Source organism: Zonotrichia leucophrys, chromosome 3 (assembly GCF_028769735.1).
Source record: "Zonotrichia leucophrys gambelii isolate GWCS_2022_RI chromosome 3, RI_Zleu_2.0, whole genome shotgun sequence".
Classification (NCBI taxonomy): Eukaryota; Metazoa; Chordata; class Aves; order Passeriformes; family Passerellidae; genus Zonotrichia; species Zonotrichia leucophrys.
Window position 1 is genome coordinate 74,613,721 of NC_088172.1, and position 288,358 is coordinate 74,902,078.

At 40.0% G+C, this 288,358-nt stretch overlaps 3 protein-coding genes and 2 long non-coding RNA genes across 13 annotated transcripts; 3 read left to right on the forward strand and 2 right to left on the reverse strand.

Annotated features, from left to right (window-relative positions):
• Positions 1 to 9,845: 9,845 nt before the first annotated feature.
• On the forward strand, positions 9,846 to 186,018 carry PLD5 (phospholipase D family member 5). 9 transcript variants are annotated; one of them, XM_064708840.1, is made up of 11 exons: positions 9,846 to 9,863; positions 11,910 to 12,095; positions 79,768 to 79,904; positions 118,030 to 118,198; positions 126,207 to 126,321; positions 147,276 to 147,403; positions 166,248 to 166,445; positions 169,633 to 169,772; positions 171,508 to 171,673; positions 175,109 to 175,223; positions 176,444 to 186,018. In XM_064708840.1, the coding sequence occupies exons 2-11, from the start codon at positions 11,910 to 11,912 to the stop codon at positions 176,677 to 176,679; spliced, it is 1,590 nt and encodes a 529-aa protein (XP_064564910.1). In that variant the 5' UTR covers positions 9,846 to 9,863; the 3' UTR covers positions 176,680 to 186,018. The 9 variants fall into 9 exon arrangements, with proteins under 9 accessions (XP_064564910.1, XP_064564909.1, XP_064564914.1 ...); XM_064708839.1 differs by lacking the exon at positions 9,846 to 9,863 and adding an exon at positions 11,264 to 11,405; XM_064708841.1 differs by lacking the exons at positions 9,846 to 9,863; positions 11,910 to 12,095 and adding an exon at positions 46,270 to 46,329.
• Positions 186,019 to 194,257: 8,239 nt separating this feature from the next.
• On the reverse strand, positions 194,258 to 200,207 carry LOC135444959 (uncharacterized). The gene is made up of 3 exons (XR_010439382.1): positions 199,996 to 200,207; positions 195,177 to 195,295; positions 194,258 to 195,026 (listed from the first exon to the last, which is right to left on the reverse strand). It is a non-coding gene; the product is annotated as an uncharacterized LOC135444959 (long non-coding RNA).
• A 28,616-nt stretch (positions 200,208 to 228,823) lies between these two features.
• On the forward strand, positions 228,824 to 247,541 carry RSPH9 (radial spoke head component 9). The gene is made up of 5 exons (XM_064708849.1): positions 228,824 to 229,080; positions 229,253 to 229,415; positions 230,141 to 230,270; positions 230,822 to 230,974; positions 247,203 to 247,541. Exons 1-5 carry the CDS (start codon positions 228,854 to 228,856, stop codon positions 247,361 to 247,363), a joined length of 834 nt encoding a protein of 277 aa, XP_064564919.1. The 5' UTR covers positions 228,824 to 228,853; the 3' UTR covers positions 247,364 to 247,541.
• A 1,176-nt stretch (positions 247,542 to 248,717) lies between these two features.
• MRPS18A (mitochondrial ribosomal protein S18A) lies at positions 248,718 to 270,852 on the reverse strand. Its single transcript, XM_064708850.1, has 6 exons — positions 270,727 to 270,852; positions 270,523 to 270,554; positions 266,982 to 267,086; positions 258,960 to 259,083; positions 258,130 to 258,196; positions 248,718 to 249,524 (listed from the first exon to the last, which is right to left on the reverse strand). The coding sequence occupies exons 1-6, from the start codon at positions 270,824 to 270,826 to the stop codon at positions 249,380 to 249,382; spliced, it is 573 nt and encodes a 190-aa protein (XP_064564920.1). The 5' UTR covers positions 270,827 to 270,852; the 3' UTR covers positions 248,718 to 249,379.
• Positions 270,853 to 271,123: 271 nt separating this feature from the next.
• Positions 271,124 to 272,607, forward strand: LOC135445794 (uncharacterized). The gene is made up of 3 exons (XR_010439597.1): positions 271,124 to 271,768; positions 272,006 to 272,086; positions 272,204 to 272,607. It is a non-coding gene; the product is annotated as an uncharacterized LOC135445794 (long non-coding RNA).
• The last annotated feature ends 15,751 nt before the right edge of the window (positions 272,608 to 288,358 follow it).

A 288,358-nucleotide genomic window follows, 5' to 3' on the forward strand; every position in this document is an offset into this window, starting at 1 on the left:
TTACTCATAAGGAGTATGTCAGTTGGTTAGTGTTTAGGGTTCAAAGAGCAATTTTTACCTTTTTTATTATGCTTTCTTGTCTCCATTTTGAACTGCTTTACAGCTTGTATTACAAGAAGAAGTTATTTAGGTTTACTACTTTACTAGATTTGGAAGACATATTTATTATTATTAATAACCTAATATTAAAAAAATATTCAGTAAAGAATTGTGCAAAATGGATTGCCTTAACATTCGTAAATATTAGTTTCCTTCCGTACATTACTAGTAGAGAAAATTAAATATAGAACTTTTACAGAATTTAGTTCTTCCTTTTGAAATGATAGTGCTAAAGTTTATTAGAAGAGTGTTGAAGGATATTTCAAAATCAATATCAATATTTCAATATCACTACTTGTAAGTAGTGATATTCTCATTTTGAATTGCGAATTCCTCACAGTGGACTGAAAAAGTTTAATTACAGTTTGAATAAAGAAACTCTGCTTAGGGAGATCATTATATCACAGGCACTAATGCTAAACTGTTAGCTAAATGCTATACTCTTTTCTCCAGCCTCTCTGTTCAATCCTCAGTCCATTTTTCTCGTAATCCAGCTAGGAGGTTCTATAATGTTGCTCAATTCTCTTCAGGCTAGGCCATGCTCTTTGTTTGCCATGCTCAGACTGGGCCCCTCTTGTCATTAACAGACTTGATAATGACTTGAGGCTCACTTCAGTCAAGACACACCCTCAAGGCAGGCAGCAAAGGAGGAAGTGCTGATCTTCTCTCTCTGGTGACCAGTATTAGGACATAAAGAGATAGAATGAAGCTGCATCAGGGTAAATTCTGACTGGGCATTAGGAAAATGTCTCACCCTCCCTGTGAGAGGGTGAATCACCAGGCTTCCCAGGGAAGCAGTGACAGCACGAAGCCTGCCAGAGTTCAAGGTGCAGCTGGATGACATTTAGCCATACTGTTCACTTTTAGGTAGTCCTGCAAGGAGCAGGGATTTGGACTTGATGAGCCTCATAGTCCCTTCCAACTCAAGATATTCTAACATTCTATATAATACTGAGATTAGTTTATTGATTTTGACATGGTGCTAGCCAGTGAGTACCACATTTGCCTAAAGTTAGAGTTATAGGAAAAGCTCTTGAAGTTGCCATGGAACCAACAGAAGGAACTTATGTTTGATCAATACTTTGATGGATGTAGCATTTATGGGATAGCCTCAAAACAGTATGTACTGAATTACAGAAAGATAAACCTGAGTCTTCTCTAAAAGCAAATTCTTGTCTCTTCTGGTGAAAACCCCCCGACTGCCTCCACTCCTAGAAAGACAGTCCTAATTAACTCCTACTTTGTAATTCCCATTATCAGAAATAATATTCGATTTCTAAACATTCTTTCCTTTTTGAATGGACTCTTCTGTCTTTTATGCCTTGATGTTAAGACACAGGTTCAAGAAGAGAGAATCTTTTCTAGTTCTGGTTCCCAACCCCCCAGAGGAAATAGACAGAAGAAGCCTGTGAAAACTCTGTTTGGTATGTGACATTTATGTGTTTTTAACCTATATAGTTCCTTAGAATTTCATGTGAGCTCTAAGAAGTACATAATGAGCAAACTGTGTGAATTAGAAGTGCAAAACGGTCAGTTATGGATGGATTTTTACAAGAAAGGAGGAAGCACATTCCTGGTACAAAATCAATCCCTTGTAAATTCTACTTCTCTACCAAAGCATGGAGCATATTAAAGCTCTTAAAAGAAGATCCCTAAAGTGGCCTTACTTTGATTTCTTATAACGTTTCAAGAATTTGAATCTGTAAATTCTAGAACACCTGATAAATTTGGTTGATGGGTTTAAGCATTTATGTAACTGCTTCAGGTTTTTCAGCTTCTAACTTTCATTACATAAGAGTAATTAAATACTTTATAGAAGGGAAGTCGAGTACTGCAAATTAACTGGAAAACAAACAGCAATAACCCAGTATACCTACTAAATACTAAGATACCTTGCACTGCATCCATCTTTTCTACCTTTTCCTCAGGACTGTCACAATTGCAAATGTTTTCTGCATGAAAAAAATCTTAGTGACGCATCTAGGGATTATCTGAATCCTTCTTGTGCAGAATAAAAAGGGATCATATGCACCACAACAATTTTCAGAAAAGGGTAATACATACTTCAACATTCAATAGCTTGAACATTTGCAGTAATTTCCAGGCTTTATAGATGATCAAAATTCGACTTTGAAAAAGTTCTAATTATTTTCAATTTTCAGTCCCCTAAAAAAATCTGGATTTTTTCCTTTCTAGAGTAGAGTGCACAAACTGTGATGACTGCAGCCCCTCCTTTGCCAGTTTTCCAACTTCACAGGGGTTTTAATATTTCATTTCAAGAAGATTTGGTTTAAGCTATTGAGAGTGTTTATGAGGAAAATGAACTCTTACCCTAGAATACATTTCCTGTTGATTTTATTAGAATGAAACACATTTTGTACCAGAAGTCAGCAAAGTTCAGCAGGAGCGCATCTCATATATCTTACATTGTGGCTGTGACAGGTTGGAGCTATGGCAATTCTGCCCGGCTCTGCATACAAGGGCCTAACCATATGATACAATGGAGGAAGCACTGCTTGCAGAGATAATATTCATGCTCCCTCATTCAGCTTTTGTCTTCCAGTATAACCTCACTCCAAGTGAGGGTACAGCCAAGTGAGGATGAGCTAAGACTGTTTCTTTGAAGCTGTGGCTCTAAAGGCAAACATATCATGTCTATTTATGCTAATCTGATCCCAGAGTTCATATAAGGGAAGACTATCCTATATGCCAAGGATCTCAGACAGCTTCGGTCCTTTCTGAACCACAGTCATCGATGATTCAGCAAAGTGTTGGTCACTTTGGTCACATTAATACAACTGCACAATCACTGCATATTCAGATGGGTAAAATTACCTATGAACCAACAGATTTTCTGGGCAGCTCCAGCATGTCCCCTTTTGAATATGTTAAATGTAGTAGAAATATATGTATGAGGAAGAAAAATAGTTTTAGGGCAGAGAAAAAGGCTACATCATTCATCCTTCCTCATTTTTCTGAAATGTGACACACTATACACATATTTGTTTCAATCTTCAAACCAACTACTGCTTATTGAGGTGAATAGTTTTTAGAGACAGTGTATTGTCAACTTTGACTCATGTACCCCATATAATCAGGAAACAAAACTAAGCCAGATGAGAACTACACCAATGAAAAACCTAACCTTGACTGTTAGTATTTGCATTTGTTGCCTCCTTTGAACTAGTTTATCTTGGTAGGAAACTCTTCTAGCCCTCTAGCTGTAAATCTTTTTGTGCTAGGAATCTGCTTCATTTTTGTTGTCTAGGTAGATGCACTTAAAAAATTTATTTTTGCCTTGTATTGTTACAATCCACAAACTAGTACATATTGCTTTCTTTTTATCACCATCTTATTACATGTGGGTTTTTTCCTGTTAGCATTTGGCACTGATAGTTATTAATTTCCACCTCCTTCAAACAACAGTTGACATATTCTGCATTTTTGTTTTTCTGTACCCTAATTCTCCTTCACTCTGTGTTACTTTGTGAAATAGCATCAGGGCTGTAAAGTAATCAGGAGTTTGTAATGCAGCTGTCAACATCACATAATGAATTTGCCAAGTCCTGTTGAGGTTGTACCTCTGTGACAACACATCTATGATATTTTCAGCACCCTTGCTGATACTTATGCTACTAAAGCCCTAGCAGAGAAACATAGTGAAATCCTTTACTGCATAACCACTGGGCTGAAATTTTGTCTGTAGTGTGCAATCACTAGCACAAAACCATGGTGCTTTATCTGGCTAAAGAGTGGAATGAATTACACAGATCTTATCTCAATCTTAGGTCTTTTACAGGCTACTTAATAACTTTTGGCATGTCTTCTTTGTATCTCAAATTTTATCTGCTAAAATGGAATAACTGCTTCCTTTCTTTCTCTGATCTCTGACTTGTTTATTCAGATAGAAAGCTCAAAAGGCAGAGACTATCACTTATATCTATGCAAAACCTTGTACAAAGAATCCCAAGATCTCTGTCACAGCAAATGTGAATGAGACAGTGTCTGTAAGTTTTTAAATTATACCTGAGCCATAATGTATGCTCGGCACCGATTAGCAATAACCTTTAGAAAACTTGTCCTGAAATGTTCATCGTGTAGGTAATCTTCTGGGCCAGTCAAGCTTTATACAAAATACACTTATTTGCAAGGACACGATTGTCTGTAACTCAAACTACTCTAAATCCAGGCTGTCATGGTCTATTCTTCTTCTCTCCTGCATCAGCCATGTGAGAACATTGTCCTCCAACTCTGCTCTTCTCTGTGTAGCTGGTCTGATTTAAACACAATGACCCCAAATGTTGTTAGATCAGCTGGGCCATGATACAAAGATAAGTTTGTAGTTAAAGAATATGTGTCATATTGCCTCGTGGGTCTTATTTTATCTTATTTTAGGGGCTGTAACACCAATAAATATCTTTCTGGTCACACAAGGAAGTCTGATATCTGATGTAACACAACATAACTCTTATGGGGAAGAAATGTCTTTTGTGACATAACTTTCTGCTTTCTCTCAGTGAAAAATATTTCAGCAAATAATGACCCTTTCACCTGTATTTCACTAGAAGCCACCATCCAAATGCTTATAAACCCTTCAGTGAAAAATGTTTTAAATCAACTGTATCTACAGGAGACAGGATGGCACAAATATAGATGAATCATTTTTTCCTCTAAGTTTTACTGCACTTAGAAAACATGTTGTGTTAAAGCTTCTAATAGTTTGCAGTTTGACATTATTTAGAAAGTCCTGAGCTAATTTCCAAAAGGCAGTTATAATTTAGGTAATTTTCCTAAGTTCAGAGTAATATCTTCAAAAATTAGGCAGCATATATTGAAAATTAATTTTCTGTGTTTAAAAAGTTTTGGATTATTTGAAAGTATACTCTTTTGTACGGTAGAAAAATATTTTTAAGTAAAAAATGTCTTATACGTAAGATTTCTTTGGATAATTTCTTTTTTAATACTTCTTGTGCTGAAAATTTTACTAAGTACAAAAATACACTACAGAGATACTCTGCTATTAAAAAAAAAGAAAAAAGTTTTTGTGCTATTTTGTTCATTTCGAAAGACACTTCTTTCTTCGCACCATATTAATCTTTGTGAGAATATACTTATGGGAGGTTTCAGAGTGCTGATTTAGAGACTGTTATTTCCTTACATTGCCCTACCAATCCATCCTCAAAACAATATTCACTAATGTTTCCTTCTCTTTGTCTTACTTCCCCCACCCCCGAATTGAATTGACTTTCTCTGCATTCTTTTTGTTTGTTTGTTTCTGTAGTAGCATACAGGCATTGGAACATACTGCTCAGGGAAGTGGCAAAATCACCATACCTGGAAGTATTCAATAGGTATGTGGATGTGACACTTGGGGATATAGTTAATTGGTGAACAAAGTGTCAAAGGTTTGATTGAATTATCTTAGAGATCTTTTCAAACCTTAATGATTCTATGATTCATGAAATGTTGTTCAATTTTTTCTCTCTTGTTCCTCTCTACACCTCAAATTCTGCAGATGTAGAGAATTTTTCCCTTGTTATCAACCAACATTTATGTATGTGTTGAAAACAGAAATGAAAAAGCATTCCTCTACCCCTGAACAACTGTAAAAAACATGTTCCTTACCGTGTTTTTTGTCTGCTGACTGCCACTTCTCTGGAACAATTTTAACAACTCACTGCAGAGCAAGACCCCTCGAGAGCTCTGATCTTGTCAGAAGTCTGCTTATTGAACTTAGCTGCAACAACCAGATAAATTCAGCATGAAAAATTCAAGCTGAGATAGATGTGAACCTCCCCAAGAAACAGACAAAAAAACAAGCCAGGACCCTTCACACAAATGTAAAGGGTCCCATTCTCACAGTAAGTGGACACCTATTACTTACTGCAGATTTATTTTAAATAAATGTAGGCCAAGTTTTGCCCCTTGGTTACAGGTTCATTATACAACTATTTTTGTTTCATGACTCCGGTGGGGACATAGAGGTGGAATAGAGGACAGAATTTGGCCCAATTAGTATGTGCCACTAATTAATATTATTTTAAGGTGCAAGATGAAATCTTGTCTGGCCAAGATTATTGAGGTTCAGAACTGAAAATGTTCTTTGGCTGTGTATGGATGGGTGTGGGGGAAGGGATGAAGGAGAGTGGAAAGAGCAAAGGCAGAATTTGGTTTGAGATGGAAGATATCATATAATATCTCACAATCCCTAGTGAAAGTGAGAGCGTCCCAGTCCCTGCTGGTATCCATGCAGCCCATGACACATCCAAGGGGCCAGTTTAGCACCCTCTTACGTCACATGGAGGTGAAAAGGAGGCCATAGGAGAAACATTCTAGGCCTGGACTTCTAGGTGAAGTGGTATTTTGATGATACTTACAGAATAACATTTTGTTTCAAATGGAAGATGGATTAATTGATGTCGCAGGTATTTTTTATTTGGTTTCTGAAGGAAACAAAGTTTATGTAATTATACTATTTTTCTGTCGATCCCAGTCTGTTCTGGAACATGCCTTATTTCAGCCAAATCTGACAGACAAGAGATATCGCAAGACTAATGATGTTGCTAACACATGGTTGTTCTGTGTTAGGGTATGTTATGTGTTTGTTTATTTGTGTTTGTGGAGGTTTTGTTGTGTTTGTTTGGGTTTTTGGATTTTTTTTGTTTGTTGCTGGTTTTTGTTTATTTTGAATCAGAGATCATGAAAAGAAGAAAAAAATTGAAAGGTTAAAATTCTATGCAAGAGACACAGAAAAGTTTGGTTAATAGTTGAATTCAGAAAGGGAGGGCTAAAGCAGGGAACATTATGAGTATTAGATGATGTTTCCATGTTATTTCTGAGTTAGGTGTCAGATGTGTTCATAAGCTGAAACCTGAAGCATCTCCAACTCCAAAATTTCCCTTTAACTTTAGATTTGACCCTCCCATTTCATACTTGTGACTGCAATTCTTGCCCAAAATTTGAAGATAAAGGTATAAAGGTTTCATATTGTGCTGCATAGGATTTGACAAAGCAACAATGCACAAATACTTTACAAATCTCCATGTAGCAGTTTAGCTTTTTCTTACTTTTTTCCTACTGCACATCTAATGACTTTTACTATTCTGACCTTGTGCTTGACAATGCAGGACATTGTACTCTAGGGAAAAAAAGATCTCTTTTTTCTTTCTTATTTTTTTTCCCTCTCTGGTCCTTCTCTATTGAAAATCCATGTTTTAAGGATCAGCAGCTGCTTCCAGGATGTAGTAGCAGATAGGCTTGGCGACATGGCCAGCATATCAGCATAGAGGAAACAGCCTGCTGCAATGGGTTTTTTCTTTGTGGGCTGATAGAATTAGGGGGGCTAGGAAGGAGCTGGTGTTTTGGTAATTCTAAAAATTGTTTGAAAGATGATTAATTTAATTTGGAACAAGCCAGTGTTATTGGGAGGTTAAAAAGATCTGCCCATTTGAGTGTTTTTGTCAATTCCTAGATGAGAAAGCAAGTTGAGCTGAGCTGGGTAAGCAGGTGACAGTTCCCTTCCCAGCTGGCTGCCAGGCCCAGCACTGCTGCTGGAGCTGGTGTCACTCACAGCCCTCTGACTGGACAGCAGCTGAAGCCTGCAAGGCAATTGCTGCCTGCTGTTCTGGTCAGGTGTAGTACATTCTAAAAAGTGGGTCAGTGCTTGTATGCAGCCCAGCTCTGCATTAGAAATTAGTATTTTGTAAGGAGGCTTTAAATCTATTACAGGAGCATACATGCAAGGATTGCTATGCAGCCAAAATAAAGTTTTATTATAGGAGTTTTTATAGTTTTAGGTATATGCCATTTGCCGATAAAAGGTCTAAGGTTCTTCTAGATATGTTGAATTGCTGGAACCCCTTCATTAAAAGAAATGTGTTTAGAAAGCTGGAGCACAGGGAAGAGGTCCTTTAAAACTTATCTAGATAAGATTTTTGGGAGAAATAGAAGCTGTCTTTTTAAAAAAGTAAATCTGTTGAAGCCCTACCTACATGTTTCCACTTATATCCTAATTTTCTTTGTATTGGCCTGAGTTAACTCTGCCCCCTACAGCATTCATCCTGTTGGTATAGAAAATGGAAAATTCTGTAGATTGCTTTAAAGGAGTTCCTCTGAGTCTTGATAAGATGGACAGCGAATTGAAGAAAATTGTAGCCTGAACCATGGTAAGGGAAAATCATATAATGATATGCATGACTTGCATCTATTGCTAATTATATAAGTGTGATGTTTGTAATTTCAGTCATCCTTGCTGCTGTAGTCATCTGCGCATGGAAGCAAAGGGCCCTGACAGGAGCAGGTGTTTGAGTAATTCTGAAAATTGAATGGAAGAGAAAGACAGCAGTTTAATCCAGCTCATAATCCAGCCAATTGGAATTGCTTATCTACTACAGAACTGATTGAATTTTAATGAGTTGAATTATCTTTGAATTAAGTTGGTTGATATGGTTGTGGTTGTTCGAACAAAACTGGGGGGGTTTGCATAGATCTAACCTGGAAATAAACTGGAACCCAAAATCTGGAAAATAGCTCTTTACTCTTTTCAAATTAGATTAATAACCATGTATTCACTAGGAACTGACATTGTATTCTTAGCTTGTTACTTTGCCTGAGTAAAATTTTTAGGAAAACACAAAGATTTATAGTCATTAGATCACATTTTCCCACTAGATATCTTTTCTGCTTGGGGTCAGCAAGCAAGATAAGCTTAGCAAGTATAGCTCATTTGCATGATTTTAACAGACTTTTTTCCAGGCTTCTTTTTTTGCCTTATCTCTCTCATTCCTAGTGAGAGTAGGACTGGGATAATAATAATGTTGGCAGTAGTAGTAGTAGTAGAAAGCAGCACACCTACATGTCAAAGAGGGTGTTTGGAAAGAGGCGCAAACTCTCTCTTTATAGCCTAGAGACTAAAAGCAACTTTAGGACTCCATTATCTGCCTGTCCTGGATAGGCAGAAAGAAGTTCCTCTGGCAGATGATAACGAAATGTAGCTAGGGAAGGTAGGATAAATGAGCCCTACCAAATAGCTAACATATGTTTTAAAAAAATCTTAATCCAGTACGGATGGGGGAATGAGACAGCCTTGTACTCAAGTTCAGTGGCATATTGATTCTGTTACTGTATTAAGGGATGGGGAGCAAAGCAGGTGGCAACTGCAGTGACACTAATAACTTTTCTTTATTAATATTTGCAAGCAGAAAAACCAAGGAAGATCAGAAGGATAAAGAAAAGGTTGAAGTGCTTCATGTACTGCTAGAGATACAATGTGAAAATTCATATGCAAAAGCAGCATAAAGCAGGCTCTCCTGATTTATAGCACATGCAGTTTTTCTAAGAACGCCATATATATGGATGTATATGTACACCTGTTGGGATATTATATATTTGAAGAAACATAGAGACTCTTTTGTTTTCTCTTCTTTTCCTTTCTTCTGACTGAATGTTTGTATTTATTCCAGTCCTTTGGGAGTAGGTCCCTCTATGAGCATATAGAATTCCTAAATGGGCATCTGCAACTAAAGTTCAGTTCAGCACATCTCTAATCAAGTTATTCTGTGTGAGCTTAAAAGTGCTGCAGCTGGGATGTGCCATAGATTAAATCTCAGTGCCTTCCAGTGTGTCCTGCATGCAGCAGGATCACATAGGTCTCATTCTTGATCCAGGTGTTTTGAGGCTGTATTGACAATTCTGGAAATATCTACATTTCCTAACTGAAGAAACTAGAAATTTATTAGAAAGAAAACTGCAAGTCCTTTATACTGGTGAGTTAAAAGTATATAATATTGACAGTTCTGGTTGTTGGTATTTTGTTACACTCTTTTTTGTAGTAGTATTTAGGTAAGGATTTTGAAATTGTCCTTCTAGGTTTAGAAGAAGATACTGTAATTTCTGCTACTGTTCAGTTTATTCTTCCAGCATTTCACAGAGATACTAGTATTATCTATTAATAATAATCCTCAATAATGAGTTGTGATGTGAGTTTTGCCTTTATCTTTGGAATTTAGACAGGAAAAAATTAATTATCTGTCTGGTTTCTGACCCATCTTTTGCAGTAATACACCTTAAGTCCAATCACAAGGATATTTTAAATTTGCCTTTTGATCAGATGGAAGCAAAGCTCACTGTAGATCAAGTGATTAGCAGAGGGCACTTCTGTAATTTTCTCAGAAATTTGTCTAGTTGAACTTCTTTACCATTTAAAGGCTATTTTCAGTTAACTGCATTCAAGTGTAGACCTCTAGTTCAGCATCCCTTTATCAGAATAGCGACATCAGTGTAGTTCTGTAGCAGGGGAAAAAAATCTGCAGATGCTGATGTATCAATTGTACATACTCACAGAGACACCTATTTCCAAAGGACTGGAATACATGCAAACACTCGTCTGATGACAAATATTGACTAGGAAACTAAAATGTTGTTCTGAGCTCCAGTAAATATTTCTTGATGCACAGTGTGAGAAAGTTTTCTTGTCTATGCCTAATATAGCTTTACAGAGTGTGTGGGCAATTAGCGAGGTGGCTTTTCATAGTGTGAAAAAGGAAAGTCCTTTTTTCTGCTGAAACACGTTTGAGCTAAATAGCAACACACATCAACTTCTACTAAAAGAGGTGGCAGCGGACTATAGAAACCACCCTAGAAGGTCTTTTTATTTTATGAGAGAAATCCTAGATACCAGGGATCGACGAATGTGGGCACCCCAGCGACCCTGTCCATCGGGACCACAGAAGAGATTCGATTTCTGAGCTCCGGTGCTGGCTGAGCCGCTGCGGCGGCGGGAGCTTCCCGGCGGGACTCGGACCTGGACCGGAGCCGAGCCGGGGCTTTCGCCGGCTGGTCAGGCGAGGTGCGCTCCTGGCTGCCCCGGCGAAAGGGCCGCCAGCTAGGTCTGCTGACGCCCGAGAGAAGCGGGAGCCCGTGCCCAGGGAGGGAGGGGACGCGGTGACGGCGAGGTGCTGCGGAGAGGCCGGCGCGGTGGCCCCGGCGGCCGCAGCCCCGCAGCCCCCGGCGGACGCGGCGGGGCCGGGCGGGGCGGGGGGCACAGCCCAGCCCGGGATGGGCCGGGCAGGGCAGCGGGCGGCGGCGCCGGGAGCCTCCGCCGTGGGCAGATCGGACAAAGGCTTCCAGGAGAGGGAGTGGCAAGCGGCCGCCCAGCCCTCGGCGGGCTGCGGGCGGGTCGGTGCCGCCGGGACGAGCGGGGAGCGGACGAGACAACTTCCCCAGGGGCACGGGGGGCCCCAGGAGGGCGGCGGCGGCTCCTGTCAAAAGGAAGGGGCTCTCCCGTGCCGCTGGCTGCTCCCCCGAAGGTGGCTGCGGGGAGGGGAGGCGGGGGAGGAGCCGGGCTCATCCCCGGGCGGGCGGCGGCCCCTCCACTGCGCCAACCTGCAGGCGGGCTGGAGGCGGCAGCCCCGCCCGGCCTCGGCTGCCGGGGCCGCGCCGCCCCTCGCCTCCGTCCCGGGCAGAGCCGCAGGCAGCCGCTTCCCGCTGCGTCGGTCCTGGACTGCAGCTTCCTGGCGGCCGGGGCAACAAGCAGCGGCATCTTGGAGCGTCTTCTTTCCCGAGTGCCCCTTCATCTCTCCCAGCCCGCTCCTCCCTCGTACCTGCAGCCTTTCTTTCTCCCTCCACTCCTACCTTATTTCTGCTTCTCTCCCCCTTTTCTTACCATTTTGTGGTTTTAAGGGTTTTTTTGATTTCCTTCTCTTTCTTCTTCCCCCATCCTGTTCCATTTTGGACCATCTTCGTTTAGTACCTCTTAATTTCTTGATTTCTTCTGATTTTTTTTCCTTTGGACTTTGCCTTGTCATGTCAAGATGGAAGTCAGGCATGACTGGCTCTCCTCATCCCCCCATGAGGGCTTCGAGCAGATGAGGCTGAAGAGCAGACCCAGGGAGCCTTCCCCAAGCCTCACCAGAGTAGGTGCGAACTTCTACAGCACTGTCAAGCAGCAGGACTACAGTGCCAGTGTCTGGCTGAGGAGGAAAGACAAACTGGAGCACGTAAGCCAGCTTCTTTTTCCCCCCCACTTTTTTTTTTCTTTAATTTCTGGACCTCTGTCTAGGTACTCTGTTAGGCTGTCTGCCAGCTGGGACTCCAGAAGAAAAGTGTTGCTCCAGTAGTTGGGCATGGCGTTTCCCAAATGATAGAGAAAGGAGCTATTTAGAGGTCCCATAGTGGTCAGATCTGAGGTAAATGGGATGCCAGTACTATTTCAAACTACATGCAAATCCCCTTCTAACTGGAAATATTTTTTAATGTTCTTGGCTGATGCCTTCTTCTACTTCAGCAAATTCAGCACTGATGTGGGAGGAGAAAGATTGGGATGGTGCAGATGGAGGTTAGAACATTTATCTCATGGTGATTATAATGTAGTTCTAGAATAGCTTAAAAATAGCTGCTGGTTGGTTTTTTATTTGTTTTGTTTTTAATTTTAGATGTAATTTTCATTCTCCCCCTCCCCCATCTTTTTCTTCTCCATGCATGGGACTTTGAACATACTCTACCTATGGGGGGTAGAGATTTCCTTCAAGACTTTTCTTGCTGCAGCAGTAGTACATGACTTAACTGTGTTTGAAGCCACAATAGGACTGAGACTGTGGATAGCTCTAGTGAATATTTTATGAGAATTTAAGGTGCTTCAAAGTGTTCCTGTCTCAGATGATGTTTGAAAGCAATCTTCATGTTACTTGTAACAGAAAGGAAATGGATTGAGATGACCTGCATGCTATGTAAGTTTCCTGAATAACTTATTAGGTGAAACCCATTGTTAGAGTGTACTGTACAATCAAGGCAGGAAAGTAGCTGCATTTACAGGGATGCAAAAGAATGTGGATGGGCTTGCATAATGCAACAGTCTGCTATTCTTTACATTAGTGAGTAATTTGCAATCACAGTCACATTGACTTCAAGAGGCACAGGAAAATATTTCTTCTGGTACAGCCACCTCAAGTCTCTTTGAATAGAAATGGTCTGATAAGAAGGATAAATTGTCTTTATTACATGAAAATCCTAGATGGCACAGTAGAGTCCTTTGAAGAGGAAACCTGAAAGAAGGTCCTTTACCAAGCAGTTCATGGACTGTAACCCCCCCTTCCCCCTAACCTGCAGAGAGTATTTTATCTCTCTTAGTGAAATCTTAAACTTGAGTTGTTTATACTTCTGGGGAAATGACAAGAACTGATGATCTTTTGGAAAGATCACATTTCAAATGTTGAAGAAGGTATTGAATTCCATCTGCCTTTTAACACAATTTTGTGATTCTTCACACTGACAACAAAGCTTCAGTAGTAAGCTTGTAAGTGTTCTCCCACTGTCAATCAAGAATAAAGGTCAGTGCCTTATCTCAGTACAGCTAAAACATTGATAGCACAGAAATCTGAGCTGTGTCTTTTGTAACAGATTTTGCTACATGTTGATATCTGTGATCAAATTAATAATTATTAATTGCAGGGGGGATTAATCTGTCAACAGTTTGGTAGCTGAATGGTCAGATACCTGTATATTAAACCTTATCACAATATTATCAGGAAGAAAGAAAATAGACATTAACTTGTTTAAAGATTGAAAGTGCAAACCCTTTATTTCATGTGTGATTTTGTTGCTGTTTTTTTTTTCCTTTGGTTGTTGTTATTCCTGTTGTTAAGTCAGTATTTTGTCACAATAGTTGTTTTCAATATCCCTGCAGCATTTGTGTGAAAAGCTCTCTGTAATGCATGTTCTTCTGGGAGTTTCCCTCTCATTTGATGCAGTTATTTTTACTCCCACAGCCTATTTGAACAATGCAAGGAGAAAAAAATTGGAGCATTGATATCCCTTCCTTGCCATAAAATATTTATTTAATTTACATTTATTGTGACTACCCCAAAGGACACTGATATGCCAACAGCAGATACATTAAAATACTTTTTTTATGGTTTAAGGCAACTGCATTACTTATGAGTGTTGTAACAGACAGGCTATTGCATAAATAGAAATAAAATGTCTGTTTATTTATAAATTCTATTTTGCTTATACAGTTTTAGAGCAAGTTTGTTATTTTTTGTTTTCAGATTAATTTTTGAGGGTTTGGAGTGTTCTCTTGCTGGAGAAGTTATTTCCTACACTCCACTCTTCCACTCCAAGAGACAAACCAATTTCTTTGAGATGCATCATTTTGAATGGGATAGTCATTGACATATGATCGCTTATGGCCAATAATGAAGATATTCATATCCTCCATCCACCTCACAAAGTTTGCACAACATTTCATTACAGCTCCCTCTGAGATAATCATGTTACTTGAAAGCTGCAAAGAAAATGAAAATCCAAGGAGTGAGCATTCATGGAGGCACTGAATTTAAGTGTATAATCCTAGGCTTGATGCTGCACAATGACAGGTTAGCCAGAAGAGGGGTGTATAGTGAGTCAAGGTATACATGAACACATTTTGAAGTCTCACATGTACTCTTTCAGCATTGTGGAGGACACTGAGTTTTGTTTCATTGAAATGATTTCTTAAATTGATTTCAGTTGTAAAAGGGATGAAACTGGGCCAGCATATTTTGTTCCTTACTCACAGTAAGACCATGTAGGCCACAGTATGTATTTTATACTGACTTTTCGTTGAAGTGAATAGCCTAACTTAATCACATGCAATCCTTACTAATGCACATACAGTTTGATGGGTTAAAAAACATATTCTGAAGCCAATTTGTATCAAATTGTTTATGTAAAAAGATTCTCAAATATAGAAACAGTTTGTTTCTAGATCTCAAAACTGTAGCAAAGTTGTGGGTTTTGCTCTTGTGGTTTTTGGTTTGTTTTAGGCATTTTTGTATACAGATGTCAATTTGAGGACTGTGGTAAGGAGGTTCAAGAGTGTGGTAAAGAGGTTCAAAATTCAAGTACTTTACCTCTTCTGAAAGCACAGAACAAGTTCAGATGCACAAATATGATCAGGCTTCTTTAAAAGTGATCAATATTTAATTATTGACTGACCATAGAGGAAGTAAAAATCTGTAACATCCTGCTGGTGTCTTGCTAATTAATTGTTCTTCGAATGGATCTTAATGTAGTGTGGCTTATTGGCTAGCTGGTTTTGTAGAGCTTTCTTTATCCCAGTACCAGCAACACCGATTGTACTATAAAATATTTGAACATAACCCACCTCTGTTCTTTTGTGAACTCAGATGCTGTATTTAAGATTAAATGAATTTGCTGTAACATGTTTGAAGGCCCAATGAGGAGTTTTTGCTGAAGTGAGGCCTCAGGGTACATGCATGCTCTACCCAGTGTGCTGAAGAGGCATACTGTTAATGGAGGAATTTGAAAGAGATGTGAGGAACTCCAACACTGTAGATGTGACTGCAGTCATGTTGCAAACATTTGCCTGAAATCCCTGCAAAGCTGAAATTTTTCAGATTCTATGTATTTGCTTCAGCTAGTTCCTTGTGCCTCTTCGTGAAATTGTTTGCCTGGTATTGGAAGTGTTGGAGAGAAAACGGATGAATGAAATATTCTTAAATTCTTCTTTGCATAGTGGTTTTCAAATTTTTTTTTCTTTCTCTTTGTCTGGTGTTGCCTTATTTAATTAAATGTGAATTCATTAAGAGAAAAAGAAGGAGGTAGGGATTGGTGAAAAGTAGCTAATGTGGTAAACTTTAGCTGTTAGGAGTTACTGGGTCTGGTTTAATTTGCAGCAGCTCTCCATCATGTCTCTGCGTCCCACAGTAATGATGGTTATTGAATAGCTGCTTTCCTGGTACCTCAGCAAAGAATTCTAGAGAACTTAATTTTAAATAATAACAGCTTCAAAACTGAACAGATTTCTTTCTAAGCTACAAGATATAAGCTTCAAGCATATATTTGTTTTTGAAAAATATAGGTATTCTTTCTCAAGGATGTAGTGGTAGTCTTTCTCTAATAACATCTAAATTTAATTATTTGCTTAATTATTAAAAGATTTAAAAAATTCTCTTTTAAGAAACTGGTTCAAAACTAACTTTTGGGGAGACCTGTCATCAGGACAGTGTTAATTCCTGGCAATCCTCAGTCTGTTATTTTTGAAGAATCATAATTAGGCGAAGTTATTGACAATTATTGCATCCTTTTTTGGGTTTTTTTTTGCTGAAGATTTGATCAGCAGCAAGGGCAATGCTGGAGATTTTCTGATTCTAAGTGCTGTTATTTGACCAGTTGATGTTGTTGCTCAGCACACTGCTGTGCCTTGGCAGCATTGCTACCCAGGGAGAAGAGTGGCCATGAGGTACAGGGATGGCAATGTCACTTGGCAGCAGAGGCAGATATCTAATATGCAACTGTTAGGCTTAAGACTGTTTACAAAAGTGCCTGACAAGCGTGACCAGAATATTTCTCAGAGCTGCATGAGCAGATCATAAATAAAATACAGCTTTAAGTCACCTGTCATAATACCTTTCTAAAAGTTGAAATTCCAAATCCCATTTTGCCAGTTCGTTTTATTATTCAAAAATTAGTAAGTCTGTTAGGCAGCTTTTGTTTTTCTCTTCTTTTTTTATGATATTGGAAATTTTTAACAAAATCATTGTTGGACAGTTTCCAAGTGCACTTCTACTCTTGCATTAAAATTAACAGTAATGTTAAAAGTCATAAGACAGATTTGTAATCTCCAGAAGGATGACAGGAAGACACCATGTGCATGGCTATAGCCTGCAACACCTAAACAAAGAAGGTGGACATAATTTGATGTAAAGCACATAGTAGGAGTAGAACCCAGTGAAGCCAAATCAGTTGCTGGACAGTGGCAATGGCTTCAGTTTAAGGAAGAATAAGGCAAGGATGTAAATCAGAAATCAAAAAACATTCCCATATTCCCAAAACAGCCCTAGTCTTGAAATAAATGCAAACAAATATCTTCTTCTGTGAGTTCACAGAATCACAGACTATCCTGATTTGGAAGAGATTCACAGGAATCATCTACAGGTCCAACTTCTGGCCCAGCATAGGACACCCTAAGGAACACACCAAGTATCTGAGAGTGTTGTCAAAACACTTCTTGAACTCTGTCAGGCTGATGCTGTGACCACTTCCCTTCCAGCCCAACCACCCTCTAGGTGAAGAGCCTTTATCTAATATCCAACCTAAACCTCCCCTGACACAATTTCAGGCCATTCCTTCAGGTCCTGTCCCTTGTCACCAGAGAAAAGAGCTTGCTCCTCTACTTTCTCTCATGAGGAAGTTGTAGATGGCTTTGGGGTCTCCCCTCAATCTTCTCCAGGCTGAATAATCCAAGTGACCTCAGCCACTTTTTTTTATGGCTTCTCCTCCAGGCCATCCACCCCTGCCTTCCCTGACCAGCGATGCTGTGTTTGCTGCACAGTTGTCAGAGTCTTCTGTACTAGGCAGGTATAAATAATTTGTCATCTGCAATAATGTTAGATACCAAAGTGAATGGCTTGTGCCATCTAGGAAGGTGCATAGATGGGGAAAATTCAGAGGGTTCTAGAGAATTAGTTTCCTATATTTCAACCTTTTTGATGGTGTAGTTGCAGATTATAATTCCAAATATCTGTCTGGTCCTGGAGATGGATCTCTACATTTAGGTTTCATCATTAAAACCGAAGGAACAAACTCAATTAAGTTAGAGGGATTTGGGCTTTTTCTCAACAGGAGACTGGTATGTGGATTGCCTGCCTGGAGCAGTGGTACTTAGCATGAGTTGTGATTCTTGCTGAAGTAGTAGCATGCAGTTTGCTTCACTGCTGACAGACTGTGTGTGGAGGGGAATTTTTATGTCGAAATGCCGATTTCCTTGCAGGTGTCTTTCTCCAATAATGTTCTGTAGACAAACATAATTAGAGAAAATAAATGTTCAGAAAAGTGGAAAAAAAGGACCAAAATAATTGAGCAATGTTGGGAAGTACTGAATAACATTTGAAAGGAAAAACATAGAAAATGTTTTCTTTTGAAAGGGATATGGGGAATTTCAAATCCTGAGTAATTTATTACTGTAGTTACCACACACAAAAGTAATTTTGTGTTGCAAAGCAGTGAAAATATGATACCTAATAGTATTTTTTCTCTTTTTAGTTGCAGTGGGTTAACCTTGGTTTTCTGCCAGCTGCCTACCAAGCCATCCTCTCTTTCCCCCTCCTCAACAAGAGGGAGAACATAGATAAAAAATTTTTTACCTTGAGATAAAGATGGAGAGATGACCAATTACTGTCACAGGCAAAACAGACTCAATTTGGGGAAAATTAATTTCATCTCTTTCCAATTAAATATAGGAAAGGATAGTGAGAAACAAGGACAAGACTAAAATCACCTTCTCTCCTCCTCCCCATTTTCCCAGGCTCAGCTTCAGTCCTTTATTCTTGAATCTTCAACCTCTTTCCCATCAATCCCCTGAGTGGCACAGGATATTGGGAAATGGGAGCTGCAGTCAGTTCATAACATTTTGTCACTCCTTCTTCTTCACAGTTCCCTGCTATGATGTGGGATCCCTGCCATGGGATATAGTCCCTGTCAAACTGTTCCAATGTGGGTCCTCCACACAAGCTGTAGCTCTCCAGAAACTGTACCAGCATGGATGCTCCCTATGGGGTGCACTCCAGGAATGGACTGCTGCAGCATGGGCCCCGCATGGGCTGCACTTCCTGCTCCTTTGTGGGCTCTCCACAGGCTACAGCTTCCTTCAGAGCTCATCCACCTGCTCTGGCATGGGCTGCAGTGTGGGTAGCTGCTCTGCCTCCTCTGGTGGGGTCCTCCATGGGCTGTGGGGGCACAACCTGCTCTCTTCATGGGCAGCAGCAGAACCTCTGCTCCAGCACCTGGAATGCCTCCTTGCTGTTCTCCTTCACTGACCTTGCTGTCTGCAGGGCTGTTTCTCTCGCATTTTTCTTGCTCCTCTTCCATAGCTCCTGGGCAGCAGAGTTTTTTTCCTTATATGTGTTATTGACAGAGGCACCAAGCAGTCCTATTGATGGGTCCAGCTTTGGCAAAGAGCAGATTTGTCGTGGAGCCAGCTGGAACTGGCAGTGTCCAGCATGGGGCAGCCACTGGTCTCACAGAGGCCACCTCTGCATTGTCTCCTTGTCCCCCCTAAAACCTAGCCATGTGAACCAAACACACTAATCCTAGGAGCAGCTCTTCATTCTGTGGTGTATGAGAAAATCATTCAACGTTGCGTTAATTTAACACATCAGTTCTGATGATTTCAGCATCAGTCACTTTCAAAGTCCAAATCTTTAAAGCTGAATTTAAAATATTTCAGATGCATTTTCACTATGGCAAGCTTAATTTATAATGTCTGACTTTATGCTGTTTCACAGGAATACAAAATAAAGTTTCAAAGTTGCTCTTAACATTAATTTTTATATGCATATCTAAATTAATTTATAATTTAATTCAGCCTATTCAAGACTTCTTAGAAATGAAGATTTCTGGTTTCTGAAAAAAGACGTGTATCTTAGTCTACCTTTCTTTCAGATGTTAATTTCAGTGTAGGTATAGGAAAAGTTCTTTCCACTGCATTTCTTGTTCTAATGCTACCAGCATTAAGGAAAATCCAAGTTAGTTTTGTGCTGCTGTCTTCCTTTATTTTAACAGCGTTTACCATCTTTGTTTAAGCATTTTGAAAAAGGAGCTGCAGAAACTTGCAACTTAATCTCCTTGTGTGTTACACAACCAAATACTCTGCAGTCTTCAGTAATTTGGTCTTGTAGCTGACCATTGACTGTGACACACCTAAGGGCAGTAGGAGTACTTAAAACTAGCATAAATTAAAACTAGGAGAGTTATGCTTCATGAATATCTCCTCACAAATGCTATCAGTTCAGTCTGTAGACAGTGCCCAAAGAAGCTAGTTGCTATGGCTGGTTGTGTGTTAAGCTTAGGGCTTCTTCCATTCCATAAGCAGGAGTGCTAAAATACTGAAGGTAAAATAACTTTACCAGACTATCAGAAGGATGGAAAAAACTGGCCAGCTCATGCCAATGATTAATAAGCCCTGCTTTATTGCCGTTCATGATGGGAAGTCATATACTGTTCATTGTTCCTGAAAAAGAAAGTCCTCTGCTGGCAGTAAACTCTCTAGATCTGTCTCCCCTGATGGAATGTTTTCTTGAGGCACAAGAGATGGGTTTCTAACAGCCCACCTCTTGCTTTGCTTTTTTTGTAACATTATTTCAGGTCTGATTTACATGCCTTTTTATGGTTTCGTTACTGAGAGGAAAAAAATAGGCACCCTGCTAATGTCTTACAAGGTCCATATATTCATATACACCAGATAGCTCCTCTGTTGTATTTCAGAGTCTGAAAAAAGATTTCTTTAAATTAAATTTGGATGAAATTTTTAAAATTTTTGCCCTCCTAGATGACAGCTGGTAGAGTGAAAAAGTGTAACATTCATTTTCCCATGCAGTGATGCTCCTTCAATGTCTGTAAGATTGTGTAGTCTGAGTGGACAATCAAGTTGTTTTCAACTTGCCCTTCATGGTTTCTGGGAACAAAAGTAGATTACTTGAGGACCTATCTGTGCTAGGCAGTAAGTGTGTGCTGGGATCCATAATTCCCTGAACAGCCAAGTCCAGGACGTGTGCTGCTGCTGCTTGAGACCTGCCTGCCCATGTGGCAGAGATGAGCTGGGTGCGTCCCTCGGTGCTCCCTAGCCTGGTGGGGATGCAGTTGATCCATTCACTGAGAAATGAGGCACTCGCAGGTTCCCTGGTCATTTGTGTTTCAAGAGAAGGCAGTTAACCCACTTGTCACCCTCGAGTGACAAACGCTGGGCTTCTTGCGGCCGCTTGTGGCAGACTGGCCACTCAGCTAAAGAAAGTGTGCAGGGAGTTGGGAGAAACTCAGAAATTCAGGAGTGGGAAGAGAGGAACTGAATAGTACATTGGTGCCTGTTAAGTGAACTGATTTAATGAGAAAATTATTTTTTATTAGATTGGAAACTGATTCCTAGGGTTTGATGGAGTGCTTATCCATCAAAACTTAGTCTAATTTTTTTTCTTAATAGGATTTGCTCCTCAGAATTCTTTAACTTTTATAAAGGCTTTCCAAATATAACATAGGATTTGAATATTTTTATAGGGATTTGTCTTCTTTTGTTTTGATCAATGCACTGTGAATTTCACTGTGTAGATAGCATCTAGCCCTGGACAAAGAAATATGAGAGTGGTATTTTTAGTAATACTACTTTGGCTTGCTCTCCGAAGATGAAAAAAATTTCCCTATTTTTCCCCACTTCTGCACAACTGTAAAATCCTCTATGTGCAGTATTTGTAGATGAATAAGGTGTATTTTATTAATTTCTTATCTTAAAACCAAGATTTTTGAGAGAACTTAGTAAGTTTCATTTTTGGCTGCATGATGTCAACATAATCAGCAGCTTGTTTTGTAACTGGTAAAGTTGTTGCAACTCATAAATACCAGTTGTTCTATTTTTATTTTTGTTGCTATTCATGTATGTCTATTTACAGTTGTAATTAAATGTTTAATGGAATAAAAAAGCTCATGTATTTGGGAATTGCTGCTAATAAAACAAATAGTGATTTAGATAATTTCTGTCATTCTGATACATTAAATAGGCTGGATTTCCCCAAGGCATTTTTAACTGTTTGGAGCAGAACCAAATGTGGACCAGTGATGAGATAGTGATAGTGACCAACTTAAAATTTGTGGCCCTGTTGTTACTGCAGGAAAGGCATATGTACTTGGGGTTGTACTCTCACTTAGTTTTCTAAAAGGCAGTTTATGCTGTAAAAAACCTGCCACAATGAGCAGATTTGTATTTGTTTTGAAACACAGGAGTGTGTAAAAATTAACAAGGTCTTCAGCACTTCCAGCCACAATAAACATGCCTTACTCTGCTTTTCATGTTGCAGAAATTCTGCTGCTGTCCATTAAGTTTCATGACTGATCTTTTCTAGGCGGAGTTTTTTGCTTTTTTTTTTTTTTTTTTTAATTAATAAGGGAATATGCTTTATGGGCTGAACAAACTTCAGGCCTCAGTGGAGGCTATTTGCTTCTGAGAATGGTGTTTAAGGTGACACTATTTCCTAAATGCAGCTTGTGCACTTTTGTTTGATCTTGTTCCAAAACCACCATCCATTGACTTCATTACTATGGATTCAAGTTGTACATGAGCTCCTTGAGAGAAGACTGTAAAAATTGTACATCAACTTGGCTGTCATGGATTTGGAGCTAAAAACCAAGTTCAGTATCTCATGCTAAGCAATTGGAGGAAAAATCTGTCTTGGAATCCTTACCTTTTCCTGAGCTTTAAGTCTCTGGATCTTCAGACTGGTTGCTGTATAAATTATTTGAGAACACTTTGCACTTAGCACAGGGCTATCAGAAGAACAGAAGGCATCCTAATGTAACAGAAGGGATGTAAGAAACTGTAATATTTATGTGAATATGAAAAGATTATACAGATCCAGTTGTTCACCATTTAAGCCCACCTTAAGGTGTTTCAGAAGGGAGAATATACAAGTAAGTCAGGTGGGTGCTGGGTGCATTTGAAAATGCAACTATGTGCCAAGAGTAATGAATGGGTATCTTAAGAAAACTCAGCAAAACAAGCTACCTGGGAAATTATTTCTTTGTTCCCCAGTGGAATATTTCTGTACTTCTTTAGGAAGTGTAAGTGAAAAACAGTGCTGATCATGCTAAAAAACTAATCAAACCTAAACTGAAATATAATTTCAGATTAATGATAGCAGGTATAATCTGTTTTCATGTTTTGTGCTAATTTAAGTGGAAATGTGCACCTGCTTCAATGGTAATAATTGGAGAAAAAAAAGATAACAAAAACACTAAAACACCCTTTTGCCTCTTGTGAAAAATTTAATTAGATGAACAAATAGAAGATGTCCATTGGAGTGGCTACAATAAAGATGGGGACTCATGTCAGGTTCTGCTATTTCCCCATAGTTATTTGTTATAGAGGACCTATGAGCATCTAGAAGGGCTTTTATTCCTGGAATATTAAAAAGAAACACAAGTTATATGGGGTCTTTTAGAAATTCTTGTGGCTTTCTGGCAGCTGCTGACAGAAATTGGCGTGTTTAGTCTCTTCCTGGGCAGTGATAAAATAGCCAGCATAGAAAAGGTTGGGAAGATGAGGGACATGAAATAAGTTTGAGCTAATGCTCTGTCAGTTTGCTATAGGGCTGGAACAGCTCTAACAACCTCTGCAGTACAGTGGGTGGGGATTTCTCTCTTCTCAAATAGAAGCTGATGTGCATTTGTGACCCTGTGCTGCCCATTTGCTATTACCTCATGGAATAAAGTCTTGAAAAGGTTTCAAGGCAATGGGTTGGCAGAGAGCAGACTGTTTTCTTTCTTCCCCTGAATCAGGACATTCCATAACTTCTTCCTCCTGATTAAAGAATTGTCTCAGGCGTGCAGCCGTGTGTTTAGTCCTATAAGCTCTAATACTGAAAGCAGCTTTCTACTTTTGTCATCTTGGATGCCTTGTGGAAAAGTAATTTCTCTGAGTTTTCAACAGAATACATAGTGCTAAATTCGGGTGGGATATTGATACTTGTAGCATCATTTAGAGATGGCTTCAGTCATGGTTTAAAGTGTTTGCTAAACTGTATAAATTCTCTGTGTATCTTTTCATGGAAAACCAGTAGGTTGTGTGACATCTGACTTTTGCTGTTGACTAGGTAAAAAGTTGTTTGGAGTCATGCATGCAGTCCTGTGCATAAGTGCTACATAAAACAATATGAGGTGAAGTATATTCAATTCTGCTTCATTTTTTAGATCTTTGAGAAGATGCATCTTTTGAGTAACTCCTGTTACATCAATAAAGACTACGTAGCTCCCCTGGTTAGTACAATGGATGGGATGGTTCTAAGAAAAGATGACTAGAAAATTCATTAAAAAACAAGCAAACAAAAAGGTCACTGATGAATGAAACCCAAACAATTTTGAAGTTATTTGCAATTTTAAACTATTTTTGAGTGACTTATTTGTAGAATGTGAACCAAATCTATGATGCTGAGGACTGATTGGTGCTTATTTGGAATGTTGTGAGCATCAAAATACATCAATACACCAAATGCTGTTTTCAGGCTTTTACAGTGTAAACAATTTATTGTTTGGATAACAATTCCTTTGTGTATAGCATGAAACAAAACCCATAAGTGTTTTGGAAAACGTTACCCTTTTGAACAATGCAATTTCCTTTGCCAGTGTGAGCTGCTGTCCCTGCAGACTTTTCTTTCAATTCCCCATTGGGCTTGTGGCAGGCAGCTAACCCCTTCTGTGTTACTTTATCCCATTTTCTGCAATATTGTTCTCTCTAAGCCTTTTTGTCATGGCTTAGCTGCATCAAACTCCTGCAGTGGAAAACTAGAATGTGCCCCACTGTATTCTCTGGCTCTGTGTATGTGGTCTTAATGCACATCAGCCTAAATCAATTTGTTTCTGCTACCATATGACAACTGAGACCTTAGTCTGCTGGAAATTTCAATTTTTAAAAAATACTTTTTTTTTCAGTTTGTGCACTTTGTTCCTCTAGTGTCTGTCTCTGCTAGGGCTCTTCCAGGCATTCTGTTTGTCTTTAAATAACTGTTGCTCATATCCATTTTTTACAAGACACTGTGTTGCACAACTGTTTCCCTTTTTACTTCTCCAAGGTTCAGTTTACCTCCCCAGGGCCCTTGGTTTTTAATTTTTTTCCTATTTATGTAATCACATCAATTCTTTCATGATGCTTATTTTTAAATTACTTTTCTTTATTCCCTTGTCCCCATGCTCTTGCTCTGTCATCTCAAACTCCTCTAACAAATCCACAGCCTTGTTTTGTTATCGCATGCCATGTTCTGCAATGCACATTGTGTGAAACACTCAAGGAAAATATGATGTGCAAAATATATGTAGGATTTGCAAGAATGCACTTCTCTTATAAGGTTTATACATAATTTTTATTCTGGCAGGGCAACACTTTCTGAAGTTCTCAAGTGATTTAAACTCATAAATCCCATATATGCACTTCTGAAAACCCTGAAATTGCAAGGAAGGTGGAAGTTTCTGAGTTGTGAGTGTGAGCTGGCTGAGAGCCCTGCAAGTGTGGTCTATGGATCTTATATGGATAATATAAAAGGAAATGATTACATGAAGAGCAATAAAACTTGTCACCACCAGTGTGACTTCGTTGTGTCAGCCAACAGCACGTTCTTTCAGAATGTCTTTTCTTTAAGTAAATAAGGACTCTAAAATTTTTTTGTGTGCAGAGAAATACAAGCAATTGTACCTTTGTGTCTTGAAAGGGATGAAGTTGTTGTTTCTTGTTCGTATGGAATCTGTTTTTCAAGTGATTGTACATTTATTTCTGTTTTTCAGGAATAGAAAACTGAGAGTGCACCTTTTCAAGTTAGTTTGTGCAGGTAGTAATCAGGATTTTCTCTGATCAAGTGAGAAATTTGTAGCAGATGTAGAAATACCTGTTTATTATAGAAGTACTACTGTATAGTAATACCTTCTGATTTACAGGCCACAGTACCTAAGACACACATGAAGTACTTAAAATTTTTGTACATTTTAGCTCTCAGGTTACCACTGCATGTTGAATTTTTGTTGTTTTGGTGTTTTTTTAATACATTACCTAAATAAAGGAGGGTGAGGAGTATGGTTTTTTTGAAAGGCTGTAAAATCCCTTCTTGTTTGGACTAAATCTGGTTGTTGTATTTAAGCTGATGCTTTCTATGATTTCATTTTTTTGCTAAAAGTCTCTCCCTAACAGCTGTTTGCATTTTGGGTTTTTAAAACGTGTGTTTCTCCAGCATTTGCAAGATTAAAAATATTTTATAAGAACCTTTGGGAATTTACTTTGCTTTGTTTATTTACTTAATGATTTTGTGTGGCATCAGATGTTCTTGGTTTATTTCTGGGCATTATTAATTTTTGATAACATATCTGGCTAATTTATTCAGGCTCATAGTGTGGAACTCCTGACTTGAGTAGAACAGCTTGATGAGGAACCAGTTACTGATGGGTGTTCAATTGATACCACCATGAAGGAAACAGCTTCCCAAAACACCATTCAAGATAATAATTGTGCGTCTAATTTGAGATATGATAATGGAGATGTAGTCTGAAAACAGCAAAGCTCCTGGTAGTGGCCTCTCTTCTGTGAGTTACTTTGGTTTTACAGTACCTTGTTCTAGCTCTGCTTAATTAACTTAAATTTCTATATATGTGCATACTTTTAACTATTGAGCATGATATTGTAACAGTTAGCTTTGTTTAGTTGTATTTATTGCCCATTTACTATTCATCGTGTTGCTTTCTTCCTTTAAAAAAAAAAACCAAAACGGCGGCTTGGCAGCAGAAGAAAGGTTCTCTTGTTATGTTGTCCTGGCTGCTCTGCTGTGAAGGGGGAGATAAGTGATTTTTGAAAGCAACTGAGCCATGAGGCCCAGAGAAACTTTTAAGGTGCAGGTGGGGCAAGCAGAGAGGGAGAGGAACAATGAAGCTTGAAGAAAGCAAGGGAAAACCATAGGCTGGAAGATTACTGAAAGGAGCAGAGAACTTGGTTGTAGGAGTACACAGAAAGATGGAAGCTCTTTTAGGATTCTGGAGTGGAAAACATGATTGTTCAACTCAGCCTTTGAAAGCTTTTGACTTGGGTAGCCAAATCAGACGAAAAGACCTGCCATGCAAGATGAGAGGGCAAAAATCTGTTTTTTTCAGATCTTTCTATGCAGTAGAGTGAGTTCTGGGTTCTGTATTAGCTTAGTACTTTTGTGCAAGCAATCACAAATAGAGTTCTGTAGGTTTGTTTTTTTCCTTCTTGCTGTTTGGTTTTGTTTCTTCTTTTGCTATACTCACAATGGCAGACACACTGATTTCCCCTGAAGTCTCTGCCTGAAATGAAGCTCCGCCATGAATCTCCACATTAAAACTGGCCAAATATTGCAACAAGACAAAAACAGCAAAAGCAACTTTTGTGGTTGAGTCCTTGGAATAGTGGGCTCTAAAAACATACATAGATGTTGATGCAGAGATTGATTTTCTTTTTTCAATGTAATTGGTATCATGGACACTAGTATTTTCCTGAAACATTTGGAGTAATTGGCTCATTGAACTAGCTTCTGTTGTATATCTTTAAGTGAGGGATGTAGAAGCTACAGAAACCACCAAAAAGGGAAATATTAAGTATTTAGAGTGAATAGGGGTCACTCTTACTTTCTACAAGCTGGGGATATTCTAATTGTGAGTAAATTTTATCAAAGTTGTAATGCATCTGACAAGTTCTTTAGGATTTTCTGTTGGTTAAAATTATTTATTTGCAATTTGCTGTGTATGATTGGACACAAATATGCTGTCTTCACCTTGCTCTCCATTTTTTTTTATATTTTCTGTTTGTAGAGAAGGCAAGTGAGTAATTTCTAGATGGCCATATGAACCCTTTAGACAAAAGTCTTTCCAATTGTACATTTGCACAAACATTTCTGAGGTGAGGTTTTTTTCAACCCTAAAAAAAAACTCATTCCAAAGCTTGTATTTATGGATGTCACCTGAAAACAGAGTTAAAACATAATGGTCTCACCTTATTTGTTTAAACATACTTATTCTGAGATACAGGATTTTTGGTTTCTTGCTGTGGTCTTCATGTCAGGCAGGTTGCCATTTATTTATGTAAAGATTCAAGCAGTTTTCATACCACTTTGCAAAGAAAAACTACATTAAAAGTAGAATTCCTTCCTGAGGACTCTAAAGCAAAGATTACAGAAATTAACAATAGTTTTTCTTTGTTATTCCCTACCATGTTGTCTGTAAGGTTGCTGTTCTACTTGAAGCATATAGGAAGAACAATGCAGTCACTTCAGTCATGATTTTTTTCATGTCAATAACCCATTACATGCTATGACCAGTCTCCATTTGTCATTTGAGTGACAACGTTGTTTTTCTGAGAGCTGAAATGCCTCCCTTTCTATTGTGTTTCATGAGCACTTTCACTTGATAAGGGAAACAGGAGTTGATGTTGATATTTCAGATAATCAGGAAGCTTTTATTTTCTTCCTTCTTCTATATGTTACGGGACAGGAATATATAAAGAGTACAGATAAGAACATCAGGTCTGATGGGGAAATGTTTTATGACCTGGAGCTGCCTCCAAATACAGTATCAATGCCACATATGGCAATAGTAAGAGTTTCAATTCTTACATTACTTTCACTAAGTTTGAATTTTCAATAAAATTAATTGTTGGTTGCAGATAAAAAGCATTGGATTTTTGGGAACTTGAAATAATACCAGTTCTTTCATTTTCTCTCAATCCTGAATTCCTGACTATGTATGCATCCTAATGGACTAATTTCAGAGGGAGGGGAAGGTATTATTTAAAGTCCAACCTGTTTGCAAAAAGTTCTTCAACACTCTTAGGAAGCTGCATTTTCCCCCGTGTAGGTGTGGATTTTAAACTGGCCTTTTCCTTTTGTCTCATCTTTTGGGATCTTAAACATAAGACTAGTTTATTTTCTTTAACATTCTTGAGGCAGTGGCTGATATCTTATTCTTGCAGACCTCAAGAGAAGTTATATACCACTTAGAAAACCTGTTCCTGAGCTTTTTAAAAGTTTTTGTTAAGTGATTTAATTTGGTGTGACTTCTAGAGTCTGTGGTGTTGTTACACCACCACAACCTTTTATACTCATAGGATGATATGGGAGACTGCCAGAAGCCTTGCCAATGCCCAGCTATGCAATATGATTGCTTTCCTCTTGTCCACGGAGTTCACAGTCATACTGCACAGAAGGCATTCAGGTTAGCTGAATACAATTTACTCTTGGTAAATCCAGGTGATATCCACATCATCTTCCTCACTTGTTGCCTTCTCTCTTCAAGTATGAAAAGTCTGGCCAATTCCTGAGCTTGACCTCACTTTGAATGTGGGAAATGTTTGCCCATTTCCAACTCTAATAAAGAAGTGGGTGTAGTTTCTCCCCTGCACCTGCTCTTGAGTGCACCTGGCTATTATCTTTCTGGGATTACTCCCAAGGCAAGCTGTCTGCAGTTAGGCTGACTGTAACTTTCCTTGAGAGATTTCAGAACATATTTGTGACTAATTCTTTTGTAGTAGAGAAAAAAGTATCTAACAATAGAAGTACTTCTTTGAGAATCAAAATTTTGACCCAGTTTCCTCATATGCCAGAAGTTTCTTCTGTTGCAAAGTTAGCTTTGCTTAGCTTCCCTGAATTTTCCAGGAAAATGGCTAATCTTTGAAAGAGTGATGGAAATGAGCAGAGAAAGTTTTACTCAATTTTCACTTTATTATGCTTTTGTATTCAGTTTCTAGATTCAGTCTCTTGAAGCTGGCCTAGTGTAAAGAAATGTTTTGAGCATAGGGTATAAAATCTCAGGACAGGATCTCAGGACTACTCCTTTTAAAGACAGAGTGGAAACAGGTTTTGTGTTTTTCTTGTGACCTTGGACAAGGTACCATACTCTTAGTGAAACTTGTTTCTCTCTATGTATAATGGACTAATAGCATTACTCAGCTTTCTGTAAGGGTTCTGGGGATGTATCCAGTAAAGATGATAAAAGATACTTTTAGACAAGTTGTAAACCATGTGAAAAGTCACCAGCTCACCAGAATAGATGGTACCCTGGAAATTTTAGATGCAGTTTTAAGCATGTGTCCTCTGCAGGTTGATAATGAAATGGAGTTAGCCACATTCCTTGTGTTGCTGCTGGTGATCTTGTGACCAGAGGCTGAGAGAACCAACTTGCTGACTTTTGTCGAAAGTTTAATTAGTTTTCTTGCCAAATGGAATTGCTTACTTCCTTTCAGATAGGTGAAATGGTCTAGCATTCATGTTGCTGAAGAGTGAGCAAATTTGATGAAAAGAAGGGAGCAGGAATGTGAGAAGAGGAGAGGAAATGATCATAAACATCCCTTTTGATGGTCGTTTGAAATGCAAAGCAATTTGGCATCTTTAGAGATGTGTTTGACTTTGTCTTGGCCTCACACAGAGTATGCTTTTTGGTCTCTTTTTTTTTCAGAGTTGGAACCTGGATGGATGGCTGTGGCAGGCTATTGCAATGCACAATGGTATTTGAGGACAAATTACTTCAATTACTTGTTTGTTCCAAGTCAATATCAACGTTAACCATTAAGCAATTAGCTTTTGTAAAGTGAAATTTGACTTGCCCTAATCTAAAAGATAAAATATTTACCAAAATAACAGGACTACGTGATTTTTGTAGACCTGCGTTCTGACTTTTGAGGTAGGGCTCTGATGTGCTTGGCACTTTTTGAATTTACAACATGTGACCTCACTGCATTGTGGAACTTGGGGCTAAGAGCAAATTGAAGCATATAATTGTGTTCTGACAGGTGGAAACTTAAATGCTATCATAGCCATTTTTAGCATTTTGCTAGGGCTCCTTCTTAGGCTTATTTATCTGAACAAGAGCTTTTGTTTGGCTTTAGGGTAAAGGACAGTCTAGGTCCTAGTTTTGAAAGGCAATATTAATATGAACAATTCTTAATAACAGCTGCTTCAGAGAGCCTTAATGTGATGTTATGCAAGTTCAGATTTCTTGTCTTCTATCATAATGATTTAGCTATTGTTTCCTTCCAGGAAGGGTGAAACTTTGAGGCATGTGTTATTAGACTTTTTGATTAAACTTGCGTTGCTAGTACAAATTCATATTACTTACCAATCACTTCATTTCCCACATAAAGTGCTTCTTATCTGTCTCCTTTGAGGAGTGCACTTATTAAAGCACAGGCACACAGGACACACACGCTCCAATAACTTTTATAGCATTTATTAGTATTTGCATATTCTGTGTGGCCATAGCTTCACACAGGTGGGAGAGCTTATCCTCAAATACTTGGATAAACAGTGCAAGATGTCACTGGACACCACTGATAACTCTGTGTCCACTGTCTTTACATCTGCTTCTCTTCAGACCTTTTTACATACTGATAAATTCCCTTAACTGTCTTCTTCATGGCTCTTTGCTTGACTCTCTCCAGTATTTCTGTTGTACTGGGGAGCCCAGGATTGGACACAGCACTGCAGCTGTGGCCTCACCAGGGCTGAGTGAGGGGGAAAGATCCCCTCTCTTGATGTGCCAGCAATGCTCCTTCTGATGTAGCCCAGGATGCTGCTGGTCCTGCTGGCCACAAGGGCATCTTGGTGTCTGTCAGCATCCCCAGGGCCTCTTCTGCAAATCGGCTTTCCAGCCGACTGCCCCCAGGACACACTGACACAGGAACTGCTGAGGTTGTCCCTCTTCAGGCACAGGAATTTGCAGTTCCTTTTGTTGCACTTCTTAAGGTTCCTCCAGGCTGTCAGTGTTCCTCTGGATGGCAGCACAACCCTCAGGCATGTCAGCCACTGCTCCCAGTTCTGTATCATCTGCAGACTTGCTGAGGCATTCTCTGCTCTGCTATCGACCACCACTCTCTGGGCTTGACCCTTCAGCCTCTTTTCAGTCCTCACTGTCTCTGCTCATCCAGCTCATATTTAATCAGATTCCCTATGAGGATCTTGCAGGGGACTGTGAAAGATCAAGCACCAAACCATGTTTATTCTTGAACAGATCTGTGAAATGGAAACAAATTGCCAGCTCATTTCATTTTTCTCAAGTCATTTGAGCAATTTAAACCAACAGGTGGTCTTTAAGAGATAGTTATTTTAAAATATTTAATTACATTTCTTTGTAATTTTACAAAATACATTTTTTTCATTAAATTGTAAGCTACATTTGCAAAAAGTGTGGCACGGAAAACTATTTACTATTAAGCTGTTGCACTGATGGAAGATCAGTGCAACAGCTGATCAAACTCAACAAAAATAGATGTAATAGGTGTATTTTCTGAGAATATAAAGGTTGCTTTGCTTGGAAATAGAAAAGAAGAAAAATTGCGTGATAAGATAATCTATATACTTTCTGTCAACTTTTCAGTTGTGTATGTTTTCCAGTTGGATCACTGCAAGCATGCCCATGAAATATGTCCCTCTTTTAAGTAAATCATAAAAAATAAGACTGAAAGGAAGGTTGGGAGTCACATAGTCCATGCTTATACCTCTGGAATGCATTAGCTATAACTAAGTGTAATACTAAATGATGGATAAAATTATGTTTTGTCATCAATGTAAAGACCTAATCATCAGGTTAAAATAGTGGTTTCTTGTACAAAAATACTTAGAACTTGGTATTCTTGCATTTTTGCCAGAGTTATGAGTAATGTATCTAATCTTTTTCATTACAGTTCATATAAAATTGTGATATTTTGTTCTTTGCTTACAAAATTACCAAGTCCCTGTAGGTTATAATACATTTATTATTAATTTTTATGTTTGCTTTTATTGTTTTATCTTGAAATAAGCCGAAGATCTGCAGTTCAAAGAAACTTGCACGCAAATGTAGCCTGCAGTGTAATTGTATTAGGAGTTTGAAATAAAGCAGGTGTGCAAATTGTTTCTCAGGAAATAAAGTAAGCTCATTCTTACTGTTAATGTGTTTTTCTGTTACCTTGTCTTATATTCCAGTCTGCCTGTGCCTGCTTATTTCTTTAGGACATAATCCAAAGCCATTGAAAACTGCTAATTCCAATGAACTTGAGATCAAGGCCTTAAAATTCTCAATTTTAAACTTTGTGGGAAGAAATGTTGATGGCTTATGTAGTGCTGATTACTGTGGAGTCCTTATCTTGAGGGCTTTAGGCTGTGTTTCATTTCTAAGGTTATATTCAGCACAGACACTGACTTGGTCTTTAATTTGTCATAGTTTGAAATGGAGTCCTTCTCTTAGTAAGTGTGTTGCATTACAGTTGGGGTTGGGGCTTTGGTAGTGGTGTGCTTTTTGCTTTTGTTTGTTGGTTTGTTTTCTTGTTATTTGAACATGAATGAGTAACCCTGTTCTTAAATTATTCCTTTGCCCCCTCTATTAAAACACTTTAATAATAACAGAAAGCCACAGAAACACTTTGATAATAACAGAAAGTCATGTTTTACCTGAGGCTGTAAACCAGAAACCTGACATAATTACATTACCTTTTTTTTTTTTAGAAAATGAAGGTTACCTTTATTTCATTAAACAAAGGATGCTAGGGCATATAGTTTTAAGTATTTTTACACTTCTGTGAGTCTGTATGCTAAAGCAGCAAGTACTAGTTTGTGATTTTAAAAAATAAAATTTAAAAATATAACAAGATTACCTGTCCTGCCTGCCTAACACCTACCTTGAGCTCTTCAGGTGATTTATAACCTGTTTACATTCTGCACTGCTTCCCATCTGGAGTCTCAGTGTTTCCAGTTCCTATAGGTTTGGATTACTACAGAGTAGGGGATCATGATGCAGTAGGTGGAGGACGGTATAAATCAGGCAGTATTCAAAGAATCTTTGTAGTGGCTGCCCTCCTGTTCTTCAGAGAGATAATTCTGTTTATTCAATTTTTCAGAAAACTGATTCATTCAGTCATTTTTAGTAAGACGGAATTTGAAAAAGCAGCTTGGTAAAAATGTATTGTTATCAATCAGCAACTGTAGTTTTTGTCTAAGTAAAAAAAGGTAGAAACTAGGTAAAAATGCATGAGTACAGTAATTCAAAGAATGATTGACTGTCTTGGGTTACCGACTGCAACAAATATGCTTTGCTTCCAAAGTGTATCAGACAATACCTGTTTTATGTTCATTCTTATCAAACTTCTATTACAGAAAGGGTGGTTTTTCACTTTTGTTGTTGGGATTTTTTCATTGAAGACTAGGGTTTTGTTTTACATCACTGTGCAGGCACATATGCCAATTAGAACAAAAACCAACCATTCTTGTCTCATTTGATAATGCTGTCAGACTCCTTCAGGTTACAGGCTTCCTTATTCTTCCCTGTTTTTAAGGCTACATTTTCACTTTTTTCTTTATAATTTTTTTTTTTAGAGCCTGTTAAAGATATCTGTGCAGTAACACAGAGTTTGACAGTTTTTTATATTACTGCAGATTTGACCATGTTGTGGTAGATGTCCAAAGCATAATGTCACAAATAAAGGCAGAAAAGTATGAAAACCATGCCTTTATTTTGGAAAGAAGGAGAATCTGAACAATTTCAGATGATTCACTTTATCCTCACATTGAGAAAAGCCCCTTAGCTCAGGAGGCTGTGATAGCTGCTTCATATAATATTTACTATGTATGCAGCGGTGGGAAAATGTGAAGGTTACCATTGAAGCACCTGCCTGTTCTGTGAAATTTTTTCTGTTTTTTTATTCAACTGGAAAAGTTGCTTTGGTTCAAACTGAGTGGTAAACTTGCGTTTAACTCTACAAATTTGAAGGTTTTTGAAAGCAGACATCTATCATCAGTTTTGCCGTTCTAGTGAAGATGGAGGAACTTGGCTCTGGGATTATTTTTTGAACACATTCAGAGATTTGGACTAGTTTCACAGGTCATAGCAACAAAGTTGTAGTTTGACCCATGTGATCCATGCTCACTGAATGACACAATCTTAATTTATGAATGTATGTATCCTAATCCCACAGAAATTGGAGTTGTCTGAAAGCATGTAGAGAAAGTTGGAGATCACCTTTATATTTTTAACAGCATACTGTATAATGTGGATTAATATTCTGTACTGAGATTTGGTCCTTTGATGCAGTGTGCTGTGCAAATGCCATGAGAGGCCTTGTCAGGAAGGTTGGGGAGGTGAAATAAAGGCAGAGAATGGCAATTTGTCTCAGTTTGTTTGGTTTGGATTTAAATTAGCTCACTGACTCCTAGATTAATGTCCTAGCCACTATATTTCACTTTTGGGCTTGTCTTTCTTTATTGCAAGTGTCTGTGAGAAGAGGCACGCTGCCCTCACTTTTCATCTGGCCCTGGCACTTGCACAGACTTATGTCTACAGTCACAAATAGTATAGAAGCAATATAAAATTCTAATTAAAGTACACTCATCATTTAGCTAAAAATAAATTCTTCAAGAAAACAAAGAATGGTTTGCATTTGCATAACATATCTTACAATTTCAGTTCATAGAATTGAAGCTCTGGTCCTTGGATTGGGGAGGATATGGTTTTGGTTTTTTCCACAGAAACATATTCTGTTTTCATCTTAAATCAGGACTGAGTTAGCTGGAGATTCTCCTGTGTTCAGAGGGCTCAATAAAGTTTTGAAAGCAGCCTACTGAAAAGTGGGCAGAAGAGATTTCCAATGGGAGTATGTCCAAGTATAACTTTCTTTTCTGAGAGACTGGTTTTCATGAAGTAATGAACTGCCTTGTTTTGAGAGAAAGAGATAGAATGTAAAACTGGTGTCAACAATTCCCTTCAGATTATGAGAGATCAGAATATAATCCAAATGTAGTTAGTTTAATTGTAAAGACATGGCAAAGGAAAAATTCAAATATTTAGATCTGTGGGAAGAAATTTGTAACTCAGACTAGTTTGATTTGTGTTTTTTAATAGTTCCTGTAAACTATGTGTTCATGCTGGGGCTTTTTCTCCAATTAGTGGTCAAATCATTTGTAGCAGATTCAAAGGCTGATACTCTCTTAAGGAAATTTATATATACAGGAAGCTTTATTTTGTTGGCTACATAAACATTACATGTAATTCTTGTAAATAATGAAAATTATTACATTTCCCTCTCTCTCTCCTGCTTAAAAAGACTTAGCAAGATAGGAAGTATTATATGTATCATACAGAGAGTTTTCATTGATTTTAAAATTAAGTCTGAGCATTAGATCTTTGAAGTTCTTTTTTCAAGAAGATGCCTTTAGGGACAGGCTTCTCTCTGCTGTAAAGCAATGTGTGCAGCAAGCAGGTGGAATGAGGATGTATTTCCCATCACGTTTTTGCTATTCAGATGTCTGACTTGTGGGTTCTTCAACCCCTTGTTTGAGGTATTTGGGTCTGTTCCCACTGAAGCTTATCCAGCAGAGGCTGAAAAGACAACGTTAAACAAATGCAATACGGAGAGCTCTGCTGGATGCTGCTTTAATATGCTGTTAAATTTAGTAGTTGTAGTTTTTGCATGTCATCAGGGCAGAATCTTCCAATACTTTGGAAGTAGTGGTGGTATTGCTCTTGCAATGTGTGGCATTTTCTCTGTATATTTCTCAGCCCTTATTTTTTCAAAGGTTTTTTTTTTTTTTTCCTGGCAGGTCACTCTTGATCTCACCAACACCATATTTTTCAGCTGAGTAAACAATTGGAACATAGCAACAAGTGAAACACAGCCAAAACTACTGAGACTGTATATGCACTATGGCAGCAAAGAATTGGACCAGGAAGAATACCTAGGCCCTAATTACCTCTGGATACCTTAAAATCATTAGATGATTAAGCTATTAATGAACTTAAGCTGTACCTTTGATTCAGTTTGACCAGCAATAAGTTCATTAAGTTACTCATCACCCAACATTAAATTTCAGCTACACTGTTGAAATGTGGGTATTAATTTACATTACTATTAATGCATATTATTCCTTTATTCCTCTGCCAGTACAGTGTAATGACTGTATGCACCAGGCACAGTAGATTCTTGTTTTTGTATATTCTTTATTTGTCTCTTGCTGCAGTGCAAATTTTTTTTTTACTTTGCTACTCAACCACTATTCCACTGTCCAGCCACTTCCTGCTAGCCTGAAAAACACAGCCTTGCAAGCAGCGATTGCTTTCATCTGGAAGATGTGTCCAGAGAAGTCAAGCAGCCTTGATTCTGTCTGTGTTTTTGCTACCTTATTGATCACTTTTCTTTCTCATTTTCTTTCCTAAATGAAGCTCTTACGTCATCCTACCAGCTGACTCCAGAGAACCACTAGAAACATTTCATTTGAGAAGTAAGCAATGCTTTGGCAACAAAGAGCAAGACTGAGAATGTTCATGTATGAAGTTATATCTGATTTAATAATTTATTTCTCCATGGACTCTTTTGAGCTGAACACCAACTCCATCTATGGTGGCTTCAGGCAGGTTGCGACATTCTCTCTTGCGTTAAGTCCATTTTATCCAGATCACCCTCTTTTTCTGGTTGCCTGTCCTGAGAGTCAACTCTCTTGCAAAAAGTTGTACTGTGTCCAGCTGGGATGTAATTAATTTTTTCACAGTGCTGTGTGGTACTGTGTTTTGGATACATGGCTAAAACAGTGTTGATGATGCACTAATTGACTGCTGCTGAAGAGTGCTTGCACAGCACAGAGGTCTTTGTTTCTCCATCTCCCCTCAAATTCAGTAGGAAAGTCGGTGGGGAAGAGGTTGGGGTGGGATACAGCTATGACTGCTTACTTGGCAATAGAAACTGGGGGTAAAATGAGGAGGGTGTGGGGGTGTGAGAGTGTTTTCTATGGTGGTTGTTGCTTGAAGGGTATCCACACTTGTGGGAGGCAGTGAGTGACTTCAAGTCACTTGCTGCTTTGGAGATGGTGTGTCCCCTCTTTCCCTAACCTGTTAAGCTGTCTTTATTTGATCCACAGGTTTCCTTCCTCTGTTCTTGGTTTTGTCTCCTGTGTGCCACAGAGAGGGGGAAAGTGAGTGAGCGGCAGTATGGGTGTTGACCTTCTGGCCAGGGTCATCTCCCCACAATAGTTTGTGTAAGCATAAACCATTTGCAGACCTGTGGTTGGAGTAGTGTTGCTCCACAGGCACCTGTCTCTTGTGCCTGTTAGGTCAAGAGTATCTGTGTATTAGCAGATTGTCACTCTGATTTGTGTGTGTCTGTACTTCAAAGCTCTTGGCTGTTGGACTGGCAGCTCTGTGCATCAGTCTCCAGGGTGAGATAACCTATTCTTTCTCAGCAACTTCTTTTGTTTTAAAAACCATAGAATTACCGAATTTATTGTAAGACTCTTGACTTTACTTTTTCATAGGTTGGAGCCTCTTCCTTCTCAGGACACGGAATAATTCATCTTGTGATCCTATGTGAAATGGACAGGTTGTAAGCTTGGTCAAATGAGTGAAAGATTTAGTCCGTTGATCTCAACTGTATTTCACCCTAATTAGTTTAGGGTAAAGCCATAACTCACTGTTCCTCCATCTTTTAAGCTAGCAGTCCATCCCTTAAATCAGTTTTCTCGTTTTTGCAATATGGATAATACTTTGGTTAAAGAATTTAGTTCAGAAGCTTGTGCACAGTTTTTAGAATCTTTTCAAAGACCTTGCCACTAAAATCAGCTCTTCCCTATTCTTCCTTGTATTCTTAGCACAAGTGAGCCAGATTGTCATCCACTGCTATGATCAGTTTTTCAAATGATCTGTCATTTCCAGAGATTGTTTCTGTTTAGCTGTCTGACCACTTGCTGTGTCTTTTCACAAAATGCTGTCAGGTAAGGGGGATATTGAGCTTGCATATGTCTTTCAGCACTGTGCAGGTCCATTTTTTGCTCAGCCTGTGCTGGAGATGCATATTGTGTACACCTACACTTCTCAAGTTTTCACAAATCTGTAGCAGTCATTTGCCTGCTTGATTTCTTGCTCATGATTCTTCATTTGGAAGTGGGTTTAAATCAGCATCACCTGATTCGTAGTGTCTGGTACCTGAGCAAGTGGTGGTGCTGTTCAAATTCTTTTCATTTCTTTTTTAAGATTGGTTCCTTCCCTGAGAACCATTTGTGCAGACTCACGTGTTGTTTTTCAAAGTTAGGTTTTATCTGTCACTGAGCTTTTTACACTGGAATAGTTTGGCCCTGTTGCTTGGGATTTGTCATGTCTGACAGGCACTGTGTCACGCAGGAATATGAGCCTGAGACATCCAGTGCCTTTCTGAGCAGTTTCTCATCCATATGACTTTGCAGTAGTGTTCTGCTGTACCTCCCATTTCATCTGAGGTGTTCCAGAGCCGCCCATCCCTAGCATGCGTGCCAGGCATTTGCCTTTTCAGGACAGTTTTGGAGAGGTATCATAATCAAGAAAGTCCAACAGAAATAAGTCGCCTTTATCTATAGTAACCCTGAGGTCACAAAAAGCCCTGAAAATCTCCTTGGAGGTTGCTCCATTTTCTCCACTTCTGTATTTGACTGTTTTCAACTTAGTGGTAGCAACTTTTCTCTTTCTGCTATTTCATCCCTCTTCTACCAAAGTTTGAGACTGGCATTAGGCAGAGTATTGCAGCAGAATGAAATGTCTTTTATGATCCAGTAAAATCATATTAAGTGTAATTTCACATGGAAACAAAAGGTAATTACATCAACACAGCTAATGTTGTTACACGGGAGGCCAAATACTAATTGGCTATTTTTAGTGTCTGCGTTACGTAGGCTCTTTCCATAAAAACGCTGCCTCGTTAAGCACTCTGGGCAGCCTGTGTGGGGCCGCTCTTGCCCCGGCTGGGGGCGACAATCCGGGTGCCGCTGGGGCCGGTCCCGCCGCGGTCCCGCCTCTCCCCGCCCACCGCCGGCCGCGCCCGCGGTGCTGCACCGCCCCCCGGCGGCCGCGGGCCGAGCCGACCGCCGCCGCTCCCGAGCTTCCCGCCTGGAATTCGGGCACGGGCTCCTGCGCCCCTGGAAGTTCGTAAAGGGAAATGCTGGCCTGGCAACCGCATTTCTCAGTGACCGAAAGGAGTTGTTTGCTGAGTTACGCTGATTGTGCTCTCAGTATTTAAAGGCTGTGTCCGATCTTCACTAATGATGAAAAAAAAAGCAAAATTTTGTTTCCTTTTGCCTAAAATAAGAGGCTCTTTGCACTTGGCTTTTCTGGTAGAAACACCTCTTGAGCTACTTTGTGATGGAAGGATTGCTGCAAACTGGCAAAATAGTGATCTCTGATTAGTGCTCAAAACACCATAAACTTCTTTAAATGGAACTCCTTCAACATCTGCTTTTGGCTTTAAAATATGATTACAGTGTGTGCTAATTTCAGTGGTTAGATCAACAAATGCTGTGCTGCTCTGAGTGGTTTGGCTGCAGCCTGCAGAGAGACAGTAGCATCCCTCTGTTGACATTGATGTCAGGAAGTGGAAGCTGCCCAGCCTCTCAGAGCAGCTCTGCATCTCACTCTGTGCCCCACCTCCCCCAGCCAGCTCCCTGGAGTGAAGTGGCTCTTGTCACCCACCTGGCTGCTCCAGGTGGAGCAGTGCTGGGAGACCGAGTCTCTATGCAGCATTCTCAGGACCTGTGCAGAGAGAGGGTCTATTAACTCTGTTTTCCTTTATGAGATGTTGAGGACAGGGATTCAGGTGCATGTGAGAGAGAGAAATGAATTCAGCTCTGTTTTGAAGCTGATACCTGTCTCTGCTGTTTAGGCAATACACATGCTCAAATCTATTGGAAACCTGAACTGGGGTGGTGTGACCCCCCTCAGAACAGTGGCAGAAAGAGAATGTAATTGTTGTTTCTCGGCCCTTAGAGATTTTCTTGGCCACTGAATCACTGTAAAAATAGAAAGACTTGTTCCAGGCAGCTGGACTCTGGGAGGCAGCACTCATATGTTTTTTCAGCTGCATCAGATAGATAAGGAGGCTTTCTATTTCTCTGTCCTTTTTTTTTTTTTTTTTTAACACAATGGACTTTATTTTTCAACTGTTCTTGCCTTTAACGCACACCTTCAGCTCCCCAAAAATAAAGGGAAAATATTTCTTTGAAACGTGTAAACACTGTTTGTGCCTGATGGCAATGACAGCCCATCATCCTCTGTGTATTGATACTGCCCATTGAAGTAGCTGCCACCTGCTCCAGTTACAGTCTATGAGCTGGCACATCAGTTTAGGGCTGGGTAATGTTAAACATCCAGGGCCATGTTTTAATCTTTGGTTACTGCTTGAGCAGAGTTGAATTGGTAAGGAGCCTCTTCTATTCTGTAGATGCTGTACCAATTTCATAAAATGTGAATGTATTCTTGCTGCGTGAGGTCCAAACCTCTACAAGCAGAATTTTGCATAAAAGTTTTCTTTTCTGCAAGGCCAGTAGAACATCTTAATCTTTTTTCTGCTTCAAAACATTATTTGAAGTATTTGAGGCTGTGCTTTTATAAGTCCTCTTGAAGAATAGGATTTTACACTGGAAAGTTGCATGGATATTAATATATGAATTGTGAATGAGTGATTTCAGGATGTAACTTATATCTGAGATTTTGGTAAAGTTTCTTGCAAGGTGAAATACTGCTGTGTTTGTGGAAGAGTAACAGACTAGGTGGGGATATCAGGCTTTGATTTTTAGTGTTGTTGGTTGCTTTTTGAGCTAGCTATTTATTTGTAGATCCACCAAGTCTTGAAGATGGACCAGACTGAGATACGTGTTCTGCCCCTCTCTGCACCCTACTCTGCCTCTGCTAGCTCTCTTCCATCTTTCTGCTTTCTCTCTCTTTCTTTCCTACAACTTATTTTTTTCCTGCAAATCCTGTTGCTTTTCCATGTTGCTAATGAAACTGCTGAACAATGAAGAGCTGATACTGGCATTTATAGTTGTGTCATTTGGTTTTGGAGTTCCTGTTCTAGTTAGATTTTTGAAGGAATGGAGAATTTTTGTTTTCAGTTGACTTTTTTAGCCCATAGAATTGCAACGTTTTACCAATTTACACTTAGAGTGCACTTTGGACATATTTCTTCACAGCAAAAAAAAAATCAAAGTCTTTTATTGATAAATTTCATGCTTTGTCTAGGTGCCTTTGAAGTTTTCTATGTTTTGTTTTGCTGACTGTGGGAACTCAGCACATCCCTCCGGATGTCCAGAGTTGCTGAGGACCCCGTCGGGGGGCTTGGAGACCCTGGCATTCTGCCCGGAACACCTGGTGGCCTCATTTTGATCCTTCCAACGAATTGCCAGCTTGGCATGGGGATGTGAAAGCCACACAGGTTTGAATGGTGTAAAAACAAGGTGTTCAAAGGGTGAAAATGTAAGTTTTTGGTTTTTTGGTAGGGGGGTTATAGGGACAAGATGGAGGAATAAAGGTGTGTCTAGTCCTTCTTTCTTCTTCTTGTTCTCCATTTTCTGCTGTGATGTTGGCACTTGGGGATTGGCTTAGAATAGAAGTGCACTGTCTAACATCGGTGATAGGTAATGGGAATTAAAAGTAAATATGATATACGTAGTTTGTGGTATAAAAGGACGACACCGCCTCGGGGATTGTCAGAGTGCCTGTGGCTGCCTTGCTGTGCAGACCTCGGCTGGGCAGAAGGAAAATTTTGTAGATAAGAAATAATAAACAACCTGATGACCAAAAAAGCAAAGAGTCCAGACTCATTCTTCGAAAGCGCAGGCTGCCGCAGAACCATCCCACACATCTCGGGGCAGAGACAGAGAGCCGACCCTAGAGCTGACTTTTAGAATTCCTGCAGACATACATAATCTTGTTTGTCTTCATTCTGTAATGCCAAATAATATTGCATGTTTTTGTCTCATCACTTATCAAGCTGTGGTTTATTTTTATCTATTTACGACAAATTGTTTCTAGATACTTCTATTATTTTTTACACCTTATGGGGAGAGAAGATGCCTCATAACTCTAGGGACAATTTGGACAGACTTACAGAGTGTCCCAAGAGAGCCATAATTGCGTGTCCCTGAGGCTTTGTGACATCTCAGGCAAACCCGAAACAACTCAACAATTCTTTATTTTAATTTATTAGGATTTTTCATTTAATGAAGCCAGATGTTTTTTTTAAACTCTTCTCTCCAGTCAACAATCAAATGCCAAAATAAAAGAAATTCTGTCAGGACAAAAATTCAGTTCTTTGATCAGTTGCTTTATGTTTGGTACCAGTTAATACAACCATTCAGTTGTTGCAGATTGAGGGGTCTAGTCTGAATGGTTACATGTTGCAAAGAGCACTTGTGAAATAACTTGTATTGCCATATCTAACCTATTTTCATTGCAAAAGATAGATTACTTTTAATCCAGTTTAAGTTTTTATAGCTTTATTATCCATTCCTTGATCATTTAGATTATTCAAAGGCATCTCTATGTCGTCTAAATAAGTGTTTAAATTATGTAGCCTGCTAACTACATTTCTACAGGGATCTAAAAAATGTATCAGGTACCTTGCAGAGCTTTATTTTTATTTTTGAAATAGCCTCTGAAGCAAGGAGCTCATGTTGGCAGTTAATATGCTGAGAGGGGTAAAGTCTGGCGATAGGATTGTAACCAGTCAGCAAGGATTAAATTACAGGTTTTTAACTCAAATTTGGGAAGGAATTGGTTTCCTCTTAAAAAGGAGAAATTCTGGACCTGTCTGGAAGATTTAGGTTCCCATTGCTTGTGGATTCTTCAAGAATTCAAGGGAGAAAAAAATTTATCTTTAAGGGTTATAGATGTCGAAGTTGGGGTTCACATATAAACTTTTGCAGTTATATCAGTACTGCAAAAGTACTGATATAAATACTGATATAAATACTATAAATACCATAAATACTATAAATACTGATATAAATACTGATAAAAATAACTCTTTCCCTTGGTGGTCACTTCTTTTTCTGTGTTAGTAGGAGTTCAAAGTAAATGGAAAAGGGGGCTTTGTTTTGAAGTATGTGTGCTCATGCTGAAGTAAGTTAGTCAAACTTAATTGTTTTTTTCTGCCTGTATAGGTACATGACAGCATTTTTTCTGTAAAGAAATATCTTGTGGTTGAATTTAGGAGGCAATATTTGTGCTTGAATTTGGGAGGTGCATGTTTTAATTGTGAGATGACTGTGACAGAATTCATTCTGAAATGTGTATGCATTCAATAATTGAATTACTTTTCAGTAAAAAATTGAAGCATTCTGCCTTCATTGACTGAAAGGCAGAGTTTAAGATTGTTTGTGCATATGAATAGGGCCATGCTGTCCTGTCCCATACACATTTTGTGTAGAAATATGCAGGAACACAACTTGGCTGCATGTACTTCTTCATATTTGGCATCTGATCACTATCCCAGCAGACATCTTTGTGAGCATAAGGGTTTCATAAATTTCAAGGATTTCAGGAAAGGTTTGTGTAGACTATTAAGATGGCCAAAAACTTTGTGATGGAAAAGTTTTTACATCTAAAAAGAGCAAGACCTCTGTAGCCAGATTGATTGCAATTGAATTGTTTCACAGAATTCTCTGCTGGGTCTCAGTGATATTAAATGTGGAACCTCTCTGATGGGAATCCCATTAGCAGTGTGAGTTGTTTATGGACACTACCCAGGTTCTGGTGTGGCACTGGGCACTGACCAATTCGTGCATCTTCTGCTCCTTCCATGCTGCTGATGTTGCTCATGACAAGGTATGTGTAGACAGCTTTCTGGTCAAACAATGAAACTAGGGCTGTCTACTGATTTTCTTTGTCCTGTAAGCTATCTTGAATACTGCTGCCCATTTTGCTGCCTGAAATTTTGTCTCTCTTGGTTTCATAGAACCTGATTGGCTTGTTTTTTTACCCTTCTATCTTCTTAATCAGTCTTTCAGTACCTCTTTCGACTTCATCTTGCTATTTTTCTTAGGGATTGAACTGTGATCCTTTTATTTGCATCAGGCAAGCTCATCTGTAAATACAAGTCAAATTCGTCTTTGCCATGATGCCTTGCAAATGAATTTTTGTAGCTCTGGCTGAAGAAGAAGGGTCTGGAGTAAAGAGAGCTTCTTGTGGCTGTTCAGCTAGATGTCAACAGCTCAACATGGCTAAAACAGGCCTCCGGCAGACTCCCCTCCTGCTGCGTCCTTGTCACTCTAGAAAACAACCTAATCTTGCCATGGTGTTCATAACACGTGTCATTTATTACTTTGGTCTTTCTCTAAGTTCAGAAATGACACTGTCAGTGTTATTGATTAAATCTTATTTTTTAATGTAATTTCTTAAAGTAAGTTCATTGCAGTTTCAACAAACATTTGAATATTCCATCCAGCTCTTCTTCCCTATTAAACAGGCTTGCCAATTAGTCCAGCATCCTTTTCCTTGTGTTCTTCAGGTCAGTCCTGCACTTTCATACCCATTCAGATTCAGTGAAAGTTATTATTCCTTCAGATTCAGTAAAAATTATTATTCTTTCAGATTCAGTGAAAATCATTATTGTTTCCTTGGCAAACAGAATAAAAAAAAAAAACCCACAGGCATCTCTTCTGAATTTATTTTCCCTCCTTGCACAGAACATGTTCTTCACTTTTCTAGACCTTCATAAATTCTTAGTTGTTGCAGAAGTATCACTCCATCCTCTGTCATTATTCATTAAAATTTCAGGCTCATTCTTATGGTCTCTTAGTACAATAATGTGCTTTTTTTTGAGAGCATCTCCATGGTAGTCTCCATAGCCTTTTGATACTCCTTTCTTTAAAACCCCTTTACTGTGAGGCCCAAAAAGCTTGGGAATTATTCTAAGTGCTTGTTAAACTAGCCAGTAATCTGACTTGGTTCCTTTTGCCTCCCTCTTTGTCGCCTCTTACTGTGAGGTGTTTTTTGATAACACCATGGAGTCAGGACTGCTTGTTTAGTTAACTTTTGGGTTTGTGGGTTTTTGTGGGCTTTTTTTTTGTTTGCTTTGTTTTTGTTTTGTTTGGACTTTTAAAAAATTTTCTTTTATCACACAAAACACAGAAGCATCCTGAGCTACCATTGGAAACATTAAGATGGTTATAATGTTAACTGAGAAATTAATCATAATTGTAGCATTGCAGGGAAATTTGCTGTGTGAAATTTGTTCTTGAGAAGAGTGGCAGTAGAAGTGCCAGTTGATCATTTCATCCCTTTGGAACTTACCACCTTGTCTTCCCTAGGGAAAAAAGTGTTAAAAAAAAAAAAGAAAAGCCGACAAAGAGCAACCACATTGCAAACAAAAGATGCTCTTAGCTAATCTGAAGGGGCATTTGGCTGCCTCACAAAAACACTGTGTATTTTGGCAGTTAGGAGCTTTGGCTTAGGAAGATCCATGTTTGGAATAACAGGGTGTGTTGCAAGTCAAAATTCAGGTATCTTGGCTGAGATGTATGAGTAATCTGGCATGATGCCTTTCTGCACTGTGCCTAGCTATAGCAAATGCCAAAGTCCCTTGTGAACAATATATGAATCTCATTTTAGGGAAAAAAAAAAAAAGAGAAGGAGGGGAAAGGGAGCCAGGATTTATTTTAACATTTAGTGGATATAAAAAATCAAGTATCAAGAAGCAAAACATTTCTGTGAAGCATTCACTGTGGAAATTCTGCAACTTCTTGTTGCAAACCTCTTTATCACTTGGATTGGCTGATTTCCAGAGCATCAAGGCTAGGAATTGAGGGACTGAAATATAATCAGTGGTGATACATTTTAACCACATAAAACATTCTCTGCTTCCAAAGCCTCCAGTGTCTCTAGTAAGCAGTGCAACAGCAACAGCTCCTTGCTGCTGAACTCCAGAGACGTGGAAAATACTGGATCAGGATGGTAAGAAGCTCTTTATTTTTTTCATCAGATCAAGGTTATTACCCTGTAAAAAATGTTTAAAAGATGATGAAATTAGTAAAGGTCAGTATTTAAAACAAAAAAACAGTGTGTAAGATGCAAAGGAATTACGATTTTTTTTTGCAAGAGAACAGCAATGCAAGTTGGTGACAAATATATCTGGCACTGAACATGTTGTGCAGCTTATATAAAATCTTTTAAAACTGGGAAAGATTGCTGATGAGTATTTGATATAAATTGTAAGTCTGTCAACTTGGTTTATTTCAGAAGGACAGCTGTATGGGCTTTTAAAATTATTTTGGATTAATAATCTCTGACACAGACTTTATACATAAAAATATAAATAAACCTATGCCAATCACTCATGCAGGCTGCATGTTTATATGGTTACTTTTGTAGCAGTTTGGGATTTTGCTTTTTAGAAAGAAGCAGATCTACTCAGTACATGCCTTTGACTTTAAGGGAGCTATGAAGTTTTTATTTTTCTGGGTTTTCAGTCCATGAAAATCTGTAAATTACATTGTTTCTCTAGTGCATTTATTTGGTGGGAAAAATAACCAGGGAAAGTTTTAGTATAATGATTTTATTCTTTGTACCAATTTAAATATTCTGATCTAAGCATTAAAACAATAGAAGTAGAGTATAAAGCATATAAATGTGGGATCTAAATATAGTGTAAATTGATACCAAAGCTATTAATGGTTTAAAAAATGCCTGATAATAGGCTAAAAATATGCATAATAGCATTTTTCTATTTTCATATAGCATTTTCTATCTTTTCTATTAAAGAATTGGAGGGAGGAAATGTATCTTGGGAGTGTTTACTCCCAAGACTTATTGTCAAGACTGTTTTGTTGGGGTTTTTTGGGGGTTGGGGGTGGGTGTTGATTGAAATAAACATCAAGCCCAATCTCCTGTGTGGAAACTCAGGCATTCATTTTAAGGGCATTCTACGTCCAGGAATTTATTGATTAGGACATTACAGTACGTCAAAGTGAGAGGAAAATAAATTGCTAAATAAGTCTGAGGGGCACTGAAATACATTTACTTGATAGTGCAGCTTGATGTGTAGGGAATTATTCTCTTTGTGATTCAAATGGAAGAGGAAATTTTTAACAGAATAACTATGAGACTTTGAAAAGTGTACAACAAATGTGAAACAGCATTTGATTTATATTTTCTATCTTTGTTGTGTATTTGTTCTTTCTCAGCACTACAAAAATTAAAAAACCCCAAAACTATCACTAAATTCTTTCTGATCTTTTCCTTTTCTAAGTGGTTTCACTGAAATAAAAGTCATTAAGCTAATCATGTTATCGTAGCCTATATGTTTCATGTTAGACATTGCGCCTTGATGTGTTAAAAATTTATGATTTTCTTCCTCAGCATGCAGAATAGATTGCAAAATCAATAATTGAATGGCAACCAGGCTGTAAGGTTCTTGGAAAGATGATTAGTATGAATCTATGTGTGGTGGTGGTTGTTGTTGTTATTATTAATATTTGTTGTTGTTATTAATATTGTTATTGCTTTTTTATGGACAAAAATATCGTATGTTGAGTAACCATTAAACAGTACTGTTGTACTGAAGAGACTTGAATACGTTGTTGTTTCTTGTCAGAGAAGACTGTGCCCATAGTTACTTTTATCTTACATCTAAATTTTCTTTCAGGAAAATGCTGGAGGTAGGACATCAGGCTGCATTTGCCTATTGTGGTCACAAAACATAATTAATAACAAATGGTGTTACATATATTTCCACTTTTGTGGTTCTCTAGTTCCTATACAAGTCAAATGCAGATTATGCTTCTGTACAAGCAAGTTAAAAACATTTCCTTCTAGAAAAATAACATTCATGTACTTCCACATACTTGCTGTTTATAAAGTTTTAGTAAAGTAAACTTACTTTGTGGCTTGCTTGACATGGATTAGTTCAGTAACTAAAGCAGTGAGTTCACAAGGGATCTATTTCTTTCAGTTTGGATGGCCTGGGCAAGGATCTTGCATAAGTTACTGAGGGGGAAAAAAAAAAAAAAGAAACGTACACCACACACATCCCCCAAAGATGTACCCTTAATAGTAGTCAGCAATGGAATAAATTACATTAATAGTCCAGAGGGAACAGCCTCTTACTTAAAATTTTTAGATGATATGATGTCTTGTAGAATGTAAATAGTAAATGGTCTTAAAGAAGCCCAAATTGCAAGCTGTCAAATGCATTAGAAATCAGCTTTAATTATTTAAAGTGTTTTTTCTAGTAAGTCTAAAGAACAAAAGTAAAATTATAAATAATGTACTGGCTTTACCAGAAAAGCTAAAAAGATATAGACATGACTATCACAGTGCTAAATTCTAATAAAGTATAATTAGTGAAAGGGATATGTTTGGTATGGCAAAGTTCATTTGCAGTGTCTTCCTGGTGCAGAATTTAAAAAAGCTTATTGGACAATTGGATGTATTATACCTCTAGATGAATTTAGGCTAAACATTTTTCTTAATTTCAGTAACTAAATTGAAGTCTGATAATCTGCCTGAAAATGTAATCCTTATTTAAAGAAGTATATTATAAATATGTAAGCTGTGGACTTTATATGTAATATGAAACAAGTTTAAGGAAAGCAAATGTAGCTTTACATCTGCTATGAACTTGATTCAAGATTTAATAATATTCTCAGGTTTTATTCTTTTATGTTATTCTGCCAGTTTTCTGATAAAAAAGAAGTTTGTTCATTCAGAAGTACTCATGCTGACAGTGGTAAGAAGGAATTTGCTGCAGTATAGCTTTGTGCATGTGTTTGGTATTAACTTATGTGTCCCAACTAACTTTTGGCACATTTTGCTTTAGGTTAAAAAACTGCATTTTAGGCTGATTACCATGCCAGTAAGTCTGGCACTCTTCTAGAGTGAAATACACTCTTGCATGCTCCATAAATATTGTTTGTGAAGGATGAAAATAAATCACATTGAAATTTCACTGAAATGTAATGTTGAAATATTTCCATATGTATATATGTATATATATGTATTAGCATTTACTTGTAATGAAGTAAGTTTGTATTTTAAAATCTCATCATCTATGTTTATGGAGCCTGAATACTTTCAGTGAATAAAATATGTCTCCAGGCAAGGTTTATGCAAAAGTAGTTCTTTAGGTGATGGAGGATTATGTTTTTAAGCCATTTGGCCTTTGATTCTACAATTAACCTACTATGCAGATCAGGTTTTGCTCACTGAAATCCATCTTTTAAGCTGTGCCATTACTGGTAGTATAACTTAAAATGAGTTGCTCTCAGGAAGTTATAAATTATTTGCTGTGTTTTACATAATGTATTGGCATGCCTGCTGCATCTGTGTTCAAGACAGGGTTTTATTCCTTCTGCCATGGGATATATGAAGAAACTATGAAAACGGATGCTTTTAGCATTAGTCTATCCTTTTGGCTTTTTTCCTGTCATGCCATCAGAAATGAAGTTGATGAAAATGAAGGCAGGGAAAAAGGTCAGTCTGGTCTCTAGGTGAAATAATTGATGGGAGCAGCTTCCAGAGGAATACAGCTTTTGTGAGAAGGTGGCTGGATAATACATATTTTTCTACATTTGCTTAATGTTTGCATCATGGCATTTGCAGTGTTTTGAAATATCAGGACAAAATTGTGTTTCCCACATATCTTAGGACCCTTGTAGCAACATGGTATTTTGCCTCACATAATTGTTCTTGTGCTTCATGACTATACTGAGAATACTGAAAACAATTAAGGTTGAGACTTACCATGGACTTTTTATAAAAGAACTCTAGAGAAGATAAAAAGGTACTGACAACTTTATACTCACCTGATACTGTGCAGATGCAAGAAGAGCAAGTTATAGAACTGTGCCCTGAAGGATAAGTTTCCAGTGCTTATATAAGGAATGAGCTCTAACCAGAGCTGAGGATGGGTAATATGTAGTGATGGCTAATATGTAATGTTGGGAGATGAGGTGCAGTTTGGGTAGATTTCCTGGTTTGCTTCCCTACACGGAGTGCTGATGAGAGGCTGCCATTCCTAAAGGAATTCTCTAGACGTTGCACTAGAGGTTTTAGTCTACTGTAAATCTGCTGTTATGAATATTTCATTTAGGTGTTTTCAGTGTTGTGGTGTGACCTGGGGATACACAGCCCATAGGCAGCCCTATTGTATCTTTGATAATGAAGTTTCAGCTTGGAGGCGAGAGCTGTCTACTCTCCAGCCCTGTGTTGGGGCACCACTTCATTCTTCTCACCAATATACACCTTGCATATCTGACTAGAGGTTTTGGATGCAGAAAGATTTTTGGAACCCACAGCAGAAGGTTGGTAATCTCGGGTGTTGATCCTTACTCAGTCAAAGATGGTACCTATCTGGTGGTGAAACCCTTAACCATTAAATCTGGTGGTTAAACCTTAACCCTGACCTTTTGAATAGCTCAGAGAATTTGAGATCTTGTGTTGCAGCCTTTTTTCCCCTTATGTGATGTGGCTTTCATGACAGGATTTTTGTGATAATTTTCCCTGTCATAGGACAGGAGGTGGTGCATGTGTGTCAGGCTACCAGACTAAAGGCTCTGGAGACTACTGCCATGTTCTTCCTGTTAACTGAACATGCACATGCCTGGTAAGAGGGAGAACTCTCTCTTAGCCATATAATGGGGATTTATTTGGTCAGGTGATGACTGAGACTACATAGTCATTTGGAAGAAATGTCAAGAAAGAGGATGTTATAAGGCTACACCTCTGATTTAGCTTCTTTTCCTGTAAATACCTACTTTTAGCACTTTTTGTTGTGGTTTTTTCTTTTCAGAAAGAAAAAAATCTGTCTAATGTAGTAGAGATTTTACCAGCAATAATTCTGGAGATTAAGTTTTGAAAAAATGTATACTTGATTTTACAGCATGCTGTAAAACATGCTGTCTGGGCCATTTGGTCTTGACTAACTAAAGAGCTACTGCTGACCTCTATATCATTCACATAAAAATGATCTTTCAGCAACTCAACTGGCCTACAAAATTTATGTCAGAAAAAGAAATGTTCCTCATGCATTTTTTTTCTTTGCATTGAAGAAATAGAAGGAACTAATTTTAGAGAGTGCTTGATAACTTAAGGTCTTTTAAGTCAAACAAACTTTTAGATTATCTTCTGACTAAACTTGTATGCACTAATGTTAATTTTCTTATTTTTCTTTTTGAAGGACTGTCAAAACTCTGTTAGGCATGTTTAAAAATACATTTTTTTGTCCTACTCCTCATTCCACTATTACAGAGGATCAATCACACAATCAGCACTTTCATATAATAATTCCTGTGCTGTGGCACAGGTAGAAGAAAAATGGTTTCCTTGTACATGGAAAGTATGAAAAAGTGAGTTCTGTGTGAAGGATGAATACAACACACCTAGGGATATTTTAGGCAGAATATATTAAGGTATTTACTGGCATTTGTTTGCTGCAGAGATTGTCACGAAATGATGCTTGTAGCTGGCTGGCTGTACCTCTTTGTGCATTGGGGCTGCTCATGGACTGCATTTCCTCTGCCCATCAGGTTTAACCCAGGACTTAAACCAGGCTTTAAGTGTGTTAAAACAAACTAAAAACTTCTAGGAAGCTGTTATTGTGGGATAGCTTTGTAGGGATTGAGAACAATGCTGTAGGATGGCAGCAGTTTAACCCTTTGGTGCTTGCAATTAACAGCGTTTGTTGAGTGCCATAGAACAAATGCGTTGCTTGTTCTTTCCTTTTGAAGAAAAGAAAAACCAAACACCTCCACAAGTTTAATATTTGTAACATTCACCAAATGTGTATTTAGATATTTTACTTCAGATAGGAATTAGTTCCGCGGCCTAATAAGACACATTCATTTAGAGTGAGTAGCTTGGAAAAACATAGATTGAAGAGTGTACCAGCATAAACATGAATCCGTCTACTGCATCATTTTCAGAACTCCTTGAAGCCATGGCAAATGCAAGCCAACTGAACAAAACAGTTTTGGTGTAGTGCATCATAACACAGAACATGCAATTTATAAACTGTTATAGAAAGAATTTTATTATACAATATTTTAAAATTTTATATGACTTTGTGAAACATTAGTTTTTGTAGCAGATTTGGGGTTGTCAGCATATCACAAGTCCCCAAAATGCTGTATCTCTTTTATAAATTTACTAATGGAGTTGGCTTCACTATAAAAAGAAATGTAAAAATATTTGTGGGAGGATCTAGAAGGTGAAAAAAGGCTAAAATACTTTAAATTTATATTCATGTAGAGTGAAACTTAATAGTTTTACTGGTTGTTTCAGCCTCATAGATTTTCTAGTCCAGATTCATTGAAGTCATGCGTTTGCTGTGGATCATTTTAATGCTCCAGTGAAATATTCTCTCTGATCTGTGTCAGTGGGGGTAGGGAAGCACATAAAATATATGCTTCCAGTCAGTGATGAGAGAGTAGGAGGATTTTTCATGAACAATATAATTAAATTCATGCATGTAAAAGATACCTGCAAGATGCTGCTTGAGAAAGTACTTTATAGCAATAGATAATTATAGGGAAAAAATTACTTTCCTGGAATGATAGTACATAATACTAATTTATCAGTGGTATAAAGGTTTTCTAAGCAGTTTGTTTCCCATATGTAACACAGCATTTTTTTTTCTAATAATCTTTGTCTTCAAAAGAATTTTTGATCAACATTTTTGATGAACATATTACACTGGAATTTTAATACAGCCCTAATATAGACCACTGTTGTAAACATTTATTTAATAGCTTAAAAGTTATTTGCTCTTCCAGAAGTATGAGAGCCATGGAAATTCTCCAAAGTTTAGGTTTTCCTGTCTGTTTAATACAGTTCTAATTACGTGCATAGTTGCCACTGCTGTGGATCATACCCATGTTTGTTTAAAGGTATCCAGAAGAGGTGATGATATTAATTCACCTGCTGCTAAATACTCTCCTACTTACAAAGTAGTGTATGTAGTCTCAGCAGTGACTCAGACAAGAAATGAAAACAGAGTCAGTCGCTTAGGTCAAGTGATTACTGCTGGGTATGGTGTGTTGAGAGTTTTCTGGGATTAATCTCATCCTAAGCCAACAAAAAAAATAGTGTTCAGTTCCCCTTCCTCCTCCCCACTTCTTCTTCACTTTCTGTAGGAAGAAAAAGGCTTCAGTGGATTTTGTTTTTGCTGTCTCCAAACAAAGCTGTAGGCAATGTGTGTGGTAAAATTTTTATAAGAATGGACAGCTTAGATACACCTGGAAATTCTTGGTCAAAAATACATGTTGTGGGCTGTGCTCTTAGTGTTGCCCAAGAAATCCTTGTTGTGAGGAGCTGGACTCTCCTGGGGGTGCTCTCTGATGCACTGACCCTCAGTTAGGAGCTCTGACAGGATATCAGGGGCCAAGGCTGCCACTCTCTGCCCTGACCCTGCCTGGACCCGTGGCTGGGGCATCTTCACTAAGAGTTCACTGTGGAACGTTTTGGTTCTAGGCCTGATTGAAGAAGTCCTGTGGAGAGTATATGGTGAAAAGTAATTGGCACAGCAGTTAACCTTTGGGGAAGGTTCACTGAGAGATGTTACATTGAATCAGCATTAATTTCAAGGAGGAATCCTCACCAAAACCGTGAAGCTGATTTTTTTTCAGGTATTAAGAGGTTTTAAAACCTAAACCTATGTAGCCATCTCATATTAAAAGAAGTCAGTGCTGTTGGTTTTAACGGTCAAAGTGAGACCCACAGCTGAATATGGCAAACTTGCAGAATCTCTTCTTTTTTCAGTAGTGACTTGTATATTTTCTCCTGAGTCACTGATCTTAGACTATGTTGTGTAAATGCAAATGTATTTTTTTTAAAATCAAAAGCACAATTTCTGAATGGACAGTGTAGTCTAAGGAAATAGATATAGCAGAAGACCATGCTTAGCTTAAGATTTTTACTATCTTTAGGGCCTGGCACTCACTAGGCTTCAGAGAGAAGCATATTATTTTTTGTTATAAACAGCCTTCTATGTTAAATTCTAAAATAGTTGTTTCCCGGAGGAGGTTTGGAATAGAAACTGATGTACCTGATAGTTAATTAAAATTCAGTGTTGTTTGTTCTTGCTTAAATTAGTGAAAAAACCCCCAAACCTTACAGGAAACACCACAGAGAATAACATTCTGAACATTTCAATTTATTTTTAAAGATGAGAATTCCCATGGCTTAATTCTTTAAAGAGTTGGAACATAATTCAAATGCTTCTTTGCCACCTGTCACTTTTTTTTTTCATTTTTAGCATGTGTATTTTCTTTCATAGAGAAATAAAGGGAATGAACACCTCATTTCCCTTTTTACACAGGTTTTTTCTGAATCCTAGTTACTGAACTACATGCACACATTACTTCTATTATAAAACTGTAAACCACTTGCACAAATGCATACCTAGCATTTGTTTCATTAGGTTACACCAGAATCTGGCTGATATTGTTGTACAAACCAAAGAAAACCATGTGTAACTGGCTTTGTTTGTAATGCAAAGTTACTGATTAGCCAGCTAATATTTTCTTTCCCATGCTCACAATCTCCCACACACAGAAAGATGCAAAAAACTAGTATAAAAATAAGGTTTTAAGCTACAACAATGAGATCTCCAGATGTCTGATTCCTTGGTTTAGAAAACTGCACAAGAGCTTATCTATTCCTGAAATAAAAATGATTTAGATAGTCCAAACCGTCTTTCACAATCTCCCATCTGCTAGGATGTGCATTTCATTTTCATGTAAATAAAATTTCTAAGTAATTCTTCAAATCCTTGCTGTACAGTTCATTACAGACATCTCATGCTTGCTAACACTTACTGCCAGAAGGCAAAAGGACTGATAAAGTATGTGGGGCACTCATAGGAGGCTTACAAGGCAGGAACTCCCTCATGGAGAGGGGAATATTTCAGTGGATTTATGTACAACATTAACCACTTCACCTGTATTATTTCCCTGTTCTTCCTTTCAAGAAATGCAGATACCTAATGAGGGGGATGGTAAAGGAAATTTTCCAAGCTTCATTTTTGGATTTCTACCATGCTAAATCAGATAATTGGATTTTAAGCTGTGCTTTCATGTCATGTACTCTCTCACAGTGGACTGGATTCCTACCTGTGTTTAGGTAGGCAGGCCTCTCGTCTTAAAGCTTAAATTGAGAGTCTTACATTGTTCCAATTTTTGAAAGGTCCCTTTAGCTTCGGTCTGACAGTTAATGGGTGCTGGCATGTTGGCAAATTGAGCCCTATTTTTACTTTATACTGAAGTCACAACTGGAGAAGAGGAAGAATCGTACTGACTTATTTTTCCAAAACTGGACTGACTTGCTTACTTTGCTAGAGGTGCAGTTACTCAAAACAGCTGCAACTCAGAACACCTGGACGTTGTGCAACTCTTAAATGTCTAAATGTAGATTTTAAGAATCTAATTTTAAGCAGGCAGATTTGATCAGTTTGCCCCATGGTTACCCAGGAAACCACTTAATTACTATGCCTTTGCTTCAGCCCTCTGCATGTAGCTTTTAAAACATTTTGTTATAATTTTTCTTTTCTTTTGTCTTAAGCTAGTGTTTGTAGAAAGGGCTGGCTTGACAGCTCTGGCAAATGAAATAGTCTGCCTGCCCACGGAATATGTGCTCCCTAGACAGTGGCAGTCCAAACTTCCACATGCTGTTTTTTCAGTGTGCTACAACTTTTCTTGGGGGAGTGGAGACAGGAGGGAGGAAAGAGGGTCCTTTTACATTCGGGTCTTTGCCACCAAAATGTGCAAGTGTCGTCAGGAAAAGTGGCCTGTATTTTCCTTCTAGCACAGAAGACAGGCAACTAAAAAAATGGATGAGCTCAAGCTTTGGAAAACCCATATGTATTCTGTAAACTGTCGTCAAGATCACCAATTCAATCCTGCTGTGTTGCAGTTAGTGCTGATGACCAATGATCTCGTGAACTCAACAGAGTTTTCCTTGCTCAGTGCCTAGACAAAAGGATTTTTAAAGAGTTTTGAGTTCTGCTGAGCCTTCAAGAAAATCTCCTGGAATGATATTTGCATGGAAGTGGGAAATAGAGTAATTTGAAATCTCAAGACTGGGTCTTCTTGTGTTTCCCTTTAAGAATGCTAGTCTGAGCACATACAGTTCATTACTTCAGTTTGTGTTGGTGATGGCTTCTTTTGAGATACATTTATTAGATGAATTGTGATAGCTGTGAATCACCTAGGTTCCTGGAAAAATCACCCAAGACAGTCAGTCTTTTCAGCACAGGACTGTGTATTTGATTTCCCGATGGTTTACAGGCCTCCTGTAAACCACTTAGCTAGTGTAACCTCATTTAACTAGTAGCCTGAAAATCGTGGAAGATCACTGACAGAATCATACAGGTGCTCTTGAGTGAGCAATGTGAATTCACAAATGTTTCAACAAAAATAGCAAGGCATTATGAATTTAACATATCCATGACATCCTCTAATTTCAGAAATCTTTGCTCTACTATGACCTAAAATGGAAATACAGAAGGACCATTTATATAATCCAAAATAAAGCATCTGGGTTAAATAGCTGCAATGCTTCATAAATACTTTTGTTCTCTCTAGTTACACAAGAGGTTATCCAGGAATTTGTCATCTCTACTCAAAGCAGCTGAAATGATCCAGTCCAGGCTCATGTTGCTGCCACCCCCCAAGCCATGCAACCCCATCCTTTTCCTCCAGGCAGTGCCATCACTTGTAATGAGCCAATTCCAAGAGCTGCTTGCTTGAAAGCTGAATGTGGGGTTTGGACTTTTGGGGTGAAAGACATTGTTGTGAGGATTAGTTTTGCAGACTTTGATTTGGCAAGGAATCTGTGATTGGGCTTGTAAAGGTGAGAGTATTGCTAAGCAGAAATTAAAATGGCAGTATGTTAAGACTGTGAAAGCACAAAAGAAAACACTGGAATTTACTCTCTGGTCATGAAAGTTACTTGGGGTACTTTTGTTCTCTGAATGCTGTTTGGACTTACAGAATCATTTCTCATAGCTTTTTGTGTCAGACTATGCTAGCAGTCTGAGAAACAGATGAAAATTCTACTGGTTTTCCTTCTGCAGACTGTAAAACAAAGCTGCTTAAATTACTGGTGCTCAAAACTAATGAACCCTTTCAGCATCTAAGTCCAAGATTCATTGCTACTTTTAATGTTACTCTAAGAAATTAATGGTTCATTTATATAACTCTAACTGTGCTGTCAGCATTGGTCTTGTACATGCTGCTCTCCTTTAAATGAAGAGAAGTAGGGACAGTGCATAGGAGAAAATGGAACACATCTCACTCATCATCTAGATTAGAATATATAATTCCTACCTGAAGAATCAATATTTTAGAAGGCAAAGAGCACTATGCTTTGCTGTCTTGATGCCTACGTATCATTCTTAAGTTTTAGAAACCGGTAATCCAGAAAAAAACTACAGAGTGAGTTTGCATTTGAAGGTATAAAGAATATGGTTCTGTTGTGGACACATTAGAATGTATGTATAAATTAGAATTGAGATCCTGCTTCATAACACTAAAATTTTTCATTTTTGAAACGTAGTAAACCCTTTTTTTGTGTGTATGAAACTGATTTTTAAATTTAAATTTGTTACATTTTTCCTGTTTTTAAATAGTTTCATTTTTTACCTAGTTGGTTCTCTGATTCTAAAACTGTGGCCAAGTAAACTCTGAATTATTCACAGAAGTGGTGTAGATTGTGTGTTTTTACTGCTGGCTGGTTTGCCTACTCTAAATACTCCTCATACCTGAACGAGGAAGAAAGAGACTAGATTTAGAGCATGGGAGTGCTGAAGAATGCAGAATAGTCTAGAATATCTTCTTTGCTTTGTTGAGATTGGCTTTAAGAAATAGCCAGAAATTGCCCATCTGCAATGGATTTCCTGTATTTATTTCTCCTGTGCGTTGGTAAACCATCAACAGACACATTTTACAGAGCCATAAGATGGTGATGACAGTTTTCTTCCCTAGGCAGTTTATTAGTTGCTAATTCTGTTTAGTAGGAACTTGGATCAATTACAGCCTTGTCAAGTTTCCAGTGGGACTAGCAGATCTTTTTCATTCACTTTAGTGATATTGACATAGTGAATTTTGTGCCAGTTCCATTAATTTCAGTAAAACTTGCTTTGCCCACTGACATTGAGTGCATGTTTTGTCCTATTTGCTGGGACATTTACAAGCCTTTCATAATTATACCAACTTAAGGAGCTTAAACCCTATCCTTTTAACTTTTCTTTCCCAGTAGAGATGAGTATCTCTTCCTTTTGTTGTAATCAGAATCTATTCAAAATGAGCAAAAACTGAGTTTGTAAAATGTGTATTATAGGCAAAATAGAGATAATCGAGAGTTCTCAGGTGGCTGTGGGTAGGTACTGCCACGATTAATTTATCTTCTGTTATTATTTGGGAAAGAGGAGCAGGCCATATAGCCAAAGTACACAGTACCTTTGTGCATGCAGTTATTGAGACTCATTTGCATTGCTGCTTGTGTTTATATGAAAGGTTTATATATGAAATCACATAAATCCATAGACATAAGAGCTGTTCTTATGGTGACAAGCACTACTTTTTCTCAATAAACTTAATTTTTAAAGTAGAAAGCAAGGAGAAAATCAGTCTGCTGTCCTCATGAATCTAATGTATTTGCTATCTGGAAGCTGAGTTTTGGCACAGAACACGTGGCAGTGTGTGGCACTGGGGAGCTCCAAGGTCTTGTACAATAATAAAGAAAAAGTGTCCTCCTCTGAAAGCTAGGACTAATACATTAATAGCTCAATTTAGATTGATAACATTTCTTCTTTGATATATAATATCAGATGTTGTTTGCATTACATCAGACAGTGTTAACTCTAGCTTTATTTTTTAACATTTAAACCAGTTTGTTAAACTCATGTTGGTGCTGTTTGTATGTGGTAATCGATGTTGTTTTTATTGAAGTCATAAACTTTAATGAACCCATACAACTCTTGGCATAAATGAAATACAAATGGTGTTAAATTTTGACAGATTTATGTAAAGGAGTTTCTCTGTCTTCCTTCTCTCTTCCTATGTCACGAATAAAATTTAGTGATCAGGCCTCAGTTTTAACTTTTTATGCAAGTATTACATCTCCTTTGTAATGGTGACTGGATAAAGCTGACAAGTTAATGTTCACTTTACAATGATGTGCAGGAAGAAAGTAATCTTGAAAATGCTCTTCAGAATAGGTATGCTGGAGGCTAGGAGAAGATATTTCCATGAAAGCTTCCTGGACAGTGACACTTCAGGCTGACAAAAAGCTTAGCACACTGATACCTAATGAACACTCTGAAATCATGAGAAATGCAAGACAGTTCAACTGAACATATTTTGCCATTTATTGCAATCTCAAGGCATAGAAAGAGTATGACTTCATTGATGTGCTTAGGGCAAATAATTACAGAATTAGATTGTGTGGTCATTCTTCACTAAAAACATTAGGGCAGCTTAGATGTCATCACTCAGCAGTGAGATCTCTGGGTCCCTAAAGCAGGAGCAGCTGAAAGCTCACTGTCACCCATGACAGTGTGCAGTGCAGTAACCTCTCCCTCGTGCCTGCAACAACGTCTCCTCTGGTGCAGATTTTGAGGGATTAATGACTGCATTGCCTTGCTGTGGGGGTGTAGGCTGCTTTGTGCAGCGGGCCCCACTGGCCAGGGTGCCACATGTGCCAGGGGCAGCCCTGGGAAGCAGAGTCCAGCAGGAATGGGGCTCTTACTGGTGGGGGTCTGTCAGGGCAGGGCTGATGACCAGAGCCCGTCCCAGCAGCCCATCCAGGGAGGAGGGCTCCTGGGGGGCAGCCCTGGTGCTCCCATCGTGCTGCAGGCAGCCCTGGCCCAGCAGTGCCCAGGGCAGGGCTGTGGGGAGCTGCAGCCCAGCCCTGCTGGGGCAGGGACCAACATCTCTGGTAGCTGAGATGGGCTGCTGGAATGTGGGCTGGTAGGAGGAGCTGTGAGGTCTGGCTGGGACCTGTAATGTTCTGTTACATTCCTTGAAAGTCTTGAATGCAAATTCTAGAAAATTCAGTGTTTGTATTTTTTGTCATAAGTGACTGTGTTACTAATATTGAGTGGGCAGTGTGTCTTACAACAATACTGCCCTGAAGTACAGTCTTGGAGTGTTTAGCCAGAGTTGTTCTCCAGGGAAGGAGTACCAAGGACCTCAAGAGTAGCTGAATTGTTCAGGCTAAACATCTGGCCAGCCTTGCATCCTATCTTTGATGGGACCTTGGCACACTGGGGAGAATATAGACTCAGTCACGTAATTTCCAGTTCCTGGAGTTGGCATTCCTCTTTACTAGCTCCCAGGGCTTTATTCCTGAAGATGAATGAAAAAAATCCAAAGATACTCACTTTCAAATCTATGTAAGCTTCTATCACCTATGTGTCTCATGGCATGGAGTTCTACAGCTTAACAATGCCTTGAGTACCCTTTTTTGTTTGTTCATTCAAGGTTGCCAACAAAATTAATTTAATGCCCTCTAATGTGTTTATTGGAAGAGACAGTGAAACTGTTTCATAGTCATCTTTTCCATGCTGCTCATGAATTCATAGTTCTGTCGCATTTCCCTGTTAGTTGTGTCTTTTTCCAAGATGAAGATTACCAGTTTATTTAATCTTTCTTTATCTAGAAACATTCTATGTTTTGATTGTCTTTTTTACCTATTTCTATACCTCTTTGAGTTGTTCTGTGATTTTTGAAATGAGTGAACCAGAACTTCGTGACCTTCAGGGTTTGGGTCCACAAATGTAAAAAAATTCACAATGTGAAGAAATGTTCTTTGGTGTTCTGCTCTTTTCCTAGTAAATTCAGCTTGCCTTTTTTACCTCCAGACACTAAGTTGATGTTTCCATAAGTTTACATGCTAAATCTGTCATCTTGCTCATAGATGGTTATAGTTTAAAAATAATTTTGAGGCAAATAAATTCAGAAATGTTGTGTGCATTTTTCTGCATGATAAGTAGCATAGAGTGTTTTGATGTTGGACTGGTATTTTGGAATTAGGTGTCACTGCTGCATAGGTTTTTATATGTTGTTATAGTCTTAATAAGAGCCATAAGAGCTGTGGTCATGGGCTGGGTCATGCTGAAACTATTGGAAGTTTCCAGGTGTTTATTGAAAATGACAGTCTAAAATGGTAGATGGAAATTGCTTATGCTACTCCTCCTGTTTTGACGCTGTCCTGTATTCTTAGGGGGCTTTGATGTTGTTTTCTGACACTTCTGACAGCAGTCAAAAAATTTTTGTAGAACATACTGAAGCCTTCCAGGCTATTTGAGTGAAGGTGTTGAGGCATGGTACAAAGCCTCAATGTATCTTTATTCTCCTGTGCAAAGATATCTTTTCAGAGATGAGACAGGGAACTTGCTGGAATTGAGGGAGAATCAGTGAATGGTAGCAAAAAGATAATAACATTGCAGAAGAAATAGCAAAATATACTGTGATTGTTAAATGAAAAGATTGGAATTTATTCCTTGGGTGTGCCAGACGCTTATGAAGGGATATTTTCTGAAGATATATTTATAGAGGTATACTACACACTGATAAACAGGGGAAAATAGATAAAAGAAATTTGAGCATAGCTTCTTTATGGAAGAATTCTTTGAATATTAGATGTACCACAACAGCATTTTTTTCCTTCATATGCTCTATGGTCCAACATCAAGGCCATGGAGAGTGAGCACAGGTTCAGTAGTTCCTGTGATAGTGCTGAATGCTCATCTTGGGCATCCTTGGGGATACAAGCATGTGGCTTTAGATATTTTGCTAGATTTGCCTGAAAGTCAATGTATCATTTTCAGGGAAATTCAGCAACAAATACCACTAATATTTTTGTAGTGTTCATCTTTTCACTTTATTAAAACTAGTTCTTTAAATTGCTTGTCTTATCTCTGTAGTTAGTGAGCTCCAGTTTTTGTCTTCCTTTTCTTTTCTCCTCAATCCCATAGACCTGTCTCATTCTAATCCACAGAACATGGTTCTGTCAGAAAGTCTGAAAAGGATGGTTTGGGGACCTTTAATTTTACATACAGGAACCACATTCTTGATTTTTCTCGCTCTGTGTGTACCTTGGAGAAATAAGTAATAAAGATTTTTCAATTTTTTTTTCTTATCAGCACTGCCTGTTACAGACAGCCCACTACTTCCCATCTCAGTTTTAATCACCTTGTACAATAAGCCAAAATTACTGTTCAGAAAGATGACCTTAAATGACTTCATTATCCTAAACTGCCTTTGGAATGCCATCATCCTGGTGAACATTAATTCACTTTGATGACTTTTTGGTGTTGCCCCAAAGACATTCCAGCTCTTTGAATAATGATGGGGCAGGGCTGTTCTCTTCCCCTGTCTTACCACAGCAGAGTGGCTCAATCTGTCTGCACATTAGGTACCCTCCTTGGAGTAGCCCTGTGAGCTTTATGGCAGCTCAGCATAGAGGCTGGAGAGGAGACAGGGCTTGCTTTTCAGAAAGGGTGCCATCCAAATCATTAGTTAAATTTTTAAACAACAGTTGGACCACATGCTGTGTTCAGTCCTGTGATTAACTAAAGTAAGAAGCAATTTTTTTCAAACGGTTTCTTGGGTTTTTTGTTTGTTTTTTTTTTAATATTGTTAAAGTTTTTTTTAACCTTCAGACTGTTTCTTTTCTCTCTCAAATGTGTAGATCTTCATTTCTGTCAAGAAGGTTACCCCGGTGCTTTCTTTCAGCTTGTGATTCTTCAGAGTCGAACAGAGAACAGAGTACTGGAAAATTCTTGCATCAAGCCAAAAAACTTGAGATGCTTTTAGTCAAGTAATCATTTATAGTCTCTGAGCCCGTTCTTACATAGCAAAGAGATAAATTGCCAGTCTTGCCATCTACAAAGCAATTTTCACAGCTACAAAACATCATAAAGGGAATATATTAATTTCTGCAGATACAGCAAATAGATGCAATGTCCTTGGAGGGATCTCTGGATAAGCATGAGCATATTTATTGAATTTATAAATTGCTAGGTAATTTCCTTTAGTTTGAATTATTGTGGCTTTGATAGAAACTAATTATTTTTTCCCCTCATGTTTAATAAAATAGTTTATATGCTTCTCAGGCAGGACTGCTAAGCTTTATAATAACCTTTTGCAAACTACTTAAGTTTATTACTAATATGTAGTTGAGATAGCATGTGCATGAGATAGCAAGCTTAGTTAACTTCCAGTTTACCCATTGTTTGTTTTTTTTTAATGTAAGAATTGAGCTGAAAGCCGTGCAAGAACCAGATAGATCAGAATGACATGAATTAAAATATTTTTCTTCTTTACTAAATAACTGTAGAGAAGTTGCAGCCATGAAGGAGCTAAGAACAAGGGCCGAATTCTGTTCATGTTTATATTAGCACAAATTTTGAAGTAAGTCCATGAACTTTGTAAGGTTAATATAGCAGTACCTATAGGATAGCAGTACACAGTTGCAAACAGAAAAAGGAGTTACTGTAACACTTTATTGTTCAGGTTGTTCTCAGCAGCTGAGTGCAAAGCTGATGTTTATAAAGAAATTGAGCTCGCAGTCCTAGCAGACAAAGGGAGTTGTTTTGCCATTTGGTGTTTCCCCAAGAGGAGAAACTTGTCATATGAAAAACAAAATTTAGAACTTTTGCATGTTGTGGAAAGTTCCCTAAAGAGTATAGAGAAGAAAGGAACAAAGAAAACTGTAAACATGTTAGTAAGTCTTAGCAGCAAAGGAAAATGAAATTGCAACCTATGCTTGGTAATAGGTTATAGGGTAAATATGTAATAGGATAAAATCTAAATATTCCATGAAATACCAGATGCTTTGAAGCATCAATTAAATTTTGATCAAGTCTTTTGTATCCAAAGTATAAATCAAACTGATGAATTTACACCATATCTAATAGCGTTTCTTTATATATTTAGTGCAATCTCAAATTGGGATCAAGAGGTTTGTCTAGCAGAGAGTCACGTTAAACAGAAATGCTTGAGCTATGAGTGTGCTACCTGCCTGTAGGATATGACTGTGGCAAAATAAATGTGGTAGGTCATAGCCACAGTTTTATGTCCTTGGCAAAATCTGAATTTGAGCTCAGTGGCATGGATGAGTTTTAGCTTGGGCATCTATCTAATTGTACATTTAGGGTCATAGGGAACACTGGGGTTTTCATAGACAGAGTAGACAGGAGAAAAGGCAAAGAATTTAAACAATGAATTGCATATTACCCCTGAAAGGGTTGTTTTGAATGAGTGACTTTTATGTGATCGTAGTCTGCATTTTAATGCCCCTGAAAAAGAAAGGCTACAGTTTTATTATTTGAAGGAAATTTATCACGTTTTTATAGTGTATTTATGGCTTTTGCAATATAAATCCAACTGTATTCTTTCTGAAGGTTGATCTAAGTCTTGCTCCTTTTAAAGACAGTGGCAAAATTTTATTATACACAGAGGCATTTTCAAAGCCAATAGCAAATTCAATACCAAAGAAAGGTGGGTAGCCAAGAAAGGCAGGAGCAGATGGGCAGTTTGCCATCAGAATAAAAACAGAGAACGTGAGAAATGTCATAGATCATGGCTCATACTGTGACTTAAATCTGCTTTGGGGAGTGCTAGCAAACGTGGTGGCTGTTTAGTAGGTAAAGACAGCCCTTCAGAGCAACCCTCTCCCCAGTGACTCCTTACTGAATGTAACAAGTGTGGTGAGCTTACTGCAAAGCAAGTGTCATTTTTACTGACAGAATATTATGGTGTGTTTGTGGACATTTCTGTCCGTAATGCATGCACATGCACATCTTTAGGTCAAAGCTGCTACAAAATTTTGTCCTTCGCTGTTTATTTAGAATACCTATTCCAAGCATCTCTGCTGTATGTTTGGGGGGTTAGGTTGTAGTGAGGTCTGTGCATCTTCCCTATATCTCTCCATAGATACAAGAAAAGGGAATTTTGACCCTAGATCATTAGGCTCTCTCTGTGAAATTTGTTTGGATGTGGTCTGGACAGCACTGATGACTTACAAAAATTATGTTAAGTGTTTTGTAGCTGACTCTCTGAACTGTATTATGTATTATTCTTACTTGACTTTCATTGCAATTGCAATTTTGAAATAAAAAAAAATAGTTGTGGGTTTCCATTGTAGCTCTTGATGTCTGGCAAGGTTTCAGTGACCAAGAAAGTTTGGGAACTCTTACATGCTTTTAATATACAATGACATTTGCCCAGAAATAAGCTGGTTGATTTTCATGGCTACCAGTAGTTCATTCAGTGCATGTTGGTCAACAAAATGTAACTTTTTTTTAGGTTATGGGGCAAGGCTTTCTGTGTAACTGTTTTTGTGCAAATCTCTTAATAGATTAATATGGGAATACATTCCTGTAATTAAAAAGTAACCTCTACATAGATATGAACATAGAGTATCAATCAGCTGATAATATGAGCAGATGTGACCTTTCATATAGCTTCTGCAGTAAGTCTGTTTTGTCCTGTTCAAATGTTGTCTGTTATCCCAGAAAAAAATAAGAATAATTTATTTTGAATGTGCCCTGGAAGAAGCACATACCTAGTGTGTCTATACCACTGGAGATTTTATTATTTTTTTTATAAATAGCTAGGAAACCAAGAAAAGCAATTAGAGTTGCATTTCCTATACCAAGGGAATCTGGATGTGAGGAATTATGGGAATCACTGTTGTCTCAACAAGTGTGTACAGGGACACATGGTGACACAGAGTAATCTGAAAATGTTACCAGTTTATACTATCTGAATTTGCTATTTTTGAGAAGTAGAGTATCTATGTACATTGCTTAAAATTATACTTGTTAAAATATTACACATTCAGAAAACAAATATGGACCCAATTTTGCTTGAATTTCATAGGTTTTTTTACCAGAATACACAGTAAACACTGTATTGATTTCTATTCATATGGAATATATTTAAGCCTTAATCAACAAATGCAAAAATTATTAAGACTAACCTTTTTTTTGTAAGTACAATGTGCATGTGTTACACAGCTACTGCTTTCAGGAAATAACTTAAAATGCAAATTAATATAACATTGTAAGATCTGCATATCTCCAATTGCTTCCAAAATGCTAAAAATTAGTTACCATTTTGCTGCTCTCTGAGAAATGAGGAAACTTCCATATTTTAAGACCTCTTTGAACATTATTCTATTAACATTTCTGATAGTGTGGCAAAATAAATGCAGAAGTCTGTGTAAATTTTAGAGAACATGACAAAATGGCTGCTTTCTTCAGTGAAAGCTTCTAATAAATTGTTGCTACTACTTCTAGACTGGGAATGAGTCTGTCACCCTGAGACTGAAATTTCAGAGATAAATCTCTACCTTTCTCTGGATGCTTTCTGTGTTAAGGCCTGATACTGTATTGAAAACTTAAGCTGCACTTTATTTTTCAGTTTAGAAAGGGCTTGTAAAGTACTTTAAGACAAACCTGTGCCCGTAACAATTTTCATCAGTTGATAGCCTGCCATAAGAGGCTTTTTCCCAGAAAATTTAGTTTCTTTTCCTCCTGAGAAGGTATTCCCAAAAAAGTTCATTGTCAAAAAAGAAAGGGAGGAGATGAAACACCTGCACCAAAAAAATATTGGACTTCAGAGTAGGATGAGAGGCGATAATGGTTTGTGGCACTCTTTGGCATGAAGTCATTCTTTCTTGGAACTCTGTCTGGTCCATCAACATCTCTGTGGTGAGGTGCAATACACCTCCTCTGCTTTCAGGAGCATTCTACCACCACCATGTCAAATTGCAGTGGTGGCTGTTTTATATTCAAGGTTTGTCTTCATCTCTCTCACTATTTTTACTTTTCTGAGATTATCTGCTACAGAACTGAGAATAAGAGGACAGAATTTCACTGTACCTTCATTCCATGTTTTATTTTACAGAATAATTAAAATTCCAAATTGGCAAGTCTTGAAAAAAATCTGTAGTGCTTGCCTACTTTAAAACAATAATAAAACTAGACACACATTCAGCTAGACCAGAATGTTTTATGGTTTTCATGGAAACAGCCATCTCCCTGGATAGATATTTTAATTAATTTATTTTTAACCAGTAATGTATGTTGGATATCATATTTAATCTCTAAGGTTGTCTTCCTATTGAACTGAGAATTTTGTGCTAATGGCTGCGCATGTAAATATGTATATTCATGTGCATTCATAGTTTTCCTTCTAAATAGCTTCTAAATTCATAGGTTGACTTAAACATTATGTAATACAAAGGAAGAGTTCTTCCAGACATTTTCAAGTCAGATGTCATGATATTTGAAGGTGAGATGAGGGAAAGATATTCTCTGCCACCTAGTAATGGGAAATGTTTTACATAACTGGGCTGTGTTTTACCTAGTTTTTCAATTACTTAAATGCAAAAAAACATTGAAGGACAAATAGAAAATGAAGGAAGCCAAGTTAACATTTTTTATGTCTGCCCAGTCAGTTAAAATGTTGATAGATTGTCCTTATATATCTTCTTGAGGAGATTTTTATTTGTAAAAATGGTTTTATTTATCCTATAAACAGTCTAAGAAAATAAAAATAAATATTTTGACTCCGTAGTAGAACAATAGGCAATGAGCCCAATTCAGTGGAATGCTATAGTAATATATTAAACAAAGGAAAGAGAAGGACAAAGCCTTTTCCGCAAAGGTAGCAAATGAGAAAAACAAGCTGTGAAATAAAACCTGACAAAGTGCTGTAAATCGGGACACCTTGATATCTCAACATACCAGGAGGAGTCTGACCTTATTAATATGGAGATAAGGGAGCACAGGAAGGGCAGACAGTGGGGAGCATTGCTGCTGATAGAAGAGGTATCTGGTAATTCCAGTGAGAGGTGAAAAGTTAATCAGAGTACAGTAGTTTTCACTCTGCTGCAGGGACCTGGTTACAGCTCTCTCTAGAAAAATAATCTCTTTGATCCTTCAAAACTAGATCCTGCTGGTGCTGATTTTTTTGTTCTGCCCTCAAGATACCTATTATCTTCTGCTGGTTCTGAAACCTGGTGTCCATGTTGTGCAGCTTTTGTCTGCACCGTATGAAGGCAGAAACGTGTAAGGTGGCAGAACAGAGTGGGGGTTGTGAGCTGGAGTGAGACAGTGACAGCGATGAATTGTTTTTTGCTGTTTGGTGAAACAGGGAAAGGGGAAAAGATGAATATAGCTGAAATAGTGAAAAAATAAAACATCCAGGAACAATTTACTTTGCCCAGTTAACTTGATTCTCTTACCTTTATCTCCTCAACCCATAATGGTGTGTGTCAACTCCACTAGGAGTAGAAAAAATACTTCTACAACAATGAGCATGGATCTGGAACAGATATCACACAGAAAGAGATTGTGGTAGAGGGAAGTAAAAGATGGAGGTCTTAAATGCCTGCTGCTGTTTATTTCTTGTCTTTATTTCTCTTGGTGCTCTTTTTTGTTTGCTTGCTTGGTATATATTTGTGTGCTTATGTACATATATATGTGTATATATATATGTATATATGTGTGCTTATAAATTTATTGTATTTTTAATGATTCAAATATTTGTTCATTTCTTGAGATTCAGGGAAGCTGAAGTCAATATGGCAGTCCCATCTTTACTCATAATATTACATATTACTCAGCCAGTAAAGGAAATTTCAGTCAAGTGGAGTTACTTAAAATATAGTAAGAACACTGTCATTTAATTCAAGTACAGAATTCTGTAGGATAAAAACCATGGTACCTAAATTACCTCTTGAGTCTTTCACAGGAAAGAAAGCATAGATCGGATACACTTAATCACTATAATTAACTAGTTTACCTTTATATCTCTGATTAGCTGGAGATCATAAGCCTCTGTTTTCCTTTATATCTCTTTACAGTAGAATATATATATATTCCTATTGTGAATGTCACACTGGTTGTGCTCTTTGTGACAATGGAATTAACTTCTTGGCCAGATGGCAAATCTATTAGTTCAATATGTTCTTGCAGTGTAGTTAAAAATTCAGAATGAGCTAAAATTAAATGCTTCCCATATGAGATAATTTCTTTTCCTGAACTTGTGTTAATTTATAACAGAGTTAATAGAACTTTTCTTTAAGTGAATCTTGTCAGAATGAGTGAAAGCAAACTTTAAAAAAAAACTAATTTGAATTATTCTCAATTTGCGGTTTATGCTTTATGGAAGAGAAACCAGTAATTTGTGATTTATACAACAAAATTTGTTAGTACGTCCAGGTTCAGTTGCACCACCTGCCCTTGACTGTAGAATTATTGCTTTGTAGGAACTTAATGTGATAATGCTGTAATTGATGGTAGATACATTCTTAGCCTGTTCCGATCACGGGATTAAATGCTAAAGTCTCATTGAAAAGCTTTAACTTAATGTATTTTGCCTTGTTAATTTGGATAAGATGACACATACTCCAGGTAGAGTGATGAATTTGTAATTCTACAGAACTGCACTTGAGCTCAAATTTGTGTCTAACATGCTCCCTGATGGAATATATGTGCCAGTAGCCACAACTTTTTATTTTTAGTCTTTTTTTTTAGGTCTTGTCTCATTTTGAAAGTATCTTAGCAAAACAAAGCTGTGTGCATGAAGCTTGAGCAGACTGTACATATGATCAGTTAATGTGCCAAAAAGGACGTATGCAAACACTGTGAATAAACTTTCTTCATTGCTTTAAAATTTCACTTAGTTTCTCTTAAAGCTTTATTAGTAACACTGTTATATAAAACTTTCTTGAAAGAAAGTGACTTGTAGTTGAAGCTGTGCTGTCAGCATCTTGCATTACTTAACTGAGTACATTACTAGAATTTTCTTCTGCAGTTACTGATCATAGAAAAGTCAATTGTAGTTAACTTTGAACATAACAGAGGCATTTCCATTTGTAATTTAGAATATTGTAATGTAATGTAATTGTAATGTAAATTAGTGTAAATCAGTGTATTCATCTGCATAGAGTCTGGTCTGCCTTCATGCTGCTACTTCGCACTGCCTACTTCTAGTTTCTCCTTGTGATTTAGAGACAATTTATGTTAGGTGTTAATGGTCATCATTACATGTCTGTTTGTGTGTATAAATATATATATTTAAGAATATAGATATATATACAGACACACACACAAAAGTTAATAACTGTTCTGGAACAGGATTCTACATTACAAATGCTCTCTGATTTCAGGAAACTTGGCAACATGTGGGTAAGACACACAGAGATGTTTTGGTGCTTTTTGGCTGCCTCAGTGATATGGAGTGATCTGTCACAGATATGCTTCCACTGATATTGTTAGGTTTACTGTATTTTCTTTCCTTAGCACATAAAAATTTATTTATCATGTGCTCAGAAAATAGCTGCCCAACATTTTGCTGATCTCCTTTGTCAGGGAGTCTGAAACTCTTTGATGTTGCATTGGTAAATGCCATGGTTTGCCAGAGCACACTGTCCCGTCCTCTGTTCTCAAATGCTTCCTGTCCTGTATTCAATCTGTTAAAATATACTGAATATCTGGATGTTAACATCTAAACAGGTTGTCTCTAGGCTGGAATGTGCCTCAATACCATGGTAGGGTTATAGTTAAAATTTAGAATATTTATAGCTGTTATACCAGCTATGTTCTAAATGTTTAGAACATTTATAACTCCTTTAGGAGCCTTACCTGAAAAGCTAAAGCTGTCTTAGTTATTGCAGTCCTGCCCAGTCTGGTGCAGAATTATGCTGCCAGAACAATATGTATTAGACTGATCGAGAGGAATTGGGATGAAGTCACTCTGGAATCGTTGTAGCTAGTGGACACTTCTGTGTTCTAGCTCACTTTTGTATTCAAAAGTGACCGGATGAAAATAAAATAAATAAAATATTGAAATAAAAGCATGACTTCAAATACTTCAAATGTAGGATGTCCTCCCTTTTCTGGTGAGACATTTAAAATTAGTCTGAAGTATCTAAGAGGAAAAGTTTTGATCATGTTTAATCAGCAACTAAGAAAAAACAATTTCCCCCTTCTTTTTGACTTAGAATGTTCTGTTTAATTTTCATAGAAATATAGTTAATCTTTAGATTAAAAGTTGAACATGTGCAATAAACAATTCATTCCACGAGAGATTTATAAAAATTCTTGAGTCAGAGTTAGAACAAAAATGTGATTTTGATGAATGCAAGCAAAGTATGGAAAAGACAGCATTATTGTAGTCTATTTTTTTTTCTGCCTGTTGATTTTGAAAACAAGAGAATTGTTGGCTAGGGACAGATGCAATATGGCAAGTTACTGCAACTACTTATTTTGTGTCCATGGAAAATTCTGATTTTTATAGATTCTGGTATTTCCATCTAGTTTTTCATTAGAAGTTAAGACTGTCAACATCAAAATTAAACTAGGTGTTGAGAGAAGTAGGCCTACAATTCAGAGTACGGCTTTCTAACTGCTTGGTTTGCATGCTGTAGAATCCAGAAAGGTACATAGAGGGTGTAAAATTTGAAAGAGCATTTTCTGCAAGAAATTTGCCTTCTACACTCTAGGCCAGTCTTTTTATCATCTGCTATATACCCCTCAGCCAGCTGTCCTCTGATGATTGTAATTGATTTTAAATGGACTGTTCTGCAATATATTAATGATTTGCATCTTCATGTAGTTATTAATTTCATTCTTCCTCAAAATGCTGCCTTATGGGATCCAGTTCTTGATGGGAAATAATAGACCAAATGTTTGTTTTCTCAGTTATTAGTTGCTGAGTTTCACCTGATTTCTGAAGAGTTCCATTTTTAATTATATTTGTAAAATAAAATTATACATAGAAATGTCTGTACGTAAAAGATATTATATATTAAAGTAATGTATGTGTAACACAATTTTTTGGTTCTAATTTTTTTAATATTTTGTCGTGGTAAAGTAATGGCTGTAATGCTAGCTGTGGTAGGAGTCCTTACTTAGCAGGTTCAGGTTTAAAAATGCACAAAGAGATACTGGAATATAGAAATCTTATGCTGTTTTTTCATACTAATGAAGTATTAATAATCTTCCGAATTGGCTGTTCAGGCCAGATTCAGATTGTTCAATACCTTATTTCTTTTTCTCTTTTCAAGAGACAATGGATTTGAGTAGAGTGTTACTTTTAGGGTAGACAATGGCCTTTTTTTGACGTTGCCAAATGATAATACTGCCATACATTATGCTGAAGGCTGAGTCGATATATCATGATGAGAAGTCGGGGCCCAATTTCGGGAAAATGGCACATGAACACTTCAATGTATTCAGGCTTTTCATCCCTTCTCTTATGCCAGTTTTGGTTGACAAATTGCATCAGAGGTTAGTTGGTTATGTGCTGGAAACCTTTTTTTCTTGCAGACGTCACATTCTGAATGCTAATATCTTTCTGCAGTATAGAACCCTGCGTGGAGGAGGTCCAGATAAGTAACCTCTAAAGCCCTGGATTTCTTCCAAAGTAGTTTATTGCTTTTCTATTTATAGCCTTGTGCCTGTCCATGTGTTATGTGCCTGGGCTGTTGGATCAAAGGTTTTTTCAGACAGCAGTGAAGCCAAGGCAGCTGCTTCACTGTGCCCCCCGCCCAGGGCAGGGATTCCTCCCACCCCTGTTCCATGAGGCTGCTTGCTCCTGAGCCCTGGGTGTGGAGGAAAGCAAAACTTTGGACTGTCTTTCCCTTGGTAGAGGCACTTATTTGTGTCTTTCTCAGCCAAGTCTATCTGCATATGGATCTTCTAAAATTTCAGATTATTATATTCATCTTTCTCTATAAATCAAATACAGATTCAAAAGACACTGGGCAGACAGGGATACTGCTGGACAGTTTGTCTTCTTGTTTGCTTGGAAACCACATTAAAGGATGTGTTCTTTGGAGTATTAGTTGGTGATTCTCTTGTTTTGGTGGATAACTATGGGACTAAATATTTACTGTTGATTCTGCATTTAGTCTTGAAAGGTAAACAAAATACGCCAACTTCAAGTAGAGGCTAAGGATTATTTTTGCCTTGCATGCAGTTCAGGCATTATAGCAGGATGTAGAGATCTAAGTCAACACAATGATCAAGTTGTTCTCTGCTATAACTCTTGATTCCTTCTGTGGAAAAATTGAACTATTTAAGAATGTAGAAAATACATTCTGCAGCTCAGACTCATGGTGTGTCTAGTCCTGTACTGTGTGCCTACCAGCGGGCACTGGCATGTTTCCCATCATCTCTAGCAGAGGGCACATCCCAGCCTTTTTCTCTAACATCAGATGAGGATATATTTTTGAAAGCGTTGTCTAATCTCTTTTTAAACCTCCTGCTGCTGTTTGCTTTCATGGCCTCCTGTGGCAACAAATTCCAGATGCTTAATATCATCTTCATAAAAAAATACATTACCTTTTGGGAACTTAACTCCTGAAGTTTCAATAAACATCCACTATTTCTGGAATTGTAGTACTTGGTGGATAATTCTGCCTTCACTATACCTGATGTTCATGTGTAGGTATTGTACCCCTTGGTCATATTTCTTCTTCTCTCCAAACTACGGACTCCTGCCATTTTTTGTTTTGTCTTCCTAAAACATCTGTTCCAGCCTGTTAATAGTTTTGGTTATTCTTTTTCCTAGTGGTTTCTCAGTTCCTGTATATGTGCAACTACTTGGTCCTACCTGCTTGTAGCTCTTTTCCTTTATTGAAATTTATCTTGTTTTTGTTGACATACTCTCCAAAGAGTCAAGAACATTTTTAAATTTTAACCTGGTCTTCAATTTGTACTGCTTTGGTTTTGATTGAAAACTTAATAAGAACTTTTTATTTCTATTCCAGAATTTAGATTGTTAATGGAGACATGAGCAAAACCAGATACAAAGCAGAATCCTCTGAATCCATTCTAAATGCAGAATCCATTCTGCAAAACGTCCTCCCATTTTTTCAATGAGCTTGATTTTTCAATCAGCTTTACACCTTTCCTGTGATAATCTGGACATGGTTGCTGTGGTTTGTAGGAAATTTTTTCACAGAGGTGAGAGTATACATTATTTTCAGCTTCTCCAGAAGGACAATAGGGCTTGTAACTAGGAAAGATAGAAATCAGACTTGATCAATGTGACTTTTGCATGAAAAAGCTTCTTACCTTCTACATATCTACATATTTTCTAGAGACTGAAGCTAGAATAACTAGCTCATTGTTTCCCAACCTCTACTGTCCGATCACCATTTTTTCTTGAATATGGGTAGCACTTTTGCTTTTTCCAGGCTTCTGATACTTCACTCAAGCTTGTGAGTTTTCAGAGCTGAGTCCTAAAAGTTCTCTGTTAGTTTCAGCCACTACCTTAAATATCCAAGGATGAAACTAACTAGTTCAGCCAATTTTAAAATATTTAACTTACTTTAGCGATCTGTTCCTTTTAAAGAAGATTTGAAGTGTTTATTGGCATTAATCATACCAACTGGGCGATTCAAGGCTGCAATGAAGATTATTAGTGTATGCAGATTGCAGATTAAGAGGAAATAGTATTTATAGTAATGTTTTTCTCTAGTAAACACATGACTGAGGATAATCCAGGAATGATTGCCAATTCTTGAAGTCCAGTTCCTTGCTCTCTTTGGCAGGTGTATTGCAGCACCCCATAGAACCTGACTCACAAACAGCTCTGTAAGGGCTGTCCAACAGTTACAGGTGTTGCAGACGAGTGCTTCTGTTGTCACATTTGTGTTCACGGGTGTTGCAGGAAAGGGCAGACTAATGAAATGACCAAAGATGCAAAAGCCTGCCTCTCAGAGCCTATATTAGTGTGGTGTACAAGTATTGCCTTCTTCTGTCTGTAAATAGGTACAAAAAAATGAAGCACAAGTTCAAAGCCATGACGTGTTTTGTTATGTAGTCAGTTTTATCAGTAGATGCAGCAATAGCATTGCAATTTCATGGCTCCTTTTTTGGGAGAAGACATTCTTGTACTGCATTGGAGAAAGAATAAATTCCTGATTAAAATCTCAGTCTCAAAGAAATGACTGTTGTTTGTGAAGAAACTGAAAGCTTCAGGAGCCAGTGAAGTGTTGTTAACAGCTTTTGAGCAATGTGAGTGCAGTAAAGATGAAGGCCTTTTTCTTGCTCTTGTTCTCAATTCTGCATGGGTATCACAGGCTCTGATAAGCTTAATTGGCATAGGCTATCCTTTTTCTTAATAATGAACAAGCAGCTCCTTCCCAGATTAAACTTTAGTCTGAATAGTACTGTACTGAATAACCATTGTGCAGCTTTTGGCTTTTCTTCTCACTCTCTCCCTAGAGGTATAACAAAATGAATAAATTCCCATGCTTTGTTTTAGTAATGCAGTGTTTTGATGGATTTATTTTAACTTAGGTATTGTTTAAGATAATTGACCAGGTGAAAGAAACACATTTCACTTACAGTATTTTTCATAGTCTTTGTTCCTGCAGGAGTTTCTTTTCCAATCTTCCTTAAACCCTGAACAAATCTTTCTCTCATGCAAGAGAATTTCTGGACTTGCCTGTCAGTACAGTCAAACTTGTAGGGGTCTGGTCCTGGGCCTCTTAGCATCTATAGCAGCCTTTAAATATGTAAAAGAGAGAGAATGAAATGCTCTGTTCACTGTTTTCCATGAGTACAGGAAAGAAAAAAAGAGTTGTTGCAGCATAAGAGACTTAAGTTAGGCATCAATCAGGTGCTTAGATATGGGATGGAGTTGCCTGAAAAAACTACAGGCTCTCTTTCAACTCTGGATTTTTGAGGACAGGCTAAACAAATATCTGTTGGAATTAATATTTGTACAAATTAACTCTGTATATGGACAGATGGACTGTATAAGTTTTAGAGACCCATGTATTCTATGATTAAGGGTTGAAGACTGAAAGCCTGAACGCTGAGGCGTTTTCTGGAGGAAACAGAAGGATAGGTCTGAAAAGCTCGGAGGGATCCCAGCTGCCAAGGGGGTGTGCAACAAGACAGCATCAAACAAGCAGTCTGCCCAAGGCCACTGACACAGGGGTCTGAGGAGCAGCCCAGCAGGTCCCTTCTGTCTGCCAGTGGTGTGAGCTCATTGATTTTGGATTCTTTCACGGTGCCTGCTATTCCTTGCACATAGATGCACGCAGAGGCATGCACGGATGGTATAATAGAGCAGGGATAGGGTCTATCCTAATCTGTTTCAGTTAGGAAAAGGTTATTTGAAAATAGTCAGTTTTATGGCAAATTGTGTGAAAAGAAAGATTTATTACTGTTGTGAAAAGACTTGTTTGATGCAAGTAGCTGTTTTTATTCTTTCTTTTCTAGTATAAATACGAATTTTAATGTGAACATTTTCCAAACATTAATTTAAAATGTAATATATAGATTGAAAAGCAATGAAAAAACCTGCCACAGCAGGAATAAGTTCAACATGAACTGTGAAACTTTTTAAAATCTTCTTTACTCTCTTTAGTTTTTTTTTTCTGCTCTTTACTTGACCCTTCAGACCTGTGACTGAAAATGTAGAGTTGGGAGAATCACAAACTTGGAATTTTTGCTTTATTTTATTTACTATTTTGTGCTATACTTAGTTCAAAGAAAAACTACTGTAGTCACAGGAGGGTTTTTAAATGTTGATTTAAAAGGTTCCCTATGCTATTTGTAACCATACTGTTAAGCTGGTACTTAGGGAAAAGTGAAATAATTAATCCATTATACTTGTCAAAGACAACTGCATATTATAAAGGATCTGTGAAATAAGAGCAGTAAAATAGGTTTGTGTGGTTCTGTCTTTATTTTTGCGCTTGTAGAATAGCAGTATTCTTACTAATGGTACTAAACTTGTGCTGCTCACAGTGAGCAGTACTCACAAACTGCAGAGTTTGACAAGCTGTATCCATGAAAGAATAGTGATTTAAACTTCATACAATTTTCAACTACAACACAGGGGTCAAGAAACCTTGAATATATTCCCCAAAATTATGTGGAGTGGAAATTAATGTTCGATTAGGAGGATCCATTCAGAATTATTTTGACCTCCTAGAAATTGCTGCCGTAAGATTTCCTGGTATTTAACTTTAAGCATTTGTTCCTTCTGCCCTTTTTCCCCCACATCCCCTCCTCCTTGTGATTTTTGGTACTCTGTAGATTTTATATTGATTTGGCCTTCAAGCTTTAAGCAGGCTGAGAGGTTTCCAGAGGTGTGTTATGACTTACAACTCTGTGGCCACCTTTCAGTGAAGCATTGCCTGTTGTCTCTGTGAGTACTGGCCCAGCCTCGAAGGCTGATGTGGTCCCTGCTGGCCCAGTGGTCCCACTGCTCTCTGTGGTTGTTGTGCAGCTCACATGGCAGCCTGACAAGAAGATGGGAGTTACTCCCTGGAGCAATAGCATGAAGTCTTTCACACCATGTGGCAGCTAGCATGCCTGTGCTTCGAATTTATCCAGAGTAACTCAGAATTAGTCCCAGTGTGTAGAATAGTGGCAGTTAGCCTGATTTTGGGAGGAAAAAGAGCCCTATGGTTGTGAGCCCTGCTGCATCACATCCCCTACTCCTAGGGACTAGAACACAAGCCCAGGCTCTTTTTGGTTTGCTGGTTATGGGAATTGCTTTGCTGCCTTGCTGCCATGGTGATACATTCAGTGCATGGAGGAACCTGCATCAAAGCGTTTCTGGGAGTGCGCTTGCAGTACTGCAAAAAACATTGGTCATTCTAAAAGCAGCCTGAAGTGTCCTGAAGAAGAAATGGCATACAGCAGTGTCCCAGACCTGAATGCCTACTTTTCTTTGTCAGTTCTTAGTTTTTCTTGCTAGTAGTATGAGGCAATGAGAGTGTTGAACAATTTTCTCTTATGTCCCACTGTGCAGCCTTAGTTCTGGACACCCAGGTGCAGTAATTTACAACTCTTTTCAAATGTTGCCATGATTCCACCTAGCAGCAGGGAAAAAAAAACTTTCCAAATGTATTTCTTTAATGAGTTAGCTTTGTTATGGCTGAAGAGCATTTTCTTATGCTGCATTCTGGTAAGATTTTAGTTACTATAATAGAAATACAGATTTAAACATATATGTGAAATGTAAAAAAGTGTATAATATGCATTTTATTTAAAATATGCTTATAACCTGAACCACACATTTGGTGTTACTGTTAAAGGCTACATTTGTCACTAAATTTCAGATTAGTTTTTCCTGTTTGTCTGAAGAAATTGTTTGCTGTGTTTTGTTTTTCATTGACTGAAATAAAGTGTTTAAATCTGATTTATTCTGAAATGAAATATGAGCATATTTCTCCTGAGTATTACACTAGCTGGGAAGTATTGGATTTTTTTTTTTTTTAAAAAAAGAGTTAGACCTTTTCTTTAGGTGTATGGGAAAATGTTCTTATTACTCTGAAACTTGTTGCTTCTTATACAAAATATTGGGAACAGTGGAAATGCTGTGAAATTGGTTATCAGCTGCAAGTGTGATGTTGTTTCCTTTCCCTTACATTTTTCATGCTTTCCCACTTTCCCATTCCTTTATGAGGGCTTTTCCTACATGTGGCACTTTAATTATGGAGCAATAATGAAAATTAATAAAATTACTATTGCACAGAAGTTAGACATTGATGTTTTTATATTTGGGTGTGGTCTTGCTTAAATTTACTTCAGTAGGAAATTGCATGTTATATTTATTTGAACATTTGGTTTCAGAATGGAATATACTTTATGTAGCTATGTAAATTCCATGTCAAGAGACTGTCTTTAGGAGATTTCACATTTATCTAGGGGGCTACCAGCTGCATCTGATTTATTACTGCAAGATTTCATAAGGTAGTGCTATGCCATGTTTAATATTTAATATGAGATGTGGAGGGCATTGTCTATTGTACTGAGCAGCAGTTTCCCATTGTTTCCTTGAATCCCATTTATCATCTGTGAATTTGTGTTCATTATATTATAGATATTGTGGGGCAAGGACTTCCCAAGTGTCTGAGTGGCTGTGATAGTCATAGTGACAATGTCAGGTACTTTTTGTAGCAATAGAAAAAAAAGACTTTGCTCTTCAGTCTTCTTGCAATGACATGTTTTATTTCAACCAAACACAACAAAACTTTTAAGTGCCATCCCAAGTGTGTACTTTATCTGTGAGCCGCAATCAGAAAATACTTAGTTAATGTAGGAGTCATTATTTTAATGCATAATGCTTTCCTTGTGGTACAAACAGAAAGCAGTTTGAATTATGAATATTATTTGTGACATGAATTATTAAACAGTGTCTGAGAGATTTAAAATACATCTCAAGGTGATACATGAAGGACAGTTTTGAGAGTGTTTTCATCTTGAGGTGTGTTTCATGTTGACAGCTATTGCAGTAAGGTCTTCAAAGAAATTCAGATCTTATGTAAAAGTTTCAGAGTCTCAAGTCGTTGACTAGAATGTGCTCATGCCATTAAAACTTTTTTAATCTTAATCTCTTTCAGTCCCAGCAAAGATGCATTGTGATCTTTGCACTGGTATGCTGCTTTGCAATTCTGGTTGCACTGATATTTTCGGCAGTGGATATTATGGGAGAAGATGAGGATGGACTCTCAGAAAAGAACTGTCAAAATAACTGTCGGTAAGAGGTAACAAACAAAACTTCTCTTTTGGGGTGGAAAGGAGCATATGTGTGTTACATAAGGGCATGAAGTAATTGCCTTGGTCCTGTGGTATTATTGGGAAGAGTAGAGGAAGAAAATGGTTTCTCATTTTAAATTGCTGGTTTTGGAAGTTAGTTTAACAAAATTAAAGCACACTTTTTGAAGTTATTTTTGGGTGTGTGTTTTAAGCAAGACCCTTGTGTTAGATCAATTATTTTGTAAGCCTGAGCCAAAGCCCATTAAGTTTCAGTAATGAGTACAGAGGTGGATCACATAGTTCCCAATTCTTTCGTGTCTATTTCTCATCAAGACCGCTTCTTTCTTTCTTTCTCCAGAAAGGTCACTGATGCCTTTTGACCTAAGATTGCTGTCCCTTCTATGTAGGGGGAGCTTTTCTGATTCCTGTTTGATGCATTCCTGTTATAGACACAGTGGCTTACCTGTGAACTGTAAAGGAAATTAATGATATGATCAGAAAGATGAGTGTTGACAGTGTTGAATTAAGATTTGCCTCAGACACCTGCCATAGCTGTGTATATCTTTTAACTTTTGGTTCTGTTAGTTTTAAGTAAGTGATTAGTTTTTTGAGCCTTTCATTTCCTGACTGTGAATCTCATTTTGCTGCTCCTCGCTGTCAGCTTCCTCCATTAATCGGTTCATTAGTGAAGACCAGTACTTTTCCTGGGTCGTCTTCTGGGCCTCTTCAGTCCACCAAGCTGATGTAAAAATCATTTGTAGGCAATGGCTGAGTATACATTGGGTAGGAGCTAATTGACATTTGCATTTTAGAATAATTTATGAAAGATTAATGTTTCTTTGAGCTTTTGATCCTTATTTCTGTTACTCTTTGTTCATTTTGTGTGCAGACTCTTTAGGGACAGTACCTTTTTATGCTGCACCTGTTACATTACAGACAGCACTAATTCAGAATCCAGAAATTTTTGTAATGTCTTTTCAATTATAATGGAGTCTTTAAAATATTGTTTGCATGCTGCTTAAGAAACAAACAAAAAAAAATCCCAAAAAAATAACACAAGAGGATTCTTTAAGTCTGTATCTCCTTCCAAATATATACTTGCAGCACCAGGTGGCTTTGTCCTGAAACCGACTGTCCATCTGGCACTTTTTGCCATAATTGTTTTTAGGTTTTGTTTTGTTCACTTCATTGTACTCCTACAGGTCTGGGCAGGCTTCTGATATCTTGTCTGAATTTTCTAGAGTTGAGCCAGCTTCCTTTCCCCATCAAGGTTTTACTGTGAGATGTTGCCTTCCAAAATTTTTGAAGATACTGCATGTGTCACCTCTACACCCACTGTCTTCATGTGTGAATCTTTGACAGAACTAGGTCAGATGAGGGGAAAGTCTTTCTGCTCATTGGCTTCAGTGCACTGCACACGACTTCAACACAGTCAGAAACTACTGCACCATGTTTCCTCTTAGTTGTATCAAGTCATGGTTCCCATTCTGTTCTGGGTAGCTGTGTAGGCCTAGCCAAGGAAGGACTTCACCTTCTTCACTTTTAATTCTTCAAAGGAGAAAAAAAATCAGAGTAGAAGTGATACACAGTACTAAGAAAAATGGGGATATTAATTTTTTTCCGAGAGATTGATTTCTTCTGTCTGTTTGTATGGGTTACAGCAATCTGTGTTTCCAAAGAATACTTGCCTTTGCTCAGTGTTCTGTTGGTTCACATGTGTCATTCTTGTCCCCTCCTGGATTGTTAGAGGAGCCTGAGACTAAATTCAGCCTCTTGACTTTAAACATAAGAGTCAATTAAACTGCTGTGTGTTTACAGGGCTAGGAGTGAGCCCAGAGCCCAGCTCTATTTTAAGGTGCCTTTCACAGAGTGATCAAGTGCGTGATCTAGCTACTAATGCCTGAACCAGAAGGCACACGAATGCTGTGTGTACAAACTGCCGAAACCAGTGCTAATAACAGTATCCAAGTGCTGGCAGCTGCTACCTGCTAACATTGAGTCCTTCTCTACACCATGAAACTGGGGTCCTTTATGTGTTAAATACATCACAGAAGTGTCACATTCGCTGAAGTGTCACAAATCAATGTCTGCCAATGGCATATATTTAGTACTTGGGCTAAGCACTTTTAATAAGACAAGAGTTACTGAATTCTTACATTTGTGCTGCGTGAGTGCTTTCCCTGGCATTCAGGAAGAGGTGCTTACATTTGCAGGATGTGCTGAGACAGAATGGTAATAGATGATTTTTAAACTTTTTTTATAATGAAATGTTTGTCAAATATAAGTTTATATGCCTGAGCCTATAACTCTTTTTTTGGTTTTAACTGATTGAATTTATGAAGAATGTCGATGGGAAAGGATGCTGTGGATTTGAGAAGAACTATGCTGATGGTTTTTAGTGGCTGTTTTCTTTGGAAAATTTAATTTCTGTGTTTTTTGTTTTAAAGGAAAATACACCTGAAATAGAACTGTGGTCTAGAAAATTTCTCTGGCTAGAAAGTTTTGGAGCTTGTGTGAAAAAATAGAATTTTAAAGAGAACGTAAGAAGACTTTTTAGAATCTAGAGCTTTTGCAAGTGGTGTTTTCCAGTAAAGCTTACATCTCTCTTTGTTGTTGTGATTGGATTGTTCAGGAACACAAATGCAGCTTTTCTGATCTGCTTGTAATTCATCATGAGGCTCCTCTTCTATAAACCATTCCTTAATTACATGGGGAATACTTCCTGCATATGTTCCCAAAATGACCTTACTCTTTATTGATGTGTTTATTTCTCTTGGGGGCTTTGTAACAAAAATAAGTCAGGGAATAGGAAATCAAGCTTTTTGGCATATCTTTTCTGATTGCTGGAGAGATAGATGCTACCCATCCTATTAAAAGGAATGTCAATGGATTGAAATTAAAGGAAAAAAAGTAGCAGTGACTATGAAAAGTTGAGGCTTTGCAGTTTGTGCTCGGTATGTGATGGAAATTATTCTCTTGAGACATCCGCAGTAATGTTGTTTGGCAGCCCTGATGGATGAGACTGGTAAAGAGGATATGCTTAGCAGTCTGGGAATGTTGCCTGTCTTGCTGTGGGTCCATTAGACACCGAATCTATAAAATTAGATTATTGTAATTTGAAAATAGTACATTTTAATGGCTGATCTATTGTGAATAAATCTTTGCTTGCCTCTGATATAACTCTGTGCCAGTTAAAACTTACTTTGTTGGAATTGACTAATAAACTCTAAAAATTGCAATTTGGAAAACAGAAGAAATTACAACTATCAAGAGGTTGTCTCTGCTATCCAAACTATTTGAACCAAGGTTGTTTTGATTTATTAATGGTAACTTGAGCTGTTCAAGGCTCAACTTGAGCCTCTTCTCCTGCTTACTGGCGCTGGTAGGCGTACTAGGGGTCCTACAAAGTTTGCACATGCCCTTAGTTATCCTTGTCTCACTGGCCTTGCCAATATCCATTGGAGCAGTGGTAGCAGCTGGCACAGCTCCTACCTCTGGCTGTGGGTTTGGCCCTGCCTCTTGAGAGGGACTACAGAACAAGGAAAAAAGGGAAACAATGGTAGCTGCTTTCCATGCTTACCAAGCTAAAACTAAAACTGTTGTAATGATTTCTTTTTCAATATTGCCTTACTCTGATGATAATTGGAAGGATTTTCTTGCTTTCTGTTTGTGTGTGTTTTCAAGGCAGATTCTGTCTTGCATTCTGTTCCAGTGATGCTTGTTTGGTAATTTCTCTTCTCCTCAGAGTCATACATAATGAAGGCACTTGCTCTTTTGTGTTTGGATTTATGTTGGAAGAATTTACTGTTGTTTATGACAGGAGTGGCAAAGCCTATTTAGTTCACTTCTTGATTGTAGGAAGGCTTTGACCAGTGCTGCCCTATAACAAGTAGGCCATGATACCTGAGCAGTGTTTGTGATTTCTTTAGGTATTGTTTGGATTGTTTTGGATAAGGATTGGTGTCCTGGAAAGGAGCTGAATCTTCCTGCTGAAGTGCAAAGCTTTAGAATTCAACAGTACCCTGCAAAACTGAATTTTAGAGATTAGATCTAGTTGCATACAATAATTACTTATATTGAACAATTACTGTGTGTTGCATGCATTGCTTTCAATTTCATTAGATGATTATTCTCTGGTTGTGAAAGAGGGCCCACAATTGATTTTTTTCTGTTGCTTTATAAATCATTCTTTCAACTACTCTGCTATTTCACTAAGTAGGGTTTTGCAGCACTGTTAAATAAGCATACTGCAGCACATGCTTACAGTCATTTACCTTGGAAGTGCTTTGCCCCTGGCTTATTGTGGAGGAGATTTTCTGTGTGCTGCGTGGGTTCTGCACATAGCAAGGTTTATATTGACTGGTTTCTATTTAATAAACAAACTATGACAAGCATAATAGTTAAGTGTCTAAACAGAACAAGATGCTCAGATTTTGAAAAGCCTGTTAAAGAGCAACTGAAGATTTCTATTTACAAAACAACTACTCCGCTTGGCATAAAAATGCTTTCTGTCAACATGATGGACTGGAGCATCAAGTCTACCCTCAATCAGTTTGCACATACACACTGATTATTGAGCAGGAGTGTTGATCTTCTGGAGGCTCTGCAGAGGAATCTGGAGAGGCTGGATCAATGGGCCAAGGCCCAAAGGTATGAAGCTCACTAAGGCAAAATGCTGGATCCTGCCCTTGGGTGACAGCAACCCCTTGTAGCACTGCAGGATGAAGCAGAGTGGCTGGAAAGCTGCCCAGCAGAAAAGGACCTGGGAGTGCTGGTTTACAGCAGCTGAACACGGGCCAGAGTGTGCCCAGGGGGCCAAGGAGGCCGATGGCATCCCGGCCTGTGCCAGCAATAGCGTGGCCAGCAGGACCAGGGCAGGGATGGTCCCCCTGCACTGGTGAGGCCTCACCTCGAGTGCTGTGTCCAGTTCTGGGCCCCTCCCTGCAAGAAGGACATTGAGGTGTTGGAAAGGGTCCAGAGGAGGGCAATGGAGCTGATGAAGGGTTTGGAGCACCAAGTCATGGCTGAGGGAGCTGGGGTTGCTTAGTCTGGAGAACAGGAGGTTCAGGGCTGACCTTATTGCTCTCTTCAGCCACCTGAAACAGGCTATAGCCGGGTGAGGGTCAGTCTCTGCTTCCATATGGCAAGTGGTAGAGGAAATGGCTTCAGGTTGTGTTAGAGGAGGTTCAGGTGGGATATTAAAAACTATTTCTTCACTGAATGCGTTAAGAACCATTGAAACAAGTTGCTCAGGAAAGTGGTAGAATTATCATCCCTGCAGGTATCTAAAAGAGATATAAATACACAGCTCAGGGATGTGGTTTAGTGGTAAACAGGGTTAACAATGGTGATGGGTTAATGGCTGGACTTTGTGATTTTAAGATCTTTTCCAACCTTAACAATTCTAACTGTTTTCTTCTTGGTTTTGGGTGATACAGAGAATGAGCTATAAAACCTCCTAATTTTTAAGATGATCTCTACTTGTAATCATTTTTAATTTTGCATCTAAAGAAGGAATACTCTTTCAATTGAAGTTTCTTGGCTGGGCAAGAAACTTCAGGTGTACCTCCTGCAAGTTCATTCAACGTCTGAAGCCGGGGAAGGAAATCAAAAACTTGCACAAGAAGTTCTATTTATCCTACCTTTTATTTTTCATTTTTTGAAATGCATTTCAGTGGAAAAGATAGTGTATTAACAGTTCAGTACCTGTACAGAGTGCAATTTTCCTCCTGTGTTTCAGCACAAAATACAAAAACAAAGAATTTTTTTTGTTTGGTTTGCATTTATTTTCAGCTATAGAGAGTGTCTTCACAGATAAAAAAATGAGTAACAAAACTCATGATTGTGTAGATCTTTTTCTGTCTGTATTACTCCCAGTAGATAGTTCATGGTTAGTTACTTTATAAGGGCTTTCACTCATTTTATTCAAGCACACAAACCTATTATTTTTCCTACTCTTAGTTCTGTCAAATCAAATTATTTTCTGTGGAGTTTAGGTCAGAGGGCTTTAGAGTCTCCTTAGGGCAGCTTTTCCTGCCATGATTCGTGCTTTTTAGGATGTAAAACAGAGATTAACATGTTTTGTGTTCTTGGAAGTTACCTTTTAAACTTTGTGTTTATTTCTCCTTTTATGACTTACAATTTGTGAATTGATATCAGAGAAAATGTTCCAAGCTAATAGAAATCAAATTCCAATTACTTTAAGGTTCCTAGATAATGCAGGTGAGATAAAGGAGCAATTTATATATTTAGAGTATCCTATCTCCTGTGTAGTTTGCTGAAGCTTCTCTGTGATTAAATCTTTTTATTTTCTCTTTTTTTTTCCTCTCTTTTTCCCTTCTGAGCTTAATTTGTTCTTTTCTCTTTTCACCTTAATGTCTTCAGAAGACTGAAATTACTTCATCCGAGCAGAACTCAAAAGATTTCTGAGGTCATTTTCTATACCAGATTGTAAGGCTATACTAAACAGAGTCATTAAATCTAAAATTACTGGTCATTCTCTTGATCTTGAAAACCGATTTATGACATTTCAGTTTTTATGCTGCCTGGTGAGAATAGCCACCCAGCTTAACAAAGCTCCCTGATAAGTCGTTCTTCCTTTTGCTTGTGGGAAAGGCATTAAAAATAGCTAAAAATTGTAGTAGAGTCTGTCTGAATTCATGCTCCATTTCAGGGTGACTTGTTCATTCAGCCAGAGCTGACTTTGCATCAGATCCTAGCAAGCACCTGTTCCAGTGACACCATTTATTTTTAATTGCTTCTCCACCCTCAGAGCAGTATATGAAAAAGATACTTATTATCCTGTCAGGTTACATTAGATGTATTGGGTTCTGCAGCTAATCCTAGGACAGCAGTGTGAGTGTCCTCTGGGCTAGCATGATTTGATACTCATCAGGGGTGCAAGTGTACCGTGCAGGATGATTTCTGTGACCGGCTGAGTAGGAGGCTGAGCCTGCCTTTCCGAGCACCACGGCGGTGCTGCGTTCAAATGGAAGCAGGTGTGGTGCCTGCTGAAGCCCAAAGCCTTGTGCAGAGCTGGTGGGCCTGGTGGGCTTGAGCTGGCTCTGCTGTTCAGCCACGTGCAGCTCACTTTGCTGTGGTGCCCGAGGCTGCACACCGAGGGCAGCAGCTCCTGGCATTAATGCCCAGCTGGGAGGTGTCAGGGAGAGCTGCTGGCTGCAGTTTGCTAGGGCTGGTTTATCCAGATGCTCTTTACATGTACAGGAAGACAGCTTTTGGGGAAACATTTGGAGGTTTTTCTTTGTTAGTCTGAAGATTTTCTTCCTGGTTTGTTTTCCTCTGAACACATGGGTGAAGTCTAGGTGAAGCCAGAGTCACCTCTCAGTGGTCTCTGGTATGGTGTCCATATGTCAAGGTCTCTCTAGTTAGTCGGAGCATTGTTGTGAGTAACACTTCAGATACAGATTGCTCTTGAATGTTGCAAGGCTACAAGATGTCAATCACCCGTGTTAGGTACGAAGGTATGAGTTTGCTTCCTTTATTCAATTTACCCACATCCAATTGCCTTGACCAAGGGTAAAAAATGCACTGGAGAAATGTTTCATTACCATTTGTATTTTTTCATTTTATGTTTTAGGGTTTGGTTTGATTTTTTTTTTTTTCCCATAATTAATTTGCTTCCTCTCAACCAGACTGAAAAATAAAATAAGGCACAAAACCAGCTTTGGCATGTGCCAGATGCAGATCTGTCATTTGTTCTCTATTTAATGACCAGTCCTTTCCAAATAAGATTATTTCAAAATTATTATACAGCTGAGAGTTCTTATGACTGACAGCATCACAATGTGGTATGTTTAAAGCTGCTTTCTTTACATACTAAGTGTTGAAATGGCTCTTCTGAGCAGCATCAGTGATTTGCATGCCTTCTGACATGAGGGGGAGGATTCATCTTGCCTCAGACTAAACTTTTGATGGATATTTGATAGCACATTGGAAGCGTTGGCTTTGACTTTTTACTCTAGATCTGATTGTAACTCTTGGAATTAGTATGTGACACTCATATATATGGCCAAATATGTTATCTGATATCTTTTGTCAGTTTTGGCAAGTATAGAGTTAATTGATTTTCACTGATTTATCAAAATATTTCTTTAAAGAACCTCTTGAGAAAATGAAGTGATTTTAAAAAATTTCCTTTGTTGTCATTTATGAAATAGCTCCTCAAGTTAGCTGGGCTTGAATAAGAATAATTTTTAGAACTTTTCTACTGGCTGAGTATTGGAGAAAATGCACTGTTACCAGTATTTTAGCAAAATATGAATATGCATAAGCTTCACTACTGATCACGACACTTTAAGGCAAGATGAATGTGTCACCATCATCAGGCAGGCAGCCGTGATTTGGATTTTGTTCAAACACTGTCAGAAACCCTAGTCCTTTTCTCAGCCAGTTTTGGGTCACTTGTATCAGCTTGGCAGTGCATGTTTTACAGTTCATTGCAGATGCTGGTGGAGAGTATGGTTCAATAAATGCATTAGAGGATACTTGAGGGGATGTATTTGGGCCAGTGGGGACTGAAGTGCAGGACTAGTGGAAGTGTCTCCTGAAAGATGCAGCCAGTGCCAGTGGGACAGTGACAGACTGCAAGAGCTGCCCCATCTGCTGTGTTTCATAAATCCATGTGAGCCACCTCAAAGATATCCCCATAGACCTTCCAGTTTTGGGCCAAGACAGGCTGCCAAAACTGGAGGCAATCCATCACTACAGCAGCTTTGGGGCATGATGTGGGAAAGCAGAGATGTAACCTCTGTATGACAACAGGCAATCTATTAATTTCCCTAGTGGCACATCTGTTTGCATGTGAAAAGACTTCTTCAGGACTGACTAGAGAGGAGACAAGAGTGAATTTTTCAATTTGCTCTTGAGAAGAGTCATGCAAATACCTAAAATGGGCAGCCAACTGATCCTGTGTCAGAGGTACTGCTCTGGCCATGTACACATGGTAGAATTTCCAGAGAAAAAATGTGCTTCTGATATTTGAGGGGGGTTTTATGTTTTCAGGCCTTTTCTGAGAGTCAGGATTTTGCTGTTAAAATGTGTTCCATAGGGTAAATAACTGACCAATAAGTCAGTTAATGCTTTCTATTAAGACCTGAAGAGGTGTTTGGTTGTTTGGTAGTTTTTTGGGGTTTTTTTCCTTTGGTGTTTTAAAATGCTGCTTTATCAATCTAGATATCTTGTGTCTCTTAGGGAAAGAGGTTCATGACTTTGTTCACCTTGGCCAGAAATGTACTCATCAAGTTCCCTCCCCCCCACCAGGTTTAACTTGAATACAACAAGTTTTAAAGATGCATTTTTAATCAGATGCATTTCTAGATGGAACTAACTTAATTACCATTAAAAAAACACCAACAAACTCCACAACCAAAACCAAAATTAAACCAACAACAACAAAAGAGAAATACAAATAGATATCATATGAAACCATCTGACAGTAGTTAAACCTATCTTAGTACTCCTGAGGTGTCCTGGAACGTTTCCATAGGTTCTTGCCTCTGTAATTTAAGCACTGCAGTGTCCTTTGGGAATGGATACTTTAGGTACTTTATTCTTTTCATCTGTGGATTTTTATTACTGTTCCTACCTTGACTATGTCTGCTGAATTTGCAGTGCTGATTTCAAATAGTTGCTGACTAAAGTTTTTACCTTCAATTTTCCTTCGTTGTTTTGCAAAGCAGTTTTGTTTGTTCTTGCTGGGCAGGAAGGGCATTAATTAAGTTTAAGGTATTGTTGGATTGTATAAATGCCAACATCATAGAATATAATTTAATTTCTGTTCTGGATAAGAGAGCTCTTACTTAGAAAATTCTCATTCAATTATTAACACCATAAAATCATGCTTATTTATGAGGAAAAATAACATTTTGATTCTTTATTGGTTTCTGCAACCATAAGCTAACACATTTATCCATTCCAAGTCATACCAAGATAATCAGGGCCTTTTAGAAAGATGCGTGGGCCAAAAGAAAAAAAGTAGCAACCAAATTATCACTTCTTGTGTATTGATATGTGATTATTTAGTCCAAATTAATGTTGTTCTTTACAGTTACAAAGTGTCCATGTGAGAAGATCAGAGGTGTATGGAAGGAAATAAAAAGGCAACATAAATTCTGTTATTTAAAAAAAAAAAGCCTGTAATAATTTGGCATATTCAAGCCATATAAAAAGGTTTAATATGAACATAGTCATAAACTGAATGTAGAAATAAAATAAAAACATCTGGTTAACTAATTAATGTATATGAGAGGGCTATTTATGCAATATTTGTTCTTTTTAAAGTTGTTATGTTAGGATATTTTAGTGTGTTTTACAGATGGTTGAACAGTGAATGGGCTGCTGCTTATGCTAAATAGGCATAACAGCTGATGAGGGGCTCATGTGGCTGCTGTATGGCTTTGTACAGGATTGACTAAATACCTCAGCTGTTGAGTTTTACATAATTTGAAAGTCATGGTAATGGTATTAACTCAAGACTTAAACATGGTACAAACCAAGGAGAGAGGCTGAGATCTTTTTCAGTGACTAAACAGGTACCAAGTGAGCACTTACTGTTGTGCTGGGAAGGCTCAGCCCCTGATTCCTGACTGATGCATGTGCAGGCTGTTCCCTGAAGTGTGCAGCTGAGTTTCCTTAGCCATGACAGGGGCAAGAGTGGCTTCACTGAGGAGGGCAGCGTTGCTGTCCTCACCTCTGTCAGGAAGGAAGCTGCTGTGGGCTGGGGCAGAGCTTGCCCAGCTGTCATTTAAGTGCATTGCCTGGAGTCAGGGAGCAGGCAGTACACATGTCCTAGTTTAGGGCAAGTTTGTTAAAGAATCTGCAAAGCAGGGCTCCTCCAGAAAGCAAAACCCACACGGCCCCTCCTCCCAACCGGTTCGGGAAAAAATTCCTCGGAGAGAGGTGGAAAGAACCTGTTTATTTAACTGGCCCAGCACCCCCCAGCACACAAAATGAACAATACCAGAGGACACCACTCTGAGAAAGATGACAAAATCAGAAAGTCTCTTTTGGGGGTGGTTGCTCTGTTCTCAGTCCCTCCGGCGCTGGGCCAGCTGCTGCAGCCAAACCTTCGGTGTTCCCGGGTCCCAGTCCGGAGCAGGTTTGAGATGGTCACAGAAACAGGAGAGGAGAAACAGTCCAGGAAGGAATGTGGACTGTTTAGCTAGAACTAGCTAATAAGCAGAGGCCAAAGCAGAGTAGAAGCAAGAGCAGAAAAGGGAGCAAGCAAAGCAGCAAGCTGAAGCAAGAAGTGAAAAACAACCCTATGTACCACTCGTCTCTGTGTCCCTGATAAGAGAAACCCAAACAAAACTTCCACTCTTCAGAGCCGGTCTTAAAGGCACAGAACAGATGAATGGGGATATACAAGCATCATAACGTCACCCCAGGACAACACACGGGCCAAATCTCTGTGTGTTACTGTATTTGGAAAACTTTTTCTATAACATTTGTAGAGAGTAATCTTGAAAATTAAGAATTTTCAAGATTGAGAAATTTATGAACAAATAATATGTTGAGAAAACAAACTTGGTAATACAAGGGGTTTTTGTGTATAAACTGAGGATATGTTGGAACTGTGGCATCAGACTGAAGATATTTAGAAGGACAGGAATAAAACTAGGCCAGCCTTTCCATATTCCTGGTAAGGGGTCAGAAATCTAATGGGCAAAAAGAGATTAAATAAAATGGAAATTGGTTGGTCCTTTCTCAAAACTAAGAAGAAAGTGGGAGGGGTAAAATAGTATGTTTAGCAACTAAAACAGGGGTTTAAAAAAAGTTTCTGTTCTGATGATGTCCTTGTCCTTTTATGTCTAAAGATTAAACATAAACTTTTGAAAGATGTAGACAACGCAGTTTTGTGGGTTTTTTGATAAGCATATCCTGGAGATCTTCAATTACTGTATGGTAGTGAACAGAGAAAATTAAATTATGTAGTGCCTCTTGGTTAAATGTATATATGGCATTCTAGATAATAAACAGACATGACATATAGATTTCTTATTCTAAATTCAACAGAACTGGGTCACCGTTTCTTTTTTTTTTTGGTGGAAGTTTTGCAAAATGTACCTTATCTTTTTTCATTTCAATTCACCTCAGATCCTCAGGATCCTCATGTTTTTGCAGTTTGTCCTTCAATGTAGCACCTAGCTGTCTACAATGTTATAATGTGAGCTACAGATCTGCTTTTTACAAGGGTGAGGTTTAATTTTTTTTAAAGCACTGAGTGATGTATCACCTTGATGTTATGAAAACAACAGAGGCACTGTGGCTGTCACATAGGCAGGATACTGGCAGGCCTTAGTGCAGGGAATACCATTTCTCTCATTAACATCAAACCTGAGAACCAAGCTGGATTTCAAAAACTTTCATGTGAGTGTGGATGTTTTGAATAATGAATGGTGGTGTGTTAAATTGTTAATACTTTATCTACATACTCTGACTTGAAGTAGTTCATCTTACTGCTTCTGTGTATTTCATTTTTCGTGGCTTACACAGTGATTGAATCTTGTCATGCAATAAAGATGCTTCCTCATTGCTTTCTTATTTCTTGCGCTTTTTAAAATTTATTTTTCTTCCCCTTGACAGACATCTGTAACTTGTTTTCCTTCTCTCCTTTACCGTGGCGTTTAGGTTTGGCATTGTGAGATTCTGACAGTGCTTATCCTTCCCTTGGGTTTTTCATCACCAGGCCTCCTTGTAGTCTTTCCCTATCCCCCAGTGGTTTAGAAAGTGGCATAAACTCCATTCCTTGGAATGTTTCCAGACTGCCTCCCACACACATGCATGTTCTCTGCCTAGATGAGCTATCTCCAGTCTATATTTGGAGACTGAGAGTGTCTGGAGGATAAATCTGTGTTGGCCACAGAGCTGCAAATATCAAATGAATTCACAGCTTTAAGTATTATGTTAAGAGAAGAATTTGGCTAATTAGTTTTGGTGTAATTATTAGAAGAATGTGTCATAAGATAGTTAATCAAGTGAATATGCTTATGTGATGCCAGTTTTATTAGACTTGAAATCAAAATATATCAGCTCTTCTTACACCTGAGAAGGATTATATTTTATGACAGCATTAGTAGGGTTTAATAAGGTGTACTGACGGAAACAAGACAGAGTTGGCCAACTTCTTCTTGAGTTGGCCAAGGGATGTCTTTTGGGGTGAAATGTGTAGGATTAGTGTTTAACCAGGAGACACTATGGAGAAGACCTGCTATTCTGCTTTAAGCAGAGGGAGTGTGTTTAATCCCTACTTACACTTGGATTCCTGAACTTAATTCACACTTTGAAACTGGGCATCCAGGTGCTGGGTAACTCCCCGATGGAATGGCAGCTCCTGGTACTGCAGTATTCTTCCGGCTCAGCATGGAGCTCTTCCAGAGAGATTCCATGAGCTGATTAATTCCTGGCATTGTTGCCACCTCTCACTCTGCCCCTCACTTGTACATTTAAATATTGTCCTTTGACGAAGCACCTTAAGTCAGCCACGCTGCTGTCCCCATCCCCAGGAGAAACTTGGGACGCTGTGGTTCTCTGATTTTGCTCTTGCTTGCAGTAGTTACTGGGATCTGTGAGTTAAACCTGATGTACTAGGTGCAGCTTATGGGAGTAGAAGTTGCAATTGGTTATGTTTTTGTTCTTTGAGGAGTTCCTACAAAAAGCTGCTTACTTTGCTAAGAGCAAAAAAAAAAAAAAAAAGTAAGGATTTTAATGTTCCTTGCTACACAGAGCCCATGGATCAGGAAGGGCCTTTGTTTTGGTACACTCATTGGAAGTGAAAGGTGCTGTTTGAATTTTCCGTGGAGTGTGAAGACTGGTCAGGTCAGCTGGTTTCTCCTGCCTCAGCACCCTCAGGCACTTGTCTCTCAGCAGTCTGCCATAAGAATCCGCTGACCAGCTCTCAATTCTCCCCACAGCTGCAAAACCCATTAAAATCTTGTAGTGCTGACAGGCAGAAATGCTGTAAAAATGCAAATTTTCTTGTGCTGAAGGGCAAGATGCCAAGAAATGCTTTTCAAAATGTTTCACTGCTGCATAAGGATTTAGGGTGGTTGATACAGCTGGAATGCTAAGTTTTAAGCAATGGGAGGGCACCTTTTACCATTAGTAAGTTCACTAGTATTTTGGATCTTCAGTCACCTGAGGACTTTGTTTCAAAGGGTTTGCTTTATGTGCTTTTTTTTTTTTAGTTTTATTTTTAAAGAGGAAATAACAGGCTAAGAGGTGATGTTCTGCTCTGCTGGTGCACAAAGGAAGGACTGCTTCCTAGGCTCACAAATGGCACTGAGGTCACCTCTCTACATGCAGCACTTAGAAGCTCTATAGAAGAGCCCAGGATAGAAGGATCTGCTTTGTTTCAGCAGATAATTTAGCTACTTGTACCCACTGATGCTCTGTAGAACAGCAGCCAAGTCAAATGCACACAGTGGTGCCCATGACTCAGTCAGTAGAGTACTGAGCCAAGGAAATTGTTTTTTCTTTAAAAGCAAGATGCTTTAACTAAGATAATTATGTCTTTTGTTGCAAAAGAAAGTAGTGGTGAGTGCTTTGTGCAGATTTTAGAAAAGACAGTGACAGATCAGAAAATTTAAAAATTATTTTTCCTTCATCTCTCATCTGAAATAATCAACAGCTGTGTAACAGTTGACTGTCAGGACTATTTCAAAGGATGTTGTTTTCTTCCCTTAACTACGGTTTAAAAAAAGGGGGGAGTTGATGATATTTCTGATTTTTCCCACTGTGGTAATGTACTTTCTATTGAAACAATACAATAATTTCCTCCTCTGCTAGTCCTCCTTTGCCCTGAATGAGCTGTTCAGGCATAATGTGCATTATAAATTTTCTCTGAAGTGCAGTCATCTGCATTGATGTGCTGTATCTGTGTTGCTGTGTTTATGTTGCTGAGTTTTGTCTTAGCTCTCAGTTTTACATCAGACGATGCATAACAAGGACAGGTAGGATTTGGAAAGGGCTACTTTGCAGTTCAGCAAATTACTTTTCTGAAGATTGTCACTGACACCTTCAGAATGCTTTACAGAAGTGTAAATAATAAGCCAAAATAATGTATTTTCTGTGTACTTTCTTATAACACTGCTGAAGTGCATTCTGAGTGTTTAATGAACATTTCTTAATTCAGCAATATCAAGAAACAGGAGCTCTTTGCAGTGAAGTTTCTGTAGTGACCTCAAGAGTACACAAATATGGGATTAGTATGTATACCTTAGTATTATCTAATTTTAATCTGAGTAGTCAGGAAAGCAGGATACAAGATTCTCACAAGTTACTCAGACAAATCTAGGTCATATAGAGCAGTCTGCAGTGTTCCATGCACAGTGTGGAAGTCCCATTGATATGAGCAAAATATGAAAAAGGTAGAAAAATTTGTGCCCTCCCCCAGGGGAATGAAACTGAAAAATGTTGAATGTGGGATGTTTAACACTGTTTGAGAAGCTCAGTGGTGTTGGCACAAATGTATCCTGAAGGCGTGCACTGATTACAAAGGAGTAGGTTAGCTTTTTTTTGATCTCAGCCACCACAGACTTGCTTATTTTGTTGTAATCCTTTGGTAATCAAAGATCTATCAGCTGGATAATCTGTTGCTGTACCAAACTTGTTTGTCCCTAAGCTTATCTGAACAACCATATTGCAAGATAGAGGAGTTATGAGTGGGCCTGACTGAAGTTTAATTAGCTGTCTTATGGTATTAAAGTTGTATGCATTATCTTCATTGTCACCCTGATATATTTGTGAAGCATTTCTGTGTTATAATTTAAAAAAAAATTCTTTATGTTTTCCCTATTTATATTGACCTAGTATGCTATTAGATAAATAACATATGTGAACCAATTCTAAGAATGAGTTAGTTGTAGATTCTTTACAAAAACCTTAGGTTTCAGTTGTTTCTATGATATCTTTCATCTGGAAGTAAACTGGAACTGCCGTGTCTAGAGCCTTAACTCACAAATTCTGACTTTACTGTTTTTAAACAAGATGAGTTTATTTTAAAGAAATACTAAAGGTAATAAAAGCATTTCATCAAATTCAAAGACTTATCTACAAGCAACAAATGGTTTACTTTTAATTTCTTTGGAAGTCACACAGGTGCAGTGTTTAAACAGTAACAAAAATAAGAGTAAGCATCCATTTTCTAAATGCAGTCTTTTATTTGGAACTAACTTATTTCATGGAAAGTAAATTGTCCTCATAACAGTCTTTGTTGTTGTTGCATCTTCTCTTTTCCTCTCCTTTGCTCTCCAGATCCAGCAATCCATCATGATGATGGTATGTACCTTTTTTTCCCCTCTTCCAGGTTTCAGGTAATTCCATTCTTTGAACTCATACTGTTGCTAATAATGTGACAATGAAGAGGGACATTTGTTTGACATATTCAAGCTTAATGGACTTCCTATGTGTCTTGCCATCTTGCAAAGACACGAGGCAAGAATGCTGATTGGCCTTTTATTAATAATTACTCTAATGTGGGATACTCTGCCTACGCATAAGTGACAAATTAGGAATACAAAATAGCTGGAGTTAGAGTGGAAAAACAACTAACCTTTGGTTATTGTTCCTCAGTCCTCAGGAAATATTCTGTGTTAGGCTTTGTTCAAGGTTAAAAGCAGTGGCAAAGCATTGAGCTCTCCTATCCATCTCTCTTTTTTATAATGAGGTGTGTTGTAAATATCATTCTACAGTTTAGTGCCAATGTTTTAGAAAGCTAATACTAGAAGGTCATCATATTGCATGCAGAGTGACCAGCCTTGAAATTGTGCAGAATACCTGATTGCATGAGATAAAGCTAAATAAACATTACCCATCTCTGTATCAGAAAGAGAAAAAGATGAAGAAAGGATCTTTGCTTATTTTCTGAGGAACAAATTCCCAGCAGGGATTTTTTTACTGTTATAATTAGTTAAAAATCCAAGAAGGCTCTTTTCTGTTGTGTAAGCAGCTCAAGTTAACTGTTCTAAAAGCAAAGCACTGCTCACCTCACTCTAGCTTGGTGTGATGTTGGACCCATACTGGTATTAGAGGAAAGTAGTTAGGATAGTAATCAACGAGAGCAGAGCATGTAGACGGAGTAACCGAATTCTCTATCACATTGCTAATGAGGCAATCATGGTTGTTTATGGCCCTCTTGAGCCTTTAAATTTTACTGCCAGGCATTTTGCTTCTTTGGGGAACTGTGGTCTCCTCTTTCCTAAAGTACCTCTCACAACTCCCCTCCATCAGATCCATGGGTAGGAGAGGAGCGTGACTGTAGGAAAATGTGCTGTGACCACTGCTCGCACCAGCAACGAGTTGGGGCTCCTTGTCTCCTTCTTCACCCTTTGGGTGCTTATTTCTCGTCTCTGATTCTCTCTGCTGGGGTATTGCTAATTATCTGAATCTGGAATTACCATGTGTGAATGCAGCAACTCCTGAGTTGAAAGTTGAAAATACTGCTGCAAGTCTGTACTGGAGTAAAGATTCTGATTGGTCACTCATTTGAAGAGAGAGTCTACATCACAAACTACTTCTAAATTAATCTTAGACGCCTATGTTACCAAGTGTTTTCATTGTTTCAAGAGTTAGTCTCTTAAATTTACTTTTTCCCCCCGCATCCCCAAATTTACCTTATTTTAAATACTTAGCTGCTGCTTTTTTGGGGATTTTTTTTTTAACATGAGAGTGTATTGGAATATGATCCCAAGCAACAAGAGTGAAATTAATATTTTTAATAACAGCATTTTTCTCATTAAGACTAAAATGCAGTTTAATTTAGGATTTATTGAATATGCAAAGCATTTGTCATAAGCTCAGCACTATTTGGAAGTCTCCATTTTAGCATGGCACTAAAGTAGTGCAACAATAACACAAATTTTCCTATTTCATTGATCATTCAGTAGGTTTTTAAAAAACATATCCTATTTGCAGTGAAAAAGAACCAATTTGAGATAATAAAGTAGAAAACATTTTCAAGCTGCTGAAACTTTATTCTGTGTTTGAAGACATCAGTGGGAATGTGATTTTCATTACAGATGCCATTATTTTGTGTATGACAACTAACTAGCAGCAAAAAAGCTTCTGCTAATGCTTAGCAGTATCTTGCTGAAACATTGCAGTAATTTTCTTTTATTCACATGTGTTCATTCATGATTTTGTTGCTTCTCGTAGTAAAGTCCAAACTCCAGGTAGTTAATAATCAGCTATTCAGTTTTTGGGGTTTGTACAAGAAGGTGCTTTGTGAATGTGGTTTCTGAATTTGGGTGTTGACAGTTTTTCACAGAAAAATGTCTTCTGATGTCTTCTACCTACAACATATCTTTTTTTAATTATATCCTTATGGAATGCTTGGGAGCAAAGGCACTGAAAAACCCTAGGTCAGTCAGTCAGCCAAGTGCAGCTCAATACAGTTTTGATGTGTCACCAACACAGACTTAAACTGATAAAAGGTCCCCATTTTAATTTGTACAGAGCTTGTTGTTTTGAGGGGTGGAACATGGAGGGGAGATGTTCAGCGTTGATTATAATGTCAGTTGTTCTTAGTTGTTTTTGTTGTTGATGGAGGCTTTTGTGTTTATCTGGTTTTTATAACAAACAACTATAGTTCTAATCCTCATTTTAGTTGCTTGTTGTATTTTAGTTATTTGACTTGTAGTTGCAGTGTTTGATTTTCATACAGTCCCACCCTCATGGGACAGTCTGTTTATGTGCTGAGGAGAAGACAACAATGCCTATTTTTGGTTTTCATATGCTTTGAAGCTGAAGTAATTTCTTTTTCATGAGATCATTCTGTTATGGCTCACTGATATAATTCATAACAACAGTGTAATTACAAGTTATGTGGCTATTGCTTCTTGGTTTTGGTAGATGAAATGACAAAATATAATAATGAGTAAATTTTTCATGTTCCCATATTTTAACAAAGATGGATTTACACTTAGCAATGTGATTCTCATGTATTCCAGTTCAGACTCTCTAGGGCTGAAAACCTGGCTAAAACTTCCCTCCATATTATGCAAGATAGGTGGTTATTTTAATTAACTAACATATTACTTCTTTCACCAAAGCTCTTGAAATTACAATAGCAATGCCGTTATTAAATACAGAATTAAAATTCATTATTAAAATAATGAAGGAGCTAAGGAAGAACTGTCTAGAAGATATATAGAGTTCATAAATGTAAAATAGTATTAGGAGATTTAGTTGATACTGAAAACTACTTTTCCATATCAGGAGCAGGGGAATAATACATTAAAATGTAAAAACAAATTACATTTTAAAAATCAAACTAAAATGCTTTATAATTTTTTTCATTTAATTTTAATTTTCCAAAAACACTACACCTGAGTTCTGTTACTTACTTTTTTCTAGATGAAATGTCATATATTTTTTAAAAATCAAAGTATAACCTACAATATTTGGAGTAAATTTGATTAAAATATATAAAATCCTTTTTTGGTCTCATGCATGAGGCCTACAGGAAATCTTGCTAAGCATGCTACGTGTTCTTTGAAACAAAGAATTATTGAGATTTCTTTTACATAGAAAAATTATTTTTAAACTGTCCTTTCACTATTTTATTCTGCTATTCTTGGGTTTTGTAGTATTATGCTATACTCTTAAGTTTTATGTTTGAGACAGCACAGGTGTGCTGTTCCTTTTTGAGGTATCATTAGAGGTTTATTTATTGGAGTCTGAGCAAGTTTAGGGACGTTCATTGTCCATGCCAAGCTGTGCTCATGTGTGTCTAAAAGACAAAACATCACTTTCATGCTACTGAAGACCATCTGTATTTTTTTTTTTTACTGGAGTCTATTTGCTACTGAAAGAGTACTGTATTTTTTAAAGTATTTTTTAGACAAAATGTGCCCCTCTGTGTCATGCTGTTCACAGTGCCTCTAACTTGAGTCTGCATCTCATATTTCTCTGCTTTCATTGACGCTGCAGAATGGAGAGTAACAGGAATAAGCCAAATCCATTTCCAAGTGTCAGCACCTGAAAGGTTGGTCCTAAACTTGAAAGCTTGAATGTATCATGGCAACTGGGAGTGCATATCTGGCTTCTTATGCATTTTCCTGTGGGGTTTTTTGTGGGGGTGGAAGGGTGTTGACAGTGTTTGATTCAGATCTGTCCTGCTTGCCCTGCTTTTTATTTTAGTAACCTCCATTGGAACTTATAATTTTGTAGTTTTCATTGATCTTGAGTAGACATAGTTACATGTTGACCTTTTTTTGGAGTTTTGTATTTACTTTAACTGTGTTCTTCCAGGGATCAAAGTAGTTTTTCAAAGATTTAGTAATTTCCAGACATGCAGTTATAGACTGATAGCTATGTTAGTGTGTATGTTTGTAAGGTGCCAAAAAGCCCCTTTCTGTTATAAATAGGCTTGTAGTAAAAATTGTATTTTTCTGATTGTATTGGAGCTAGTGGGCAATAAAACAGTGATTTTATTAATCTAGTTACTCTTTGAAGCCAAATAGAAGGAAAAAATAAACAGAGTATAAAATAAGAATAATTTAAATTTTTTATATCTGTTCTCTAAGTGACAGTAATGATTGTGTTATTATCCAAGTGCCCAGGATAGATTTTTTTTTTGCCCAGGATAGATACATTTCCAGAATGAACTTTCAAAACCTGGATAATCAAATAAAGCAGTAAGAATGTGCCAACATAAACTTCTGAAACTGAGTTGGTGACTTAATGTGTATTTGAGATTCTGTCAGCCAAGACCTGAAGGATTAAAGAAAATTGGGAAAGGAAGGTATGTTGCAACATAACTGGGGAGAAAAGGCAAAACCATTTTTTGGCAAAGAGATGTAACTTTTGACAAGCATTCAGCATAAAAATTGTGATGAATTCAGTCAATACAGCTAATGGGGGAGAGAGAGCAAATAGGATAAAAGCTGTCCAGTCAAAGGAGTATTGTAAATTATTTATTTCTCATCTCTGCACTACTCAGAACATGTAAAACCCTAATTACCCAAAACTTGGTCATGATACTTTAAAACAAGTCAGTGGAATATTTTTATAAATTTCCCCAGACACAAGAATAAGTCATGTCCTGAACAACTCTTTCAGCTGAATTAGAATATATTCTTTTCAGTATTGTTTTTTCAAGTTTTTACTCCTGTGGCCAAGAAGTTTTTCACCATTTGATAATGCCAGAATGAGACCAGACAATCAATATACAGTGGTGGGTTGGCCTTGGCTGGATTCCAGGTGCCCACCAAGGATACTTTATCACTTGTCTCTTCAGCTGGGTGGCGAAGAGAGAATGAGAATGTAACCCTCATGGGTAAAATAAGGACAGGGAGAGATCACTCACTGGTTACTGTCAGGGGCAAAACTGACCCTACTTGGGAGAATCAGTTTGATTTATCACCAATCAAATAAAAGTAAGATAATGAGAAACAAACCCAAAATTTAAGAACACCTTTCCCCCACCCCTCTCTTCTTCTCAGGCTCACCTTCAGTCCCAGGTTCCCTACCTCCTTCATCCCAATGATGCTGGAGAATGGGAAAGGGCTGTGGCCAGCTCATCCCACATTATCTCTGCCATTCATTCTTCCTTAGGGGGAGCACTCCTCACACTCTTCCCCTTCTCCAGTGAGGGTCCCATGGGGTCACAAGTCCTGCCAGCAAACCTGTTCCAGCATGGAGCTTCTCTTTCCACAGGTTCACAGGTCCTGCAAGGAGCCAGCTCCACAGGGTAACAGCCTCTTTCAGGCACATCCACCTGCTTTTCCCTAAGGTGCTCCATGGGCTGCAGGGGGACAGCTGCTGGGGAATCTCACCTGTAGTGCCTGGAGCACCTCCTCCCACTTTGTCTCCACTGACACTGGTGCCTGCTGGGCTATTTGTCTCACATGGTCTCACTCCTCTCCCCAGCTGCAATTCCTCTTGCACTTGTTTTTGCCCCCCTTCTTAGCTGTGTTATCCTGAGGTGTTACCACCATTGCCTTGCCTAGTGTTGGATGCATCTTGGAGCTGGCTGGCATTGGTTCCACATCCCAAACCACACCTTGTGTACTGAAATGCAAACTTTGCAGAAATTAGGAGCTAAGCACAGAGCATAATCTATGTTGTTGGTTGTTTTTTTCTTTTTGTTTAATCTATTAAAAAATTGCTCTAATGAAAAATGTACCCCAACTAGGCAATATTTCTTGTACTCTGCATTTCTAACACTGCTGCCTTTTTAGCAGAGTTCTCCATATTTTCCTTCAGCAAAACTGGGTTTCACAATTAAAATACTTATCTGGGTAATTCCTCATCTGGGAAATATGCTCAGATAAAACCAAGCAGAGCTCACACCACTGAGCTCATGACCTCTCCTTACCAGGTGAGGATGTTTATGCCTGTCTTTAGAGAGTGAGCAGTAGCTGGCAAGCAGTTGAGCTGAGCTGTAAGCTTTTCTTTGCTGCTTCCCTTTTGGATGGGTGTCTTGATCACTGTATCAGGGATGTAGCCAGGTGTGTGGGTTGTGGTGTGTTTTGTGCTGTCTGTGGAAACTGTGGGTAGCAAATAATGCAGAGGTCACAGGACCCGTAGAATGAACAGCTGTGTAAAGAGAAAGTGAGTGATTTATTAAATTTTGTGTGTGGTGTGTGTGGGCCCACTGATGAGGCTGCTCCTAAGTGGATCCTGTCCCTTACAGCAGATATTACACAGCCTCAACTGGTTTTTTCTCTACAATGCTTTTGATTATCAATAACCATTTCAACTAGATTGTTAAAAGCATTCACTTGCAACTTTAATTCCTTGCAAACTGAACATTTGTAATCCTTCTGCATAATAATTATTCATTCTTTTTTTGTGTGCATAAAATAATGAGACACATAAAATTGCTGGGCCAGAATTAACTAAAGTTGATTATTAATGAGATCAAACAGACAATTAATGGATTTGAAAAGTGAATTACTACAGAATTCTTTATGTATATTTCCTGGAGTTCATTTAAAATTAGGAAGTTAGTGCTAAGTTCTGTTCCAAAGGAAATGTTAGGCATTTTGTTATTCACTTTAGGGAGCCTAGATTTTAATTTGTTTTGCTTCATCACAGCCACCATCTGCTTCCTCAGGTGAGTGACACATGAGGGATCTGTGAACAGTTTCCATAAACAGTTGGCTTGCACCTGGGAGGGCTGAAGGAAACCTATCACTTTTGTGAGAAGTTTCTGTTTGCCAATGGTCAAAAAGGAGAGACAAAAAGGTGATACTGTGTTACCATTTTTCTTTCTCCCATCACAATTCCTATAAGGTTTTTAGAGTCTCTTGTTCTCTGTGGTTTTGTCTCCATTTCTATCTTTGGTGCATCAGTAAGGAGGGCTTTGTTTTTAAGCTGCTGTGCAGGTTATCAGTAATTTGTGTTATTTATTGGTAGTCACTGAGACCAAGGGACAGAGACATATTTTGAGATGTTTTTCCTGCCATGGCATCTCCCTTGATATGCATAGTTTGATTAAAGAGTGTCATCAAAATTCTTCCTTCAGGACAGATATTATTAAAAAATTTATAATCAGATATAACTGAAGTAGTACCTCACAGAAACAAAACTCCCCTGCTCCTTCTCAGCCCTGAGTTTTCTCTGGGTTTGGGAACAGAGATCTGAAGTCTTCAGAACAATATCCTCTGTCTAAAACATCATCTTCCATAGTGGGAGACTGGGAAAGTATCTTCAAAAGATTGTGTGACAAGGTGGTAAACATCTACTCTGAATTGTAGGTTATTTGTTGAGGCTCCAGGTATTTTTACCAGTAAGGCCTAGGAACAATAAATTAGTCCATTTGTAACCTATTATTTTTATCTGTCCTTTCATCTATCTTTCTATCTTGACATAGTCCTAATATGTCAATATGCAATGTATTCTTGTCCAGGATGTGTTAGATACTGCACAAAACCAGGAATGGCATTATCTATACCTGACAGTGTATGGCCTTGAACTTCTGAGAATGTTGGATGTAATAACCTGTCACTGTATCTCTAAAGTATCCACCAGAGGAATTATGCTAGAGTGAATGTGGCTCCTGAGAAGATTGGCATGGAGCAAGGCAATTCCTATCTCAAAATGTTGAGTTTTCATCAGATGTTTCTATTTGTGAGTGGAAAAGTAAAATGTAGACTTGTCAGTCTTTATTCTTTGAGTAAGCATGGATAAATTGTTTACTAGAAGAAACTGCAGCACACAGCTTATGAGAAGTATTAGAGACAGAATAAGAAGAGAATGAGTGGTACTTTATTCTATATGGGTACTGCAGGCAGTCCTGCTGAACTTGCCTTTGGTTGTGTTAACTGAGAAACTTTAGGTCCACAAAATACCAGAAATGGCAAAGTTAAATAATACTGAGGGTTTTTTATAGGGAAAGGATTAGCCTGAGTAATGAGTAACCAATAAATGTGGAGGGTTTTTTCTCTTTTTGAATCAAGGTAAGAAGTTTTCATATCTAATCACTTTGTATTAGGCAAAATAATACGTTTTTTGGACAAAAATAGGACGTTTTTTGTTCCTCTGATCTTGAACCTATTTTTATGTAGGTATTTCTAGTTGTGAATGTCCAAATTAATTTATAAACACAAATGCTGGACTAGAGTATGTTAGGGAATATTTCTGCTTTGCTAGTTAGTGTTCCTATTCAAGTTCCTTTGAAATAAACTTTATTTTTGGTTTTATGTATCAACCTTTCTTGTCTTACAGTTGGTTTTGTTCTGTAATAATTTAATTAATCAGCTTCATACATCTCATTCTCTGTCACAAGTGAATTTTCTACGTCCCATCTGTATTGCTTTAATTTAGTGATTATAATTTGCTCATTATAATTTATGATTAAGTCAAGAAAAATTCTTTCATCTGTTGTGATGAAAGTCTGGTCTCTTTGGAATAGGTTACTTGAAATGTATGCTTCCCCAGGTAGTGTTTATAAGTTAACATATCTTCTGCTTTAAAAAAAAAAAACCCAGCCTGTAAATTTTACTTCAATGTTATACAATCCTTTAATGAAGATGTTGGGAAGAGGGATTAAAAATTCCCTTTATTTTGGATGAGGTAGGTTCTACCAACCTAATGTATTTCTAGCGATAAGGTAATTGACTGCTTTAGCAAGGTAAGGCAGTAGATGTACTCTGTATTAATCTGAGGAAACCTCTTGGTGGGTGGGAAATTACCATAAGGGAGGGCAGCAGTGCTGCTGTAACATCATGAACATGGAACATACAGCAGTATCTTTTGAGAATCAGTGATGCTCACTGTTGCATATAGGCAAAGCCTTATAAAATTATAAAATAAGGCCCTTGTTGCCCTTGCAAAATCATGGCTCAGGCCTGCTGCTTCAGCTAAGTAGAAGAGAACTCTGGGAAGGTGACTCAGCTGAGAGGTAGAAAACAAGTTATAAAACCATTATGTGTTCTCATTGCGGTGTATGGTAGTTGGTTAGATTATGTTCGTTGTGATTTAAAGCTATGTAACTGATAAAGGCCTGACTGCTTTAAAAGGCCTGGGTTTTGCAATGAAGCAGCTCTTCTTTGCACTGCCTGGAGACTCAGCATTGCTCTACATCTTACAGTTCACTATCAGAACCATTTCATATTCTAATGGGTGTATTTTGTGCTCAAGGATTAGGATGACAAATATTGTGACATTTTGGAAGAATTTGGGAGTTCAGGATAATATCATAGAAGGCAAGAGGTGATCTTATGGTCTGGTGTTACAGAAAGGTCACTTAATACAGCAAAGCACAAAATCATTCATTTGCAGATGAAAAGCAAGAATGAGGATTAGAACAAGGCATTTTAATTTATTATTGACACATATTCTTGGACTTTTCATATACTAGGATTGAATGAAGAGCCTTACTTGATTTCTTGGGTTGCTGGAAATCGCTGTAAACATTAGCCTTTATCATAGGATCTTGTTCTTAAATTTAATTTTTTTCTCCATTGTGAGAGTGTTAAATATCAAAACAGATACACTCGGAGAGGATTGTGTAATCTCCATCCTTGGAGATTCTGAAAACTTTACCAGACAAAATGATGAACACCCTGTTCTAAGAGGACCTGCTTTGAGCAGGAGGTTGGCTGAATGTCCTCCAGGGGTATCATCTAACCTGAATTATTTAATATTCCTGTCTGCTGTTTTATTTGCTGGATTACCAGTTGGAGCTCATTATTCTCTTCTGCAGTGGTATTCTTCCTTATAGCAATGTGAGCTTTTTATGTGAATTCTTGGAGGAGTGTTTGCCTTCCCTACAATTCAGTATGACAGAGCTGATTCTAGCAGCTGGTAATCTCCTGTTAAGGATTAATCCCAGATCTTTTCAGCACAATTTCTTAATGTTTTGGGGTTTTTTTCCTGCAGATCCCATCATGCAATTTCTTATTGCATGGACTGGGTTAACACCTCAAAATAGTTCTTCACAGATTATCTGTATTTTTACCTTCTTTTTGTTGTCTCTGCTTAACAACATGTCTCCTGTTTCATATTTTGTGGAGTTTATCAATCTTGAAGTTCTGAGGTTAGTCTGATCTTGAATTAGATGAAAATAATAATAAACATTCTCAAAAGCAACTTGGAGAAAAAGCTACTTCAAGAGTCAGCTGTTTTATTGGAACATGTTGCTTACAGTTTTAAAACAGGGTTGTAGAAAGAATTTTTTCTTATGCCTGTTACACATCTCAGCATCATCTGGCTTTTAGTTTGTTTACTTCTTTAGTCTTGGTATCTTTTTACTTTATTTTTCTCTTTGAACTTTACAAACTACAGCAGTCATGCAGAAGCAGGAAATGACAATAGTAGGAAATGGCAGCTGACTGTAGAGCCTCCTAAAGATACATTTCCCTACAGAGATCATTAGAATTAAATTTGAACAACAAATAATTTTTTTTTCTGAAGGCAGAAAATAATTGAATTATCAAAAAAATGCCCTTTCGTCATACTGACAATAGAAAAACACTTTATTCAAATTGTTGAATTTGAAAATACATCTTTTGGTTTCTCATGGGGATATAAGTACCACTTTGGTTAACAGTTCAATTTTTGTGACTCCCAAGAGGTAGTCCATCTGACAGTTTAGTAGATTTTACATCTTTATGCTGCCTAAGGGAAACAATTCCTTAGGGAAACTGTAATAAAAGTAGATAGGATTGCTTAGAGGTAGATGCAATGCTATTTATATCTGGCAAGAAAAGTGCCAAGTATTTAATGCCATTTTGAAAGGCATCAATAAGTTTTAATCTGGAATATTGTGTGTAAGTGACCATCAGTAATCAAGAAGGTTGAACTCAGGCTTAGTAGGAGAAGGTTCTAGAAGTGGAAAGTTGCTTTAATGAGAAAGATGCTAAAAGCCCTTGGCTGTGCAGAGTGAAAGCTAAAAAGCAAAATTATTGTTATCTTTGAAAATAGCACAGGAGAGAGAAATACAGAGTGGGATCTCAGTTATTGAGGATAGAAGCTAGAGCAGGTAAAAGGATATCAAATGAGGTAGGTTTCTGCCTAGGAAAGCAGCAAGATAAAAATATTCCAGTGTGACAAGCAGTGGTAAAAACTCTTGCTTGTCCTATTATCTTTTTTTTATCTGCATGCCAAGGTCATGGAGTCAATCCCTGTAGAGGCCATTCACTTAAAGTGTTGCACTTGATGGTCCTTGTGGGTCCCTAGCAACTCAGAATATTCTGTGATTCTGTGATAATTTAAGAATGAAAGCATATGAAACATTGCCCGAAATAGCAAGGAGAGAGACTTGGTCACCCAGGAAATCTTCTCCATTTGAATTTGGAATAGCTTCTTCAGGTCCTACACACGGTCCACAGGTTCCATTTTTAAAGTGATGTATTTGGTTTTGTATTTGCTACAACTAAAGGAAAGTTGCAGGAAACTTCCAAAGAGTTATCATTAGAAATAGTAATTAGAAGTCTTAGTTGTTACTACTGTGCTTCTTGTAATTAGAAAGCTGCCAAGTTATCTGCAAACCTCCTTAAAAAAAAAAAAAACAAAATGAAAGAAAAACCCATACTCAAAAACCTGTCATCCAAAACAGTAAGCCAGATTAAACTTGTGTGAAGTATCTTATGTAAAGAATTGAATGATGACCATTTAGGTAGCAGTACTTAAAAGCATGTCCCTGGGTAATGTTTATTGTAAGCAGAGTTTTTCAGAGGCCCTTGCTGCTTCTTTCTAATGTAGTAATTCTTAGGAATTTGCCAAAAAACTCATCCTACTTTGTCACTACTGCTTGAGTGAAAAGAATTGCCACTAATAAGAGCTTTCAGTCTAGCTGGACAAATCAGATATGGTGGAGAAACAGAATACAATGCACAGATCTGTTCTGGAGATTTAGTGACAGTATTATGTTTTCTGCCAATTAAATAATTTTGAAGAAATTTATTGAGAGGAAGACTAACTATATGGAGCAAAAACAACAGAGGTCATCTAGGGTTTAATACACAGAAGAGGGAGGCAAGGAGAGAAGGAGCCATGAGAGTGATAGAGCTCAAAACAGGGCACATCTAGAGCAAAAGACGTTGGAAAAAATAAAGCTATAAAGCTGGCACATGGTTGGAGCAAGCTTTTTGAATGCAGAGAATGCCCAGGAAAAAAATACAACAGTAGACCTATTGTCTTTAGAAAACCCAATGATCCCCACAAAAAGACTTTGCTGATTCCATTCTGACTTCCTCCCAGCATTTCTTTTCTCAAGAATAAGAAGAAAAAAAATCTCACAGGAATGAACAGTTCATTCAAAGGGATGCATTTTGAGCACTTAGCAACAAAGTTTAAATTTCATTTTATAAAACATCATCACAGTGAAGGATAACCATGAGAGAAATTGCCTTTGTTCCCTCTCAGAAAGTGCTCCACAAGGAGCTGGAATGAATAAGCATCTGGGGACAAAAATGAGGGAATTGATGAGAAATTTGGGAGCTAAAGAATGAAATAGTCATAGAGAAGCTGGTTAAGCTACTTGAAGTTTGATAGAGCAGATCTGAGCTCCTGAAGTGCTGTTGTGACCCCACATAAATTTCAGTCATATCCAAAATTGATATGACAGCCTTCATTGGTGATGCATTTTTTAAATAAGACCAAAATGCAAGCTGTTTTCCCTCTGTTGTTTTTAAACACTATTGTGAAATCCCAGTCTAAAAGGAAGTTGTTCTGGCACGTGATAGGGTGCTGAAGAGTTTTGTAGCACATTTTAGACATGATGAGGACAGGGGTGTATCACAGACAAGTTTTAGATCTTCTTGTCATGATTCGTCATAGCCTAACAATAGACTAATGGAAGCGTCTTACAGAAAGCCCAAATATATACGAGGAACAGATGGCAGTTTCTGTTCTTAGTCTGTGTCCATTAAATAGATTTCACACATATCCCCAAGGCTTATATCTGTTGTGCATAAAGAGAGCCATGAGCAGAGCACTGCAGTGTTTGACCTCTGTATTGTGCCTTCTTGTATGTGAAATTCAGCTACAGCATGCTCTGAAATGAATGATTAGTGTCTAGAGATACTATTGCCTTCTTTGGTATAAAAGTGCCTTGGAGTTTCATTTGAAAAAAAAATTTGAGTAACTCAGACATGAGATTGTGAAATAAGATTTGTTTGAACACAAAATTTACTTGAACCTTAAGAAAATTTTTTCTGATTAAAATATAGGCATTATTCCATTTTAAAAGGGTGCAAATCAAAGCTCTGACAGCAACCAAACAATAGCATGAATAGTGAAATCTGGTGTATGCTGCCTTTTCCATTGATTTGATGAATTTTGAAAGGTTAAATTCCATCAGAACATGGGGAAAGTGTGACGATGACTGTGCCAGTTTGGTTCAAATAATGTCTTTTTGACATTTCTTGTGGCCTTATTAAACATTCCACTTTTCCTTATGGTGTTTAGTAAATGTGCTTATCTTTGTGCTGAACTTTGAGGTAAGTATGAAAGTTGTGGTGTGCTTCAGCTCTGATTACTGATGAAACAGCACAGTGGGGCTTCAAGAACTGCCAACACAGGCTGGATTTAGACAGTAACGATCAAGTGCTCATCAGTTCCTGCAAGATTCACCTGAAGTTAAATTATTAGATGCAACATCTGAATGTTTCCTAAAATGGAAATCCATTCTGTGTCTTAGAAATTCAAATGTAGTTGTCACTATTGCAGCACTAGTTATCACTGTAACAAGTAATTCTTCCCTCATGGAATAAGGCACTGATTCTCATAGGTGAAGATGGGAAATCTGGGACAATAAAACATAGTGTTGGAATAGTGTAGTGGTTTTCCAGTCAAACCAGCCTTAACTAAGTCTGTGGTTAATATGTTTTTAATTTCAGGTATTAAGTAATGTTATTCTTCATTAATTTATATACAGAATTGAAATTTAAGATCAACAATAGATCTCTATGATATAGGTTTTAGCTTTATTATATTTTTACACTTCTCTTTATTAAATGTAGCTATGGCTGCTTCTGTTTTGATGGCTTGACTGCTCAGCTTCATAATGTAATTTTCCTTAGCTGGTGTAAAAAAAATTCTATCCAAGCCATAAGCAATGCAATATTTATAATTATTCCATTAAATATTTATATGTTCTGACATACTAGGTCTTTATCTGTTTGATCTGTATATATATAAATGGTTAAAGAAGGTATAAAAGAGGATAAATTTTTCTGAGATTTGTATTTTCAGGACCTGTGAAAAAACTTCTTTTACAACAATTGTATTTCAACATTTTGTGTCAACATTTAGAGAGCAAGGGGCAGTTGGTAAGGATTATTTTGGTATGCACCTGGATATGTAAAAGTGTAGGAAAAAGATAAGTATTGAGTGGACTGTTCTACATAATTCACAAGAAGTCCTAAGTCTGCACAAACCATATGAAAAGTCCTAAGGCTACTTAAGGCTCTGTTGTACTTTATTTATATGTTTTTTTGAACTGAGGCAAGTATCAGTCATGTCAGTAAAATAAATGAAGGCCTTTAATGTTTGCTATTCATTCTTGCTTGAGCTCCTTTTTCATTTGATACTGTATATGACTGCTATCTTGGTTGCAGTATTATGATTTTGGCAGGCTAGATCAGCTAAGGTTCAGATTTGCTTTGACTCCAGGGAAATACTGTCCCCAGTAGGGTGAAGTGACATTGTGAAACATCTGGTCAATTCTTTCCCTCTTTTGCACGCAGTTTTGCCTTTGGGAACTGAAAGCTGCATCTGAAATGCAACTGTGAAATCTTCATTTTATCACCTAAAATGTGTTTAATTAGAAACCATTCACAGGTTTTTAAACCTTAGATGACTGGTGAATTTGTATAGTGGATCTTTCTTTTAAAACTTTTGTGCTTACGGTGTGTTACAACACAGCTACTGTGTTATTCATCACAGAAGGATTTTATTATTGGTGCATTCTTCTGAAGATGATGGTATCAGAGGGAGGGTATCATCCTTTTTGCACATCCATGGGACAATCCAAAGAGAAAAGGTGTTCCAGGAGTGCTTCTAGTTATTTGTTCTGTAGAGCTACAGAATTGAATCTAATCTTTAAGTGGTAAAAACCAATATTGTTCCACTGACATAAGTGCTGACTGAAAATCTTATTTTCTATATTGTATCAAGCGAGAATGCGGGACATGAAATCCGCCAGGATTAATGGATGTGCTGTGCGTGTCCACATGCTGTATTTGTCTTCCAGACATCGTGATGAGTGGGCACAAAAACAATTATGTGGGCACAGCAGTAACAGAGTGATCTTCAAGTTGATTACAAACAATATAAAAAGGCCTAAGTGGTGAGAAGTTAAAATATGATTTGAAATACAGTTATCATACTTCAGTTGCTTCTGTGGACCAGTAAGAAAAGAAAGAAGCTAAGTGCAAAGAAGAGGCAGCTGTAGAAGGGGAAAGTATAACATCTAATTACAGGAATTAACTGGTGTGCTTAGGCTGGACTTCAGTGAATACTTGAAGTTGGCAAGGCTTTTTATTCTCACTCTTGTGCCACAGCCACTTTCTGCAGCTGCATGTTTAAGAGGATCAAGCCTGTGACTTCTGAGTCCAGTCACTTTTGTGGTGTAAGGTGCTGGGACCCTTTCTTATGTCAGGGTGCCCTGGTGCCACACTAGCCCACGGGAGCAGTGGGTGAGGAGTCACTGACTGGTTCCTGTGACAGAGAGCAGAAACCCAGAAGCTGTGTGTCCTCTTTGGCTTGAGGCAGCAGAGCCTTTCAATTTAAACATCACTCTAGTCTGCTCTACCACATACTTGGAAGAGTTCAAATGAAACTTTTCACCTGGCATGTCTGCAGAAAAATATACTTAATGTAATATCATAAACCTGAATTTATCATCATTCACCTCAGATCTAATTCAAAGAATAATCTTGAACCAAGCATTCATCATCCCAAGATTTTATCTCTGGACATCAAGGTCTTCATGACTAAAATTCAAAAAGCAGACAACTAAATGCCATCAAAGAGTTTTCATAGTGTGCATGTGCTCAGGCACTGCACACATACAAACATGCACAAACACACACACACACGTGCCTCACCAGTTGAGACTGTCAGTGTCAGAGGACTGTTGCAGAACTTGTAATTTGTTCTCATTTGCTAATAGTCCAGGTGCTTTTGAGCACTGAGCTTGAGCTCACAGCCCATTGTACATTCTATCTTAGCAGCTTTGCATTTCACTTTTAGCTCTGGTGTTCTGTCTTGAATTCCTTATAATGGGTCAAGCATGTTTTATTTAAAATTGAAATTCATAGCATAAGTATGTGATAGCACATTTTGTAACTTCCCATACTGGAATAATTAGATCTAATTAATTACAAAGTAAATATTGCATGCAATGCACAGTTTGATTTTACTTTACTGCATATACCATGTAATTATCCAAATATACTGGATACCTTTATGCTTCAGTTCTGATCTCAAAGCAGACTTATTGCACTTGATCTTCCAAATCATTACCACTTTAAGTCTTTAAGTAGAGTATCCAAATACAGTTGTGCTATACTCTTCCTATTTTTTTCAGATATTTTCTCTGTGAACCCAGAAAACAGTGTTTGTTTCACATGTTTTTGAAATTGTAACTGTACCTTGTGTAGAAGGGCATTTCTTAATCTCTCAGAATCAAGAGCTAGAGCTGTGGTTGGGAGAGAAGGTGATCTTAGCCAGGATGACAGCTAATGATTAAATCTGAGGGGGAAGAGTGGTAGAAGGGATGAAGAGTGGTAGAAATGATGAAGAAGGATGTGGAGTGTTTGAAAGAGACATGATTAAAGCTTTAATTGAAAAAGAGAAAGATGGTAGGTTTGCAATAAACATTAAGATTCTGGTGTTATAAGTGGAACTGGAACTCTGTGAGTAGATGTGGTCCTTCAGGCCAGAGGATGGTGATTCCAGAGCTTCTGGGTTAAGAAAGAAAGAATAAGGGGTCACAAGAGGGTATCTTTGAATAGGACTATAGTGTAGGGGCAGAATTCACACACCTTTCTCAATTATCTTCTCTTTTTTTTTTTTGTCTCCCTTGTCTGAAATAGAGCAGCCTTATGTCAAAGCCTTTTTTCATCTTTTCTTTCTTTATTGCCTCATACAAATCATTGCAGTGTTTCCTTACCAAGTTTCTTCCCTTTAGTGGTTAGTAAATTCAGATGTAGAGATGCTTGAGTGCATATGACCTGGGTTTTCTTTAGTGGATGACTGTGGATTGAGATAAACCAGAATGAGTAATGTTCCAGAGTTTGTTGTTTTAATATGGTGTGAACCATAAAAAAATATTTCATTTATACTAGTGAATTTTCAGAGCTAAATTTTCTGACAGGGCTATAAATTTCTGTGAATAGCCCCAGATTTTTTCAAGAGACAGACATATATTTTCACTGTCCTAGCTCTCTCTACTTTAATTAACCCATATGCTAAATTAAGAACCCTTGTTTCCTTCTGAGGAGCAAATTGGTGTGACATCAGTAACAAACCTTCTTGCTTTCTGACCAAAGAACTGTCAAAGATGAACAAGAATCCTTAACCAAGTATAGAATTCACTTGGAATTGCTAAATGCAAGCCATAGCTGAGCTCAGAAGAGTCTTATTATTGAGGTCATGGTCTGTTCTGTGGTAGGCATTAAATACCATTCTATTGCCCCATTTCTGTAAGCTGAGAGGAGCTTGGATCTCTCTCTGACCCTTGTCTCTCTGTCCAGCTTCACAGAAATTGGGTAACATTCTCAGCCTGTGTGAGGTAGTTTTGAGGATATTCAGCTGTAAAACTGAAGACACAAGCCTATGTTGGCATTGCCAGATGAAATAGAGCATCAGGGAATCAGAGAGGGAAAGGAGATCTTCATTCAGCAGGTGTAAGGTTATATGCTAATGATTTTGAGGATAGCAGAAATCTGTTTTAATCACCATGGTACATTTGTGTTTTGCTTCGTTAATATGCCATTTTTGCAATAAATTATGTCACTATGTCTAACTTTCCTCAAGGTCTGTGAGTGACCTTCTCTCCTGGAAGTTTTTGTAATACCACATTTGAAGAACCTCTTTGTGGGTCATATTGGAACAAAACTGAAAGCTAAATTTAGCTTTTATTGATGGGATTGGGGCTTGCAAACTCAAATTTTTGCACAGAAGTTTTACTGAAACTCATCTTGACTAAGCACTGGAACTTTGCTATTGTGCCAAACAAAAGGAGAATATTATAAAGGCAAAATCACTTAGTATAAAATCTTGCTGCTTGGCTTTTTTGTATTACTTCTGAGCTTGGTATTGGGTTTTAATATTGGAAGTTTATGGCAGAATCAATTCATTATTAAAGAGAAATCTACACTCTGAAAAGAATACTTTAACTAGTGCCCTAGCTAGATAAAATGTCTTTTTCTTTTTTTTTTCTTTCATTTTTGCTAAAGAATGCAAAGTAGAATCATAGAATATGATCAGTTGGAAAGGCCCCATCAGGAACATTGAGTCCAGCTCCTGGCTCTGCACAGGACATCCCAGGAATCGCATAATGTTCCTGAGAACATTGTTCAAACCCTTCTCGGACTCAGGCTTGGTGCTGTGACCATTTCCCTGCACTTGCTATTTGGTAAAACATAAGAGTAGGAAAAATATTACCAGATAGTGTCTGTTCTGAATAGCAGTTTTGTTAACTGGAATGCATTTGGCATCTAATGGACAACCAAACTCAAATTATACGATAGCAGAGCTGTGCAGTCATTTGTGTTATTTAGTGCTGGTCTCATAGCCTAGTGAATGCTACGCAGATTTAGAAGTTGGGAGATGTTCTCCCAGTGAAGAGCAAGTTTATTTCAATAGTCAGGACAAATTTCCTTGCCAAGAGGCACCTTGTCCTTGGCAAGGGTCCTTTTAGGAGGAGTTGAATTCTTTATTGCCCAGTAAATTTTCCTTGCTACTTTCTTTGAAAAAGTAAAAAGTTTTAGCCCATGAGGAAGAGCCAAACTTTTACGAATATCTTGATGGTGTCTGTAATAAAATGTATGTGAACAGCAATGGCCCACAACTCTTCCTTCATTATAGCTTAATGCACACCTAAATAATGTGAAGTCAGAAATAAACATGTATGTGTTTGGCTGGGTCAGGTCTGTAATCTCAGATATGATGAGTTTTTGGTTTGAAGATATTGGAAATATGCAAAAACCTGACTGGATAATGTCCTGATCGACCTGCTGGCATTGGCCCTCCTTTGACAAGGACATGACCTCCGGATCATCTTAGCCCTTCTGAGGCAGGGTTAGGTTTTGGGGGGCTCTCAACTTGCCAGAGAAAGAGACAGGAGAAGTGAAAGTCAAGCTGCTGTTTTCCAGTGAGACACAAGTTCAGTTCAGCCTGTAGGAAACACTACTTAAAACCACTGGAAGTGACTGTGACAGATTCAGTCCTATCAGTTGTTTTGTGGGCTCCTGTGTAATTGATTTGTGTGGGTTCCACTAGAAAATGCTGTGTATGTCAGGCAATATTCTAATGTTGGGAAACTTTGGTCACTACTTGTTCAAGGGAGTGATGCACACTTTTAAATTCTAGCTAAATCAGAAGTGCATTTGACATAATTTTTTAAAATTATTTGGTATTAATAATGTATTTGAGGCATATTCAGAATAACTCTTTACTGTATCTAGATGTGATTGAGTTGGGGATGGAAGATTTCAGAAAGAGGTGCATTCATTTCTGATGTTTGCAACTGGATTATGAGGGTGGTTTCATGTCCTTGTAGTGTCAGCTTCAATTTCTTGCTCTTTGAAGGTGGCCATCCTACAACTGTCCATAAAGAAGTTCCAGAAACATGAGCATGCTAAGAGCTGCGATATGATTTGTAATTCCAACTATTAAAAAAGAACAAGCCAGGCTTTCAAGGGATCTGACCAAAGTTTTATGATGTTCTATAACAGGATTTTTGGCAGAAGTTAGCCTAGACCTAAGGTGTTAGAGTAAAATAGTTTATTTTTAATTGTTTTAAAAAGGGCACTTAATTTTTAGAGCACTAGTTATTTCAGAAGGTTTGTAAACAAGGTAGGTGGAATGTTTTAGAATAAAATATTCTTTAAAGACATTTAAAAATCTAGTTGTGTTTTTTAACATTTTCCAGCTTGTTTGCTGATTTCCAACTCCATTACTGCAATGTAGCTAAGTTAAATGTTAATAAATGGAATAGTGTGTTCAAAGTAAGTTGTGGAGAGTGTCATTGGTAATTGCAGCTTAGTGATACCTACGTTGTTGTCAGATTTTGAGGGGTAGGAGAACATACAGGAGGAGCTGTGTCTGTTCTGGTTTGGAATTTTTTGGGTCTGGGATTTTTTGCCAGGCCAGGAAATTGAGTGTGATAATGACCATGGGTTTGTTTTATCACAATTCTTGCTGGGTTTTCTTAACATTGCTTCAGAGTATCAATCTTCAGTCTTTTAATGGGTTCACTTTACAAATGTGCTTGATATTTTGAAATAGCTCTAAAAGTTTCCATGTGAACACTCTAGGATGAGCTGAATTAATAGTATATACTGCACTAATCTGAGAGTCAAAATATGTACAAATCTTTTTTACCCTGGAATTTTGTAATAATGATTTACTTAAAGTTTACAAATTATATTCATATTACTGGAGTTGATAATTAACACTATTGACAAGTACAAAACCAGTGTGGAAATGCTTGCTGTACTTGTATACAAGAGAGGAGTGTTCTCTGAGTTCCTATTACAGCTTTCCTACATCTGGTTTGTATCATTCACAGTAGAAGTGGCAGATGTTGGAGGCATTTATATGAAAATTTATTCTCTTTACCTAAAGACAGAATTGAAGAACTTGTTTGACTTTATTTAATTTTAAAATTTCTCTACTGAGTATAGAAAGAAGCTTTACCTTCTGCCATTTAAGGAAATCTACAAGTGAGGTGCTGAATGAAACTCATCATTTCATTCTCCTGAAGCAGAGGAGCATGTTTTGAGCTGTTTGCTACAATGCTTGTTTGGCTTCCTGGGTGTGATTGTATCCATATGAATTTGTGTACTCTAATTTGAAAATGTTTTGAATACTGTAGACAGTAAGATCAAAGAGCTTTCCAAAAAGAGCAAGAAACTAAAAGGTCATAATTCTTTTTTTAACCACTGGGTCCCAGTTAGAGCCTTACACAGGTAAACAAAAGCAGAAAAATTGGGTAGTTTAGAGCAGTTGGAAAGGGAGAATTCATATTTAGAGATGTCCATGTAATAAAATGTCAGCTGTAAAAGCAGACCTAAGAGAATGCCAGGGAGTGTCCATCTTGTCAAATTCCTTAGAGAGAAGAAAATATATTCAGAGATAAGAGTGGCAAAGTAAGAGGAGATGGTTTCATTCATCCCATGCTCACCTTAAGGACTGGTTCCCACTTACTACCTTTTCCCTGTGTAAGCTAATTCTGCAGAGCTTTGAAAGCTTGATTGGCTTTGCTGCATTCGCAGTAGGTCACTTCTACATTTCATTGTTCTGGGAGGTGTGGAGCATGACAGTCAGATGCTTCAGAGAGAGTTACAGGGTGGCAAACTGCTGAGAGCCTCTGGGAGCAGATGTTGAACCCCAGGCCCAAAATCTGAAGTTCTTTACAATTTGGAGCCTTCTAATAAAGAAAAGTGCTTTTGTTAAGTGGTTATTTTTTCCTTATCTATTCTCAGGGTTGCTCTCGTGGAAAATATTCCTGAAGGGATCAACTATTCAGACAGTGCACCATCCCATTTGTCTCTTTTCCAAGGCTGGATGAATTTGCTTAATATGGCTGAAAAGTCTGTTGACATAGTGTCTTCCCAGTGGGACCTCAATCACAGTCATCCATCAGCATGCCAGGTATGTTCTAGCCTAACAAAAGAGTGGGACCTTAACAGTCTGTTCTTGTTGTCAAACTTAATTTTACAGAACTAAAACCCTTCCCTGTAGCAGAACTATTTGTTTGGGTAGTCTAAAAATAATTTTCTTATGGGGATTTTCCTGCCAATACAAAATTTCTAAGAGCAGTGATGTGCTTGGACAAGATAACGTTCAACATACGCTTACAGCACTTCCATCTTAGGAGAGAAAGACATTGTGTAACCTTAAGAAAGCTGTCAAGTTGTATCTATATTAGCACATCTACCTATTTGATAATATTCATACGTCTATACAATTATTTTCTATTTGGTGCTACTGATTAAATAAAATGCAAACAATGTGAATTAATTCTCCAGACAGATGGGTAGAATTACACTTACAATGAACAATATCGTATCAGATGATTCATAGCTTTTTGAAAGTAGTCTTGGGAGGGAGCAGTGTTCAAGATTTCTGCAATTAAAACAGCATGACAAATCATAAATCACAGTGAATAAGGCAGACATGCATTGCAGTGATGCTGTGCCAGCAAACACTTCATTCTTGAGAGCAATCCTCTTAGAAATATGGTCAGGAAAGGTTTCCATTTAGCATCATTTGTGAAACTAAGATATCAAAGAAGGGATAGGCTGAGAGTATCTCCTCTTTTCCCCTGGATAGATGGTTTGCTGAAAGGAGCCACTCAGCTGACATGAAATGGTGCTAAAATGACAGCCAGGTAACTGTAATGAAACAACTCTGTTATACCATGGCATAAACTCTTTGCTTTCCTTTCTAGTTCTGTTGATGTGGTGCAGTGAAAAATGCCTTTTGGTAGATGATAGGCAAATCCTGGTATTCTGACCAACTATATTCTGCTTCTTTTGAAATAGACATTAGCCCAGTTGAGCAGCATACATTAACTTTTCTTCAGAAAAAGTTTGCTGCATGTCCATTTAGAGTACTGAAAATATAAGATGAGCAGATGAATAGAAAATGTAATGTAAATCCTACATTTCAGAATGCTTATAAATATTGGAATGTGATTTGTGAATAAATTTATGTGGAATATCAAAATATTGACTTTTTCACAATGTAATTGTGCAGCTAAGCTTTATTTAAATGTATTGCCTAAGTAGCTTCAACTCCATGTACTGTCATTCAAGCAGATGAATTCAAGGAGATAAGGCCTTAGATGTTTCTAGGATGTGCATGAATTGATATGTGCATGAATCTTTCAAAAATATTTTGTCTGAAAAAATTCAGCATGTCATTTGCTTCAAAACTGGCAGAGCCTAACAAATCCCAAACAGAGGATATAAAATAGCAAAATTGAAATTGGGATTCCAGTAGTTAAGCATCAAATCCATTCCCTTTTCCACATTCGCATTGCAAAGTAGAAGCTGTAAGATACCATTCAGCAGGGAAAGGAAGGAGAGAAATCTAAGAAGTGGATTTGGTCTTTTGGTCTTTTGTCCTCAAATGCACAGTTAAAGCCAGAAAAATGAAACATTTTTCATAATACTCTATTCTAGCTATCTTTTTCTGCCTGCTAGTAGTCTTACAAAAATGAGTAATTACTTCTGTTTAAAGGCTATTAATATTCCAGTCATTTTCCCATTTGTACAGCAGCGTGGGCTGAACAGCTGATAGATCTTTCTGTCAAGCTTGTCTATTCATGCTAAAACACTATATTGTTATTGGCCAGTCTGATTGCTAAAAAATTGCCAAGAGGCAATGTTTCTTAGCAGACTGCTGTCCCAGAGAATGTACACAAAGCTCACTCTGTGAAAAGGAAGGGAGAAAACTTGTATCATTACATCTGCTTTCTCCACTCAATGAAGTAGAAGTGAAATTTCAGAAAAGTTTCAATAACTATAATCTAGTAATTGTTTGAAGAATAACTCCAGTGCCCTCAAGTCTTTACAATTTGAGTTTGGGGAAATTTGCCCAGCATAGCAGAAGCATTATGAAAGGTAAGGGGATGAGATACAAAACTCCCAGGTAGTAGAGTGCTTAGTGAATTAGTTCTAGTTGTTCCTTGAATGAGTCTTTTTTTTTAGAAATTAAGGACATAACCATTTTCCATATGGATCCACATCCTGCTATATAATTAGCAATTTCCATTTTATGAATATTCAAGTCATACTGGAGAGCAAGGTTCTCCACAAGAGCACTTGAACAGACATGGGTTTTTGAAGGAGAAAAGCAGAGTTGGATAGATTACTTTTTCTCAGTTAGTTACAAGGTTTAATTACATTCTCCATATACATCTGTGTATTCCCATGCATAGATGAATGAGTACATGTACACACACATATTAGCAATATACATATTGAAGAAAAATACAGCAGGAAATTCTGCAACTTTGAATGCACACATACATATATATGCCAATATATGTGTCATCTTTATGTATACATATTGTCTGTCTTGTCCAAATGTATACTGGATATACATTTGCATATATAAAATTGCAGAACTTCCTGCTGTATTTTTCTGTATTTTTGTTTGTGGGTATATTACCTGGTGTCCTTGACTCTTGCTTGTCTGTGTTTTTTTGTTATAAATCTAAATAAACATTCATTGCCAACTGAGCTGTCCAGGTCACAACAGCCGCGCTCAGTCATCTGAGATGATGAGTTTTGCTAAATTGGATTCTCTAAAGACAGACACATGATGAGACAGTGTTTCTGTTCTACAACAGATAAAGCAGTCAAATAAACAAATATTTGCTTGGCAAAATTGTGAGTTCTCTCTAGGCTGCTTTTTTCATTCAGAAGAAATCCACATATTTTGGTGAGTTTGTATTGTAATATGTGTGTTTTCAAATAGCAGGGTAGTTGTCATGTAGCAGTACTGAGGTTTTCTTGCAATGTAGGTATGTGGCTCTTCCTGTGGTAATCTATGTTTAGAGATAGTAGAGGAAAATGGAGACATTTTTTTTTTAGGATGGCTTTTGATTCATTTTCAATGCCAAGAGAGAGGTGAATACAAGATCATGCCAGTTCACAGTTTTCGCAGTTCATTTCCTCTGGGTCGTCTTATGTTTTGAAACTTCAATTTAGAATGACCTTTTAGATTTCCAGCAAGTCCTTCACAAACTTCAGTTTGTTATTCACAAATCAGAATCAATGCCATCATGGCTTATTGGTATTGCCATGAGTATGACACAGTTGGCCCTGGATGGATATTTGGATAAACATAAGATGATCAGGGGTAGATCTGCATCTGATTTTTACAAGTATCACATAAAAAATAGATGCTTCTGATTTTATTCACCAACCTACTGTGCATCTCCCATATGGCTTGGTGGGAGAAGTCCCCCCATCCATCTGATACTCTGTCTCATGTAAGGCAGCTGTCCAGCTTTGTAATGAATCTCTGGTGAGAAGTCATGAGTCACTCGCACATGCATTGCCCAAGGAGCTTAAGTGATTTGTTCGGTAGAACAAATGTTAGTGCAAGGGCTTAAGTTCCCTTCCTTGAAAATGATTTAAAAATGCAAATAAATACAAAGAGATATCTCCCAGTCTAGCAGCTCCCAGTGGAAATTTGATGGGATCAGCTGTAGAGATCTGTAAGCTTATCTTAACATAAACATCTCTCCTCTTCAGGTGGTGGCATTTCCTGGAACTGACTGAGGCATAGAAAATAAATTCAATGAAAGGAGGGTTTTTAAAATGAAACCATATTCCTTTCCTTTGCATTTGCTGTTTGGTTAGAAGAATTGAGGAAAGCATTTAAGTTCCTTTGTTCTGTATAAAATACCAGCTGTAAAAGTTAGGATTTCTTGATTTATTTGCACTATTGGTTTCTGCCAGCATGTTATGGCTTTTAGTGATGTTTTAGAAATATACCCAGAGGCTTGATTATGGGAAAACTTGGGAAAAAATAGTAGAAATATATACATAAAACCAGAAGAAAAGTCTATGAGATAACCAGGCTTTTTCTGTGGGATTAAAAAGATAAGCATTTTATAAACTGTAGGAATCTATGTTACTGAAGAATACAGTAATGCAATTTGAGAGTCGTTCAGGAAATGCAGCATTTTCATATTTGTATCTCTCCATTTTCTTTCTAATGAGGAACCTATGGTGTCAGAGACAGGAGCAGACAAGGGAAATCAGCCGGACTACAGTCAGCCTGTCTACAGTCTGCCAATAAATTGCTTTGGGGGAAATTTCAGGACCTTTTGGTATTGACAACTTTGGGGTTATTTTAATTCACCAGTTTTCTGTGGCAGGTACAGTTGGGATTGATGTTTGAGATTAATGTTGGTTTAAAGCCACCATGCAAAAGTAAATTTTTTCACGTGATAAATGCTTACTCCATTCTATAAATGAAAATTCTATAAATTTATCACATTTTCATGTGATAAATGCTTACCACATTACTATTTTGTCATTTTTGATGTTTTTCAAACAACTCAGTGAAAAGTGTAAGAGAATATTTTATCAGGATAAGCAGACTTCTGGTGGTATTGTTTGTTAAAATGCAGATTTTGCTATAAGGTAGCCACAGTTTCATAGCACTTGGCTGCTCCTATTTCTCAGTGCTCACAAGCTGGGTATATAGCAATGCTTCTGATCACTGTCACGTAGTGGTGCAGCAGCCTGGTATTGTCTCACAAAGGGAATGTGGTCTGAATGACAGCATAAGGGTTTGTATTCAACAGAAGCATTTCAAATGCTCTGACAGCAGTAACAAAACATTTCAGACCTTCTGTCCTATCTTTTTTCCTTTTCATAGAACAAACCAGTAAAATTGCAAGTAAACATGTCAGAAAGTGTAGAAACTGAGTTTCAAATTAATATTAATGGAGAAGAAGTCTAGGTTCTTCAGCAGTGTGGTAAGAATTTCTAGTAACCCTATTTAGTGGAGTATGTACTTGCTTTTAAAAGCAAGTTTTAAATTTTTCATAGTTTGGTTCATCAAGCTTAAGCCTTGGGGGTATGAATGCCTGCTGAGGGATGATGCAGTGACAGGTGAGACAAAGGGAATTCTTTCCAATTTTGTCACTGGTGGTGGTTTTTATGTACCTGTATAAACACAAGTATTTGTGGTGAGTGCGCTCATAGTTTTAACCATCACTACTTAGAGATGTTGAATCAATCTGGGGTTTTACCATTCATAAACATTATTGGAAAAAAAAAAGCCATAATTGAATAGCTTGTGGTGTCCCTGATGGGAAAACAGATGCATTTTCAGAGGAGATGGTTTCATTGGAATGCAGGGCTGCACTCCAAGCAATCTATGAATCCATAGGATGGGCTGTTCAGCAGGCAGCACGGCCTGTAGGAGACAGCTGTGTTGCTTACATCAGGGAAAACTCAGGAGGTGCTGCCAGATTCTTTTTTGTCCAAGCTGCAATTAATACAGAAAGTCCAGGCTTGTTTATCAAAGCTTTTATAAATCATGCGTGAATGTAATCTCCTGCAGGTAGAAGTGACAATAATATCCAAAAATAACTACTGTATTTCCCTATATAAAATTAGGATCCATCCCCTGAAGCAATTCATTTAATCAGTTTTAGATATTAACTTTCTAAACATTTCTTTGTCAAAACAGTTAACCCATTAATTTGTTTTGACAATGATAATAATTTTCCGACAAATTTATGAATGCATTTTCCATGTTTATTTCTGTATGCCAGAGTTTTCTGCTGTTCTTGTAGACAAAATCAGTTTTTACAGATAACCTAGACAAAAACAGTGTTTATCAGTCTACTTAGTAAATGGAATCAACACAGAGAACCTGAGTAGCTTTTTCTACTTACATTTCTATTAGTTAATATGCATAATGCAAACCTTTTAATCCTTGAATTTCCCAGCTGACTTTTGCAAAGATGTAGCTAATGAAAACCAGAAGTGCTGAACCCATATGAAGCATATCCAAAGGCTGGCTGAGCTCTGGCATGCCAGGAGCCTGATGCTTGGGGGTAGCTGGGGGATGGGGCAAAGCAAGGGTTGGAAATTCAGCAGACAGCAGGACAGCCATGGCTGGTCCCAGATTTGATTAGAGTCTAGACAGTAGCACTTGCATGAGAAACCCTCTTGGAGGGAGGAGGGCACTCAGGAACACCAGTCAGTGCCCCTCTGCTCCCCCAGAACCATGCTGGAGCAGCTGCATAACTCTGTATGGAGCGTCCATCTCCTCCACAGTCTTATCTCATTAATTCTTAAATTCTCTCTAACATCTGCGCTTCTTCTTAAAAAGACCAAACATAATCTCTGGTGTAATAATTAAGGATTTTTTTTAGCTTAATGAGATATGTGAGGGAAAGTCACTCCTTAAACTTACAGAGCAACTCAGGACTCTTGGGTGTGTGAGTTGAAATCATGGATGGTATTTTTTACATATGGAAGCACCTGGCAACCTTGAGAAATGCTGAATCTGAGTAAAAGAAGCATTTGGAGCTTCATGCAAAGAATGTTTTTGTTTTTCTGTTCTGTTAGCTATTCTTTAATGCTTTCACTATAGAAGCATTGTGTTCACTGAAAAGTTCTTGTGAGCCCTGGGATGAGCCGGGAGCTGTACTATGGATTTGAGTGAGCAAGCAGGCATACATCACAAAAGTAAAACAAACAGTAGTTCTGTTTCCATTGCAGCTTCTGCCTGATTGGTATTTTTGAGAAAGCTATATTTTAGGGGGATGGGTATTTTTATTTTGCCACATATATTCAAAATAAGTGAACATTAGAAAATAGGTCTGTACTTTAGAGAGGGGAAGCACTACTTTCTGTGACTGTGTAATGCTTAAAGCCCATCAAGGCTCAAAGTATCAATCTGTCTAGGCAATTACAGGGCAAATTTCTAGGCTTTCCACTCTCTGCTACTAATGGGTTTTTAGAGTGTTGGGAGGGCTTTTGTCAGAGGTTTTGTTGGTTCATCCTGCATCATATTATATCAACCTGAACTGCTCTTGGTTTGCTCATTTTTGTTGAATGGAAGGATCATTTTAAGATTCTTAGTTTGTACAGAGAATTATGTTACATGTTTCTGTGAAGAGCTTTTTCTTCTACCTGTTTGTTTGAAAGTTGATGTATAGCTATTGCTTTTTTGTTTTAGGTTTACCCTAGGACAAACAATGCATTGAATCTAAAGTGAACTGTGTAGGTAGGGCAGGCATTTTGTCAGGTGCATAAGCCCAAAGTCTTTCTGTATTGGGCTGCTAATTGAACATGGTGTCTGCAGTACTAGGTTAGAATAGCACCAAGGAAGTGAGCTCTGGTTGTAGTTGTAGTAAACAACACAGGAGTTTATTCTTCACATGGTCTACTAATGTTTATGTTACTCAATTTTTTTATTTAATTTAAAATATTCAACCTAAAATTTAAACATTTGCAATGCAATCAGAAGTTTTACTTCTTGTTTCTTCCTTCAATATGTAAAAACGTGGTGAATAAAAATTTTATTTTTCATATGAAATTTGTGTTTTGACATGTATCCAGCTCAGTATGGCTTTCCTTTTCTTGTTCTGTGTTAGAGATAGGGTTTAAATAGTAAAAATTTACAGCAGCATAAAAATTAAGTACACATAAAATACCTACAGATAATTATGTTTCATCTTGGTGTAACTCATCTGAAGATGAGCATGCAGCTACTTGGGAATGTGTTGTACTGTGATTAGAACCACTGGAAAAAATATCACTCAATACAGAAAAAATGTAATAAACTGTTTTCCTAGAGAAAGTTAATGTCAAAATGTCCTTATGCAGCATAAAACCCCTGGACACTTCATTTTCTTCCTGACACCTGTCACCTTGTCAATATTGCACAATCTGGGAAAACTAAGAAATCTTATTGGCCTTCAGAACAGTATTTCTCCAAGAAAATGAAATTTGAGGTGCAAAGCTTTAGAGTAGATTTAATCATATCTAGGAACACAGTTACTCAGATGTTGTTTATAATGTTTTTGTTTTAGCGAGCTTTTTTAATTGGTTGATATACAGTTTGATCAATTCTGGGTCTAAAGCCTTCTGCTTTCCTTTAATGTCCTTCCCAGGGTCAGCGTCTTTTTGAAAAGCTGCTGGAACTGGCGTCCCGAAATATTGAGATAAAGCTCGTGAGCGATAAACTGCCCGTGGAATCCAAGGTATTAAACGACTTGAAAGCAAAGGGTAAGACCAAGGTCCTTATGTCGTTCTGCCATTGGCTGCTGCGTGATGTTCCTGCTGTTTAAAATGCAGACTTGGATGGTGCATAAAACGCACACGACTGGTACTGCACTACGACCCTGTAATCCTTCAGCTTTCTCTGGTTCACAGATGTCAGAAGTCTGAAACTGTCACTGTAGCTGATGTGTGCAGGTCCCAAGCGAATAAAAAGGCAGTGCATTAGAGAGGTGTTTAAATTCCCTGTAGCCATTTTAACAGTAGGAAACATAACCTGAGAGTCTGGGCTAATACCTTGTGGGACAAGATACTTTTCCTCTCTCGAGCAACAGCAAAGTAAATTAACAAAACAACACGTGTATGGTACTGATGATCCTGAAGCACTGGAAAATAGACCATTGGTCAAATTTAACCAGCTGACAAGGTTCTTTGTGCTATGTATATTTCTTTGGTCTCTGCTTTCCTGATTGTAGTTTTGAGGCTCAAAACCCCCTATCCACAGTGGGATTGCACATTGACACTGCATGAATGAACTTGCTTTGTGTAAAACTGCGTGGAAAAATAGTAAAGAGAATTCAAGAATTGCTGAAAGAAATTAGTCTCTCTTGGGAGTTCTAGCAATCTCATACACATTTCTCCTCTTAGTTATCTATATCTGATAAAATGATGATTTTAAGGATAAGATCCACTTTTCAAAGATCAAAAAGAATGTATGTGTTTTGATGGTGATCATTTTTGATGAAGATATCTGTATGGATCACAAAGGAAACTCTAAAGCATTTAATTAGGCAAAGGAGTTGTTATGTGTAGTAGCATCCTAACATAACATGACTGTTCATGGTGAAGAATAAAGGGTACCCTCTTTCCACAAAAATCAATCTATATTTGTTTAAATTCCTTGTAATCTGCTCACTGCACAAGTAAAAGAATATTCCTAGTAGAAGTCCTTATCTCTCAGGGAAATTGGCTTTTAATCAAGATTGACATGTTATTTAAATTTAATAGACTTAAAATTCATTAAATAGTTAATAATTATAGATCCTCATAATTTCATAACACTACCTGTTCCAGGGATTTGATGATTTCTGCTACATAACCAAAAGAGATATTGATTCTTTGATAACCAGTAAGAATATATCAAATACTTTGTCAGATATGTGTGGAATGTCTTTTTCTGATATGTTCAAAAGAAATTGGTATTTTAATATCAATGTCAGTGAAATTATCTTTTGAAAAGTTGTTTCTTTTCCATGTGATTCTAATATCCCAAATTCCTATGAGTCAGAGGATAGCAGAGGTAGGCCTGTACATTCATATCGATGTACTGGCAGCAGATATTTTAAGTACCATTTATTAAAAATACCCAATACCAAAAATTATCCCCTTTCAAAAAAAGATGAGGAGAAATTTTTAGCTAGAAAAGGAGGAGAAATGTTTCAACACTTCCTTCTATTTATGTGGGAATTAATCTAACCTGTGAGGTTAAAAAAAAAACCCCAGAACACAGGCTTTTACAATTTTACTAGCTTTAGTTTCCCTTATGCCTTTTTTAGATTTCTGAGACAGGAAATCTTACAGTATTTAAAATAAATTATCAATATATTTGTGCTCTAAGCTACAAAGGATTGGAGAAAGTTGCTGGTATTTTTTATGAGTTTTGTTGTCATCATCTTTGAACTCTGGAATTGTATATATCATTGTTTGCTCTGGGGTTCATCACATGATAAAGGACTCTGATTTGATCCTAAGCAGCAAACATGTTTTACACCTGAGCCATGGGCAGTAGCATGGACAGAAAGCACATACACAGCCAGTGGGACACTGGGAATTTCATCCTTTCTGGGTCTGCCTTCACCTTGCTAGGTGGGCATGAGTTTGGCTCTTCTTTCCAAGGCAGATTGTATGCACAAGTCAGACTGTCTCCAAGCTGTTCTACTGGATATGAGAGAGAATTGTATTGCATGAAGAGGGTGGAAGAGTCTTGCCTTTCCTTTCAGCAGGCTGAGTGATCAGAATGCCTGGGCTGTGCCCTCATGTGGTGCAGACTGATTCCTAGGGCTAGGATGAGGGATAATTTGGCTGCTGCCCATGGATGTACCTGTTAATGCTACCTGAAGATTCCCTTAAGGTTCCATATTGCTCAGCAACCTTAAGGGAATCTTCAGGTAGCATGCCCTGTCTGCTTTAAGAAGGAAAATAAAATTCCACCAAAGTGGAATTGCTTTAAGCCCATGGGAATGCTTGAAGACCAGTACTTGGTTATCCATATTTTCATGCAGTGTTTTGGCCTTTTTGTACAGGGAACCATGGTAGGCTCCTGTATGGCTGCATCTCAACACAGGTGTCAAAACTATTTGCCAGGCAGTATATTCTGCCAGGCAGATTATTCCAGCACATCTTCCCTTTTTCTAGACAGGCATGCATTGAGTCCCTTGCCTCTTCTCCCCATTTCTGAAGAGTTGTAGAAAGCTGTTTTTATAGATCTTTTCCACCACAATGGTGCGTCCTACCGGCTTCCTCTGCAGCAGCTGTCCCTATTGATTAATAGAGGAGAAGGTTGAAATCTGACTTCAAATGTGGGCTGATGGAGTAAGATAAATTACTTATGTGGAGTGGGGAGCAGAACTGAACTGATGTGGAGTGAAATAAAATTAGTAATTCACAATCGCAATGCTAGTGCAGACATCTGAGCTACCTGTGAACCTGCTGGTTTGTCACCACTCCAGTAACTGGTTTTTAGCCTTTCTATGCTGTCCTGACTTATTTGAGGTAGCTGTAAAGCAGGGGAGCTTGATTACAGAAGTCCAGTGGCTGCAGCATGAAACATGGATTGATTTATTGTGCTAACACATCCCACTGTGTCAGCTGTGGTGACAGGATTCTCTGACTGCTGAGATAATATACATTTGCCAATAATTGCTGGACTGTGGGAGTGTTATTTAGTTGCAAAACTAAGTATGCAAAAATGAGGAAATACTAATCCCATAGCATATATTTATGATAGACTTTAATTACGTTATCAGATTCTGTGTTTTGCACAGAATACCTGGCTGGTACTTGTTGTAATATTAGCATATTAATCAGAGAGTTTTCCTTTATATTGAATGAGAATGCATCAAACATTCAATGCCTAAGGCAGTTGATGTTCATTCAGGGGATATTATTTCTGCTGGTAATGGCTAGAATCTTTTTTTATCTTCATATTTAATGTATGTCTCTAGGCTTTCTTCATTGCACATCTGCCAGATCCTGCACTGAATGCAGAATGATTAATTTCCTCATAGGCCTTTCTGTGCTGTTTCTCACTGTGGTATCTGAGTGCTCTGCAAATACAGTATTAATGAATTTCTTTTACAACATCCCTGTTAGGTGAGGTTTCTTGCTGTTTCTATCTCTTGGGAACAACCAATGATTATTAATGGCAACAAAGGCACCAGAAGCCAGATAAGGGCATTTGTTTTCTATAGTCATAATTAAAATTTTAAAAAGTATATTAGTAATTAAACAAAAATAATCACATGTAAGTTTTCCCAGTGCATGTTGTCGAAATTATTACTGAACAGACTATAAACTGTGATATTTTATAGGATATATGTATATCATACCATGCATATCTCTCTATGACTCTCTTGTGAAAGGTAGGTCTGTCTTTAGACAAAATTTGCCTCATTGTGTAAACAAACATGTTCTTCTTTATCCTCTTTGTACTGTGACAGTAGCTTATTAATGTTTGTTTTCATGGTTATTGTTTTAGCCTTTTCTCAGCTGGGGCTCAGTCTACTAGACTGAAGTGTTTCTTGTAACCCTCCCCCTCCTTTCACATAATTATCTACCAGTCTTTGTTCATCAGTAACATTTGAATAGCACTGTCTCCAATTAGCAGGTTGTTGTATTATTTCTCACGTGTACAGAATCTAAATCCCTTACTAATTGCTATCTTATTTTAGCTGATAGTGTTCATGCTTTTTAAGACATACCAATGGATTTTCCTACTTCAATTTGCATTGCTTCCTTTATTTTCTATTTATTTTTTTCCCTAGTACTCCTTTTTCATGAAGCATTTCTCATATATTTGCAAGGAATATTTTGTCTTTTGTCAGTGGTGGCTGAGGCAGATAAGAAAAGAGGAGTCTGTCCATGTCACAGTGTGATTTTAGGAAAAAATATCTTCTAAGTCCTTTTAGTAATCACTTTTATGTATTAGCAAGGAAACCAGAGAATAATAGGAAGTCATTGTCATAGGCAGGATCCGGTCACTAGATCACATGTGCAGCTGTTATTTACTGAGCAGTCAATGCACATTTGCCCAGGATTACAGTCTTTCCTTATCAGATACAACCAAAACAAAGAAACTTAAAAGGTACATTGTTGTGGAGTGATAAATAAATGAGTAGATAGTAAAACTCTGGAAATTTATTATGCATTAAGTTGTGCCCTTTAGATTACAAATACTAACAGATACCATTCCATGACAAATTTAATCAGGTTTTATCTGGGCAGCTGTACAATCCCTGTATTGTCCTTGCCTTCTTCCTTGCACCAGTGATCATGTGTTGAGACAGTTCAGGGAGCTGATTTGGCTACAGAATGCTTTTTTTTGGGGCTAGCTTAATTGTTATTTGCATTAGATTTCAGGATTACTCAGTGTGTGATCTCACAGACTGGGGTAACACAGCGAACGGAAACACATGGCTGGGCTGGACAAGGGAGGAAGGACCACTGGAACCTGTTTGCAGCAAGTTCAATCTGCCATGGCACCAGAGAGCTCAAGCTCATGTAATGCCAAGGCACTTCTGGAAGTTTGAGGGTTTCCTGAAGAGTCTTTCCTGTAGAGTCTGAACATAAGTGTAGCACAATGGACAGCAATAGTAAATATGTTTTATATAAATTATTAAATGTGTTTAATTCCATATTCTGTCTGCTTCTGTTGGCATACTTAAGGTGCTGTGTAGTGTTAGAGCTGGGTTGCTTGTGGGGCGTGAATTTTTACTGTTGGCCACAATCATGTTGTCTTTCCCTGTCTTCTTGTGGAGGAAAGGAAGATATAAATTTTAATATACTGTAGAAGAACTGAAAGACATTTGCTATGTCATAGAAAAGATGGAGATCATCTGGGAATATCAGAACATTTTTTTCTTATGAAATAAACAGTGAATTTGGTGCTTTTTTTTGAACTAGAGACTTTGTATACTGCAAACCCTTGAAATGTGAAATTAGCCATTCTGGAGAAACTGACTTTTTTTCTGGAAAAGATAAAGCTATAAGACAAAGAGGGAACATTTCCTGATTAGTTTTCTTGGGCCTAAAACTGTTTAGGGTTTAGGTGACTGAAGTTTTTTGACAGCTAGGATAAACCATGATGACATGGATTAACTTTAAGCCCAAAATACTTGATTCCAGTATTATAAAAAATTGTTCAAAATATGGGGGCAGTGGTCTGTAAAGAGATTAGACAAGAGCTATCACTGGCAATTTTAAGAATAAAATAGACAAGCTTCTGTGACGAATGGCCTCATAGATCTGGTGCATGGGAAAGGTCTAGATTGATTTCAAAGCTGGGTGTAATCATTGTGTAATGATTTGGAAGGAGAACATAAGGAGAACATAAACTTATGTGCTTAAGGACATTTATTTCAAGATAAGATGGAATTTTTTTTCAGCCAGAACAATTATTCACTGGAACAACCTTCCTCAGGGACATGGTAGAGTCTCCATCACTGGAGGTTTGCAAGATGTTACTGGACAGGGTGCTGAATAATCTCATATAGGCTTCCTTTTTCCACAAAAAACTGGGTCAGATGGTCTTCTGAGGGCCCTTTTAACCTGGGATTTTCTGATTCTAATTAAGTCTTTAATTTCCTCTTCATGTGAAGATAATGTTGGGAATCAATGTAAATACTCTGCAAAGACTAAGAAGAAAATGCATTCTGTTCATATAATGGGAAGTTAGACTTCAGAAGATGGATCTTGAAGAGATTTCTGCCTGTCCAGATGTCAGTTTTTGCACAATGTATCATAAGAATAATATTATCTGATGCATGTACCATTGGACTGTAAAGAGTGCTCTTGGCAGCTGGTGTTCAATGGATGGTTTTGCATAAGGCATTGAATGGATCTGTAGCTCCATTGCTTTCTTCATACATTTCCTAGGCTGGATTCTCCAAGAGTGTGTGTGAGGGAAGGATGTTAAGATGGAGGAAATTCCTGCAGCAGTACCAAAACCAGAGTGGCTTTTCCTTAGGATTTTTCATGAAGAAGTAAGCAGGATTTTTTGAGGGGTGAGTCTTCCTGAAGAAAGCAAGTAATTTGGGTCTGAGTTTCGTAGAGATAAATAAAAGTGCATGTAAACAGAGGGCAAGAAAACTCTTTCATTCCTTTCAAATCATAAATATTGACATTTTTCTAAAACTCTAAGTCACACTTGAAAATACAAGAGTGTACAAAAGGCAGATAATGAAAATTCCACTGACAACACCTTTAACATCTGATTTTAAAATTCATTTTTAGATTTTGATTTATTATGAATCATGCCTTGTTCAGTTTTTATTTTTCATTTAGACAGCTCGGGTGCAAGAAAATAGTAGATGCAAGATTTGATTTATCTTTTATTCGTTGCTATTGGAGAATGTTTCCTGATACTTTCTCAGAAACTTTAAGCCTGTAACAAGCAATCTTAAAGCCAGTTCCAAGATGGAAGATCTCATTAAGTTCTCTGCCTCTTAGAATGCATAGTAACTTTGGCAGTGTTCTATGTAGTGAGAATTACCAAGCTGAATTCTCAAAGCTAGATGAAGCCCATCTGAAAGGAAAGAAGCAGGTGCTAGTTTTGCATCAGAGATTCAAGCATTCATACCTAACATGCAGAAACTAGGTTTGTTTTTGGAGAAATGTCTTTCTGTTCAGGCACCTAAACTGACTTACCTCAGTTTATGTTGCACAGTGTGCACACATCCACAAACATCTTGATCACAAGGGAATGTTCAGTACTGGTTTTGTGCCTAAATCCCCTGAGAACTCATATGCAACATTTCTTATTTGTTTCAGCTGGGGGGCTGGGTAATGTAAACCCCATCCAGCCTTATGAAACATGACTGAATAGTGCAAGTGGGGACTATTTTTGTTACATGTGTTTCAATAACCAATCTTCAACACAGAACATCTGCCTGAGTTGCAGAAGATGATGTTGAAAATCTTGCTCTGTCTGAAAGTTTCTAATACAGCTGTCTGCCTTACCAGGCACCCGACAGAAAGCAAATCACTTAAGCTAGTATTGAACATCTTAAACTTCTTAAAACTGAGCTTACAGTCACAAAGATTTGAGGGAAGGTATTGTAGTGCTGCTCCTAGTTTTCAGTATTTGATGTTCTAGCTCTTCAGAATTCTTTCTATCTGTTTGCATTTAAAGATTTTACTGTTGATTTAAGATGCTTATCCATTTTCATTTGGGGTAGAAGAAACCTGGCTTCCAGTCCCTACTCTGCTTCTGCTCCTTCTATTGCCTCCAGATATATTTTGAAAGAAATTTCCTAGCTTTAATAGTAACAGAAGTGTTTTAAGATTCTGATTGTAGGACAGAATTTTAAAACTTCATTGGATAACCCATTCTTTCTGTGCAAAAAATGAGGAACTGGTGTAAACAACACATTTTCCATCAGCATTGGCTGCTGCCTAGTTTGGATGTCTTTTAGCTCAAAAAACACAATAAACTAGTGATAATCTGGTTTTTATTATAGGTTCTACAGGAAACTAGATGCCTAATCTGGGAATTAAACTTTCCCTAGATACACAAATATCCTCATTTTAGGCACCACAATAGTTCATAATGTGAACAGATTACTTTCTCTTGTGAGCCTGAAGGACACTAACTTTAAAAAGATTTAGGCATAGCCTGACTTACAGAGTTCTCTAGCAGGGGCAATTTAGCAGTATGAGGCTGTCACATCCACAGCCAATAGAGGGAGAAAAAAAACCAAAACAAAATTCACAATCACTTAAATTCTGAAGGCAGACAGGGCCTTGGGTTGTACTGGCTTGTTTTGCAAAGAGAAAGAGGGAAAAGGTTCACTTAAGCCAAAAATTCTGTCTTTTAGAGCCAGATATATAGCGATGAATTCTGATTCTAAGCTCCACAGCTTCTGTGTCTGTCGACTTAGAAATGTGTACCTTTGCTGAGAGAAATGGCTGTGTACCCAAAGACAGTACCCTCTCATTGGTAATGTGTACTTTGACATTATAAAATATCAGTTGTGCTTTCCAGTATCTGTGGTCACCGCTTCAAAGATGCATAGGTAAATAATAATGCATTCATTTAAATAATTTTTTTCATTATTCAAAGACAGGTGTACTGTGATGTGTATTTTTTAGGGACAGGTGTACTATGAGGTATATTTAAGATGTTAGGTGTTCAGTAGAAACAATATCATAATTCTTCTGCTTTGAAATTTGTAATGGAAAAGGTCTTTCATGGTAGATTGATCAGTATTTTAGTAAATAATTTCAGTTTGCAAATATTACACTCAAATCTGGTACTAAGGTGTGTGTATTCATGGATTTAGTAGCAGTGGGCACTTTTGTATTTAATAAGCTCCAGCACAACTATGAGCATTTGCAATCCAGCGATCTTGTAAACAGCCAAAGTGCTCTTGTCAGGTAGGACCTAGTCAGTCCAACATAGGAGCTTGTGCCACAGGGATTATCTTCAAATCTTGCCTGGTGGTTTACATGCTGGAATGGATTCTTCCCGTATGGCACTAGCTGCTCTGAATTGCTGACACTCTTTAGCACAGAGGAACCAATAACGGATGGCATGAGCAGAAATTAGTTGTGACATTTTTAAAGCATATGGATAGCGTGCAAGTTCCTACCTACAGCTACTGAAAGAGTTGGTAAGAGCTGCCAGGGCCATCTGAGCTCAGAAATCATTCGTTAGGTAGCTGTGCTCCCTTTGCAGAAATTTTGGCATCCCATGCTTTCTCTTGTGTGCAAAAATAGTAATGTTATCTCATCCTGCAAGGGCATGAAGGCTAATGGTCCTAAAAGGGATCCAAGGAAAAGAATTTAATTTTGGTCAATTTTGGTTTGTCCATTTCACGTATCACATATTTCACTTAATGTTCACTGGAAGCCTGACTGTTTCCTTAGAACTGGACCTTGGTCAGTCAAAGCCATGCTGCTGGTATGATTTGGTGTGTTTTGATTGCTGCTGATTTGCAAGCAGGCTCCATCCTTCTCAGCGGGGCTCAGTGTTTTGTCTCTCACCCTGTTCACATTTTTTCTGTCATTTAGACTGAAGTGTAACTTTAAACCTGGGCAGCTTTGGGAAGGCCATCACCTGAAGTGACATGACACAGACACTTGTATTACGTTCTTTTAGCTGCTTCGCTGCTAGCTCAGTTTCTGCTTCAAACCTGGTTAAATACTGTGTGCTCAAAGTTGTACAAGAAGCATTAACAAATGCCCAAACCCAACTGGCAACACCCCTTGGTTTTCATTTGATGAACATAAAATGCTACAATTGTGCTGTACCATGCAAACAAATCTTGCTGGTTTATATAACATTAGTTACCAAGCCTGATCTTTGTAACATGGATTTGCCACTATGATACTGATCTTTCTGGTAATCTCCTATAGCAGTTTTCAAATTAACCTTCACTTCTGCAGCACTTTGGTGCGTTATGAATTTTTACACAGCCTAATGGTTGGAAAGCAAATCACATTAAGATCCTTCTGAAGTTATTCAACAGGAAGCAAAGTTCTCAGAGGATGTCTCTGTTACTCTCCATCTTTTCCATGTCTTTCTGCATGTCCTTACAGAGCAGTTGTTTCTTATGTTTATCCTTGAGAACAGAGTGATTTCAACCCCTTTTTCCATCCTTTGGACAAAATATTAACTTTCTACAGTGTGTAAGCCTTAGTAATTATGTAGTACAGAAATTGACAGTCGTTTCAGTGACTCAAAGCAAAACAGATTCCTGCTCTTGAAGCTTTTAATCTCAGTAGTCTTGTTAGCATTAAAGGGATGGACAAAAGTGCCAGCAGTTATAGGACTACATAATTACTGTACTAAGCTTCAAAATCACTACAAAAGAACATTGTGATGATTGCAATGAGAAGCTTTCATAATAACAGTTCCTAAGCAAAGGACCACAGAGCAGCTGTTCTCAGCCATAAGACAAAGAATTGTAACCAAGTCCCTGATTTGATATTGGGATTTGAAGTGCCTGTGCTGCCTTCTGTTCCTGCTTTCATAGAGATCCCAGTGGGGTCAACTGCAAGCAGTCCAGTTCCACAGCCCCTGTCCTGTGCACTACTGCCATCCCAACTGAACTGGTCCGGCTCTGTCTCTTATTGTCCTCAAGCTAATTCTGTCTGTCCTGTGTGGTTTGGAGTAGAAAAAGAAGTCCTACAGACCTGGTTATCCTCCAGTGCAAAATGTCACAGGGTAGTAATATACCTGTATTCCTGTCCTTCACAGGGAGTTGTTGATATTTACACTGGAGAAATGAAACAATATTTGTTTTGTGGTCTAGTCCCTCTGTGGTGCTAAAACCCTCTGTGATTTCAGTGTGCAGTTACTTTTATTGACTGTATATTGTGTGTGTCCTTCACACAGATAAGAAGATAGAATCTGTGGGGTTGTGGCTTCCTTTTGTTTTGCTTTCTACATTTCAAGTACGCTGTTTGGAAGAAAGTCAATCCATGTTAAAAATCTGCTAACTGACAAGCTATTGATCTGTGTCCCCTAGGTATTTCCTCAAATCAATATATTTTTTCCCCATACACCTTTTGTTTTTTCTGAGTCCACTGTCTGGATTTTTCTGATTTTGGCATCAGGGCATGTCCATTTTTCTCTTTAAAATGCATCTATTTAAATGAATGAAGTATCTAGGTGACCAAGCCAGAATAATGAAGCCCTCAAAAATGCATCTGAAAGACTAGTTAGAACAATAGTAAATCAAATGTGAGACTTCAGCCTGCTACAGCAGAGCTGCAGTGTGTAGTGTATGTGCTTACTTTGATAAAAAAGAGGGTGTAGAAGTGTCTTGTTCTTTCAAGAACCTTGGATTTATGATAGTAAAAAACTCAGCTTCAGTTATTGTTTGGACTAAGAAAGCAAGAAGAAATTCCCTGAGTCCTAAATTGCAACAACCATCAGAATCTATGTTTATTTTGGGGGTATATATAATGAGTTAATACCTGTATAAGTCCTAGCACATGTAAATAATGTTAAATTAGGACCAGTCTGGGTATCCCAAAGCCATGGATAGCCTTAGAACTCTTAAGAAAATGTTTTTCCTTTCCACAAATTTATTTGAAAAAGCTTGAAGAATATACCATACTGCTTATGTAGTTATAAAACAAAATATGTTCCTCAAGTAATTGGAGCAAAAGGGACTGAATGAATAATTGGATAAATATATATGATAAATGAAACAAAGTAAGAGTAGGCAAGGGCAAGAGTGAAATTATGAACTGAGTGTGAAATGGAAGAGAGCAAAGGAGAGGGAGGATGAATGATGTTGGGGGAAAGTAGTGGAGGAAATGAAATCTGAGGGAGGAATGAATCAGATAAAACCGAAGGTCAGAAACTTAAAACTGAGTAATAAATTTGGGAAAAGATCAGAACAGAATGTTGTCACAAGGTGAAGCATGTTATTGGTGGACTTCTGACAACATGGAAAGAAAAATAATTGCCATTTAGATAGGAATGGCCAGAAAAAAATTCAGAGGCTGACTCAGCAAGATAACAAGATAGAATCAAAGGAAGGAGGTGGAGAAAATTGCTTAGAGACAAGGGAGAAGTAGTGAAAGGAAATGTCTATGACACTGTCAGACTCAGATTACTTCTGGCTGTGCCTCTGCTTTTCTTGTATGACCACAGCCAGGTCATCTGGTGCTCTTGGCTTTCAGTAGCCTGAAGATAATGCTTTATTATCTCCGAGGCTGCTCAGAGAATCATCTAATGAAAGTTCAGGAAAAAAAAATAGATTCTGTTATGAAGGTATTGTAAAAATTAAAAGCAGTAGCCACCCAAGGAGGCAAAATCTGCCCTCAACTCTTTGCCTGCCTTGCAGTATCTTACCTTCCAGAACTGAGATTTATTTCTCCTTCAGGAGAAGGAAACTGACAGAACCCAAAGCAGAGCTCCAGATGTCTGAGGAGCACATTTTGAGAATAATGCACAAATGTTGTTACTGCTAGTCAGCATATTTAGAAGAGACTGTTGCCAATACTGATGATTTTAGAATATATAAATATCAGAATGAAATCATGTTGCTAAGTTAAAAAGAGAGATAGGGATAAATAGTCACTGCATTTTTCTTGGTAGAGATTTAGCCTTGTTCATTCATAAAGGGTTGTGATCCTAATTCCTCGTGTGTTAGGATGAAAAATGTCACTGAATTCTTGGATGCTTCATCCAAGAAGTATATAAATAAATATAGTGGTTCATAATGCTAATCCAAGTAAAGAAAAGTCTTCACAAGGAAGTGGGATAAGCAGTGTGCAAGTTTACTAATCTCTCCATTATATTTAAAATTACTTTCTTTTATAGTAAAAACATATGCAATTATACTTAGGGAAAGAAAGAAAGCCACAATCCTACTTTAATAATGTTTTTACTGATTGTATTATAGTCTTCCTTTAAGTGGTAATATGCTTTGTCGCCTGAATCAACTAAGTAAGAAAATTACTTTTCCCAATCTCCAAAGCAATCACTTTTATAGCTTTGTCTAGTAAATGAGCTCTCCAATAATGAAGGGCAAAAAAAGATGTGGATTTTTTTTTTAATATTCTAGCAAACTTTGTTGTATATGAGTTCTCTTACAGACTCTACTGAATCATCAGACTCTCAGAGCAGATTTGTACTAAGAAAATGCTATTTAAAGAAATGCTGAGTTCTGCTAAGGGGAAAGAATTGAACTGATCATCAATGCTCTTATTAATCAAAATTTTATTTAAAATTTTCTATTATTTGATCTGAAATACTTCAAATAGCTCAAAAAGAAGTAAAAATTGATGTAAAAATACTGATATCAAAGTCAAGGCAGTAAAAAATGAGGATTTTTCTCAGGTTTGCTACTTCAAGCAGCAGCACATGTTAAAAGAGGCAGAAATGTTTGCTACTGTTGATAAAATTACTAGAAGGAAAGGAAAAGCTGTTTGGAGCTTCTAAAATTACACTAAATTCTTGTGCATGGGCTCAATTCAATTTTTTTTAAGACAGACTAAAATGGGAGCCCTAAACTTTGGCCCAAACAGTAAGAGATTTTTTGGCAAATGCAGGACAGAAATCCCTGGTTTCAGAGGCCACATCTAGGTTGGAAATGTAGAGTTGAGTATGTCTTTTTGTGTCTTGTCCTATGTAGTGAGCTATACTGTTGGCGGCTGGCATTTTCTGCTGGGTGGCAGCAAATGCCTCTCAAGGACATGCTGATGCCCTGGACTTCCATCATGGAAAAGGTCAGAGATCTGTAGTTATATGAGCTTATTCCTTCTTGGCAGTCTAAAATTCTGTGTATAGGTGAAGTAAACACATCCATGCATGGTTTATCAGGTGTGAGGATGGCGAGGCATTGGAGAAGGTTGTCCAGAGAAGTTGTTGATGCTTCATCACTGGAACTGTTCAATGCCAGTTTGGATGGAGCTTTGAGCAACCTGGTCTTCCATCTGCTGGAAGGTATCCCTGCCCATAGTAGAGGGTTGTGAACTAGGTGACCTTTGAGTTCTCTTCCAGCCCAAGCCATTGTATGATTCTATTCATGGGGGAGGTCAAGTGTTCTCCTGCTGTGTCTGTTCTGTGGGTAAAGAGGGGAATCTCTATCTCTGTGCTGTCATACTTGTGTTGGCCACTGGCTGTTTGCTGGTGAATCAGAAGTGAGGTGTAGCTGGGTGGGTATTACAAGTATTACAAAGAAATACTGTCAGGCCTCTCTTTTGTCTGGCCTGTGAGATGGGATGGGAAGCACTTTGGTTGAATTTCTGGGATTTTTCTGCTGAGTAAATCAAAAGGGCCCAGCAGGCAGCACAAAATGCATTCATGTGGGGGAGAGCTAACACTCCCACTCTGAACTATAGCTGCAGCTGGGTACTTAGCTGAGAAATCAGTGTTTTGATTACTTGGGTAGCAACAAAGGCCAACATTTGACTTCTTCAAAGCCAGTGTAAGAGTATATTTAGATAAATGTTACTTTGGGAACTAACTAACTCCCAAGATGCCATTGAAGTTAAATCAGCAATTGCAAGAAATTAATTCTGACCTTTCCTTTGTTCTCAAAAATCTGTCATCCTGTATCCAGTCAGCAAGCTCTGCACACATGAGGGTCCCTCATGGGTCTTTTCTTGATTTTCTGTGTCACTGTCGACTCCTGTGTAAGTACATGGGGAATGCCAACACAAGAAAATGCTAGAATTGCCTTCTTATCTCTTTGCACAAGACAAATGATTATGCAAGATAAAAGGCAAACAAATTTCAGGCTTGCCACCTGAAATTACTGAGGTCTGATTTTGAGAGGAGTGGAGGTTGAGGCTCTGTGGGTGTACCTTTAAATGGCAGCACTGGCAGAAGCAGTTCCTGCATCTTGTTGCACTCAGCCACAGCCACTCATTCCCACACTTGCTCTCTGCCTTCAGCTGTGTTTGAAAAAGTTGTTTACTGCCATGTGGTGAGCTGGACTAGTGAATTGTTCTACATTTGAAATACCTTTCTTTTTTAAATTTATGTTTAACCTGGATCCATTTTCTGATCCAAATGATTCCCTGAAAAAGCTCCTTCAGCACATCTGAGGAGGCAGTGGAGGGATGCAGAAGGGCTGCTAAAGATGACATCTGTTCATGTTACTATTTTCTGGGGTAATTTGTGTTGGTTTTTTGGGGTTTTTCCCTTTTTTAAACATGACAGTTGTAGTTCTGTAATACTTTGGTTTCAGAGAGAGCTGGGATTTGTAATGCTCATTTGTCACTATATTCCTTTTTCTTCCTGCTCTTTCCTGTCCACATTCTCAGCTCTTGCTTCCACAGCTGTGTGGCTGGAGCAGTTTCTGGGGCTGTACCACCTCACAAAAATTATTTCAACCCACTGACTGAGTAAAAAACAAAGCAAAAAAGCAATGGTGAGTGTAGAGGATATTTACTCCCCTGATCCTCCAGGGCAGAGCCCATCAGCATGTTGCAGTCTGCTGGGGAGGGAAGGGAGCCAGGAAGAAGCTGGCACAGGGCCTGGAGAGGGGGCTGGGAAGTCAGCTGGAAGCGATGGAGACCTCTCTTCTCACGTCCTCAGCTCCACAGGGAGATCCTTGACTGCAGCCTGTCTGCTTAGGAGAGCTCTCTTGTAGCAGCCTTTCTTCCAAGCTGCAGCCAGACGGGGACACGTGAGCTGGCTGGGGAGCGTGCCAGTGGAGATGAACAGCAGCACCACACAGGAGGCAGAGTGACTGTGTCCCTGAACACCCACACCACAGCCCCAGGCATGTGAGCCCATCCACTGCAATCCCAGTGAGTGCTGCAGGCACCTGCGTCTTTCCAGAGAGAGTCCAGAGGGGCTCATGGAGCTTTGGTCACAGATTCCTCTCCTGGGCTTTGATTTTCTCAAAATTATCTTTGTGTCAGTGACCTCAGATGATGTAAAACAAGACAGTAAGCATTACAGTTAATTTTTGTGAAAAATACCTACATCAGAAACAGCCCGGTTTTCCTAAAGGCAGTTTTGAGAAGCCACATGTGCACACAGCTTATGGCTGATTGTACATAGGGAGGAAGTGTTTCTCATGCAGGTAGGTTTGAGTCTAAGATGGGCCAAGATGGCATGAATGTAAATATTATTGCAAAAGCTTTCTGGAGATTACTTGGACTTGTGCTAGAATGTAATTTCTTTGAGTAATTATGATCTCATTTTTCATATGTGTGACAATTGAATATAGAGCTGCTAGAGAAAAGACAGCAAGGTTTTGATTCTAGGCTGCTTCTTTTTTAAATTATTGTGTCTTTAGACTGATGAATAGCACATAATCCTAGAGTGGCAGGATTCAGTCCTGGCAATTTTTTAAAAGGATGGGGGATATGTGTTAGCGAGAGAGAAGCAGAGGGCAATATAAACAAAACGGCTGATTCAAAGTTAAGGTATTACCATCAGAGATTTCCCTAAAAGTCCTTGAGTGTTCTCTTTTAAAATAAATCTGAATCATTAATCTTTCTGGACCAGGCATATTTTTAAATTGCATTTCAAATCCAATATTCCATAAACACAGAAATAGTAAATAGTCTAGTTTATCTTTTAATCATTCAGAGACTTAGTAAAAATAACTTTGTTTTCAAGTTGTGCATTCTTCTGCTTTTGTATTTGTCCTCTTCTGAGTGGTGGCAGGTCACACTAATGGGGCTTCTGGAAGAAGTCCATACTTTTTGCAATCAGTTGAGGAAAAGCTTGAAAATTTATGGGGAGGTGATCCTCCACCTGGATCGCTTGTGTCTAACCCAAATGAGACAACTACTGTACCACTTGTGACAAATTGCATTGAAAACTCTGAATTTTTGTCTCAGTAGAATAAAAGTTATATTTATTCATGGGAGTACTTTGTGCTAAAGATTATTATCAAAAGCAAATAAATGAAGTTAAAGCATATATTACAAAATGTAGAGAAAGAGATATTTGTATCTATACAAATAAATAACTCTGGCTCTCCTTTTACTCCTAAAGTTCTCCCCCTTATCTTTCTTCTTCTCTGATTGTAAAACCACTGTAGTTAAAGTAAGAAAGTTGTGAAGGCAGAAGAGCAATTTTAGGCACGGTGCAAGCAAATGCAACTTCTGTTTCTTGGGCGTTATGTTTGCTAACTCCAGAGTAAGTTTAGCCTGTAACTGGTACTGCTGAAAACTGTGGCAAGCAGAATTTGCATGTTTGCTTTCAAGGCAGCTGTGATAATAGCAGCCTAAATAGTTGTTCTTTCTCAGTCTTCCTTACAAAAATTATTTACTGCATCCACCAATGAAGGAACTTGGCATAATGATGGCCTCAGTACAGGGACAATATCCTAAGCTGCTCACAGGTGTTGGATCCAAAGCCTCAAGAAAGTGACAACTTCCAAAGAAGGTGCACCTTCTCCAGACTGTTCATAAACTTGATGTGGAGGCCAAGTGGCAGCCCTGTGAGTTCTGACCTCCTGCAGTCTCTCCAGTGAAGAAGAACATCCCAGTTTATGTGACTGGCTGGTGACCTTGCTTGAGCAGCAGGAAAATCCACAGCCACCTCACAGCTGTGACAGGAATGTGGCAGATTCATGACAGCATCTATGTGATGAGCTCTTGATCAAAGGGTCCTGCTTAGAGTTTAGTGCTTTGCCTCAAATATGTAAAAAATGTCCTAGCTTTAGGTTCATAGAATCATTAAATGGCTTGGGTAGAAAGGGACCTTAAAGACCACCTAGTTCCAGCCCTGCTGCCATGGGCAGAGCTTCCAGTAAACCAGGTTGCTTAGAGCCCCATCCAGCCTGGCCTTGAGCACTTCCAGGGACAGCACATCCACAACTTCTCTGGGCAACCTGTTCCACTGCCTCACCACCCTCACATTAAGGAGTTTCCTCCTAATATTTAATTCAAACTTACTGTCTTTCAGTTTGAATTCATTCCCCTTTGCCCTTCCTTCTTTCCAACATGCCCTTGGAAAAAGTCAACCTCCGTCCTTCTTGTAGGCTCCCTTCAGGCACTGGAAGGCCACAATTATGTCACCATGAAGCATTCCCTCCAGGCTGAATAATCCCAATTCTCTTCAAGTTCCTATTCTTGAAGTCAAGCTTGCCCTGTAGCTTTCAGACATTGTTAGTGAAGTATCTGAGAGCAGGCTAGACCAAACAGGATGTTGCAAGGCTAGAAATTGTAAATGACATTTGCTTGGCCACCCCTCTTCTTTGGGATTACTTTGGGAGTTGGATTTTCATTTTTTTTTCCTATGGATGAAAAGTCAATCTTTCTTGCAATGCTACTGATACCTTCTGTGTTCTTCCTCCATTATGAGACAAAGCTAGAGGCTAAGTTGTTGTCTGGCACTTCCCAGGAGCTTTGTTGACATCACATGCAGAAGGTCCAGGCTCTCAATGGCAGGATCCCCTCCATGCATCCCAGACTGCATCAGTCATCTACCTTACACAGTGCAAAAGAATTCCCCACCTAGAAGAAAAAGTACTCAGATAAATGTCTGTTATTTACAATATGCTTTGATCCCTGCAGTGTCTCTTTTTTTGTGAGCTTTTTTACTGCAGAAAATGTGTCATCTGTCCCAGCCCTTAGAAGGCACAATTTTAAGGGACAGACAAATCCACTTGAGTTTTAAGTGACAGCACTGGTTTTCTGTAAGTTCTCAACCTGAATTTTAATCTCCAGTGAAACAAAATAGTTAGATTTATTTGGCATGTTTATTAGCAATCAAGCCTACAAATGTGCCCTTCTGGTTGAACTCAGTAGACTCACAGCTTTGTGTAATTGAGACTGCAGCATGACAGAGAGTTCTGTTATGGCTTCACATATTGATCAGTCCAATTTAATGTCCTCATGGGACCTGAACCACACTAGGGATGGTGGATTGTGTTGAAGGCTTGATTAGCCTGTTTTAACAAAGCATCTCAAGGGCTTCTGGAACGCAGGCAATTATCAATACTGATACACATTTCCTTTCTTCAAAAGGTAGAGGCTCATTAATAGGCTGCACAACAGCTACTGTTTGCAACAAATGACTTTTTTTTTTAATTAAGGAGCTACTGCTTCCTCACCTGTTCACTTACTAGTTGGCTGTTTCCAAAAGGAAAAGAAATTGGGTTGCAGGTTTTGATCTTACTGGTATATGTGATAGCAGTATCTTCTGCTCTGCTATATTCACTGTTTTGGTAATTGAAGCCTAGATTATATTTTAGAGTAATAGTCCCATCCCACTGCTTCTGCCCATGTCTGGGCAACCCACGCCAACAAATTCTGGTGTTTTACAACTTTTGAAATTTGTGTCAAGTTACTGATGATATCTGCTTTTTTTAATGTTAGTATTATTGGTTAAATAGTCTCCTGTTACAGCTTCGGCAGTCAGCATTTTTGTTTGTCACCGAATATTTCAAAAATGTTTTTAAATAGTCCTTTTTTTTAGGCTCTCATTTATGAGAAGGAAGCTCATTGTTACTTCCTATTGTTTTATCTTTACTATGCAAAAATCCTAACATTTCATTTATAACCTTTTTGGTGTAGGTGTGTTGTGGGTGTTAAATTCATACTGCTCTTTAATGCTGCAAATTGGGTGTATGGAGAGAAAACATCATCAAGGCAAACTGCTTTGTTAAACCGGATGTTAAACACAGTTTTCGGATCACTAGCTGGAAGTTTAGGGCCTTACAGAATGGTCATCCTTAGCTAATAGCAATTGGTTTTGTTTTGTTTATTCACCAGGAAACAATTTAAACCGTTTAATAGCAGCTATTGTGTTTTCTGATTTCTTTTCCATTTCACACTCATTTTCTCAATAATTAGCACAGTTCTGTTCGTTAATGCATGAATTGAAAGCAGCAGCAATACATTGCAAGGAAATTGGAAAAATCTTTGTTTCAAAGCATAGATGAGTGTGGGTGAGTGAAACGTACAAAAAATTGGAAAGGTAGCTGGGTTGCACCAAATGCAATTGACCAATGAGCCAAAGTCTGTAATGTGCTCAAAATGTTATTTTGCATGTTTGCTGCATCATGGTAAGTGGCCCCTTTACCAGGTTTTTCATCTTTTCTTGATGTCTGAATTTTTAGAATATTTTTTTCAAGGAAAGTTGCTGTTTTCATAATAATAAGGAAATATTTAGCACTGGTAGCTGTTGCCTAAAATTGCAAGTCAACTGTCTCTAAGGAGATGAAAAATAGGAAATTTGATTAAAAGAGATACATTTTAGTTCTCTATCTATCCTGGAATTCTTTAAAGTTGTGAGTCATTTTCAGCCGTTGCTGGAGTTCATGGAACTGGAGGCCCTATGAGTGTTTACTAGGAGATGGTTGGTACCATCGCTGTCCCCCAGGCTGCTGTTTACTGTCAGTTCTTTTCCTGCTTAGTCATGACTGAAATGTGAAGATGAGTGGGTTACTGTAAAATGCCTTCAGCAGTGATTAATTCAGATTAATCACCTAATTTTGCAAACACTGGAGCACTGAAAGAACAGTGATGGTGTGAGAAATCCCCCAAACTTACCTAATATTAAATACATTCCGGATTTAGTTCTGCAAACATACAGATGGGGCCAATTCAGACATTCCTAGTGATGCAATGGAGCCAGCAAGGAGTGCCTTTGATTTCAGTGGCCTATAGTCATTAATAAAACTGTGCCATTGAGAGTGGTAGGTTGAATGTCACACATTAGCAGGATTAAGAGCAACTTCAACATAATTTTAGGGCTTTGCTTATTTCTTTAATTCTCCACCCATGTTTCTCTTGTTGGGGTCTGTTATGTGCCACAATCACTGCGGATACCTGCTCAAACCATTGCACAGGGGAGGAGGAGCAGAGTAGAGTCTGCTTTTTAGGCAGGGGTTTTAATTGCATTCATATTTTAAAGGTCATTACTGCAATATGTGGTTTATGCTAGAGAATAGAAATTTAGAAATGAACTATTTTTAGGAACATACAGTGCTGGGGAAAAAAATAGATTATTTGATTCTAAAGTAGAAGGCAATTATGTAAACATTACAACACATGGGAATGTTCCCTATACCTGGGACATGCATTGCATAAATATTTCTTCATAAAACTGAAATAGATGTTAATTAAAGTTTAAAGTATTGGGACAGTAACAATGTTTATCATTGCTTTTAAACCTTAACGGTATGTTTCATCATGCCCCTCGCTAATTTTGGAAACTGAGGCTGTAAAATGTGAAATCTTTTCTTCTTTTAATAATGTAAAATATTTCATATTAAGTAATGCCATTTATTATTTTATCCTTAAATCTCTAGGTGCTGAAGTGTTGTATATGAACATGTCAGCATACAATGAAGGTCGGCTTCAGTCTTCGTTCTGGATTGTTGATAAACAGCACGTATACATTGGAAGTGCCAGCCTGGACTGGAGATCGTTGGGACAGGTAACTGAATTGAAAAACTAATCCTATACCCTTTGAGAGTACAATGAGAAAAAAAAGTAACATTTTGAGGACACTTGGATAGCTCTATTTTCCAATAGTTTACTGGCAAAACTGCTGGCATCAAAAACTGTACTGCCACAATATTGATGACTCTTCTGTGCTGGCAAGAATGTACTACTATAAATTTTGCTTCCTTTTATTATAATAGCTGTCTTCCATGGTTATGCTTGAATTTTAAATATTTGATTGTTTTTTATTGATTTCTGTGATGGTCATTGTATGTTCCAGTTTACTTATTTAAAAAAAAAAAAAAAAAAAGGGAGCAAACCTATTGGTTAACAAACCACTTTGGAAGCTCTGTTGTAATATCATGGGCAAGATGTAGTGCCTCTGATTTGCCATTTAACAAAGCAAACCCCAGATATGGAAAGACTTCCAAATGGATAGTGGGTATTATACTGGAATACCCGCTACCTTTGGGGATGGTCAGATTTATGGGTATAGAATATCAAATAGCATAATGCTTTTGAAGGCTGAATGTATTAGAGAGAATTCCACATTTTTATTTCTCATAAACATGACAGTTGAAGCAGTGCTAAGAACTTTGTGCAGTCTGTGACCATTTTGAGGAATTCATCAGTAACACAGCTTATTTACCTTTCTGTAGGTATGTGTGCTTTTTTTTGTTTCTGCAACAGTTTCAGGATTATTCGTGGCTGTCATGTTCATTTTTGCTATATACCACTGACTGTGTGAGTCTGCTTTCAGCCACACTTATGGAGTGAAACCTGTACTTTGAGATCCCAGTAACTGAAAAGCACAACAGAGAGGGAAAAGCAGCAGTCCTAGATAGTTATTAGTTGCTATAAAAAAAGCTTGCTTTCTAAATGTGATCAGAGTCTCAGAAACACAGGAATAATTTTGAACATGATAATCTTCTAATGATTTTGTAAAGAAGAACGTGCGTCTCGCTTGTGCTGAACTTTATAATATTTGTTTTCAGCTAAGACTGGAAATCTGACTAAAAGCAAATTAGCCAATTTAGTAAAGAAAGTGAATAAATGCATTTTTGCTCCTCTTATGATATTAATTTACTTAAAATGTATGTTTACAAAGGAATCTGGAACAGTGGTAGAAAAAACAATGTTGTTAGAGAAAATCTTGGAAAAGAGGATGTTGTATTTCCAGGCAATGCAATAAAATACAGTTTGGGCTTTTGGACAGTTCAGAAAATGTTTTTACATTATCTCTGGCTCATGAGCTAAACTCTTCTGTCATAACAAAATAGCTCTTCATAGGATTTATTTAGCTTATAAATAGTTTGTCTTTGAAGCCTCTTCTATTTGGGGGTTTGAGTACCAGTGAAAATAATAAATGTGGGGGAAAGAAGCACATTTACCACACAGATAATTATATTATTTATATATTGCTTATGTATTTATAATCTTCATCACAGATTATACGATTCCATATAGGTTTACTCTTCTCATGCTGAAGTAAATCTTAAATCTTGTAACATACTTGCCTTAAACTTTGATGCCAGTTACTTGTAGGCTGGTGTTTCAAAAGTGATTCCTTGATGTTAATTTTATCACTCTTTCCTGCATGCATTTGGACTTGTTTTAATCTTATTGTCATATAACAGTATATTTTTATATGTAGTTTTAAGATGAAGCTCAGAGGAATACTTGTACAATGCAAAAAGAAATCTCTCTGCATTATGGTAAAATAGAATCTGCTTTCAGTTAGTTGAGAAATGTATGCTGGGGTTTCAGAAGAGCCAAAGGAAATTAGATGCTTGGCTCCTGTTGATGGCAGATATGAGTGTCTGATTCCCTTACCCCAGAGCTGCAGGTTAATAAATCAGGGCAACTGTCAAAGAGATCTGATATGCTGTCCTAAAATAATAATCTGTCTTGAACTCTCCTTTTCACATAATAAGCAAAATAAGCACAGAACCCTGTCATTTTATTTTGAGTCCTTTCCTCAAGCAAAATTCTTTGCACATGTGTGGGACTAAATCTTAAAACCCACGGTGAGCTGAGCCCTCACTGGGGAAATGTATCTCCCACGGGTTCTCATTATCAGAGTCTCAGTATAGCTGCAAATGAGGGATCAGCTCCCTCTCCTTCTCTTTCTCACTTTCCTTTATTGTCCCTTTGCCTAATACAAAAAAAAATCCAAAACAACAAAAAAAACCCCACACAAAAAAACCAAAAACAAACAAAAAAACAACCAAGTCTGTTTAGCATCATTTGTCTCGTAGGAGGCTAAATCTAAAGCTGAAACTATAATTTAACTTTTAAAAATAATTTAACTTTTAACAGCTTCATGGAAAACATCATCAGGACTTAAGTGCTTTGAGTTTGCAGTATTTGTGGAGAATTCTTTGTGTTTATAAGCTGGATACTATAAATCAATCACCTATGAAGCTTATTTAGTTTTGTTGCCATTTTCTTGACTTGCCAGCGCTGACAAGAAGCAATGAGAGTATTTTCTTAAAAGTAAATTTTCTGCATCAATGAGAGATTTTCATATGCTGCAGATATTACTTAAGAATAGCCTTTAAAGTTGCAGATATCCTGTGCCTCCGCTGGCAAAGCTTTAATACTTGCCAGAGTCTCAGCTTTGAAATTATGAGCAAGGATAAGAGCACGTTATTACTTTTCAAGTAAAACTGTGTTTCAGTTAAATTGCAGGTTTGTCAAACTGTAGTAATTCTAGCTGAAATCATCTATGCCAGCTATCTGCTTCAGTCTGAAATCAAATGCCACTGGGAAATGTTAAGTACTTGTTTAGAGTTCCTGAAAGCAGGATTTTACAAAAATAGGATGGTTTTTGTCCATAGTGGAATATTTTGAATTTTTCTTTGTACAGGTCTGGATTTTTTGCATCTTTTTCTATTTTTATCGATATATCCAAATATTACCTAATTACATAACCCATTGAAAGTTGAGGATTATGAACAACCAGAGTTTTGCCACTTTCTTAGATATAGTAAGCTCTGTAAGATTTTACCAGTGAAATCATCTAGCTTCTTGCTGGAAAGTTTATACATACTGAGAAACAGCTAAAAAATTAGTCACTCAAACATGGTTAAAAGTGTGTATGTATACTGATTAATTTTTTTCCTGTGGCTTGAACTAATGGCAATCAAGATGGCCATGGTGCTGTATTCTAGTTTCTAGCTCCTTGACCCAGTAGCTTATTACTAATTCATAAAAGAAATTGGTTATATAAAAATTGTTACGATCCATAAGCTAATGAAACGTATCATATATTTCTTTTGTTCCATGACTCCCTCCAATAATTCCAGCAAAGCTTGAAAATGCATTTATCTCCTTAATTCTGTTAAGGAGCATGAGGTTTATAATACATATGAACATTTCTGGAGCTTTTTATATTAGCAACATTTTTGGAAAAGTTTTATTCACACGCGAATAATTTAATCCAGTGGGCAAACAACTGTAATGGATTAGTTGAGCCACTTCAGAAAAATGCATTTATGTGCAACAAATAATCAGCTTTTGGAAAATGCTATTACTGCAAATTCCTGAAACAAGTAAAATTAATCCAATTGTCTTCACTGGAAGTGAAATCAGGCTAATATTAGCTAGTCTTGTTGGCAAAAAAAAAAAAATAGTTGAAATTATGAATACCACCCATACCAGGTAGTTGAATGTATGTGTGAAGGTTAGTGATCAAATTCAAACCTTCAAGGTCTCAAGTAGAAGCTTGCTGTTTGCTCCCTGGAATTGTGGAGTCTGACTGTAAACATCTGGCCTCAAGGGAAGTGGTTTGTATGGGGCTCCAGGAGGAAGTGGTCTTGACACTAAGGAGGGAGACCCGAACGGAAAAAGGTGAAGTTCCTGACTGGAGGAGAAGTCCTTAAAATGGGTGAAATCGTGGAGATTAGAGAGCTGTGGGTGGGATGGAAGCCAGGGGATGCACCAAAACCACAGGCTGGTGATGCCTGAGACAGGTGAGCAGCCATGCAGCAGTGATGGACCCAACGTTCTGCTCAGCATCTGGGCCCAGCAACCCCTTCCCTGCAGGAACAGAAGATATGGATGGATGGTGAAATATAATCAAGCAGTAGCAGAAGATCCCATTGTGTTGGTTCTTAAACAAATCCCAGTATCTAGAGCCACCTCAGGTAGTCATTTGTCATTTGCTCTCTCTTGCCTAGCACATCTTGAAAGCATTACCTCAAAAATTCCTGTTTAAATTTTTGTTCAGCTGATGTTGAGGCAAAGTTCCTAAGCAATGTTTTTTTCTCTTAGCTGTGTAAAAACTACTAGCAGAGGATTTTTGTTTCTAAGATGCCTCTTAAGTCCCATATATTTGTTGGATTGTTCATTCTTCTGATCTTTTAAATTCAGATAAATTTAAGCTGAATGGCCGCTAGACTTAATTTTTTTAAGTACCAAAAACAACCAGGCTGTAAAAATCACAGGAATTTTTAATCCTTTTAAAGGATAAAAAAATCGAACCAGGCTGGGAAACATACTTATTTAAGGACAAAAAACAAACCGAGTGATATTTTTCTCATTTTCCCATTAATTTCATGTCTCTGTTGGATTCTTTGTGTGATTTGTTTCACCAGTATAAGACTTCAGAAAGGCATTTGATTTCTCTTAATCTTAAAAAACCATCAGGATTTCCTTGTCAGTCAGTTTCCTCTCCATCCTCCTCTTACTCTCTTGTTGTTATAAGTTACAAACTGCTAATTTGATCTACATAATTCAAGGCAACTGGGTAATTAGATAAACCATCCCAACATTTTTTGTCAGGTTGGTGTTTAATCTTAAGAGTTAGTTTTTTATTTGATGCACCTAAGATGTTAAATAAACTCCCAAGGGGGCAAAAGTATTGTAGAAGGTGAAATGTGACAGTGTGTGAATGAGAAACTCTTTGTGAGCTGTTTTTTCCTTATGGCTTTTAGTACTTAAAACATACTTGTCTCATTAGTATTGAGTCCTACAGCACATGAAAGTTGTAGCCATTACGAATTTTTCAGTTACATTTGAAGGATAAGGAAAGAAGTTTTTCATTTATTCTGTTAATAATTCAGTTGAATCAACAGCCAAATTAGCTGAGATGGACAGCTATGAGAATTATTCAAAAACAGATCTATTAAGCATCTGTAGATATGGTAGATAAACTAAGTTTTGTCTTTTACAATAAATATGAATAATCAAGTGCATACTTACAGCAAAATTACATTGGATTCTGAAATTTGTGAAATCAATAAGCCTGTACTCACTAGGAAAACAAACAAAAAGGCAGGGGGAAAAAGGGAGGGAGGAAACCCCCAAAACTTAAGTTGATCAAAAGATAGACATTTTCTTTGTGTTCATTTTAAGTAAAAACTGATGAGCCAATATTTTATTTGTTTTTGTATGAGTCTGTTTTTTGAACTAAGCTGTAGGAAGGCTTGCAGCAAGATGTCTCCAAGAGTGCTTGGAGTGTGTCTGCTTGCCTTGCCTGTTATCAGCAGACAGGACAGAACTGGTTTGAGAAATACTGGGGGTTTCAGTTGAGTTGTTCGGGCTGTCCTTCCTGAAACATAGAAAAAAGGAGACAAAAGCAGCAGTCTGAATTCATCTGTACCATCTTCTCCTCCAATCTTTTGTGTGAAAAAGACTGATAAAGCCCAAACTCTTTCACATCCTACTCTGAAATTACAGAAATTGGTAAATGATGGTATTTCAGGTATTAGGAGCTGCATCTGAAGGAGCAGGTTTGGGGCAATTTATGTTTCTGGGAATACTAGAGGAGCAACCTTTTCATTGATTGTGATGGGTAAAATCAATTGGAAGCAATCCACATGGTTCTTTACTCAAAACTCTCATCCCAATTATATTGATAATACTCATAAGGAGGAGATACAGTTCAAAGGCCACACTTAATGAGGGACAAAAGTCGCCTCAGAATTATCCCTTCCCCTGGTCTTAATTTCTGGGAATATGGATTCTAATAAAAACTTTCCCAAAATTCAAGAACCTGTGGAATGCCAGGAGCAAATGCAATTTGTGTTTCTTTTTATGTATCTCTCCCAGGGAAAGGAGAATGGTGGTTTCCTCAAATTGTATCATTGAACACTGTCTTTTCTATTTATTTGTGGGAAAAACATTGTCCTCCAATAAAATCAATATGTAATAAATACTGGATTTCTATATATCTCAAAAATACATCATGATGATCTTATTTGTTTCCAGCTTCCCCAAAATCTTGCCATAGCAGAGCCACCTCTCAAAACTGATCACTGAGACAGAAACTGCACATTTGCAATTTCTATTGATGATCTTTACAGAACTTATAGAGCAAAAGCAGTCTGTAATCAGTCAGTGGTTTCTCTGAATTTTATCTGAGTCTCTTGAAGTTATGTAATGGTGCATCTGGTCCTTTTGAGATAAGATATTTTGTCTGACATAGAATTCCATCTTTTCAGGCAAGCAAAAGTTATATTGAGAGTTTCCATTTGATACCGTGTTGTGCTAGTATGAATTACAGATTTGTCCCTAATGTGCACTTTCTCAGTTTTTCTCATATTCTTCTAATAATTTGCTTAATTTTCTTACTGTCCCAGCGGTGTTCAGTATCATGTTGCTTTTAGTAAACTGAACACAGTCTCAAGTGTCCTATAATATGAAACAAGGGTCTTTCAACTTCGTTGTCCACTGAGGTTCAATCAAGCTCAGATGGGTAAATACTAGGCTGAAAGTACAGGCAGGATAATACTGCTGTATTCTAAATTCATATTTCTGGGTTAATAAATCTCTCTTATATAAGACAGAGAGTATCTTCTAAAAAGTTTCGATATGCTGTTATCCATGTGATCCAATTCTTTAAAAAATCCTCATGGGTTTTCTGTCTATGGGGTCATTCCCTGAGCTAGCTAATATTTTAAAGATAACAGAAAAGTGGAACCCGTATCTTCAAGCATAGGTAAATGAGGCAATATGGGAGAAAGAAGGCATAGGGAGATATTACAGAGCTATACTGACAATTACTTCTTTTGGTAATTTATTGCTTAAACTATTTATTACTTTTTTCTTTTTCCTGCTGCATAGAATTCTAGTTGTATTGTCAGAACTTTGCTATGATGCTATTACAGCTTGTCCTTCAAAGGACAAGTTGAAAATACTTTTATTATTTTCACTAAGAGCTTTTGCCTAGGATTTTTACCTTTGACCAAATCTAGAGCACTTTAGTGGCTGATACACATCTCCAAAATTGCAGCTTTTCCATTTTCTTTCCTCTTTTAATTTTTTTTTTTGTCCCCCAAAAGTTAGGGGACTGAGAGAAGATACTCCTGTAAATGTGCAGATCTCACAGCATGAATTTATCATAGTATAAAGTTTGCATTTTTGGAAGTAGAATGTTTTGTTTGATTCTTTAGCTGAGATTCTTTAACTGTTTTTTTTCTTGGTTACATCCAGTAAATCAGGACAGTCAGTGTTGCCCATTATGCTTACTCTGCTTGAAACTTAGTACTTATGCATCCAGTATTTACAGATAAATACCAGTGAAGCAAAAGGACTGTTCATCTCTTGCTCACCATTGCTATGCACTGCTCACAGAGGGCTGGTTAAACCTGGGCAGGAACGTGGTAATGTGGCTGTTCCACTTGTGCCTTGTATGAGCTTCATTGCTGCCATTGCTTCCTCCTTGCTGCTGTGAGCTTCTGGTTGTGTGATTTACTGACTGAAAACAGCATGGGATCTATATCTTCACCTTGCAGCTGGAGCCAGAAAGTCCTCTTAGCTTGGCTAGTTTCTCTAGGTGCAGTGCTGATTCCCAGCTCTGAGGCACTTAGAATGTATTCCCCTTTGTCATACTTCTCCCACTGTTGTGCTCCATTCTCACATGCACCAATGTATCATCTGCATTATGTGTCTGTATTTAGTGTAGGAGAGGGCAAAATACATCAACAGTTTGTTGCATGTTTTTATTTGATTTCTGTTGACTGTAGGAATATGCTCATCACTCTGTTTCTGACCTTTGAAACTACAGATCTTGCCTTTTTATTTTTTGTTGATTTTTCAGTTGCTCTGAAAGTTCTGTGAAACAGGTTTATCTACTGTTGAAATAATCAATAGTAAATTGAAAATCAGTAAGTAATAAACCTTCAGAGCAAACTGGTGGAATATTTAGTTTGAACAGATAAACTGACTTCTTTCCAAAGGAGCACGGCATTTTCAGGTACCTGAATATTGCCGAATGCCAGGCTTAATGCGAGTAGATTTAGATTGGATTTTAGGAAGGAATTCTGTACTGTGAGGGTAGTTGGGCATTGGAACAGGTTGGCCCAGAGAAATTCTGAATACTCCATCCCTGGAGATGTTCAAGGACAGGGTGGATGGGGCCCTGAGCAATCTGGGCTAGTGAATGGAATCCCTGCCTATAGCAGGGGGTTGGAATAGATGATCTTTATGGACATTTTGAATGGAAACCATTCTGTGATTTTATTTTCTTCTCATCTTTTATTTTAGTTGCTGTGGAAGTCCTGTGAACAGGTTTACCTGCTGTTGGAGTAATCAAGAGTAGATTGTAAATCAATAAATAATAACCCTGCAGAGCAAAATTATGGAATATCCATTTTGAATTGATAAACTGTCTTCTTTCCAAAGCAGCAGGTAGTTGGATCTCCAAAACCCAAAGGAAAATAGAAGGTTCTTTCTCCAGTAAAACTAACCTCATAATCATCTACTTACTTTTTAATACTTGCCTTACCATTACTATGTCTTAATTAAGAGTCAGATGTTGCAAAGAGAGTGTGATTGGTTCTGGTTTATTACTGGTCCCTCAGATACTTGACAAATGATATCAGTTTACTAGCATTATCAGACTTGAGAATTTTGGATGGGTTCTAAAAGTGTTTAGGGAACTGGAGACATGCAGGAATTTGCTGCCAGGATACAAACTGTACACCACTGCACACAGGATAGAAAATCATCCACAAAAGTACATGCAAAAAAGGTGACAGCTTTTAAAACCTCTTCTGCTATCTTGAAGCAAATCCTGGTGAATGGACAACACTGGTGAGGTGTGCTTGCATGAGTCCATGGCCTAGGGATAAGGCACAGTAGCCTAAGAGTTAAGTTGTTGAAATGTATAAAAACTGTTTGAGAGGATCTCCCAGAAATTGCATCACAAGTAGCTCACCTGGCAGTTGTCTTGCCTTTAAAACAAATCATCATAAAGGAAATGGTCACAGAGATGAAAATTGTTTCTAGGCACATCTCTGCAGTGATCTACCCAGGGGTAGTCTGAAATAACCAGTAAACTTACAGGGATATAAAAAAGGCAGTAAATCCACCACTTTCCCAAAAATTTGATTTATGTTATGGTGAAAGAAAACTTCTTTGTTTAACCCCAGCTGAATCTCTCATGGGGGAGCTAATGCACCACAGTCTATTGTCATCTTCCACAAGAATTTGCTGGCAACTAATCTTGGTGAGTGATGTTAACAAATGGAGGCAGATTCCTCTCAGAGGGATTTAGATATTAGCATACCCCATCAGATCAATCTTGTTCAACTAAACAATTAAAATAACAACATTAAAATAATCATGAAAGTGTATTCCCAATATGTGATTCCCCCCACGCACACACACTTTGATATTGCACAGATAACAGTTTCCCCCCTAGAAAAATGTCTTCATTCAGAACTGCCTTAACTCCAAAAGGTTCCCAGATGGAGCCCAGTCACCTTCTGCTTGAAAGGTTGAATCCTTTCATGGAAAACTGGATTTGGTATTGTCCTGTGAAAAAGACACACAGTAAATCAGGCTGAAATACCATGGCATAAATCTCCATGAGTCGGGGTAAGGACAATCATTTCAGTCATTTTATAAAAGACAAATGATTCTGCAGTTCAGAATAAAATCTCATCTTTATATACCCATAAGTCATCAAGCAGAACAAAATAGACTCTGACAAAGCATTCCTTCCATATGAATGTGCAGCATTAATGTCATCACTAACCTTTTCAGATTTTGATACTGTCGTCATAAGCATCAAGGCCTGGTTTAGAAGTCATCATGCAGTCACCTTCCTTAGCTTCTCTAAGTAAACAGCAGTCATCAAAACAGTGAAGTCATTGACGTTTCCCTGGAACTGCTCAGTGGAAAACTATTAATCCCTGCATGAGGGAGGTGTATTGGGCAGGCAGCCCCTGCAAACAGAGTTGTTAAGTGTGTCTTCAGAGAACTGTGGAAGTCAGGAATCGTGATACTGGACAGACCACTTTTTCTAATCAGTATGATGAATTACTAGGCATTTCTTTCAAATGTAGTGCTAGAGCACCTCACAAAAAATAGCTGAAGAAACTCACCCTGTTTAGCCTGGTGAAGAGATGACTGAGAGGGGTTTTCATCAGTGTCTGTAAGTATCTCAAGGGCAGGTGTTGAGGATGGAGCCAGGTTCTGTGTGGTGGTGCCAAGCAATAGGACAAGAGGCAATGGCCAGAAATGGGTGCACAGGAAGCTCCACCTGAATATGGGGAAGAACTTTACTGTGTGGGTGTCTGTGCAGTGAAACAGATTGCCCAGAGAGGTTGTGGTGTCTCCATCACTGGAGTTATTCAAGAACTGTCTGGGTGCCATCCTGTGCAATATGCTCTAGGATGACCCTGGTAGGAGGGAGGCTAGACTAGATAACTCCAGTGGGTCCTTCCAGCCTTACACAGTCTGTCATTCTGTCTTCCCAATTTTACTGTTAGAGTCAGGAGGCAGAAATACGATGTATTAATGTAGCTACAATTTTTCTTCCTAAGAACCTATATCAGGATTGTATCTTTACAAGACAAATTGCTTCCATGTTGAAGCAGCCAGAAACCTCACAAATATCTAAGATGGTTACTCAAGAAAAAACGAACAAAGAGCACAGTGGATTTCTAAAATAGATTTTCATATTGACTAGCCATTGTTCTCAGGCTGCCTGTGTACCATTTGACTAAATTGCCTTATGTATCTAAACTGCTTGGATTTCTAGCTTACCTCAAGGTCCTGTACACTGAATTTAATCAAGGCTCAGCCAAAAATTAATTGGTGCCTTCGGCCCTCTGCTTACACCACGAAAATGGGTTTCCTATTCTGATCAGGTAGTCTGGTAAAGCTCAACAGTTACAGCAATAATTCATATGCAATGTCATTGTCCCGGTTTGTGTCCCCAGCATGCCTGCTACCAATCTCTATTCAGTTTGCAAAAGGAAAACCCACTGTGTGTGTCAGTAACGTTATAAATAATGCATCCAATTAGTCAACTACATGCTGTTGCATTTCCCTGAAGGCCATGGATCTGAAAGCCCCAAAGAAACTGTGCGCTTTGAGAGAAATGTTTAGACATAAATACTGCCCTTACTCTGAGACCAGCCCTTCGCACTCTCCTGTCTCTGTTGCACAGCAGAAGACGTGTGCAGGCTGCCCTTTGCAGCACTGCACAGCAGGAGAACAAATGCTGAGGGCCCCTGCTGTGATTTCCTGCTGCGTGGGGAGACTGTGAGATAAGGGCTGGCAGGACAGCCTCTGGTGCAGGGGAGATGGAAAGAGGCTTCAGGAAGGTGCACACACGTAGGTGGTGATGGGAAGTCCAGCCCTTTTCAGAAGCTAGCAGGGTCTTTCACTTCACCTGTTAGTTTTCTTATGGTTCTGCTGGAGAAGGGAATTTTTTAATGTCATGTGAATGACACCAAGACTGAAATGGGATGCAGCTTGCCAGCAGTGAGATGGGAGGCCAACATAACATGATCCTTTTCTTTCCAGCCTGCACTTTTCTTTGACAAAAGGAACGAAATTGTTTCAAAAGAGAAACAGAATCAAATTAGAATTCACATTAATTAGATTTCCTGCAGTAAAACAAGAAATAAATCAAACATGATCCTAGAAAAATGTTTTCTTGCAGTTGCAAGCTTCCATTTCCCCTAAAGAAGACACTTGTGCCTGCTTTGAGGGGGTAATGAAACTGTATACTGAAAATTCATTTGAAAATTATAAATTAGGTTGTGATTATGCCAAGTGATATTAATTATGCTGATAGATTATATGGCAATGAATTTTTAACTGATTCAGTTCTGCTGCTGGCTTGCTCTGACAATTAGCCATGTGTCAGGCTTGGTTTGTTACTCAGCTTAAACAACAGCAGTACAAAGCCCAAACTTGCATTCACAATTCTGTGGTAGGGTCTATGTAAACATCACAGAGAGGTCCATGGCTTAAACAAACTATATTTGATTTTTTTCTGCAAGCAAATTTATTTTTGCTGAATTTTTAGTATCAACAGAACAGATGGCTGGAAAGAAATATCGTAATGGGGCTTCTTTCTAATGTGATGAGGGCACAAGGGATTTCTACTTTGGATATGCATTGCTACCTCTTCATCACAAAATTCTCTGTAAACCACACCGTTTTAAAATAAGCCCCTATTCTGCCTGGGTGCCTAACTTGCTTTGTGTCTCAGCAGCAGTATTTTTCAGCAGAAATGAAATGCTAAGCCTATCTCTTTTTTTCTCAGCATGGTTTTCTTAAGATCAGGGTGCTATGAAAAATAATGGTGTGGCTGAAGTGAAGTGGAAATTAGTAGAGCATCACAATGCAGTTTTGTGTTCTTTGCCTATGGACCACTGGAAAATAAAAAAGATGAGAATACGAAAATTAGCAGCCCATCAAAGATCTTCTCTGCCTTATCATAGCAGCTTTTTGTCATTAGGTAATATTAGTAAAAATAACATACAAAGTTGTAACTTCTTGGGACTTTTATTCTGCATGGTCTGCAGCTCCAAATCTATCAAATGTACTTTCTGAAGGTGAGAATTAAAGACCAGTGGACTGCTGGTGGCTGACAATTCAAATTTATCAACTCCAGTGGTAGTCAGTCCACTTATACCACTTCCTTTCCTTTAGTGAAAACTTGTCATGGTTTTATACAGACATTCAGTGCCAATGCTGGGTGCACTCTCTATCAAATGCATCACCTTTTCTTGGTCACATGCTAAGATTTATTTCCAGACAGTGGCTTGAGTGACAGTTTTCCATTTTCAGTGATAGATTGAGTTTCTGGCTCAGGCTGAAATTCCATTTTTTTTGTCAAGTGGAAGGGCTTTTTTTCTAGTTCATTAGAACTTCTACCTGGCAATTATTTTCAAATTACTTAAAACCTACATGATAGAAAATTAAACTTTACCCTTAGATGACAGAAATGTAAAACCTACAAAACTCTAGGACATAGGCCAGGCACAAGAGAGATCCAAGTGCAAGACCCACAAGGTGATTAATTTGAGAATGGCTGAGAGTTGAATGTAAGATTTTAAAAATACCATAGATTCAGTAAATTGTCTATAGAAAACAGGAAAGTTGCACAATTAAGCAATTAAATAGTTAATCTCAAAATTTAATCTGTTTAAATTCTGTAAGTAATATTCAAAAGCAATTTGTCACTGTCAAAATAACAGGGAATTCAAGTAAAAACATTTATTGTTCCCTAGATGATTTCTGACATCCAAAGATGCTGTTAATTTAGATTTATTCACTTTCCAATGGTTTAAGCTAGACAGAGTTTTATTAACTTCTTGAGAAAACAGTGCTTTCCCATTTGTATTAATGTTTTCTGTTTAGTATTTCCCAGTATCAGTGTAGCTCCCGTTTTCTTAGCAAAGGAAAAGAAAAAGTGGAACTTGGAGCAGAAGCAGGACTATGCTGGATTTGAATTTCACTGGATTACTTTTGATTTTAACATAACAAAGTGTGAAGTCTCTGTACCATATCACTACGCAAGCACAGAAGGAGGATTTTTGTCTGAGGAGTGTCGGGGTAGGTTGCAGTTTCTAGTGTAGTGTTAGCTGAGGCACATCCCTTTGCTGCTGTGGTGCACTGTAATACCTGCAGAGGTTTTGTGAGAGAGGGGCCAGGCAGTGCTGCAGCCTTCTCAGCCTGTTCAGCATCACGTTGCACGTTTGGCTTACATCAAAACTGGGCTGCCTGAATGGGGTCGTTCCACCGAGTGCATTTGTGATGAGCACTGCTCCTGTCAGCCTCTTCAGCCAAGTGTATTACAGCAGTCACAGCAAACAGCTCTGCACAGAGAAACACTTCTTCCCTTTCTCAAATCTCTGACTCTCTCTCTGTTGATGGTCACTCCCATCAGAATGTCCTTTTCCTCCTGCACTGCTGCCACAGGCCAGCCCTCAGCTGTCACCTGTGCCTGGCTTGGGATGGGCACACAAATCTGCTCAGCAGGTGCTGGTAAAGAGAGGTAAAGAATAGATGCACAGAGACAGCCTTCAGTGGTGCTATGTATGAATGGGGAGTATTCACTCAGTATTAAAGGATACCATGTGAAAACATAAGGGAGGCCTGCAGTAAGGATCAGGTAAGCCTGATAATAAAAAAGAAAGTATGTTTGGAGTTCTGAGTAACTGGGTAATTAGAGCATGTTTTATAAAAAGATTAGTGTACCAGTGTAAATATCTGTGATAAGGTCTTAAGCTGATAATGAATACATTGTATATTACTTTTATTTAGAAGCTATTGAAATCTGAGGCTTTAGTAATTGATTATTAGTATGGAGTGCTTTTTGTTACTGCATTAGTTTGCCCTGTTGTGATTCTGGCTTTGCTCAGTCATTCATTTAGAAACTCGTCATTAAAAAAATCAGAGGCTCAAATGCACAATTAAATACATTTTCAAACACAGGCAAATGACAGTTGCATACACTGTCCTGTATGCCAAAAGTCTACTTTAGTAAATTTTGTGTGCAGTAGGCTACCTGTTGTTAATCCCGAGTTTCTGTAGCACAGGCAATGGATTCCTGGCATCTGCCAGTGGCCAGAGCTTTTGGGCAAGTGGGAATTCATGCCTGAGGAAAACTGCCTGTTGTTTACAGGATCGGGTTTGGGTGTGAACAACTACGAGAAACTTTTTCTTTAAGCAAGGGGTTTTCTAAAGCTTCCTACTACATTTGCCACAGCTCAGATACTGCAAGCTGTGAACCAGATTGTGGCACTCTTATGTAGGTCAAATAGTACCTTGCCTACACAGCGGGGTTGTCTCTCAGAGTGGAGCTCAAGGTAAATATAAAAGGAGCTGTCTGGTCTGCACAGTGCAGGGTGAGGACACATGGAACACCCTCTCTGGCCCGTGACCCAAACGTACCTGAAAAGTCCTGCTAACTCTGTTTCTCAGTGTAAGAATCTTACAGTGCTCTGTGTTCACTGCCTGGATTGTTCAGGTTCTTTTCCCATGTTTTTTCTTCCTTTTGCATAGGATGCCTATAAATGTACATGGAAAAAGAATAAGAAAAAATTCCTGTTTGTGAAATGCTGCTTTTTGTCCAATTTAGGAAGGAATTCCTCTTCTTGTCATAAAAATTACCATTTTTCTATCTAGGCCATATTTATTACTTTTCATAGCTTAACTCAGCTCTGTAGTTAGAGTATCACGGTACAGTGGGAGGAAACCACATTTCTTAAGCCAAGTATAATTATTCACTCTTATGGTGCTTTAAGAAAGCCCTTATTGGCAAGGAAGTCAAACAGTAATTTCATAGTTTTTAAGAGTTGCTCTACACAAAGGTAAATGGCATGGGGAAAAACAAGGAAAACCAGCTCCTATGTTTTCCATTCTTTGATTAGAGCATGCATGGTATTTCTTTATAACGAGGAGAAGAAATCTGCTCAAGAGAGGACACAAAATTCTCTGTGCAGATAACCATTCATTTCCCCAGTCCCTGGCACATACCCTGGAAATGTCACTCACAAGCAGCTCTACAACTTTACCTTCCAAAAACTTTTGTTCCATTTTGAAGTAATCAATTTGTGACTCCATGTTTTCATTTCACATTTATCTTCCTTAGTTTCATTAAGCTTTTGATTTTTTGAGATCATCTTCACTTTAATTTTTAGTGACATTTTCATTACTGTATTAATTGCTCTTAAAACTGGAGACGGAGAAATACTTCCCTTGCCTGAAAAGCTTCTGCCCTGAAGGGTTTTACCTTAACAGATACCTCAAATGATGCTTAGCTGAAGGTTTCCATGATGACAAGTCAGGGAACAACACTCAGATTTTGATTCTTACAATATAGATGGGTTTTTCTGCTTCTCCTCTTGAGACTACTAAAAAAAAGTCTGTAATGACAGCACCTCTCAAACAGAAGAGAAAGTCTTTTCCCTTATCTAGATGTCATACCACTTCATACGAAATCTGTCACTACCAGATTCCTGCTGCCCCCTGTGCCTCCAGGATTATAAGGCTTCATCACTAATAGGAAGAAGAGCAGTTTCTCCTCACCTCAGAGAAGGGGAGTAAAACTAGGCTCGGTGTATTCTGAAACAGGTTTTTCTTTGTCTCCAAACTTACTGGGCCTGTTACACAAGAAAGGAGGCTGGTGGGGTTTTACTATGTACATGTATTGTTTGCATTTCAAGGGAATGTATCACCCTTAAGCTGAGAGGGTCACAAAGTGACAGGCTGGCATCGAAACCGGTTTCTTAAGAAAATTTGGTTTGCGCAACAAGCATCAGAGTCGCTGTCTGCCCTCTTCCTATAGCTTTGAATCCACTGTTCAGGCTGAGTTAAATTTGAACTTAAGTTTATAAAAGCTTAATGAAAACAGGCAGCAGAGAGTATCTGTGTTTTCCCAGCGAGGGAGAGGAGCTCTGCCTCTATCATGTATTAGGGACTCCCGTGGGGAAAAGCTTCAGAAGCAGGAAAAGCTTTGATCAGTGCTTTGAGAAGCCAGCTGCAAGACGCACACCTTGGGAAGGCAGCGTTCCTTGCTGGCTATAACCACACCTCCGGGTGGCTTCCCTGCAGCCCGCGGTTTGAGCCCGTTCCCGGCGGGGGCAGCGGCCGCACCCAGCCGGGCACCCCAGCGGCTCCGCAGCCGCTCCGGGGAGGCTCCGCTCCCTGCGCTCCCCGTGGGGAGAGGCCGGCGCTAGGGGTGCCTAATGCTTCCTTTGGAACCCCGCATAGGTGGTGATGTGTGACAGGGGCGTTTAACAAAACCCATTAGTGCCCCTGGCTCCCTCCCTATCTCTACACGAGGAGCCACTTGGGCAGAAGAGCAATCTCTTAATTCACGGGGAGGAGAGGGGACGCGCTGCAGGCACTCCTGATGCGAAGAGAGTTGCTCATGCAGATGCAATCCTGGCAGCTTCTGGTGTGCAGTGAGGACCCTTTCATCTTTACGTTTAGTAGAATGGATAAAGCGGAATGGTAATAATGGGACTGATAAATGAAAGGAAAACTGTAACCACATAATTATGTCAGAATCAACTAACAGCCATGAAAAGCCGATTAAACCACATTATGCAGATAGATGTAACAGAGTACTATTAGCAAGTCCTCTGCAATGGCATGCCTGGCAATTAAGAGAGCTGTATTGGCAGCACACAGTGAAAACAGTGCTAATGTATAGTTAAAAATATTTGGAGACAAATAGTGCCCAGACTATGGGGACAGCCTAGAGCTGAATATAGGAGCATCCTCAAAGATACCAGAACCCAGGGGAAAAATTAAATATGTTATTCCAAATAGATTCTTCAGCTAGGATGTTGGTCATATTTATATTTAGCATCAAAATTAATTTACTGGCTTATCCAGAAATGAAAGACTGCAGTACAGTATGTCTGGTTTTCCAACTCTCTGCAAATTTCAGGTTATGCAGGCTGACTGATTAAAGAAACTTGCAGAAATATTCTGATTTAGGTAGCAATAAGATTAGGTCTTGTTCCTGTGGTTACAACTATTTGGCAAATATTTCGGAACGAGATAGCTCAGTGTTGTGTATCCTTAGGGATGTGGTATTTCCAGGTCAGGGACATGAAGAATGTGTCACCCATAGAATTTCCTTCTCGCTGGAGTATTGTGTTCACCCACCACAGAAGGAGTCAAGGTTCAATTCTATCCTTCAGTTTCCCTCTGCCCACTCCTGCAGAGTGGTTCTCATCTGCAGTCAGGGAGAATTGCACTGGAACGAGCTCTGAGATATCATCAGTGCGGGGTTCAGAGTTCCCACAGGCTTTACAGAAAGATATGCTTTTACCAGAAAGTAGTCTGTGTAACTGTGGAGATCTCATCTAAGGGAATAACATCAGTGGGAGTATTTTGAATTGAAAGGGTAAGTATGCTGGAGAGTTCATATTACCCTTATTTTCTCCTTCATGCCAGGCAGACTTCACAGGCATGCTACCAAGAGAGTTTGCCTGCAGAAAACCAGCATGGATCTTTTAAATATTTATCCTATATATGGTTTTCCCACAGATACATGCAGATTTTCTTCTTGCTTTGTTTTAGAAGATGGCTGAAGTACTTTTAAATACAGGCAATGAGAGGTCAATAACATCCAGGCCCACACCAGTCCTTTCTTGAGCTGTTGTAAAGGAAGGGAAGAGAGTGAGCATGTGGTTACATTTTGGTTACAAAAGCCAGACTAAAATTCAGCATAAAATTCTGTCAGCAGCTTAGGTACTAGGAGTGTACAGTTAATGAAATCTCTGCCAAAACAAGATTTATGATGATCAAGAGACATGCCTTTACCTAAATGAGAAGTGGGACTGTGCCTGTTGAAGGCTAAAGAATTTAATTGTACTCAGCTGTCTGTATTTACTTGGACTATTTTTCCTCATAATTTATATGTGAGAATGTTGATGCTTACAGAGTACTTTCTGTGAGAGAAAAGTATCATTATCATTAAAAAGTATCATTATCTCCCTTTTAACATGTGAAGAAATTGGCACTCAGAAAGCTGGGGTACCCAAGGTGAGGTTTTTGTGTTGTTGCTGTATACTTCAGATCCATCAGCTAAAACATCACTAATGATCCAACTTTTAATTTCACAGATGAAGGAGCTTGGCGTCATTGTATACAACTGTAGCTGCCTGGTCCTGGATTTACAAAGGATATTTGCCCTGTACAGCTCATTAAGGTATAAGAATAAAGTACCTCCAAGTTGGTCTAAGAGACTCTATGGAGTGTACGATACTCAAAATAAACTGACGCTGCAGCTGAACGAGACAAAATCGGAAGCTTTTGTGTCGGTAAGTTCTGGAATGAGTTCCAGGGGTTGGGGGGCAGTATAGGGAAGAAGTGTACTTAACCCACAAGATCTTTGAAAGACCTGGAAATTAAAAATATCACTTTTTTTTTTTTTTCAATTCTAGTTTCTATGACATGGAGTTTGTCAGGACTTTAGATACGTCAGGATTTCATTTGAGCATTATTCAATTTCCCTTTCTCTGCAATGTTCAGCACTTTTCTTGTTGTGTTCAGAAAACAATACAGAGACCCTTCAAATTAAATTCTTTTATTTATACTAATAGGTAGAATGTGAATGACTTGGGAGTAAATGAACCATGAATCAGATGTAGAAAATGATACAGAATAAGCAGAGCTTCCATTTTTATCAATGTAATTTATAAGGATTCACCCTATTGCAAAGCATTCATACTTCTGTACAAGATCATCTACTTCAGCCTTATTTTTAAATGACATTTTAAAACTTCTAAGCAGTTATCCCCATGGAAGCACTGTCTGTGTCTGTATTTTTAATGGAAAGAAATGGAGTCCTCCGCCTCATCAGTGATGTAGCAAAACTGGAAAAAAGTAGCCAGTGAGATAGAGATGATGGAAGATGTGGAGTGTCATTAATTTTGATGTGAATTACATGCGTGTAAACCACCCTTTCAAAATTAGGAATATAAATAAAGTTGCTGAGAGTAATTTTCCATTCTCTATAAAACAAGGGCAAAACCACCATTGCTTTATAGCATATTGTGTCTAAAACAGCACAACACGCGTAGCCCACTATTAAGCTATACGGCCACGGACATCAGACAGTGCAGATGAGTTGGGCTCCCAACAGGGCAGGGTTCCCCTTCTGGGCACCAGGCAATGTTCTGCTGTCCAGGATTTTTTCTACTCTTACAATCAGTGGACAGACAGAGAACTATTTTGGAGTGAAAATGTGGAAGTGCCTAAGACAGCCACAGTTAACAGTGGTCTGAAAAAATGGACACTTCCATTGATTCTGGAGAATCTTAAGGACTAGCTTACATGAGAGACAGAATTTTGGACAGTTTGCTAATGTACTGTGAAATGAAATGCTACTCCTTTCTAAGAAATCTTTAAGAAATTGAGAAATCCTGCTGAAAGTCGATCGTGGAGGGGAACACAGAATTGAGAGCTGGTTAAGGCCCAGTTTAAGGAATCTGGGATCCTAGACAAAGGCAGATGGAGAGAGACTCTACCTTTTTTTTTCAGTTTGCAGGGTGCTCCCTTCCTCTGTGATTTTTTCCTTTCCTGTTGGCATGGAAGCCTCTCCTCTTGGCACTTCACTTTAGAAAACAAAAGGAAGGACTCAGTGGTACTCAGAAGCTCAGATCACTGAAGTCCAACTCCAAGAGCTAACTGAGTTTGTATCCACCGCCACTTGGGCTGACGTGCTCCTCTTAAGTGCAGAACTGGAGTTGCTTGGGACTGACTTGGTGGACCGAGTGTTAATGCTGCTGTGTGTTCCTGAGCTGTGATCAGAAGGAAGTTCCCAGGAGCCAGGCAGTTCCCTTGATGCTCTGGCAGTCCTGCCTGGGGCAGAAACAGGCTGCTGCCTCCCTGTGGGTTCAGGACAGCACACCCTGAGCAGGGGCATGGAAAGGTGCTGTTCCCAGACAGAATAAAGGCCTGCTCCTGGTAGGTGAAGAGGAGGAACAAGTTTGATCAGAACAGCAAGTGCTACACAACATGGAGACTATTCCTAAGCCAGTCCATGGCTGCGGGGCAAGGATCAGCTGTGCCACAGAGTAACAAGTGGAATGTCCCAAAGCACAGTGCTACAGTGAGAGTTTTTACTGAGACTTTTCTCCTAATTATCTTCAGAAAGTCCTTCACTTTCAGATGTAAATAAATATTTGTATTGAACGCATCCAAAGAAGACAAATGCACGACAATTACTTTCTTCAGCTGTTCTGTAACTTTAAAGTTCAAGAAAATAATACAAGTGTTAAGAATAACATCTCAGAGCAATAACCTCCAAAAAGTGTCAGATAATTGAAATAAGTTATATTTAATATTTTAACCATATTTAAATCCCTTTATACTTTCTTCTTGAGTTGAAATTAATTTTTTGAAAACTTATTTCAATGTTTGTGCTATATAAAACGAGCGCCATACACAGTCATTGGATTTTTTGTTATACTTGGGAATCATAGCTTAGTGTTGCTTAGCAACAAACTCAGCTTTCAGACTGGCTGATAAAGTATAAGAGGTTTTGCTTTTTAGTGTTCAGGAATGGATCTGGAATATTGGTCTTGAAATCTTGCTACGGTTAATTTTCTAGTCTTTTCTGTACTTAGTTGTAGTAAATCCGTAAGAACAGCAGGAAGTAATAAGAAACCACTGTGACAGGCAGTGTACTGAAATTAAGGAAGACTAATAGATCCCTGGGATCTTTCCCTAAAGGAAAGATGCCCATCTGGATGCCAGCTGCAACCCAGGCAAGTAACAAAGGTGAGAAGGTGATACAGTGGCAGGAAAACACCTGTTCCAGCTGGGTTAAAGTGCCTTTGACAGCCTCTGTCCCAGGAATGAAGTTGTTGCCTGCAAGCAGCTTGAAAGGGGGGGTTCACTTTTCTCTCCCTGCTTGTGCAGCAGAGTAGAAAGTCCTGGGCATGTCTGCCACAGATGAGCAATTTCCACTGGCTTCACCTTGCCTTCAGCCCCAGACAGAAGGCAGAACAGCTGCAATCTGGGCTTGTACCAGCTCTGTACTGGGAAATTCATACCTGAAGCTTTGTTTTAAAGATAAGTTCCTTCCAAAACTGCAGCATCTCCCTGCAACTGACATAAAACAATTATTGCTCACAAGTGAAGGATCAGGCTCGTGTGGCAAGAACATATGAACACTCTGTCTCATGGAAACCAGTCCTGGGGCTCTTTGGAATAAAGTTCTCTGAAATGTAACTTCAATTACAGCTTCTTTCATGACAGTGGATGTTTTGAAGTCTGTGTCTTTTGCATTTTACCCACAGTTACACCTAAATGGTGAAGCTTTTGAGGGCCAAGTAAGCAAGTAACTTGCCTTTGTAGCTTTGAGTGTTCTAGCAGAACAGCTGAAGGTATTAGTTAATAATCTCTGCTAAAATAATGGATACTATTTCTCATCTCAAGAAGACTGAGGGGGAGAGAAAATAAATCATTTTTAATACCATATTTGAACTTTTCCTTTCACAGAACTCACCTAAACTCTTCTGCCCCAAGGACAGAGTCCTGGATATCGAAGCTATCTACAGCGTTATTGATGATGCCAAGCAGTTTGTGTACATTGCTGTCATGGACTACTTGCCCATTGTCATCGACACCAACGCCAAACGGTGAGTGCCCAGGCCCAGGCCCAGCTGGTTACCATAATGCCAGGGGAGTCTGCTGGGGAAAATGAACCCACAGGAGGTTAGTTACTACTCTGCACCTTTTCTTGGGGCCCAATTCTGCTTTTATTGAAATCAGTGAGAGTCCTGCCATTGACTTGAATGGGAGCAGAACTGGGACCTAAGAGGACATTTTCAGTTCTGGGTCCTAAGCTTTGGATCTGCCTGTTGAAGGAGATCAAAAATTGTCTAGTCTGACTATCTGGGACCCAGGAATATAACAGTCTGCTTATACACAAATCCTATTTCTTACTCTATTACATTGACTATTCTGAGACCACAACTATGGGCATATTATGAGTATCATGCAGATATTCAACATGACAAAGTGTGTGTGTGTTTGTGTGTGTGTGTTAGGAGAGAAATAATGTGTGGTGACTTGTATACAGTGTGGGAAATGTTATTATCTTACTGGCATGCACATATAAATGAAAATTCCCAGTTCAGAATAGATTACATGTGAATGATATCACAGTTTGGTTAACTGAGAGGTGCTAAAACAAACAAAACCACATAATTTTTGAACAGCCACTTTGTATGGACCATTAAAAAGCATTTATGGGCCCAACACTAGAGCCAGAGTCCATCAAAACCATCCTGCTCAGGAGGCAAGTATCCACTGGTCCCTCCTACTCTTGATAATGCTCACAGTGAATTTAGAATCTAGCAAAGCCTGCTATTCCATCTATGCATTTTATTTGAACACAGTTAAGCCAAACTAAGCATGTGGTTATGTACTCTTTTCTATTTAGAGCTGTTCTGTTCAAATTTTTCAAAAAGTAATTATCATATTACTGATACCAAGCATAAACTGCTCTAAGTCTATAAGAGAGCTTTTTCAGTAAACTCATTATGTACAGCCTCCATCACAGGGAAAGAATCATGGGCAGTGCTGTAGGAGCATCAGTCTCACTATATGTATCTCTCCTACTTCTCCTTTATGTTGGAAAGCATCTTAGTATGTAGAACCACTACAGTGCTGTATGTTATCTCCTGTGCTCCTCCTTACTTTATTCTCTCTGCTGGACTAGGGGCATCCAGGAAAGCCACCAGTGTGAATTCTTCAACATTTTTTTCCTCATTGTGCCTTTGTGTTTGAGGTACTGCCCCAGCTTATCTGCCTTGCCAGTTCCCAGTTTGTGCTTTTAAGTTATTTTCTGGCATGGTAGAGCTCGGATTTCATTAGCCCAGGTGTTTTGATGCTACTGGACTGTAGAAAACATGCATTATTCTTTGCTTAATTTTCCCTGCCCTGATCTGCTCCCACCAAATATCAGGAATACAGAGCTAACTGTCAATTGTGAGAATAGCACCATGGAACCACCATCCCATTCCTGGCAGAATTCCTGCAATCCTCATCGCACAGCATCCTCCTTAAGCAACCCATCTCATCTCCTGCTCCTGAAGGACGCAGGCACCCTGCACAGCAGCTCTGTTTCCCAAGGAGAAATTACAGAAGGCATTCCAGCCCCCAGCCTGCACTGTCCCAGTGCGGAGGGGTTAAAGAAGGGATGCCAGCCAGGAAGAGAAGCGGTGTCCCAGTTCCCTGACCCAGGGAAATCAGGGAAATCCTGGGTGGCCGTGTCTGGGCTGGCCAGCAGCGCCCTCTGCCTGCGGCTCTCCCAAATGTTTTAAAGTTTTTTAAGTTCTCTGCAGATGTTATCTTCTTCTTTCTCCACAGGTACTGGCCGTATTTAGATGGGAAGATAAGAGAAGCATTGGTTTTACGAAGTATTAAAGTACGACTTCTCATCAGTTTCTCAAGAGACACAGATCCCCTTACTTTTAACTTTGTTTCATCTCTGAAAGCTATTTGCACTGAAGTTCCAAGCTGTAGTTTGAAAGTTGTAAGTATAATCCATATCGCTTTAAAAGAGAAGATATTCCCCACCCCCCCAAAAAAAAGAATCAAGAAAATATAACAACTGAGAATTTTTTCTGTTATTATCAAAGTCTTTAAATTTCATTACATTTCAGAAAATGTAAAATATTGAACATTATTTACTCCTAATAGTAACAGAACTCAAAATTAAGTCAGAAAAATACATTGGTGCCAAAAGACAGTCAGTGTGGTGAACAGCCCGTGCAAAACACCTCATGTGGTCTCTCACAGCAAAACCCACAGAGTGAACTGTAGCCACTGGTCATGTTTATACTGTGACATAAGAGTCAATCTGACAGCACAAAAATGTGATTTAGTCTGCATTCTCGTAACCTTACTGTTAAGCTGTGTAAGCATCAACTTTTTCTTCAGTCAAGTGAAAAGTACAGGAAAAAATAATGAAGATTTTACATTAAATTCAGACTACAAAATGAAAACTATGAAGACCAGAAATACCACTCTGGGGCCACATTAGACATGCAGTACAGGAAAGTGAGAAACACCATACAAATGCATTAGAAAACAGAATGTATGGTAATTGCTACTTCCAGTGTGACACACTTCATTTTTATGACATTGAGGCACACTGGAAATCAGACACCTGGGATCCTGGTGGGAGGATTTGTGGGGTTTTTTTGGTTTTGTTTTTTGTTTTTCAGGTAGCAGTTCTAAATAGTCTGCTGGATTATGTTGATTTCCTAAATAATTAATCCCATAAATCCTTTTGGCTTTTTGAAAATTGACAACAATTCTAAAAAGGAAGTACTATTTCTTATACACACAATAAGTGCATTATGCATATCTAGAAATAGAGTTTGTTGTTATAATGTATGTTGTTATTATAAACTTCCTCGGTAAAAAAGCAGCCTAACATGTGGCTTTGTCAAAAAAACCCATACATACTGACTCTGTTTAAGCCACTTCAATTTTAAGTAAGTTCTATCTTTTTCCATATTTATCATCAAAATTCTATTTACATATTCAAATTTCTTTTTGCAAGTGGTACCTAATACATATATTCATTGCCATCCATTTACAGCAGGTAAAATCTTTTGTACAGAATTTGTCTTGTCAAGAAATAAATGATAAAAGGAAAAAAACCTACTCCTCAACATCTGTTCTAGGTGAATAGTCCAGCTAGAATCTCTGCAATTAGAAAAGACAAAACCAACTTTCAGTAAAAAAATCAGCTGTAGAGAGTTGTAAAGATACAACACTAAGTCTGTTACCTCTGTGCTGTGCATCACATTTCCCAGTCTGGGAAATGGAACCACTGTCTTAAATAAACCTTGGTATTTGTAATAGCCCAAGGGTCAGAGTTTGCTGATGTCAATTTGATTTTGGCTGAAAACTGTGCCATAGGCTCCAATCTCAATACTCTTTTAATTAAAAATGCATGTCAGATGAGCAACTGCTTTTTAAAGTTGCATTTCTTCTGTACTCATCTGTTATAGCCAGGATCAAAGTGAAACAAAACTAGGTGTGTGTATGGAGGAGAAAGAATAGGTTAAAAAAGTAAAAAACTAACTTTTAACTATTGAAAACATTCCTTTTCCCTCTTGGTTCTGCTTTGGTGGTGAGAAAACATAAACTAACCTCAGTACAAAAAATACCATCTTGCACACATGTATTGTATGTTTATGTATAAAACCACTGCAATTTTAAGAGAAACCTGTTACAAATTCTGATTGAAATTACACTTAAATTGCTAGGCTGTCACAATACCTCTGTACGTATGTGCCACAAACCAAAATGCCACAAACACCTGCACTACATGACCTCCTATCCCCCTGTTGTCCTGTTCTTTTGGGGATTTTATAAAGCATACTCAGTAACTTCTTTTTTTTCATTTAGCTTTTGATCCTTATGATATGCCTTGCCTTGATTGTTTTTTTGGGGTTTTTTTCTTATTCCTGTGGAAAGACCAGTTTGGCTTGAAAGTTTGCAATGAGTGCCAATGGCTGGCTGCAACTGCAGGGTGCAATGGTTTGCCAACGGTCATCCTAGAGAAGGAGACGCAGATGTAATTTCTCTGTTGGATGGGAATCTCCTCCTGGTTTCTCCTGGTCTCTGACCAGGCTAATGCAAGTTTTGGTATTGCCTTACTGCAAGTATAGAGTTAGGGCACTGCAACCCTGTTACACCTGGCATTTTCAGCATCTCCAAATCCCATTCACAGAGGCATTAATAATTACTGGTTTCAACTGAAACAGTTTTGAGAACACAAACTCAATACAAGTACTCTGAAGAACATGATCACTGGAAGAACCTGCACCTAGAAAGCTTTGTTTGAGGACTAACTAAATGCTATAAGCACACAGCCAAAGGGCAAGCAGTAACCTGCATATCAAACTGCTGCTGAAGCAGGGGGCTCTGTCCTATACACATGTGCTCATGAAATTAAAGCTTGAATCAGAAAGGGCAGACTCAAGGTGAAGAGCTCATCATTGTGCTTCTTGGGACCTTAATTCCTATATTCCTTAAGTTTTGTGTACTTGACCCTATAAATGAATCTTGTGTGCACAAATGCCTTCTGCAATGAGCAGCAGGAAGGGGCCAGCTCTGTTGGGTTCAGTGCTGAACAGAGAAAGGTGAGTGCTTTGAAAGGGCCTGCAGAAGTTATGACCTAGAACAAAACTGTCTCTAGACAACTGGAAAACACAAAGGAGTGGCAAGGAACATCTATCTACAGCTAAGTTATTCTTGATTGTCTACATTAATCTATTTTTGAGTTGTGCAGGTGTATTCTTGCTCATTTTTGTCTGTTACTGATCAGACAAGGAGGGCATATAGCTGTAAAATTATAAATAAATAAATAAATCTTGCTCATACTTCACTCTCCAGGGTAAACCATTTTCCTTTTGTTGCCTAGAAAATTTGTTCTTTTATACCAAATTCAATCCTGAGAAGCTTCTAAATTTCTGAAATGGTAAGTTTCCCATTGGAAACTATACAATGTGTGATTGCAGAGGTATTAATTAAGCTGTTGTTGTGTCTGCTGATCCCAGTCCTGAAGCAGACTTCAAACCCCAGTGTCCCTTGAAAAATGAGGATATGAATTAAAGAAAAGTTCCTGGCTCTTACCATGGAGAACAGAAAGGTGTTGGGTTTTTTTTTCATTTTATAGCCTTTACTACCTGGCACTGTATTGCTTTTAGCATGCAGTAGCCATATACTTTGTATAGTTCAGAATGCCAAGGCAGGAGTATCACAAACTATGAGAATTGAATTAGAAATACAATGTGCAGCATTTTATTAAAGTTAATGCTTGGCAATAAACACTCAAGGCTCTTCTGTAATACCAACTAATTTTCAATAAAGATTAGAGAACAGACTGTATTTTTTCTGTCTCTCACGGAGCAATTCTCATTAACCTGTGCTTCCTTCTGTTTCATGGCAGAAATTCTTTGACCTTGAGGAAGAGAGTGCCTGCTTCCTTAAAGAACAGAAGAACACTTCCCTTCCCAAATTGAATCGTAACAAATACATGGTGACTGATGGAGCTGCCTATATTGGTAAGTAACCACATCTCAAGAAATTCTAGCTTGTGTCCTGAAATAACAGTCTTATGTAGATGAGCAATCTACAGCTGATATATTCCTTAAGTGAAGATAATAGTTAATTTCTTTGGGAACCTGGCTGGTGACTGAACTTTGAGACTTTGCTCATTTAAAACCGTTTTTTCCCTCTGAATCAGTTTCTCAAGACCAACATTCTGTTTTCAGTATATTAAAACAGACTGAAACCACAAATATAACACAATTTATGAAGCAGGTATAATTATTAGCATATCCTCTTGTTCTGCAATACAATGAAGGTGGAGTGTTCTCCTTTTCCCATGTTATTACTAAAGCTACGGTCAATCTTGACAAATATTGTACAGATGCTCTTCATCCTCATCATCCAAAGCCTTACTCCATTTATTATAATGCTATTTCAGACACCCTCCTAACATTAGGTATGTATCCAACTGGTATTTTGGGTTAAAAGTGTATTTAAGTAAAATTGCTGTGTGGCACCTCACAAAAGGTTTTTTGTTTTTTTTTTTTTTTACTTGAAAGTATAGGAAAAATTGTCCCTTGTGATGAGGTTTCAATTTACCATCCCTGATAACTTTAAAATTCTTAATCTTTCCTGCTGAAGTAAGAGCCTTGTTTGTCCAAAATACTGCATGTGTTTTAAGTGTATAATTTAAAATACTTACATTTTACTGAAATACAAAAAAGTAGCTGAAGCACTTGATTTACCTGTTTTCCATTAGTCCAATTAACCTTTTTGCCCTGCTAGTCCCAGGATTCAAAGTGCTTATCTGTTACCTTAGATTTCCACAAAGATTGTAATAACTGGCATAAACCAGTAAAATTGATTTTTCTTTCCTCAAATAGTATCTGTCAACAGGTAAGTTGTAAAATATCTACTGGTTTGGAACTCTGAATTGTTTGTACAGGAAAAAAAATATTCATTTTTAGCACTGAAAAGGCCAGTAAGAAAAGTGAATGGAGTAATAATGTAATAGATGTAAAAAGAAGAGCAAATTGGTTTTGAATAGAAGAACCTGTTTTCACTTCTGTTAAAACTTCCAGAAAAAGTCTTCACTACACGTGGTATGTATCGGAGCTTTTTTCCATCTCTGTAGTAGTGTTTCATTCTGGATTGCCTTTAGGGAGATTGGATTTTTATTTGGTTCTTTTTTTAATGTTAGAAACTCACTGTTTATTCCTGCCTTTGCTTGCAGGTAATTTTGATTGGGTAGGAAATGCTTTTACGCAGAATGCCGGAGCTGGCCTTGTTATCAACCAAGCAGACGCGGGGAACAGCACAAGCATCATTAAGCAACTCAAGGCTGTTTTTGAAAGGGACTGGTATTCACACTATGCCAAAAGTTTACAACCAACAAAAATCCCAAACTGCTTTAACCACAAACTCAATAAAGGAACTTCAAATAAGACTTCCATGAGCAATGTGAATTAGAAAGACTATTTTACCGTTTAGTATGGCAACGAAGAATTATGTTGGGGTGTAGCCTTCTTTCATATTTACAGACAAAAGACTTAAAGAAAAAGCAAAAAAAAAAAAGAAGTTTGGTTTTGGGGGGTGTTTTTAGGAAAAAGCACACTTATATTAAATCTGTCTAACCTATATTCTCTATATGGATTATTTAAGACTTTCAAATTTGTTACTTCTGACACTGAATGTCATTTCCGCTTCCATGTAAATTTTAATGTTCCACATTTGAATTTATCAGCATGTGTCAATGTTTCTGTTTTAGGATTTTCCCCAATTGCCAACCTGGCTAGAGCAAACCTTGGGGCAAAATGAAGATTCGAGCTATGAAATTACATTCTAAGATCAGTTATTATTGACTTGCAGATAGATGTTAGGTGTACTGTAATAGAAAATGTAAAGGAGTTAGCAAAGTTTCACCCATATAAAAAATTCCCTTCAAATAACTACCCTGTCATAAAGATGCTTACTGGTTTTGAGCATTTACTTTGAGTATCACTATTCCATGTCTTCTAACGAGCCTTAAAATACATTGGAGTTACAGGACTGGTAATTCTTTCATCTCCTAACAGTATGAGAAATTTTTGAGGGGTTGGAGTTTGCCTCATAAAGTTTGTCATATTCCCTAAAGCCTCTCAGATTTTTTATCAAAGTACTGTGGACTCCTTTCAACAGAACAGTTATTTCCAATGACGTGCATTTCACCTAACAGTGAAAATCTCTGGGTTAATAGCTAAAACCTAGAACTGATTTTTTTTCATGTTTTTGTAATCGGAAGAAAATTTCTTCCACACATTAAAGATTTATCATGTGTCAGTCAGCAGATACATGATGACTCATTACTAAACCAATGCACATCTCAAAATCAAATACTGCTTTTTAGAAAGTATTTAGAAAGGCCAAGGGTGCAAAATCATGCAATAATTGTAGTAAAATGATCATAGAATAATGTTGTTGCTTTTTACACCTGAAGAATTTGCTTTCCTAATTTCTACTTTAAAAAGAAATAAAAATTGTGAAGTGACATTTTTTTGTTAAAATGTCATCCATATAGGTAAATACACCTGCATGGACAGAAAGTGATGCCTTCATTTAGACCACAGTTTTAGTTTCGTTTCAGTTGGTGTCAAAAGTGTGCCTCTACAGTCACAACCAAGTTGCACCAAGAAGCAACTGTTCTATAAAAGTATGAATTTGCTCTTTGAAGAAATACACACAAATGTTTGACAACAAATTTTTCTCCAATCAGAGATGTAATAGCATAGTTTCATAATAAAAATGTTTCACTACTATGCCTCTGCTTCCATTGAAGAAACACAGCCATGAAAGCAAACTGCATTCTGCATTTTGTTAAATATTCACAGAACCTTTTCCAAAATAATGACTTTTCTTCTCATCTCCTGAAGGCACACTTCAAAAGCAGAGGGCAAAAAGAGAACAAAAACCCAACCACATTCCAATGTATTAGTTTAATCTTATGAAGAAGTTAAAAACCCACCTTAACATTCAAAACATAGCTTACACTTATAAGGTAAAAAAATTCAAATTTATTTCACAGTGAGCACAACTTAGGGAATTCTAATAAATTAACATATGCTTCAGATTGTCAGCTAGAGATACCTCACAAGACTAATTATGACCCCAAAAGGCACACCTTTGACAAAGATTTTTGTTTATTTTGGAATTGCAAAGATTTACATCATCTTACTGAAAATAATGATAAATCAAAGTCAACTTTTACAGAAAATATTTTGCACAACTCCAATCGTCAATAACATTTTCTGATATTCAGATAAACACATGGCATGTATTAGTCTCACAGACACATAGAAAAGCATATTATCTGACACACTGATAAGAAACAAGTGTTTTAAAAGAAAAAGGTTTCCTGTGTTGCTATGAGGAAAGATCTTTGTGAGGAGAAATTTCTGGATTTTCTTCCTTCTGTATATAATTTAGAGTATGTACAGCATGTATGGGAGAGATTCCCAGAACTTAACTTACTTGTTGTGGATTTTTTGTTTTGTTTAAGAAATTAATATTAATCCAGATTAATTACTGATGAAAATTTCAGCTGAGTTGTACCACCAATAACTTTAGTTTTGTGAGTCAAAAACCCACAAAATGAACAAACAAAAAGCCCACCACATTTTTAAAATTGTACAACTATCTGATTGAGAGTTGTACAGTTTCTGAGGTCCCTGTGGATAGATGATCTTAAAGCTTGCGATAACCTTAATACCATGACCTTACATAAACCACAAAATAATTCATGCAAACAAAAAACCCCACTGCCTGGAGTTGTTAATTGTAGCACCTAATGGCAATAATACACAGTAATCAACCAATGGAGGAGATTTTCCCCCCTCCTGCATTATGGATACTGCAAATGTGTTAAGTTTTTTAAATGACATCTTGTATAAAAAAAAAGGAGGATCTGAGTGGAACACAAATTTGTCAGACAATAAAGCTAAGCTGTTTACAAAGCAGGATTTATTGATGAAATCAGACTGACCATTGACTGCTTTAGTATAACAAATGATTGTTAAAATGGCTTTACTGCACAGATCCTAGGAAAATGCAGATCATGACTACTAACAAGATCTGTTAGTGTTAGTTTGCAAATATTTTCTTATTGGCTAGATAAACAGATTCTTGGTGCTTCAATGACCTCCCTCAAAGAGCAGATACATAAAAGTATTTTTTAAAAGTGGCAGTATGTTTTGGTTTTATGAATGGAAGAATTTGGGTAGTTTTGAACAACTTTCAATGCAAAATACTGGCCAGCCATCCTAAAAATGGAATGGCAGACTTAAATTTCATTTGGTATAAAGAATGGATCAATACTGTAATAACTGTTTAGAATGGCGTCAGCTCCAAAGTAGTACACAAGGCCTTGACCTATTACATTAGCCAAAAGACAAAGTGCATCCTTGAACTTTAGCAAATAGGAAATTTAAAATACCAGATTATTTTTTGAAACTATATAAGGGGATTATTGCCAATTCTTTGGCCTGGGCAGCACTGTTGCTGTTTAACTAGATTTGCTAAAACCGCCTCAATTTTGGCTTCAGATCCTTCTGCCACTGTAATAAATGGAAGCAAATCCATTACAGTGATTTCACACTAGTTTAGCAGGGATCAGAATCTAAACTAGTTTTGTTTCGCTTCCAATCTCCTGAGTATCACCACTGCACAGGTTATTTCCTAGTTTAACAGGGGGTTAAATTCAGGGGGTTCTCACAGACCTCACAGGCATAACCCAAAAGATGCACTTTCTCTAGGCCCTTCTAACTGGTATTGGTAACTCTGTCATATTAAAGGCAATTTCCTAAACAGAACAGTTTTATTCTTAAAGAATATAGACTGCAATTGTTGTTTGCTGCAAACATTTACTAGTGCCTTATTCATACAAGCTTTTGTTTAACTGTTCCTCACCTGAAGTCCTGCTAAAGATCCTGTATCTAGTACTGAGGCATAGAGCAAACTTCCTAAGTAAGAAGACATTGTGATGTTTACAGTTTAGTACCTAAAACTAGAGCCACAAAAAGACAAAAACTGACTGCAAGATGTTGGTCCAAACCACAAGCACATCTAAACTGGAGCATTTTTACTCAATCCCAGTTAAAGAACTAAATTTCATAATTTACTCCTGGCTTCTTTATCCAGGAGTTGAATTATTCTGGCTTGCCAAGTTATAAAATCTGAATTCTCCCAATATGTGGCTGCTATGAAAACCATAATCACAGAAATTCCTGTAAGCACAGGTTGAAGTTCAAATATGACACAGTGGCTTTCCAGATCTTGCATGTTAAGTCTCAAGTTGTTTTGGGCCAGCTACTTTTTCTACCTGAAGCATGAACTAGGATCCACAACTACTCTCACCTCTTGTTTGAAGACCAGAAAGGCATGGATTATGTGCTACAGCACAATGGCTATAGCTGTACCCTAACAGATTGAGGTTTTACCCTATGTAGGACCAGGTATTCCTCCCAGTAAATTCAGGCTGTGCTGGTGGTTTAGAAGAGAGCTTGAGAAACAAGTAGAAAAGCCTCCAAATGCTATTTTTATTTTTAAGACCTCCCTATTATTTGCTATACTACCAGTTACCTAAATTCTACTACTTTGTTGAGATTCATACACATAAAAACTGAAAAATTAGGTTCTGTTACCTTCAAGTTAACCCTAATCTAAGAAAAAATCCAGAAAATGTATAGGGTTTTTTGTGAGTTTAGCATGTACTTACTGGAAAGAGTGATGAGAATGCACTCTCATCAAGATGGTAAAAACATCAGTTGGCTCTTCCAGTTTTTCCATCTGAAGTTCTAAATGTCCCTGTCTTAGATGGTTATACACTTGACTCCTGAGAATGGCCTTATAGAGTGCACTAAGTTATCTTCAAACTTTCTGGTCTTCAAAATTAACTCTTCATTTTAATACAAATATTCTGACTAAATGTTTAGTATGTTTCCAGATGGCAATTTCTGGTGCTGTGTTTTTCTTCCACTCTTACCCTTTCTCTACCTACAGCTATCATACATTCATGATTTTTCAGTCATCATTATTCCAATGAAATCTATGTAAAGAAACCAGAATGAATCCTTGGTGTGTTTAAAATTCACAATGATGCCTCCCAAGCTGAAGGTACCGCTTCTAACACTGCTCCACTTCTAACACTGCAAGGTATAGCAGCTCAACTGATACTGTAGGAGATGGATTTTGTTAGCTGTAGTTTTTCACTTTAATTACTGCTGGATGTTATTTATGAATTTCTCAGTATTGAATCAGGTTGCTCTTGGATCATCACTTTGCACAAATGCCTTAGAAGCTTGCCAAACTAGCATGTAAAGAGACCTCATTCAAAATAGTTTAGACAAGAAAAGAACTTGTGCTTTACACTCTGAAGGGTGCTGAAGTTAATGGATAAACTCTGGTCCTATAATAAAGTGGAGATTTCTATTGTACCTCCTGTTTAGATTAATCCTGCATGGGCTTCCAAGAAAGTCTGTGAGAATTGTTTGTTTGAATTACCTTGCCATCAGGAATTTACAGAGAATCTGAAAGTAATCCAGCTGTATTGAGTGGTTCAACACAGTAATGTCAAGTGGGTTTTCATGAAAACACATTTGTATTATATATCCATACGATACAAACTGCATTAAAGTGCTAATGTCAGGTTTTCCCTACAGTTCAAAAACATGTAGGACAAAAATCAAGCTACAGCAGCCTATTTCTGAAAACTTTGTTAAAAATAGATTTTAAGAATGTAATTCAATTCTGGCTGCAAGTTATTCTGCTATAGTAATGTAGTCAGCTCTATTTTGTTCACAACAAATTCTACACTGCAATTTTACAGGAAGACTCAATAACTTTTTAACCCTGTAAAATAACCACAATCAATCTGCCTTTAAGAACAGGAAGAATGATGGCAAATTCAGGCTGCAGACTATAATATAGAATATAATAAAAATAGCTGTCAACTGCAGCATTCCAGAGGATGATTTTGTGCTAATTCATGTTGCATGGCCACAACCATGAACAATATGAATGACATGTATCACAGTGGTGCTGCATGAACACATGGTGGACATTGACTCTCATGCAGTAAAATCCATCCCTCTTGTAACAGCATAAAATGTAGTAAGAGTAGAGAGGAAGGGGCAAAAAGAGCCAGAGGCAAACTAACTTGGATCATCTTGAGTTAATGGACTGGATGCTGACATAAAAGCTCTGGACTGCATTTTTATTTTGTTCCTTTCTCTGCAAAATCCTGTGTTTCTTATGCATCCTCCTTGCTCATCTTTAAACGAGTGAACTCCCATGGTTGTTTTCAGAATGACGAAGGTACCTTTAAGAACTACAAACTTATGCTTAGCAGAAAGAAATCAGCATTAATTAAAGTCCATTGATTTCTGTCCAGCAGGTACCAAGTAGTAAAGCACTATTTGAAGTGGGACTCCTCCTTGGACATTAGAAGTTTCTAGTGTAATACAAGCAAAAATTGACAGCGTAGCACGCGCCTGCAAATTTCACATCACACGCGGCATTGCTTGTGATTTGTTTGTTCTCTCAATGTACAAATACAGTCATCAGACAGATACCATTCTGAACTGCTGATAAACTGGAGAAAACTAAGCACAAGTATCAGGCAATCCAACTTGACACACTCAAATGAGGTAAAGGAATCCTCCCAGAAGAGCTAACTGTATCAAGTTTATAAGTCACCTAGAAGCTAGAAAGATTTTCAAATGTAACTTTTAGGGACTTGATGGGGGTTTTAATGGGGAAGGAAGGTTTCTGTTAAGGATTAAAGGCATGCACTGTTATATGTAGTGTCTAAGCAAAACAGCATAAAAAATGTAAAATAAGAAGCTCTTCAAATGGAAGTATGTAGACCAACTTTTTGCTGACTGACCTGCTAACAAGTATTTTCTAGTAGATCTCAATCTAGCAGATCTCAATGTTCAATTACTTCACAATAATCTCTTTAAATTACTCTGCAAGTATTCCTTATTTGTATTTCTTCAAGTGACACTGTACCTATATTCAGTGTTTTACTTGAAACTTGACAAAAAAGCAGGATGCTTCTGGAAGCAAACAAAGAACACCAAAGCTGTTTCTTTCTAAAGGTCAGAGGACTTCCTCTCATCTAACTTGTCCTTTTATTATCTCCTACTTCTTCAGGCTGACATTTGTCATGGCTTGAGTAGAAAAGAAAATGAAGTATTTTTAGTCACCTGCTGTTTCTGAAAACTGCTGGCTGCTCAACATGTTCTTGCCCTTTGACAGATCCCTCATCTAATGAGATACTAGAAGTATAATAAAGGAGGCCAAGCACATAATTCCAGGTGCCTCACGTAATTCTTGACCTGGAAAGACACATATGCCAAATCTGGAAAAAGAGATGGATGGTGGGGGTGGGGAGAATGCTTGGCCAGCTTTAAATGAGGTAGAGGTTCTTCTGATGATATAAATACCTCTTCTGGTGAATTTGCTTTATTCTAGAATGAACCACTCTTTTCCACACAGCCAGATTTGCTGTGACTGAAACGTGTGGCCAACTTCAGCATGAAAAGGTGAGAGGCCAAATGTCCCTCATCTCTATGAATTGAACTAATTTCTTCACTATGTAAGAGAGGTGGAAGAAGCAGGTAACATTCCCTCTTCTGAGGGAGTAGGCCAGGTTGCTACTAGAAATAGAGCTGATAAGGTTTCTAAAAGAAGCAAAGATCTTGTGCATCTGACTTCTATTAATTCTCACAAGATGGTGCATCTCTACAGCTTTTGTACCAATTTCTTTGTGGCAAGCTGTCAGACTTCTCAGGAAAGCTCCGTTTCCTCCTTCTCCCTATGCTCAAGACAGTTGTGACATCTGCTTTTAACAATCTCCAGATTCTTCAAAGACATTTCTAAACTAGGCTGTAAGAATTTTCCCTGTGAAAAGGAAAAATGAAGTGCAGGTTCAGTGAGGAATCCAAAGAACCTAGTACAAATATTAAAATACATAAGAAATCAGGATCAAAACCACAAGGCATTCTCATTTTTGCCAACAAATGAGACTTGGGAAGGCAAACAAAAGGCTAATGCAGTACCTCAGATTAATGGGACTGGAATTTATAAACCAGAGCTCTTACTTTTATGGACAGTCCCCACATCTGAACTGCTGCTCTCAGTATGCAGAGATGCAGTGAAGAATCAGAGAACTGCTTTGATGTGCTGTACAAAGGTTTCAGCATTCAAAGTGTTATGTCCATTTCTCAATGTATACAGCTTAAAAGATAGGCTAAAAAATGGGATTATGTGTATATTTATACAGATCTGACTGCCAAATAATCATTGAAAACCAGTCACTTCTCTTAGCAGTTGTGTCTTCAGATGTCACCACAGAGATCTTACTAAATATGCCTGGAGAAAGGCAGAAAAGCAACATCTGTGGCAGCAAGTAAGCCAACCACAAAAAAGCTGCAAGCCTATTTTCCAAGTGCTGGTTGATACAATAAAAGCATTCAAGTGTCCCCATCCAGCTCAGATTCCAAATGTCCTTGTATCAGATTCCAAATACAGACTTGAGGCTCCTCACACACAGACTCAGAGACATGTCCTCAAAGGAAAAAGCAGTATCTTTGCTAGAAGAGCTTGGAACATCTCTAGCACAATTACTTGTTCCACTGCTGTCCTACTCTTAAATAAGGCTGACAGGAAATAGTACAGCTGTCTGGAAAGGGCCACATATCCTTTACTAGAAAATGCAAATATGCACACAAAGAGACTCAGAATAATGAGTTACCAAAGTGGACTCCTGGCTGCAGCACAGAGGGACATCAGTGTCACCCTTTCTGATAGCACACACCAAAGCCATCTGCTCACCTTGTCATTCGCACACTGCATGTGGGCCAAAGCTCACTTTTTAAAAAAAAACAAAGGGCAGTGTTTCTCTCTGAATGAAACATTCCAGAGAGGATTATACTTTTTTTTTCTTTTTAATAGAGAGAACAGCAATCACTGCCCTACTTTTCTTCCCTTTCCACACTCCACTTTGCAAATTAGCAAATGTTTCCACCATCTCTACCTCATCTTTTTCCTTTTCAAGCTATTTCCTGGACTCTGTTTCTGAATCCCTTGCTGCTGCTTTGTCTGCAAGGATGAATCCCTGCAACTTGCATTGTTGGTGCTGTAACATCCTACAAGGTTACTTCACTAGCTTTACCTGAAGTGCTCAGAAGGAGGAAGTGCATGCACACACTGTTTAAAGACACACAAATTACTATGTATGAAGACAAGGGAAGTCAGGGCAAAAGCAGAATGCAGGAATACCTGGACAGGGAAGGGGTCTAAAGTCATACTCCTCAGTCCGATTTCACCTTGGCACACCCAAAACCTGTATCAGGATCTAGAGCTCAATTTTGCAAATCTTGCACAACTAACACAAGCCTTGCCTCCAGGTATTCTGTTTGCTGTTGGCCTGGAGTCACTCTCCAGGTTAACCTGCCAAGCTAGGCAATAACAAGCGAGTCAAAACCACAGACAACTTCAAGCCACGTGACCTCACCTTTATCCTTCAGGTGGCATTTGGCCACAGAGGGGTCTAACCTAGGTACTTGTCATCTTGTGACAGTGAAGATGGTCCAAGCTCACCATCATATACAACACCACTGCATTCAAAAGAGCAAATGAAAAATATCAGCTGTCTGCAAATGTATTTTAAATCTCTACGTGTGACTTTGGCACTGCATTTTATTCCCCAACACAATCTAAAAATATCAGGAGTCCTGTGTAGAGTTTGCAGAGCAAAAAGGGTGTGTACTATATGTTTCCTACTATACCTCTTCTGATGGAATAAATATCAAATAGAAAAATCTGTCTAAACTTATTTTGAAAACTGCATGGCCAGCTTATGCAGTAGCTAGATATGTGGCAAGGTTACAGCATTACTCTCTAAGGAGAATACAATTAATATGTGTATATCTTTTGTTCAATTCAAGCACTGTGTAGTCTCCAAGTTCAGCTATGAGAAGTAGGGATCACTTCTCATTATCCTTCCTATTCCAAACCACAGTATTTATCACAGATGTGTACAATACAGCAGCATAGCTTAGGCCTGTTATATAGGTCAGTCTCTGCAATGCACATGAGAACATAGTTTGCCACTGCAAAGGAGAGTGGCTGCAAAATCTATTTTGGATAATCCAATTTATATTTGAGGAAATCAATGTGTGGTCATTTCTAGAACTGTGAATATAAGGCAACTGCTGCATGCTTGTATATTTGATAAGTTTTATTATACTATATCATTATATGAATGCCTATGCAGTGTAAATGCTTTAATATAAGATACTGAATGGTTTTTTTACACATTATTTTCTAAACAATGCTACATTTTACTGCATGTTTATTCACCCTTTTGTGTTGGTACAAAGTGCAAGCTGCAAGACACATGATTTTAATAACTTGCACAGCAGCTATTCAAATCCATTATAAAAAAACGTTCTTATGTAAAGACTTAATTTGGCAAGAAATGTGCTTCCTTTAGACAATGGGCTTGGTTCACAGCAATACCTGTGTACTTAATGTTTATTTATTAAAAAAAAAAAAGTACAGCATTATCCCTGAATCCATAAATGAGGCCATTGAGTCTGCTGAGAGCCACTGTGTTGGCATGCTTTTGTACTTTTGAAAATGTAAATCTGCATTTACTAGGAAAACAGATGACCTGTCCTGATGCAAGCTGTAATTGAAAAAATCCAATCCTGAGCAGCCACTGTCTTTGGTGCTGCAGGATGATAATGTAGCAATCTTTTTTTTTTTTTTCTTTAAACAACACTTAAAGTTCATACTCATGACCTTAATACAAATAATTCATGTTACTTGATTGTGAACTGGGCCCACTGTTTACAGCATTACTATTTCAAAACCAAAGTTCAATGCAATTAACAAAATTGATCAAATTTATTTGTTTGGAAGAAAAAAAGAGGAGACCAATTTTGCTGATGCTTTGGAGAGCTGGCTCAGAACAGAGTGCTGCTTCTGTACCAATGCATTTTAAATGTAAGGAAATCAGTGGCTGAAAGACTGATGGCTAAGACAGCATTGTCAGTGGTAATATACTGCTGGAAACTAAGTTACCAATGATATAGCATAAATCAAGGTAGTAATTCATTAATTTAAAGATATGTAAATACTGATTTTAATGCTGCAGTATCACAGAGATCATTTTTCACTGCTTTGATATCCAAGGATTCCTAGTACTACACAAACGTATTTTATCTGCTCCATTTTTTAGGTTCGGTATTTTCATTCAAAGCAAAGTAACTCCCATTTCTTTGTACTGCACTGAAATAAAGAATCTTGTTTCAGTACATAATGCTTTTCTTATTCTCTGTTTGTCTGTTTGTTTCTGTGAGCACGAGATCCCAGATATCAGCCCCTACTGTCCAGCTCCAGTCCTGTGTACAGACACACCCCAGAGGCAGAGCAGGTAACACTGACAGTGCACTGGTGCCTCCCTGCAGGGCTCTGCAGAGCCTGAGCAGCGCTGGCACTGGTGCCACACCACTGGGACTTCTGCCATGGGATCCTCTCTCCTAGTAGCTTTGCACTAAAGTTCTACTTGGAATCTGGGAAAGCAGGCATTACCCAGATTTCTCATTTCTCAGGAGACTCACAGAGTCATTGTGATTTTCTGTTGCCAGGACTGCTGTCACATTCTGTTATGACTACAGGAGTCCTAACCAAATGAACATAAATTCCCCTCTGATTTGCATCTAAAAAGCTGCTGGCAGGTTTAGAATTTACCAAATTCTAAATCATTTGCTCTATGGAGACTCATGTTCCAAGTAGTTTGGAAATAAGAACACTCAGCAGCAAAGAATACTCAAACAAAAAGGTGAAGACTGATAGGGGATGGGAGGAAGCTGAATTTCCCAAGATAAACACCAGCCCCAGTAGCTTATTCTTTTTTGAGAGCTGTTTCATGTTGCACCAGCGAGGCAGCTTTTGACTGCACAGGTCCCAGTGGGTGAGCTGCTGCCCTGTGACCCACAGAGTTTCAAATACAGCACCTGAACAGATTTCAGGTACAACAGGAGTGATGAGGGCAGAACAAGGAGAAGGAATCAATTCCCACGAAGAGAAGCTTTACCTTAATTCCCAAACTACTTATGTCCCTGTTTGTGGTTTTGGTTTTTTTTTTACAATATCAGAGCACCTCCCTTTCACATTTTCCTTGGTTTTTGCAAGACAATTCTTCTACTTCATTATTATTTTAGCACCCATTTTCATGAAAAATGAAGTATACACTTAACAAAAATATGCATTTAGGAACTAAATATTCTTTTCAGATATGCAGCTTCACAACAATCATATGAAGCAAGAAACAAAATATTAGTCCTGTTTACAGACAATTAGCAACTGTAATTGTTTGCCGTGCATTGTATCACTTATTAGCCTGCAAAATACGCAAAATTTAAATTCAGCTGCTGACATCTATTTTTATGTTAAATTTCCTTTCCAAATATGCATTTTCTCTGGCAATATGCTTGGAAATGTTCAGATGCATTCCATAAGAAGGCAAAACAAAATTTCAATCCCAGTAGCTGAAAAGAAATCAGCTGCAATGCCACAGCTACAGTGCAGGCCACTGCCCTGGACTGATTCACAGAGAAGGAAGGGATTTTATCCTATTCCCTGCCTTTGATCACAACAGGATTTGTGCTTGTGTGGAATGAGATGATCATGGTGAAATGGGTATGTCCCCTCTGCATTCAGAATCACATGCACTAGAAAGGCCACCTTTCAAGTAAAGCATTGCTATGATGTTTTTCATAGGATACATCTCTTTCCAACTTGATACCCCCTCCAAGACAGCGCATACATTTTATCAATTAAAGCAGAGCACTGATCCCAAAGATGTTGACATCTCCCAGAACTTTACAGTTTCCTACAAAAAAAGAAGCCCTTCCCACCCCTGATTATTTTTGAGTACCAATACTCATTTCTCATGGAGTGCCACATGTATTCCAGCAATGCTGCACTGAAAGAACCCAGCAAATGACAGCACCTGTACCCCAGTAGGAGCAACAGCAAATCAGCTGTGCTATGCTCTTGGACTTTGCTAACCCCTTTGGTACCAAGTGACAAAACAAAAAGTAGAAAAGCCATTTTCTTTCACATACATGTTTCTTAAGAGTATTGCCAAGGTTTAACCCCAGCCAGGAGCCGGGCCCCCCAAGCTGCTCACTCACTGCTCCATCAGCAGGGCCAGGGAGAGAATGGGAAGGGTAAAAGCTGGAGAACTCGTGGATTGAGATAAAGAGAGTTTAACAGGGAAAGCAAAAGACAAACACACAGGCAAAGCAAGACTGGGAACTCATTCACCATTTCCCATGGGCAGGCAGGTGTTCAGTCATCCCCAGGAGAGCAGGGCCCATCACAGGCGCCAGGGACTTGGGGAGACAAATGCCTTCACTGCAAATGTCTCCCCACTGTCCTCCTCCTTCCCCCAGTTTATATCCCGAGGAGGATTTCCTATGGGCTGGAATATCCCTTTGGTCAGCTGAGGCCCCAGTCCCAGCTGTGTCTGCTCCCAACATCCCATGCACACTCAAATTCCTTGCCAGCCATGGCAGCATGGAAAGCAGAAAAAGCCTCAGCTCTGTGCAAGCCCTGCTCAACAATAACAAAAACATCTCTGTTATCAGCCCTGTGTTCAGCACAAATCCAAAACATAGCTCCTGGGAAGAAAATGAACCCTACCCTGGCCACAGCCAGCACAAGCATGCTCTCTAAAGTAGCTGAAGTGCACAACACATTAGTATTGTGCTGAGACAGATTTTCCCTGGTTAAATAACTCCTGAACAGCCTATGCTTGTTGTCCCAGAACAAAACTCCAGCCCACTTAGAGAATTCTGCTAAATGTAACCCAGGTCTTGGAATTGTATTATAGACAGAAGAAAAATATTCAGAACAGGTGTTTGGGTCACTGTGAGAAATCTTCCAAATCACTTCATTCCTGCTGCCCCACAATCAATGGTAGAACAGTGTCATCAAAATGATGCACAGGAGGTCTGAAATCAGAGGGCAGAGAAATCATTGAACAGCAATAACCAACTTTTCAGGCTCCCATGTCTCAGTTTTTTTCCTCTGAACCAAGTCCTATTCTGAGACAGAGAAGGGATGTCTTTCTTCAAGCCTTGCACAGCCTGCAGTTTAAAACTCAGTCATGATGCTAGAGAACACAAAGATGAAAACACAAATCATGGCTCAGTACCAAAGAGTCATGTTCCAGTCCCTACCCTGTATCCTTTTTATGGATGTAGCCACTAATGAACCAATATGGCAGTAAGCCCTTAGGTAGATATTAGTGCTGGTGTAACACAATATTCCCAAAGACTGTGTTCAGCCTGCCAACAGCATGCCAACACATCCCCAGGCTCCCAGAAAGGTCATGTCTTCTACAGCAAAACCAGCTCAGTGAGTTCTGTTTTAAAGGCTCATTTAAAACCAAAAGATCAGCACATTCATTTCTGTTCATATTGATACAGAATTTAGAGTTGCAAATACTGAAAGCCTCAGGGACAGCCTTTTCAAAATGGGCCCTGGTTGTATTAGAACCACAGCAAATACTTTACAGATAACCAAAGCAGCAAAGTCTACATCCACTGGTTTTCAGACTAAGAATACTCTCCTGAACCCCTTTAATAAAAAAAATATATTCTCCTCTACAAGCAGAGGAAAGAGAGTAAGAGAGTGGTATCAGCTTAATGGAAAAAAAAAAAAAAAAAAAGAAAAAAAGGCAATATAGGCCTTTTTCATATAGGCAATGAAAATAGCATCCCAAGCTGTGGCTACCATTCTGAAAAGCCTGGTCCCCAGCTCTAAGTATCAAACTCTCAGCAGAATAATCTTTCAAAAACACCATGTTTTCAATCAGCTGACTTGGAGAAAAAAGTTGTTCTAACTCAGTACAGTGGATTCACCCATATCATGGGACACCCAAAATAGGCCGAGTGCTCCTTAGGTCTGTACATCAGTGCTTGCAAGGAAATGGTGCAGAAGAGTCAAAGTCTGCACCTCATCACTGATCCATACTCTGACCTAAGTGTACAGCAAAAGTCAGTTTCCACACTGAAGGGTGAAATTTATCTCAAGGCCTCACATTTTTTGCTGTTATGATGCCTTGTCAGAATCAATGCCTGCACAATGGTTATGGATATGTCTGATGGAGGGAGCTACTTGACATGCACCCTTCTTTCTGGTGACTTGATAAAAGTCAATCACGTAAGTAAAAAACCCTGCAAGTCACAGGGCAAGAAACGTGTTAAGTTCTAGTGAGTGAGTAATCCAAGAAAATAAGCTGAATTCTACACTGCACCATAGGTGCTTGGTGGAAGGCAGGATAACAAACAGGAAAGTGAAAAAAATAATAAAATCTGAGGAAAAAGCTGAAAAGCACTTTCAGGTATTCGCTCTGCCATGAAGTGTCAGTCCCAAAGTGCTTGGAGTCCTAAGCCTTCTCCAAGTCTGAAAGCTCCTTAACTAAAACAATTTGTAGAACAAGCCAAGTAAGAAACAGGCATCAATAGAAAACTACTTTTCAAGTATAACCTTACACGCAATGTAACAAAAGATAAAGTAGAGACGTAAAATTTTGATAAGCCAAAACCTTCAAAGGCTTCCATCCTTATCTACCTTTTAGCAGGCAAATGAAAAGTTCAGAACAGCTGCTAAATAGTATGTTTTACAGTAAAATGTTTTCAAATTATCTGTTTTTCCTGTGAGCTTTAGGTAAAAAATACATTAAAATAATATAAAAATAAAAGAACAAGGAACAAAAATGGAAATATTATGATCTTTAGTACTTAAAGTCTATATTGTCAGGAATTCACATTGCTGCTTCTGGCACACTGTGGCCAGACACATCACATTAATAATAAATGCCAGGACTGGAAGTTCAAACAAATTGGAACTTGTTCCATTGCCATTTCTATATAAAAGTTTTATTCATATATCCTATAGAACTGCTTATTTGCAATTCCAGTGAGTTTTGTTATCCTGTTTTGCATTTCATTAGGTTGATGACCTGGGAGAAGGGTTTACTATCATTATGGCTTCTGGAATGTCTACAGGAGTTGAACATGAATTATATTAACAGCAAAGAAATTAATGAGAGAATCAGGAGCTCCAATCTGGAAGTGAGAAGCATTAATTTAAGCTACTACCCAAGGGATTCCTCTTAATCTTCTGCCCACCTGATTCTCTGCACCTGCTGTACACAAAAGTCTCCTTTAGAATAAAACAGATTCTGCAACAAAACCAGGACTCAAAGAAGGAAGCACACAGATGCATCCTGAGATAAGTCAGCATTCCCACAGGACCTGTACAAGTTTACAAGCAATGAAGGAAATTCTCTGCAAGGACCAGAACGGTTTCACTTGCCAGAGTCAAGTATCCCCGATCAGTTTTGGATGGGGGGTCCAGAGTCCCCAGGTGTGGTGTCAAAGGGCCCAGGGGATCTGCTTGCAGCCTGGCCAGTGGCGACCAGAGCAGTTTGTGGGGCTAAATGCTCAGAGCCCCACCAGACACATTTCCCTCCAGGCAGAGGACAGATCATGCAGCCAGCAATGGCCTCTTCCAGAGGCAGAACCTCCTCCTCCCGCAGCAAAGGTGTCTGGTAACAATTTGAAACAATTGATGTATTCCTCACAAACTTAATATCCCTCTCTTTATCTCAATTAGTGTTATTTTTCCTCAAAACTGCATACAGGCTTCCTGACTCCACAGGCAATGTGCTGATAATTAGGCTGGCCTGATTTTATCGCTAGAAATTTGTAGCAAAAGAAATCAATTTAACATTTTAGCCCAGCTCTGAGGTCAAGCCAAAGATCTGTGGAGCACCTGTTGATCAAACTCAAGTCCCAGTTGCCCAATGACCTAAACACTGTGCACAGTGACTGCAAGCCCCAGTGGGACTGTGCATCCTCCTGCTGGATTGAGAATTCTTTGCTCTCAAGAGTAACACTTGAGAGATTGCCAAAGATCATCTCTGTCATAGCTCAAAGGAACAGCAGCTCACATCAGGAATTTGTGTGTTGGTCATCACTAGAGTACTCAGTGACCAAAGTCTGAATAAATTCACTGCACATCCTTTAATTTATCTGGGCTACGGTAGGTCATAAAAGACATGAGATCAGATCCCAGACAAAAAATTACTACATCTTAGAGTACCAGTGATTAAAGGTCTGACTGTAATTAGACAGAGGGAAACAGAGAGCAGGTTTTTACTGCTCATTTAGTCTCTTTCAAGAATACTTCAAGAAACTGTTGAAGTATTTTGAACTGTTTATTCTTTGAAATAACAAAAAGAAATGCTTGTACACTGTGAAAAGGGAATTATAAAATGGTATCATCAGAAAAATAAACAACTTTGTTGTAGCAGCAGTGTGTGCAAAGAATTTCCAAGATGTCATGGCTGATACTAACAGCTTTCTCTGGCATGCTGAAGTATTCAGGTACTCCCAGATGGCACAAAGATATTTTTACACACTTTTCTTTACCCTGGAACTAGCTAAAGTGTTTCATCCTATTTCAATCTCTCCTCAACTTGCCATAGCAAGGGGTACCAATTTTCTGCCAGGTGTCCTAGACTTATGCACAGCTAGTAAAGCTCTTTTCCTCAAATTTGCTGCTGTTCCCAGATGAGCAAACCTACAGGTCACCAGAATTACTTTGTACCTACAGAATCATGGGTGATGAGCAGAAAAAGTGCAAAGCCAATAAATCTATGAAGCATAAATGACCTAATGTACCATGAAGCTCTTAACAGGTCTTTTCCTTGGCTCTGTGGCAGAGAACTACCTCAGCTGTCACCAGAGCTTCAATACAAATCCTACAAGATCTGCTGAGACACTTTCAGTTTCCAGACACACATTGTCCTGCTCCAATGCTTCCCCTTCCTGAAACAACAATGGAAAATTATGGGGAATTTGACAAAAAGAAACCTGCCAATTTGAGGATTACATCACAATTAAACAGGCATCACATATTTTAATATTGCTTTGCTTTACACAAGGTCCAAACTTAGGCAAAGAAAAACATCTATTGTCAGCATTGTAAGGTACATTTCAGCTCTCATCCCAGCACACCTCCACTGGCCTGCCTTGGGGCTAGGGCCAGCACCAAAATGAACAGTGTCAGTAAATGCTGCTCCTCAACATTTAAAAACTGTTAGCTCCAGAGACAAAGAGAAGTAGCAATTAAGAAACAAAGGCATGCTCTGACTCAAGGTGATTTCTGATCACAGTTGCCACATAAGGGTACCAGGCAGAATGTGCCTACAAACAAAAAAATCTGGAGGTTAGTTCATGTAGCATCATTCTCCTGGGCCTTTGTATGTTTCCATGAAAGGGTGTTACCCTTTAATTTCATTTCAAACCCATTTAAAAACCAAATAAATTCCTAGAACAGGGATCACGTGCAAAAGGTCACAGCCCACGCTGGCGTCCCACCATGTGGGGGTGCTGAAATGGGGGGCAGGTGAGTCTAGCAGCTTCTAGGTATTTCCTGTCCAAAAATGCAGGTATTCTGAGAAATAGTTCTCAGAATAAATCTTCTTCATAGTTTCAAGCCAAATTAAAAAATAGGCAGGTGCCACCCTTCTGCCAAGCTGCTGAAAAATGGCCTTCACAGTGGAAGGGTTGAGTGGAAAATGAATGATTCTCCCAGCACAGTTATTTGCTGTGCAGAAGAGCCTGTGCAGTCCACTGGCCTGGGTACACATCACTGTAACAAAGAAATCCATGCTGGGGAAAGCTTGGTGTCTGAAATGTAAGGAAAGGAGAAACCTAATTAAAGCTGATCTTCCAAATGGCAGCAGTGCTTTCTGCTGGATGTCACAGGGCTCCCGTGCTCCTTCCATGCCCAGCAAGGGAACAGAGCAAAGCACAGCACGGTCACTTTGCCTTTCATACCTGGGTCTCTCTCAGTCTGGAGCTGCTCCCAGTCCTCTTGGAGAGGGACAGAACACTGTCATTTCTTTGTGGGATAGGTTCCTTTGTTTCTGGCAAAGATGTATTCGTATTTCATTTCTCTGGGAAAGAACAAAGACAGTTTCTCTGCAGGGTTTTAATTTTAGATCTTTTCAGTCCCCAGGCTTGCTCAGGCTATTGCTCTGGGCAACAAACTAGTCTATTGAAAAGAGTGCAATGAAAAGCTGGCATTGGTGAGGTCTGTTACAACAAGCAGGAGGCTCTGGAGGAATTTAACAAACATGAACAAAGCACAGGAAAAACACTGAAGGGAAAAAATCCTTTGCTGGCCAAGCTGACACCATATGTCATTTGCCCTTAAAAACCTATGGCCTGTGCAGACCTGTGCACAGGGGATAACATCATACCAAGTCTGGAGGCTGATTCAATAGGTTATCTAGGGCATTCTTCTTCTCCTTTGCAGGATTAAAAGTCCATTTAAATCACATGTGCCAAGTCAGCACTCACTACCCCTTCTTTTACCACAACAGCATCCAAACTAATCCCTGCTTATTCACACCCCTCAGTCTTGACTGAGACAATCTGAAACATTTAACAGAAACTAGAGTGAATTTATTTCATTAAGTAATTGCAGAAAGTTCAAACCGAGTTTGCAAACCCCTTTAATGATGCTAATCACCTTCTTATTTCTGTCTGTGTTTACTTGTTTTGCTTATCATTTAAATGCACAGAGTGCCTTGCCTCTAGGTGAAGCTCAAGCCTGCACAGAACATGCCTTAAACCAAAGAATGAGGCTGCAAAAATGATGAATCCTCACACATTGCTACTAAACTAGGTGCAACCTTTCAGTGCATTCACTGCAGCCCTCTGGGGACAGTTAGAGGATAGGGGGCTCAGTGCCAGTTTTACTCTATGCAAGAATCTCCACCAAGCTGGATGCCCTTTTTGCTATCCAAAGAAGGAAGTTCAGAAGCCCTGGACGTTTTTCTTTCATGCATATGTTTTGTCCTGCCTTGAAAATAGCTGAGTGTTAGAGTATTTGCAGAACTAACTTCAGATTGTGCCATTTTTAAATTTCAGAGCAAGATCACTCCAACTGCCTGAGCCAACTCATATTTCATCCTCCTCAAGCATCTGAAATGACTTTTCTATCTGGAATGTGTGTATGTCCTACAAGGGGCAAAACTAAGGCGCCTACCTTTATGCAATTTCGGGCTGGAGTTAACACATTAAAAGAAGAAAGCTGTTCATGAGATAGAAGAGTTTTCCCTTGGCAATAGATCTTCTCACTTAACCTTTTCTGCTTTTGTGCAGTGCTTCTGTTCACACAGATGCAGGGAGACCCACAGATGGTCACGGGGCTGCTGTGATACAGACCATAGCCAGCAGAAAAATTAGCTCTCAGAGAGTGTTCACTGCAAACCTGTGCTGTGTTATGTGTAACTCTCTGCAAATGACCCTTAATAGTCATGGAAATGAGTTCCATTTGGCATCAATCACAGAAGCTGCCAAGTGAGGGCCTCTAAAATGGGCCTGTTAGGGAAGAGAAATGCTGAGCTGTTGTACTTTTTTTTAGCACTCATAAAGTGGGACAGCTGCTGTTTAACAGTTAACTGCAGGAAATAAATGCCAAAAGTCATAGATGCTGCCGGTAAGGAAGGCTACTGCCCTGTGTCTGAGTAATTTCCATATCAGACCTGAACCACAATCAAAGGTTGGTATTTTTTGTAAACCATCTCTTAGTGACAGCTATCAGGTATGGCTGTTACTAAGAAGGTATAAAATGCATCACATTAAAATCCTCAAAAGTTGTCATTGAGCATTTCCAGCCAGGCACAGCAGTACAAAGGAAGCATGCTGTGTGCCATTTCAGATCCAATATAATCACCATGGCTGGAACCTCTGGAGTGAGAGCCCTTAAAGGATACACAACAAGCAGCTTATAATCCCTTACCATCCATCCTATGGCCATGGGAAGCTTCTGCTGCAGGTGCACAAACAGTGCTCCTTACTGCTTTCACTGCAAGTCAGCTCTGCGTGCTGCTGGGCATTGCCTCCCTGACCTTGGCCAACAATGAACAGAAAGCTGATTTATCACATATCAGCTCAGAGGTCCTGCTACAGCTGAGAGGCAGGAGCTGTGATTTAAATCCTTGTGAGCAAGGGCAAGAACAAGAGCCAGATCTCAGCTGCTTATGCCCTGAACATCAGGGTCCTGGACTCCAGTGTGAGGGAAGAGGCAGCACTACCCTCCCAGCAGCTTTAGCAGAAGCAGCAGGAGCACTGTTCCACAGGAAGACACGTGGGCACGTGGTGTGATCTGAGCATCCTTTCTAGACCAAACCTCTGAGGAGGAAGAGCACCTAGTTTGAGATGTTTCTAGATGTGCAGTAATGACTAAACTACTCCTCCCTAACAGACTCGGGCAGCTGAGGCAACAGGTTGCCTAAAACCATGCCTCCTCAGTAAAAAAACAAACAAAAAACCCCAAACAAACAAAAAAACAAAACAAAACAAAAAAAACCCACAACAAACCAAAAACAAAACAACAATAACAAAAAAAAAAAACAACCAGAAAAACCCCAAACAAACATTAACAAAACCCACAAAAACACACTTCCCCCCCCAGAAAAAACCTAACAAAAAGAACCAAAAAAACCAACAACTGCACTCAGGAGAATTTCTTCCAAGTGGGCTGTCATCAAACAAAGTATATATGAAGAAACCTCTCATGGGAACAGCTTGGGAAAGTTCCCGGTTTCACATCTGTCCTCATGCTACATGGCAGTTTTGTGTTAGGATAGGATTTGAACTCGGAGAACTCTGGCACTAGCATCTTACACTTCTAATCATATAAGAGATCTCAACTCAACCAGCAAATGTGTATCACAAACCAACATGCTTCCAGGATCATACCTTGGGGAATTGTGCTGAGTAAGAAATCCTACCAGCTAGTCAGAACATCAATTTCATGGACAAGTCTATCCTATCACTGTCTGTCCATTCTGCAGGAATGACAAATGCACTGTTTAATGCACCCTGGACTTAAAAGTGACACAGCAGTGAACCCAGAAAGTCTCAATTGCTCTTTAATGATACCACATCTCTGTTTTTCACCCCAGAGGGAAAAGCCTACAGCAGTAATAGCCAGTCTGAATGTAGCACAGGACATATATACACTGTCATATTCCATGGCAATGTGTGAGGCAGCAAGGAATGAAAAATCTCTAAAATTGCTTCTGTTATACCATATACAGCAGCTAACTGCAAATGTAATCTCTTTCACTCTGTGCTGACAAGGCTGTGAGGCAGCAGGTGTGTTCCAGCTCTGCTGGATTTGCATCCCAAGTTCATTTGTACTGCCTCCTCTGCCAGAGCAAGGCCCAGAAGATGGCATTATGTTACAAGGACACATTACCCTGGTGCCCCTTGCCTTCTCCTCTGCTCTACAAGTTCAGAGGGGAAATCTCTTTGCTTGGGCATATCCCTAGCTGCTTCTTGCTCCCATTGTTTTGCCAAGCCTAGCATCGAGCTGTGACATTTCAGCTGGGTGTAAATACAGAGGAGCAAAGCCAGAAAGAGATAGGAAAGTTTTATGTGACTTGCACCTTCCTTCTTTTAGCTCTGTTTCAAAATTGGTCACGTCCTTGTGCTGTTTGAGGCCAGAATAATCTTCATGTCAGCCCCAGCACAGTATACAACAGGCTGATAATAACTGTTGTCTGTTGATATTCTGTAGTGTCTTCTCTAAGAGCCAGATGCTAAGCAAGAGTAAACTCAATGCTGAAATGCCTTTGAATTCAGGTGCCATTGAGACACAAAAGGTTTAATCACAGGCAGGTACAGCAGCCCCTCAGAACTGGTGCAACTGCTAGCACTGATAGTTCATCCTCATCTGCCCTTCCCTTCATTTACCAATTCCCTGCTGATCCAGCTCTTTGTCTTCAGGACTTCTGCATGGCTGGCTTTGCTCCTGAGATCAGAAACCATCTCATGCAGATGAAGCAAAAGGCTTCTGTGATCCAAGCTAGAGAGGAGACAGCAGCACTCCTAGCTCAGGCCATGCTGCTGCCTGCTACTGACCACTCTGAACTGTGGTGCCCAAGCACCAGAAGCTGCACTGACCATTGTGAGAACCTGGTGGTGACTCCTGTGAGCAACCTGAACAACCCAGCAGTTGTTCAGGACCACACAAAGTCACAAGGAGCTGCCACTGTGAGATACAATTCCCTCATCCTTATTACACAGCTGGTGACCATGAAGGATCGAGCTCCCTAAGGACTGTAAAATCAGTGAGTAGAATGCATCAGCAAAAGACTGGAATAAACAGAATAATTTTAAAAGGCAGATATTTCACTGTAACCAAGCTGCTCAACTTTGGACATGCATGGAAGCAATGAGATCTGGTTAATTCTGGCTCACTAGATGGAGCTTCCTCAACATCCATTTTGCTTAGCACCCTGCTAGGTTGTTGTAAGGCCCCCAAAAACTTGCTCAATGAGGTTCTTACATTTTTTAATGTGCTCTGAGTTAGACGCAGGGGAGAAATACTGACAAGATCTTCTCAGGAGGTCAAAATAGCAAAAAACTTTACTGGCAACTTTAGAAAATCAGAGAACTTCAGCAAAAGGTTTGGAGCAGCATTCAATCAACATAAAACGTTTCACAAAGTATTAACTTAGTCCATTCAACTCAGTAAACTACAAGCCTGTCTGATTTTAAATGACTGAAAACTCTAAGAAGAAGGAATTAGAAGAAAGAGAAAGACAGAAACACTATAGAAAAGAAAAAGTATAGTTACCACTCCTAGTTCCAGCAGTGTTCAGCTCAGAGAAGCTTCAAGAGAAGGTAGGGCCAACACTGGTGCTTGCCTCATGCCTCAGCTTCAGTGTCCTTTGGCTTTCCTGGCCATTCCCTGGGGTGGGACTTGCTGCCCGTTCTGGGGCAGGGTGGGAGCTCCAGGGGCAGGAGTGGAGCATTGCCTGAGCGTGCCAGGGATTGGCAGCCACCAGAGCAAAGCCCCTCCTGCCCCTTTCCCTCACACCCACCCACCCGAGATGTTTAGAGCCAGCAATCTCCTCCAGCTGCAGGCCCAGCTGAATTAATGCCCCAAGTTCAATACTTATCTGATACATATTAAAACCTTCTAAGCACCAATAATTGTAAAATACTAAACAATCATAAGAACATAATTGAATTTACAGTAGAAGAAAACATGAATTTTAAATTTCAATCATGAGAGAAATTAACAAATTAACAAACTTTGAATTAACTGCTGCTTTTTCAATGGTTACATTCTCCTAGGAGCAGCCCACTTATCTTAGCACTACAGACTTGATTTTGGATAAAGAAAACATACATGCTCACATTACTTGCATGTCCATCACACAACTCTACTGTGTTTTTTAGCCTTCCTAAATATTAAAAAATACAGTGAATTTTTCTTCCATAGCTGAAGAAGTTCTACTACTTAACTTACAAAACTAAATGTAATAAAGATTAGTTCAGTGAGCCTCTGTTTAGGAAAATTAAACTTTCTGAGTTCTTTTATCTAGTAAAAATAAATAAATTGAAAAAGAAAATTATATTTCCTCCTCATCTTGGCTGTACCTTCTGCATTTATGATGTATACATCAAGATGTAATCACATAATTCAAGGACTTTAATCAGGAATAATTAGAAATAATTATATCAATTGTCAACAAGTTATTTGAATAATTGATTGCACATATAGGAGTGAGGCCCTTTGTAGAAGCAGATTGTAAATCAAACTTTTGCTTTATCTGATGAGAGGAGTTGGTTATTTTTTTTCACTTTTAGTTTTAGGCATTTTTTGCTACATCCAGCATTGCGATATGATGAATCTAGGACTGGTCTTCTGACCCAGAAATTTTCTCAGTATCTTAAAAAGCAGAAAGTCTCAGAAACCCAGAGACACAACAATTAAACTGAAATTAAAAAAAAAAAAAGGTAATAAAAAAGGTTTATTGCTTTGAGATAGATCTGGCTCTTTTTCTGCAAGCTCCTTCACTGGGGTTATTTGGGTACATTTTTCATCTTCAGTGTCTGTGACAGGCTGTGTCACTGGAGTATTTCCTAACTGATTAGCAAGTTCCCAAATCAATGCAAAAAAGATGGAGAGAGGGTTGATATTAAAACCTTCTCTCCCCTCTCCAGGCTGTAAGCAGGTGAGAAACACAACCTTCCCATTTGCAGCCTCCTTACCAGAAGGACAGTCACAGTAATTCTGTAGAGAAAACCCTGACATTTCTTTCCTCTCCCTTCTCCTCAAAGCAATTTTGGCAAAGTCATAAGGTCATGAGTGATTACAAGGGGACAGGTACCACGTGCTGCGAGGGAGGAGAGTTGCACCAAGCTTACAAAGGTTGTAACAAAGTGGTTTTCAAAAATCCTCAGCAATTCCCTGACACGTCTCCCTTTCTGATATGTGACAGATTGGACTGAGCTTTGAGCAGCACCAAAGGACGAAATTCAGTGTTTCAGGATGCAAGAAGAGGCAATGCTACAGGAAGGGTATTAGTTAGAGCAATTTGCAGCAGCTGAGAGGTGACAGACGCTCTGGTACAGTGGAGGGACAAGCCGCTCTTCCTTTGAGAAGGAGTTATGTACAGATAATTTTGCCCCACAATACATTCCTCCCTCCTACACGCACACACTTGTACATGATCCGAACACCTGGCACCCAGCCAAGGCCAAACCACTGCAGTCCTTTTTGGCTGTGAAACTTGGAGCAGTGTGTGCTTATGGTGTGGTGGTGCCGTGCACTGCAAGACCACGGGTGATGCTCTTCGGAGTCCCAGCCGTTCCTGCTCAGCTGCCAGACCCTGGCCAGGAGCCCATGGCCACAACAGAGACATCCAGGCACAGAGGAGCCTCCCCAGAGGGCTGGCCAGGCATCCCCATGGGGGCAGCTCCACACAGAGCGAGGCTGTGAGGGGTGGCAGAGCACTGGCACAGGCTGCCAAGGGAGCCCATGGGGGTCTCCCTCTCTGCAGATGTTTAGAACCCACCTGGATGGTTCTGTAATCCTACCAGATTGCCTTTTAGGGCCAGCACAGGTGTGCCCAGGGTTCATTACTCACCTCTGCCACAGGGCTTGTCTTTGCCCCCACTCCCAGCTGCTGCTGCTGTCAAGGGCTGCACTTCCAGCCTGGCACCTGTGCTCTGGCTCCTATGGCAATGAAAGCTCACAGCTTTGCTCCATTCCCCCAGCCCACACCAGCTGGGGAGGCTGGGATGTGACCCCAAACCATGGGCCTGAGGAGGGGTTCTGTCCCTCTGTGTCCCCATGGGCAGTGCAGAGGGGTGGAAGCTGCCAGGGAAGCAGGGGTGTCACACAGCAGGGCTGGGGCCAGCAGGAAATCCATGGAGAAAATCCCTGCTGGCCTGGGAGGGCCCTGTGCTTTCCACTGTTGGACACGGGATATCCAGGAAATTGCCACCATGGGCATGGCCTCTTCTCAAATTATTCTTGAGCTTCCCCTTCTGGCCACTGACAGAGGCAGGGACTGGGCTAGAAGGACCCATTTAATGTGTGTGATGCATTTGCATCCAAAATAAGGAAACCTGAAACATGAACTTTACTACTTTTGGTGGGTTTCTTAGGACACTTTGCTGTCTCCATCTATGGAGAAGACAGGGCAATTGTGAGCCTCAGTCATAAAAATTAAATTGTGAGACTGCTTCAGATAGAAAAGATTTCTATCCATGAAATCTAAGTAATAGGGGAATCTGTGCTGCCTAATTCCTAAGTCTGAGGTTCTGCTTTGCAGGCAGTGAGTTTTAAGGTGGAAGAAGAAAAAAGGAATTCTTACAGGGTTTTGGTTTTGTTTTTTTAAGTGTGTAAATAAGGACACTTTAAGGCATGTGAATATAGTCATTCTTTTTTGCAGTTGAATTGGTGACCTTGAGCTCCATGTCACAAGTGGTTGTCTTTTAAACTCAAGGACTGACAAAATTACACAACCAAGGCCACTGCCATACATTAAGATGTGCACTGCAAGGTACAATTCAATTTATTTATCATCATTGTGGTTTGGTGCTACTTACCATCCTTAAAATCCTGGAACTGAGACTCTTGGGTTTTTCCAGTGCTGGTAAATAAGCTCGGTCTGCTGGTGGTTGTGCATGATAAAGAGTTAGGACTGAAGACATTATTCATTTTCAACCACATGATGATAAAGCTAAAAGTACTGACATAAAATATGTTGAGAAAAGTAAGTAGTTTATGAAGTATTTTTTGAAGGTTTAAAATATTGTGCTGATTGTCCTGTCCCCAATATTATGAGATAAACTGTAGCCAGGGCAATGGAGTTGTTGCAATGTCTTTGCTGTTCTTCACTGCAGGAATAGCTGCCTTTTACAGCAGAGGACATGATTCCTATCAGTGTGCAATGCTTGGAGTGCAGTCCCACCACCAGAGAGCTCTGTGATGATTAGGTCTTGTACTGCTGTGAGTTCATGTGGAGCCACTGTGCCATCAAAAAGAGCCATCAGCAAAAAGAGTCTGCAAATCATTCCTCTGGTTTAAGTTCAACTTATTGCTACACTATAGCTATTTTTGATCATGGCTATGCTTTGGATTACTTACCTTTAACACGGTGTTTCCCAAACAAAATTCAGCTCTCTTGAGGCTTCTTGGAAGATGGTATCCCTGACTGCAGAGGTACTGTAGTTAGATTAGAGAATTATTAGCAACTATAGGAAAGAATTACAGCCCATGTGGAAGGTAGCTGAAGAACCTGCAAGGTGCCAAGGTACAACAGGCTGTGATGTTTCCAGGAGACCATAGCAAAATTCTAATTCTCACTCAGCACTAGGAAAAAGCATAAAGGCTGGGGGAAGAAGGTCTGGCCTAAACACCTTAGAGTGAAATTATCTATAAAAGGAATGTGTGAAAAGGGCCAAAAGAGCTAGTTCACGCTGCAGAGAAAAGATACAGGTTGCTGCTCTCTCTCTAAAAGATTTTGACAATCAGAAGACCTTTTACTTCAGATTTAAGGGATCACACTAAGGCCACTAATGCCCTGGGGCTAAAAGGCAACAAACTGCCACTGAGAAATCTGAAATAGCTGAGATGTCAGGATCCCGTCTATGTACATGCAAAGAAGTGTTGCTAATTAGGGAGCTAGGAGGTTCCCCCAGGCACTTCCCAGTGCAGGAATTTTGTGGGAGCTCTGGTGGACAAGATCAAAGGTCCCAGAGAAAATCCTGCTCTGGGATGCTGCAGCAGATTGTCTGGTGGAATACAATATTTTTTTTCCCTCTCTCTTACAACCTCTAGTGGCCAAAATGCACAAATCCCGGCAGAAACTATTGCGGGAGTCAGCAAGGCTGCCTTCTGCTGGATTTCATGCATGTGACATAAGTGGAAAGGGGAATCCCACAGGAAAGGATCTGCACAAATGTCTCACTCAGAGCATCTCCCTGTACTGGAACAGGACCTCTTAGCAAAGTGTCTCTCAGCAAATGTGTTTTTAAAAAGCCTGCTTGGAGCTCCAATGTAAAGTTTTCTGCCTCTGTCACACTGCCGTGATTTTGCTGGTGTAGCTGCTCTTCCGGCATGGGAAGACCGCAACAACAAAAAGAACAAAATAACCAGGAGAGAGAATAACATTTTATATACTGTATCTCATTATTGCATCTCCATCTCAACTTTCAGTTGTTGCCATCCTGTAGCCTCTTTCCTGCTGGTGCAATTTTATAGGGGGATTTAATATAGGGGGATTATATATATATATATATATATATATATATAGGGGGATTATATATAATTTAATATAGGGGGATTTGTTCCATTGCACAAATCCCATACTAACAGAGAGCTTGTTTCCTATGTTTTTGTCTCGCTCTTGTCACTGATCTTCAGGATCACCCCTGCAGCAATGACAAAAAATGCACACATGGAACTGCATAAAGTATTTTTTCAGCTGGTTTTGCAGCTGGATACGAGCAGGAGGAGCCAAACACAACATAACCTGCCGCCTCTCCTAGGACCATTCACTGCTGCTGGAAAAAGCAAAGGCCAAGCAGGAGTTCTGCAAAATGCTGGGTGCTCACTAGTGGGAGAGAGGACCTTGCAGTATACATAATTCCACTTTTTTTTTTTTTTCTTCTATTCAGGCACCTTTTTTTTTTTTTTTTTTTTTACTTTTCTTCTTTCTCATTTCCAGTTGCATATAATCATAATCCATAAAGCTCCATAAATACTATTAATACCAAAATCTGAGACAAAAGAAGGAAAGCTGGTGGTTTCTGGTTATGAAATGAGCTCAAAAACATGGGCGGACCACAAAAGCTTCAAGCACAGCTCTTTTATAACCTGAGATGCTGTTGCAACTCAGAAATTATTATTTTGACCTTTGAAGTCATTGCAATGCCCTCACTGGGTGTTATGGCCCTGGCTGTAATGTGCTGCTCTTCGTCTTACAGCTTAAATGCTTTGCTGCATAATTTTCTTTCTTTTTTAATGCACAAAATCAAGTTCACTGTTTTAAGAATATAACCAGGGAGCAGATGGTGCTCAGTAACAGGGGACCTTTATGAATAGCAGGGACGAGCTCACCTGGTGAGTGGCCACTACCAGTGAGCCTCTGGCCAGTGATGTCTGAAAATTGAAGATCTTCCCTTTGCTCCTCCAGGCTTCTGCAACCCTGTTTGCCTCACAATTTCACTTTGAACTTCACTTTCTTTCTTTGCTTTTAAGGACGGTCCTTAAGGCTGACAAGGCTTTCCTTGGCTTCACTGGATATTTGTTCCCACAGCCCCAGAGATACTGAATGATGCATTTCCCTGCATAACTTCTGAAGGGGGATGGGTCCAAGCTGGGACTGTCCATACTCCCACAGAACCCTTTTCAATTGGTATTGTATGGAAAAAGCCCTGCCCAGAAATGGAACTGCATGGGAAAAGTCAGAGCTTACCCACATGTCGCTGTGTCCTGGGGGTTAAGGAATAGCCCCAAGCACATCACCACACCGCCAATGGACCAGAAAAGTGCTCCCCCTCCTCGTAAGGTCACAGGACATTCAGCTGGTTCGTGGGAGATTTGTTTGCACCCAAGTCTACTCCAGTGCTGAATGGCAGGCTCTGTCCTCAGCCTCCGTGATCACATCCTCGGAGGAAACACTGAGCTCCTAAGCACTTCCAAGCTGTTAATTCCTGAATCTTATTAACAAGAGCCAGCTCAAGCATCTGAGAGCCAATCGCAGCAATGCCTCCCTCCCGTCTGCACCGGCATTCAGCCCACGAGGCCTCCGTGTTTCCCCACGGTGCTTTACATAAAACTCAGGCTGCAGGAGCAATGGACAACTCGGATAATCTCTTTCATTCCCTCCTCCCCCTTCACAGCTGCTCTTTTCTTGCCTAGAAAGTCTCATAATTTCTACAGGTACCTTTCCTTCAAGTTTCTCTTCAGTCTGTGTTCTGCACTGCAAGTTGAATAAAAGTTAATGTTTTCCCAGCTGGGAACGGCCCCTTCTCTGCCTCCCTTATTGTCACGAGACCTCACAAATGTTTCACTGCTACCTCCAGGACTGGCCCCTTCTGCTGCTAATTAGGGAGCTCGGAGGTTCCCCCAGGCTCTTCCCAGTGAAACCGAGCCCATTAAATGAATGCAGCAGCATCTCTGGGGGTGGGGACCCGGGTTACACAACAGCTGTTTGGAAACAGGCGCTTTGTTACGTGTGCTAGATTTAGAGACGTGGCATCATTAAAAACAAAAGCAACTTTTAAGTCCAAACCAGTGTATTTAGGTCAGTGATACCCCAGGGATAATCCCAGGGATGTTGGTGAGGGGAGGCAGGCAGCAGGCACCGGGAGCTCGGGCTCAGAGCGAGGTGTGCAGAACGCGATGGTGCCAGGGTGTGCACACAGAACATGATGATGCCAGGGTGTGCACACAGCCATGCACTGAGTGTGTGTGTGCAGGTCCTGTCTGGGCCCTGGGACATGGGCCCTGCTGTTCTGCACACAAAGAACATCCCGGAGCACAAGGGGAGGCAGAGCCCCCTTGGGCCAGGACACATTGCTGGCATTTTGGGAAGCATAGTGGAGGCTTGAGGGCTTGTGCACCAGCTAACCCAGGTGCACAGCAGCCTGGACACAAGGAATTGCTTAAATAGAAGGAAACTCCATCCAATTAGTCCTGAAACAAATCAAAACCCTGGTCAGTTTAGCCGTTTTTATTATCTTACTGTCTTAGCAGGGCACTATGTACCCTCTGCAACCATTGCTCCAAGCAATCTAAAAGTACCATCTTGCAAAGCAAGCAAAAATATGAAAAATCACATGCAACTGGTCAAATGCACTTGAGGGAAGGGCTAATCCTAAGATCTGTGCAACAGTATAGCTATACATTTCTTATGGAAAAGTATATCCTGGGCGATTTTTTCATTATTGTAGTGACAGAAGTATTGGTGGCAGAAACAAAGGCTGTGTCTTCAACAAAGGGTTGCTGATAAATCAGTATGTATAGGAGGTCTATACTCAATTATTTATATAATTTACAAAATAAAATCTAAAAAAGCAATTATCATATTTGGCTAAGTCAAAAAGAAGCAGCAGAGAATGATTTCCATCCTTCTCAAAGGGAATTACTGCTGCTGAGGATCCTTTAATAGTAACTGTTATCACTGGCCAGATCCCAAGTTCCTTTCCTCCATCCTGATCTTGGCAAACTCCAGGTGTGGCTTTTGGTGAGCATCAGTGGGATTTGTGGGGTGTGAGGATAGGTGCCTTGCAGGAGAGAGGCAGGTTCTCCATCCTGTTGCTGTGCCATAGCTCCTCAGAGGCAGCACCCCAAAACTGGCCCTTACAAAGACGGGCTTCGGAGGGGAAAGGAGAAGCCCAGATTTAAGCACGGTTTTACAGAGATATCAGCTGAGCATTAGGCACCCACAGGGCTCCCATAATTGGTTTGGGAGGCAGCCAAGGGGCTGCTGGAGCGTGAGCTCCCTTTGCAGGCCTGAGGAAATGCACAAGAGAAGATGTGTGTTTTGAGAAGTCGGTCTCATGATCTGTTCACTTCAATGGAAATTTTGGAGATTTTCTGCTCCGATTCGGGGCATTTTTCCCTCCCCTTTTGGGAACTGCACTAGCTGTCTGGAAATGCTTCTGTGGTCTTCTTTTTGAGTAATTATTTATTCTCTCTGTGGTAGCCCTGCTGTCCATTATTAGTTGTTATGCCTACATTGTATAACAATAACAACAACAGTAATCTGAAGAAACCCTTCAGGTCCAGAGGCATTAAGAAAATGAAGACTGAATCAGCTGAACTTCTAACATAAGGATATGATTTTCTTTTTTCATTAAAAACAGCTAGACTGGAAAACCAGGCATGTTTGAGTATAATGCAATAACAGCACTGCAGACATCTCCCCTAAAGAAAATAGCACTATGGATCCTGAGACCAATATCAGGACCCAAAATACAAATGGGAAAAAAGGTAGGGATTGTTTTTTAATGAATCTGTCTGTGGTTTTTAATGTATCTTTTTACTGTACTACTGAAAACCATAAACAAGACACTACCAACAAGTCTGTAAGCATATTTTTTTCCCTTTATCTTTTCAGCATTCTTGCAAAGACTAAGCTAAGTCAAATCCCAGCATAAATAACTGACTGGCCCTTCCAAAAAGGTACAAAGATAAAGCCCTTTGCAAGTGGCTCTTAAGAAAACTTGGCAACAGCAGCTCGCAGGATGAATCCTTGCCAAAGATTAATAATCAGTTCCACAAGGAGCGGAACTAATGAAGCCTCATTTTCTACATGTATTTGCAAAATGCAGCTACTATTTGCAAACACAAAGACTTTGTATTTTGCAAGTACAAACACAAAAACTTTATAACAGAGTTGTTCTAAGACTTTGTTCTCTCTAGGTGTGCATATAAAATTCCCCCTGCACCTCCCAAAACCATCAGTTTTCATGAAACATGTAGAAACATCTTTCAGAACTATTTTTGAAATCTCTGCATGCTGAAGTTGTTGAAATTGGCAAACAGATCAAGACATTGCTAGGAGGACACACCTATAGACACACCAGGTGATTGTACAAGCATTGGTTCTGTGGGAAGCAAGGAACTAAAGTGAGGTTGTGAAAGAATGTACAGAAGAAAGCATCAATTTCTTAGCACTTAGGATTGATGGGATTTGCAAGGCAACTCCCATGATCAAGGCTGAGACACAGTAGCCAAGAGTGATCCAATTCCTTTGGCTTCAATGTCAAAATCTTCAGTGCCATTAGGGAGATTAGAGTTTACTTTTGTGCCATATCCAAAGGATAACGTGCTCAGTGAGGTGACCAAATCTATGGAAGATAGGAATGATTGGAAAAACCTTCCATAGGCCCTAATAAATGCCACTCCTTTTAAACCAAGTGAGAGTTTTGGCATTTGCATTCAGTGGGAATGAACCAAAAGTTAGATAAGTGGGACAAAGTGATGGCAGATGGAGCTGTCTGTGTGCCAGTGTAAATTAAGGGAAGCTGGAAAATTGTATTTCAGTTACCTAATATTTAAATGAAAAAACCTGGGGTTAAAGCTGATGTGCAGGAAAAGCTCTGGGCACCTCTGTGGAGAACAGTGCAGTGTGGAGAGAGGGCGTTCAGTGCAGAGCAAAGCAAAACCAGAGCAGATTGCCATCTGTTAAATGGTCAGGAATGTATACACTACCATAAGGATCTCTAAACAAACCAGCTGTGTGGCTCTACATTGAAATCAGTGATAGGCGTGATCACTTCCTTAACAAAGGGGCAGAGAGGAATAGAAAAGAATGGGAAAAAAATAGCACCATAATCAATGAGACAGTGGGGGATGTGATGGGAGAAGGGAATGAGTGAGAATTATGGCTTAGCTTTGTGAAGAACTGAGTCAGAGAAGAGACAACATGACTAATTCCTAATTAGACCTTTAGCAAAGTCTCTTGTCACCTTCTGGCACCCTCCATGACTTTATGTGTATTATAATCTAGGAATTACACAACACCTGGTGTAATAAAGAAAGGAAATCCAATTTTATGATGTATACAGTTTTGAGACAAAAAGAATTACTGTAAAGTGTGACCAAGACAAGGAGCTGTAGTGATAAAATTAGTATTGTTAAAGCTGTTGATGGTGGAAGTCTCTCAATTCTTGTGCCTCTTGTCCTAGAATTCCCTTTCAGCTTTGTGTAGTTCACCAAGGCTGAGCTTCTTCCTGATGCTCTTTAAGCACAGCAACACCCACATTAGGAAATACACTTAAAACTCAGAAGATTGGATGAGGAGCAGAAAAAGCCAGTGTATCCTGGTTTCTGTTGCAAAGGCACCACTTGAGAGCACAGAGTTACCCTTTCCACAGACCCCGTGCTGTTACAAATCTGCCCTGAAATACCAAAGGCTTTTTTCAGGCTGCATTTTCTCTCTGGAGTAACCACCTGAGGGCAACATCACACACACAATGGGACATGCAGGGCTCCTGGGTCTGGAATATTGCGCTCATTGGAATACTGCTCTCGTTTTGAGGAATCCCAGGTACCAGAAAATCATGACAAATGAGAAGCAGATCAAAGAACAGCAACGAAGATTATTAGGAGGCTGGAGATACTATGCAGAAAAACATTCCAAAAGCAAGATCTAGTTTGCCTAAGTCTAGTTTGATTAGGAGCAGAATCCTGGCCTCCAAGAATTTGAAGAGTGATGAGAAATTGTTCAGCATAATAAAAGAAGAAAGAAATGAGTAATTGGTGGTGGAAACAAAACAAGGAAAATGTGTGTGTTTTTTCTCTTGTACTTTGCCTTCATGTGAGATATGAGATTGTGAAAGGGAAATATTCATATTCTGCTTCTCTAATGAAAGATCAAGGCTCTGTCAGAGTAAGCATAGTATAGGCCAGGAACAGAAATTCTTGGTCAAGAAGAGAGCATACATGGTCACAGTATACTTGACTGTCAGGAGGGGACTGGTGGGAAAAGCCAGCCTGTGACATGTTTCAGGGGTGGCTCTAGAACAACATTGATCTCACAGGAGGGACACTTTCCCACTTTCCAGTTCTGGTGTTTGAGCCCTTGGTTGGAGCAGTCCATGGGACACATCATCATTTGCTCTGACTCTGGAGAATTATTTTTCTTGTGAGGAGGGGAGCTAAGTTCCCTTCATCGATTTGGGATTCATTATCTTAAAAAGTGTAGAGATATAAAAGCTTCAGGATGATCTGAGGCCACTGGAAAGCCCTGGAAAACCTGTCCAGTGTGCAGCATGGCACATTATACCAGGACTTTGTGGAGGGATCCACAGGATGTTCCTTTTTAAAATGCAGTTGGAGAAGAGAATGTTGCACTGGCAGACTCATCTGACTCCAGTCAAGCTGCAGCAGTGGGGTCTAACAAGTTTGCTCAAGCCCCTGACTGGACTTGACAGGCTTCCCTGGATGTCTGTCTTGCTGTTACTTCATCCCTGTTAGAGTTTACATGCAGTTGCTATGCAGCAGTTAAACACTGATGCTGAGGTAGGCATGCCCTGTGTGGGACAGAGCCTGAAAATTTGGGAAGCAAAACAAGCTTAAGTAACTAAATTGCCTCCAAACAGAAAGCAGTAAAGGACAGCAATGCCTCCTTCCCTTCTTATATCCCATATTTAAGAAAGGAAATCCTAATTCTTCTAACAGTACCATTATGGGCCTGAACTATATCACTGATCAGAAGTCTTAAAAAAAAAAAGAATAGAGGGAAAATCTATTATCTTGTCTCAGAGAGATTATTTGCCAACACATCTAACCAGACACCTTTCCTACAGTCTGAGGCAATATTTTTTTCCCTGAGATTGAGAGGTCAACACTCAAATACATCAGCCTGTATCTCAGATCCTGGAGGCACTAATGCACCATCTCTAGTACAGCATTATCCCCACAGTCCACTGTTTACAGGTTTCTGTTAAAGATTAATAATCAAAGAACAAACAGCTTTTGTTTTGACTCTAATACTGATTCAAGCCTTCTGTTTAAGCAAAAGCAAATCAAGTGAGGGTTCACTTGTTCTGAGAACCACTGATTCCCAGGAAAGAGGACAAATTTCTCTTTATGTCCTTTGGATAGCTGGTGTGGGCAGCTCTGTGCCCTAAAGGCTTTCATGCCTCCATGGCACAGGAGCCAGGACCAGAGCAAGTAAGTCCATATGACGTGGCCCTAACCTGCAAAGTCAGAAGCAATTCTTAGGGAAAAAAAGGGCAAAGTGATTTCCCAATAGAGACTACTAACCCATGGCCTTTCTGATAAGTTAAAGCGCCATCTGTTCCTTATCAGCATCCTCTGCAGGTTCCCAAACTGGCTTCCTCTCAGTGGAGAATGGGAAGCGGGAAGGAACAACCAGTACTGAAATGCTCATTGCTCTGTGTTTGTTTCTCCTACTCTTACATTCTACTCTTGCAAAGCAACATACAAGGGGTGTCTGGCATCCAAGTACCTGATGTGTGCAGTGACATGGAGTAGGGGATACAAGCTGTTCTGTTATGGAAGACATGGCAGAGGTTTCCCTAGCTGGAGGGGAGGTCACTGCTACAAGACGGTTTTGTTTTTCCTGGCAGTTCCTTCTGGCTTTGTAGGGCCCTTGCCCATGGGCTGTTTTCCTGGGAGGAGCAATCAGAGAGGTTCACTTGATGTCATCACATCTTGTTTTCAGTGGCTTCTGGAAAATGAAGCTATCATGAGCATGAAAGAAAAATCCAAAGGGTTGAGCCCTTGAACAGCCACCTGTGGAACAGCAATAGCTTCCACAGCTATATGTGCTCCCCAGCCATCACAACCTCCCTGCTTCACAGACCTCTAGAAGGAGGTGTGAGGAAGTCCAGCATCCTCCCCCCAGCACAGAGATGGGGATAGGAAAAGGTGCCCAAATATCCACTGGTGCATCATCAACAGGTCACAGCCCCCACTGGCTCCTGCCTCTTGGACGTGTGAGCAGGTGTCATGGTTCAGCTTCACGTGGGTGAGAAACCTTGTGGGTTGACATAAATGCCGTTTAGTAGGGAAAGAAAAAGCTACACCCTCAAGCCAAGCAAAACAAGGAATTCATTCACTGCTTCCCATGGGCAGGCAGGTGCTCAGCCATCCTCAGGAAAGCAGGGCTCTATCATGCATAATGATGCCTTGGAAAGGTAAAACGCAGCAACTCCAAATGTCCCCAATTCCTCCTTCTTCCCCCAGCTTTACACACTGAGCATGATGCTGGATGGTGGGGAATGTCCCTTTGGTCACTTGGGGTCAGCTGTCCTGGCTGTGTCCCTGTCCAGCTTCATGTGCACTCCCAGTCCCCTTGCTGGTGGCAGGGGGTTGAGGATCAGGAAAGACCTTGATGCTGTGCAAGCCCTCAGCAATAAAGAAAACATCCTAGTGTTATCAACACCATTTCCATCACAAATCCAAAACATAGTACCATGCTAATTACTATGAAGAAAATTAACTCTATCCCTGCCAAAACCAGCACAGCAGGGCAAGCGGCTCAGCTTTCCAGGTCTTTTCTTGCTCCCTTTCCCCTTCTGACTTCAGGAGGAGAACACATCCACCCAAGCAGACATGCTGGGATGAGTGATGTTGCTTTGGAAAATTTGGAAGCCAGCAGCCCCCTCTGCGTAGGGCCTCATGTTTATTTATCCTCTCTTGCTCTGAGTTTTGGGACTATAGATCCAGCCAGCTTTGTCTTAGAGCTGGACATGGAGAAGGGTCATTTCACAATCCTTTGGAGCTGCTCTGGGTTCACTACCCTCCAATATCTGTCCCACTGTGTATTCCTGACATCCCTTTACCATCTGAACTGCTCTTCCATGTGCAATACTGCCATCACTGCTGCTCCTGACTGCAGTGTGCAGTCATGCACATGAAGCTGGTGCCTCACTACTTCAGCTGAGTTCAGTGCTGTGTATGTTCCTCTTGCTGGTGACTTCATGGATGACAAACATTTGTAAGGATCTCTCATGTTTCAAAAGGCTCAGAGGTGGAAAGTGATTTATATTGTCATTGAGTGCTTCCCAGCCTGGAGGAGTTGCAGGCACACCACAAAACACCAAGGAAGAAGGAAATTATGTGGAATTTCATACATTGCTTGGAAGGAAAAGAGCCTCCCCTCCTAAAGTATACCTAAACCCTTTGTTTCACAAGGAGCTGCCCTGGATGCTGCTTTGCGAGTTCCTTCAGGAAGGGGTTAAATGGAGAAATATGCCACAGAATATCTGTGACCACTCTTCTCATCAAAAAACCATCTTTAGCTCCCTTACCAGGGTCTCAGTAAAATTCCTAAAGCCATGGTGGAAGCTGAGAAAGCACAAGGGATTTTTGGAAGATGCAAATGTACTGTTTATACATTATTCCCCTTCCCATTCCTCCTAAAGCATCTGTGTTCAGTGGCATCTGCATGAGGTGAGAAGCACCAGGGGCTCCAGGCTAGTGTACCTTGCAGGTGCTCTCCTTGCAGACACTGCGTAACAGGATGTGCATGAAAGGAAACCCTAGACACTGCCCTGAGTTGCACCCCTTGTAATCAAAGCAACTGGAAGCAGGGCCATGAAGGGGAACCAACTTTCCTGGTTCAGCCTCTTCCCGATGGGGTCTGGTGAGCTCCGGGAATCCTGCCAAGTCCAGGGGGCAGGAGGGGCTGGGCCATCAGAAACACACTGGAGTCTGCAGCCTGCACCCCCTCCTACCACATGCCAGCCTCTGAGCTCTGGCAGCACTGCCTGCTGAGGAGGCACCATCCAGGACAGTGGCTGGGGACATGCCAGAGCGTGCAACTTGTTATGCACAAAGGAACTACACCGAAACATAAAGGAACAAGAGATTAAAGGGGAACAGATGTTGGCTGATCTTGTCCACCCTGCTCCTGGGAGGCAGCCCAGTGCAGCTGCTGGCTGCCCCAGGCTCTGCTAGATCAGGGTAGCAGGGCTGGGACCCTTGCAGCCTCGCACTGCTCCCTGAATGACAGTAGTGAGTGTAGCCCTGCTGGTACCCTTTTCTGGTGTGGCAGCTTGTTTCATATCCCTTTTGTGAAAATTCATTTAAATATTCCCCCACCATCACTGTGGGATGTTGTGCCCCACGGAGGGGAAATGTCAGATCCATAATGGCAAAGGAAATCTGAGCCTCTGTGTCACTAATCCCACACCATGTTAAACCAGGCATGATGCAAAGCGTGGCATTAGAAAAGCCAGAACATGCTACTGACACTGCTTGGCTGTATACACAGCTCTGCTGCCAAAACTGCTATTTCTCACTTAATGCATGAACTATTAATCCCCATTTTTGCATCATTTTCTCCTGTCTTCCTTTCATTGTTCATAGCTTTTCTTTCAATACATGATCTATCGCTGCCTCCCTTATTCTACACTCTGCTGTTTCCATTCAGTGGTGAACTTGGCAGTGCTGGGTTAACAGCTGGCCTCAGTGATCTTGGAGGTCTTTTCCATCATAAATGATTCTATGATTCTATATAATGTCTTGACTCCCGGTCCTCATATCCTCCTTGCTGACCCTCATGTTTCCTAAATCCTCAGGGAAATGCTGCCACCAACACTGACATCTCTGAGGGATTTTTGAACATGTCTCAGCCAAATCTGGAGAACCTACTGTGCCATCCTGTCACTTTAAACTGTACAGAAAGGCCCAGTTTTTAGTAATTTAAATTTCTTTCCCTATGGTCCTAATGGAGAAGAATGAAAAAAAAAGCCTAACCTAGAAGAACCCCAAACTGAACAGTTTATCCTTTTCAGTGTGTCTAAGCCTTTTCTACTGTTTACTAATCCCTCCCTTCTGCCAGTCCCCACCACTGGGAGCTATTGTCCACCTAATGCAGAGCAGACCATGCCAGTAAGCTCCAGCCAAATTCAAAAATTCATTAGTTATAATGTGTCTACCACTAAAGTGTCTGCAAATAGCTGTGAAATCCCAGAGAATTAAGCTTGAACACTAAATATCAGAAACTGGCCTCTTGATATTTATTTGCCTATAATGGCTCACTCAAACACATCTGATAACTGAGGAACTGCAGCTGTGACTGTGCAGCAGAGTTCAGCACCTTCCTGCCCCTGACAGCATCCTCCCCACAGTGTGTCCTGCATCCTGCCTTCCCTGCTCTCATCAGAAACAGGAGAGGGGGCCAACGTTGCTCGTGCACCTCTTGGACTGTCATTTTCCCCGCAGTATTGCACTCAGAGGACTCTGCTGAAAGCCCAGTGACACAGCTACAGCTTGGAGGTGGCACTGTGCCTTCCCCATAAGGGCACCTCAACAGCTCACCGTGCACCCCTGCTCACAGCTGGGCCTTCCCAGCACCTCCAACAGCACCTTTCCTGTGTCTCTCCTGATACAGCAACAGAAGCTACCTGATCCTTGACAAAAAGAACATCTTTCTCAGCAGGTGTCCTGAGCCCTCCAGGAAGTGTTTGCTGTTCTCTGTTTGCAGATCTCTTCCCATTTATCAGGCCAGCCTGGTCACTCATCACCTCCTGATGTTAATGCTGGAAGATAGGGCCACTGAGTGCAAGAGTGGCAAAGCTGTCATGCTCCAGCTGGGCAAAAGTGGAGCCTCACTCAGTAAATATTGACATGTCTGCAAGCAAACAGAAAGCAGCTTTCAGCAAGCAGCTCTCAGGCTCCCTGAGCTGATGCTGGAGCAGAGACGCCTGATGCTTTGTGGTTATGAGCTGCTGTTTACAGAGGGCAGGATACAGGAATGGATCTCCAGCAGCTGTGATGACAGTGGCAAATTGATGGACTCACAGGAGCCACCAGCTGCATGCCCACTGCCCACCTGCAACACAACAAGTGGCTGCAACCACTTCAGCTTCTGGAAAAACAAGCTGTCTTTTCCATCCCTCAGCAACTTCCAGACAGGCTTTCTTCACGAGGATATTCAAGACAGGCTTCATTAAAAAACAGGTAGCTCAAAATAGATTTTTGTTTCAAGTCTTTAGTTCCCCTGCTTTTCTGTCCTAAAACACTGCTGTTGGTATTTAGGTGATTGCACATTCTGTAAGCTGTCAGGTTTAGGCAAGTCACAGGTGCAAGTGAGTATAATGTGATTCCTTCCATGGACCTATGGAATTGAGTAGCCAGCCATTAGCAGCATTAGCTCTTTACCCCTTACAAAAACTACATTTAACCTACATCCTAAAACAGGAGTTTTATGCTCCCACTCAGACTATTGCCTGGTGGTTATATGACCACATTCCCTGCACAGGTTGAGCAGAGCCCTTATTTAAAGAAGAGATGGGATTGCAAGCAAAGGCTAGTGATGGATTGGGTTCATTTCCTGACCCACCCTCTCTATGACTGAGCAAGTTATTTGATCTCTTAATGCTCTAGTTCCCAAATATGAAAAGGAAGTGATAATGCTTTCTTCTCTCCAGGTCTTTTTTAAAAAATCTTAGACTGAAAGAAATTTTGCTTTTTTTTTTTTTTTTCTGTGCTTCTGTGTTTTCTGTTTGTTTGTATTCCTAGAGCAATTACATTCTGATACACAGCACAAGTTCCCTAGTATGGCAGTAAATAATTGTCTGTTCTCATTTGGGGTCTGTGGGCACCATGAGCAGCCAATAAACAAATGGATGATGCAGATCCTTAACTGAGGCTCTATGGATCTTAGATAGAGCACTAAGGAGTGGAACAGTAAGTGCACAAGTGAATTTCAGGAGTCCCCATGTGTTTAATTCCTTTCAGCTTTTGTGAATGTGCAAGTTAATTCTTTACACTACTTTTCCACTCCCTGGTGTGCTCCTACTACCTGCTGCTTGCCTGCAGAGTAAAGACAACATCTAATCCCCAGCTCCTTTCCCCTGCAATGAAATAAAACACTCCAGGTAGTGCTCTAGGGAGAGGGCAGATCTCTGCCATGGAGCACATCTCTTCCTCCTCCCATTTTTCACTTCTAAATCAAGCTGGCAGTTTCTTAGAGGAGGGATGTTGTCTGTGTGAGGCATCAAGCACAGTGTATCTATAGCACTGCCATATGCTTGACAGGCCATTGGTGTGACAGAGTTTCTCATTTATTAATTACCTAGAATAAGCCAGTCAGTCACATAAAGTTTTCTGCCAGATAGCTCCTTTGCTGAACCAGGTGTTGGGTGACAGCAAGTACCAAAAGCATGGAAGTGGTGGGTGGAAACACAGCCTGGGGACAGTGGAAGGGAGGCCAAGGGTTTGGATGGTGCAGGACTGAATGTCTCACTGCTACAACAGCTGCAGCCCCAAGCAGGGCCAGAGGGCACCTAAATGCTGCTTCACCAGCACTGCTCTCCTGCTCCAAACCTCAGCTTAGACAAAGAAACTGTTTGACAGCAAATCATTTCAGCTGTCCCTCTCCTTTGGTCACCCCTGCTCTGTGGGGCCTCTGCAGAGCCCTATAAGGAAACCCACAGCTCCAGGCTGGGGTCAGTTCTTTCGTCACGATCACTGAAGTTCGCATCAAAGCCAGGGCCAAAACTTCTCTGTGCCTCCAGGCCTGGCAAGCCCACCAGTACAAATGAATTGCAGGGAACAAACATTACAAAGCACATTTCTGGAGAACCATGGGAAGGACAGAGGAGAAGAGAGAAACACAGCAAAGGATGAACAGAAAAAGAAAGGGACATAGCAGACACAAAATGGACCTATGGGTTAATAGAAGCACAAAGTGGTGACACCTTCTGTCAAATATTCATTGAAGGATGGTTTGCACAATTACAGCCAGAGGCAACACTAACAGCCCACTAAAACACTGCTGGCAAGCTGCATTCTACTCCTAAAAGCCACCCATCCCTACCACTGCCAAAGTATCAGTAGAGCTGCCAATTTATACAATGCAGAAAATTATTTCAGGCAAGTTTTCCCTACAAACTGCTTCCATTGTACACAGGTAGAGAAAGTACACTGTATGCCACCTGTGCATTGAAGACAAAATGCACAATCCTGTTATTTGGTCGCTGGCCTCTCCCCTCAACACTGTAAAAAGTGGGCCTGCACCTTTGCCTTCAGAAGATGAGCAGTAAATAATTTATCTGGAGGCTTCTTCTAGCACAGACAGATGTGTACAGACAGAGAAGGGAAACATTGCTTGTTGAAAGGTCAGCAGATACTGATTATGAGCAGGGGAATGTTCTCACAGGAAACACTGAAGACTGTGCAGAAGTAAACATACCTCCAGTGTGGAGTGGCGTGGTGTGGTGATCCAGCTGAGTCCCCCTCTGGGGACCAGCTTCCCAGGGATGATGCACAAGGCCCTTGGGGTATTTACACAGCCTGTTTTCTAAAGACCAGCTGCCACTCAGCACAGTTTATCTTCTTTTCCTGATTATTCAATCTGTGTTTTCTTTGCTCCTTCTGGCTGCCTCTTCCCCCAGTTTCTGGAACTGTGAGCAGCTGAGGCCTCAGCAGCACCTGTGAGTGCGCCAGGCACAGCAGCTGCCGCATCCATGGATGCCGAGGGCAGTCTGTCCACCACACACATTTCCACACCACTGGGCAACAGGCTCCTTTCACATTCTTCCCATGCAGATTTGTTTCTAATTCAGAAACTTTGTGTTTTCCTAGAGTGTGAAAGCTCTTAGCTTCTAGTATGTCTGCATTTGGTGTTTCTTTCAGTGAGAAGGGCTCTCTGAAAAGACACATCCTCATGTTGCTCCCAAAATTAGGAGAGGAGAGGCTTTTCCAGCTTGTAACAAGCCTGGCTGAACTCTAGCAGAGGCAGAGAATATAACAAGTGAGGATCTCACTGGATTCTTGCATTTGGGTCCCTCAAATGCTCCAATCTCCAAGAGCCTTTCAACAGAAAGAGCATTTGAAGCAAACACAGTTCTGGTGCTCCTACAGAGGGTCAAAGCTTCTCTTCTGCTGGCAAAGGCTTGTGTGACCATGTCTGATAGATGTCCCTGCAGGAACACAAATGTCTAAGCTCAGATATTTGTTGCAGTCTCTGCTTTGGCCTGGAGGAGCCCTGACTTGCACAGCATTTCCAAACACACAAAGATTAAGGAGGAGGCCAAGTTGAACAGCTGGCATCCCTTCAACATAGTTCTTAGCTAGAATTTTGCTTCTTTCTTGCAGCAAGGTCCAGAGTGATGCACTCTTCTCTGTGGAACAAAGAGGGCACTGTGTACCAAGGTTTTGCTGTACAAAATCAGTTCAGTGAAATTCCCATTCCCATTTGCCTGCTCCTAGGCTGCTCAAAAGGCCTACTCTCTCCACTACCTCCACTATTTTTTTGATCCAACAACTGTAACAATAAAAGACGTCAATGAGTTATCCATAGAACACAATTGACATCTGTTTCTGAACACAGTACCTGAGAGATAATTTTGCATCCACTGCAGATCTTTTCTAGCCATAACCTTGCAAAAAATCCTTATAAAATATGATTTTAAAAGGAACTTTAAAAAGCACTTACTAAAGCAAACAAACAAAAGCTTCCCTTGCTACCTTCAGATTGTATTAGCATTAAATTTTCTGCTTAAAAACAGTGGAGGGGAAGAGAAATAGTAATGTTACTTACTATTCAGGATTGTTCAGAGTACCCAAGGAGGTGTTGTTTAAACTAAACAAAAAGAGATTTCTTTCATTCTGCCTTCTCCCAAACCATTCCTATATGGTAATAGGTGGTGTGAGAATAGGAATGACTGCTTGATGTTCCTACTACTGAGGGAGCAGGGGACTGCTCTGGTGGGTGCAAAGCCTGTGAATATTTACTAGGTAGGATTTCTGCAACATACAAGGGAGCTCATCATCAGCCAAGGTTACTTCTGGCTTAAGCAATCAGTTCAATGGACTTTAGTATTGTTATACAATTGTAACTAGAAGTCCTCTGGGGGTTTGAACCATGCTGTTGTGCTCTCACAAGTAATTTGTGAGGAATCTCTCCCCTTAGGAGTCTGCTTTAGTCAGTAATGTGAGACAGCTGTGAGTTTTGTTTGGGAGAGAGGATCTCCTGGTGGCCAGAGCCCAGGCTGTGCTCTAATCATCTCTTGTGATGTTATCTTCTTTAGCTTCTCTGCCGAACAAGTAGACACCTCAAAATCACTTTTAACTTTCTCATCAAGGTCATACTGTAGGTTTGAAATTTTGTTTCTCCACAGCTGTTTTACTGCTCTTTCTGCAACTGCAGTTCCATTGACTCCGCATTTGCGTTCTCCAGATGAGATCCTGATCCAGCAAAATTAATGAAAGCTTTAATACTGACTTCTGCTGGACCTAGGCTTCAACCAATTGCCTCTGGCTGTTGTTAAACCTGTATTGTAATCTATTCCTGATTTCAGGTTTTTTCACAGCACTATTATTCCAACCACTCAGCAGTGCACACATCTAACAGCATACCTGAGATCCTGTTTCTCTTCACATCAAGTAGATGATGTTTAGAAAATGGCTGCAGCATTCACCTTCCCTCAGCCAACTCCATACAGCTGTCGCCCAGAATTTCTAAGACAAATGATCTCAAGCTGAAAGGATGTGACTCTGGGTAAACAGGGGCAAAAATAAAGCTGTGGTCAAATGAAAAGGAAACTTCAGGTGGTTTTGTATTTTAAAATTGATTAGGCATTTGCACACAGAGACCCACTGAAGTCCTAGAATTAGGCAGATTGGTCAGAATTGACCCCAACAGCCCTCTCCCGAAACTATTATACCTTAGCTCATCCCTGCTGGTAATGGTAGCTCTAAAACAAAGAATGCTTGAGGACACCTCATGCTGGTTGTCTGGGAAAGGAAATTTGGTTCAAAAGCACTACCACAGTCCCAGTCTGCAGGTCTTAGGCGCTCAGAAGCTGGCAACAGCCCATCCCACAGCGATTCTACTGCGCCAGGTCAAGCTCTGCAATGTGTTGTTATTATTGAGGTGAACTGTGTGAAATTCTGAGGCAGTGGAGTCCACCACACCACACACCCTCCTGCCCTCAATCTGTTTTCTTTCCAATGGAAAGCTGGAAGCAGGGTAGGGAGGAGAGGGAAGAGAGGGCAGACAATTACACACCCAGCCGCATCCTGACCAACAAGCAGTGTGTGACTGCAGCGCACATCTGGGCCTCCAGGCTGGAAAACAGCCCCAGGCCTCACACTTCAGATGCACCTCTATGCCTCACAAGCTATTTCAAGCAGGAAATTGCCCTGTGGCTGGCTATGAAGCCCAAATGACTGGCTGTGAGAGACCCACACCATCTTTCATGGGCATGCTGCTGTGCTGCTGCACTGACAAACTCACAGGGGGACTTGGGCATGTGGTTTCTCTTATTGTCATAAGGAAACTTCCTTGGCTCAGATCTGCAGTGACCTCCAGACCTTGCTGGACAAGGTCACCCTGCTGCAGGAAATTCTGAGGTAGAGGCTGGTAGAAGCAAAGGCAAATGTAACAGTTACTGCAGGAAAGCAAGCTGGTACTTATTACTGTGACACCACTCGTAATCCCATGTAGACTAAAAGGCCCGACTGGGAGGAGGATTCATTCTGCAAGGTGCCCAGCAAACCCAGAGTGACCTCCGCCCTTGCAGTTGTAAGCTGATAAAGGTAAAGGAAAACCTCCAAAGCTGCAGCATTTACTTGTTCACTTTTTTGTTTTTACTATGAATTGCTTAAAGATCAAAGAACTGGAAAACAGATGAAACCAAGAAAGGCAGGAGTCTGAAAAAAATGTGGCTCAGGCCTACGAATTATGATTTTATAGAGTAGATCAGATTTTGGGAGTGATACAGACAATGACAAACAACTCTAGACAAGAATGAGAGAGGTAGGAAATGAATTTCAGGGGATTAGGACTCTGGATCAGGTTATTAAGAGGAGTCTTCAGGAATACGCATGACACCAAAGATTGCATTTTCCCTTTAGACCAAACAGAAGCCTCTACGCAGACAAGAAGGAAAAAGTACTCCTACCAGAGCTCTGCAAATAAAGAAATGTCAATAAAGGTTCAGTTGTTAAAACAATTTCCCAATGCAGAGGACAAAATACTTTTTAGAGGGTGGTCTATTACTTCTTTCAATGACAACCATATTCTCTCAGTTACAAATTATTACTAAGCTTTTCAATAATAGCTATGTTGACAGCACATATCCATTTAACATTGGGAATTTTTCACATATAATTCCCTTATGAATGGGAAATGTGTGTTTAAGACTACTAAATGAATAGACACAAATCCTGCCCTTTGAAAATTTGATGCAAAGTATCTGCCCTAATATAGATTTACACTTGTAGTTAAATCAGAGTAAATGAGAACAAACTTCAGCCTCATGATATTCAGCACAATGGTAGGAATCCAACACAAGAAAGGGTTACTTTCTAACTGCTTGCAGGATTTAAGGCAGATAAATAAATAATAATAAGCCTCTGTTTCTGAAAGGAGATATTCAGTCTACCCAAAGCACCATCCAAGTCATTAAAGGATTCCCAGGTGCCAGCATTTGGAAAGGGTATTATCTATTCAAACAGTTTAGGCAGAGGTCTCTGCTGCTCTCTCTCCTGGGTCATCTCAGATTTCCTCAATCTCTGCCCAGAGCTGAGCTGAGGCAGGAAAGAAAAGCTGGAAATTTCAGAGGAGTAGCATTTTCTCCTGAATTAGACAGAACGTATTTTTCAGTCTTGCAGTAAAAATGAGGAAACCCCTCCTTTGTTAGTGCAGCTGCAAGGCTGCCTGGGTGAGGGCCACACACTGCATATGGAGGAACAACCTCTGCAGCAGATGCTGGGCAAAGAACCCTCTTTTCCACCCCTTTTTTGATATAATTTACCTGGCTCATCTCTATTACTGGGAATAGAAACCACATATAAATGTCAGCACAATGCAGCTGGGTTTTTGAGACAAAGTAATTCAGCAGCAGGTGGAAGAGTGAATCCACACAAAGGCAAAAGGCTTGCTGAGGAGATGGCTGAGCTTTGCTGGCAAGAGTCAGTGCCCCAAAGATGGGGATGCAAACACCTCTCTGCATGTTTGATGCTTGGAGGACACAGACAGTTGTCTGAAGCTGCACACCCCACCTGAGCTCGTCTCAGGCTCCTGTACATTTTTAAAGGCTAAAATACATAAGCAGGTGCCTTAGACTGAGTAGAAATTTCATATTTGGAGGTATTTTCTGAGGGAAAAATACCCTGTTGAAAACAACAATCACTATAGAAAGTGACACTGAGAAAAGGCCAGTGGTCTCTGGCTATCTGGCAGAGAGACAAGCAGATGTCTCCAACAGGAATAAGCTCTGCCTGGATAAAAACCAAGACTACTACAAGGAGAATATTTTTTGGAAACTGTATATTTAATTAATGACATCTGCCCCATCAATTGTTCTGATCCCAGATCTCTCCAGAGATTTGTGCATTTCCTTACTTCTGCTCTGGGCTCTCAGGTGCTAGGCCAGAAACACCCATCCATCCCATCATCAGCTTGCCACATGCATCAGGCATCACCCCAGTCTTTGTTGCTTTTTTGCTTAAACACTTTAGAGAGATTTTGTCTGGAGATACCTGAAGGCTTTAGACTTGTTGAGCTCTCTTCCAAGGACAAGTTGATTAAACCTTGTTACTCCAAGACTGTGGTTACTGCTGGCTGCTGATTCATTCCACTCTGTGATGTGCAGTCTTGGTCATGGCTCTGAAAAGCCTAAATCAGTCAGGTCCCTGCATTATAAGGCATGCTTTTCTACCATTTTGCTGTAGCAACTGCAGTTTGTAGAGTTGAGTGTCAGTCCCAAAAATTGAACTTACAAAGACCAGGAAATGTCATCAGCAGGTTGCTTCCAGGGAATTGCCAAAACAATTTAGCAATCTTCCATGCATTGCCCATCCTTGTAGGATGTCTGAAAAATCCTGTATTAGTTATTTGTAAATATATTAAATCCTAGTGCCAAGACACTAAAATGATGCGCTGGATAATACCCATACCAATGTGGATAACACCTATAGCAGTGGATTAAATCCTCCTGAAGCCTAACCACAGTCAGAACTACACTGACATAGCAATTTCTCCCTGTGCTGTTCTGTCTTTCCCAGGATTCCTCAACAGCACCTTCCTGCTCAGGCTGTCAGCAGTCCAACTGGCAGCATGATATGTGCAAAGTCACAGTGCTACATCTCACCTCTCTGGGCACCTGAAAAACAACCAAGACAGACATGTGTGCTCAGCTGTCAGCTAGAAGTATCACAGCAACTCGAGTGATGCCCAGGCAGGATGATGTAATCAGCACATTGGTTTTTCTTACCCCAGTAAACTCTACCTGTCCCCTGTGCCAAGAGCAGTCAGTATGATAGATGCTATTAGGGGAGTGATGAAAAGCATGAAACAAACCTTAAAGACATAGAAAATTTCATGTCACAAAATGACAAAGCTCTTTGGCTCTCGTGCTTCTCTTTTCCTGAGTAAGGCAGGATAACCACTTTTTTTGGGCACATTGCCGGCCCAGGATTATGCCAAAGAGAATCTCCAGGGAAGGCTTGTGACAGTCATCCTGCAGATTTTCTCTATATCTCAGCACATCTGCTCCCATCCTGACCTACTAGCCAAATTTCTTGCTGAGTTGTTACTGAGAATGATATTGCAGGCATTCCAGAAATGGAGGAGTCCAGCTTATAACACACGCTGCATTTTCACCCCCTCCTCTCTGTCTCTCCCCATGACTGCACACAGCTAGCTCAGGACCCACTAATGGAGAAAATGGCATTGGTCCTGGACAAGCCAGAAGACCCACACTCTTTTCCTTCTAACAGTGTGCAGTCAAGGTATTTCCAGCATTTTCCCATGCTTAGTACAACCTCCAAGAGAGAGGAAAGTGTCTGCACTATATCAGGTAGGAACACTCCTGATCCCTTCTGTTGCTGTTAAACAGTCACTTGGCTCTAATTCCTTACTTTTTATGCTCAGCATAGCTCAAGGCTTCACTTTGCAGTTCTTGAAGTTTGTTCAGCTGTTTGTCATCCACAGTCTCCTCCCCTTCTGACAAGCAGCCATCTATCTTTCCTTCCTTAGTGAGAAAAATCCCATACTTTCCTCTCTGGCTTACAATCTTTTACTATCCATAGCAGTAATGACTTACAAGCAGGAAAATTATTCAAAGCTGAAATGTTTATGAAGTCAGAGACAGTCTGAAATTTTGGGATGATTTGAAGGAAAATTCGATTTTATATTCAACACACCTGGGAGGAATAATATTTATCCATTTTTTGCTGCATCAGAACCAACTGCAGATTTGTCCCCACCACACAAAAAAACAGGTGATGTATGGCACTATACCTCGTGATCAGTGTCAGCCCAATGGATGCCCAGGACAGTGCAATAGTTGTTCTGCAAGGGGATTTTGAGGACAGCTTTATTAATCTGCACCAGCAGAAATGGAAGTGACATAGCTATTTTTCTTTCTTTGGAGATGAGGTATACTAAAGGATGTGTAGGAAGATGAGTTCACTTCACACATCACTAAAAGTGTTTTCAAATGTTATGTGAAAGGTGTGCAAGCATCCAGAGCCGCTGTGCACACAGCAGCAACTCACACATATTTCAAGATGCTCAGTTCTGTAAGCTTTGCTACCTTGCCTGGGGTGAGTGGAAGGGAGCCTGAGACTGTTTCTCCCCCAAAAGGATGCTAGCTCTAAAAGGTGGAGCTGGGAGAAGCAGAAGCTGTTTGGCACACAGGTATGTGCACGTTCTGTGCAAAGGCAGGAGAACTCAGTTCTCTGATGGGAGCTGCTGGGCTGTGGACCTTCCCTTGCTGAAGCAGGTATCTCAGAAATGCCACCTAGCCACCTGCCAGCTGAATGATGCCTGGTGCCTCTCTTCCCTCCTGTCTGCCCAGTGCTGAGCAGCTCCTTGTTTCAGCCTGGGATGGCAAGGAATGGGAGAAATTGCTTTGGAATTGTTTAATAACAGTGATGGTAACCTTTGACCTTACTGAATAGCAGCGCTTTTGACCTTTCATTTGTTAAATAATGCAACCACTTACTTCCCGATCCTTATCAGTGTTTAGTAATTGGGGTCAAGACAAAGGGGAGCAGAGTTACCCACCCGACTTTACTGAACCAGCAAGTATTTCCTTAAGCTATAGATATTATTTTTGATAACCGTCAGTCAGGGCAGGCAAAGACTAGAGACTAGGTGGCTTGGAAGATCCATAACAGGGTAAAGAGCCTCTCAGCTGTTAGCATCTGGTTGGAATCCAGCTGTGGTTGACAGTGGCAGAAATTCATTATGATCTTGGGTTGCCCCTCTGACTCATGTGAAATGAGCCTGGCTTGCAGTTCTGCTGTTCACTGGACAATCATAGCCCTAACATAAAATACTAACCCACACTCCTAGAGAAATCAGTGATTAAACGAGTCTACAAAGCCTGAAAATTCCTATTCCACTGAGCAAATCAGGCACAGGTAGGTGGCAGCGTGGACAAAAAGTCTGTGTTCACTCCTGTATGTTCTGCCTGATACCTGTCAAAGAGAAGGTGGTTAATCTTCAGGAATCTGAGTTGCCTTTTTGTACAGGGTAAGTAAAGCTAATGGGTCAGCTTGTGTGCTGTACAGCCCATTAAACATCTCACTTGACAAAAAATCAGGTGACAACTGTTACAGGCAGCGGTCCCAGGATCAGTGTTCTCCTTAGAAGTGAGCAGGAAACGGATGAAAAAGAAAGAATTTATGACTTTACAATGGATTTAAATGCAAGTGCATGCACATATTTATTTATATAACACACATATATAAAAGCTTAAATTTCCTGAAGACGTCAAACAGAAATTCTATTTGTCTAAGCAGCTGCACAATCTCATTACTTATTTATTGTATTTTGTGTTAAGCCAGACGGCAAGATTTTTTAGGGCAGGATCTGTTTCCTGGATGTCTGTGATTCAGCAAAATGAGCTGCCAAAGAGCAATCCAAATGCTGTAATTTATAAATAAGCCATTTATTTATAGAGGTACATGAGCTAGATAAGATCAGAGAATCATGAAATGTTAAGGGATTGGAATGGACCTTCAAGCTCATCTAGTTCCAACACTCCCTGCTATGGGCAGAGGCACCTCCCACTAGACCAGGCTGCTCAAGGCCTTACCCAACCCTATCCAACACTGCCAGGGTTGGGGCTTCCACAGCCTCCCTGGGCAACATGTTCCAGTGTCTCACCATGCTCACAGTAAAGAATTTCTTCCTAATGCCTAACCTAAATTTCCTTTCTTTCAGTTTGTACCTGACACTCCTTATCCTATCACTACAGTTCCAGATGAAGAGTCCCTCTCTGGCTTCCCTGTTGGTATTGGAAGGTTGCTATAAAACCTTCTCCAAGCTGAAGAGCGCAAACTTTCTCAGCCTGTCTTCTTCGGGAAGGTGCTTCAGTCCTCTTATCAATTTCGTGGCGCTCCTCAGGATCTCTAAGAGTTTCAGAAGGGGTTATTTTTCCCTGTTGTACATGTAAGAAATAAAGCAAATGGATCCCTTTGATGTATCCTGGTGAAAGTGCAATACAATTGTACGCCCGCCTGATTTTGGACTTGGATTTAGGCCTCCTGAAACTGGGAACACAGCGCAGGCAGACACCCATAGCCGCATCCCTGCTGGGATGCTGCTCTCCAGTGTCTCTGTGTCCCGGGCGGGGCGGGCTGAGTCCGGCGCCGCCCGCCTCGTCCGTGGCAGCGGCGGCGGAAGCGCGGGGTGACCCCGGCCGGGCCGCGGTCTCCCGGCAACGCGGACGCGGAGCCCATGGAGGCGCTGTCGCTGCCCGCGGCGCTGTCGCTGGTGGCGGGCGGCGGCGCGGGGCTCAGCCCGGAGCTGCGGGCGGCGCTGGGCGCCTCGCTGCCGCTGCTGCAGCGCGACTACCGCTTCGAGCGGGTCTGGTTCTGGGGCTGCATCCAGGGCGTGCGCGGCGCCTACTACATCGCCCAGGGGCTGGGCCCCGACCGCGCCGCGCCCCGCAGCCGCCTGTACAGGTGCGGGGGTCGGGACCGGGGAGAGGGGCCGGCCTGGGGCCGTGCGGGTCGGGGGGTGCTGTCCGGATCCGGGGAGGGAGTCCCAGGGAATGCCCTCGGCGGCCTGGCGAAGTTGCCTCGAGAGCCCTCTTCTTTACCGGGCTCGGCCCTGAGTCGTGCTTGTCGTTGGCAGCTTGAACTGCTTGGACTGGAGCCTCCTGACGCCAGCCACCGAGGAGATGCTTGCCCTGGCTGAGGAGGTGAAGGGCCGCTTTCAGGGGGATCCTTCCTTTGAGTACAGCTTGGCTGAGATAAACCCAGAAGCTGCTGCAAGACTGGTTCAGAGTGGTAAGGAGGTAAATACAGCAAAACGGTTTCGAACTCTGTTCACTACATTTGTGCCCCTCACACTGTGCAGGTGGTGGCTTCTCCTCACTTATAATGAGCAGCATGAGCGTGTGGTCAGGCAAAGGATACCAAATTTCGTCTTGGTTAGAGCACAGTGCTTATAACCAAGGTTGCTTATAACCAAGTGCTTATAACACCAAGGTTGCAGTTTCAATCACTGTATGGGCTGTTCACCTAAGAGTTGAATTTGATGATCCTTATGGGTCCCTTCCAACTCAGAACATTCTCTAACTCTGTCTGTAATTCCGTGCTGTCATTGTGTAGCAACAGCTTCTTGACTGAACTCTTACTTTGGTTTTTGCTGGAGTTCAACAGGCCTCAGAAATACTAAATATGCTTTATTATGTACAACTGGTATAGATCGTCACTGCGGTTTCTGAAGTTTTAATAGTAACTGCAGGCAGCATTCTTTATAAATGAATACATAAGTCATAAGTAGGTGAATTGAGAGGGAGGAAAGAACAGATGAAGGGATGGATAGTTAGATCTCTGGTGAGTCTAAACTTTCTGCTCCTAACTGTGTTTTCTGTCCTATGTGATGAAATGTCTTTTGAGGTCCTCTTAGTGCCATGGGACTCCAAGATGATACGTCTATTGTGTCACCTCAAGTTTATTTTCAGAAATGAAAACAAGGAAAGCCCTGCCTTTAAGATTTCCCTATTTTTCTTTAAAGCCTGTGATGAAGGAGGAGGCCCGCCTCATAGCTACCATAGAACAGATAGACAGAGCAGTTGGCATCGTCCCCCGGGGGGCATTTGTGAAGACTCCTCTTGGGTCTGTGCATGAAAACAGACACTTTGAAGGTAAATTCTTGATTGTCTTTATCAGGATCAACTGTACTTTGATCATAAAGGCTGTAAACTAAGATGACTTTCTCTAACTGATGCTTTGATTTCAGTTGTGTTTTTTTCCCCGTGGATAAGACGAACAGGGAGGAGAAAATCCAATGCCACTAATGTTCAGGTGTATGAAGGTGGGAAAAGAGTCAGTAATAGCTCTGAGTCATTAAACTGAGTAATTTTTCTGTATAAGCTGTAGTTCGTGGCAGTGTTTAGCAATTGCAGAAGTAGTGAATTGTCCATTTAGATACAGGATATGACCAAATGGGCACAGAAAGTTGTCCTCAAGTCGGTACCCATTGTTTTATCTGGAGCTGCAGTCAGTATGGTCTCCAATGCATCAGGGAGTGCTGACCCCTGTTTCTGACAAGCCTTCTGTGGAGTCTATTAGAGAAAGATTGTGATTCTGTTCTGGGCTGTGGGCATTAGAGAAACAGTGTTATACTTGATAGTATAATGTGTGTTATCCTGGTTCATTCGTGTATGTAGTAATGTTCACCAATGGTTGTTCACAGGTCTGTCTTTGGTGGAGGCAAAAAAGTTAAGTTCCTATTTCCATTTCACTGAGCCGACTAACCTGAAGAATAAAACCCTGCTGGAAAAGGCTGACCTGGACCCATCCACCGACTTTCTAAATTCTCTGGAGCATGATATCCCACAAGGCAAAGGTAGTAAAATCAACAGATGCAATGAGAGGGAGGGCAATAGGGATGTTGAGTAGCCTTGGAAACACAGGGGACTGGTGTGGGTTACTGTGGAGGTGGTATGAGAAGCTTCTGTGACTCTGTAAAGGAACTTTATCCTTTACTAAATATTGTCATTACTTCCTGTTTTAAGCAATTCTAAATGCTTAAAATGGAAAGATGTAAGTGTACCAGGGCTGTCACATCCTCTCAACAGGTCTGACCACACTCTGCCTCTGCCATATTCCCTCCTGACTTCTGTAAAGCCTGTGACAACTGGTGACCCTATTGGGAGAGATAACTCCACGAGTGATAGAGAAAATTTATGTGGTTTGAAGAATTTCACACCTCTTGTTCCACCCAGTATTTCTCTTCTTTATCTAAATGGGGTCTCATTAACACCAAGCTGATATCTCAAAGAGGGTGAATTCAAATGTTCCTTGGATAAACTTTGTTGGAATAGTCTGCACTGTGGCAGAATTATACACCGTGAAAGGAGAAAAAAAAAACCAGGCATACTGGATTGTATCTTCAATTTACATCTCTGCTGTTCTGCTGGACAACTGCAAATATATTTAAAGTCTCTTCCAGGGATCCCTCTGGCAAGATATTTCTCTAAAGAAATGGGAGCGGCTTGTTATTTGTTTCTGTCTGGCTTTGCTGATTTGCTGCAATTTTTTGGATTGGACTGAGTGTTTTCATGTCCTCTGTTGAGGGAGATTCTAGGGAAACAATTCAAACTTAGATTTTTTATTTTATTCCTGTCGAGGTGTAGTAGGATAGGATACTAGGTGACTGTGTCAGATGGAATTGAGTGGATGGACAGTGAATTGCCGGTGTTGCAAATAGCTTTTGAGATTCTCCCTTCCTCCCTCCCTCCCATCCTCTCTCTTCTTACCCTCTCCTCCCAATCGTCCCTTTGCCAAAAAAAAAAAAAAAGAACTGGGAATCTGAGGTCCTGCCTGAATTCTGAACATTTTTGACAGAGCATAAACTGCTAAAATCTAAACCGCTCTTCAACTTACTGGGAGTGTCCTTATGCAGCCGTTTTCCAGAGATGTAGTCTGGACAGACTGCACATTTTTACATACACTGGCTCATTGAGGTGGCCCTTTTGACTCAAAGCAGAATTGCAAGAGGAATTAGATCCTAGATAGCTCCTAAGAAAATTTTAGCTGCAGTTTTGTATGGTAGTTCAGGTTTTGCTACTGTTTGCCTTCCCACTGCTCCCTCCTCTTTTTCCCTCCCTCCCTCCCTCGTGGTAGGGAGACACACCATGTGTTAGACATGAAGATGATGGCTTTGTTAAAGTCTTCAAATCAAATTAGTCTTGTAGCTGTATTTTACCTGGTAGCAGATAGAAAGTAGGGCTCAACTGTGCCACTGTTGTGATGGTATTCCTGTGGCAGATTGATGTCTGTGTAAGCATGAACCTTTAGCCCCTTCCTGAGTGGATGTTGCTGTTAGCGTAGATTTCAGTATCCTTGAAAAAGTTGCCTTTGAAAGACTACCTGAGTTAAAGTGCAGCTGAGGCAAGAGAAGATTTTTCATGGTGCCTGTGCAGCTCTGCTTGCTTTGTCCTGAATTGGGGGATAAGGTGAAGGAGGCGAGAGAGCTAAGACAGGAATTGGTTACAGGATCATCAAGGGCATGTAGCCTCTCTAATTGCATTTATCACATGCAGATGGGAGCTCTGACATTAAAGAAAGATCAACCCAGCCTCGTTTAACAAGCATTCAGTTTGCCTAAAAGTACTGGTTGCTTGTGAAAATGGGGTGGGGGGAACCAGGACACACACAGGCTTTCTGCTGATTTTATCAGCATGGCTTTGCCAGATTCGCTCCTGGTTGTGAGATACTCAAAGTCTGGTTCTCAGATTACTTTCCTTGAGCTCTGACAGTGCATGTTGGTCCTGACAGAGACGAAAAAGTAGACAGTGCTTTCTCTATTTACTGACATGTTCATCGCTCTAGCAAATCCCCTCATTTTGACCTGAAGTTTTTCTTGCCTTTCCTGGTTAGATCCTGTCTTGAACAGTTACTGTCAGAGGAGAAGTAGGAATTCTCAAATTTATTGCCTCTAGAATTGTGACTGAAGCTAGATTTATCTCTTTTCTCAATAAATACATAAGAAGTGATTTGGGAGTAAGCGACATTGGAGTGACGCTCCCAGCCTGCATTGGCTAAATTCCCCTAGCATCTTAAAAGACCTAAAGAACAGAACTGAGAGATTAAGGGCTGATTTTAACCTGTCTAAAAGTAACAACTCTGTTGGAATAGTTTTCTCTATTAATTGGAGACTTAGCATCTGTGATGGCTGTCAAGGGGGTAACTGTCATAAGATATATGGTGTGTCATTATAGGAGAGCAGAGGTGTCTTACAGAATGGAAAGTTGGAGGCAGAGAGAACATTTTATATGACAGCTGAGAGGTGGGAAGAAAGGAAATTAAAATTGGTTGAATAAAGGCAACAATGGTAAAAGCAGAGTTTAGTGCAAAATTGGAGAACCTGGAGTTTTGTAACAAAACTGTCTGCCATTCTTATCTTTACCAGTGATATCTGTGGTGTTTGCAGGTTCCAGATTCTGTCTGTGTGTCTATCAGGTTATCTGTGTACTTTAAAAGTTCAGAATATGTTGCTGCTCATCCTTTAATCATTCTGTATTTTTTTTCTTGGTGTCTCAGCTCCCACAGACAAGTGACTGACTTAGCTTTTTTTTTTTAATGCATATTTAAAAACTATTCTAGAGAAAAGTGGGAAATGAGAACCTTGTCTCAATGGCATGATCATGGAGGGGTTGTGATACAGATCTTCTGTCACCACAGTATCAGATCATGTAATGCTTAATCCTCATCCAAATGGCCAGCTGGCCAGAACGTTGCATGCTGGGATCTGTAGGTTTTGCTGGCCATATGTCTGCATTAAAGATAAGCTTGTTTGCTCTAGTCTAAGCAGACAATCTGCTCAACTTTATGCAAAATTAGATGTGGCCTTTCAGCTGCTGGCACATTGCCAGAGCTGTCCTTTCTGCTGCATGGAGTTTGGAACCCTGGACATAGTATTTCAGGAACTAGGGCTGTGGCAGTTTTACATCTGCTTGTAGATAATGGAATGGCAAAGCAAATAGCAATAATTCCTAGCATGCCTGTGGCATTTTCACTTGATGACTTAATGTTGTGAAGATATGAAATAATAGACATATTTCAGGCATTGATAATAATGGGGGAAGTGAAAATGGAGGGGGAAGGTTGATCTCCGTGTGACCCTGGTATCAGATCAGAATGTGCCCCATTCTGCAAGGATAAAGAAAGTGGATGAGTGAAAGCCTGAGGTAGGAGTGTAGAATGGAAAGCTTGGAAGGAAGTGAGACAAGGGATGGAGAATTCAGGTCTTTGGCACTTTCAAACTGCAATTCAGAAAAGCAATAACTTGACTCTGAGGGTTTGTTACAGATTACTGAATCAGATCACTTTGATATGGAGATAAGGGACACCAACAGAACACTGATAAAAACTGATGTAGGCGGGGAGGTATGTCTAGATAGGAAAAGATATGAGTGGAAATGGGCTTTACATGAGAAGACTTTCTTCAAAAGTCATGACCCCCAGTTAGTGAATAGCTGCTTTTGGCTGAAAACCTACCACAGTTCACTTGGAGATTAAGAGTAGAAATTATAATAAAAAAGACATATAAAAGGAAATGCAGAAGGTTTGGAATGATTAATGATTGATATAAATTGGAATTTATAATGAATAGAGAACGACAAAGGGAGCCAGAATAACTAGAGTAGTCCGTGACAATAGTAAGGCAGATATTTTTTTAAACTATATTGAGAAGAAAAGAAAGCATAGTAAAGGTACTGGAAACTGTCACTAAATGGTGATGGTAAAAAGACTGATGAGCATGTGGAAGGGCAGAAGAGCTCGATTTTTTTCTGTTTTCTTTTTGGAAAGAATATGGACTTTTATCAAGCAAAGACAATGAAATACTGTTTCAGACAGTTTTCAGACTGTTTGCTAAGGGAGGGTAGAGTTAAACAACATTTACTGTGGATCAAAAGCATTAAAATGGCAGAGTCAGATCAGTTACTTCTGAAATCATTATCTCAGGAGACTTGCGGCATAATAATCTTTAATAAATCCTGGCATTGCAGAATTATTCCCCTAAATTGAATCTTCCTTAGCAGCTGTGATTCAGAATTCAGTGAATGGGTGTTTCTGGGAGAGGTCAGAAAGGGACCAGTGCCAATATTTATATCCTTCAACTTATTTATAAATGATCTAAAAGTAAAGGGTTGGTGGAAAGACAAATAATGGCAAGGCAGGATGGATACAGACATCTGGAAAACTGGGCTTACTTAAATACAGTACATTTTGGTGTGCATACCTGCAAAGTCACATGAGGCAAGTAAGGACTGAAAGTCAGAATTTGGGAATTGTATTCTGGAAACTGTGGCTCTGAAAGGAAATCCAGGCACAACCCACTGAACATCAGCTCCCAGGCTGATCCTGAGACTTAAAAGGGTAACTTGATCTGCAGATACATAAACAAGGGTGTAGCAACTAGGAACAGGGGGGCGACTTTACTTTTGCATATACTGTTAGTGGAATCATAACTGGATTACTGCACATTGAAAGACTGGAAAGAGTCACAAAACGATCCAAGGGCTGGTGAGAGACATAAATAGTTCAATCTGTTTATCTTGAGGAAAAGCGTGTGAGAATGGCTGTGTTACACTGTGTAAATACTCTGTGGAGTTTAAGTATTAGGTACTGAAGATCTATTTATTATACCAGAGAAAGGCATAACAGGAATCAGCAGCTAAAAATTATATCCAGAACTAAAATGAACAATGATATACAGTTTCTAAGAGTGAAAAGATTACCAGTTAGCAAGGGTAATGGATGAGCCTATGTCTCTTGGTATCTTAACATCACGCTGGATGTCTTCCTGGAAATTGTGTTTCAGTTAAATGCAAATACACGTTGATAGTCCCAGATATGTGTAAGTGACTTCAGTTTAATGGGCAGTGGTTTGTAGGAGTCCAGATTCCTGGTATGCCTGGCCATAAACTTGATGGCAGCCATGGAGGGTGATGTTCAGCTTGGACTTCTTCATTGTCAGTGACAGTAACACAAAGGTGACAATGGATTCCAAGTGCAAGTCAGCTCATTTCAGCTGGCATTGCTTTCTGAACTATGATATGTGAGGGCTCAAAAGAGGGCTGAGGAGATTCCTGACTTACGTCAGCTCATTTCAGCTGGCATTGCTTTCTGAACTATGATATGTGAGGGCTCAAAAGAGGGCTGAGGAGATTCCTGACTTACTGCCATTGTGGATCTGTATTGCTGGGAGAGATTTTATAGCATCAGTCCAAATGGGTATACAGTGGCAGGATGAATCAGTGAGTCTTGTCTACTTGTCCTTTCAAGATGAAGGTAGGGTAGAAGTGCCTAGACAGAAGGTCATTCCAGCTCCTTTACCATTTGACTGTGGAGAAAGTGACAGCCACTTGGATTGTAGCTTTTTCTTCACCCAAAAGTGCAGTGGTTTTGGAGCACTCCTTGTACAGCATTACAGACAAAGAGATTTGTGGCCATTTCTTTGGCTGAAAACTTTGAGCAGGCACGTTTCTGTAAGCTTGCTGAGCAGTGGCCTGGGTTAGAACAGTAACCTCCTGTCATCTGAGGTTCATTAGCACAGTCTTTATCGGTTTAGGAAAAGCTGGTGCCTAATGGGTCCTTGAAGATGGAGGGACTGCCTTTCTAAGTGGGAGATAGTTTCTCTGGCTGCTCTCAAGGGCCATTTTGGTAGCCCCATCATGGCTGTCCCAAAAGTCAGGGTGCAGGAAGGAAGAAGGCCAGGAGGCACGACCCTGCTTTATCTCCATACATTAACACAGCTAATTAACTTGCTTTGGATCCCCCTCCCTCCTCCCTCCTCCCTTCAAGGCGATTAATCCCCTATCAGCCTCGGTCTCCAGCCATTTGAAGAGTCTGTGTCTGCAGAGGTATTTACAGCCCCCAGCCAGCCACCAGAGGCAAGGGCCCTTTATCAGGGCTCTAAGACAAATGGCTGCCTATCTCCCTAGTGGCCTTGCAAAATCCAGCGAAGTGCTATGCTGTGCTGGCCACCTACTTTCACCCAGCCTCCCTTCTCCACTAACATTTCACAGATGTGACCTGAGCCCTCCCCTTTCATTGCTTAACAATAAGCAGCACCTCCCCAGCTCTGTGAAAGCCGAGAGCAAGAGCACTTTACTCCTTAGCCTGCCAAGAGCCACACGGGGACAAGGCTTTTCAAGCTGTCTCACTGAAATCCAAACTAAAAGACTCATAATAAATGAGAGGGCAGTACTTGTTGTTTGCAAGGACAAAAAGAGGTAGCGAAAATGTAGACTGAAATACCTAGCATGGCTCACAGCTATCCTCATTCTTCGCTGGGAGATGTGATCCTTAGGCTTGGTGAATGTGTGAAACTGAGCTACAGAATCCCATGGAGTTACCTGACATTAATACAAGTAGTTTTGACAAACAAGCTTTAAAATACAGTGTTAGAGAATGAGAAAACCAGATAACTGTGCATCGGAACAGTAGGATTTCTGATCTGAAAATCAAACCCAGTAGCTGGTTTAGTGGACTGTTAGTAAAAGCATTGGTACCTGAATGTTCCTGTTCAAACTGAAGTCAGCCATCCCTGGAAAGAATTCCAGCATGACTCTAGCTGCTGCCTTCCAGCAGGGTGCACTATAGTGCCAGCATTGTCGGTGCTGAGCACAGAAAAGGAAACCACGAAAAAGTAAAATGAGAAAGAAAATCACCCAGAGCGGCATCAAATCAAGGAAGAGGTATGTCCTGAGTTTCCAGACTGTGTGTGGCATACTGGCCTCCTGAACTGAAAGTATAGAGAAGATATTCTCTCCCTTTCAAGCTTAGCCAGTTTCTGGAATGGTCACTAAGCTTTTCTATGGCTTTCTCAGCATCCTTAGAGATCACATGCATGTGAATGGACATACACAATATATGTCCCCTACATTCTTCAGCAGTAGGGTCACTCTTAAGTTTTACCAGTGATATGTAGAGGCTGTTAGGGGGATTCCTGCAGTGACCCAAGAAAGTTGTCTGGGAGCAAGACAAGATGCTATCCCTCCTACCAGCTGGGTTGCTGCCAGCTCAGGAGTTCAAGATCAGACTGGAACCTCTCATGTGGCAGCATGATAGGAGGACTCCTGGGCCAGCTCCTATTAGAGCTTCTGACTGGCTGATCATGGTCTGCTTTGATTAGGAGCTGTTTTCCTTGGGCTTTGTGTCTATGGGTAATAAAGCAGCATATTCACTGCTTTTGGGTCCTGGGTCTGTATCACCTCAGGCTCTTGTTTAGTCAGACCTTGGATGAGTTTATACTGGAACAGGGCTGCCCATCAACTGAAAGCTGTGGTGGAGTCCTTCACCCTCCAGACTGCTGTAGGGAAAGAATGAGGACAGAAGCAGAGTTTTCATAGTAACTTTCCGGGGTTGAAAAGGTTTTTTTTTCTCCTCAGTGAAAGAAATCATGACCCACCCTGTCTCCATTTAAGCTGCTGGTTCCTTGGACGTGAAAAGGAGATGAACTTCTTGCTAAAATGATGGGAAATGCTAGTAAAGCCTTATAGAACTAGAAGCTGCAGGTTCATCACCACATCAGTCTGCCTTGGCCTAACCTTTTCTCTAGGGAATGATGAAAAATTACTTGTGGGGAAAATCCTAGGACAGTTTGTGTGTCACTGAAGTCAGAACGAGGTCAGCTTTTGCTAGGAGGGATCTGTTTCTGAAGGGGCTCCAAGGAGTGGCAGCTCCTGCCTGTGCAGTCATTGGCATTGGTGCCAGCCCTGTGTACAGCTTTGCTTTGCTGTTTGCTGCCCATTTGGCCACAGGCTTTTGAAAGGAAGAAACCACATAGCATCATCTTGTTTTACTGTACACAAATATCATATGGATTGAAAATCTGCATGCTGAAGGGATGTGTGGCAGTGTGTAAAGGGAAAAGGACAAGTGACAGTTCATCTTTGGGTATATTTGTAGAGCAGTTATGCTGAGCAGAAATAGCTAGGCTATCACAGGCATTAAAAGATGCTTAGCCTTTAGTGTTCAGAATTAGCACTGCACTGTGCTATGTGGAAATGCTCAGTGTGACATTATTCTCAGAAACTGGTAAACTCTTTGGGTAATTTGGTCCAGAATCCGTATCTAGTTTAGTACAAAAACATCAACAGTTTATAATCCATGCCATCTGTTCCTCATCCCAAGCTCTTTTAACTAGCCTTGCTAATTTGATGATGAGGTAAGAATTACAACTGGGGGACTGAGAGGGCTTGTGGACTTGCCCCTCCTGCAGGAAAGCGAACTGGATGTGCTCTAAGCATTTGGTGGGTTTTGAATCCCAGCATCGACTCCTTTGTGTTTTCTCAGAATTCAGAGATCAATGTGAGGTTCTTTGCCCCTAATCCAGCCCCTGTTCATCATTATCACCTCCTCAAAGTGGCCAGTGCTTTGTTACCAGGAGAGGAAAAATCTTACAAGGTGGCCATAATCTCCTCTGAGAGTCAGACAGATATTCTCCCGTGGGTAAGAAAGTGACAGTGACCAAAAGCTCTAGGGGAAGCAGGCTAGAACAAAGCTGCCCATTGCATCCTTTCATCAAACTGTTAATCTTTCTTTCAAAGACATCACATTTGTTTGGTGACAAAAGCCCCAAAGAAGCTGAATTGAGCCTGAAATCCTGTAGCAAGATTTAGAGGAAGCGTCTTTCATTCAGAGCAGGGAGGGGCGAGAGACTCCTTTTTCTTGCCACCAGCCAATGGGCTCAGAGAAACCCACGAAGGTGACGGATTAATGCAGGGGCTCCCCAGGTAGATGCTACGTGACTCCTGGCACGCTCCAAAAACGTTTCCACAGCGACCAGCTGAACAAGAAATATGGAGTGTGATGAGACCCAGCATAACTCGTGCTTTGGAAGGAGCTGATTTGCCACTCTGAAAGATTTCTAAATTTACTACAGAAAACCTAAGATTCAGTGATCTGTACTGTAATTGTCAGAATACAAATAGCATGGATTTTAATCAGTTTTTCCTGCTCTTTATGAGTTTTGATTTCATATGGTCTTGCTGTTTCCTCTAGTGCACAGCCCTATTCCAAGTCTTTATTCTAATGCTTTCTGTGCAGTCTATGTCTTTCTCTTAATTAGAATCTTTTTGTTTGGTTTTGATTTGTTTTATCAGGTGGATTTAGGACTAAAGGGCAAACTAACAGGGCAATAAGGGAGGCTCTAATTTGATGTGTATTACTTCAGTGCTAGCTTTTCCAGTCCTTCCCATCCTCTGGTGCTCATTTATTTCTGTGTATTGTCCCTTCTTTTGTGTTGGCATTGTTGGCTGTGCAGATTCCAGCTGGAAAAATAATGTTATTTCTCTCCAGTATATTTTTCAGCCAGATTATTTTCCCTACCTGACTCACTAAGGAGTAAATAAACACTTTTGTGGTCTCTATGATGGAAGAATGATGAGGGTGGGAATAAGGGCAGAGGTTGCTTCAGCTGGATTAAGCAGCACTGTTGTCAGATGTCTAAATATCATTTAGGCCTGAATTTCATTTTTACTTGGAGGTGCCTGAATACCTATCTGGGACAGCACTGCAATCCCTGGGTCTTCCTTGTCAGCAGGAAACAGGTTCTTCATGTGTAAATAGAAGGCCTGGGCCTGTTGAAATAATTTCTACTGCACAGGAATCCCCAGTGGAAGAGGATAATGGAGAGGAGAAGCCTCTAAATTATGACCATTTTACTTTGGGTTTTGGGCATGGTGGTATTTGTGTGTCAAGGACATGGCAGGCATTAGGACCATGCAAGAGCCACTTGGCAGCATCTGACTGTAAGCTGTGCTTTCTTGGCTCTGGAGGCTTTTAAAAATAGTACTGAACTTGCAACCAGTCTGTGTTTTTATTTAATTATTATTAAATAGTTATATGGGGAATTGGAAATATTGACAGCAGTGTTAACATATGGGGTGCAGGTGGTATGTCAAGCAAATGGAAGAGATTTAGTTTGCAGCCAGTAAGTGGCACGAAGGAGTTTGGGCCCCACACAGGACTGTTTGGATGTGTCCTTATGGCTGGTAGGCTGTGCGTGAAATGTTGGTGTGGCACAATTTATTGAGAGCCAAAGCACGGTGACCTTTGCTTACAGCTGCTCTGGTTTGCAATTTGTCTTTGTTCCCTACAGACAACAAATTAGAAGTAGGAAGCTCTTCCCCGTGTAGGATTTTCTGTTGGAGGGAAATGGCAGCTAAATCCCACGGGTGTAGTGAGGCTTTGTCAGCTCTAAGTGCTTGGGGTCATGCAGCCAAGCAGTGGCTGCTTTTGCAGAGGGAAATGGTTATGTTGTCCCTCTCCGGGTGTTAATATTAGTCCTGTGACTCCATACTTCACTCTCACTCAGGACTAACTGCAGCAATAGATGTTGTAACCTGCTCTTGTGGCAGCATAATGTGTTAATGGTAAGTGCAACCATGCTGTGGCTGTTTTTCCCTTGAGACACTTCCTCCTTTGAAGAAGAATTGATAATGTCACTTTTATGACCCTCTGTGAGCTTTTGCAATGTGGAGCCTCTCTATCAGGCTGTCTAGCTCTTAAAGCTGTTTCTTCTCAAGCTTGCACTGAAATGAGGCACTGCTGAATCACCTCCAAAGCAGCAGTGTTATGAGAGGTCATACTGCAAGTGGACCAGTTACAGCAGGAAAGTTCTGCAAACAGCCCTCTTGGAAGGGTTTTGTTTAAAAGCTCATGTCTCACGCACCCTATTGCTTCTGTGGATTACAAGATTCAGCCCATAGCTGAGGCAGATATGGGGGATGAGACAGGGATTTCTATTGGCGACTGGAAAGGAAGAAGAAGCTGAGAAGGAGGTTGACTTTTGAAATTCAGCCCTGGTGTTCTGGCAGCTGTTGAAGGGCCATAAAAAAGGCAGTGGTTTAACACAGGGTGAGCATCAGGATCTTCAAAGCACTTTCTTGTTTGGGAAAGATGTAAGGAACTCCTCAGAATTCCTGCCTGTGTTTGGAGGGGTGGAGGCTGCAGCCTGATCCAAAGTGGGATAGGAAGCTCCAGATCTTCATCCAGCGGATACTTTTCCCATGCTCTTTCCTCCCACACAGCAGCTCCCTCCCTTCCCTTCTGGAGCAGCAACAGGCAATACTTTCAGCACAGAAAGCCTGCTTGGCTTTCTAAAGTTTGCTGGGTGCAGCCTAAATATTAACTTGCTCTTTTAAGAAACGTATTTTGAACTTTGGGAACCTCACCAGAGCAGTGTTACTGGTAGGAATCTCTTGTGTGAGAGCAATGAGCAGTTCCCTGCACCTCAGTGAGCTTTACATGATGTGTGCAGTTAACTCTGCTGCCTGATTTAGAGACAGCACACATGGAGATGCAAGTTAAAATTGGTACTTAAGTCTAGGAAATCCAACCTTAGCTTGCTGTCTCCTAGTTTTAGTTGTATTTTCTCCAATGAAAATAATATTTTAAAATCTTTTTTTCTTGACAACTTTTATCTAGGAATCTCTGGTGTACCTTACAGACTGATGGTTTGAGCTTCCCATCTCTCAGTAGGAGACATATTGTCTGACACAGGGATTGCCATGGAATATTCTCAGCCAGTGATGGAAAGGATTTGGACTCAGCAGCCTAATTCTACATTTTTATAGTAATACAGACCTGAAGCTATCTGTGTGATGGTTTTACCCCAACAACCATCTGTAATAGCACAGAAGTTTAAAGAACAAGAGAGAAAAAGAAAAAAAGTGGATGAAAGTAGCATTTAATTTTCATAGTTCTCATTCCTTTTTATATTGCATCATTAAATGCATTTCTAAGACTTTCTCTTAAGGAAGAAAAGGTAGTGTATTTATTTTAAGCTATTATTGCATACTGTTCAATAGTTACTTTCTAGAATGATTTACAACATTGATATTTCAAACTCCAACAAGAAAGGTGGGCCCTCCCAAAAAAAGGTAGGCCCTCCCAATATGCTCAAACAGCATATTGTTTGAGTATTGTAGTATTGTGAGGTTTGAGCTGTGACAGAAGACAACACAAGTGTCCTGCATCTTTCTGAGAGAACAACTTTCTCCATGTCTCACGAGTTCAAATTTTGTTTTATGCAGCACCTCCTCAAATAGAGCTGATGTGGTGAGGTGTGGGGGGAAAAAAAGTAATGAGATAACAGGTTCTAATTTTTTTCCTTTTATGAAAAAGACTAAAGAACCCAAAGAGGTTCCAGAACTTTAATGTAATCTCTTCTTAGAAGATACACCAGCATTGTGTATCAAATGCCGTTTCGGAATGGGTTTTGTATATCACACAAGTCCAGTCTGGAAAAGTATATTGAAAACAACACCTTTGATGATTAGAATAGAAAAATGTCTCTAGTGATCCAGTTAGTAGAAGGTGGAAGATGGCACTGCTGCTACCCTTTGGCTCTGCAGAATAAAGAGCAGCTCTAGGATTAATCATCATTCTGGCTGAAAACAGGATGCCAGTGAAAATGACATTACAGTTCCAGACAGTTTGTTGTCAATTTTTCCTGTTCTCAACCTGTGTTGTGCTGGTCCAGATGGGATTGCCCTTACGTAACCTGCCTGTTTTTGTTCAGGCCCTCACTTCACAGGAAGGCTTATGCAGCTTCAGCAAAACTTTACTGTTCATATTTGTGTAGAACTACATGCAGAATGAAGGGCCAGAGAAGAGCTGGAAAGTATAACAATAATAATTAATATTCCCCAAAGGTCTCACATTTATGAAATGACAAATTCAAGCTCTTTGAGAATTGGCATCTTGGACAGATGATAGGGAAATGTAGAAACTGTACATCACAGCCTTCAGAGATGTAGGTGAAAGTGAATGGAGCCATCTTCAATTTTATCTGTACATTTCTGCCAGGTGTGAAGGTGCATGGGAAGTTCCTTTGATCGGCAGAGTTAACTGCTGATGAATACTCTGCTGAGATTGATAAGGCTGTGTGTCACAGGGTAAAAGTTCTGAGGAGATCATGGATCCATGTACTCTATTGCCCCAGAGCACAGATATGGGCATTTAATTATGTTGAACTTGATTTACTCTACCTCCTCTGTGAATTTATCCAACAAAAAGATGTCTAAATCCAGATACAGTTCCTAAGAGCACTGAAAACCCTGTTTTCCCTCCTACCTTTCCCAGTTGTCATGCTCCAGGCATTTCCTTTTGTTCTGTAAAAATGGTTTGGGGCAGAGGGTTCATCTGTGTAGGTTAACATATATAAACAAGCTATCACATGTACCCAGGTTGTTAGATGCTTCCAGTATGTTGAGAGGCATTAACAAATTAGATAATCCCTAAAGGTTTTCACCACCCAGCAAGGCAAGGCATAGTCCTATTCTTGACAGACGTGCTTCTCAGAGGACTGGTCCTAAATCACAGACATTTAGAGTTCCTTATTGACTTATTTTTTTGTCAGAGAAACTTTATGAAAAGTTTACAGTGTGTCATCATCCCCTTCCCCAAAAACCAGTGTGTAAAGCTGCAGCAAGTACCAGCAGTATTTGGAAGAAAGACTTGTAGGTCATTTATACAAATTCAAGCTGAAGAACCATGTGCTGGGAGCAATCATTCAGAGGAGAAATTGAGAGTTACTTGTCACTATTACATTCAGACCTAGTTGCCTGCTACTTGTTGATCAACACTCCTACACATGGTCATGCTACTGTCAGTAGCAAATGCTGGAAACTTTTAGAGACAAAGATGAAGAAACTGAAAGCTTGTCCTTTGACAGCGAATGGCTGCAGTGCTTCAGTCACTGGATGATCTGCCTTGTTGCATAAGTGTTCCTCATCTGGGTTTCCATGCTACCCAAGTGATGGAATTTCTTAAGAACACACTGATCCCCTCAGTCAGGATTTGTAATCCCAGTGGCTGAACCATAACAGGCATTTTTACTCCAGGTGTGAAAAAAATCCAGGCCAGTTTGTATCCATAAGAGTGGCACTGGAGAGACTGGATCGGAGATTGGGGTTGCCTTGTATGTGAAACCACTGCTTGTGAAGATACTAGCTCATGTTGTATCTAGGACTTGTGTAAAGAATATCACAAGTGGAAGGTGGAAAGATGGCACACACCTGTATTGACTGTCTGATATTAAGTAGTCCTCTGTTTTACTGCAACCCCAGTTGTTTGTCTTTAGTGGAAATGTGGAAGAGAGTGAGTTAGAAGTAAGTTCTCCAAAGCAGAAATCTCCTGACTGTGAATGTCTGTTTTGTACTTCTGTCCAGTCTGCCAGGAAGGAGGTAGGCATTCTTGCTGTTCACTGAGTTCCACATATGCACATGACTGAAGAGTGTACTTTGAAAGGCAGCACATCAGAGATGACACAGGACTTGCATATTATAGTTTAACAAATGTGGAATTTACTGAAGGAGGAGGCAGAGGAAACAGTGGTGTCCAAGAAACTTTTGAGAAGTACAGAGATAGGAAGTGAAGAGTTAGGTAACAGGTGAGCAGCACAATTCAATACCTGGTTTTACAGGGCTCTGAACTGTACTGTTCCTTTCTGATTCTGTAGCCACCACATTAACATTTCCCTTCAACTACTGTAGTTTGCCATGAACTGCACGTGAGACAACATCTACTGCCAGGGAGCACACAAGAGCCCAAGGCTGCACGAACGCGGATTGCCCAGCTAGCGGCTGCCTCGCGGCTGCCAGGCAGGCCTGACAGCCTGTGCTTCCTTGCAGCTGCTGGCAGAGCAAAGCTCCAGGAGCTGCAGTCAGCCCTTGGGCCACATCCCAGGGAGACCTGCTGTAGGAACCTGGGGTGTTAAAGCCCTTCAGCCCTTTGCTGGATGTGACTAAAATTGGCCCAGAGTCACGAGTGAGTGGGAGCGGGAGGACACGCAGCTGACAGCAATCACAGAAGCCCTTCCCCAGGCTAACCGTGACATGAGTAAGCATGAATCATAGCATAAATTGATGAGCCTAAAATTAATGAGCCTAAAATTATCTACAAAGATGAATACTGCCTAAATAGCCCAACACATTATGTGCTTTCTGCTTATTCTGGAATTGGCAGATTTTGGCTTTGGGTACAGATAGGCTGATTGCTTGACTCTAGGCCAATGGTAGCCTGACAGTTCCAACTACATTTTTTTAATTTGGGCCTGCTCCTGTTTTTTTTAGATGGAGATTCAGAAGCACCTTTCTTCCCTACTTTGTAGCCTCTAGGTATTACTGATTTGGTGCTGAAGTTGGTATTTTCTTCTCCTGGCAGCTCCTTGCCCTCCAGCACTGAATCCAAGCTGATTCTTCAGCCCCCTCCCTCTGGCACAATTCCCAAGCTGTCATGTCAGATGCAAAATAAATACTCAGAGGCTCTGAGCTCCTTGTATCCAGAAGAAACTGCATTTTCACACTGGCTCTGAACCTCTTCTGTGGAGCCAAAACAAAATTAATGTGGAAACTAATCCCTTTGCCCCTACCACGCACATCCTCTTCAACGGTGGAGCCAAGAAAGACTGAAGAGAATTAACCTTTTCCATATATTTCTCAGATAGGAAATACCCTACTTTTCATTCTCTCATTTTTTTCCAGTTGCTGTATCAGAGAAACCAGTCTTCCCTGAAGGAGGAAAGCACCTTCTTTCTCTTCCCACTACTAATGCTAGAAGTTTATTTTAAGGACAAATTTAATTCCTATGCAGGATTGCTATAGCTCATCTTGGCTCTCTACAGCTATTAGCTACACCAAGTAGGTGGCAGAGCTTGTTGGAGTAACTGCTGCCCACTCAGATAGAGCCAAGAATAGCTGCAGCCTCTCCTGGGGATCAGCTGTACCAGTCTGGAGCTTGAGGGTCCCTTCCTGCGACGCGTACGACATCACCACCATAGCCATGGGAATATGCTACGATGTGAACCCAGACAGACATCTGGAAACGAGGGCAGCCTGCAGGGCTGAACTGACAAAAGGGAAACAGAGCATCGAGGTTTAAGTTCTCCCTGACTTCCCTCCTTTTAGGTGTTACAAACCCCAGTGCAGCTTTGTGCACTGTTAACAGGTCAGGCAGAACCAATGGCAGCCCTTCTCTCAGCTTAGGTTAACTTGCTGCAGGAGTGCTGCCTCTTTCTCTTTTCCAGTGATTCATTTGCACATCTTCTCACACAGGCTCCTGGAGTATCCAGCTGGAGAAGGGGGGCAGTGTGGTGGTGCTGCGAAGCCTGCTGTGGCTGGGACTCACATTCTACCATGTCCCAATGACCAAGCAATTCGGCTACGTCTACTTTGGCACTGGTGAGAAGAATCTCGATCTGCCCTTCATGCTGTGACTCTTCTGTCTGGGAGGACTCAAGAACTAGAAAATATCTACATTTTATACTTAGGAAATTTTGTTTACTGCTTGTTCTAATAAAAATGTGAAACCTCTGCACTTTGAGCAGGATTCTTCTGTGCCTGGCCCTGATTCTTTTCCTAGGACTTCACTGTATGCAGTCCTCCCTGAACTCCAGATGGAATTCAGAGAATCACAGAATATTTTGAGTTGGAAGGGACCCACAAGGCTTGTCGAGTCCAGCTCTTAAGTGAATGGCCCATATGGGGACTGAACACAACCTTGGCGTTATTAGCCCCAAGCTCTCCCTGTAATGTGTCACTGCAGATCTTATAGATAGTGACAAGTGACATTTGCTTCCCTGACAGGCAAGTTCTAGGTCAGAAATCAAACCTAGGCCATCTGTCTGATTACAAAAGCACCTTGCTTACACAAGAACTAATTTGGAAACATGAATGAATACCTGTTGTCATCTATGAATGACAAAAGCAGAGGGAGTCAGGGCAGAATGCTGATGTATACTGTAAGAGATCTGTATTAAACCCTGAACTCTAGAAAGGCATACTGAAGACAGTATTTTGCTTTTCAGATGCTAAGATTTCACCAGAATTAGAGGGGTCTTTCCAGCTCATGTCACTAAACTGTAGGAAAAAAACAGCTGTAGGCATCACCTGGTCTTGAAAAATGTGCTTTTTCAGGTTCATCTCAAGACAGTGGTTTAATCCAGTGACTTTAAGCAAAGCTCACTGAGTAGAGCTACCTGGGCTAGAAGACAAGAGTAACTTCTATGTGTATAAGAATAAAGAAAAATATTTTCCTTTCTGAAGGGCTGTAGCTTTCAAAGCTTTATAAAACAGATCCAGTCAGCCAGAGATTTTATCTCAGTATGGTTAATGAAGTCTTGGCTCTGTCTCCCAAAGCAAAAGGTCTTGGCCAGCTCAAGGGGCTGAATCTAGGGCTTTTATTTCACAAAATAAGGCTAAAAAGAACCATTTAAATCTAATTTGATTTCCTGGATAATACAGGTTTATCCTTACCTTTTGTTCCTGTCCATGCTGATGGTATTAGCAGATGATTCCAATAAAAGCAATACAAGCTTAATTGGCATAGTAGTACATAAAAATTTTGTATTGATTTGTAGCCCCCAGATAAATACCAAAGAAATGGAGCCAAAGCAATAATGACCATGATAAATTTAATGAGCCTTTCATACCAGGCCCATAATTAGCAATGGTGAATAGGTGGAAGATCTGTATGTGTACTACAAAGGGAGAGAAATGGTGCCACCTTTTAGTTACAAGATGGATAATCAGTTCCAAACTATCCCAGGAAGCAACCATATCACTGACATGGAAGATTTATGAAAAATTTATTTGCCAGGGGAAAAAAAAAACAGGCGGTCATCAAGGATGTCAACACTGTGTATTTGCCAGATTCAGGAGTGAAGAACAAGTCAGGAATTCTTAAGGGGACAAGTAAAATACACACCTCTTTGCCACTGCTACAGGTGTTCTGCTGAAAATTATGGATAGAACAGATGATAATAATAAAAAAAATTAATTTCAGTAGTCAGTAACAATTTCTGTTACTGCTGAGAAAATACAGTGCTGCAGAGAAATTTTTCTTCCATCTGTGTCACAAGTACAAAAGCCCAAATGAGGCAAATCTGACTTGAAACACACCTTAATGGGGAAACACCAGTCACTGCTGGGAAGAGAAGGAAACATCCTTTTTTACAAACCTATTTGTGGAACATAAAGAAACAAAAGCCTACAGATCCTTTCTGGCTTTGAGGTAGAAGTCTTTGACCCCTGCTTTTATCAAATCATCCTGCACACTGAACTTTCCTTTGATGGCTCTTGTATTCTCCCAGAGGAAAAGATTACAGCTGGACACAATATAGAGTACTAAAGACAATTTTGGAATAAGAAAATTGGAGATATTGACAAACTTGAGAAAAACCCCAGCAGAACAGTGGACAACATGTGCTTACTGACTATGCTAGTTCTGGCCACTAGTGGTTTAAACAGAGAGGCTTTTGTGTATATTTGATATTATCCTTCAGCAAAGGGTGTCCAACTGGATAGGGCTTTTTGCACCACTTAGGGCCCCTCTTCCAAATGGGCTTTGCAGATCTGACGGGCCAGCGGGTCAGGTACCTGTCAAAACAACACAAACACATTTCAGTTTGAGACTGATCACTGAGAAAATGTTCCAGCTGAAGCAGAAACAAGGCACTATAGCCTTTGCCTCCCTAACATGCATCTTTATAAAAGGAATAACCATGAGCAGAGCTCCCTCAATTCAGAAGGGACCACGGGAAAGGAATTTTTGTTTGTTTTGGAATTTCTAAGCTCATCTCTCCACTGAAGCCACTGGCACCTGCTTGCTTCCATTTTCACAAAACAAATCAGGTGTAGTCTCCAGGCTGCTGGCAAGTTGTCCACCTGCAGCTAAACAGGAGTGCCAAATCCCTTCATTGCAACTAAGTCCAAGACTGAATGCATCCAGCCTCTAGGGGAAGTGTTATTTCAACAGCTGGTCTCAATAAGGTAAACTAATTACAAAGGCTAAATTCTGTGAGAAAGCTTCTAAAAATGAATACATTTACTTTGGGGGGATAATTAGCTGTTACTTCTGCATGCAATGGGTTTCTGGCCTAGTCTTGTATTTTTATATGTCCATATTTGCTCTAGTGTTCTCTGTACAATGCTATAAGAGCTTGCTAGTGCAGGAAGTCAGCACCCACAGTGTAAGAGGTATTAAAATGGAATTGTCATCACAACTACAAATCTCTGCGAAGAGCAGTGTCTGGCAAATATCTTCTGCTTTTTACCATTTGAAGTTTTAGACTTGGCTTTGCAAACAGGCAGGGGATTTCAGATCCAGAATCAGTTACTGGAAATCTTACCCTGTGGCTGGGTGGCCTGGAGTTTTGTTAGGCTTTAAATCTTTTGCTACCAGTAGAGAGGGGAATAGAGGTCCTTAGAGAAAGAGGAGTCTTTTCAGACAATGAAGATCCAAAGTAAAACCTTAGCATAATCTGCACAAACAATGCTCCAACAAATTAGAATTTGGAACAGACTGATAAACTTTGTCCAGCGATGTTTGCACGCCTCTGTTGAGTAATCCCATGGTCTTAATGTAACCTCAATCACTCATCCTCTCCACAAAAAGCTTTGTTACCTTTTATTTGCATCGTGCAAATATGAGATATTAAGAACTTTGGACAGAGACATTTGTTTGAAGGCATTTGGCACATTCCTGAGAGCTACAAAGAAAGCCTGCTATGCCAGGCAGCTACAGACTGCAGAACAGCAGCTCATTTAGCACTTTTCTTCCTCAGTTCTCCCTAATAGCACAAACTGAAAAATTAATCACATGTGGAGCTTTCTGCCTCTGAAATCAGGGCACTTTCAAAATGCTTTGCTTTGAGGACTTTATGACAGTTAAAACACCTAGAAGCACCAGCAGGAGGGGTCTGGGTGACGGCACATAGCAAGATCCAGCCACTTGTTTTCCTATGTGTGCATTAAACTCGTCCCTTCTGACCTGTAATGCTATGCTAGTGCATTAGTGGAATCCCTTACATAACAGCATTGGGACAGGAAGTGGGAGAGACTTTCCTGTCTCTAATTTCACATGCAAGGGGAGTTCAGAGAGACCAAACACAGTCCCTAGTTTGGAATGTGGCAAAGAACCATGGCAAGACAGCTTCTTTGGGAGAAGCTGTAGAGCTATTAGATGAGCACATGGGCTAGGTCTTCCTTTTCATATTCCCCTTGCTGCAAGGGGGGTGCTGTAGCACAAATTTTGCTATTGCAAGACTACACTTACAGAAAAGGAGGGAAAAAATCCCAAATTGTTTTAATGCATCAATGTGCCAAGTGCAATTCTGGTCACGTGTCCACACGATTACGGGAAAGTGCTCCTGTGATAATAAATGATCTCACTGGGAGAGTAGTGAATGTGTGAATGTGAGATACACATCAATGCTGCATGCAGGTTTAGACAGACAGTGGCTTTTTAAGAAATCCCTCTGTTTCTGTGTGGGGGCTGGAAGTGCACACCCCAATTCTGCATAGGAAGGAGGATTTAGTAATGGCCTGATTTTAAAGCTTTTGTTATTTCTCTTTTGAGCAGGTCTAATCCAGCCCTCTGGTCCAGGCTTTTGGCTTCCTTTGGGGACTGCAGGCTGGGGCTTTTCATTGTTAGCTGAAACAGACATTTGGACGCTTTCCCTTCCTGGAGCACATTTGCTTTTAGGGCTTTTAATACTTGCTTTGTCCCAAACTCAAACTTGTCCTATTTTGTTTGCTGCCTCCTTTTTTTTTTTTTTTTTTTACCTTGATTCAGCAATGCAAAAGCCTGATGCCTGGGAGCAGTCAGCCTACAAAGTTCCTTCTCCTCTTTGACTAACTCCGTTTCCTACTATTTCACAGATTTGGGGGTTTTTTTCTGTGAGTAAAAACAATCCACAAAACTCACAGAGGAGAGCTTCAAAGCTCAGCACACAGGACTTCCCTGCAAACTGTGCCATCCATGTAAGGTAGGGCACACCCTTTTCTCACCAAGTGCCCCTACTTTTCTTTGTATCTAATAAGGTTTGTCTTGGGGAGTTTTTATGATCACCTACAAACACACACTGGCAGAGTGTTTGAATTTTCTCGAGTAGCTGAAGGTTGTCAAGACAGACTCTTCAGGTGGATGCCAAATGAGGCTGGTCCACAGTGTCCTCACCTGTCACTTCAGCGTGCACAGCTCCCACTCTAGGCAAAGGGGACATAACTGCCAGTCTTGGGAATTGTGACTCACCTCAGGGCTCTGCTTGCCCCCTTGACTAAGGCAGGGTCCTGAGCAAGAACAAGAATTCCTGGACTCCAAGTGCACAAATTTATGCAAAAAAACTGTGATAGGAACTCTGGTGGGATTTCCCTGATGGGAAATGGCAAGATATAATCAGGATGGAAACAACTGTGGTTAATTCATCTGCAGTCTTTGTAATAGCCTAAAATCTCTGTAGCATGTGGAAGTCTGTTTTCATGGATTCTATTCAGTGGGCAGGCCTTCCCACTTGAAGGCTGCCACTTCAGACCTAGGAGTAGGCACAAGGCTTTCATGTGCAGGGTAAGGGAAATGGGAAAACCACATACACAGCTCAAGCAAAGGCCATGTTGGTACAATTCAAGCCTGAACTTCTGAACCCTCACTGAATTTTTTCAATATGGCTTTTGTTTGGATTAAGCGCAGAAGGCAGAGGGCTACAGACTGCAGGAAGCACTCGATCAAAGTGCTGGCGAGACTGCCTCCTCCCTGCCACATCCCTTCCCATGACACCTCTTGGCTTTGCTCACCTGCAGCCCCTCTGGCTCTTTGCTTTTGAGTACACATGCTATGCACAACACAGTTCCCATGCAGATGAGAGGAACCACATGCTGCTGGAGTGAAATGCTGATAGCAGGGAAACCAGATTCTGCTCCTAGGGACGAGAGGTGTCCACAGAGCCTGAGAACTTTGTAATTCATGAGGAATTTGTAGGGAGCCTGCCTCTTGCTTAACACAGAACAACTCCTCCAGTTCAGGTGATGCAGGCGGGATTGACTAAGATACTATCTGTGCCAAGTTATGCTCTTCCAGTAGGAAGCTGGAAATGGAGAGGCAGCTGAGCACTCAAAATCAAGTACTCCACAATCTTACAGCACCTCTTGCTGACAGACCCCAGAGTCAGGGAACCTGTGATATCCCCTCGTCCTTTTGGATAGGGAACAACTTCACAACACAGTGTTGTGTTTTAACCAATACTCTGGACTTGCCAGAAGAACATGAGTGCTACATTCATATTAAAAGAGCATCTAGATGCTGGCTTGAATTCAGGGACTGTTCTGGATAGACTGTTAGTCCACATTTTCCATGCAAAAACTTCCATGCTGAAAAGAAAACTGCTGAGCTATTCAGGTTTCCATTACTGAAAGGAAGACGTTTGACCTACAGCTGAGCTTGACTGTTTCCCAAATGGTTCTGGTGTGTGGTGGCCTGCACATACATTACTCTGGAGTATGGGAACAGTCTGTCACCCTACACAATGCTGGTGAAATCGCTTAGAACTTCCTCAGCCTCACAGGCTAGTGAAAATATTTTGTTGCTGCAGCACTTAACTGGAACATGCCAGGCTGGAGCATGAACAAATGCAGAAATAACAGCAGGAAGTTTTGAAAGGGAGAATACAGGCTGAGGATGAGGGAACAATCCTTGGCTGCATGACAAATTTGCTTGAAATGATCCCCTGGAAAGAGTGAAAGCCCCAGACTGGGCCAAACATGAGGAAAATTAACTGTAGGGAGTAATTCTGCATTGACAGGGTAAACTTCATTTGTTTTCAATGTCCAACTTCTGCACACAAATGATACATAAGAGAAGGTGAGGACATGAGACTCAAGAGTTCATGGATGATGTGGGTTACTCCCACGGCCAATTCTTCAAAAGCAGCATAGCTAGTAAAGCAGTTAAGTGGTAACATTCATGAGCTATCACTGTCAAAAATGAATCAGGCAGAAAGAAAAAAGGCAAAGAACTGAAGTCCAAGAAATGAGAAATATCATGGCAAGTCTCACCTGGACAGTGTTCCAACTGCAGAGGATAGAAGAGGGAGATGTGGAATGCTCCCCAGTTGAATTCTGACCACAAGATGCTCTTATATATCTCCTACCACCGTCAGCTTAGCTGACCACAAAGCTTAGCATTTCACTTTCATCTTCTGCCTTCTTCTGCAGTTCCCAATCTCCTCCTCTGTGTTACATTACATCATGGATGAATGTTCCATACTATGTTAGACAGCTATATAACCAAGTACAAGGCAGGATTTGCAGGTCAGATATTCTCAAAGCATTCTGCTCCTCTTGAATTGCAGTAGTGGAAACAGGATAAGAAGATGGAGTGGGTAGAGGAAGGCCAGCTGCCAAATGACCCAGTGCAAAGCAGGGAAATCCTTATCGCTTTGCAGAGAAATCTGGGGCATGTAGAAGGGAATGTCCAAAGTTCGTACAATTGAGATAGCACAACTAGTTCAGAAAACAGAGCAGGAATTCTGCTTTTTGGAAAATATCACTGAATAAGCACCAGAAGAGCACCTTCTTGAGAGGCAGAGGGGTTCTGCATGATAAATCCACACTCCACAACACTAAATCAATGGCATGTCAGCACCCCTGACCCTTGTTAAAACAAGGCAGTTTGCTGATAGCTCCATATGGAGGCATGATACCTTTTAATCCCAGCTAGGTGCTAGCCAGTGCATGCCAGACTCTTTGGATTTGAAGTAGGCTCACTTTAATCAGGGTGACTGTGACATGGGCCACACATTCTGGCTAAGACAGCCACAACTGCAGTAAAAATATAACTGAGGAACAGCTTTTTTTTTTAGTGCTTTCAAAAGTATACATTAATGCAGTTCCTCAGTTCTTTATATACTTCCTTAGTACATTTGCCCAGGAGCCATAGAGTTCCTCCTGTGTAACTGGCCTTAGACAATGCACATATTGTCTAAGGGACACATCAGTTTTTCATCAGGCTCATTTGTCCCTCTTTTGGCAACAAATGAAGCTGCTCTCAAAAATACTGACACAGCCTTGGAAGAAGCCTGGCCACAGGGAGCACCAACCAGAACTTTGCCAAACAAGAAAAAAAATCCAAGAGATGGCTTAACTAAATGAAGTAATCTGCCAGACTTCAGCCAGGCCAGAGTTGCTGCTCCTAGTCTACATGCAGTAGTTCAGTGCTCTGTATCATGGCAGAAGCACTGGGCTCTGAGTCCCAATTGAAACTGAAGTGATGAATCTCCTTCAATCTCAGGTGGTGTGAGTGGAATCAGTCCCTAAGTCTATCTTAGGCTTTAGTCTTGTCATTCTAGCCATTGATGGTGTAGTATGTCAAGAGCTCTACCATGAGCAAAACATTCTTCACCTCAGTGTAAGATGGCAGGCAGCTCCCAGACACAAATTCCCACAGAAGTGTGTGAGGTAACATCTGGAGTAGACAGTGACTTCTCAGAAGCCCTTCCTTTACAAAAGTGAAAACTTTCTCCATTCAGAGTAAAGAGACAGACAACAGATTACTTACATTACCTGTGCTTGTCTTGGAAAAGCTTTAACAAACAAATAAAAAACATATTATGAGGCATCTCAGTTTCTCCCTGTTGACATTCCCAGGGCCATAGCAGCAGTGCAGAAAGGCACTGCTACCTCTCATCTAAGCAGAGTGGTAAAGTTGGCTAGAACAGCCAATACAATGATCTCAAAAAGAGATGAAGCTCAAAGATTTGGAAAACACATCACTTAACTGTGTGATGCACTGCCTGCTATAATGGGCTCTCTTTAGATCCTCTTGATGTCTTCTTCGCACTTAAAAATCCAGTAGACATAAACACAATGAAGAAACAAGCTAAGTCAGGTGAATATCCCTAATATTACATGGTTAAAGGATGATGCAGACATGTTCTGATGGCATTGAACAAGGCAGCTTGTTTGACTCCAGAGTTCAAGCCCACTTCTCCCTCTTTCTCCCCTGTCAGTTCACTTGCACTTAGCAGCACCACAGATGGAGTGCTTCCCAAGTTACCGCAGACTCACAGGAAGCTTTGGAAACAAGTACAGAGGCAAAGACAAGGTAAGCTTGGACAAGTCATTTATGTGGGAAACTTCTGATAAGAGCTCTGGCTTCATTCCCAAAATAAGTACCAGCTAAATGACTTCAGTCATTCAGCATGTGGGTGCACTTCAGGCTAGAGGAAGGAAGCAATTTGTAACTCCTGCCTTATGCCATGCCAGCTCCTGCTCCAGAGAGCAACGAGGGAAGTACAGGTGGGGGTTCACATGGTCAAAATTCTTACAGAATGGCCAAGATTTTGCAAGGCTCCAAAACACAAAGCTTTCCCCTTCCAACAGGCTGATAAGACAGTATCATGAGGGACTAGGAGAACAGAACTCCTGAAGTACTCATGCACTTTATCCTTATTCTTGGGACGCATTTGTATAGTGTCAGCCCCACCATCAAAACTTTCAATCCCATTTCTTGATTTTATTCGCTTATCTCTACTCAGACCCCAAGGTCTGCCTACTTCAATGCTACTCCATACTGTCAGCAAACAGCTCTGCTCTCTTTTTCTAAACTGCTTCCACTGGGCCTGCTACATTCCCTCTTTGGGAAGAGAAAAGCAAGGGTAGTGTAGGGAGGGGCTAGCAATGCAGTAATCTCTAATTTAATTAATTTAGAGGTGTAGCACAGCTACTTGCATGCAGAATGTATCCGGAGGTATTCATTCTTTGTTCTAACTAAAGGTCTATAGAACAATTTGTAAGAGTCAGGGCATCAGATGTGGAGTCCTGGTATGATTTCAGCAAGATACTGCATTTATCATTTCCAGTCTCAACCTGCTACTCAGGGTTGCAATGCGAATGCTAACAAGATAATATGCTCCACCCCACAGCTGCCAGATAAGAGAGATACTAAAGAATACTCAAGACTTGTAAGACACAAGGAAGAAGTTATTACAGTTGAAGTATCTGATGGCTACAGGGCTGCATCAAATGTAGAGTCCTCTAATTTGACCCTCACTGATACACATTATGCAGCCTGCCAGCATTTCCAGGAGCCTCTCTCAAATCTCCACTGTAGAGTCAGACCTGAAATGCAGGAGTCTCCAGCCTTGCAGTCAAAGCTCTCCCAGCGACAGCCCCATGGCCTCTGGTAACCCCAGGGTTTGCTAATGCGAGGTTCGTACACGGCTCTGACATCCCCATGGAAACAAAGTGTGAGGTTATAAACAGGGGATTAGCACCTCCAAGCGCCCAGCACGGAGCAGGAGGCGGCTGCAGGCTTTCCCTTTGCCCACCAAAGGCCAGGGGCCATTCAGGCTGGGGAGGGGGAAGAGCGGGCAGAGGGCAAATCGCTGACTGGAGGAAACCGGAATGGGGAAGAAGGGAACTGGCCTGTGATGGGCCCCTGCTGGCTGCTCAGCCTGCCCTCCTCACTGCTGCTATCACTGCCTGGGCACCCTCCTGCTGTTGGGGGCCAAACAGGCTAGGAGAGAAGGGACTGCTCAGCCTGCAGAGAAGGTTCAGTGAGGTCTTACCAATGTTCCCAAGTACCTGAAGGGACGGTGTAAAGAAGAGAGGGGAGGGCTCTTCCTCGTCACTGCTGCTCAGTGACAGGACTAGAGGCATTGGGCACAAATTAAAAAAGAAATTCTGTCTGAATGTAAGAAACACTACCTTGTATGAGGCTGGTTCTCTGGAACAAGCTGCCCTCAGAAGAATCTGGGGAAGGTCTATCCTTGGATGTACTCAAAACCTGGCTGGACATAATTCTGAGTAAGCTGCTCTAGGTGACTTGGCTTAAGCAGGGAGCCTGGACTAGACAATCTTCAGAGGCCTCCCTCTTCCAACCTCAGCTACTCTGCACTGCTGTGACTCCATCTGTGGCATCCTCCTGTGACTGCCTTACTGATTGTTACTGATGAGGAGGTGAGCACAGCTGAGGCAGACTCTAACATGTGTGGCAGTTTTAATCTTGTGTGAATAAATGGTTTATATGAGATACAACTTGTCCTTAAAAGACTGCCAAGAGAATATTGTGACAGATCTTCTCCAAAATCCTGAGCACACTTTATGAACCCTGCTGCCTGAGGCATTTCTCACCCAGTTGTAAGGAACTGCTTTTCCCTTTCCAATTTATTCCTGAATAAGAGAAATGTAGAAAGACAAGACTATTCACCTGTTCAGCTTGGGTTTCTTGGGAACATGCCCTTCAGGAAGTGGAGGCCTATGGTTTGGCAACAAACCTGAAACAGAAAAAGATGTGAGAATATTTTGCAGTGTGTCTTTGCTTCTATTGCATTCAGAAGTCACATTGCACCTCATAAGTCAGGCAACAGCACAAGAAAAGCTCAAGTATATTAGAAAGGGTATTTTATCTTCAGTCACTGCTGAACCCGCACCCCAGCCAGAGAAGCCAAGAAGTTGTGCTGGGTATAGAGAGGAAATATACACTAAAGACACTGTCACTTGGGCTTATCACAGAGGCTTTTACAGAGGACACGGGCCACTGGTGTCCCATCAGATTCCATCTCCAGGATGGAAAATCTGACTATTAAAATTCTCAGTCCATTTAACTTGGATACAACTCAGGTACCAGGCACAAAGATCAGCACAATACTCTTGACTGTGTCAACCTGGGAAAAGTAAAAAAGTCATCACATGGCAGATGGCAGAGTTGCACATTACTAATGGGGTAGGTCAAGCTTAGGTAAATCAAGTAATTTCAAAAGCAGGTGTTTAATCATTAGTTACTGTAGACTGAGCCATTTCCTAGATCTTTCTGCAACACTTGACTCATCTACAGGGATAAATGTCTGCTGTCAAGGCAAGAGTCAGACACAGAGAAAGCAGAACAAGTAGTCTCTGTTCCATCACCCTGTCCCAGCACTTGGACCATAACAAGTTTGCTGGGTGACTGGACAATGACATCTCACTGAGCTATACCAACTGGGCAGGAGACCCCTCTCAAAGGGTTCAGTAGGTACCCTACAGTCAGGGGGTGTGTACCTGCACGGTGAGCCATCTGCACACACACAGCAACCTTCCTGTGCTCCTCCAAGCAGAGGCCTGTGACCCTTCGTGGCAGCATCCCTCCATCTGAACGGATAAACTGACTCAGCAGCAAGACATCCTGAGGGAGAGAGAAGGGCAAAACCATCAGTTCTCCAGCTACCTTCACTGCTGTGACTGCAGGTGTTGTGCTGAGCCTTGTGTTGTGTACAGAACTCAAAACAATGTAAAACAAACAATGGCTCCTCCCTACGCATTTTGTCTGCAGCTTGGCAACAAGTGGCTTTTGCTTGCTGTCACTGCCTGCCAGTTTAGCTTAGTAAGGTCACTCAGATGGTTTGAGTCTTCCCCTGACTTCACTAGTGTAAACACATGATGTCAGCTGCAATCCCTGCTCCTTCACTGCTTCACTACTTGCTCCAAGATTCTTGCTAAGATAATGTGTCCTAGGTACTAAGAGTTGCACAAGACCTACAGATGCATATTGTTTACACAACTTGAAATGCCATCACAGCTGCTGTCCTAAAGTTCACAGATATGTTAGATCACCTCTGACTCCCTCCTTGTTCCCTCAGAGCAGGACTGTTCTCTGCTATATCCTCTTCAAACTTTTATCTAGTTTCCCATAGTGGAGCTTCCCTCAGGTCTCTCCAGAGGGGTGGAGAGCAGGGAAATGGTCCAAGATGTTGCATGAGGAAGCTTTATGTAAGAAAAGAATATGTGCTGATGAGAAAGGACTAATAGGATAAATTGCTGCAGTCAGTCCTTCAACTGTGCGTGCATTAGGTGGGGCTGTGACAGTCATGGTGCACGAAAGGAGCACTTGAAGCATGCTGAGGGCTCGTCTGTGATTCAAGAACAATTTAGACTACACTGCTGTTGACCTTTACAATTAAAAACCCTAGAAATGTAAAGCAGCCCTTTTAATAAAAACAATTTAAAGGGATCTCTAGGATCAGATAGTATCACAGGGCTGGAATGACAAATTTTTAAACACAGCAGCAATAGCTGTTGCACAAGTATCCCATTAACTGTACACAGTACAACAGCCTAGGATTCAGATCCATGCTCTCCATTTCCATGCACAACACCAGAGCTAGATACCCCTCAAGGGGGTATTCACAGATACCCCTCAGGCCAATATAAGCAGGCATTCTTGACATCCTGACATCAGCATAAGTTGGCACAAATGGACTCCAGAGACTTCCCACTTGTTATTTCCCCTTCAACAGACTTGTTGCTGGTTGAGAGTTTACTTCTCCACGGCTGTTGTAAGTATGTTCCTAGGAGGCAGCAGGACCATGCAGAGGCTGCCTGCAGGCTGAGGGGAGCAGCCAGCAAGTGAGCATCCTGACAGAGGGAGTTCAAACGGGGCATGGCAGAACTTTGCACCCCTCAGCCAGGGCAACAGGCAAGAACAAAGAGTACTTGTTGCTTTCCATGTTGGGTGATCTTGACTGCCAGTTCACAGATTCACAGACCTGCTCCTAACCCCCCACCCTTGCTGTTCTACAAAGAGCTCCCTGGAGCATTCTTACCTTCATTTACTGGCCTTGTAAAAGCAAATAATCATGAGTGAATATAAAGTGAGTATTCAGAAATCTAGGTAACCAGGAATTATTCACCCAGCCCACTGCACAAGACCAGCTCAGCTGTCAAGGGGGCTGCTGGAATTTAGGACGCTCTTCTGGTAATGATGGATTCTGACAGATGCTGTCATAGAATCATAGAATGGTTTGGGTTGCAAGGGACCTTAACAATCATTGAGTTAATCCCCTCCCTTGCCCTGATGGGCACTCTTTGTTTGATGCAGCTCAGGACAGAAGTGTGTTTCTAGCCTATGAGTGTACATTGCTGGGTCATGTTCAGCCTCTCCTCCATCAGCACCCTCAAGTCCTTCCCAGGGCTGCTCTCCATCTGTTCATTCCCTGCCTGTCTTGATAGTGAGGGCTGCACTGACCCAGGTGCAGCATTTTGCACATGCTCTTGTTAAACCGCATGAAATTCCCACAGGCCCACTTGAACTTGTCCAGATTCCTCTAGATGACATCCCATCCCTCAGTTGTGACATCTGCAAGCCTCACAAAGGTGCGCTCAATCCCTTTGTCTATGTCATTAATGAAGGTACTAAACAGAACTGGTCCCAGTAAGGACCCCTGAGTCACACCACTTGTCACTGATGTCTATCAGACCTGAGCAGTTGGCAACTACTCTCTGGATGTGACTATCCAACCAATGCCTTATGCATCTAAAAATCCAGCCATTGAGTCTATCTCCCCTCCATTTAGAAAGAAAAATATTGGGGACCACATCAAAGTCTTTACAGAAGTCCAGCCAGATAAATGATATCTAAAGCCTTTCCCCTGCCCACTGATGGAGTCACTCCATTGCTGAAGGCTACTGGGGTGGTCAGGCAGGACCTGCCCTTGGTGAAGCCTTGTTGGCTGCATCAAATCTTCTCTCTGTCATCCATGTGCCTTAGCACAGCTTCTAGGGGGATGCTCCGTGATCTTCCTAGGCACAGAGATGAGGCTGATAGATCAGTAGTTCTCAGGCTCCTCCTTCCTACTGTTTTTAAAAATGCATTCCAGTCACCTGGGATAAAATGCTGGTTACAAGTGTTATAGACAAAACGTTGAGGGTTTTTATTTGTTTGGGGGTTCTGTGGTTTGTTTTTGTCCTTCCCACCCCCAATCAATACCATCCTCACTAATATCATCATGACATGCAGCTTCCCTCTTCCCATAGTTCTTGCTTTCTGCATCCACTTGTCTACAGTGAACAAACACATTCAGACTGATTCTCAGATCCAGCTCCTTTGAAAACATGCCATGTCATGTGGGCCCACATTTAGACACTGACTTTAATACCTCACTGACACAAAATTACTGGCCAGGCACCCTACAGAACTATGCTGTATCCGAAGGAGAAAAGCCAGCTGAGCAACTAGCAGTGGGCTCCTGGGAGGCCATCCATGGTTAAAGGGAAGTAGAGTATCCCTCAGCCCAGCTAAACATGGCCCTGCCAAGTAGAACAGTAACCAGGGCACCAGATGGTGCCAGCTGCAGTAGCAGAAACTGGATGGAGGCCAACCAAAATGTCCAAGAACACTGACTTTTGACCACTCCTGAAATACTGGATTGGATTCAGGAAACCAGAGCAGGACTCTATCCCCCTTTTTCCTCTTTTTTTAGTTGTCTGGATCTTCAAATCACCAATAGCTCAATCCGCCATTTAGCACATAACACTTCCCTAAGTGAAAAAGGAGTGTTCAGCCCAAAGTACCTAGAAAGAGAAAAACTTGCAAGACCATGCTACTAGCCTGCTGCAGTACTCTGTGGAGAAGAGGAGGAAGAAAGCTGATGGCAAATTTGAGGCAGTTTCAGTCTTTGCAGCCATGAAAGCCTAAGTAGGCCACACACTCTTTTGAAGGGTGTGTGTGTGGTCCAAGTGATTTCTCATATTACCACCACACCTCATGGAGTCACAGGCTTGTTATCAAGTGTTTCCATGCAAAGGGGGTGGTGGGAAGCAAACGGAGATAATATTTTTTTTCTCCCTATGGGGAAAAAAAAAATCAAGAGAATCTGTTCTCTGTTATTATCTCTGACCAACAGTGTCACCAACTGACCAACACCCTGGTGTGGCAGTCATTTCTTGACTGAAATCATCAGTCATGTCCCAGCTGCTACAGCTCCAAATCACAATCACGCTGCTTGGCTCAAAATGCTGCACTCTTGACCAAAGGTTTGTCCATTTCTGAAGATTCCCCACAGTTAACAGGCCAGGTGCCTCTCCCAGAATATTCACACAGATGTATCTTACCACTGGGACAAAGCAGACAGGTACAGCCAACTTCATGGGGCAGCTGTGGAGGGAAGTGAACAAGTACATGGAGCGGTCAAATTAAAAAATATGTCTGGCAAGTTCTCATGGTGCCGTCATGTTCCATGAAATTCACATTTTGTGCTAGTGGACAGCCAAGCCTGTAACCACTGATTTGCTTTAATCACTGGACAGCTCCCATGAGGCTGGATCCAGATTCCCACCCCTGTAATCTGCAGCATTTGATGAAAACAACTTGGACTGAATTAATCTAGGGCTAATAGGCAAAGCCTGCAGTTCGATTTCCCCAAACTGTTGCCAAAGCAAGATGACATATTTACTGCCTACTCAAACTAATGATGTTTGAAGTGGATAAGGGGGGAAAATGAAAAACAAGTTTAGCCTCCACTTCTAAAAGGGCTGGACAAACTTGCTAGATGGAGCACTATGTACCACATTCTTGTGAATAGATGGTAACCAATATGCAGAGGCACCTGTATTTTAATGTCTGCAGACACTTGGAAAAGCAGGATCCTTGACTGACACGTGATTCATTAAAACTTTTATTTCCTGCAAGAACAGTTCTATCTGCGCAGCCAAATTACTACTGGGCTGTATCAGACAATCTGTCAGTCATTATTTCCAGTTATACAAGAATCTAGTTTTTCCTCTCTCCCTTACTCCTGGGAGCTGTACACCATTCTCCACACATTTTGTAAAATTGCAGGTTTCAATCCAGTTGCATCTGTACAATGACCAAAATAAATTTTTTATCTCCGATAGATATGAAAAAAATCAACTGAGATCTCAGTTTCACTGGACAGACAGACACATGCAGACCACAAACTGTGGGAATTTATATATTAAGCTCTGTTATCCTGAGCCACAGCAGAGGATCAGGATTGAACTAGGAAAGACAACTGCAGCCCTCTCACCCCAGCTGAGGCAGGTTGGAATCATGACCTGCTAGCGCTCACAATGCCTGTTCAATTGATTAATGACTCTGGAGACACTGGTCCCCCAGTTCTCTGACAGCCAGAGTAACTCATTATGCCACTACTTTAGACTGTGCTAGCTGCACAGGACAAAAGGAAAGTCCTGTGAGGTCATATTACTCAACTCCCTCAGGGGCTAATTCAACACTTCCCTTTTCATAGTGCCTCATTCAGTCCAATTACAAGCGTCCCAAGCAAAAAAGCTCACACTTTCCTTTCTGTGCAACAGACTGATCTCAGCTTATCAATCTCAAAGGAACCACCATCTATCCCAATTTCTCACCAAGCTCATCTTATAGGTTATGCTGTATGAATTAGGTTATATCTTTAACAAAAATAGCTGCTCTCAATTTACAGATATTTAGGACAATTAACCATAATTGAGAAAAATGTCCCACTGTTTAATTGCCCACAGAGTTAAATGCCTGCACTTCACTAAAGCATCTCAAGATTCTGCTGCTCGCCACAGCTGCAGCAGAGAATAAAATAGCAGAGAGTACTTTAGTGCAGAAAAGGGAGATTTTAACATTTGAAAATCCTGAAAATATGCAACTAGTACAAAGCATTCAAAAACATAAGGGACAAGTGAGAAGTGGTCTACCCCAGAACTCAAATTTCTCCTAGCTCTAATCAGCCCCACAGAGGAATGCTTCTAAATATCAGGTAAGAAATGTCTACAATTTCAAAATATCACTTCACAGTGCTCTCTTTAGCTCTTTGTCCAGAAAGAGCACTGGATATATACACACTAGATGCACATGCATTCAAAATCTATATGACAGCTGAGACGAATCCACATTCATAGATTGCCTCCCAGCACCACAATTTCTTAGATAAGAAATTATCTTAGTAATGATGCTCAAGACTGGCTGCAGAATCTCTCTTCACATTTCGTTTTCTCTTGCCTCCTTAATACACAGTAGAAATCAGGATCTAAGAATCAAAGTGAAGTGTGGAAGAAAACTCATAATTTAGTTCACCCTACAAACACAAGTAAAACTCATGTTTCACACTGTCTGTTGTGACCAATTTCTAATCCTGGAACTCAGACTCTACAGAATCACATTGTCTAAAACATCTTTGGTTCTTGATGGCATTATCTCTCCAGATACTCATTGGAGTCTTCTACCACACATGGCAGCAGGAACTGAATCTATGTAAGTCTACATATGTGTTTCCAAGATGTAATCCACTGCCATAACTTATTTCATCCCTGAACATCAGTTTATAGTTTCTCAGTGGTTGTAAATGTGTGACTCACGGAAAGCTTTCTGTAAATCTCTAGAATTACTGAGTTTAATGATGCTGTTTATGTCTTGTATTTATAAGTCACATAAAATGATATGAACCTTAAAAAAGTATTTTCCAGAGTAAGTAACAAGTTGGTTTTGATCACTACACAATTCAGTAACCATGAAAAAGAATTGCAAGGAATCTCTGCATTCGAACATGGGCCACACAAAACAGACATGAGCCGGTTTTGTAGTACTTTACAAAATGGTATTTGTCATTTCACCTAATTTATTCTGATCTGCAAATTCACTGTATATCCAGGTTTCCCATGTTGTTTAGAAACCAAGCCAGGAAACACTAAATACTCCCCTGCCCCCAGCTTATTTCATTGTTTAATATTGTACCCAGCCTGAGTAAGAGTCACCGACAACATCAGATTCTAAATGTCTCCATTTCTGCAACACAGGCTTTGAAAGATACTAAATGTATTTCATTTACACCTCACATCTGCTGTTTCACCTGTCTGGAGTAATTGCAAAATTGCAATTTTGTCTGGTACTATTGTTGTATTCATATTCTTCATAATTCATGAGTCTTAATTAGTCCCATCCAACAGGTTATTTGCTTTTACTCCTAGTTGACACCTTTTATTTAGAATTTGCAATGTTTTATTTACCAATCAGTAATCATCAGCATCATTCTCTCTCCCCTCTTATCTACTTAGGATGTCACTTGCAGTTTTCAAACCATTTAGTGATTCCCTAGGATTATTTTTCATGCTTTAAAAAAATCCTGTGAGTGAAGTAATGTATTTGTTAGCAAATTCCTTCAAGACTGTGAAGCAACATGAAATCCAGGCCTGCTGGTCTGTACCGAATTCAATGCTTAAGTTATTTCTGTATTTGTTTTTCCCTGTTGTTTTACATTTGCAAATTGCCATCAATATACAGATAGTAAAACATAATTTTTCCTTTCCATACATGCACTAGGACTACACACAAGCAGCACAGTCATTTTGCAACCAAAGTGGCTTTCAGTCCCCTTCTCCTCTCAATAATGGACTTTCTCACAAACATTTCTTTTTCTCCAATGTATTTGTATCCCCCTCTCTAATCCTATTGACATTAGCTTATTCTGAGTTTTCTGTTGCCTTATCTTAGTAACAGCATGTTCCTGTCTGTTTTTCCTCTTTTCTAATTCCAGTGCTGGGTTTTGAGCATGCAAGGAGGTAATTTAGTCCTTTTGTAAACTCTGTGTCTCAGTGACCTCTTGTAAAGTCACATTCTGCATCTGCTATATCATGCTTCTTATTCTGAAGCATTCGTGACTGTTGTGCTTTTGGTTTATAGCACTACAGGATTTCCTTCCCATATTCTAGGTTTAGTGCTAGTTATCTCCTCCTTAGTTAATAAACTTCTCATTAGCATTTCCTGCAAAATGCTTGAATAAAACTGTTTTTTTCTCTTGCAATGTAAGTAAAAATGTATGCTCCTTCACACTCAAAAAGAGTTTTAAAAGCTGCATGAAACAGTTACTAACTTAGTGAACAATGACAAATGAGAAATCATAGTGCTTGAAGTCATATAAATGACCTAGTCAAATCTTCTGGCCTCTCTGGAGCTAGGCCTGTATCCACTGACTAAATGCTACATTCCAGTTTGATTCTCTGGGAAGTGCAATGGTGAAAGACAGCTGGGCACAGAAGAGCTATACAGCGTTTCAGATCAGATGGCCATGTAAGTAATTCCAATTCTCCTATTTGATACGATCATCCTTTTCCCCAGGAACACCATCAGCCAAGGCATACAGTTACTGTGTAGGAGGCTCTTGGGGCACCCAAGAGAAGCAGAGCTGGAGTTAAGTATCTTTACTACACCCAGGAAAACTTGAGAGGGGCAGGTGTGTAGATCTGAGAGTAATACTTGTCCAGCAATGAGGGTTGGAGGAATTCCTTCATTAAACTTACCACATAATCGTACTTATGCTTCAGGTTCCAGCGACAGATGGGACACTGGCCAGAGGGGTTTGGAGGAGGTGGTGCTTCAGCATCCTCTATAATTCTCCCTTCAATCTAGGAAACAATTCAAAGCATGCAATGATCAGGCCCAGCTCCAGCTGCACCCGTGACTCAAGGAATACTGTTCATTGAGTCCACAGTATGCTGACCAGTCCTGTGAGGAAGTAAGGGGAACAGCACCTGCATCATTTAACTCACTTTTATAGAGATACAACAAGTCCTTTGGAATGCTTATGCCACAGACTATGGGGAGAAGGACAAATTCAAAAGGCATAAAAAACCCTTTGGCAAATTCTTGTGTATGTTTTTCTAAATGTAGACTAGTTGACAGTCAGTGTGCAGGTCTCATATTCACCTGAACTCCACTTATTGCAGTACTCTTGAACCACCATGCCTTGAAAGTGTAGAGGCCCTTTAGCCAAAAGCTTTACAAGAACTTTTCTTCTGGGAATATGAGAATGTCACAGAATAGCAGATGCATGTTATAGCTGAAAACATATAGGGGCTTCCTGGACTATAAATTACCAGCAGGGAAAACTCTGAGCAAAATTTAAATTTAAGAAAGGATAGTTAGGAAATGTCTGTGGGGCTTGTAGATTTATTTTATAATACCAATATTTTATCCCGTTTAATTCTCTGAACAATTCTTTTACAAGATTATAAAATTATATTTTGTACATCACTATAAAGTGCTGGCATCTAATACTCAAATTTTCTCACAAGTAACATGCAAAGAGATGTACAAGGTGTGTAAAGAAAGAACTTGACAAATTTGTTTCCTATTTATAGATGTGTTACAAATGCAAAGTCTATCTGCATGCGCACTTGTCTTTTTTTTTCTTTTTTGAGGACTTACAAATGGAAACAAGAGCTATCTCAAATTGCACCCAAATGAAGAGAAAATAAAACTAAGCTCTTTTTTCTCCAAGATATTTTGGAGCTTCCTCTGGTCAAATTAAGATTAAAAGCCAATTCTGAACACTAACTGTCAGCCTCATAGTGTGCAAGCACCAGAGTTTGAAAAGAAAACTTGGGTGGAATGCAAGATTACTTTTAAGAAAACATCAGGTTCTGTGCCTGAAAACCTGGGAAGAGAAAAGCATGACCTTTCCTGTAAGTGTGCACTGGAAACTGGCATCCAGCTGAACTCAAAGAACTATTTCATATAGCAGATTTCTGTCTTTCTGATGATAAAACAGAAACAGGTAAATTTCTTGTAGTTTACATCTCAGATCCTCAGACAAAATTGTCAATTTTTAAGTAGGATTCCTCCCCCCACAGGTACAACAACAATTTTACAAAAACAAATACTTAGCTATGAATATAAGATGTAGGCCAGTATCTAATTTTCTAGTAATGAGGGAAGTTATTCTCAGGGAAGCCAGAGTATCTAGTCTTGATTCTTGCCAATCTTGCTTCAGACTGTACTATGACTGTAATTCCATCTTGGAAATAAATAGAGATTTAGAATGTTACGTCAACATCAGGTTTTCCTGAGATAAATTTCACTGTACAAGTTTTGGCAATTACTTCCCAACTGCTGAGGACTTCTGTACTGTTAATCCACTCAGTTGCTAATTTTCTATTAAACATCTAAAAGGGAGTGTAGGGGCTCTACATTCTCAGTATGCTGATTAAATCTGTATTTCTCTGGGAGTTATCAACTGGTTCTCATCAAACACTTCTTTCAATAGTGATTAAAAACAAGGACACAGAAAGATGATCAGGGAAATATGGATTCAGGATAAACTGATGTAGAATTGGCAGGATAAATGGAATGACCTGAGAAATGGATACACTGAGAAACATATCAGCCTTTTGGTCTGTCAATTTATACCATTTTTGACAACATTTTCTTCATCTTAGGGGCACTGATGGATTCCAGACTGATGCTAGGATACTACACAGCAAATATATCCAGATCTTCAGGAAGAGTTATTTTCATAAAGGGCTCTGCTAATGTAATGCTTACTTTTTTCTACTTCAAACCTCAGTTAATGTTTTGGACTTTTGAGAATGTACAGCCCCTTTGAAACTGACTGAGGGCAAAATACAGCAATCCTCTGAGTGTTGTTTTAACCAAAACAAGAGCAACCCCAGGTCACACTTGCAAGCTCTTCTCTTCAGGTTTCTGGGCAAAGATTAGTAATTTGGCGCTTGAAGGCAAGAAATAGATGCTTTCCATCGTACCTACTGCCACACCCTAAACTTATTTTTTGTCGACAGTCTTAGGACATCTTGCTAACTGCCATGTATTTTAGATATGTAGTATCAAATAGAGTAAGTTATCTGGTCCGTGCAAGTTTCACAAATGACAATGTCTGCTAGCACAAATACAACAAAACTTTCAACAAAATATATTTTTGACGAAAATATTTAAGAGTTTCAAAGGCACGAACAAGCAGATTTAGGACAGTCCATTTCCTTCCTATTATTTACATATATACAGATTAACATTTAAGTGCACTCTCTTCTAGCTGTTTCCAAATTCCTCCTTCACTCTCATCTTATTTATATATATATATATATATATATATATGCGTGTATGTAAATAAATATATTAAAAAAAAAATCTGTGTTATCTCTCTCCAACCAAGGCATATAGCGCTACTGCCATATGCAATGTGAGCAGAATAATGCAATCTCCTTTCCCCTTCAGTAATTTCTGTGCTTCTAAAAAATGACAGTTCTCTTGATAAAAGTATAACACATTAGATGGTGCTAACTGCGCCAAGTTCTAATTCTACTGCTTTAATCTTTTCCTTTCTTCCTTAAACTGTTGCTAAGAAGATGCTCCTCTTTATCAGTTACTTCAGAACTTCTGTTTCATTTTTAGGAGCAGTTTTCCTTTAGTATTTAAGGTTTTCCTTTGAAAACACCCCTTTCACACTATTTTTTTTTTACCAAGTGTGTTATGAGATGTATCACCTGAAGCCAGTATGGCACACGCTGAGGTTAACAAACACAACACAGATCAAAGGCATGAGATGCGTGTGGCATGTAGGGGTACAGACATGTCCTGCAATGCCACATCACACTGCCAGCGCAGGATGAAGTGCCAAAGCCACTGGCAATCCTCCCTAGTGCCTGTCCACACTCAAGACGATGCCAAATGGCACCAGTTTAGGAACAGAACCGTCTGAAGAATGGCCTCCAGTGTTTTAGACCCTGAATGCCTCTGGTCAGGGATTCCGACTTTACCCGGACCGCAGCGAGGGGTTTGACGCTCATGAGGGCTCTGACTGGAGATACCTATCACCAGCAACAGGTGACAATCCTGTCCTTTAGCAGCCAAACCCTCCACTGCTAACCTGCACTCGCAGCAAATCCCTACCCTGGCTCTGCATTCACACCCTGAGAGCTCTTTCAAGCAGAAAAGCGTCCCCGTTTCTCCTTTACTTGCTGGGTAGGGCACGGACACACACATGGCTGAAGGAGGGAGAAGCGACGGCAGAGGCAGCTACCAAGGAAAAGGGGTGCAGGGACTTACTGTGGTCGTGTTGCCTTCAGTCACCTCCACGACTGCAAAAGAAAAAAGAGACGGGAAGACACAATGAGACCCATGCAGCCTGAACGAAGTAGCATTTGGGAGGGGGCGGGAGGAGAGGGCAAATTACAGTGACCGCAACCATCTCTCAAGGACAGCGGCGAGGCAACGGGGCGCGGGGCCGTGCAGAGCACCCTGCGGACTCACCCTGGCGGAGGGCGCGGGCCGGCGGCGCGGCCCAGCCGCTCCCCAGGAGCCCGGAGAAGATCCGCCGTAGCCCCCCGCGCAGCAGGCTGGGCGCCGCCATCTTGCCGCGGCCGGCTCTGCCGTCACGCCGCTTCCGCCGGCGGGGGGGGCGGTGCTGCCGCTGCCGCCATTTCGGGGCACGTCCCGCCCGCCCCGGCGCCCGAGGGGCAGAGCGGGGGCACAGGGCGGGAGGGGTGTGTTCTCTTGCCTAGCATCTTCTCCGCGGGGTGGTCCTCCTTATTGTTTTCTTTTGTTTCTTTTAAGTGTATTGTGGTTGGTGCTGGGCTTGGGTTTTCCTGTTTTTTTTTTTTTTTTTTTGGTTGGTTGGTTGGTTGGTTGGTTGGGGGCTTGGATTTTCTGGCAGTTGTATCAGCTCGGGATCACAGCACCACAGATTGAGCTAGGTTGGAAAAGACCTCTGAGGTCATCGAGTCCATCCCATGACTGAGCACCACCATGGGAACTAGACAATGCCACATCCAGTCTTTCCTTGAGCGCCTCCAGGGATGGTGACTCCACCGCCTCCCCGGGTAGCGCATTCCAATGTCGAATCACCCTTTCTGTAGAGGAATTCCTCCAGCTGTCCAACCTGAACCTCCCCTGGGCAGCCTGAGCTTGCGTCCTCTTGTCCTGGCACTGATGGCCGGGGGAAAGAGGCCGATCTGCACTTGCCTACGACCTTCTGGGAGTTACAGAGAGCGATAAAGTCATCCCTGAGCCTCCTCTGCTCCAGCCTAGACACCCTCAGCCATTCCTTACAGGACTTGTGCTCCGGACCCTTCACCAGCTCCACTGCCCTTCTCTGGAGCCTTTCCAGCACCTCAATGTCCTTTTTACAGGGAGGGCCCAGAACTGGACACAGCACTCGAAGTGAGGCCTCACCAGTGCAGGGGGACAATCCCTGCCCTGGTCCTGCTGGCCACGCTCTTGCTGATACAGACCAGGATGCCACCAGCATTCTTGGTCCCCTGGGCACAGCTGGCTCATGTTTAGGAGGAGGGAGGTAAATCCAGTGGTAGTGATGCCTTTGTGTTGTGGAAGCCTGAGCTATGCTCCTGCCACAGCTCCTGAATCTCCTAGCTCTCCAATCAGGGAAGGCTGAGAGTTGGTTTTACTTCAACTATATGGCTCCTCTGTTTGGATGGGCTCTGGTGTGCCTCCTGCATCAAGGAGGGTTTCAAGCCAGCTGTGGGATTTGGGGAGGGGGTTTGTTTCGAATTACCACATCTGTATGTTCCAGGGATCCTGAGGTTCCTGCCTGTTCCCGTAGTAGTTTGTGCATTTCAGCAGGTGACAATTTGAAGCAGCGTGTTGCCCGGCTGTAAGTCTTGTAAACAGTCAGTCTAGTTTAAACACTTTTCCATTTTTGTTTGAATATCACTTGTCTTTGACAGTTTGAAGGCTGCTGAGAGATCATTTTTCCCATTATCTTTCTTAGCATACCTCATCACTTGACTTCTCACACCTGCCTTTGGTGCAAGGTAGCCTAGAGGTGCTGCTCAGACCCACATAGTCCACTGGGATTTCAGATACCAACAAACAATTTGTCTTAGATGATAATGCTGCATCTTCGTGAAGAGCGCACTTGAGTTGAACTGTACTTGAGAGCAAAGGTCATTCATGGAGTTTCTCCAAGTGCTTGTTTGTTTTCTGTCATTTCAACTCTTTAAAAAAATCCAGAAAGTGAAAACTAACAGAGTAAATTAAAATCACTTGTGACTCATGCACGCTGATGGACATTCATGCCATTCTGTTTCATAAGTGGTCAACAGTGTTTATCCAAGATGTTCTGTATGTTTTTCTGAGTTTGTATCTAAAATGTGGTGCAAAATGTAAACTGCAACATACACGTAAAATTTCTTGTAAAATATAATTTAATCTTTCTGTCGCAGGAGGTCCTTCCTCTTGTGTGTTGCACTTGTTTCTTGTTATAGTCTACTTTGCAAATCTCATTCAGTTACAGGTCTAAGCTCTCAACTCTGGGACTTTCCAAAGAAGTGGAAATGAAGGCAGGGCTTCTGTCCAGATTCTTGTGCTTTATGCCAAGCAGTGAAAGCAGGGCCATCCCATTTATTCAGAGAACATATTGAGTAAGAATGCTTGCCGGAAGAGAGCTCTTCCTCTCTCACTGCTTTATGCTATATAATGATTTCTAGAATCAGGGTGATTTTCAACTTGTCCAAAAGCTTAAACATAGGAGCCAAACAAAATATTTACTGCCATCCAGTCTGGGAATTATTTCCTTATGAGGAGAAGGAACATCGCTGGGCACAGTGGTGTAGTGAAGTCACAATTTTATGGGTTGGTTGTTGTTTTCTTTTCTTTATAAAGTGAGTTTTATCCTAGGGGGAGAAACAACCTAGCAGAAGAGTTTATTCAATGGCTTAAAATAAATGCAGTTTCTTCTGCTGGCTTTGTTGCCTCTTGTGAGTGGGAAAACTTAATTTGTGGGATGGAAATCAACAGTTGATAAGCGCAGTGCTGGCTCACCATGGTAAAGTTATGTAGACAGAGGATTAGTGGCTGTTCAAAAATTTCTCCATGTCATGGGACTTTTGAAGCAGGTACTTAAGCAGTGGTGTGGCTTTTGGTCAAACAGAAGGAGACCAGCAACATGGTGGTAGTTCAAATGCAGTAAGTACTCCACTTGCTTGCCTCACCTTCAAACAAATGCTGTCTCTAAAGGAGTTTAAGCGACAAATAATTTAATGCAAAGAAGGAAGATTGTTGCATTCTTAAAAACCTGCATGCTTGGGTTGAACTATTTGTCTCTCCTCCTGAGATTTTTTTTTTGTCTTGTGCATGTTTCTACAACTTTTAGCAGTGCAGACCATCGAGTCCCAAGGAGAAAAACAAAGCATGTGCCAATTTGAGTTGAAGCCCATAATCTCTTTCCAAATTTGGAAATTTGACATATTTCTGATTTCTTGCAGATAATTTTTGAATGTGTTTATTTCATCAAGCTCTTGTGTTCAGGGAAGAAGAAATATAGCCCTGAATACGATGTCCCCGTACATGAGAGAAAATAAAGTGATTTTCTTGCTGTAAGCTGGTTTAGCTGTAGTCTGTGATTTGTCAGCACTGTGGTGGGTCATCCAGTTTAGATAGAACTGGACGTTTCCAAGGAGCAGAATGCAATGTCACTGGCACTTGAAGAATTAGTCATTTTCCTTTTGAATAAAAATTGAACCTGTGGTCCAAAATGTGGATCTGATCAGGAGCAAGGAAGTACTGTATTTTACTTGAGAAACTTATGCCCTAAGTGCTTACAGCCTCCAGAGATTTTATGGGACTGTTCTCAAAGAAATTGTATTCTTTTGATTGAGCTGCTTTGGGATTACACATTGTCGATGTTCTGTAAGGCTCCATTTTTCTTTTCATACTAAATTGTGTTATGTTCTTGTCTGAAAATGGACTATGTTTTGTTATTTTTCTTGTTTCTTGCAATGTATTAGTGTATCTGCTTCCATCTACAAAGAAACTTTTCTGGTCCTGTGAGCCTTTTCTGGTCCACTGGATGTTAATGGATGACATGTATATTTGCTCCAGAGCTTTACCCATGCAAATAGCTTCTGAAGGCTGAGGCTGTTCCAACCAAACATGATTAAAAGTCATAGGAATCAAGATGGAAAAAGCTATTAGGTCAAGTAGTTCCCACATGCACCCCCAGGACCAGCGCAGGTTTGTTTCCAATGGTACATTCTTGGTGCTTTCCAGAAGGGGTCAGTGCAGGTCAGCGCTCACTTTGCATCCAACAGCCCTTCCCCCTTCTTGAAAAATTAGGAAACCTGAATCTGCTTACAAGTAGGTTGCAGAACGTCTAGAGTTTATGTTAAAGTCTGTAGTTTGATGTTGGGCTATCAAAAGCCAAAGAAATGTGCTCAAATCCAACAACTGATAATCCAAGATTTTAAATGAGGGAAATTAGTAAACTCTTCAAAAATTGCTTGTTAGATATGTACATACATTAGATGATACAGATCCTGAGAACTGTTCTGGAGATGCTCGGCTGAAATGAGAGGGACACAGATTCACAGGTTTATCCCGGTGAGTTGTCCATACTTAGAAGGCACATATTACTATAATATTTTATAGTTACTCATACAAAAGCCTGGATAATTCAAAATTCTGACCATAAAAGACAAATGTGACAAAAACTCTCATGAGTCTAAATAAGGGAAGAGAATAACAATCATCCTGCACCACAATATGGTTGTGTTGTCCTACTCAAGCACTGAGATACAGTAATGTCCTTGAAGATTGTCCAGTGTCCTTTAGGGCTGGAGGCTCATGCAGGGTTCATCACATGTGAATCAGATCTCTGGTCAAGAGTGGCCAGAGATCATCAGCAGGAAAGGCTGGCCATTCCACACCACTGTAGTGTAGCCCAAATGCCTGTGTCCATGAAGAAGTGTCAGCTAGCTTCTCAAACCAACTTTAGAGGGTGGAGAAGAATGTCATTGGGAGAAAAATTAATAGTTGGAAGTGTGAAGGGAGTGAAAAGGTGGCTGGAGATGGTAAGGAAATGCTGCAAAGGGAGTAGAGAGAGATGGCACTGGGATAGAAGAACGAGTGACTCACTTGAATACAACTTGTTTATATTTTTAAGGTTTTCTTGTTTTCCCAGTGGATATGGCTATTTTTCAAAGTAAAATAACCAAGGAATAATTTCATTACGTTTCCTTCCAAGATTTCAAGCTAAGTGTAAACAAGAAAAATCCAGTGGGAAAATTAATCTAACTTCCTTTTGCGAGAGCATTTCAGTTCTGTTTCTCCCCCCACCACACTCCTTATATATTTTCGCTGCTACTGTTATACCCAGTATCTGTGGCATTGCTGACACCAGCTAAAATACCTCAGTGATGGCATTTATTAGAGGGAGAAGACTTTAGAATCACTCAAAATTACTTCTGATATAAAAATGATAAGTTCTGAGCCACTCAGTGCTTAAAAAATATTGATGACTTTTGATGCTTTGGGAATGTTCCATATGGGCAAGTTAAAATGATAGAAAACAACTGAACCACTTGCACTGGATTTGATCTCTGGCAATTCATATTTGGGCTGCATGAAAGAATCATAAGGAACAAAAACTCTGCAACAACACCATGGCAATCAGACCGGCAAACTTCCAAAAGCTTTAATTTTTCCAGATGTTAAGGGCCTTGATTTTCCAACCCAGGTAAAGGAGGGACTTCAGAAAAACAGGCAATAAAAAACCATTAAATTTGTAGTGGTTGGCTGGCATAAAGACCACTCCATTGCTGAGTGTTCAGATACCAATGTTCTGAAACACAAACAGTCTTAATTTGCATTAAATGAAATCAGAGGCTTTATCTGAGACATAAATCAAGATATGTTTTATAAGTTTTAAAATACATTTGTATGTTTTTCTAATAAAAATATTGCTTCTTCAGATGTTTCCAGGCTGCACTGTAACAAATGCTGCATGTGCCTTCTACAGCAAACATGCTTGTAAATGGCCAGGGTGAGCCGGAGGAGACCGGAATCCTCTGGTTCGTTCACATTAGGAGAGCCGTGGGGTGGTCTTTCACTGGGGAGTCATGGAAGCCTGAAGGCAGCTGTTGGTGTCAGTGTTCTCTGCTGTTGGCTGCAGCACGTAGAGCCTTGACTCAGTTTCTCTCTTGTTGCCACCAAAGCTTGAGATTTATTGGAGAGGCCTTGGGACAACATACTTTGTGAAAAGAGTAGGGGCTATGTCATAAGGATGAACTTTTCAATCCTCTTTTTGCTCATCTTCCCATATTTCACTCCATGAGATTGGAGTGGGGGAAGCCCGTGCTGTGCTCTGATGTTGGACCATGATGGGACGTGATGGGGAGATCTCCAGCAGGGTTTTACTCTTATGGCTCCTCCAGCCAGATGGCTTCAATCTACTGACCAATTCTCTGTGCTTTGTGTGAGGTCTGTATGCAATTTAAATGGAGCCTGTTCTCAGCTAGTTTTGCCTTTTCCTTGTCCCCCTCCCCCACATGCACGTATATTCCCAACTGACCCCTTTCATGCTTCCCTTTTTCTTTAGCCATTCGGGGAAATTACGCTGGCACCATACTGCAAATATATCAGCTGGATTCGCCTCAAAGTCCTTTACTTTTGGAGATTTTCAGTCATCTAACTCCTCCAAGTATTTCTGAGAAGAGTGCTCACTTAGCCAACTGTGCTGTCAATGTAGTTCTCAGAGTGGTATTTCTTTGTGATGCTGCTGTTTTCCAGCTGGATAGAAATTTTAAAACATGGCAGTTCTTGTACACACCTATATGTGCTACCACTCTGAGTCTCAGCAGAGTTGTCTAATCCACAGAGAACTGTTACCTGAATCTTGATTTATCTTTGCATTCTGTAAATCTGGAAAGAATGCATTTGCTTTCTGGGTTTTTGGGTTTGTTTGGGGTTTTTTTGTTTGGTTTATTTTTATATTTATTTCTTTATTTCTTTCTTTATTTTATTTTTTTTTTAATCTTCCAGTATTGTTCAGCATGAAAAGCCTCAGATATCACAACAAATAAAAGCAGGGAATGCTCTTCTCAATGCATTTTTATCACTTCGCATCAGAATTACACTGAGTAGTAAACAATAGGGGACAGTCTTATTAGACAGTTGTATAAAGAGACGACAATAGAAGAGTGATAACAGTGCAAGACAGTAGGACATCTCTGTTTTGTTTTGTTTCAGTCATCATCAAACTTGCTTCCTGAACTGGCATATTGGAAAAAAAGTCATATGAGCTGGAGTGATTATTAATGGTCCATTAAAATCAGTTTTACTTCATCCCTAACTGTATGTACTTTCTGCTTGGCAATCTGATACACTGCATTTTTAGTAAATTCTGTACTTTTATTAGTCATCAACTTGGAAGAGACCTGGTGGCTGCTGGAAAACTGTAGTGATGTCCTCCTTGCCATCAGGTGAAAACACCATATGATCTTGCATTTCCCTTTGTCTTCTAGGGTGGATGGCTGGATGCCTGACCTGTTTAGAGACAGATAAGGGAAAAGAGAATTTCCAAAAGAGTACTTTCATGACGCTTTTCAAATCTCCTGATACATCGGAGTGTAGGATCTACATGGGTCATGTTGTGCAGCTCAAAAAGCCATTCCACTACTGAGGATTACCAAAGCATATTGCAGTGTCGTGCTTTTCATTTAATGTCTGTCAGTTTGTTTTTGGGAAAGATATTCTGTGCCTGTTTGTGTGAGTGATAATGACAAACAATTCCCATTTTGACATCCAATACATGGAAATAAAATCCCTTCCTGGCCTCAAAGATACTTGTTTCTGGTACTCTGCAGATCTAGTATATAAACTAGGAATTTTGTTTGTGTGTGTGTGTGTGTGTGTGTGTGTGTGTGTTTCTCCAAACAACAAAACAAAACGATTAACTGTAATCTCACTGAGTGCATCAGAGAAGAATACGAGTTTGGCGTGCAGCAAGAAAGCTGAGGCAGTGCTCGGCAAAGATGAAAGTGAGACACTGATGGCCATAGTTTAACTGGCTTTTCATAAAACATGCTGTTCTTCACAATTTGGCTAGCACTTGATAGTTTATTTTTATGAGTCTGGCAAGACAAACTTCAAACCATTTGCTTTGCAACTGGAAAAATGAGCTAGAGAGATATTCAGAAGAGCACTATGACTCTTTGTCTCTTGTATTAAGAAGAAGCAATTCAGCAGCGAGGGAATGAGAGCCTCCTGCAAACATACAAGCACAGTTTAGCAGTAAATCAGTTCAGCTGCAGTCCTTACCACATGATATTCTGTAGTCGCCACTGGGGGGAATTCTGCTCATCTCCAGACAAGATGGTGACTTGAGTTTAATATTTATTTCCGTTTTTACAGATGTGCTGTCCAGTGATGGATGGGGTGTGTTAACCTTCTACTTTTTCACACCTGGTCCACACCTGTTTGGGATCTCATTCTCTGTTCTACTGGGCAGCAGCTCTTGAGCTTTGTTGGATCCTGGATCTCAGGCCAGTGGAGGGTGATGAATAGCTTTGAAACTCTTGGCCAGAGGGCTTTTTGTTTTTAAAGTCGGAGAGGTTGGTAGGTTTTGTTTTGTTCTTGACTGAATATTCATTCTCATGACAAAAACATTTCACAATAAGCTAATTTCCATTTGACAGCTTTTTGGCAGTACATGTGTGAAATAAGTTGTGGTTTTTGTAGTCCAGTTCCAATTGAGAGAGAATATCCCTTTCTCTAAAAGGCCTTGTCATTGACTGTTTAATCAAAAAAGTTGTGGACTAAATGTTACTCGGAGTCTAAACTCACTAGGGAGCGTAGAAGTTGATTCTCCACCACACTGTGAAGAATCTGTGCAGCTCCTTTTGAGTTAAGAAGGGAACTGGTCTCCCAGGCTGTGGATTCAATAGCATGAAATTCAATACCAAAATTTTAAACCAAAAAACAAATAGTATTGTTTTGAATCCTTTTATAGCATGTTTTTTTCATTTGCACTGCATGAGCTTTAAATATTACTATGTAAGCACTACCCAAATTTAGGTTGATCAAAACTAGAGACGAGTTCAGAGAGACCCAGCTAAACTTACTGAAGAGGAGGCTCCATGGCAAAGAATTTCCCTGTAGAATGCCAGGAGACAGTGCATGGTTTGAGAGAAAACTCATTTTTTCAGACGTCTTGAATTGTTCTAATTTAATTCTATTAGTTTAGGAAAAGACCTGAGTAGTGCTACTCAGAGCACTTATAGTATTACTGTTTACTTGGTTGGGCAGTGTGTGAATGGTTGGGCAAGTATGTGGAGAATCACTGCAGTTATTAACAACATAATTGAAAGCCAGAATAAACATGATGACGATTCAGGCTTCTAAGCTAAGGTCAGTTCAAATTCAAATGGTAGACAGGCTACTAAGTGGATTTTAAATCCTCCCCTCTCTAGTCTGGTAGCTTTTTCAGGAGGAAAAATACTGAACTATGGGCACCTTGAGATTGATATAGCAGAGGGACTCACATGTTCCACATCTGCTGGTTTCTGTCTGTATGGGCTAAAGAAGGTGGTGAATTGGGACTGAGGTGCATGGAAGGAGCTGTGCTGTGAATGAGGGACATTTGAGGGAAGAGAGGGAAGAGGGAAGAGAGACATGAGTGAAGAACAGTTGGGATATCATGAGTGAAGGCCCAGGTGTGCGGCAGAGATGGCTTGTGGGATGCCAGAGCTGAGCTGTGATTAATTTTTGAGTAGACCAGCATATCACTGTCACACTGGCTGTTGATCAAGGCTCAAAGACAACTACTGGGGACAATATTGTGGTCCCAGAGCTGGAACAGTAGGGAGAGCTGCAGGTCAGCAGAGATTTTGTGGTGACATCAGGGAACAACAGAGAGAGGAGGGGAGTTGCCAGTCAAAAATTATAGATGTTAGCAGAGCTCAGTATTTGGACTAACTGGTTAGTCCTGAGGTGCTTTCTTCTTCTTTGGATGCCATTATGTGTCAGTTTTCCCAGGTTTTTGGAGTTTTTTTGCAATTTTCCTTTAATAATTTGAATCTCCTTGAGCAGCAGGTGATCTAAACTATAATATAGAGGAATAAGCTTGGGAAAGTTTTGTTAAAAGAGAGTGGGTTACAAAAACAACCATCTCTGCATGGCTTGAAGCTGTCAGCGTGAGGCTGCCGACGCTGCAGCTGGAGGGGAATGCGACGGCTCCACAGCCTGAAACAGAGCAGCCCACACAGCCTGCAAATGTTATGGGCCCGACGTGGGCTTGGGGGAGGTGTGCCTGCTTTGCCAGGTGGGCCATGCATGGAAGTCAGATGCTTAAGTAGCTGTAAGCCTCTAATTAAAGCAATAATTTTGAATCACAGTTCTGCCAAGAGTTTGAGAGGAGTGAGGAAAGTGCCTGAAAGTCCTGTTGGCCTCATCTCCAAAGTACAGTGTGCTTTTGGGTGTCTGTTTCAGACCCAATCTTTTGGCCCCTTGCTAGATGAAGGAACTCTTTGGAGGAACTGATAGCTCTCACTGCAAGTGGCTGCAGCATGCAGTTGTGCTAGTGTCCAGGCCTGGGGCAATCAAATAAAGCTAGAAGGAAAGTGGCCAGGGGCTGGGAAGTTTTGTGCCTCTGTGGCATGGGATGCTGGTCTGCCCAGGATGTCTTGGTGTCCGGCTCAGATGCAGTAGCTTTAGAGCAGGGGTTGCTGCAAACATTTTCATCCAGACAAATTGACTCAGTTTGTTCCTGTTGGCTTTGTTACTGTCTCCTCTGTGTTCCAGAAAGGGAGAATTTACCCTCTGCAAATGCAAGGCTTACACACAATTTTCCTGGAGCTCAGTCAGTCAGCCAAATCAGCAGGAGCTTTTTGGAAATGACAGGAGCCAACTGAGGTCAGTTTTGATCTGGTGGGAATTTTACTAAACCAGTATTGGGCAGGAGTCACTTTCATTAGACCAAATCAGTAGGAACTGCAGAGAGCTGGCTGAAAAGGTGTAATTCCTGAGGAGCTCTTGGATGAAAATCACCTCCTAGATGGAGTCAGGGCTGTGCCCATTTATTGCTGCTAGGAGGGTCTTTGTTCTCAACCAGCTGAGCTAGACTAGTCTCTTCAGGATTTTTTTTTCAACTTTCCTCATTGTATATCAAGACCCTTTCCAAACAGGCAGCAATGGCCCTACAACTGTTGTGTAAGGAGCATCAGAACTTACTGTGCCCTTTGTGGGTGCCCAGAGGCCAGGCTGGAACCTTCTCTGCTCCCAGCTGCTGTCTCAACCCCAGTGTGTGGTCCTCACTCTGGCTGTGTGGAGGCTTCTCTTGATCTTCAGGGATACTGCAGGAAACTCTTTGCTCTCACTGTGTTCAGAGCTGTCCATTTGGAGAGGAGGTATCATAGCCTGATATGACACACCAATGTAGGGAGTGTTATCCTGTGGAATATTCAGCAAGCCATGTCTCTAGCCTTGCAGTACCATGTGTAAGCATGCCCTGGAGTCTGTTGGTTGAGGTAGCTGATCCTTTCTCCCAGGATTATTTTGTGTTCTGTTTTCTGGGTTACATTCTGATGATGGCACAAATTTTCCTGGGGTTCTTCTAGGCTGTCCTGCTTCTCATGCCTTATGTGATCCATGTTCTCAGGTGACCATATGGGGACACAGACCACCTGGCCTCAATTCTCTGCTTGCTACAGACTTTCTGGATGACCTTGAAAAGTCATGACGTGATTTTTCCAACATGTTTTTCTTGTGGGCAATTAAGGGACATATTTTTAGAAGCCAAAGTCAAACTCCAAAAGAATAGCAAGAATTAACTTTTGCATTCATGAAGAAGAGAGTGTGTGATCTGACCTACAAAAGTGTGGTTTTAGTGGAGGAATAATAAGTTAATTACTCTGTGATCTGCATAACCACATTGGCTGAGCCACCTAGGGGGAATATGGACTGCATGTCTAGAAGCTGGACTGGGCATTATTTATTGCTTTCTTTTCCCAGCTTTGGGCCATTTCCTTGTTTATCCAGTGACAAAAATGAGGACAATATGGGATTGCACCAGTTTGAAGCTATCTACATGAGAGGTTTTGCTGGCGCAGTTACATCAGCAGCCCTCTTTGGCTGAATGACCTTTGCAGTGTGGGACAAGACTTAGTCTTTTGAGTTTGTCAGGGACTTAACCATAACTGGGACATAAGTGTGCCTCTCTCTCCTGTAGGTCTGTATGAAGATGAACACATTAAAATTAAGAGTTGCACAAACTGTAGCCTGAAAGGACCGTTGAAAAACTTGGATAGGTGCAGTATCATTTAACCAAGACTTCATAAAATGTACAATTCATAAGATGACTTGAAACACATGCACTTGATAAGTGGAAGTAAAAACAGGCAGAAGGTGGAAAGGTAGATCAGTTCAAACATTTCCCTAATTATAAATATACTTTGCAATGCTACTAAGTCACTTATGTTTGTATACGAGGAAGGAAAATGTAAAACAGCAGAGCATGAAGGTGATCTGTTTACGTCTACCTACTCACCTGGCTTTAACATTGCTTTGGTTGTTGGTGCTCAGTCTTGTCTCTCAACCAGTAAAATCGTTGAATTGGGGATTATCAAGGAGCAAGTGTGGATAATGCCACTTTACTGCAAATCTGAAGCCTTTCAGCAAATCTTTATTAGTCTCTGCTACAGGGCTAGTAGTTCTGAGCCTTAGTAAGGAATTAGGTTTCTTCCAAAATAAAATTGTGAAATGGATCAAGCTTTATCCTTGAAAGCTACTGCTGGAGGAAGTTCTGTGACCTGATCCATTTCCCCACAGACCAGACTCTGTTATAGAAGCTTTTTCCAGCATGATCTGTAAAAGCAGCTCTTTCTCATTAGCCTAAAATCTGATGGTCCAATTGACCTACCACTTTTGGCTTCAGGGAAAGGCCCTGATCCCACTGATTCCAAGAAAAACCCACCATTCCTTGTGGCTGCTTCCTAAACTCAGGATTTCACATCAGTGCATACTTGGCCTTTATATTTTCAAAGCTTTTTTTTTTTTTTTTCTCCTTCCAGATACTCGGGAACAGGAGGTTCAGAATGTTTGGTGATGCAAGAGCAGGGTGATGCCAGGGGCTGTATGGCTGGCAGCATAAACACCCTTGATGTATAAGCTGCTGCCAAATGAAGTTCATAGAAAGCCACAGAAAGACTATCTGGAAAATCAACAAAGGTGTAACATGCAAATTATCCACCTTCTTTTTTGTAGCTCTCAAAACAAATCCTTCTTCTGCAAGGTGGTTTGGGCATTTTAGGGAGTGGTAAGTGAACCACACCTCTTCTTCCAAATTCTTCTCACTGACCCACCACTAGGCCTTAATTCTGCCAAGCAAAAGTCTTTTAAAGTTCAATGTCAACAGACAAGTGTTGTCTGTTCTCTGTAGGGACAACATGTATCTGAGTGATCTAAAAATATCATTCAGCATTGAGAACAAGAAAATCTGTGTTCTTTATAGGCACCCAAGTTACACAGAGTAAATGAAATACAAAAATTATTAATTTGGTTCAATAATTAATTGCTGGTAGCATTTGAGGACAGTTTTCAGCAAAGACCAGTTTTCATTCTTGGTTTCCTGAAGTGATATAATGGAACTGTCTGTCTACTTCCCTGCCTACCTCTACTGGGCATGCATGAGATTATGGTGAAGAATATAGACCTGAGTTAGATTCTGAGTTAGATTCTTTTCATATCAGCTATACCATGCACAGAAAGCTGGGGGAGATCAGGGAGCCAAATGCAACTTTCTTGTCATATGGGACAATCACAGTGTGAGTATGCTATGGGCAGTTCTCCCTTGCAGTATTGATGGTTAAAGTCCATGGATTCTTATTCTGATGAAGAATCATGTAATAAAACAGAATCTGGGAAGACTTCTGCCCTGTTAAAGCATCTTTTCACTGTCCCTTTACGCTCAGAGTCTTGACAATATGCATTGAGTTATGCAGAATGGCAGGGATGGAAAAAAGACTGATGAGTGGTATGTAGTTTCCAGGCCATTTATCCCAACACAGAAGTCTTTCCATCACACCTCACTTCCTATGTTTTTATAAATGACAGGGAAGAACTGGACTGTAGCATACAAGTCATGTTACTTTCTGTTGCTTTTTCTGTTAGTATACGTTGTACACTGAATTGTGATATAAACTGCAAATGTTCTGTAAAGGGCTTTTTTGCCTTTCAATACAAAGATTTCAGTCTGTGCCCCAGTACAGCTCTGCCTTTCTTTTAATGGGAGGCCTCAACACGGGGAAACACATCTTAAGAAAGCAGAACAACAGGGCAGGAATTAGTCGGATGCAGTGGAGAGCGGCTCGATACTAATGGCCAAATAGGCTCTGACAGCCTCACACCAACGAGCCACTCTCTTCTATGGGGAGTTTATGAGGCCTTGGATTGTGTGGCCACCTCCACTTATGAAATAAAATCAAAACCAGATTGATGCCCCCCTCCCAACAGCAGCTGCCTGTTTTTTTGCATAAATCATGCTCCCCGGCCCCTCTCCAGGGGAGCTCCATAAAATAAATGGATTCATTACATGCGGATTTCCTTTTCCTTCTTCTCTGGAGAAACAAAGAGCCTATTAGACACAATATGGAAATGCACATACACATGCACACACGTGCAGACAACATGAAAATGTGCACGTGCACATGCACTGTAGAAGCTCCCTCCCACCTCCCTGTACTGGGCAGTGCCATAAAAAACATGGGCAAAGCCCCTTCTCCTTTATATGCACAGCTCTGCCGAACACACAAGCCTGCATTCATTCATGCAGTTCTGCAACTTGACTTCTAAACTAACAAGGACAGGAAAGCCCAGGGCAAGTTGCCTCCTCCCAAAAGGTGAAGGACTGCAAGTAAGCTGAGTGGGGTTTGCTTCCTTTTGCCAAAGCCTCCCCCGTGCCCAGGAGCTGTGTTTTTACCAAGAGCGTACAGCCCCGTCCTTCACAGAGCTAGGCTTGCTCATGGGATATCGTAACCACAGAAGCTGGGAGGCTGCCAGCTCTCCCTCCAGCTGAAACAGAGGAGGATGCTTTGTGGCTGAGAAAAGGGAGAGGGATGAAGGTAAGGAAATGGCTGGGAGGCCTTCATTCCTCTCATCTCCAGGTGGCGGCAATACTGGCACAGAAAAGAGCTGGAAAACACACCTTTCCTGGAAAGCTGTGTCTGTGTGCAGCAACCACAGATGCAAATCTCACACACCTGGTACTGGGGTGAGGGAGGCACTGGAAACCCCTCGCTAAGCAGGTTACACGAATTTAGGAGATGTGTATATTCACCTTCAAGATGCTGCTGTAAGATATTGGCCCCAGGACAAGACTGTAGTATGTGGGCATGTTCACACTGGGTCAGAGCCTGAGCTTGAGCATTAAATTGTTTCCCATGCAAATTATGAATGCCCTAACCCCAGGTCCAGCTCCAGTCAGAAAGCCTTTGGGGTTCCAAAAGCCAGGAATGGAGGGGAGGAGGAAGAGGAGAGCTGCTTTTGCTGCCTGGCCAGGGGATGCTGTGCCCTGAGACAAGGGACAGAGACACAGAGTTCAACTGGAGGCAGACACAGCAGTGACATTTGCTGGGACAAAGCTCAGGGCTGTACTGAGGACATACTACTAGTGCCTGAGCTGGACTGAGTTTTGGTGTTCAAGGGGAACATCAATGTCCTTCTGTTATCCAGAATCCATACTTCTGTGGAGCAGTTTAGCCTTTTAAGGAAGCAGCAGTGTAAATTTAGAATGGCAAATGGCATAGCATCAGGCTGGAGGCAAGAGAGACCCACTCAAAATCGAGGGCTGGGCAGAGCAATGTTGCCAGCAGAAGGAGTTCAGATACATGATCCAAGACCCGAATCTCTCAAATCATAAATGTTTCAGTAGTCTAAGAAGATACTGGTGTTTTTCTCAGACCTTCAGTATCGGGCTTTTGTGTTACAATAGGGCCCTGTTGCCAGCTTTTCCTGGCAGCTATAAGGAGTAGGAACTTTTCCTTATATGATGTAAGTTTTCACATAATTGAGTGAGTCTGAGAGCTGGAGCTTTAAGAAAAACAGTGACTTCAGCAAGATGTCTGATGAAATCTAGGAAGTCAGCAGCATGGGGGGAGGCAGACACTGCAGAGGAGGGTTTCTGAAAAGCTCCTGAGCTGCCCTGCAACTGAAAGAAGCTAGAAAGAACTGAGATATGAGGGAGCTTACAGCAGGTTGCATTGCCTTAAATTCAGTATTCTAAGCCCCAAGGGCTCAGATGTTTTAAGCTGGGATGACAAAAATTTGTGATAAGTGTAAAATCATGAGCTTTGATAAAAGAATAAATGCAACATATTGTCTCTTTGCCTTGGTTTCTGAGCCCTAGAGTAGCCTTTAAATAGCATTTTTTAGTTTTTACGCACAGTGAAGACTACGAGAAACTTTCTTGTGTAGAAAACATGTTGCATTAGTATCACAATTTTCAATTTTCTTCACTCACAAACAGACTAGAAACTAGTTTTATGCAGATAATGGTTTCTCACCTAATCTTCTGTCATCAGGTTCTGGAGCTTTAAGGAAAAATAGAAGCAGTATAATGAGATCCACAATCCATGACAAACACTGGCAATGCTACTTTAAATGGCTTCACTTCCTTGGTGTCTGCAAGGATTTTGTACACATAAATATGGAGATTGCAATCTTGACCCTGGAAACACTGGAACCTTGAAATGGTCAAACTGGGTGAGCCCCAAAATCCATTTATTTCCAGATCCTGTCACTGATTATCTGATGCTTTCTCTGATGCCTTTGCCAGATGCTTCAGGGGAAAGTGCAAGAACATTGCAGTAGGCAGATGTAACATAATCTGTTCAACACTTAACGTCACTTTCTGGTTGCTCTCTGTTGAGATGGCGTTGGGACCAGGAGGGTAAATTTTAGCATATTTTACAAAAGTGTTGTTAGCTATCATTAGTATGCTTTTTTGTTTCTTCTCATTCACATCATTGTCCAATCTTTTTGTAAGATTTGCTAAATTCTTGTCTTCTGCATCTTCTTGTGTTCAGCATGGCTGGTTAGTCCAGATGAGTGAAGGAAATCAGTTACTTTAATGAAGTTTGGACTGGTCACTTCCTTATCTAATTGAGTATCTCTTTGCCCTTGTGTGTCCAGGGACAGCAACAACACCCAGTTGCCTTTCTCTTGTGAGTATTTTGTATACTTTCATCAGAATGCCTTCTGGTTGCAAGAATAAATGGTGCTGGGGATTTGTGCCAGCAAATCTCTTTGCTCAAGTCTGCCATGTACTTTACCTGCTTTCTTTTACAGACTCTGCTTCCCCTCAGTGTTTTTCTCTCCCTACTTGTATTACCCTATAGCTGAGCGCTCAGGTTGGACTGAGACAGCCTCTGATGTTTCCTGCTGGGACCTTTCATAAGTATCTGGTCCTCCTTGGTCTGTAAGCTCTGAGGCAGGGATAAGTTTCTGTGTGTGTCTCTGCCTGCAAACCATGATTTCCACTGGAGCCCCTCTGTTCTGCTGCAGTGCACACAGCAATTAGGAACAACTCACACCTAAATAAACCCTGCCCTGCAGTTCACAGGGTTAAGTTGCAAGTTCCTTCTTTGTGACCTGGTGTCCAGGCTTGGTGGTAGAGCTCATCCCTGGAGTACAAGGAGGCCAGTGTCTTGGAAGGGATGCATGATGCTGCTGATTCTTCTTGGGGAAACAGAGGGCATGCAATTCTCTCTAGAAACTATCCTGCCTCTGGCTCCCTCCTTTGTCCTTTATCTCAGAGGAGATTTGTATGCAAATAGGGTCAAAGGCTCAGAGATGTGACGCAGACTGAATATTCAAATGAGCAAAGAGGCAGGGGATCAATCCGTGGCCCTTCTCTGACAGTCACCTTTCTTTCTTACACTTGGGAGGCACTTGCTGCCAGTTCTGGGACCAATACCTCCCCTGTGAATGGAAAATCCAGCTGGAGATGTGCCTGTGATATCTGACACTTGTAATTCACGTTATGTTGGTCGGTTCTGCAAATTGGATTGGGAGCACAAACATCCCCTTATGACTTGCCAGCCACGTGTGGAATTCAGCAGTCACACCGTGTGTGGGCTCCTTGGAGAGGAGAAAC

Bases quoted from the DNA above. Each gene is read 5' to 3' on its own strand.
- RSPH9 (XM_064708849.1), top strand. From the start codon at position 228,854: ATGGAGGCGCTGTCGCTGCCCGCGGCGCTGTCGCTGGTGGCGGGCGGC. The intron at 229,416-230,140 runs GTAAATACAGCA...TTTTCTTTAAAG, and splicing joins TGGTTCAGAGTGGTAAGGAG to CCTGTGATGAAGGAGGAGGC. The intron at 230,271-230,821 runs GTAAATTCTTGA...GGTTGTTCACAG, and splicing joins TGAAAACAGACACTTTGAAG to GTCTGTCTTTGGTGGAGGCA.
- PLD5 (XM_064708840.1), top strand. From the start codon at position 11,910: ATGGAAGTCAGGCATGACTGGCTCTCCTCATCCCCCCATGAGGGCTTC. The intron at 79,905-118,029 runs GTAAGAGGTAAC...ATCTATTCTCAG, and splicing joins AACTGTCAAAATAACTGTCG to GGTTGCTCTCGTGGAAAATA. The intron at 118,199-126,206 runs GTATGTTCTAGC...TGTCCTTCCCAG, and splicing joins GTCATCCATCAGCATGCCAG to GGTCAGCGTCTTTTTGAAAA.
- MRPS18A (XM_064708850.1), bottom strand. From the start codon at position 270,826: ATGGCGGCGCCCAGCCTGCTGCGCGGGGGGCTACGGCGGATCTTCTCC. The intron at 270,555-270,726 runs GTGAGTCCGCAG...TTTCTTTTGCAG, and splicing joins GGCCCGCGCCCTCCGCCAGG to TCGTGGAGGTGACTGAAGGC. The intron at 249,525-258,129 runs GTGAATAGTCTT...TTGTTTTGACAG, and splicing joins AAGAAACCCAAGCTGAACAG to GTACCTGACCCGCTGGCCCG.